The sequence below is a fragment of the Melanotaenia boesemani genome, chromosome 12 (genome assembly GCF_017639745.1).
Source record: "Melanotaenia boesemani isolate fMelBoe1 chromosome 12, fMelBoe1.pri, whole genome shotgun sequence".
NCBI classification, from domain to species: Eukaryota; Metazoa; Chordata; class Actinopteri; order Atheriniformes; family Melanotaeniidae; genus Melanotaenia; species Melanotaenia boesemani.
This window is the reverse complement of record NC_055693.1, coordinates 29,208,667-29,497,024: the sequence shown is the minus strand read 5'-3', so window position 1 is coordinate 29,497,024 and position 288,358 is coordinate 29,208,667. Positions and strand designations below refer to the sequence as shown.

The 288,358-nt window shown below is 39.3% G+C and overlaps 1 protein-coding gene, 1 long non-coding RNA gene and 11 other non-coding genes across 13 annotated transcripts; 2 read left to right on the top strand and 11 right to left on the bottom strand.

Annotated features, from left to right (window-relative positions):
- Nucleotides 1-12,781: 12,781 nt before the first annotated feature.
- trnas-gcu lies at nucleotides 12,782-12,863 on the bottom strand. The gene has a single exon. It is a non-coding gene; the product is annotated as a tRNA-Ser (tRNA).
- Nucleotides 12,864-14,039: 1,176 nt separating this feature from the next.
- On the bottom strand, nucleotides 14,040-14,121 carry trnas-gcu. Its single transcript has one exon. It is a non-coding gene; the product is annotated as a tRNA-Ser (tRNA).
- A 1,176-nt stretch (nucleotides 14,122-15,297) lies between these two features.
- On the bottom strand, nucleotides 15,298-15,379 carry trnas-gcu. The gene has a single exon. It is a non-coding gene; the product is annotated as a tRNA-Ser (tRNA).
- Nucleotides 15,380-16,555: 1,176 nt separating this feature from the next.
- On the bottom strand, nucleotides 16,556-16,637 carry trnas-gcu. Its single transcript has one exon. It is a non-coding gene; the product is annotated as a tRNA-Ser (tRNA).
- A 278-nt stretch (nucleotides 16,638-16,915) lies between these two features.
- trnaa-agc lies at nucleotides 16,916-16,988 on the top strand. The gene has a single exon. It is a non-coding gene; the product is annotated as a tRNA-Ala (tRNA).
- Nucleotides 16,989-17,813: 825 nt separating this feature from the next.
- Nucleotides 17,814-17,895, bottom strand: trnas-gcu. The gene has a single exon. It is a non-coding gene; the product is annotated as a tRNA-Ser (tRNA).
- Nucleotides 17,896-19,071: 1,176 nt separating this feature from the next.
- trnas-gcu lies at nucleotides 19,072-19,153 on the bottom strand. Its single transcript has one exon. It is a non-coding gene; the product is annotated as a tRNA-Ser (tRNA).
- Nucleotides 19,154-20,329: 1,176 nt separating this feature from the next.
- trnas-gcu lies at nucleotides 20,330-20,411 on the bottom strand. The gene has a single exon. It is a non-coding gene; the product is annotated as a tRNA-Ser (tRNA).
- Nucleotides 20,412-21,587: 1,176 nt separating this feature from the next.
- Nucleotides 21,588-21,669, bottom strand: trnas-gcu. The gene has a single exon. It is a non-coding gene; the product is annotated as a tRNA-Ser (tRNA).
- Nucleotides 21,670-22,845: 1,176 nt separating this feature from the next.
- On the bottom strand, nucleotides 22,846-22,927 carry trnas-gcu. Its single transcript has one exon. It is a non-coding gene; the product is annotated as a tRNA-Ser (tRNA).
- A 34,633-nt stretch (nucleotides 22,928-57,560) lies between these two features.
- On the bottom strand, nucleotides 57,561-57,642 carry trnas-aga. The gene has a single exon. It is a non-coding gene; the product is annotated as a tRNA-Ser (tRNA).
- Nucleotides 57,643-60,486: 2,844 nt separating this feature from the next.
- Nucleotides 60,487-219,902, bottom strand: tmeff2a (transmembrane protein with EGF-like and two follistatin-like domains 2a). Its single transcript, XM_042001360.1, has 10 exons — nucleotides 218,754-219,902; nucleotides 198,771-198,880; nucleotides 154,419-154,548; nucleotides 134,710-134,736; nucleotides 92,978-93,074; nucleotides 78,845-78,993; nucleotides 75,193-75,249; nucleotides 74,844-74,973; nucleotides 67,725-67,883; nucleotides 60,487-61,353 (listed from the first exon to the last, which is right to left on the bottom strand). The coding sequence occupies exons 1-10, from the start codon at nucleotides 218,941-218,943 to the stop codon at nucleotides 61,257-61,259; spliced, it is 1,146 nt and encodes a 381-aa protein (XP_041857294.1). The 5' UTR covers nucleotides 218,944-219,902; the 3' UTR covers nucleotides 60,487-61,256.
- Nucleotides 123,815-124,485, top strand: LOC121650080. The gene is made up of 3 exons (XR_006012211.1): nucleotides 123,815-124,021; nucleotides 124,244-124,305; nucleotides 124,450-124,485. It is a non-coding gene; the product is annotated as an uncharacterized LOC121650080 (long non-coding RNA).
- Nucleotides 219,903-288,358: the final 68,456 nt, after the last annotated feature.

The window sequence follows — 288,358 nt, the reverse complement described above, 5'->3', positions numbered from 1 at the left end:
AAGCTGCTTTTATTTTACTTTTGTGTTATTGCTACACGTGTGTTACATGCCGTCACTGCTCTCTTTCTTTTCTTCCTTCTTCTGTGTGTCTTATCTAATAATACATGTGAGTCTAACAGTTCTTTTGACTGAGTGTTTATTCATCCGGATCACATTTAACACCTACACGTCTCAGTTTGGGGTCCTGCTATACATCCCTGCATTACATACATGATGTCGACACTAGAGACCCTGTGTAGTTCTTAAGTATACAACACAAAACAAAGCCATAATACCATACTCTGCTAATGAAACTGTTTACATAACTATCAAAATCTGATAACTGGGAATAATCAAATAACTGCAGTAATCTGATCTGATGCGTCTATATCAGTAGCTATGTTCACATGGACAAATATTTCATCTATCCAATTGAAATCAATCTGATAGGATATTCCAGCTGACATGTTTATCTGCATGCTAGTTAGAGTGATCTGATCAGTTGTATGATAGACAGATTTACTACGATCGGAAAACTTTTGACATGCTCAGTGTAAACTAATACGAAAGAAGAAGTGTTTTTTTTTGTTGTTGTTTTTTTACCTTTTGTCTGTCGAAATGCTCAATAAACCTTTAATTCTTTGTTTCTAACAAAAATGTTGCATCCACCACAGTCCCATTCTGTTATGCTGCCGGCATTTTTCAAGTCTTCCCTGAAACTCGTACGTCACGTAACCCTGTGGTTCAAGCATGCGCAGAAACAACATACACCACAAAACGGTCTAAATGAGTGTATAGATGGTTATTTTCTCCAGCTGATTTGATCGTGAAAAGGTTTAAACCACCCGTCTGAATCAGAGTAAAAATTCTTTCTTTCTCTTTACATGATGCACCTTTATTCTGATTGGACGTCCAATCGGATTAAAAGTGTTCCTTGTAAACGTAGCTGGTGTTGTTCAAGTTCATGCTTCTCATGAACTAGTTCCAAGTTCAGTTCATTCAGTTTAAAATGAATAGTTCAAGTTCATAGTTCACCATATTAGTTTTGAACTAGTTCAAAGTTCAGTTCATTTCAGTTGTTTTAAGTTGGAACTGAGAATAAAAGACTGAACTTGAGAAACCTGTAACTAACCAGTTAACCTGTTGCCAGAAAGTTGTACCCATGAGAGCTGCAGGCAGTGAGATCTGGGTCATTTGGGGCTGTTGATAGGGGGTCTTGCCCTTTCCTAATAGCTTTATTTTTTAATTTTGCAGACTTGCAGATGTCCTTTCAAACTGGATGGACGCTTCTCCACGTCTCATCAAATTAGAAGTTGACAAGGCTGATTTTGTTAGTTGCTTTTTACTCTTTTAACTTGCAGAGAAATGTTAGATTTTACTGTCGGAGTCCTCTGCAGATAGTGCGTAATATTCCTGTAAATAATCATAAGCAAATAAAGCATATGATGCGCAGGCTCACCTCCATTTGCCATTTTAGAGCGGGACTGCATTGACTTTTCTGAGGAGCGTAGCTATTTCGTTATGCTAGCGTGCGCATTGCATGGTGGTTAATGTAGTGTGACGTTGGTATAGACCCGGTGACAATGTAGGCAGTTAGTGACTGTTACAGGACCTCACATAAACTTTATGTTCACGTTCTTTATTTACAAATGTACATGCACGTCTGCAATGCCATATTTGAAAAACCCTTGTCCACATTTTCTGGTCCATTCCTGGATTTCTGTCAGAGTACTTATGTACGTAGTGATGTAACTTCCTGTTATTTTCTACATTTTCAGGTCTACATGCAGAACGACATCAGTGTTGAAGTGAAAGCATAATAATCATATAACTGCTGTTATCTGATAAAGCATATCAGATTATGCTGCCAACATGACCACTTGAATTATCTGATAACCCCAGAAATAAGGTAATGGCCAGATGTGTGATGTGCATGTAAATGAGCTTAAAGTCATCTTGCATTTATTTGCTGAATCAGCCATACTGCACATTAAAAACAGCTAGTGTGTTGACATCATTGTACTGGAGTGTAACATGCAAATGCAGCTGGTAACATGATGCTCTGGGCAGTAAAAAAAAAAAGTAGTTAAATGTGTTTTCTCAGCCTCAGGATGCTGCAGGGCAATGAGAGCTCCAGGAATATATATAATGAATGTCTGTGTGCCGTCCCAACGAGTCAGAAGCACAGACATTTAAGGTGGGGAAGTTATGTTAAAGAGTTCATTTGTGCTTGAGAGGAAGTTTTGTTTACTGCAGTTTTCTACTTGAAGATCCTGCTCTGAGATACAAAATCTCCATGTGCCGCTAACCCCTACATATTAAATGCATGTTCTTAAAATGACTTTGTTTCTTTGAAAATCTAGCTAACTTGGTATGTCTTGCAAAAATGTGTTTGCTTATGATTTGAAACCACAATTTAAATGAAATTAAAAATAAATGGCAACGGTTTCAGAGCCAAATATCTTCCTGCTTCCTTGTGTTTGATTGTTAGTTTCGCCTGGTTATGTGATATCTGCAACAAACACGACCCCTAATCAGTGTTTAAATGGCACCCCTAATGTTTGTGATTACCAACAACAGTCATGCACAGGTGGCCATACCTCTGATGATACGATGGATGCCCGGCACTGTTTGATTTGTCAGCAGCTCAGACTGAATGTCTGGTCGCACAGTGGGAAGGAAGAAAGCAATGGTACCCTTTTGTCGGTAAATCAAAGACCCCCACAGAGGAGAAAATGGCATGCTGGGACCAAAACAGATGGTTATGGATCTTTAAATGACCCTTTTTTACAGACCAGCGTGTGTTAGACACACGTTTACTTAAAGGTTGCCATGCACATTACTACAGGATTGGATGTGTGTGATTTGTGTAGTGTGTCCTTTCATAAATGATGTCAGTTCTGGAGCTAATGGACCAATTTTCAAGGTGTTGAGCTTTACACACCTTCCCTGAGAATGTGAGGAAAAGTGTATGTGTATCTGTACTTGTTTGTTAGCATGAGTGTGTTTGTTTTTTCTAGGTGAACAACACCATTAATTTTCAAACCAATGGGCCAATTCCTCTCAGCTGAAGGAGTTGAGGTGCACTTTGTTGCTGTGAAATCAATGTGATGGGCCCGGCGTTTCAGTGAGATGGTTTCCTCTGAAAGACAGCCACATGCCTGCAAGCAAAATGGTTGATTTTTGCAGGTATTTTATTTATTTATTCAACCAGCACTCAGCATCATTGTTAATTTCCTACAGGTGATCTGTCATTCGGAGGAAATTAAGTAGCATGTAAATTATCTACATCTGAATGCCTTAAGGAGGGAAGCCTGCACGTTCACACATGCTGTCTAAAATAGTGAGGAACAAGATGGAGAGTTATGCATTTCAAGGATAAGTGTCAGATTCCAGTAGAGTGCCCATCTGTTAAGCCATAGAGGTCCTGTGTTGGCAGTGCGAGTTTGAAGCTTTATGTTTTTGTTCACTTGCTGTTGTGTGATGAAAACAGAATGAGATTTAGTCCTTTAAGCTGTTCAGATAGATAAGATTTAAAACTGCATCCTGGATATCAGAATACTGACTTCTTTCTCTACCATTTCCAACATCAACTCAGGGGACAGCAAAACATATAGTAGGAGGAAACTAAACTGAAAACAATGCCTTAATAAGTCAAAATGCAACTAATAAGTTGCAGTTGTATAAAGTTTGTTTATGTAGTGGTGAACACATGAGTTCGTGGATATAGCTGAAGAACTGGCTTAACTGGCTCCTCCCCTTAATTAGAGCAGCAGCATATAAGACACCTCCTGACCTCTTTCTTGCATTTGCAGATCACCTGCTGCTGTTTTGTTTTGTTTGGTTGCTGGTTTGGCTTTTTTGTTAGTTACAACTGTGTATGGCTTATCTTTAGTAGTAGTTTCCTTTTTCATTTCCTGTGTAAGTTGAACAATTTGGCTTTATTCATTCTTTTGTAGTTTTAACTTGTGCTTTTTCTTTAGACTTCAGTCTATACAACTAAAAACCACCAACCAGGCCAGAAATCTGGGTGTATTGATGGACTCAGACCTTAACTTTGAGAAACACATTAAGGTAATTACAAAGTCAGCCTAATATCACCTTAAGAATATATCAAGGGTAAAAGATCTGATGTGTCAGCAGGACCTGGAAAAACTAGTCCATGCTTTCATCTTGAGTTGACTTGGTTATTGTAACAGTGTTTTTACATGTTCTACCTAAAAAATCACTTAGACACCTGCAGCTGATTCAGAACTCTGCTGCTCGAGTCCTCACTAAGACCAAGAGAGTGGACCACATCAGTCTGGCTCTGAAGTTTTCACATTGGCTGCCTGTTCGTCAGAGAATAGATTTTAAAGTTCTACTGCTGGTCTATAAAACTCTGAATGGTTTAGGACCAAAACACATCAGTGACCTCTTGACCCAGTATGAACCTGCCAGAACCCTCAGGTCATCTGCATTCAGCTTCTATGCTCCACATGTCTGGAACAAACTCCCAGAAAGCCTCAGGTCAGCTGAAACCCTCAGTTTATTTAAATCCAGGTTAAAAATCCACCTGTTCTCTGCTGCATTTCAGTAGTTTTTATTTAGAAGTTAAAATCTACATCTGGTTCTTTTAAGCTGGAATCATGTTTTAATATTGTCTTTCCCCACACTGGAATTTTATTTCTTGCATTTTATCTATTTTCTTTTAGCATCTTCGTTCTGTTTTATTTAATTTCATTAATTGCATTTCTTTTAATCTTTGTTTTTTTTTTTTTAAATGCGCTTTTATTGCCTTCTGCGCCCTGCTGAAATATTTTACAGTGAGGAAAATAAGTATTCGAACACCCTGCTATTTTGCAAGTTCTCCCACTTAGAAATCATGGAGGGGTTTGAAATTTTCATCGTACTGGAATCTGTGCTTAGCTCAGAACTTTTTTTGTGTGTGTGTTTTGTTTTGATTAATTTTGGTTCTTTTGAGCCTCTTTTTGCTTTTCCACTCTTAGTTCTCTTGTTAAATATTAATAGAGACAGATTCCTGGCAAAGCTGCTCTAGTTCACATGTTTTTGTTTCTGTTGACACTTTTACTAAAAACCAGTCAAAACTGTGACAGAAAACAGGATCAAGTTAAGAACACTTGTCAATCTACAGCTGTTGTCAAAGCATTTTGAGGTTGCTGCTTTGCTCTAATAAAATTCTGATTTCATAAAGTGTCATCTGAGAAAACTGCCACATAAGTTCTAGAAAATGTCTGAAATTTCTCTGGCCATACTTGCATATTTATATGGTATTGATAAAGGCAGAAAGTTAGGGGTAGCAGAGTGTTTTGAAAGTTTTCTAACATGGGACAAAGCCTTATAGCGCTTCAGTGTTTACCTTCTTTGTCTTTTATTTTGTCCAGTCCAACAATTAGTCCTCTTACAAGTAGTTAATCATTTATTAGTATGCTGTGGACAAAAAAATTAAAAGACTAAGTAATAACCTGTGGTGGTTTTTAGGCAAATGTAAGTATTTCTAAAGTTTAGCAGACCATTGTTGAGCACATATTTGCCGTTTTTTAGAGACAGTTCAGTCCAAAAAGTTTCAGTCACAGGTGTAGGATTCGGTAGGGACAGTCCTGACTTGTCCTTACAAGCAATGCCTGCTTTAAGTCCCGCTTTATAACCATTCTCAACTCTTTCGTTTCTCGCTAATATGGTTAGCTGTCACTCTTTCTAAGAGCTAGCACATCTGGTTAGCTTGTATTAGCTAGTGGTAGAGTGGCGCTAACAGGAGTTGGTGTAGCGATTATCTGGTCGCTCTGGTCTGATCCTGGTCATAACGCGCTTCACTGAACCAATGTCTAGACTGCAAAGCAAGTTTGGGGTGTGTTCCCATTTATTGAAGGAATAAGAAACATGGATAAATGATGATCTGAAGTCCAGAATAGCGGTCTATGGCAACATAATGGATGGATGGCCTCGAGGTTACGACAGGTATGGAGATATAGTAAAAGGCTGTGGAAGAAGCTGTGAAAGAAACGGTGCAAAGTGTTACAGAGCGATGTAAGAAACATTCAGAAGCGGTAAAAACCGTGCGACCTCCCACTACTCAAGCACACCGTGCACTGTCACCTCCTTGCCTATATGCACTTCCCCTTAACACCGCCACCAATGGTCGAGGGGAATATAGGTCACCTGTGCCATTCCAAACATAAACAAACACCACCTGAACCAAACAATGAATAGAAATAACAGCTCCTACAGTTGGGTTTACAAGATTTACATCAGGAGTTATTTAGTGTGAGTGAACATAAACCCATTAAGGCATTTTTTCCTTACTGAGTAAGTTTCTTTATAATGAGAATAGTGACTGAGCAGAACTCTTGTTTCCTTAGCATGAATCAGTGTGTTACTTTGTCAGGAGACAATTAAAACTGCCAGGCAGTTCAGAGAGAGGAGATGCTGAGCAAGGTAAGATTTGGTGTGTTTCTTAATCCCAAAAGATTTTGCATTATATAGTTAAGCTTGTTCAGATATATATGGGGGAAAAAAATAAAACCACTTATATCCCAGATGCTTGAGTAGGATGTTTTAATGGCCCTGCCAATGTCAAAATAACCTATGCCCTTGAGTTCAGCTTTAATTTGCGGTGTTTGAGCAACTTGGGCAAAAATGTGATCACACATAAGTTTAAGCAAATAAAAAAGAAAAGAGAAAAAACGTAATATATCTTCATAAAGAAAAAATTTTCCCCAGCTAAAACAAAGCTTCCAATTGTTTAATCTGACTCAAGTGTTAAGAACTTGATCATTTCAGTGGTTGTACACATCTTTTCTAATGCATCTCATCTCTGCTGCTGTTTTAGTGAAAGTGAACCAGATAAATTCAATATCTAATATCTGGTTTTTCAGGTGGGTATGAGGAGCCTCATTTATCAAACTGTGCGTAACAAAACAAACTACAGGTGGCATCTGTGGCGCAAAAAGGAAATACGGTGCACTTCAACTTTCAGATTTATAAAAGCATGCGCACGCACGCCTTACACATGTTTCTGTTTATAAATCAGAGTCAACTCTAATTCAGGCGCACGAAAGGGAACACCTTCCCATGCCCACAAGGTGGCTATAAATGGTCAGGTGAATGTCTATGATATTCATTGCATCATTTCTATGATGGCTCGGAAGGGGAAAAAAAAGGGAAGAAGCATAATTTTCTGGCATGTGAGACAAGGATCCTGACGGACCTCATTGACAAACATAAAAATGTTTAATTGGTGGGCTTGGCATGGACATTACTTGTGTCAGAAAGACAGAATAGTGGCAGCGAAGTTTGAATCCCACAGGGGTGAACAGTAACACCTTCCAGTTGGGGCCTTAGGCAAGATGCTATAGCACACAGTAAATCGTTTTGGAGAAAAGTGTCTGCTAAATTACAGTAATGATGCCGGTAATGTATTCTTATGTTTTAATGTATATAAAAAATACATGTACAGATACATCTGAGATTGGTAGCAGTTTATTTAGCATTAAATAATATTTCTTTATAGTTCCTGGGTGTTCCAGCGGGGTCGGTGGTGCTGCATATGTGATCGATGTGGGTGAGGCTAGAGACTCCACGCAGCACCACAGCAGCCATTTCCTCAGAGAAAGTCCTGCAGGCATGGACGTAATTTTAGGGGGGGACACAGGGGATATGTCCCCTGCACTTTTTCAAGAGGCCGTTTTGGTCTCCTGCACTTTTTACTGTCCAAAAACGATGTTTCACTAGTAAACAGAGACACAACCATTACTAGGACTGAACGGAAAATGACCGCTCAAGTTGAAGCCTGGTTCCCTTAGTTTAGACCGCCCACAAGCTCCTCCATTGACTCTGCTGTTTCTTGTGTGATTGGCTGTCCCCGCTGTCACTCCACCTTGCTTGCGAACAGGTAAGCTAGTCTGCAGTCAGGAGTCCTTGTTAATATGCTGCTGTAAGTTGTGAGTTTGTTCTGCCTGGGTCACGTCAGCTGGAAGGATTGTAATATCAGAAGTTTAATTTACATTAACGTTTGAATCTGTGTCCATGTGCACATCTGCTTGTGTGTGTATGTGTGTTTAGTAATAAGGCGCAGCCAGGATATCTAAACAAAGAAAAGTGGACATAAGAGATTTCTTTAAAAGTTAAAATGTAATTTACTCAGAGAAATGCATTACATCCATCATGCAACACCTTCACTGGCTCCATAAAGCAACATATCCACTTTAAGATCCTACTCATCATTTAGGAAGCTCATAATAATCTTGTAAAATGTATTATTTTATTGGAAGTACTGATAAATAAAATGTATAATAATAACAATTATTATTATTATTATTATTATTACAATGGGAAAAAAACAATGCAAATACAAATGTGATTTTTTTATATCCAAACTAATGATAATTGTGAAACTAAGTTTTTCCTCCATAACTGTATCATCAAAATAGGTGATTGTTGCACCACAAATTGCCCCACTTTTCATGTTATGCACCAATATATTTTTGTCAGGTGATGGATAGTAGAGATGCAGAATTAGATGCAGGAGGAAATGCTGAAGGATGGAGAGTAGGAGAAGCTGAAGGAAATGGAGGAGAAGAGGCTGGAGGCTCAGATTTTAATGGTTCAGTGTTACACTTATTTAAAATAAAATTTAATACTTGACTACACTGAATAATGGACATTTTATTCAATTTCTTCCCACCTGTGACGCCAGTTTGACCTGCCCATCATTGGGTGGTGCTATGTAAATGATGATGTTGCATAAATAAGTTTTAATTGGTGGTTCTGAGTTTATGTGAAGTTGACTAACAAGGTGAAACACAGCATTAAGTGATAATATTTTGCTACATGCTTTATAACCAGTCAAATTTAAAAAAGGACCATTAGGCTTCAACGTAGCAATAGAAAACTAGAAGAACTACTAGAAAATACAGTGAGCTGAAAGATTAGTTTTATAAAAAAAATACTTCTGCTCCCCCTTGTTTTCCCAGATTTTGTGCGTATGTCATGGTCAGAGTTTGCATGGAGGTAGGAACATTATCCCGCCAAGTTTGGTTTTTATCAATCTCAAAAGTTGACTATATTTGGCGTATGCCGGTTTTTGTACCAACGCCAGCTTTATAAATGAGGCCCCAGATCTCTTACTTAAATCTTCAAGTAACATTTGTTTGTAATCACAGGTCATACAAATGGACAAATCACTTAACTGTAATTTTTGGGATGAGAAATTTTCTCAGTAAAAGAGCTGAAGTATCACTACTCAAACCCTGCTGTATCCTGTCACATTTAGGAAATGCTTCTATTCTCTTCAGGGCTCAGCTTACTTGGATTGTACTTTACCCTGTTTAGCCAGCATCATGGCAACCTCAGTGGTCTCAGAAAATAGTATGCCCCACAGATGCCCTGTTAGCTGCTCATGAAACAAACAGCTTGGAAAGAAAGTCTAATCACTGTGGGATGACCTTGTGCTTATCATTGATATCATTCACTGCATTCTTAGGTCTGAGTTGAGGGTAGATAGTCAGACACTCACAAACGTTTCCTTCCTGTTCCTCCCTGGCCTCCAGCCCTCTGGATTTGTGCCGAAACCAGCAGGAGAGGAGAGAAAAGGAAACTGATAGGATTATACTGACTAGGTCTGCCGGGTGCTTTGCACACACACACACACTCATGCATGTACAAACAGGAGTGTGTAGGTTGAACTGCAGGGGACTGTGATTTTATTTTTCATCATTTGGAGGAGGAATAGAGGAGGCTGGTGAAGGTGAAAGTATGCACTGTTGGATTTGACATTCTCTGCTGGTGATGTCGGTTCAAACAACCTTGCAATTCTTGCTAATGGCTACAAGGAGGTCAAGTACAAGTCTCTGGTGGCAGTTCAGAACATAAAAGAGGAAAAAGGCACTACTGTTGGGCAATTAACATTCATCACACAATTATACTGCATAAAAACACGTTCTATTTCTTCAAATAGCAATAACTGTCAGTAGGAACGCATTATTTCCTGAATTATCTGTGCTAAACATGCCAAGTCTGCTTATTAAGCATTTGAGGTTAATAACAGACAAAGCATTTGCCCATCAGACAAACAAACACATACCTGGATTGTATGCCGACAGAACCATTACAAAGCCTGGAAACATTTTTAAGTCTGGCAGAATGACCCAAGTGTGAACCTGTGGACAATTCTACAATTATGGAATATTTTTGTCTTTTTCTTTCTTTCTTTTAATTAGAGATTGGACATGTCTTGTGGTGCCCCCCATAATAATGTGTGGGATGATCTCAGTAATGTTAATCTTGGTAGATGCTGAATGGCGCAGCATGGGTGGTAGTAGCTACCACCTTAGTTGCTAATGGGGATCCAAATAAAGAATTTGCTTTGGTTGTCTGAAAGTCGGTCACACAAGCAAAACTTGGAGGAATTGTATGAATTGTAATGTGTGTCACCCAAAGCATCCTGGGGTCCTACATACAGAGCGGTAGGATAAAGTTACATCTAGAGTGCAAACCCAAGAGAACCATCATGTCAGTATCGTAACTGGAACCACTCAAACTTGTAGTCATATTGGGGCTGGTCATGCAGACATTTTATTCATGATTATCCTTCTTAAACTGTGCTGGAGTATAGCATGGAGGTACATTAGTTTGAAGCTGTATCATCACCGAGCTGTGCAAATTATGCTTTGTGGAGAACTGCAGATGATGATGCTCAAGACTTCCCTCTGGAAGTGGTCAGCACAGTCAAAAATAGCATATGTGGATGACTGCTTGAAATCCCTAGCTTCAGAGGAAGATGCAGTGCAGATGATAAAGGGACTAACTGTGCTTGCATCAGCAATAGTCACATAGTAGCCTACTCACATCAGGTCCACAGGAAATGAGGGCAAAGGAAATCAAATATCTAAATCTGGATACAGACCAACTTCCACTGGAGAGGGCAATAGGGCTCCAATGATGCATTGAAACTGATAAGTTTAAGTTCAGAGCTTTAACACAGGACCACTCACAAACCAAGAGAGGCATTATTTCTGTGGTTAGCTCATTGAATGGTCCCTTGGGATTTTTGGCTCTTTTCAGTATGCAAGTCAAGATTTTGTTGCAAGAACTTTGCACGAAGTTTGGGGTGGGATGAAACCATTCCCCATACTTTTTCCAAGCAATGATTACTGGCTTGGAGAGTTCAGAGCGGATCGCTGTATTAAAGCAAGTGACTTTCGGAGACCTGATTAAGCACGGCTTCATCATTTTTCTGACGGAACAGTGTCTTCCTTCAAGCACATGTTGCATTTCTCTTAGGAAAGGCCAAAGTTGCCCCACTCAAACAGGTTCTTTGGCTGGAACTTAAAGCTGCAGTACATGCTGTTAGAGGGATAAGATGCTGCAACAAGATGTTGCAACATCCACTGCAGAAATCTGTTTTTTGGACAGACTGTGCAATAGTGCTTAAATACACAGCATCAATCCAAATGCTTTTATACTTCTGTGGCAAAGAGAATTTCTATCATCAGATAAGCAAAAAAATCAGAACAATGGAAATATATTGGATCTAAAGAGAATCCTGCAGATGAGGCATCCAGTGGATTGAAAGGTAAAGATTTCCTGAAAGACAAAAGATGGATTAATGGACCAGATTTTCTCTGTAGGTCAGTGTTACGACCTGACTTAAGGAGTAGGGAAGGGCGTAACAAAACACACGACATGGAGAGATGTCACTTTAAAATGAAAGCGCATTTATTTACATTTCCCGTGCAAAGTGATGGACAACCTGTAAAACAATATAAAGATGAGCTGGGGTTAGCGGACCTGCAGAAAGAAACAAACTAAAATCTATACCAAATACTCACCCAGTGCACGCCAAAACACAACCACCACTCGGTGAGGAAACTACAACCAAACAAAAGCAGCAGGCCCATAACCTAACGTGACCGTCGTCACACAATAAAACGCTAACCTAGCCCAGCCCTACAACTATCACTACAAAGTAAACTTAACACAACTAAACACTTAAAGCACCCATTGTGGAAAGGGAGGTAGTCGCGACACACACACACACACACCCGGTGCACAACATGAGGGGGAGAGCGGCCGGAGCCATTCTGGCTTCTCCCCCCTCCAGACCTGCTTTGGCTGCAGCCTTTTCAGCCGGAGCATCCCCATTAGGCTGCAGCCTGACTGGTCCAGAGGAGTGCCAGTCACACAGGGGCGGGGACAAAGGCGCTGGCCTTAGCCACTCCGGGCAGCCCGTTTTTATTTCCTGGGTCAGTGGTCCCGCAGGAAGGCTGGGAGCTGTTTGATTGACAAAGAAGGCTAGTTTGATTCAGGTAGTAGCAGGATTAGTTCTTGATCAGGTGAGTACTTAAGGACCTCTTTTTCTTTTTCTTCTACATCTCAGCATTTCTGAGGGGAATTAGCTCAGATGGTAGAGCGCTCGCTTTGCATGTGAGAGGTAACGGGATTGACGCCCGTATTCTCCAGAAGTCTATCACTATATTTTCACGTAGCCTAGCAGTGAGGATTGGCTGTTTAAGAGAGGGGACAGTCCAGCTGCTTTGCATACCAAAAGCTGAAGCTAAGAGAATAAAAATCAATGAAATATGAGATGAGAAATCCTGATGTCCACCAGAGCATCTGAAGTCATTTCAACTGAGGATGAAGGTGTTGTGAAGGATGTTAACAGTTTGATGGCGACTCTTTATTAAAACCCACCACCCTTTCAAAGACCCACCTTTAAGGTTTTGTAATAGAAGGTGGCATGCACTGAGAAGTCAGAGATGCTGAGTGAAGCTTGACGCAACTCCAATGATATGTAAACAACAGACGACAAGGATGGGATTCGAACCCACGCGTGCAGAGCACAATGGATTAGCAGTCCATCACCTTAACCTCTCGGTCACCTCGTCTCTTCACGCCATTTCTGCTGTCCAAACGTACCGTGCACAACAGTGAATTCCCCAGTGACGTTTCCCTGACAATCGGCAGAGCGACGGTAAAAGAAAATTGTTGAATTGAAACTCATTTATCACAACTGCAATCATCATTATCTGATTTAGGCATTAGACTGTAAGTCTTGAGCTTATATCATTCCCAAGTACAACAAGATCTCGTCAGAAAGGCATAGAGTTGATGCATGACTAAGTGAGCGTAGCAGGATCTGTGGTTTCTTTTTACAGACGGGGAAGGGGAATTAGCTCAAACGGTAGAGTGCTAGCTTAGCATGCAAAAAGTAACGTGGTCGATGCCTGTATTCTCCACATGCCTCTCTCAGTTTTTGCACTTAATACTGAATTAAGGCTCTTAAATAGACAGGGGTGATTGGCTGCTATGAATAGCAAATTTAGTGAGAAGTATATGTTAACTTGGAAATGCAAATGAGCAATCCATGAAGGCGTTCACATGCCATTTGAATGGTAATGGAAATCAAATAAGGATAGCATTTAGAACATTCATGCACCTGGCGGGGAATTACTTTTAACGAGATAAACTTTGTTTGCCACAACTCTGATTTTTATTTCCTGGGTCAGTGGTCCCGCAGGAAGGCTGGGAGCTGTTTGATTGACAAAGAAGGCTAGTTTGATTCAGGTAGTAGCAGGATTAGTTCTTGATCAGGTGAGTACTTAAGGACCTCTTTTTCTTTTTCTTCTACATCTCAGCATTTCTGAGGGGAATTAGCTCAGATGGTAGAGCGCTCGCTTTGCATGTGAGAGGTAACGGGATCGACGCCCGTATTCTCCAGAAGTCTGTCACTATATTTTCACGTAGCCTAGCAGTGAGGATTGGCTGTTTAAGGGAGGGGAGGGTCCAGCTGCTTTGCATACCAAAAGCTGAAGCTAAGAGAATAAAAATCAATGAAATATGAGATGAGAAATCCTGATGTCCACCAGAGCATCTGAAGTCATTTCAACTGAGGATGAAGGTGTTGTGAAGGATGTTATCAGTTTGATGGCGACTCTTTATTAAAACCCACCACCCTTTCAAAGACCCACCTTTAAGGTTTTGTAATAGAAGGTGGCATGCACTGAGAAGTCAGAGATGCTGAGTGAAGCTTGACGCAACTCCAATGATATGTAAACAACAGACGACAAGGATGGGATTCGAACCCACGCGTGCAGAGCACAATGGATTAGCAGTCCATCACCTTAACCTCTCGGTCACCTCGTCTCTTCACGCCATTTCTGCTGTCCAAACGTACCGTGCACAACAGCGAATTCCCCAGTGACGTTTCCCTGACAATCGGCAGAGCGACGGTAAAAGAAAATTGTTGAATTGAAACTCATTTATCACAACTGCAATCATCATTATCTGATTTAGGCATTAGACTGTAAGTCTTGAGCTTACATCATTCCCAAGTACAACAAGATCTCGTCAGAAAGGCATAGAGTTGATGCATGACTAAGTGAGCGTAGCAGGATCTGTGGTTTCTTTTTACAGATGGGGAAGGGGAATTAGCTCAAACGGTAGAGTGCTAGCTTAGCATGCAAAAGGTAACGTGGTCGATGCCTGTATTCTCCACATGCCTCTCTCAGTTTTTGCACTTAATACTGAATTAAGGCTCTTAAATAGACAGGGGTGATTGGCTGCTATGAATAGCAAATTTAGTGAGAAGTATATGTTAACTTGGAAATGCAAATGAGCAATCCATGAAGGCGTTCACATGCCATTTGAATGGTAATGGAAATCAAATAAGGATAGCATTTAGAACATTCATGCACCTGGCGGGGAAATACTTTTAACGAGATAAACTTTGTTTGCCACAACTCTGATTTTTATTTCCTGGGTCAGTGGTCCCGCAGGAAGGCTGGGAGCTGTTTGATTGACAAAGAAGGCTAGTTTGATTCAGGTAGTAGCAGGATTAGTTCTTGATCAGGTGAGTACTTAAGGACCTCTTTTTCTTTTTCTTCTACATCTCAGCATTTCTGAGGGGAATTAGCTCAGATGGTAGAGCGCTCGCTTTGCATGTGAGAGGTAACGGGATCGACGCCCGTATTCTCCAGAAGTCTATCACTATATTTTCACGTAGCCTAGCAGTGAGGATTGGCTGTTTAAGAGAGGGGACAGTCCAGCTGCTTTGCATACCAAAAGCTGAAGCTAAGAGAATAAAAATCAATGAAATATGAGATGAGAAATCCTGATGTCCACCAGAGCATCTGAAGTCATTTCAACTGAGGATGAAGGTGTTGTGAAGGATGTTAACAGTTTTATGGCAACTCCTTATGAAAACCCACCACCCCTTCAAAGACCCACCTTTAAGGTTTTGTAATAGAAGGTGGCATGCACTGAGAAGTCAGAGATGCTGAGTGAAGCTTGACGCAACTCCAATGATATGTAAACAACAGACGACAAGGATGGGATTCGAACCCACGCGTGCAGAGCACAATGGATTAGCAGTCCATCACCTTAACCTCTCGGTCACCTCGTCTCTTCACGCCATTTCTGCTGTCCAAACGTACCGTGCACAACAGCGAATTCCCCAGTGACGTTTCCCTGACAATCGGCAGAGCGACGGTAAAAGAAAATTGTTGAATTGAAACTCATTTATCACAACTGCAATCATCATTATCTGATTTAGGCATTAGACTGTAAGTCTTGAGCTTACATCATTCCCAAGTACAACAAGATCTCGTCAGAAAGGCATAGAGTTGATGCATGACTAAGTGAGCGTAGCAGGATCTGTGGTTTCTTTTTACAGATGGGGAAGGGGAATTAGCTCAAACGGTAGAGTGCTAGCTTAGCATGCAAAAAGTAACGTGGTCGATGCCTGTATTCTCCACATGCCTCTCTCAGTTTTTGCACTTAATACTGAATTAAGGCTCTTAAATAGACAGGGGTGATTGGCTGCTATGAATAGCAAATTTAGTGAGAAGTATATGTTAACTTGGAAATGCAAATGAGCAATCCATGAAGGCGTTCACATGCCATTTGAATGGTAATGGAAATCAAATAAGGATAGCATTTAGAACATTCATGCACCTGGCGGGGAATTACTTTTAACGAGATAAACTTTGTTTGCCACAACTCTGATTTTTATTTCCTGGGTCAGTGGTCCCGCAGGAAGGCTAGGAGCTGTTTGATTGACAAAGAAGGCTAGTTTGATTCAGGTAGTAGCAGGATTAGTTCTTGATCAGGTGAGTACTTAAGGACCTCTTTTTCTTTTTCTTCTACATCTCAGCATTTCTGAGGGGAATTAGCTCAGATGGTAGAGCGCTCGCTTTGCATGTGAGAGGTAACGGGATCGACGCCCGTATTCTCCAGAAGTCTGTCACTATATTTTCACGTAGCCTAGCAGTGAGGATTGGCTGTTTAAGGGAGGGGAGGGTCCAGCTGCTTTGCATACCAAAAGCTGAAGCTAAGAGAATAAAAATCAATGAAATATGAGATGAGAAATCCTGATGTCCACCAGAGCATCTGAAGTCATTTCAACTGAGGATGAAGGTGTTGTGAAGGATGTTATCAGTTTGATGGCGACTCTTTATTAAAACCCACCACCCTTTCAAAGACCCACCTTTAAGGTTTTGTAATAGAAGGTGGCATGCACTGAGAAGTCAGAGATGCTGAGTGAAGCTTGACGCAACTCCAATGATATGTAAACAACAGACGACAAGGATGGGATTCGAACCCACGCGTGCAGAGCACAATGGATTAGCAGTCCATCACCTTAACCTCTCGGTCACCTCGTCTCTTCACGCCATTTCTGCTGTCCAAACGTACCGTGCACAACAGCGAATTCCCCAGTGACGTTTCCCTGACAATCGGCAGAGCGACGGTAAAAGAAAATTGTTGAATTGAAACTCATTTATCACAACTGCAATCATCATTATCTGATTTAGGCATTAGACTGTAAGTCTTGAGCTTACATCATTCCCAAGTACAACAAGATCTCGTCAGAAAGGCATAGAGTTGATGCATGACTAAGTGAGCGTAGCAGGATCTGTGGTTTCTTTTTACAGATGGGGAAGGGGAATTAGCTCAAATGGTAGAGCGCTCGCTTAGCATGCGAGAGGTAACGGGATCGATCCCTGTATTCTCCACATGCCTCTCACAATTTTTGCACTTAATACTGAATTAAGGCTCTTAAATAGACAGGGGTGATTGGCTGCTATGAATAGCAAATTTAGTGAGAAGTATATGTTAACTTGGAAATGCAAATGAGCAATCCATGAAGGCGTTCACATGCCATTTGAATGGTAATGGAAATCAAATAAGGATAGCATTTAGAACATTCATGCACCTGGCGGGGAAATACTTTTAACGAGATAAACTTTGTTTGCCACAACTCTGATTTTTATTTCCTGGGTCAGTGGTCCCGCAGGAAGGCTGGGAGCTGTTTGATTGACAAAGAAGGCTAGTTTGATTCAGGTAGTAGCAGGATTAGTTCTTGATCAGGTGAGTACTTAAGGACCTCTTTTTCTTTTTCTTCTACATCTCAGCATTTCTGAGGGGAATTAGCTCAGATGGTAGAGCGCTCGCTTTGCATGTGAGAGGTAACGGGATCGACGCCCGTATTCTCCAGAAGTCTGTCACTATATTTTCACGTAGCCTAGCAGTGAGGATTGGCTGTTTAAGGGAGGGGAGGGTCCAGCTGCTTTGCATACCAAAAGCTGAAGCTAAGAGAATAAAAATCAATGAAATATGAGATGAGAAATCCTGATGTCCACCAGAGCATCTGAAGTCACTTCAACTGAGGATGAAGTTGTTGTGAAGGATGTTTACAGTTTTATGGCAACTCTTTATGAAAACCCACCACCCCTTCAAAGACCCACATTTAAGGTTTTGTAATAGAAGGTGGCATGCACTGAGAAGTCAGAGATGCTAAATGAAACTTGACGCAACACCAATGATATGTAAACAGCAGACGACAAGGATGGGATTCGAACCCACGCGTGCAGAGCACAATGGATTAGCAGTCCATCACCTTAACCTCTCGGTCACCTCGTCTCTTCACGCCATTTCTGCTGTCCAAACGTACCGTGCACAACAGCGAATTCCCCAGTGACGTTTCCCTGACAATCGGCAGAGCGACGGTAAAAGAAAATTGTTGAATTGAAACTCATTTATCACAACTGCAATCATCATTATCTGATTTAGGCATTAGACTGTAAGTCTTGAGCTTACATCATTCCCAAGTACAACAAGATCTCGTCAGAAAGGCATAGAGTTGATGCATGACTAAGTGAGCGTAGCAGGATCTGTGGTTTCTTTTTACAGATGGGGAAGGGGAATTAGCTCAAACGGTAGAGTGCTAGCTTAGCATGCAAAAGGTAACGTGGTCGATGCCTGTATTCTCCACATGCCTCTCTCAGTTTTTGCACTTAATACTGAATTAAGGCTCTTAAATAGACAGGGGTGATTGGCTGCTATGAATAGCAAATTTAGTGAGAAGTATATGTTAACTTGGAAATGCAAATGAGCAATCCATGAAGGCGTTCACATGCCATTTGAATGGTAATGGAAATCAAATAAGGATAGCATTTAGAACATTCATGCACCTGGCGGGGAAATACTTTTAACGAGATAAACTTTGTTTGCCACAACTCTGATTTTTATTTCCTGGGTCAGTGGTCCCGCAGGAAGGCTGGGAGCTGTTTGATTGACAAAGAAGGCTAGTTTGATTCAGGTAGTAGCAGGATTAGTTCTTGATCAGGTGAGTACTTAAGGACCTCTTTTTCTTTTTCTTCTACATCTCAGCATTTCTGAGGGGAATTAGCTCAGATGGTAGAGCGCTCGCTTTGCATGTGAGAGGTAACGGGATCGACGCCCGTATTCTCCAGAAGTCTGTCACTATATTTTCACGTAGCCTAGCAGTGAGGATTGGCTGTTTAAGGGAGGGCAGGGTCCAGCTGCTTTGCATACCAAAAGCTGAAGCTAAGAGAATAAAAATCAATGAAATATGAGATGAGAAATCCTGATGTCCACCAGAGCATCTGAAGTCACTTCAACTGAGGATGAAGGTGTTGTGAAGGATGTTAACAGTTTTATGGCAACTCTTTATGAAAACCCACCACCCTTTCAAAGACCCACCTTTAAGGTTTTGTAATAGAAGGTGGCATGCACTGAGAAGTCAGAGATGCTAAGTGAAACTTGACGCAACACCAATGATATGTAAACAACAGACGACAAGGATGGGATTCGAACCCACGCGTGCAGAGCACAATGGATTAGCAGTCCATCACCTTAACCTCTCGGTCACCTCGTCTCTTCACGTCATTTCTGCTGTCCAAACGTACCGTGCACAACAGCGAATTCCCCAGTGACGTTTCCCTGACAATCGGCAGAGCGACGGTAAAAGAAAATTGTTGAATTGAAACTCATTTATCACAACTGCAATCATCATTATCTGATTTAGGCATTAGACTGTAAGTCTTGAGCTTACATCATTCCCAAGTACAACAAGATCTCGTCAGAAAGGCATAGAGTTGATGCATGACTAAGTGAGCGTAGCAGGATCTGTGGTTTCTTTTTACAGATGGGGAAGGGGAATTAGCTCAAACGGTAGAGTGCTAGCTTAGCATGCAAAAGGTAACGTGGTCGATGCCTGTATTCTCCACATGCCTCTCTCAGTTTTTGCACTTAATACTGAATTAAGGCTCTTAAATAGACAGGGGTGATTGGCTGCTATGAATAGCAAATTTAGTGAGAAGTATATGTTAACTTGGAAATGCAAATGAGCAATCCATGAAGGCGTTCACATGCCATTTGAATGGTAATGGAAATCAAATAAGGATAGCATTTAGAACATTCATGCACCTGGCGGGGAAATACTTTTAACGAGATAAACTTTGTTTGCCACAACTCTGATTTTTATTTCCTGGGTCAGTGGTCCCGCAGGAAGGCTGGGAGCTGTTTGATTGACAAAGAAGGCTAGTTTGATTCAGGTAGTAGCAGGATTAGTTCTTGATCAGGTGAGTACTTAAGGACCTCTTTTTCTTTTTCTTCTACATCTCAGCATTTCTGAGGGGAATTAGCTCAGATGGTAGAGCGCTCGCTTTGCATGTGAGAGGTAACGGGATCGACGCCCGTATTCTCCAGAAGTCTATCACTATATTTTCACGTAGCCTAGCAGTGAGGATTGGCTGTTTAAGAGAGGGGACAGTCCAGCTGCTTTGCATACCAAAAGCTGAAGCTAAGAGAATAAAAATCAATGAAATATGAGATGAGAAATCCTGATGTCCACCAGAGCATCTGAAGTCACTTCAACTGAGGATGAAGGTGTTGTGAAGGATGTTAACAGTTTTATGGCAACTCCTTATGAAAACCCACCACCCCTTCAAAGACCCACCTTTAAGGTTTTGTAATAGAAGGTGGCATGCACTGAGAAGTCAGAGATGCTAAGTGAAACTTGACGCAACACCAATGATATGTAAACAACAGACGACAAGGATGGGATTCGAACCCACGCGTGCAGAGCACAATGGATTAGCAGTCCATCACCTTAACCTCTCGGTCATCTCGTCTCTTCACGCCATTTCTGCTGTCCAAACGTACCGTGCACAACAGTGAATTCCCCAGTGACGTTTCCCTGACAATCGGCAGAGCGACGGTAAAAGAAAATTGTTGAATTGAAACTCATTTATCACAACTGCAATCATCATTATCTGATTTAGGCATTAGACTGTAAGTCTTGAGCTTATATCATTCCCAAGTACAACAAGATCTCGTCAGAAAGGCATAGAGTTGATGCATGACTAAGTGAGCGTAGCAGGATCTGTGGTTTCTTTTTACAGACGGGGAAGGGGAATTAGCTCAAACGGTAGAGTGCTAGCTTAGCATGCAAAAGGTAACGTGGTCGATGCCTGTATTCTCCACATGCCTCTCTCAGTTTTTGCACTTAATACAGAATTAAGGCTCTTAAATAGACAGGGGTGATTGGCTGCTATGAATAGCAAATTTAGTGAGAAGTATATGTTAACTTGGAAATGCAAATGAGCAATCCATGAAGGCGTTCACAAGCCATTTGAATGGTAATGGAAATCAAATAAGGATAGCATTTAGAACATTCATGCACCTGGCGGGGAATTACTTTTAACGAGATAAACTTTGTTTGCCACAACTCTGATTTTTATTTCCTGGGTCAGTGGTCCCGCAGGAAGGCTGGGAGCTGTTTGATTGACAAAGAAGGCTAGTTTGATTCAGGTAGTAGCAGGATTAGTTCTTGATCAGGTGAGTACTTAAGGACCTCTTTTTATTTTTCTTCTACATCTCAGCATTTCTGAGGGGAATTAGCTCAGATGGTAGAGCGCTCGCTTTGCATGTGAGAGGTAACGGGATCGACGCCCGTATTCTCCAGAAGTCTATCACTATATTTTCACGTAGCCTAGCAGTGAGGATTGGCTGTTTAAGAGATGGGAGGGTCCAGCTGCTTTGCATACCAAAAGCTGAAGCTAAGAGAATAAAAATCAATGAAATATGAGATGAGAAATCCTGATGTCCACCAGAGCATCTGAAGTCATTTCAACTGAGAATGAAGGTGTTGTGAAGGATGTTAACAGTTTGATGGCGACTCTTTATTAAAACCCACCACCCTTTCAAAGACCCACCTTTAAGGTTTTGTAATAGAAGGTGGCATGCACTGAGAAGTCAGAGATGCTGAGTGAAGCTTGACGCAACTCCAATGATATGTAAACAACAGACGACAAGGATGGGATTCGAACCCACGCGTGCAGAGCACAATGGATTAGCAGTCCATCACCTTAACCTCTCGGTCACCTCGTCTCTTCACGCCATTTCTGCTGTCCAAACGTACCGTGCACAACAGTGAATTCCCCGGTGACGTTTCCCTGACAATCGGCAGAGCGACGGTAAAAGAAAATTGTTGAATTGAAACTCATTTATCACAACTGCAATCATCATTATCTGATTTAGGCATTAGACTGTAAGGCTTGAGCTTATATCATTCCCAAGTACAACAAGATCTCGTCAGAAAGGCATAGAGTTGATGCATGACTAAGTGAGCGTAGCAGGATCTGTGGTTTCTTTTTACAGATGGGGAAGGGGAATTAGCTCAAACGGTAGAGTGCTAGCTTAGCATGCAAAAGGTAACGTGGTCGATGCCTGTATTCTCCACATGCCTCTCTCAGTTTTTGCACTTAATACTGAATTAAGGCTCTTAAATAGACAGGGGTGATTGGCTGCTATGAATAGCAAATTTAGTGAGAAGTATATGTTAACTTGGAAATGCAAATGAGCAATCCATGAAGGCGTTCACATGCCATTTGAATGGTAATGGAAATCAAATAAGGATAGCATTTAGAACATTCATGCACCTGGCGGGGAAATACTTTTAACGAGATAAACTTTGTTTGCCACAACTCTGATTTTTATTTCCTGGGTCAGTGGTCCCGCAGGAAGGCTGGGAGCTGTTTGATTGACAAAGAAGGCTAGTTTGATTCAGGTAGTAGCAGGATTAGTTCTTGATCAGGTGAGTACTTAAGGACCTCTTTTTCTTTTTCTTCTACATCTCAGCATTTCTGAGGGGAATTAGCTCAGATGGTAGAGCGCTCGCTTTGCATGTGAGAGGTAACGGGATCAACGCCCGTATTCTCCAGAAGTCTGTCACTATATTTTCACGTAGCCTAGCAGTGAGGATTGGCTGTTTAAGAGAGGGGAGGGTCCAGCTGCTTTGCATACCAAAAGCTGAAGCTAAGAGAATAAAAATCAATGAAATATGAGATGAGAAATCCTGATGTCCACCAGAGCATCTGAAGTCATTTCAACTGAGGATGAAGGTGTTGTGAAGGATGTTAACAGTTTGATGGCGACTCTTTATTAAAACCCACCACCCTTTCAAAGACCCACCTTTAAGGTTTTGTAATAGAAGGTGGCATGCACTGAGAAGTCAGAGATGCTGAGTGAAGCTTGGCGCAACTCCAATGATATGTAAACAACAGACGACAAGGATGGGATTCGAACCCACGCGTGCAGAGCACAATGGATTAGCAGTCCATCACCTTAACCTCTCGGTCATCTCGTCTCTTCACGCCATTTCTGCTGTCCAAACATACCGTGCACAACAGTGAATTCCCCAGTGACGTTTCCCTGACAATCGGCAGAGCGACGGTAAAAGAAAATTGTTGAATTGAAACTCATTTATCACAACTACAATCATCATTATCTGATTTAGGCATTAGACTGTAAGTCTTGAGCTTATATCATTCCCAAGTACAACAAGATCTCGTCAGAAAGGCATAGAGTTGATGCATGACTAAGTGAGCATTGCAGGATCTGTGGTTTCTTTTTACAGATGGGGAAGGGGAATTAGCTCAAATGGTAGAGTGCTAGCTTAGCATGCAAGCGGTAACGGGGTCGATGCCTGTATTCTCCACATGCCTCTCTCAGTTTTTGCACTTAACACCGAATTAAGGCTCTTAAATAGACAGGGGTGATTAGCTGCTATGAATAGCAAATTTATTTAGAAGTATATGTTAACTTGGAAATGCAAATGAGCAATCCATGAAGGCGTTCGCATGCCATTTGAATGGTAATGGAAATCAAATAAGGATAGCATTTAGAACATTCATGCACCTGGCGGGGAAATACTTTTAACGAGATAAACTTTGTTTGCCACAACTCTGATTTTTATTTCCTGGGTCAGTGGTCCCGCAGGAAGGCTGGGAGCTGTTTGATTCACAAAGAAGGCTAGTTTGATTCAGGTAGTAGCAGGATTAGTTCTTGATCAGGTGAGTACTTAAGGACCTCTTTTTCTTTTTCTTCTACATCTAAGCATTTCTGAGGGGAAATAGCTCAGATGGTGGAGCGCTCGCTTTGCATTTGAGATGTAACGGGATCGACTCCTGTGTTCTCCAGACGTCTATCACTATATTTTCACGTAGCCTAGCAGTGAGGATTGGCTGTTTAAGAGTTGGGAGGAACCAACTTCTTTGCACACCAAAAGTTGAAACTAAGAGAATAACAATCAATGAGATGTGAAATACTGATGTCCACCAGAGCACCTGAAGTCATTTCAACTGAGGATGAAGGTGTTGTGAAGGATGTTAAGAGTTGATAAACTTTGTATGTCACAACTCTTATTATTATTTCCTGAGTCTGTGGTCCCGCAGGAAGGCCAGGAGCTGTTATATTCACAAAGAAAATTAGAATGATGAAGGTATTATAACGATTACTCCTTGGTATGTTTCTCACTTGACTTACTTTTTTTCACTTTTTTTGTTTGCAGCCTTTGATGGGAATTAGGTCAGATGGACAGAAGTCTTCACAAAGAATGATTCAGGCACTACTAGGATTAGTTCTTGATCAGAGGAATAATGAATCTTTTTCTCCTTTTTTTTCTTTCTTCTTTTTTTTTTACCCTTTTGAGGGGAATTAGCTTAGATGGCAGAGCACTGGCTTTGCATGTAAGAGGTAATGGGATAGATGCCAATTTCTTGACATCTATGTAGCCTTTCATTCGAAATTCATGGCGACTTTAAGTTTTTTCTCAACCTTTATCAGTCCTTTTATTTCTACAAAATAGTGGCTTTATGTTGTTTTTGACATTTGTTGTCCCTTGTTGTCGGCTTGTTCTCTCAATTTTGGCGTATTTACATATTTTCTTTAAGTTTATAAATGCTTTCACCTATCTATCACGCCTTTGATCTGTCCATCATGGCAGCTTTATGTTGTAGACATTCAAAAAGCAATCTGTCTGTCTATCATAGTGTTTTTATGTTGTTTCTTGATGGTTAGAAAGCCTTTGATTTAGAAACATGGCGGTTTTATGTTGTCCCTTCACCATGGCCAATATATATTGTTTCTTGATGTTGATGAACCCTTTGATCTATTTATCATAGCAGCTTTATGTTGTTTTCAACATTTAAAAAGCCTTTGCTCTCTCCATCATGGCGAAATGATGTATTTTCTTCATGTTGATAAAGCCTTTGATCAATCCATCATGGCGGATTTACGTTATCTATTGATGATTATAAAACCTTTGATTTAGTATCATTTCGACTTTGTTGTTTCTTGACGTATATAAAATATTTGATATGTATAGATCATGGCGGCTTTTGATGTTTTCTTCATAACTTTGATATCTCCTTCATGGTGCCTTTCATCTGTATATCATGGCGGCTTCATTTTCTTTTTGACCTTTATGAAGTCTTTGATCTCTCAATCATGATAGCTTTATGTTTTTTATTTACTTAGATAAATTCTTTGTTCTATCTATCATGGCGGATTTACGTTGTCTAGTGATATTCTTAAAGCCTTTGATCGATATTTTTTGTCAGATAATGTTGTTTTTTGACATTTCTAAAGTTTTTGGTTTAGTATCATTACAACTTTATGTTCTTTCATGATGTCTATAAAGCCTTTGATCTTTCTATCATGGCCGATTTTTGTATTTTCTTGATGTTGATAAAGCTTTTGATCTATCTCTTATTACGTTGTCTACTAATGTTAATAAAGCCTTTGATCTGTATATCATGGCAGATTTATGTTGTTTTTTTTTACATTTATGAAGCCTTTGATCTCTGCATCGTGGTGGATTTATGTTATTTACTGATGTTGACAAACCCTTTGATCTTTCTGTCATTTTTGGTGGCTTTATGTTATTTGTTGACCTTTATAAAGACTTTCATTTGTCTATCTTAGCTGATTTATGTCTTTTCTTGACATTTATAAAGCCTTTGATCTATATATCATGGCGGCTTTATGTTGTTTCTTGACATTTACAAATTCTTTCATTTCTCCATCATGTCGGATTTTGGTGTTTTCTTGACCTACATAAAGCCCTTTATCTATCTATCATGGCAGATTTACGTTGTCTATTAATGTTTCTAATCCTGTAATCTATACTGTATATCATGGCGGAATTATGTTGCTTTTGACATTCAAAAACCCTTTTCATCATGGTGGCTTCATGTTGTTTCTTGATGTTTATAAAGCCTTTGATCAATCTATTGCTGGGGCCATTTTTTGTTTCTTGATGTTTTGGAGTCCTTGGGGGATTCCCTCGTTGTCGGTCAGGCCTGGCACACCCAAGTTTCAGCTCCCATCTCCGGCAGAGCTTCGACCATGTCCCTGGTGAGGCGGGGGACATTGAGTCTGAGTGGACTGTGTTCCATGCCTCTCTTGGTGGGGCGGCATGCCGCAGCTGTGGCCGCAAGGTCGTGGTGGTAACCCCCAAACTTGTTGGTGGACACCAACAGTGAGGGATGCCGTTAAGCTGAAGAAGGAGTCCTATCGGGCCTTTTTGGCCTGTAGGACTCCAGAGGCAGCTGATGGGTATCGGCAGGCTAAGCGGAATGCAGCTTTGGCGGTTGCTAAGACAAAAACTCGGGCATGGGAGGAGTTTGGAGAGGCAATCGGCTTCAAGGAGATTCTGGTCCACCATCCGGCGGCTCAGGAGGGGAAAGCAGTGCTCCATCAACACTGTGTACAGTGGGGATGGGGGGCTGCTGACCTCGACTCAGGATGTTGTGAGGCGGTGGAGGGAATACCTCAACGACCTTCTCAATCCCACTAACACATCTTCTGATGAGGAAGCAGAGTCTAGGGACCCTGTTGTTGGCTCTCCCATTTCTAGGAATGAGGTCGCTGAGGTGGTTAAAAAGCTCCTCGGTGGCAGGGCCCCAGGGGTCGATGAGGTCTGCCCAGAGTTCCTTAAGGCTCTGGATGCTGTAGGGCTGTCTTGGCTGGCACGCCTCTGCAGCATCGCGTGGACATCGGGGACAGTCGGGGACAGTTCCCCTGGACTAGCAGACTGGGGTGGTGGTCCCCCTCTTCAAGGGGGACCACCACCCCCAACTCCTCAGCCTCACCGGTACGGCCTTTTCAGGGGTGCTGGAGAGGAGGGTCTGTCGGATAGTCGAACCTCGGATTGAGGAGGAGCAGTGTGGTTTTCGTCCCGGTCGTGGAACAGTGGACCAGCTCTACACTCTCTTCTGGGTCTTGGAGGGGGCATGGGAGTTTGCTGAACTAGTCTACATGTGCTTTGAGGACTTGGAGAAGGTGTTCGACCGGGTCCCCCAGGGTCTCCTGTGGGGGGTACTCCGGGAGTATGGAGTGCCGGACCCCTTTGTATGAGCTGTCTGGTCCCTGTATGACCGGTGTCAGAGCTTGGTCCGCATTGCCAGCAGTAAATCAGAGTCATTTCCGATTCTGTTCATAACTTTTATGGACATAATCGCAGCCGAGGCTTTGAGAGGATCCAGTTTGGTGGCCTCAGGATTGGGTCTCTGCTCTTTGCAGATGATGAGGTTCTGTTGGCTTCATCGAGCGGTGATCTTCAGCTCTCACTGGAGCGATTCGCAGCCAAATATGAAGCAGCTAGGATGAGAATCAGCACTTCCAAATCTGAGACCATGGTCCTCAGTCGGAAAAAGTTGGAGTGCCTTCTCCGGGTCGAGAATGAGGTCCTGCCCCAAGTGGAGGAGCGGCATCTGCAGTGATGCGAACTTTGCATTGGTCTGTCATGGTGAAGAGGGACCTGAGCCTAAAGGCAAGTCTCTCGATTTACCGGTCAGTCTATGTTCCTACCCTTACCTACGGTCACGAGCTGTAGGTAGTGACCGAAAGAACAAGATTGCGAATACAAGCAAGTTTTCTCTGCAGGGTGGCCGGGCTCTCCCTTAAAGATAGGGTGAGAAGCTTGGTGATCCAGAAGGGGCTCAGGGTAGAGTCGCTGCTCCTCCACATCGAGAGGAGCCAGATAAGGTGGCTGGGGTATCTGGTCAGGATGCCTCCTGGACGCCTCCCTGGTGAGGTGTTTTGGGCACGTCCCACCGGAAAGAGGCCCCGGGGAAGACCCAGGACACTCTGGACGGACTACATCTCGCGGCTGGCCTGGGAATGCCTCGGGATCCCCCGGAAGAGCTGGTGAATGTGGCCGGGAAGAGGGCAGTCTAGGTTTCCCTACTTAGGCAGCTGCCCCCGTGACCTGACTCCGGATAAGCGGCAGATGATGGATAGATGGATGGATGGATGGATGGATGGATGGATGGATGTTCATTAAGCCTTGGATCTCCCCCATCATCATGGCTTTATGTTGTTTGTTGATGTTTACAAAGCCTGTCATCTGTCTGTAATAGTGGATTTATGTTGTTTCTTGACGCCTATGAAGCCTTTGATCTGTCCATCATGGTGGCTTCATGTTGTTTGTTGACTTTTTAAAAGCCTTTCATCTGTCTATCATGGCTTATGACATCCTTACCTTTGTGTAAAAACATGTTTCAGTGCAACCAATGGACTTCTGGGCACTTTCGCTGCTCACATGAGATAATGGCACAGGCTGCAATCAGCAACAGAGAAATTTGCATGACGTCACATGGTCACACGATACGAACTGCTTTGCCTTAAAGTCAATTTTTAATATAATACTAATTGTTTCTATTTACATTTTCCATGGGAATTCTTTTTTAAGCTTAGGTAAAGTTACATAAACAGTTGCAAACCAGAAATTCCATATCACCAGTGTAAAAATTTTATTTAACAAAATGACACGGACGTTTAACTTTTTTTAGTGCAGGCAGAGGCCCTCCAAATACCCGATCAGTCCTTTCTGTGTGTGAAAAGAAAGATGGTCACTCAAGTAGGTAAAATTGCCACTTAGCTGGTAAACTCGTCACTTAGCTGGGTAAACAGGCCACTCATCTGGGTAAACTAGTTCAGATAAACTGGTCACTCCGTTGTGGTAAACTGGTCACTCAGCTGGGTAAACTGGTCACTTTGCTGCATTAAACTGAAATCTGCCAGTGGAACAACTTAAAGTTATTAGTTTGCATTTTTCTAAAAACAAGTCTCTTGTCAAATGATTGCAAATGATGCTATAGTCTGTGTTAAGTCTGAGAAGGTGAATTGTCCCTGGACCGTTTACAGTGTTCCTGGGGAGATTTCATGTAACTTATGAACACATTAATGTAAAAGGACTGTTCATTTTATTCACATAATGACCATCTTGTGCAGTAAAAAACATATCTGATTCTATAATTCGTTAAAAAAGTTCTGTGCGTTGATGGTGTTTCTATGAAAGCTTGTCTTCTAGCAAACAAATGCGATCTATATAATTAGCTAAATGTTTATTGAAGTTGTTATTGAAAGAAAAAAACATTTTTTAAGAAAGTGACCCAGAGTAGAGAAAAATCACCTTGATCAAAGTTAAGGTTCAGTATTCCACAAACACAAAAACCTTTGTTTTAATAGTAAGTTAACTAACCTGCCAGAAGCAATTCTCCAGTTATTAACTAGCTAGGTAATTAGCTTGAATAGGCTATACTCCACCAGTTGAGTCAAAATGTTAGATATTTAGGGACTTTTTGACTAAAGGAAACTTATCTATATCCATAAATGAAGGAATTCTTTTTGTTAAATTATTTTGTTCTTCCACCTTCTCTTTAGCTGCGCACAGCACAATACATGCTTGGTTGCAAACATTAGCTGTAGAGTGTGGAGCATAGAGTGGAGAGACAGTAGAATCACTGTACCAGCAGTTATCTGTTAACATAATGCTGTTTTTGTTTAATAATATACATTTTATAAAAATTTTGTCAAATGCATGTTTGAATCATCACTCACACATGTAAAAATTCATATTATTAAAACAATAAATAAACAAATAAATAAATTAAAAAATGGTTTAAAAAACCTAACTGCTTTCAGGGGGCCCCCTAGTAATGACAGGGAGGGCCAAGCAGGCGTTTAGCTCACCTATGCCTCAGGCCGGCACTGGGGCCTTATTCATCAAGGAGGTGTGGGAACAAAAACCAGTGTATGCCAATATAGTCAACTTTTGGGATATATGAAAACGAAACTTGATGGGAAAATGTTTCTACCTACGCGCAACTCTGACCCAGGCTTATGCTCATGATCTGGAAAAGTGGGAAATGGCGACACCAACGATGCAGGATAAAATCAAGGAAATGGTGTGAAATGTGAGACATTTGTGCACAATCCACAATTACCTTTCACACCATATGTTATATATTAAAGCTGTTTGCAGAAATGAATAAAGAGGCATATTTGATATTAATTCTCCTAATGCATGCTCGGGAAATGTAACAGGATTTTCAAGAGATGATATTAATAAGAAACTCAACCACTAAACTATGTTCTGTCACTGTGAAACCAAACTTACATGTTATAAAATACATCCAGTTAAATAAGGTGGACAGTCTGCTGCCAGCATGTAGCAGTCAGCGCGAAAAGTAAGCTTTGGTCTTTCATTCAAGCAGAGCCGCAGACTGGAGGCTGGAGGTCTAGAAGTGATGCAGCACTAAGGAAACACAAAAGTGGTGGATTTCGTTTAATTTATTTATTCTTACACAACTCTTTTTTATTGTTGCCCTGATTTCTGTCCAGACGGTCTTTATTTCCTGCAACTCCTTATCCACCTCAGTACTGTCATTTAGCAGACACTTTTCTCCAAAGCAAAACACCCCTGTGGGATTTGAAGTTGTTCTCCCACATGGGAGAAGGATGACCTCCTGACTGAGATATCCATCTGAACAACCTGATTCCTATGGTGTGGCTTGCCTTCTGACACTGTGATGACAGCGTCTGCCACCTGCTGCCACGACTGCCTGTCTAACACAAGTAATGCCCACGCCATGCACAACAGTTAAATTCTTTTTGTTTTTCAATGTAGTCCATCAGAATCTTTTATGAATATTTACTACAAACGTTCACCTGACCATCTATAGCCACCATGTGGACATGGGAAGGCCTCACGTATGCCCGCTTTAGAGTTGATTTTGATTTAAACAGGCGTTGGACGTGTATGTATATGCTTTAATAAATCTGAAAGTTGAAGTGTGTCAAATTTCCTTTTTGTGCCTCAGACGCCACTTGTAGTTTGCTTTGCTATGCACAGTTTGATAAAGGAGGACCCCAGGCAGTGTCAGAAATTAACTTTTTGACTCACAAGCGTAGTTGGCCGGTAAATAAAAAAATCTACTGGCCAAGCATATTTTTTTTACCGGTCAAAATATTAAATTATTTTACACACACATACCTCTAGCCACATATTATTTCTATAATACACTGCTCAACAAAAACGGAACATTAAAATAACACATCCTAGATCTGATTGAATGAAATATTCTTATTAAACACTTTGTTCTTTACATAGTTGAATGTGCTGACAACAAAATCACACAAAAATTATCAATGGAAATTCAGTTTATTTACCTATGGAGGTCTGGATTTGGAGTCACACTCAAAATTAAAGTGGAAAAAACACACTACCGGCTGATTCAGTTTTGATGCAATGTCCTTAAATCAAGTCAAAATGAGGCTCCACGTGCCTGTATGACCTCCCTACAACGCCTGGGCATGCTCCTGATGAGGTGGCGAATGGTCTCCTAAGGGATCAAATCAAATCAAATCAAATCAAATTTTATTTATAAAGCGCTTTTCATGCAAAGGCAACACAAAGTGCTTTACATAGTATAAATGAATGCATATTAAAATGAAAAAAGAAAATCACAGAACAAAAACAATAAGCCATTTACACACCCAGTTATGTGACAGATTAAACACCTCCCACCCACCCCCCCTCACCCATCCACACACACACACACACACACAAACTCCTAATATCTGTCTCTGGCTTGGCGCTGCTGTGAGGAAACGGCATTTTTGGGGACCCATTCACACCAGGAGCCAGTCAAGTCATGTTTGCAGAGGGCAGACCAAGCAGGCTTGACTCCCAGAGTTTAGGATCCCCATAAAGAAACACTGGAGTTATAACAACGATAAAATAGGGAAACAGTTAAGAATCTATAATAAAATATAATAAAGTAATATATAATAAAATAAAATAGATAAATGAGACAGATAAGATAAGATAAGATAAGATAAGGTGAGATAAATAACAGAAAATGAATAAAATCAAATCAGAAGGCTAAACTAAAAAGGAAGGTCTTGAGCCTCTTCTTAAAAACATCAACAGTCTCTGCAGCCCTGAGGCTCTCTGGCAGGCAGGATCTCCTCCCAGACCTGGACTAAAGCATCCACAAACTCCTGGACAGTCTGTGGTGCAACGTGGCATTGGTGGATGGAGCGAGACATGATGTCCTAGATGTGCTCAATTGGATTCAGGTCTGGGGAACGGACGGGCCAGTCCATAGCATCAGTGCCTTCGTTTTTCAGAAACTGCTGACACAATCCAGCCACATGAGGTCTAGCATCGTCTTGCATTAGGAGGAACCCAGCGCCAACCACACCAGCATATGGTATCACAAGGGGTCAGAGATTCTTTACAAATGGATAACAGAGGTCTCCAGGACAGGCTTGAAGTGGTCCACAAATGTTTCTACTTCTGCGTCACCAAAATCTAAAATAATAGTACAAATATATCATATTACACTTAGCATGCAGTGTTGATTCACAGCCTGACTGGACTGCTCCAATAAACCAACCTGCTGCTTCATCTTCTGACTCTGGCCAGTTGGTGAAGCTGACCAGCTTGGTAGCATGCAGAATCGCTACACTGGCATGCTGGAACCTGCGAGTCCTACTCTCAACTAGCCTGTCAGTCACTTCTGTTTGTGAAGTGATGAGCACCATGTTATCACCTGCTCTGGTAAGTGATATTTCCTCATAACTGTCTGCAATTGTGGCTTTTATTGTGGGCCCCTGTCTGATGAATAACAGCAACACACTTTCTCTCTTTTCAATGTAACCTTTTTTAAAAGAAAACACTAAAAGTAAACAAACATATCTGGTTTTGTACTTTTCAAGTACTGCCTACGTTGATCACAGGGCACAGTGGGCCTCTGCTATAGTGATGAGAGACCTCTGCAGAGAGGCAGACGGGCTGCTCAGATGTGTGAGAGTGTCATGCAGGAAGCTACGGAGTAGTATTTCCTGGCCTTGGCCTGCTGGACACCACGGATATTTTGAGCATCAGGAGATTGAATCTAAAATACATGAAGAACAAACACATAAATAGACAACTGCTGTTGATTAATTATGGTACATGTTTTTAACGTAACATTTATTGGACATTACACATTATTGATTACTGAGTGCTACTTAGCATAACAATCTAGAACCACTACCTGTTCAAAGTGCAAGACAAACCCCTGGTAACCAAGCAGGAAGTGGTCCAGGGCATGCAGTAGGTGTCCTACCAATCGAGTCCCACCAATTCTGGTGGGCACCAATGGCGTGTGCCCGAGAGCCTAAAGCCGGAAGCTGTTAATCAGATTTGCCCTGTTAAGTGGACTGGTGTGATAAAATTTGTAGAGCCCACCAAGAAGGTCTTCTACTTTCTGGAACATCACATTTGACCACATGGCATCAGAAAAGCTCAGTTCAAGGTGGTGTGCCATGAAATGGATGCCAATTATACAGTAGTAGCGGTTTAAAAGTTCCCATCCAAGCTGAAAGCCAGCCGAATACCTGCCGGCTTCCAGCCCAGTTCCATTCCAGTTCCAGCCAGCTGCCTTCCAACTTCCAGCCGCCAGAGAGGCCCCCTCCTTCTCCTGGGAGTGTCGATGTTTTAATCAAACTCCACCCATTCCTTGTAATATAGGGTAGACACAGAAGATGGCGCTTCTCTCACAGACTTCTCATCGCCCGTAGTCTGTCAGATTTTATCTGAATTTACACTGACCGGCAGAGGCGCCACTCAAAGCACCTCTGATGGCCAGTCACAATTCATAAAAATGCATAAAACTTAATACATAATCATCGTTTGACGTGGAATGTGAAATTGTAACATGCTTGTGCGCTGCCAATTGTTTTATTCAGAAATGAATGCTAGTAGGTTAATAAAACCTTTCAAATACTGGATCACAGCCCCTAGCTCTATTCTCAATAGGATGTATTTATCATACTGATTAATCTTTTAATATTAGCATTATTAACATAGACAAATCAGATTTGGATCAAGCAACACAGAATCTGTTTGAGGTAGCTAGGAAGGGTTATTTTATTCTCATATTATTTATTTCACCTCCATAAGAAGACAGGGCAACAGATAAAAGCCCCACGCAGGATCGGAGATAATTTCTTCCACTTCAATGTGTCTAATCGCGGGGGGACATCCAACACTCGCTGTGCTGCGACTTCCTGCTCGCCGGGAATCCCGATTACGTCACCCCTCCAGGTGGGCTATTCCCCGACACGCTCTGATTACCATTCCAAAAGGTACTGTATGCAGCCCCCAACTTGAACATGCGCCTTCTTCAACATTCGCACTTGCTCCAGAAAATTACCATCTCTTAGGCTCCTCCACCACCACTTTGACTGTGGATTGATACGTAAATGAGCCGCAATGAGGCAGCTGAACAAGTGACCCAGTTTTGTGATTGTTGCACATTGGGTAAGAGTGGTCAAACGAGTCCAGTTTGTGTTGTCATGCTACCAGAAATGAGTCTTCACTCTGAAATGGTTCAGTCAGAGGAATATAAAGCTGTTTTAAAAATGTTGAGCAAGCTTAAAATAAACATTCATAGGCTATCTATGTGTTTTAGATTAACACAATGATAAAACAACAATAGGCTATAATAATGGAAAAGAAGCGGTGCAGCATGGCAATGATGCGTTAATGGCTCGGGTCGCGGGTTAAACATCAGTCTGGTTTGGATTTAAATGGAATAAATACATTGGTGACGAGTCGGGTTCGGGAGTCATTCTAACGGGTTAGAGCAGGTATGCGTAGCAAAACGGAACCGTGCAGGACTCTGCTCTAAGCAGTTCGGACTTGGTTGACCTGGAACCATTTGACAATAAAATCTGGAGCCATCCTGCAACGCGCTCGCTTAGGCGTCCAGTTAAACCGTGTTTATTCAACCAGTCCCTACTTCATTGCATTCATTCTTTCCTCATAGCCTACGTGCACATTTTTTTCAAGATTGTTTATGTCAGTTTTGTTTTGGAAAATGAAAAAGGAGTCTTTGCGCAGAACTTATAACATTATTCTAATCTTGCCACTTGCCTATTTTATTATTGTGTATTTTTGTAATAACATGTAAATTCACTGCATAGGAACCAACTAGTCTACTGAATTTTGTGTGACAACACTAACAGAACTGTTTTGACAATGCAACAATTACAAAACTGCGGCTCATTTACTTATCAATCCATAGTCAAAGTGGTGGTGGAGGAGCCTTGGAGATGGTAATTTTATGGAGCAAGTGCGAATGTTGAGGAATTTAGCCTTTGTTCAACAACTTGGTATACCTTTCAGAATGATAATAAACAGAACAAGACACACCAAACCAGGAGCTAAGACCACGAAGTTCAGCATCATGCTTATCTATCTTTGGCGTTTTTACACCAACATTTTTATACACTGGATAATGATAATAATTATCGATTAAAGTCACGGATAAAACTGCTGTTGTTAAAACACCCATCTCTTACAAAATCTAAAATGTAAAACAAAAAAAACAACAAACAAAAAATCTGGATCACTGTAGAAATATCTTTATTCATTGCTGATCATCTGGCCATTGAAGCGTTTTTATTTGGAATTGGGAACAAATATTTTCCACCCTGTTATATTCTGTTCCACTCTGTTATGTTCCATTCCACCCTGTTAGTAAGGTGTTTTTTATTTTATTTTTTTTTTTACTAAAAACATTGAGGACTGTGAACCTTGTTGCACCATATTAGGAAGTGAGGAACATTAAATTGATTTTGCTTTTCTGTTCCCAGGTCAAAAGGAATGTAATTATCTCTCATTTGAAATACTTGATTATGCTTTCCTTCTGGCCTTTGTGGAAATAGAAACGTGATAATCTCTCACTTGAAAGCAAGCTGGGCGTACAATAGTGTGATGACGATGAAAACTCACATGACCAATGCTCAATAAAGGGTACATGAAAATGTGAGAAATGGTCAAAAGCACAAATACCGTTTGTGGTGAGTGAAACTATACAGCACAGTCCACAAGGCTCTTTTCAAGCACACTCCTCCCCCCAAGGAGTATGCTTGAACAGCTAACGGCAGGTAATGGCTGTGTTTACAAATGTAAAGGTGCTAATTGTTGGCCATTGAATTGTTAATTTCAAACCGGGCAGCCTTTTGGTTGTACTCTGGGCATGGTAGAGGGATAAGAAATCTCTGGGTTTTCTAGTGTTAAACACTGGAAGCGCCGCCAGCGGTCTTTTGATGACCGCCAGTCATGCTATCATGCTTATAGTGTATTAAAAACTAAACGGCTGAACCTGGTATTTTAGGACTTTTATTATATAGTTGTTGTCTATAGTTTTACCTGCTTACTTGTTTGGAAAAGTAAACACATCAATATTTACGAGCAGTTTAGCACGTCTAAACTTCCACAGAGCCGCTCAGGGAGACTCTTTCTCAGCCAAACTGTCGTATATCACGGCTATGGAGTTGTAATAAATGGCCGCCCTACTCTGCTTCTGATTGGCTGTAAGATCACAAACCCTGTGTGCTGATAGGCTGCTGGTTCCTGTCATTCCTACCAGCCTTTGCGCATGTGCCTGCTTCAGACAGCGGGCAGGCAGCTGTCCCACCGCTGAGACACAGTTGTATGACGTTTTATCACGTTTTATCACTAGATCGCTATGAATAAAATCCAGGGACACTTCATTTCACAGTATAAACCATTTATTTACTTATCTACTTAGGATAATAGCACTTTGAGGCCTAATTCAGAATATAGGTTGGGCTGGGTCCGGACTTTTGTGATCCCTGCTTTACACATTATCAGTATTATGTTATTTTTACCTGCCGATATTACGTTATGATTTTGTCAATATTCAGTTATGCAGCAGCTGTATCAACCCCCACTGTGAATAACTTACGTTGCAGTCAAATGACCGCTGGCAGCGCTCCTCGGGATGTTTAGAAAGCTCGCTGCTAGTGACATTCACCACTTAGCCGACTTGAGGAGGTTGTGCTTTGCCTCATAACACCATTAGCTACACATGTCGGCTTTTTTGATACATTTATTTGACGCCATTTTCAAATCAAATCATTTTTTAAATGTTGGCAAAAATGCAACAAATGAGCGACACAGCTCATTATAAACTGTTTAGAGAGCAGCAAGATCAAATCACTGCTCCTCCCCGTGGACAAAAGAGGGATTGCAGCTGTTTTTTTACTTGGGCTGCTTAGGGGCAGAGCCTCGCTGACGACGTCATTGCGGGGGATTACATTACCCCCACAGACCTGTGAAGGATCGGCCAAGGATCAGTCAAGGACCAGTCAAGGACCAGTCAAGGACCAGTCAAGAACCAGTCAAGGACCCATCATGGAAACAGGGGAACTTTTAAACCGCTACTACTGTATAGGCCCTGTCGTCCTTCAGCTTGGTGACAACACCATTTTTGGCTCCAGTCATTACTGAAGCTCCATCAGTTGCCAGATCAACCAACTTGCTTCCCCAGTCATCACTCATTTCATCCATAATGGCACTGATAGATTTGCTTATGTGTGATGTTTCTGTCTTTTCCACCGACTTGATGCCAACAAACTTTGATTCCATTTTGCCCTGGTGACTGAATCTGACATAAACCAACTCCTCTTTCATAGAACTGTCTGTGGAGCCCTCTGTGGTAATAGAGAGAAATTTAGTGTTTTTCAGATTCTCTCTGATGTTGTTTCTTTCCACCTCTGCAATATAATGCATAAGCACTTTGGCCTGCTTTTCACTCGTGTACATTGATCCCACAGCAATTCCCTTTTCTTCATCCAAACTGCAAAAACAAACAACAAAAATCTAATTAATTAAAAATGTATATAAAATCATGTTATCTAATGTAACTGACAGCTTGGCATTTTTCTTAAAAATTATTGTAAAATTACTCAGCCACAGTACACCGCTGAATATTAATACATAGATATTTCAAAGAAGCAAAGGTTTTATTTACTCGCACATCCACTCAGAGTCAGAAAATGGCCTCTCCTTCTTGCCGGTGTACGGTGTGAAACAGTATTTTCATTTTCAAGCTTGTTTGCTCCGACATCGCTATAAGCGCCGCTACTGGGGGTGTCGCGAGAAGAGGCTCAGATTGAACCCAGAACACGGACACACATTCAACATGGCATTTATTGTGTTCATGTTCATGGATCCTTTCCAGCTTCATAGTTTTGTTTCCTACCACAAATGAGTTGTTTCTGTTCTTCTCTTTAGCAAACTGGCAACGCGCGGAACAGCTCATTAGTATGGCATCGGAATCATAGTGCAGCCAGTGTCTTGTGACGCCGGCATCTCCAAACTGCCACTTTTCACAGAACTTTCTAGTTGGGGCTGTAAGTCCTACTGGTTTATCCTCCAGTTCATCATGCTTTCTTTTGGAAGGCTGGCTGGCTTCTGCTAAAAGTCTCCACATATTCCTGCTACTTAATTAGCCTGAGCTAGACGGTAAACAGAACTGATGTAGTGCGTGGCGTTCTCATGTCACATGCGTCAGTGTATGTGTGTGTACGTGCGCGTCGCTCATATGCATAGACAGCAGAGGAACATAAATAAGAAAGACAAAAGACAAAACAAAGACTGAAAAACATGACTGATTACGTACAAACATTTACTCGCCATATGGCGGATAGCCCTCTGAGATTTACTCGCCAAATGGAAATTTTACCAGCATTTGGCGCCTGGCAAGGAATTTTGGACCCTGGCTCCAGGTCGTTCCAGATCTGTACAGTTTTTTTTAGATATTACTGTGTTACTTGCATAGAATCACTAGTATTAATCAGCTAGTATTAATATTAATATGTTAGTATATAGTATATTAGTATAGCATATGTAATTATTTCTAACTGGCTCAACTAACATGTCTATTTTATAGGAACCAGTGACAACAAGAAGAATGATCGTCTTACACATTAGGTCTAGGATACTGGTAATTGAGAAGGCTGAACAGGCTCAAAGAGCTGCACAAAGTCAATGTGCAGAGAGGATGTGTGCTGCACAAAAAGCCCACCAGCACAATATTATGTGCTGGTGGGCACATAATGAAATGGACAACCACAGTCCTAGAATGCCAAGGCCAGATTCCTCCATTTGTTCTGTAGACATCCACAATCCCAGAAAGCCGAACCCATACTCCTCCATTTGCTCTGTGGACTCCCACAGTACCAGAAAACCAAGCCCAGGCCCTTTAATTTGCTCTTTGGACATCGCTGAGCTGAAAAGCACAGACCAAGGTTCCTTTTATCACTAGTCCTCCTCCTGCTTCACTTCTAAGGAAAGGATCTCGTCTCCCTGTTCTAAAGTTTGGAACACGTAAGTTCACGGTATATAGTCCTTAAGATTTCCTTCACTTTAGAGAAAGCAACCAGAGGTGGAGGAGTAACGAGCTCTTCGGAGACCACCTTCTTTGGTTTCTGTTCCTAAGGGGAGTCCCAGCCCACGATCCAGCCCTGGTCCACCTCCTCTGACATGGATGGTGTGGACCAGAGCTGGGACCGAGGCTGGGACCCCTTTGGGGAAAAAAAAACAAAAAAGCAGGGAAGGCAGAGGGAGGGTCCCTATCCTTGTCAAGAGGAACCAGAGGAAGAGAAGGAGAGATTTCCATAAGACAAGAACAAGAGGCCAAGGAAGAGCGATCTCCTTTTAGATAGCATGTCAATACAATTTTTAACCTTAACAGAATTATTTGATTGGTGAGGTGAGACTGTGGAAACCATGGTAACCTGCCCCGCCCCCTATCCACTGTCTTTAAATTAATCAGCATTGAACTGGCTGAACTGTGGGAGTAGTAGTAGGCTGTGAGAATGAGCGAGAATAAGAGAAGTGGTTGTTTTTAAACTGAAGCAAAAATAAGAAAAGGAGAGGGAGGCATGTTCATTAAAAAGTGCACCTTCTATAAATATGTTCTTCATCAAATTGGGGAAGGAAAATGAGGATGAAGTAGTAGAGGAAGACGTGGAAACTAAGCCGGCAGGTCTGAACTGTTAGCCCTACAACAGAGCCTGAGTCTAGCTGCAGCAACGGCAACTCGCAGTCGGGAGGTTCAGGAGGATTCCCGGTGGGCCGCATTACTCTTGGGCCAGTGTCCCAGTCAAACAAATAAATAAATAAGTGGGAACAGGCCTATGATATCATCTAAGTATCTGAGAAGAATAAATAGTAGTGATGTGTGGATCATTAGTGAAATGTCTGTTCATCCTAGGGCTGGGCGATATGGCCTAAAAATAAAATAAATAAACTTATTAAAAACATTTATTTGTTTATATAGATGAATGCCAGCAAAAATAAAGCATATAATGTCATAGCTTTTCCACCATATAAACAACTTCATATCTTATGTAGAAATATGCGACACAATGCATCCGTGATCTCTTTCCATCTGGATCCTTATTTTACAGGATCCACTGCAGAAGAATCCCCTGATGAAGGCTGTCTCTTAACTAGGGTTTGTGGGTTTAGTTGACTTCTTCATCTCGTAGAGAGCAGCATTTCTCACTGCAGTTATATGCACAGCTAAGTCCTAGGCATGAGTGAAGGGTCACTTCACTGAAAATCTGTCAGACAAACACCATTCTGGTGTGGAGGGAGGGCTAAGTCTGCTGCTAACTAACTATGGAAAAAAATCCAGATTTTCATAAAAATAAAGAAAGAAATTGAAAATTTGATTTATCGATTTTATCGATTAATCGCCCAGCCCTAGTTCTTCCTATACTGGCATTTATATAACTAAACTTTCAGGATAGGTAGGAACTACGTCTTTGTTACAGCCTGTCCTTCCACTTTCAGTCAGTCAGTCACTCCATTCCATCTTCACTTCCCTGATCCTCCACACCTGTTCCTGATCCGCTCATCATAATCAAGCCAACCTGTCACACCTGTCTTCCATTGTTTCCCCAGTCCTCATATACTCCAGCACCACAGTCACTCCCTGTCGGACCTTAACCTACACATCAAGGACTCACTCCCTCTCGGTTCCTGGCCTCCTCAACCCTTGTTGCGTTCTCCTGTTCCGGTACTAGTATGATCCTTCCTCTGAGTACATGATCACCAAAAAGGTATCGTTAACCTGCATTTAGGGATGGTGAAAGCGAGGCCTCATGAATCATCGAGCCAACTTTGAACCAAATGCTTGAAAATGGCTTAGTGTTCTGAATCATTTGACCAAACCAAAGAGCTCCATCTGCTGGCTGTAGGAGTCTGATGTATCAGAAGGACGGCATTGACACCTCACATCTGTCATTCCTATCTCAACTTTGAATACGTGTTCAATAAACGATATGTAATCTACCATCCAAGTGAATATTTATTTTCTGTTGTTCACATAAATAACAAGGAGGGGTATTAGGTAACATTTGTTTAGGTAACAGAATTGTGGTGTAACTTAAGTAAACCAATCTGTAATGATAGTAGTTACTCAGTGGGAAGGCATGAGGGAAGAAGTGTTTGTGCAACGGGGATAGTGACTGTGTTAGTTATTTTATACAGTTGTAATAAAATTGTTTACTGTTTTATGTGTCTTATTATTTATAATAGATATTGCAAATGCGTGTTTTGTCTACCTCATGAGTTGTTTTCGTTTGCATAGCTGATCGTTGTTAAATGTGAAACAACAGTTTATAGCTCACTGCACATTTATGTACATAGATTATTTACTCAGTTTTTTTTATTGTCTATCTAGTTTTTTTTTTTTTTTTTCAAATTGTTTATTTTTATTTTATAATGTTTTATGGCATTCAGGTTGGACGGCAAAGTAAGATTTTCATTGTTCAGAGAAACTTGTTTCCTTACTGTGCAAATGACAAAGACACTTTGAATCTTGAAATGTATGATGAGAAAAAAAAAACTGGCAACATTGTGATGTGTCATAAATTTTTATTTAAAAACGTATTTTCTGTCAGGCTTCAGTCTGCTCCTATTCTGGCACACTAACTCTCCAGCTTTGGAGAGGTTGCACCTGAAAGAAACACAAGAACAAAATTGTAATTAACCAAGTTTAAAATTATTAAATTCTCTGCTGATGGTGATCAGAAACCAGCTTGGTGTCTAAGGTCCTGCAGGTGGTGGTTTTTCCTCTGCAGCTGTAGACTGAGACGTTTCCTCTGATGCTTCTGGTTGAAGTTTATGATTAACTTTAAAGTCTGCTCTTTGTAAGGCTATTTAAAAAACATCTATATAAAGAAAGGGGAATTAAGCTTACCTATGATGGTGAAGGCACCGCCTGCTCCGTCCTTCTCTCATACTCCGAGCTCCTTCAGCAGTTACTCTGGCAACTGCGTCTCGCGCAGACGTTTGTTTCCCCAAATCTCTAAAAGCTAAATGTGATCCAATATAAGCTCATGCTGATGTGATGCTTTTCCTAAATTTGTTTTCAAAATGCAATGTCGCACAATCGCTACAGAATTTCCTCTCAAAAACCCGCGATCTCCTCAGCGTTTGGAATCTAAGAGATTGACAAGCCCGGTCCCTTCAAAGATCCCGCTTGCTGCTCGATACGCGCTGATGACGTAACGAGGCCTCGTTTGGTCTATCACGTGACTTTTGGCATGCTGAATCAATGCTCAGAGACAATGCCATGGATGTATTATAAGAACTGGATAACGGACTGAACAATGGCGGCACGCCGATTTTTCCCAGTGGCCACTCGTGGTACTGCAACAAAAAATCCCATGGGGCCCAAAAAGCATTTTTCCCATAGGCCACAATGGTAAAAGTCACGGCTGTAAAACTGTTGACAGGACGTCTTCAGCTTTAAACACAGCTAATTACTAATCTTTCTATTTAATAATTTTTATTCATGGACATTTAATCTGTCAATTATTTTTCAAAAGGCCATAAAAGCCACAGAAAAGTCTCTATTTCTCCGGTGACGTCACGGCTGTGCACATGCACTGCCGAAGCGCGGTCATGCTGTGTCGGGAGCGAGGAGGACGGCTGTTGACTTCAATATGATGGGAAAGCTGTTCGTAAAAGTTAAGTTAAAGTTAAGTTTCTTTTTTCTGATATCGAGTAACTTAATACATTTGTATTCTTAATGTTTGATATTACATGCATGATAGTTCCTGTTTTTAAACGTATTGTGACCTAAATCCTAATTAGCTCTAGGTTGTAGTTACGACCACCTGTTTAAACCACCTGATAGTGCGTTTTACTGGTTTATTTTATGTAAAGAGAGATTCAGCCCATGAATAGATCGGGGAAAGTGAGGGTGGCTTTTTTTTTTATTTGTTAATTTCCTATATTTTGGTTCACATTAGTTCACTTTTTGTTAAGTAGTTTAATCACACTGTTCACCCAGAGGGCAATAGAATTTTTTTTAATTAAAATATTTTGTCTTATGAGCTGCTATTCTATTTTCGTTAGTTCAAATAAAATATGAATAACAGTCTTGACGCATCGCTGTCAGTGATATTTTGTTATACATATACAGTTAAATATTTTGGGAGTGTTGAGCCATTTCATGACAGCGACACAATGTCGCCAAGTTAGGTAAAATAGCCTACAAAACCATTTTCAATCCCTAACGGAAATCACGATACATAAAATACATAACTACATAATAAATATAGAATGGTGATAACCCAAGTGGCCTAGTTTTCCTTAACATAGTCCTCAGTTTAAACAAAGTTTTTTTTTCTTTGTCAATTAAAAAACTGCAGCATTTAACAAAGTGGAATCCGGCAAAACACAAGAAAGGAACATTTTAAGAGACGCAATTGATAATCTTGGTGTCATCCAGGGAATAGCAGAAAAATAAAGAGAATATGCATGGGTAGCACAATGAAATAATGCATTAACAAGGACTTCTAACATTTATTCGGATGTTCATTCGGATATGATAAAATGGCGGCAGCCACATTGAGCTGTGAAGCACTGCTGCAGATTAACATCAAATATCTGGTTTTACAGACGTCTGCAGGTCTGTTTTTCACCAGACTTACAGCAGTTATAGTACTATTGTTGTTTCACATGCTCCAGCGCCGTAAATTACGGGACAACCGCTTTGCTTGGACAACTCACAAACGGCAACAATCCTGCCACTCTTTAACAACTAAAGCACAACTTAAACCTGGCGAGAAGCCTTTACTACACCAGCTGAACTGGCTCCTTCGCTGTGTCGCTGTTGTGGCGTGTCTGTGTGGCATGACAAGCGCCCCTGATGTTGTTCATGTCCCGAGCCATCTTACTGGACCCGAGAAAGCAGCCGAACTTGAACGGGGTTACCTGGCCTGGAGGTGTGGCTGCGGCGGTGAGGTGGACGCGGCCTGGGAGGCTGCTGGCCCGGTGCCCGTGGTGCAGCGGCCGTGTTGTTGCGCGTACGGGGTCGCGGCAAGTGCGCACCGTCCTGCTGCTTCTGTGGCGCGGACAATGGATTGTGGAGGATGTGCGGCCGGTTCAGGCGGGTCGCGGTACGCGCCTACTGACCAGCGCGGAGAGGCCGTGGGCCTGCTTGGGGAGCGAGCTTGGCTTTGGCTGAGTCAGCCTTGCACCACTCCCACTCTGCAGGACTCTTCCTCCTGCACACGGACGGTGGATTATACGAGTTTTTCTTCTCGTTTTAACATCGCTCCCCAGTTCGAACGGACAGTCATTTCGGCTCACGCTGTCATCTTCCACCGGTGGGTAAATGACTTTAAGTTTAAACCTACGAGCACGAGAGACGCTGCTGTGATTAAGCACCGACACTCTTCATTAAGACTCTTACTCTCTGTTCTTTTATTCATTGGAAACATTGAACTTAACCCTGGTCCTGGCAAACATGCCTTTATGTCTACTTTCTTATATTTTCTAGGATTTTATACTCATGTTTTTAACAATACTCTGGGCCTGGGTCATGCAGGTGTCCCACACACGGACCTATCTCAAATGCAGTTCATTAACCAGCCAGCAGGCCTACCTGCTATACCTCAGGCGCTAATTAAATCTCCTCCCTTTATTCTAGGTTCTATTTCAAATTCTAAGCCTGTTAAAGCACAAAAAAGACCATCATGTTTAAGGAAAATTCCAGTTACTCTATGCCAGCTTGGTAGAATCAGAGGTTTTAAAATTTGTCACCTAAATATGAGAAGCCTTGTTCCCAAACTGGATGAATTTAAAATTATGCTTGCCCAAACTAAGGCTCATGTTATGGCAATATCTGAATCATGGCTCACCCCTGTTATACCAGATTCCTTTCTTGAAATTGAAAACTATTCACTATATCGTAGAGACCGGGCTGATAAAATTGGAGGGGGTGTTGCTCTCTATGTAAATCAAAAATATGCACATTCTATAGTTAAACTTTCGACTGATTCAGAGACACTTCAATTAGTTGTTCACATTACAAATCAATTTTCGGTTACTATTATGGTCACATACAAGCCTCCAAATGTCAGTCCAACTGCATATCTAATGCAGCTTTCTGACATAATTAAATCTGTTACATCTAAGGAGCTTGTTATTCTTGGTGACATTAACTTGAATTGGATTGATAATTCATCTAAAATTCTGAAAGCTACTGCCATAAAATTTGGTCTTCACCAATTAATCAAGGATCCCACCAGGTTTGGTAAAACACGAAATTCTATTTTGGACCTTATATTCACTAATCAACCCTCTAAGTATGGTATATCTGGAGTAATAAACACAGCAATCTCAGATCATTCACTTATATATGTCATCAGGAAATGTCTTAAACAGCCAAGATGTCATAAAAATAACTACACAAAAAAAATACCAAACTCAAAATTGTCTCAGTTTAATGCTGAATTTGCTGATGCTGATTGGAGTAATGACATGTCTTTGCAAAATCCTGATCATGTCCTGTCAAATTTTTACAGAAGAGTGGACACATTACGTCAAAAATTTACTACTACCTGTAAAATGCACATTAAGCAAAATAAACTACCTTGGGTAACTTCTGAAATTTTGCAGCTTTTAAAAAAGAAGGCCTCCTCTCTTAAAGCCTACAGATCACTGAAAACACCTGAGGCGAAGGTCATTTTCATACGGTACAGAAACAAGTGTCATTTTGAATTGCACAAAGCCAAACAGCTCTATTTTGAAAATCAAATTAATCTAACAGTCTCCAACCCAAGAACCTTATGGCAAACAATTAAGTCTATAACTGGTGAAAACAAAATTAAAAATACCAACAGTTTACAAATAACCATAAATGGTACTCTTCTCACTGATCATGATAAAATCGCCAGTACTTTTAATGAGTATTTTATTGCATCTGTACAAGAATTGTCCTCCAAATTTACTGCTCCTCTATTTCTCCCATCAGTATCAGCTGCATCTCAACAATTCTCTTTTTCTGAAATCTCACAAAGTGATTTAAATAATATTTTGTGTTCTTTAAATGTTTCTCATGCCTGTGATGTAAATAACTTAAACATGACTTTTCTGAAAACTCATGCCAGTACTCTCATACCACTTTTTCACCATGTAGTAAACTTGTGTATTAGGCAATCAGTGTTTCCTGCCATGTGGAAAACAGCCCAGATCACCCCCATTTTTAAGTCTGATGATCCCACAAATGTTTCCAACTATCGTCCAATTGCAATTCTCCCAACTGTCTCTAAGTTACTTGAAAAAACATTGTATAATCAATTACTCAATTACCTTGAACATAATAATCTGCTTAGTGACTGCCAACATGGCTTTCGACCCTCGCGGTCGACCGTGTCGGCTTTGCTTCTTTTTACAGAACAGATACGTGAGTCTCTAAACAAAGGTCATGTTACTGGAGTTATATACATAGATTTTCGAAAAGCTTTCGATACAGTTAATCATCAAATTTTGTTAAATAAACTTCTTTCTTTTCATTTGTCTTCCTCTGCAATAAACATGTTTACATCATATTTAAGTGACAGATCTCAGACTGTAAAAATTGGCTCAGTAACATCACAGCCACTAGGGTGTTCTATGGGTGTTCCACAGGGCAGCATTTTAGGTCCTTTACTGTTCCTTTTGTACATTAATGATCTTCCTCATGTGCTTAGTTCTTCCAATTCTCTGTTATATGCTGATGATACTGTTATTTTTCTGTCTGGCCCAAACACTGACACAATCAATCACAAACTTAACACAGATATGCAGCATGTGCATGACTGGCTGCAAGATAATCATTTAACATTTAATGTTAAGAAAACAGAATGCATGTACTTTTACTCATCTAGGAGACAGTTATCCATATCCAATCCAATCACCTTCTGCAACCACAAGCTCTCAGTTGTTTCCACATACAAGTATTTGGGAGTCTCTCTTGACTCACATCTCACTTACTGTGAGCATGTTCAAACCCTAACCAGAAAGTTAAATCAAAAGTTATATGTTTATAGTAAAATTAGACCACATTTGACTCACTCTGTCTCTAAAACATATCTTAATGCAATCATTATGTCTACTCTGTCGTATTGTCTGCCTGTTTGGTCACTTACAACAAATGAAATCCTTGAACCAGTAGCACGACTCTATAACAGAGCTCACAAGATCCATAACAGGCTTCCAGGCTGGACTCACCATTGCTCTGCACTATCGTTGTCTAATGCTTTGACATTTCAGAACTATACAATTAGCCATGGGATTAAATTGTATTATCAAATCTTGAATGGACACATCTCAACAGCACTTACTGCGTTGGTACCAAAACTCAGCTCAAGGTCCGAACGCTCGACTAGATCGGTTACAAATGGACTTTTGCCTTTACCGGCCTTTAGGAACTGCTATGGTCAGAGAGCTTTCTTTTATGTGCTCACTAAAGCCTGGAACGAGATCCCACTGCACATCAGGACGATAACATCACAAAGACTATTTAAAAGAATATTTGCTCGCCATCTAATAGACAGGTACCGCTGCGACCACTGAGGTGGCTCCATAGCCTCCCCTAAAGCTGCTTCTCTTGGTTTGTGTTTGTATGATTGTACTGTCTTGGCTTGGAATTTGTGATGTGTGTTTGGTTTGTATGTTCTGCAGAGCAGGAACCTGCTGAAAAACAGTTTTTAAACTGAGTCAGGCCCGATTGTTTTAATCTTTTCCTGTTTAATAAATAAAAATGAAAAAAAATGAAAAATGAATATTACAAAAGACGTGCCTGAAATTATTCATGAATAAAGGTAGGAATTGTAAGTCATCGTGAAAATTTGACACGGGATTATACAAATATACAATATAGACTGACTTATATTGGGCTATTACGAATCCCATATAGAAATTCATCAGATTAAAACAAACCATCATTTTAACAATTACTACACAACTTTTTCCACGTATATTATATCATTACTTTACATCGAGGTCCGATCGTGTGCCGTAGAAAATCATCATCTGAGTTTGTACAGCTCTCATACTGCAGATTAATGTCGTGACCGCGCGTCGCTGGATCAGGTCACTGGGCTGCGCATTGCTCGTTCACAGTGACGTGAAGCATGATGGGAGGTGACACTACTGCGCATGCTCTATGGGCCCAATATGCGGAAGTAACCCGGAAGCCTGAGAACTTTTTCGGCGTATGCGCTGGGTGAGCAACTTCCATAGAAATGAATGGGCCGCCATTTTCAGTCCGTTATCCAGTTCTTATAATACATCCATGGACAATGCTCGCAACACTTCCGTGTCACATGCTCGACACGTGATCGAGCAGACTGCTCGAGCATAACATCCCTACCTGCATTGTCTCCTTGGAGTCCGTTGTAACAGTCTTCTTCTGCCTGTTGGCAAATGTGAAAAGACAGTGTCACATCACAGCAGCGTGGACTGCTCAGTGATCAGTCCGACACTCAGTGATGAGTGGAGATATTTTAAGCTGCTCAAACAGCAACAGTTTGATGTGTGTGTGTGTGAAGACAACAAACTTCGTTAAACATCAGAGAATCTACTATAACACAGAAGCAGAGGTGATGAGGAGAACTAAAGAGAAGAGAGAGGAGGACAGGTGTAGCTAGGGCGGAGACAGATGTTAGTCCGAGTCCTTTGATGCTGCAGGCAGGTACTATCAGGTACTATTCAGGTATCAACAGAAGGAGAAAATGTAGAGCTCGTGGATCCTGTATGGGTAGCAACGTCACTGCTTTTTGGGGATGTGGTTTATGTCTGCTTGCTGCTAGATTTAAGTTTTTGTGTTGATGATTAAACAATAGGAGTCCCTATAATCTTAAAACTAAGGCTTCCTGTTTTGTTCAGATGTGCAGTAATAAATATCAGCCACATTGCTGACAGCTGAGTTTATTCTGGATCTATCTGTTTGAACCTGAAAAAAGACTTTCGTGATCAATAAGTTATGCCTTTAGAGACTGTGAGGGCAGGGGCATTGCTAGATTTAGGGTTCAACAGGGGCTCAGACCCCCAGTACTCAGATTTTTTTTTTTTTTTTTTCTTTTTAAAAAGAGGTGCTATGTTTATGAAATGATGTTGCTGCTGCTTCCAAACAACTGCTGCTGTATAAGGAACAATAAAAAAAAAAAAAAATAATAATAATAATAATAATAATAATAATAGACTTTCTAAAAAAAATCCTCTTGAGTTGTCAAATAAAAGTGAAATGTACAAATAGAGAATTTATAATCTAATCAAATGTATAAATTCTTATGGATTTAAGTTAGAAAAAACTTCCAAGTGAATATCAGATTATAGATTTCTTAGGATCTCTTACATGAATTTGGAGGTTTGTTTTAAAAATCCAGCATAATAAAAGTCATATAGTCAGACTTTACTCATACATACTTATATTTACAGTAGGACATTATTATAAGTAATCGTTGGAAATTTGCTCTAACAAATATGTTTAAAAAAAATTATGTTGGAATTTATTCTCCAATAAATGTCACTGAGTCATGTTTTGTATTGAAGCTGCTGTCTGACTGGGAACTGTCTGACTGGTAACTGTCTTACTAGGAGCTGTCTGACTGGTAACTGTCTTACTAGGGGCTGTCTGACTGGGAACTGCCTTACTTGGAACTGTCTGACTGGGATCTGCCTTACTGGGAACTTTCGGACTAGGAACTGCCTGACGGAACTGCCTTACTGGGAATTGTCTGACTGGAAACTGCCTTAGTGGGAACTGCTTTGATTCCATAACAATCACATATACTGAACCTTCCAGCACCACTTTAGCATGGCAGCATGAGTGGTGGCAAAGATTAACATCATGAACCTTATGGTCCTCAGTTTCAGACCCAGCAGCAGGTCCATCATCACGTCTAAATGAGGCTGAAGTTATACAGTTTACAATCAATCAACTGCAGCTGGTTCAAACAAAATGATCTCAGTATTACTGACATTAACTGTTCTATTGTGTGTTCTGCTATAAGCAGATTAAAATAATCTTATCTTGTTTTAATGTACTCGTATTGCTTTCTGCACCCTGCTGTAATGTTCTATGTAAAGCACTTTGAATTGTCTTGTACATGTAATGTGCTATACAAATAAATTTACCTTCCCTTTGCCTTGCCTTCCACATGCTGTATTCATTTTCATACGTTCTCACGACCATTAGCTGATAGTTAAGGCCCCAATAAACGCCAAAAGCCAGTCTGACAAGGCACACAGATCTTTAGAAATTATTATTCCCTCTGTCTGGTCTTGTTATCCTTCTTTTTTGTACTTGATTTGGTTTTATTTTGAAGTTTCTGTTGGTACTTTGAAGACCTATTTACATACCTTTTTTTTTTTTTTTTTAATATTTTGTTACTCCTGAGTGCTGTATTTTGTGATTAAACTGCACAAAATGAGTTTAAATGAGTCTTATGTCTTGATACCATGTATGAGACAAAATTTTGGTTGGTTCCACCATATCTCATCCTCACAGCCCTGTTGTTGTCCAGCTGATTTGAATTGATTCCATATTGTTTTATCACAAAAAGAGGGAAGAAAAGAGGCTGAAACACAACAAGGCAGGGATGGAGATCTGAGGAGTAAGGACCAAAGGAGTGCTGTGAGACAGAAAGAGACAGAAGCCATGACAGAGAGATGGGACAGAAGCACTGAGAGACAGTCAGGTGAGGAGGACAGACACAGGAATAAAACATTAGTAGGTGTGGCTGTGTGTTTGTAATTATATAATGGAAAAATCTTAAATGTAGGCCACCTTGATGGACATGAAACAAAATGTACATAAGCCAGTTACATCATAATGTATATTGTGTTGCTATTGGCACCACTGACTGAGAAATGTTAGTAATGTAGTTTTACATTGTGTCATGGACAATTTTCACAATATTGCCATGGATAGGGGGGCCCTTGGACGCTCTATGCCCAGGGGCCCCTGCACTTTTAATCCGGCCCTGCTGAAACCTCCTCGGGAACAGGAACCAGAGATGGAGGAGGAGCAATTTCCTTGGACAATGGAACCACAGGAAGAGGAGGAACAACATCTTCAGGAGGAACCAGATGCGGAGGAGGAATGACCACCTCAGAGATGGGCAGCATGGACCAGGGATGAGACGCGGGCTGGGGCCCCTCTAAAACAAGAACCAGAGAAGGAAAAAGAGCGTCCCTTTCCGGGATCCTTCAGGAGCAGGAACCGGAGGCAGACGAGGAATGACCTCCTTGGAGATGGACAGCATGGACCAAGGATGAGAAGCAGACTGGGACTCTCTGCAGAACAGGAACCAGAGGCGAAGAAAGAACAACCTTCTTTGAGATGGATTGCATGGACCAGGAATAAGACGTGGGCTTGGACTGCCTCAAAAAGAGGAACCAGAGAAGGCAGAAGAATATTTCTTCTAGTGACCCCTCAGGCGCAGGTACTTGAGGTGGAGGAGGATTGACCACCTAGGAGATAGACAGCATGGACCAGGGATGAAATGCGGGCCGGGACCCCCTCGAGAACAGGAACCAGAAAAGGCGGAAGAACGTTCCTTTCCGGAATCCTCCAGGAGCAGGAACCGGAGGTAGAGGAGGAATTACCTCCTCTGAAAAGGACAGCATGGACCAGGGATAAGAAACACTTCAACACCCATTCGGGAACAAGAACCAAAGAAGTCGGAGAAGCACCAATTTCCAGGAACCCAAAGGAGCAAAAAACAAAGGAGGATGAGGAGGAGGAGTGACCTCCTCGGAGACCGGAACCAGAGGTGGAGGATAAGCAACGTTTTTGGAAACCAGAAGCAGAGACGGAGGAGGGCTGACCTCGTCAGATATTGCTTTGTCTGGTTCCTGTTCCAGAAGGTGTCCCAATCCACTTCCCAGCCCTGGTCCATCTCGTTACACCTCATGTGCCTCCGGTCTCAGTCTTCTTGTAAACAGGATCCAGAGGAAGAGTGATCTCTTCTGAGATGGAGAGCATGGACAATGGCAGGGACGTGGGCCGAGACTGTGCGTGTGTGTACAGACAGACAGACAGGCGGCCAACCTCATTATGGACATAAGATTTTTTTTTTTTTTTTTTAAATAGAGCCAGATGAAATGGTCTGTCTATCAAAAATAAGTAAATTGTTGTAAGTTAGATGAATGTTTATATCTCTTATTAGATATAAAACACATTGTTTGGTTATTTGCCTTGTAGTACAAAGAGAGAGAGAGGAGCAGAGAGAGGACCTGTATTTATTAGTATTCTTAATAGTATTTTTTCATATGCATTTTTTCATCTGGTTAACAGCTATAAAGCAAGCCTGGAATATCATTTGAAAGTCCTGATGAAACAGAAGCAGGCGAAAATAAAGGGAATTTTCATGAATGCATAACACTTTTGGGGAAGTTTGATCCATTGTTGCAGAGGTTTCCACCCCCATCATAACACCAACACCACATACCTCTCTTGTAGCAGTCAGAATGAGATGATTGAATGTTGTTCATAAGAGGTAACTGCAACTATTGTTAGTGAGATGAGGGAATTGCAGATATATGCCATTATGGCTGATGAGGCCAGAGATGGAAATACCATCTGTGAGGTATGTGTCTGTGGAAGGTGCAGTTAAAGAGAGGTTCCTAGCAGAGGCAGTCCTGGCTAGTGGGGGGCCACACAGACCAACCACAACTAACCAACCTCATCAACACCACCCCGACCCACCCACCGACCGAAAATTATTATTATTTATTTATTATTAAATACAAAAGTTAACAAGAATAGATTAAACAATAAGATAGATAAATGAAATAGAGTATGTAAACACCAATTTAAATTGCACAAATCCTTCATCACACAAATACAAATGAATAAAATAAAATAAATAAAAAATAGTAATAATAATTAACATAATCTGAATTCAGTGCTCAAACTGTAGCAGATTTTTCAACCTGGGTCTTTCACCCTGTTTACACCTGGCACACATACACACCTGACAAGTCCTGCAAAGATGTGGCTGCAGAGGTAGATGGCTCCTCCTCATCAGACTCCAGGAGCATCTCAAAGGCCTGCAGAGGGAGATGGCTCTTCATTTTGGCCAGTGGGAGCTGCTCCAAAATATTTCAGAAGTGCCCCTGAATTTACAATTAAGATACAATATGTAAGTTAGATCACACTTAACACGCATCAGTTACCCAGTTAAAATAAACCACAATAATGCACAAATGATTATCATTTGTTAACATCTTATTAACTAAGCATAACACACTACAAATTATTCAAAAAAACTATATCACATAAAGCTTACAAAATGTCATGTCAATGTATATTAACATGAATGTTATATATAAGTTTAAGTTAGCATAGACCCACGTATAGCATTAAAAATTCCACAGTCAGGACATACTATTGTTTACCAACTTCCCAAACTAATAGGTCCATGTGAACTTGCACTTTTTGTGTTGCAAACACAAACTAGCCTACTGGTGAAATTAACTGCATGACTTCATGCCTCAAATTTTAATAGTTGCTAAAGTAAAGCTAAAAACCAAATACAGTCGTCTTCTGTGTCTAAGGATAAATAGTGTATAGGCTGCTGTTTCATTACATGCACAATGTCACTCATAGAGACCTGCATCCCTTTATCTTTTGAGCGTTTCTCTTCTTTTCCTTCTCTTTCTGGGCACCTGATGGTTTCTTTGGTCTTTTATCCGTGATATACCCTTGACTCGACTTAACATCATCACCTTTTCTGTTGTCAAACCCAGAGTCAAGATTGACGTCACGTGATGTGAACAAATTCACGTTGATGCAGGCAGATTCGTGTCTTTTATGTTTTTATTTTCTTATTATTATTTTTTTTAACATTTTCACGTAACCCAATAAATTTAATAATACATATGTGTTAATTTTATGAATGAAATACAATTTATTTGGAAGTAGCAGTTTGTGTTGTGTGGGGCCTGGGATCAGGCCCCTCCTTGCTTTGTGAGACTCAACCTGCTCAAAACCTCTGCAGTTGTGAGTTGATCTACCGCCTGTCTCCCCCTGGCTTTTCCCCTAACACACACAACCTGTATACATAACTCTCAGCAGCAAGTTGACACGATAGTAGGGACACCCCAGCACCCATTAACTTGACGTGGAAATGAGCTGTATTAGTCTAGAAAACAGGCGATTTTTTATTTTTTTTATTTTTATGCCCCTAAATAGATTGCGTCCTGAGCGGTCGCCCACCTTGCCCATAGCAAAAACCGTCCCTGGTCCCTAGCCCTGACAGAAATGCCACAGTTTGATAATACATCAATAACTGCTATTGTGAATCTGTTACAAAAAAAAAGTGAGCTGAGTAGTTGTGAACCGTCATAAGTTCACAGACACTTAGAAGAAATCAGGAATGGAGCAAAGTGAACTGGTGTAGTTGTTAAACACATGCCGGGCATGCCAAGTTCGTTCAGTGTCTGCAGTGCTTAACAATTTCCCTGCCATAATTAAATGCCTCTCCACTAATAACACACCTATGGCAGTGATATTGAAGGCTAAACTCAGTAAATTCTCCAGGTTTACACAGTTACCCACAGTAGGAGACCATAGATATTGCCCAAGCATAGACATACAAAGATGCAGTGATTTGTGAGGCAGAAATGCAGGGATGCCACTGCTACAGATCTTCATGCAAGAACAAAGACTATGTGAGGCAAACCAGATAGCAGTCTTGCAACTGTCTTCTGGACAGAAAAGAAAGGCAAAGAGAATGGATGGACTTGTTGTTGAATCAACTTGTGGGACAGGTCGTTTCCTTGTCCGAACAGAATGATCTCTGAACTTTTGAGTCATTTTTCTGGTGTGAAACAGGACTTGTTTAACGGCGTTCAGGCATGCAGTCCAACCTCAAACCATTTCTTGTCTGAGTCCCATTTGTCAGTACTGGAACACATTACCATATTGAACTTAAGTCAGAGGAAGTGATGGTTGCCAAAAACTTTGCAGCACAAGAGTGAGGCTGGTGCCATTCAAGATATGTTGACAGTGTACAATCTTCTGTTAAGCTGTTATTCAGGTTTCCTTAACAATACCAGTTAGCAGCCAGTGACGTGCGGTCAGGAGAGGCAGATGAGGCATGTCATGATAATAAATTACACTTTTTACATTGTACATTTTTACTCATCAAGCTTTAATTCACTTTTAATGTTTATTCTCTCCATATACATGCTCTGTTAAAAGTTCACTACGAGGGTAAGATGACCTTTATCTGGTCCTTCCTCAGACCCTTAGTCAGACTGGTTCTGGTGGAGACACAACTATCTGAGGTTGTTCTGACGCCAGCTCTTGGAGTTGTGTGTCCACCCAAGGTCTTCAAGAAGGAGGATTCTTTCTACGGAAATGTATAACTATTGTTTTTCCTCTTACCTCCCCAGAGTCTCACTCGACTTCACGCGAGTCGAGACGACCACTCTTCAATACTTCTCCTGTAATAAATCTTATATATTTTTACTCATTCCAGACTTTTGGTCATTTTTTCTACAACAATATGAACTTTACAGAAATAATACACCATGACTCTACAGTCTGTGAAATGTCTTTAATGTTTGTGTGAGAGAAATATTCCTGTTTATCGTACAATAAAGTGCAGAGAAAAGTCAGCAGGTGAGGCAGGCAGTACTCTGCCTCACCTCAAGGGGGCACACTCACACACCAACACAGTGTGTGCAGGGTTGCCAACTTAGCAACTTTGTCGCTATATTTAGCGAGTTTTCAGACCTCGCTAGTGGCTTTTTTTTTTTTTTTTTTTTTTTTCAAAAAAGCAACTAGCGACAAATCTAGCAACTTTTCTGGTTTTATTGGAGACTTTTGGAGACTGACGTAAATAAGTGTAGTTCATCCTTCTCAATGGGAAATGGGTGCTGCCCCCCCCCCCCCCCCCCTGTCTAAAAGAGATCAGAAGAGGCTTGGTCCTCATACAGCAGCAGCTCCGAGCTGAATTCAGTGCAGGAGATGATCACCTCTGTTTCATGACCAGGCTGAAAAACTAAAGCTGCTGTTGGCTGATCCCATGCTGGCTTACCATCAGATATTAATATCTATAAATGAAGAGTGTGGAAGAAAACATTTAGAAAGTTAAAAGTGTTGTGCAATGTTGCAGACTCCTAATTAGAAAACAACCTACATTAAACTAAAATTAAAGTACAAAAAAAAGGAAAATATTAACCAAATAATTTCTTTAAATTATTTTGAATTATATTTGCCTTTTAAAACATTTTTAGGTTGTCTTTTCATCAATTTTTGCCTCTCCCACGACATTCCTCCATTACAACTATATGTACCAGGCTATTATGCAAATTTGATGATGACGTAATTTAGCGACTTCTTTAAACTTTTAGGACAGCCAATAGCTACTTTTCTTACTGAAGAATTGGCAACAGTGGGTGTGTGAGTGTAACTGAAAGAGGAATGCTGATGGCATATGAAGCATTACCATTAGTTGCATGCTGTTGGATGAATATTGAAATAAGATGCTCTTTTCAGTTCTTACAATTGTAAATCTGACTCCAGAGGAGAGGAGCAGCCATGAACCTCACCGCAGCTGTAAATGTGAAAGGTCTTTTAGTGCCTTGTGTCGGCTCCATACATGGCTGAGGAGGATCATGGGTCGAAGCAGACTCCAGCACCTGGCTGTGATGTCAACTGAGAAAGAGATGCTTGAGAGAGCTGAACACCAAAAAGTAATCGACAGATTTGCTAATCTCGAGGTGAGGCGACATTGAAGTACAGGAAATAATCTGCAATATCCATACAAAGATCATTACATACATTGCATACATTGTACCATACGCAGGGTTGCCTCTTTTTATATTATTATTATTATTATCATCATCATCATCATGATTATGTAGATCTCAAGATTTCCAGATTTTTATTTATGTATTTGTATTATAAAACATAGATTGAAAAAGTCAATTTCAATTAATGTGTTTTACAGTCCAGAAAAGGATCATTTTTGGTATTTTTGGTACTCACTGTAGGGGGCTGGTTTACTCCAGAGACATACATTCTCTAAAATACATTCCCTTTATCAGTATGTTGAGGAGCTGCTGTATCAAAATGAGTAGTTTCCCCACAGAAATTAGGACCACAATAAGTTTCTTTTGTGATTCCAATATAGTCCTCTTTTACTGTGGCTCAGCATTTAAATAACCTTTATCAGTTTTGATGGTTTAGTCAAAGATTTTACCCAAATTTTGTTTTTCTTTTCTTTCACAAATGTGGAAATGAAAATGTGTTAAAATATATAAAACTGTGAAATTTCTCTCGCCTAGCCAGGCAACTGCCTGGGTGTTCAACACCCCTAAACCTCTGATCCTAGAATTGCCCCTGGCATGCTGTATCTCACCATTACAACAGATAATGCCCTTTGTCACCAAAATCCAGAGCGACAACCACAGCTAATTTAGTGTAGATATTCTGAAAAGTGTCCAAAGAAAATGTCGAAAGAGAAAGAAAAATGTGAAACGTTGTCGGCAGGATTCGAACCTGCGCGGGGAGACCCCAATGGATTTCTAGTCCATCGCCTTAACCACTCGGCCACGACAACGGTACCTCTAACGTCTCCACACCCAAAAATGTAGCGGTGATGATGTCGTGATGCGACTGTATTCACGTTCTTTATGGCTGTTTAAAAGTCTTCGTTATATTTGTACATGAGCCGGCACAGCGCACCGCCCAACAGTGACCAGTGCCAATGTAAGGTTACCGTGACAACAGCACCACCTTGTGGCGGCCGATACCTGTTGCTGTTGCCCCAATCTTAAGTTAAATGTTAGGGTTCAACTCTCCACAGATGTAAACGACGTTTTTTTATTGAGTTTAAAACATACATTCTGTCCATTCATTGATTCCATATATGCAGCGGACAATGGTATATTTTTCGTTTCTTTTTATATTTCAATATAGCTAGGGAAGCGTGGAGCTGTCAACCAAATAAAAATTTGATACCTTATCACGTTATAACGTGATAGTTTTTTTGTAAAAATGTGAAACATATCACGTTATAACGTGACGGTTTATTGTAAAAACGTTAATCCTCAGTCTATATCTTGTTTTTTGTTTGTTTGTTTGTTTGTTTGTTTGTTTTTTTATTATTAAAGCATTGTAATATTAAATGGAACTCAATACCTACATTATAAATTAAGTCTTAAAAAGTCTTAACGACAAAATAACATGTACATATACAAACAACGCAAATACAAAAACAGACTGGAAATAAAGAGAATATATATAATTTAAAAGAACAACTAAATGCAGAACCACATAAAACGCATTGACATAAATTAAAACCAGAGTCTGGATATTATGACACTTTGATAAAGTGATGGATATTTTCACCTTTCATTTAACAAATTCTGCTCTCAGCCTTTCAGTCTCTAATGTCATTGAAAAGCAGTCAGATGCTGTTAATTTCTCCACTTTTTCCTGACGTGTTTGCATATAAAAGAGGTGTTCTGTTGACATGTCCTACCTTGCTGAAACATCCTACTGCATGTTGAATTTATGGATACATCTGTCAATCTGTGCCCCATCAGAAAAGAATACTGCTCATACAATTCAGTTTTGTGCTACCAAAATTAGTTAGTTTAAAGTTTAAACAAACTGGAGATGTATAGGTATTGTCTTTAGAAATATTGCCACAGGAGTTCAACAATCAAACTGGAATAAATGTATGAAGGTAGGATGCCTCCACAGTAATATATATATATATATATATATACTACCGTTCAAAAGTTTGGGGTCACTGCATCATACCAGCATCTGTGTTGAAGTGTGCAATTTATTCTCATATTTTTAAGTTTTTCCATCCATTTTTGATAGAAAATGATCCATAATGCCATACAGTTATGTTGATACCCTCTGAGTCAAAGCTAGAAAAAGATACAGTATGAGGCGAAGATCTTGGCAGTAGTACTGAATGAATGACCTTCTGTCTATCCACTGTCACATTGTGAAGGAGCTGCTAACAAGAAACATTGAGAACGTCACAAAAACCACCAACAGACTTTTATTATTCTTACTGTAACTGAAACCAACCATTTCATGGTTCTGTTTTTGGCATCTATACAAGAACAACCATATATTTTAAACAGTAATATCATAAAATGATCTGAACAAATTGTCAAACATTTCTGCAAGCCAGTTATCACATCTTTCTGGACTTCTGTGTCTTTTCAGTAGTTCAAAGCCTGATCTCTTGTTTTCTGTGTAACAATGTTTACTGGAGCCAACCACAACACAATTTCGGCAGATAGGAAACTGTGAAAATGAAAGAAAAACCTTTTCTTTTTACCGACAGATGACCTGGATGTGACAAAGTTCACAGATGTTCCTGGATGTTTGTGACTGCCCTGCGCCTGTAAAGAATCCTTTAAAAGATTGCTGGGATCCAGGTGGTGATCTGGGTCACCCCCAAAATCTAACTAATTTTTCTGAAAGTTTTATCAAAATCTGTCCATTACTTTTTGAGTTATGTTGCTAGCAGACAGAAGACAGACAAACCAGCGGCAACACAACCTTTGCCTTGGCGGCCATTCTTAAACACGGAGGGATTTATGCGTGTGTCCTCAACCCCACATAAAAATGACTTTTTCATGTTGTGCTTATGCGCAGGAAGTATAAGTATGATGTCGATGGGTAGGATGAAATGTTGAACACGGGCTACAGTCTCTGTGTGATCTTGGTCTGTACCACTAAACTGTCTTCGCATCGTCGCCCTACCTCTCTCCTTTTACATATTGTTTAGAGCCTTGCTGATAATCTGAGATTGACTGATTAAGACATTCTTGTGATTACTTCTCAGATATGTTGTATTGTAGTAATGAGTTTGAGCACTAAGCCTATATTGTGTGGCATTCTGGGTAAGATAGAATGAGATTTTGCAACTATGGTTAAAAACATGTTTAGAAAGCTCTCGTGAAGTAGCCAAGCTAACACGATTGTCCAAAATGGTAGCACAGTGTTTGTGAACTTGGTCACAATTGCCTTTTGTACAGCTGTTTATATTTTACAGTAATATTTAATTGGTTTTATAAAGGTTTTGTCAGTGGTAGACAAATGTGATTTTGCTAATAGTTTGTTAGCAAATGACTATTTGGCTCTGTTGTACCAGTTAGCAAAGAGTTAGCTAATAGCAAGTGAAACCTGTCTAAAAAGAACACATTATGTTACTGGAAGGAAGGTACACATCCTACTGCAGATAACCTGTTGGGGAATTGTATTGTGCTTAATTTTGTGTATTTATTTGTTTGAGTAAATTTCCTCACTGAGGAAACATCACTTCATCAGGCTTGTGATTATTTCTCGCCATCTCTCAGCTACTCTCGTCAGGGTGCAACAACAGCACAGACAATGACTGACACAGCTTGTTACATTTCGTAATATAAATTATTTATTTACATTTACAGAAAAATGACCCCATCAAGACAACGTAGTAATAACTATTGGAAATAGAACCCAAGATACAGTAGCTGACGTCATCGTCACAACCAAACAGAGAGCTCTATAATAACATTGTGCCCTCTGTCAAAGGTCTCCTATAACACAAGGTGCAAGGCATCACGTGTAGCCCCGAACCCCCCCACATCCCACCCCCCTCCCTAACTGAACACACACTGCTGTTAAAGCCCGGTACCCTGCTTTGCACTACCCCGGTTTGCTTGAACCCCTCATCTACAAATAACAGACACCGGCTAACCCGCCTCTACCAAAGCGCACACATCTAATAGACACTCACACACAATCACATTCAGTGTTCTCAACGCCCATTCCTTCCGCTCCCCTCCCCCAATACCCAATGGTTCAGTTTTTCATAAAATAATAGTAATAGTAATAATAGTTAAAAAAAAAAAAAAAAAAAACTCAGAAAAAAGGTACAAGGAGACACGTCAGCAACTGGAAGGGCGGAAGAAGGGAGGTTGGCAGCAGTGGCCACTGGTGACGACATCATCCCGACGTGTGAGTGTCACCGTTGACCGGTGTGCCAGCTCTGTCTCTGCAATGCCACTGTCTTCAGTGAGCATTTAGAAATTTCAGAGTGGGAGAGAGGGCGGGGAGTGAGGGGAGGCAGATGCTAATTGTCAGGGTTGGCCTACGAGGGGAACATCTAACACCACTGCGCTCCGTAGCGTGGAGGGGGGACTCAGTCCGGTGTGCTAGGGCTCAGATAAGTCGAGTGGAGGCGCGCATGGTGTTCTCAGAACTGAAGTGGACATTGTTCTGCTTCTGCCGGTTGATCCTGTTGGTCCGTGGGCACTTCCTGTACAGAGATAAAGATACATTAATTGCAGTGTTAATATTTAATTATTAACAGAGCCTTAAAGGAGAAAGCACTTATGATGGATTGCACCTTAATGAACAACTTCTCCAATGTTTGCATTTTGTGTTAAAACCAACATGAACTTGTGGGTTTTGTACACTTTGTACACTTTGTCCGCATTTTATGTTATTTATACACATTTTTTACTTTCCATGCTATAAAAGTGACACAACTGCTGGATTGGGTTAGTGTCAGCAACACAATCTCAGTCCAGACCTCATAAGTACACATCCAAAGCAGAAAACATTATACATTAGACAGAATATGACAATTTCTACACTACCAAGTTGTTAAATACTAGTTTATAGTGTTATGTGTGTACCTTACTTGTATTCAGTGTAACATGCCTACAGTTTTCATCATGTGAAGCTGTCACAAATGCACAACTATCACATGTTAAAAATTTCAGCTCATTGTGACTCATTATTGTGCAAAAACTCTATTTTTCTACTTTCTCAGTTACTTTAGGTTTTGACATTCAAGAGACGTGGTTATGGTTACATATGAATAAAAGCAGAGATCTTTCCTTTTTTAAAAGCATGTGTAGTTCATAGCAGTCAGAGGACTTTCAATTTGGAGAATCAGGGGAAATCTTTAATATGATAACTACGCTTAATGCCTACTCAACACAAGTCCACACACGAGAAAATGTTAGTCATTTAAAATGTAAACTTATGAGCTAAAACTTTAACTGAAATCTTTTTGGTTTAGACTGTTTTAGATGAAAAACAAAAATCACTTTTCTGTGGCCTTGCTTGGGGAATCTGTTAGCTTCAGAATTCCTCTCTGATTCTCCAAACTGAAAGTGCTTTGTAAGTGCTCATTCATGCTCAGTGTTAAATATGCATAAACATAACGCATATGGAGAGACCCATCTGCCCATCCTCTGTTAATTTTGTGTCTGTTTTGTCCATTTTCAGAGAGCTTGCAAATGGGTACTCACTTGTAACTAATGGGGCAGTACCACTGAAAATCATGGGGGCAGTGTTGCACAGTATAGTACACATGTGGCCAGCAAAAAGAGCAAAGAAGAAGCAGAGAGTACAACGTATTTAATGGCTATGTAGACCACCGCTGTCTAGTTCCCTGCCTCTGTTTTTGTCTCTTTCTCAGAATGTGCTTTATGATTTTTTCCACCATCATGTTTGCTAGAATGGATGGGGATTATGGATGCACCTATTTAAGTACGCAATGGGAGCATAAAAGAGGCCCTTTTAAGAAGATTAGCATCATGGCTACATCTGCTACCGCTATGTAAAAAAAGGAGCTTTTCCTCCATGTTGTGTGCTGCAAGCCAAAAATATTGGTTATCCTGTGTGTACCAAAGACACAGCTGAATTATTCAAAAATCTTCCCTCTGGAAGGCGTCTTCCTAAAAGTTCACAGTCGGTGCTTAAAAACTGAATTTGCATGAATTTAACTCATTTAAAAATCTGCATCTGTCCATATACTCGTCAATATGTGGACATGATCTAAGAGTCTGGGCTGGGGACTCGGCCGTTGTTCCCGAGGGACTCTCCGTTTATCAGCTGGAACCGGACTATACATTCAGGAAAGAGCACGGGAGGTGGTGTCTGTTTCATGGTGAACAACAAATGGTGCTCAGATGTGGGAATTATTTCTACGGGATGTACTCTGTACCTGGAGCACCTCATGATCAGATGCCTTATTAGCTTCCTTGTGAGTTCTCATCGGGTTGTCATGACAGTATGAAACCGATGAAACCAGCGAGGCCATGGAAGACTTCATGGCCAGAGGCTGCGTTTATTGTAGCCGGGGATTTTAACAGTGTCAACCTGAGGAACGTCCTGCCAAGATACCACCAACACATCAGCTGTTCTACGCGTGGCAAGAACACACTCGATCATGTTTACACCCCTTATGCAAACACGTATAAGGCCCTCCCTCGCTCTCCTTTTGGAAAATCTGATCACGCCTCAGGTCTGCTGCTGCCTTCCTATAGGCAGAAATTGAAGTGTCTCGGACCAGTGACGCGGACCATTCAACAGTGGTCCGTCCAATCAATTTGCAGCATTTAAGTCCGTACCACCAGGCTCAGGGACAGCGTCATATCGCAGGCCATGAGACTTCTAATGATGTCAGCAGCAACGCCTCCTTTAAATAATAGCATCTTCTTATTGCTTATTATATATTTTACTGCATAAATTATTTGCAGTATTCTTGCTTTTTGTGTTTGACTATTTTTATTGTGGTTTATATTCTTTTAAGTATTATTAGGAGAGTCTGGGATCTAAGAATTTCACTGCCAATGATTGTTGATGTAATTGTTGTGCAATGACAATAAATTCATTCATTCATTGGTAGTAGTACAGACCAGTGTTTCGTCCCTCCACAACACCTACTGTGAAATGACACAAAAGAATTAAGACCCTGAAGAAAAAGCATGACTTGCTGTATTATTACAATGCTCTTTTATCAAGATCTGACTTTTCTTCATCTTTGTCCAATGACAATGTTGTGTTTCTGTGCAAGAGATGGAAGGATATCATTAGAATTCATACCAAAATTCAAATGAAATAACATCAGATCAAATTTAATCCTGCATTTTTATGATACTAGCCCTCTGGTTCTGACAGCATTAGAAAAACCTGATCACCTATTACATGATGGAGTCTGCATGTTTATCAGTGTCTTCTTTCTCCTCTAGATTTCTCATTCACATTTTCAGTGGGGACAAGTGGGCTCAAGGGTTAACTCAGAAAGTTATTTGTTTTGTTATTTGTTATAAAAGGAGGGGGAGGTATAGAATAATATGGTAACAACATGGTATTTTGTAGGGAAATATTGCAACCTTTTCCAAGATGTGACAGAATGTTATAAACAAGAGGCAAAGCACAGAGATGACCTTTTCTGCTCCCACCTGTTTGTCCTTTCAGTGAATAGGAAAAAAGCTGAAACCCTATAAAACCCTGGTAGCATTCATAAAACCCAATAAATAAGAATATAGCTTGGTCTGCCCTTCACATATGGAGTACAACAGTGAGTCCGGACTGTTTAGATTAATTAAAGTGAGAACCCTGTGTCGCACAGTGAACTTCTATAAAGCTGTGTTTTTTTAAATATTAAGTTAATGCATATCGCTGAGCTGCAGGAAACATTATGCTACTGTAACCGTGCATGGTGTTATATATTCTCTCTGCTTCTTTATCTTCTCTCCTTTCCCTCACACCATGCTCCTTTACAGCTGCTCCCTCTCTCATTTTGTTCCTCCTCCTCCTCCTCCTCCTCCACTTCTTTACTCCGAGGAGCAGTTTTGTCTCGGCCAAAACTCTTTTAAAATCTTTTATTAAATGTCATAAATTGCTAAGGTCAGCCGTAGGCAGACAAGCTGCAGCCTAAAGCATAAATGTGTGTGTGTGTGTATCTTTTGCTGGTACATAGGTGTAAATGCATGTGGGTTTTTAATGTGAATACAAAATTCCTGTTAAAACATAACCGTCCCAACTGACACAGATATCTCTGAGTCTGTGTTTTTGTGTAATGTGCCATGTTTTTAGATGTGTGTGTGGGTGTGTGTGTGTTTGCCCTTGGTAAAAGTGATAATGCTTTGTCTCTGTGGTGAAAAGCTGGGTGACCTTTCTGCTGGTTTCTCCAGGCTCAGATGTGTTGGATTCCCAAATATACACGACATAGACAATTTTTCACCCAGGTTTGTTACTAAACTGTTATTTATGCAGTGGGAACAAAAGTCTGCTTACATAATACTGACAAAATAAAGCCAACACTGAAGTCCTAAAACTGTATTTCTTCAAATGACCACTAGAGACTGACTCCAAAAGTGCCAACAAGTGTAGTGGCCACTACACAATAAATCTATACATTCACACCAGCTGCTTTATCAGGTACACCTGTTCAATTGCTTGTTAATACAAATAGTCAATAAGCCAATCACACGGCAGCAACTCATTGCATTTAGAGATGGTCAAAGACTAATTGCTTAAATTCAAACTGAGCCTCAAAATGAGAAAAAAAGGGACTGAAGTGGCATGGTGGTTGGTCTGAGTATTTCAGAAACTGCTGGAATCTACTGGGATTTTCACACACAACCATCTCTAGGGTTTACAGAGAATGGCCTGGAAAAGAGAAAATATCCAGTGAGCTTTTTTTTTATTTTTTTTTATTTTTTTTTTACCATTTTCTGTAAATTCTAGAGATGGTTTTGTTAGAAAAAAACAGAGAAAATATCTAGAGAGCAGCAGCTGTTCAGACCAAAATGCCTTGTGGATGTCACATCCAACTGTAAAGCAGATGGGCTACAGCAGCAGAAGACTATCCAGGTGCCTCCTGTCAGCTAAGAACAGGAAACTGAAGCTACAATTCACACAGACTCACCAAAACTGGACAATAGAACAAGGAAAAATGTTGCCTGGTCTAAAGAGTCTCCATTTCAGCTGCACATTCAGATGCTAGGCTCAGAATTAGGTGGAACCACTTTGAGTCCCTTAGTACCAACCTGGCCTGGTTTAACCACCAGAGCCTACCTGAGTATTGTTACTAACCATGTCCATCCCTTTATGACCACAGTGTAGCATCTTCTGATATTACTTCCAGCAGGATAGTGCACCAGGTCACAAAGCTCAGATCATCTTCAACTGCTTTCTTGAACATGACGATAAGTTCACTGGACTCCAGTGTCACCACAGTCACCAGATCTCAATCCAATAGAGCAGCTTTATGATGCTATCATCTCAAAATGGACTAAAATCTCTGAAGAACATTCCCAACATTTTGTTCAATCTATGCCACCAGGAATTAAGGCAGTTCTGCAGGTCCATCCAGTACTTGTAAGGTGTACCTAATAAATTGTCCAGTGAGTGCACATTCTGAATCAGCTCGCATTGTGTGACCTTTCTACATGGCTGCCCTCTTCCCAGAAACGACCCCATTGGCTGTTATTATATTCAAAGTTTACGTGACCTCTAGTGGCCAATAGAGCACCTGCATATGAAGTGTCAAGGAATTTCAGTCTCAGCTGTGGTGCAATTTAACTCTCAATAAGTAGTTTCGATTTTAAACCCTTACTAAGTGATAGCATAGCCTTAACCCAACCACAAAGGGAAAAATAGTCATCATAACATGTTGAAGTGATGTGTCTCTGTTTTGAAAAAAAGGTATTTTATCCCTAACCAATAATGTTACACTAGCCTCTAAACCAGCCAGGAAGTGACATCAAAGTGTTGTCATGTCATGTTGACTGAGTGTGACACAGGAGTGGGAAAAATAAAGAACAGTCGTTGGCAAAAGAACCACCTAAGAATGACATTTGTTCCTTTATGGAAAAATACATGTACAATGTTTTTTCGCCAGGAGGGGGCAGTAGTTTAGAGAAAACTCTAAATCCCTGTTTCCACCAACACGTCCGGGTCGGTACGGGACGGGTTGGTACACTTTTATTTTGCATTTCCACAGGCAAAAGAAATGGGACGGGTGCCAGGATATCCAGTCTGATCCAACCTGCCCTACTGTTTTGGGACCCTTCTGTTGAGGCCACTATCATACCAATCCATCCCAGAAGGGTGAAGCTTGACACACTGCAATCCACTGACTGGTCTTCACTTCCTCTGCCACTTGGCATGAAGCACAAACAGCTCTAGGTTTAAATATTTGGTGGATTTTATGTAGTTTAGAGCCACATGCTTAGAAGAAAGAAAACAAACTGCTGGATGTCCACCACTCTCCCCCTTTTGTTTCTGTGTCATGTTCTTCTTCGTTATATTCAAGGAAAGCATCATAGCGCTATGAAATCACGTTATTATGTAGCTGATGCATCCATCGCTATCTGGTTGATACGCTGCCAACCAAGTGAGGGTACAGGGATCATGGTTTACTGAACCAAACTGTTCTTGACCAACCTGGACCTGGAGGACTTATTGGTTGCTTTCTATAACAAACAAAAGCCGCATTACGTGATACAGTAGACTGGTTGGATACATACTGAAGAGTTATTCCAAATCAGTGCAGATTCTGTTGTTTGGATATCTACATTACAATTTGGCAAAATCAGTGTGTACAACTACTATAGTACATGGTTTAATAAACATATTAAGTTTACACAAACACATGATAGAAGTACATTCTCCTTATGAGACAAACTAAAAAGGCAAATGATCAATTTTTAAGGCGAAGACATTTTAATACACGCTATGATAAGGGTTAGACGAACATCGATATAGTTACAGCTGAAGTAAACCTCCAGGAAATGTAAGTCAAGTCTGTATAATGTTCTCTGAAGTCATGGATACATGACAGTGTGAATGTGTGTGTATGTGTCTTTTTAGGACACGACTCACCTGGTAATGCAGAGCACCACCACACAGATGATGACCACCTGGAGTGCTCCAATGATAGAGGCGATGAGGACATAGTGCAGTTTGCCAGAGCCTGGCACCACATAGAGCACGTTATACTCTTTGATGTCACATTTGGGGCCCCTGAAGCCTGAGTGACAGCTGAGATCAGACACACATGCACACACACAAACACACACATATGGCATGCACACATGAGAGAAAGAGAGGGAGAGAGAGCAGAAAACGAGTCATTTCTTTGCGCTAAGAGACAGGTTAATTATTTTCTGCGATTCTAATTGAAACGTCAGTACACTTTTGATAGCCACATTGTTGTGACTGATTTTTTCTTGCTGTGATTTTTTCTATGAAAGTGAGTGATGGGGCATCCAGTGGGAAATGAAGGGAGATAGTCTAAGTAAGAAATGTTTTTTACCTTTTTTACCTCTTTGTAATGTTAATAATTGTTCACAAAGTTTTTCATTTCTCTTTTTGTCTCGTTCCTCCTGTACACTTATCATCACCTGTACCTTCTGCTGCTGCAGTGATGTCTTATTATCCATGCAGAATGTAGTTTTGCATAGTTTAGATAAGAAATGCATGGACGTCCCTGCAAAATGTTTTGTTTTTCTATACTACTTCACTTTTGTTACTCTATGAAAAATAATCCAACCATAACAAGTAAAAACTAGGCACACCAAGAGCACTTATACGTCCTTGTGACATCAAAGAGGGTTAATTGCTGATAGTTTGAATAGCTGTTTTGGTCTTTGCTTTATTTCTTCAAGAAGCAATCTGGAACACTGATTGGTTTGACTACAATCCATGTGTGCACCGTGTGGTGATCCGTCCCAGATGCTACCAAGCCCAGAGTAGTCAAACAAACAATCCCTGGTCCATGTATTTCTATAAGCTCTTGATGACTGAGGGTTCTTGGTGCAGTCTGTTTGAGGGATTGGAGATCACTTGTGTCCAGTGTGCCCTTGTCACCCTTTACATGCATAAATTCCTGCATGTTGAAAACACAGTTTAATGACATTATGTGCTGCAGAGGGAACATGTGAAATGTTTCTTTTAAAATAAAACTGGCCTCATTCACCAGTCGTTTTTAAGATTAAATTTGTTCTCAAGTCCTACTTACAAACGTTTTAACAAGATTGTGGTATTCATGAGAATCTTTATATTTTGAATTTGTTTTTAGGTTAAAAAAATCCAAACACAAACATTTGTTTGTCAGCATGTTAAAAAAAAATATCAGTGTTTGAGTTCTGCTGCAAGATGCTGACCACGAGCAATTTCTCCCAGCTATCGTCCTACATGCATGCTTGTTTTGGTTGTTTTTACGTACAAAAGCCTTTGCGTTGTAGTCTACTTCCTGCATTTGGTCCACTAGAAGCAGACCGAGACCTACGTTTGTAGGTGGACCAAAGTTCGCCTCTTTGAGCTGCATCAGACTTTGTTTGCACACCTCACCAAATGAACCAGACTTTCTGAGCAAACAAACTAGGCTGGTGTGAATGTACCCTAAGTTGATGAAAATTAAAAAAAAAATCATGAAATATTCTATTTAAACTCTCTGCAATTAAATAAAAAAATGATTGCTTTACTGATTTGAGGCTGTATGTGAAGATGCTGCTTCAGATCCTCTTCAGAGTTGTGATCATGCTGTAGTTTAACACATGGAAAGGACAAATTTAGCCAATGTTTAGTCCATAAAAACCACTGTTACCAGCAAGAACAGACCTATATTACATTTAGGCAACATAAGGTCATAACCACAGCTTCTGCAGGGTCCATGATGATGCAGTCTGATCCTGCATTATGTACTAAATTAAACTATATGTATATGGTATTATAAATCCAGCCTAAAAACACAGCTCCCAGAGCTGGAGGAGGGTTCATTGTAGGTCATTTACATGTTCAAAGACCACAATGTTTTTCATATTGTACATCACTGCAGAATGTTGTTTGTTCTTTGTATTTAATATGTAGTTTGGGTTTTACAACTGCAGACCTTATGCAAGTACAAAAATATTTAAAACACACTGAAGGTAAGGAAACATCCAAACAGTAGGATATGTTCTCTTTAATCTTTGGTGGTTTGATTAGATTCCCTTCCCAACATGATATAATTTAGCTGGCATAGTCTGGACATAGTCTGAGAAAACACATACACACACGTGGAAGCACAAACACACCGACTAATGGAGATGATCTTTGTTCTCAGAGATGAGCTAAAACGGTCTCCCCTTTTAATCTATCTCTTTCTCTCTCGCTGCTCTTCTTCTGCCGTGTTTCCAGTCTCTTGGGAGGTTGTTACCCACCAACACCTGCGCATCCTTGTTTAGTACAAACACACACACACACAGTCTCCTTTACATTCGCAATCCCCTCGACCTGACAGTGTGAGATGAACATTGCAACCTTGTTCTGTTCGATGGGATGCGTTTTGTTTCCACATTGATGTACATGCACTCACACACACAAACACACACACAAACGCAAAAAGACGCACACAACTCCCACAGAGACCACTCTGCTTCCCATCTTAGGATACAGCCACTGATTCCCACAACCAGCAGGGGGCAGCAGAGACCCTCCACACTCCCAGTCTGATCAGCTCTGCTCTGTATGCAACAAGAATGACTGGCTGGGTGAGCTGGGACAATCGAGGTTAGAGAGAACTGTGAGAGAAAGAGGAAGAGAGAGGGACATCGGGACCCCCTGGCAGCGACACTATCAGGCTGTAAAAGATGGCCCACCTGTACGGCACACAGGTTTATTCACTGTGTGTGTGTCCTTATTGCGTATTTGCATACATGCATCTCAATGTTCAGGTGCTTTCTGTGGATGTGTGTGTGTCATCTGTGCCTGTTTACTTCCACACAAGCTGCAGCTGTGTGTAGATATGTTTATCTGTATATTTTTTAATTGCGTTTTGGGCTAATTTTTCACATCTAAGGCCCAAATATGACAAAGCCATCTAAAAGAAAGAGCACCATTTTACTTCTTGCTTATGTGTCAGTTTACTCAGAAAGAAGCTGGATGGGCTGTATGTCTGCGGCTACATATTTTCAGCTCCATGAGGACAGCAGGACAAGCAATTCTGAAAAATTTCAGCCTAGCTTTTCCAAGCTGAGTGCTCTGAGTGCTCCATGTATAGCGTGAACATGGCTTCAAATAGTTTGCACTGCCGGTGATGTTAATGTTGATTAAAGAAGATGGGTAAGTTGTTGAAAGAAGGCAGCATAAATTAAATTGTTAGCATTTAAGGCTGCAAATAGATGTAGTTCACCAGAACTGCCTCTGTGTTCTTTAGATTTAATCAACAAGATGGAACTGAGGACTTGATGCAAATGTGCAGCAACAAGACAAAATGCCTCCAAGATAAACAAATCGTTTCATTGACTCATTTAGCATCAATATATTAAGTTTAATAAGCATAAAAAACATATATTTAATGCATTTGAAGTGGGAAAAGCTGTTACATCAGTCTGCTTTTATCTATAATTGGATGTGAGTGAATCTTACAGTATCTGTGATCACCAACTGCTTTAAGTTCTGTGGTTCAGTTCTTTAAACCCCTGCGGCTATCTGAGGACAACAGAACAGATATGTTTGATAAATTTGCAGTTTCTGGTGTGAGAAAAGCATCACTACAGAAAAGAGCCATTGTTACCTTGTTTGACTTTGTTACATCACATGCAAATGACACTGGGGTGCCGTGAAGTAACCGAACGCACCGCTGGACGCATCAGATGGCTCGTTGATTTACAGCAGCTCTTAAATTGCTCATTTTCTGTTTCTTTCTTGGCAAATATGCCATGTTTTTAATTGACACAACCTGTTGTGTTAAAATTTACAACATAATATAAACATTTATGACAAGAGAAACAGAATTGTAATGTCATTCTTATTTTGTTGTACCTTATAAACAGCCTCACCATTTTCTTTCTTTTTATTATCCTTTTACAAATCTGTGGACATATGTATCGTCCATGCAACCTGAGACCGTGGAAGTAAATCCTTGTTTCATGAGTATCTGGTTGTGCCCAGAGGTTTACATAGAAACATGAAGCATCACATCCTTCAATTAATCAGCAGCAACATTCAAACCACTTGCCTAAAACTGCACATCTGTGCGGTGCCACCAAAAACAGCTCTGAACTGTTGGGCCGTGGATGCAAGACGTCCTATGGCGTCTGACACCAACACCTTAGAAGAAAATCCTTCAACCTGTTAAGCCCTGGCCATTTTTTTAGTACACAATGGCTAAAAAGACATACCCAAAGTAAATGAAAAATTGCTGCATATTAATAAAATTCATACACATGCTCTTGGAATTTAGAGACATCGAAGGACCTCAGAGAAAGTACTCCCAGTGTTAAAGGTTTGGTGTCTGTTACTATGCCTGAGTAAATAAGAGAAATGTGAAATTTCTATCCTCAACTGTTTGTTTTTCCCCTACTGACAGCGATTAACATCATGCTAACAATGAATGAATGAACGAACAAATTTATTTCATAACAGTTCCTGCACACAGATGCCGTTGATCACCTTCAGCAATAAAATCATTTCTAAACATTGATGTTTGCACAAAAAAACACTTTTGGTCTTGTTTTGTAAACATTAGGATGTAAACTTTAAGCAGCATTTCAAAATAAACACAACTGTCCTGTTTTATAAGGTCCAGTCTGCATGGTTCGAATTATAAGGGAGCTAAAGGGAGCTTGAAAAGCAGATGGGCTCCCATGAAAACACTCAAAGCAGAGCTCCTAAAAAATATGTCACTTTCAGGTTATATTTTGTGTTGTTTTCCATCAGGTTTCTGATGTTTCTTAAATGAAAAGAATAGCATTAATCAGTCAGTGATGGTTTTTATGAATTTATATTACATTTCCTGAACATGTTTCTTTACTACTTGAGACAATCTTGCATCCATGCCTGGTGGCATTGCACTCGCCACCCATACTGTTCAATGGCTCAGTATCATGTTTGTTACTGTGGCAGTTTGACAGCACAGATTGCTGTGGCTGCTACTGACATAGAAAAGGCCAATAAATGGGACTGACCTTAGCCCTATTTAACATTGGTGTATTTTATGATTTTGATGAAGATGCAAGTATGCTTCTGAACTAAGACACAGGTGATCCATTCTGTTTCACTTAGACTGATTTACTACAGGAGATTGTGTTTAGGCACCATGTCCAAGCAATGACCTCTTAAGTTGCTTGCTTTCTGTGATTGTTAAAAGAACTTTCCAACTCTTATTAAATGGTGAATTTGATTATGGTGATTTAATAATGTTATCGTCCTTACATGAGATATTTCTGATTATATCAGCTGCATACATTTGTAGTGGAATGTGTTTGGTAATAGTCCTTTTTTTTGACTGCACTGCCGTGCTGGTTTAAAGCAATATATAGATAAATAAACACAAATGTATAAATAGTGTGTGTTGTGTCGCCATGGTGGCTGGCAATTTTAATTTTGTAGAAGTACTTGCCCAAATGTGAAACAAAACTTGGGGATGGGGATAAAGAACAACAACTGCAGTAGACATCTATAAAATACTAGGGCCTACAGTTCTCCTGCATATTGCATTGTTTTGGATGTAGTTTTAATCTTTCGGCTGATCAGTGTGTTTCCTCCACTCCACCCAGATCCTTCTAACTTCATGCTGCTGAACATATGCAAACCACACTGGGAGCTGTGATTGCTGATGCCCACACAGTCCGCCTCACACACCAGAGAGTAGAACCCAAGATCACAATGCGTGGGGCAGCAAGCGCCAGCATCCTCATTAAGTAGTGAGAAATCCAACATGGGATTAATTTGAAGCCGAGTAGCCTCTTTGACTGGTCAACATCCCGTCCTGCTTTTATGTTACGGCAGGAGGGATCTCCAGCACACCCCCTCTCAGCACACCGGTTCATACTCATTCAAGATAAACAAGCTGATTAAAAAATAAATGGGCTCGAGCTCTTTGCCTTGCAATTGCTAAATTTTACAGCTGATTAGCCATCTTATATTACATGCTTTTAGTTTCTGCAGATCAGAGAGAAGATCAACAAATTAGTGATGAAAAGAGGGTTTGTTTATTACCAGAGCTACTCTGTAAATACATAGTTTGACTGTCACACACAAATAGATATTCTGTGTTAAATAGCAAAATAACAATGATACAACTGACTGTAAGCTATTAAAAACACATTCATTTCACCATGAATTAATAATCAATAGTCCTGATGCTATGTATTATGTAATAATTACTCCATCCCAGCTTTATTTTAAAGATGTTATTTGTGCATACAAGATGCCATGACTGCAGTTAAACGCTATTCCAGTGGTTCCCAACCTGGGGACCCTAACCCCCAAAGGGGGTCTCCAAAACCCGATTTTGACTATGCAGACTCTGTGTGATTGTTAAAACAGTAGTGGAGTAGTTCATGTCTATCCTTGTAACCTTGATTTTTCCTGCACCATTTAACTAACTAACTAACTAACTAACTAACTAACTAACTAACTAACTAACGAACTAACTAATGTGGACACTGTGTTTCTCTCTGAGCATCTTATTCGAATATTTTCAACTCCAATATAAACATCTCGATTGAATTGATGTGTAGTCCATAAATACACTCAGTGCAAACTAAATATGACAGGGCTTCCTCACGTTATCATACAACTGACCTAGTGCTAGCATAAAACTAGATTAGCACTAGTACTTAGCTTCATGCTAACACCAGGTTAAGACCCTAACAAAACATTAGTAGTTGTACTTGCAAAGAGACAAAATGTTCTCAAGAAATGTGCTCCCAAGTATCAATGTTTTTAAAGGATGACTAATTAGGAAATATTACTTTTAAATTTACTTCACACTGGTGTAGTGATACTGGTGATCCGTGCATGTCTGAAAAGACATTTCTGTCCTCCTCCTCCAATGACCTGTCAATCCCCGTGGGGTGGTAACTGGGGTGTCCAGTCAGATTTCAGGAGTGGTCAAGTGCCACCCTGGCCCACCTTCTAGCTCTGCCCTTGTATGGTAGGACAATAAGTTGGGAAACACTGCTCTATCCTACTGGTCCTTAGTTGTGTGTGTTTGTGTGTGTGCATGATTACCTGCATGAGGGCTGGGCCAGAATACTGGGGAACTGACACTCTCCGTGGACGCAGTAGTTTTTGTAGTGATCCGGACAGGGGATGTACAGGCCGCGAGCCTCCCCACCCCTCGGTGCCTCGTTTTCCCTCCCTGCACAGACATACACAAAAACATTAATTTAGCTTTATTGTTTACTCCTGGCCACCTGTGCACATACATGACCATGCTGCTCAAGACACATAAATGTAGGGACGACTAAGAAAAGGAAAGAAAATTGACGAAGACAGGAGGAAAAGTCTGCGACTCTGACTCAGCTCTGACTGACAGTACATGTTATTTGCTAATCCGCCACCATTATGGAGCACTCACCCGTGTGGTCTGTCCGTGGGAAGTGTCCATCACCTTTGTGCCCAGGGTTGATGTCACCTGGAAAGGTCAAAGACATATTAAAGCTGATTTCAGGTCATTGTAACCTCTCCTGAAGCTGCAGCCAAATCTATAATGGCTTCCACGTTTAGACTGACTGCCTTGCAGAGGAGAGGGGTGGAGGTAAATTATCATCTCTGCAAAGGCCTGATGCTGTGTGCACCTGTGTGCTTAATACGAATAAATGTAAGCCATTCTCTTCAAAAAGTCAGAAGCGGTCTCCTCTAATATATTATACTGAACAAAAAGTAGAATGGAGCAGAATCATCTGGATCAGGATCAGAGCAAATAATAAATTTTTTCCCTCACTTTATTGAAGGTGCAGTCATTTTCTCTCTTTCCTTAATGGCTGTGCAAAATCCTCAAATCATTATATTATAATAGACTTTTTTCAGAAGCCAGTGAATCAAAGGATTTCTAATGGCATGAAATGTGTCTAGTTCTGTGATTTTTCATTTATTATCTTAATTTTTCTTGTTTATTTTTTTTATTATTGTCTGCCAATATGTAGAACATTGGAGGCGTAATATAAGAAAAGAGACAATAAGGCATTTCAATGAGGTCACAAGATCAAGAGCTGCATATATGACTCCCATTTAAGAAAAGTAAATGCATTTCCAAAATGCAACCAGACACCACAGTAAACTAACTTCAGCTTTAATGAGGCACTTTTGCAGAGGTACATTGTTGTGCAAAAACCTTAAGCTACCCATCATTTCTTTATATTTTACCTCCAAGCATTCAGACAGCTGTAATCTTTTAAAATGTTGTTTTTCTTTGTCTGCTTTTTCACTTATATACAGTCTAGTCTCAGTACATGATCATTTATAGAGGAATGTCTTTTGGCTTGTAACTTAACACTTACCTTTTTATCATTCAAGGATAAAACAGCCTCCTAAGTCAAGGTATAAACTAGTGTTGTGTTGACAAAAACTGAGCAAAGAACCAGTTTAAAATGGGCTCTGAAGGCACTGTTACTAGTAGCCTGTCAAAAAGGCATGTCATTTGTATAAATTTCTTTTGTAATATCTATGAAAACTCTTAAGATAACGCAGTTTAACATACATAAAGTATTATTTAAGGGAATGTATGGGGATCTCAGAAAAAAGAGCTGTTGTCTGCGAATTGGAAGAATGTCAGATTGATCCTCTGCTTCCCACCATGTGCAAGACATGGAACCCCATGTTGCCTCCACAAACTGTACATAGACTAAAAATGTTATGTGGGTGCAATGGTAGAGAAAAAGTGATTTGAGTGTGCAAATAAGACTACAAAAGCAGTATATAAATACAGAGCATTTACCGTTCATTTATACACAAACAGGATGATTCCCAAAGAGCTTATAGCTAAAAAATCTGGCAGATCTCAGCACAGTTTGCAGTATGTCCTTAGGAAATCCTAAGATTATCCAAAGAAGAAGTATCACATCTAAATAACAATGTACATGAATGATGAAGTCAATAAGAAATAGGAACAAATCCAGCAAAGACCTGAAACAGGACCTGAGAGATTCATCTGGCTCCCAGTTGATCCATCTGTTGACTCATCAGAAATGGTCTCCATGGAGGAATGGCTGTCAAGAAGCCATTTATAAGGAAGGGAAACAGGAAGAGAGGCTGAGGTATGCCCAAGCAGCAACCTCCGGCAGTGAATGTGAAGCCTATGCAGAAGTCCAAAAAAATGCAGTTCGCCCCTCATCCCCTAGGGGCTGGTTCCAAAACAGAGTCAATCCCCATAGACTCCCATGTTAAAAAGACCAATTTCACAGCAGAAATAAACATGTTTAACGCCTGGTACAAAAAACATTTTAGGATTAATAGGTCAAGTTTACCTTCATGACAACTGAGAGAAGGTGAATTTTTTTCAAACTCATCCATTTGGATGTTATTTAATCTTTAAATTTGGCATAATTGGGGGTGTGTCTGTTTGATTGACATGTATGTCAATCAAACGGACATGGATATTGGATACACTGATATTGGATACATGTACATGTACATGTATCCAATATCAGTGGCAAGAAGGGAGAGTGTAGCAGGACCGCGGTTTTTAGCCGGCTAACAGTGCACCCTAACTTCAGCCTGCCTACCTTCATCAGCCGGTTAGCTTACGTTACATCTGAGTTGGCTCAGTTAGCTCTTAGCTACAGGCAGCTTGGAGTTTGATAGACGTCAATCATCCACCCTCACGCTCACAGTCTCCTGTCTCAGCTCCGCCACTTTGCTCATTTTTGTATTTTCTGGGAGTGACGGCAGGAGTGACGCTGCCAAGATGGCGATGGTAGGAACCGCCCAACGAACCTCACTTTTGCTCCTCAGAAAGCTACGGGTGACGTCACAGAGGCTCCGATCACCTTTTATGCACAGTCTGTGGGTATGCCACATGAGACAAGAACTGGACGGAAAATTAGTGGCAACAGGCCTGATGAAGGGATGAATCCTCCCCAAAGGCTGGACCTCAACACAACTGAAGCAGTGTGAGATCATCTGGACAGAAAACCAAAGAAAAGCTTTGGAAAGTTCTTAAAGAAACCTGGAGAATAATTCCTGAAGACTACTGAAAGAAATTACAAGAAGCTTTTTCGAAAGGATTCAGGCAGTGAAGAATCCCACATGATGACTTTCAAATGTTAAAATTGTACATTTAAAGAAATGAGTGATGGCTCATGGCTAAGACTTTTACACAGTACAGTAAATCCAGGAAGGTAAAAGTCTTTTATAAGTGACATAAAGTGACACATAAAGCAGTAAAGTACAAGAGTTAGAGTCCTGACTAATAAAGAGTTTCCTTTTTCGACTCATTGTCAGGACACAACAATAAGCGAGGAAGCCTGATCAAAAATCAATCAGCGGTGGAATTCAGATGCGTGTCCTACAGCTAGTTAGTCCTGATTGCTGTCCTCCACATTCCTTCTCAAAGGACCTCTCTGTGCCATGCAGAGGCATCATCAGTTGAATGCTTTCAGATCCACTCCCACACAATTAGGCCATTAACAATTGCTGTATGAACAACTCTCTGAACTACGACTGTGGACGGATCACTGCTGATGCGTTGACGGTTTTATCCACATCTTAAAACAACACAGAACAAATTGAGAAGGAGTTTAGTCGTAGATGGAAAAGACCCTCAATCAAATTAAGTCGAATAAGACTCATCTACAAAGGACAACTTTTCACCCTTATTTCAGTGTTCAGGTCAGGGATTCAGAGATGAAGAAAACAGCTTTTTCATTAAAATGTTGCGCAAAAATAAAAAAAATATAAGTAGATAGAAATGAAAATGGGAGTTTACCCTTCAGAAACATGATAAATATGTAGCAGCAAAGGTCATGTCGGTTTTGAGAATTATCTTCGCACCCAATTCCTGACTGAGTGAAACTTTCTGGAAGTAAGATGTGGCTGGATCTGCAGCTTTAGTGAGATATACGCTCATACTGTCTTCATTGAGCTCTCTCATTTAGTCTCCATGTCTGTGCTTCAACATTAAGCCAACACCTGCTCAGACAGACAGAACAGCAGCTCCCGCTGTGCTTTTGAAGGTGTTGTTGTGCTTTTCAGTTTCAGTGATTACATGCATTCCTGTCTGCAAGTCGGACCTTGGCAGTGTCCCAGGTGATGGACTTCGATGCGCTCCTGCTTCTGACAGGACGCCTCCTTCACCTGGCATGGGTTGTCATAGGAGCGACCGTCTGAGGCACACACCGGGTTGAAACTGATGTGGGAACAGTCGATGTTGCAAACACACCTAAAGAAGGAGAAGAAATTAGATTAGAGTGTTTAACTCCTTTGTATTCAATATATCATCACCTGCTAAATGAAACGTGAAATATCAATGCAAACAAGAGCGCCTGCATTCAGGTGAGTGTTTGAGAGGCTCACATACTAAAACTTGCTGAGGGATTTAAAGTGAGATATCTAAAAGAAAGAGAACTCAATCAGGATGTTGGACTGTGCATAGTAATCCTGTTCAAATTGTCTCTTGGCTCATTCAGTTTGACAAAAAAACTTAAATGGATTTAAGTTTGCAAAATGGTCTTTGCGGTCCTGAAAGCTTGACGGACAAACCATGTACTATTACCATGGCAGGAAGTAATAATAATCGAGGAACTTTGCAAAGAAAATGGCACATAAAGTTATAAAAATATACTTTAGATAAAATTAAAAACATCCTGAACAGAACATAGGTTATAATCCAACACTACTACTGTGCACAGAAAAATAGTTGGACTTAAATGCCCCTAAAGAACAGCTTGTTTCTGTTATTTTAATATGGTCCTTCAACAGAACTCAAATTAATTAAACTCCAAAAATAATGCAGAACATTAATAAAGAAAGCATCTCTTCTGGTGTGTTGTGTAGAGCCCCAGTCTTCAAGTTGATGTTAATCCTAGAAGCTGAATAGAGGCGACTGGATTTCTTTTTCGTGGTTCTTGGAGACGTTTCACCGCTTGTTCTACAGGCGTACTTGTTGGTAGATAGCAAGAAAGAGATTGTGGATACAAGCAGCTGAAAGGAGTTTCCTCCACAGGTGCCTTGGGTCTCCTTTAAGCCTGTTACATACTCTGCAAGAATCGAGAACTTAGATTTTTGTTGTTGAGGCCCTGGTTTAGGACTTTTTGCGGCTTGTTCTTGGGGCATTAACTGAGCAGAACTTTCTTCTCGTGCGGTTCAGAGAAGTTTTGTGTGATTAGCTGGAAATTTCAGGTGGGCGTGGTTAATGCAGTAAAGTGTGAAGTGGAAAGTTGATGAGTGGTTGAATTTACGGCTTTGATTAATCTATACAATCTTTATCTATACAACACATCTGGTGTTGGGAAACACGGACATCGCCGTGTGTACAGCCTCGCCGGCCACGGACAAAGTTTGTCATTAAGTATGAAACAACCGGGCCAGTTTTTCATTGCACACATTCATTGCAGTAATCCCTGCTCCTTTGCAGACAAAGCTTCCTGTGGAGTATGGATTGACCAGACTAATACAGACTTTTGTCTTCTTTGGGTGCGTCCCACTTAGAGGAGTTACCCAGGGAAGATCCAGGACACAATGGAAGGACTATGTGTCTTGGCTGGCTGGGACACTGGAAGTGATGGAAGAAGTGGTCGAGGAGAAAAAGGCTTGGACGTCTCTGCTTAAGTTGCTGCCCCAACGACCTGATCTCAGATCAGACGAGAAGTGAAACTGCTTCAAAAGCAAGAAACAGAAGTCCATTTAACCTTCATTAAAGCTTGTGGGGTTTTGGTCTGCTGTGTTAATGTCAAATTATATGGCTTGAGGTTTAGAATGAACACATTATGAACACATTTACTTCTTATAAAGTGCAAGTTGGTGAACATCCTAAATCACTGAAAAAAGAGAAAACTAAAAGCCTGTTTAGTCACTTACAGTACACCTGAAAAGATGTGTAGGTTTGCCAGGTTTTGTGTTCCTCTGCCTAATGAATCATTTACTCCTTTCCATTAAGCTGCTGTGTTTCTGTGGAACACTGATGCCTTTGTTTGTCTGGGAATCAAGACTTCGCTTGAGGATTTTAGGTTTCACAGATCAGCCATCACACCACAATTAAATTTCAAAGTGATTCTGTGTTTGTGTGTGTTCTTCTACATGTGTGACATCTGCCTAAATGCAGGGGAGACTGAATGCCCCTGTACACCTGCGTGCATGTGAATATTTGTGTCTGCATCTTGGCATATGTGTAGTGTGACCCTAGTGTCTGCAGCAGGCCTGATCAGCAGAAATTACACCCACATTGCCTTCCCCAGACAGTTGTTGCTGAGACGCATTGAACGCACGATTCTGTAATTATAAATCTGTCATTATTCTCCCAGTATTTTTCTTTTCCCTTGGTGCCCAGCTCTCAGTAAAGCACAGGCATTCAAGCTGTCTTACTGCTGCATTTGCATACACGTCCACAACGGCGCCCGCCAACACACAAATATGTGCCCACACATGCACGCAGACACCTTCACAATCAGCCGTGATGATTCATAACTGCTGACACTGACGTTGATTGAAATGCCGTGCAGCAAAGCATGGCAGCGCTCAGCTTTTGCTGTAATGATGGATCAGCAAAGCAAGAATGATGTGGAGAAAAGCTTTGTTATGCATCAGAGAGGAGACAGTTGTGGAAAGGCTGGCGAATACACCAAATCCCACATGACACCGAAGGTGAGCAGTAATGGCTATGAATGACCTGCCACTGCAGAGGGTTATGCAACCAGAGCGTAGGAATGTGATTTAAAGTGACATTTCATTCAAATTACAGAGAATGCTTCTTTTGCTTTCGACTGTAATTACATCAGAGACAGTGACAAGAATCTACATCGATGCACTGCAACAGACACCACACAAACTCTGAGATATTCAGAGACAATTGATACAGCTGTCAAAAAACCCTCTGTTCTTGCTTCTGATACGTGTCTGAAATAAATTTTACATTTCCATCTAGAAAAATGTCTGCCACCCAAACACTGAATTCTCATGATGGCTTTATGAAATCCATCTGTTGCTACTCAATTAATGCAATGAAGAAAATGTTCACACCCGTTTCCCATGCTTGTATCTTTAGATCAACACAGAATACTAGACATGGTACAAAAAATTGTAACTGTTAGATAAACAAGTAATAAGGCCTCTTCTGTAGCAATAGAAGGTTTCTTCTATATATTTAACCGTTAAGTACCCCCTGTAACATTGTAACATATCAGTATCACAAACCACATGGGCCTCACTTTCAGACACAGCAGCAGGTTCATCATCGTGTCCAGGTGATCGTACTGAAGGTGTGAGACAAGCTGGGCTCATGGAGGCAGTGAAGGTCATTAGTTTACAGTAAATCATCTGTATTTGACTGAAATGAAAGAATCTTATTTACACCTACATTGAGTAGGTTTTATTGTATTGTATATTATGGTATAAGTTGGTTAAGATAATCTGTCCTTGTTATAGCAGAGAGCAAGAGAGAGAGAGATAGAGAGAGAGAGAGAGAGAGATCCAATTATTTGCTCCTTCTCAGTTTCCTCTTGTGCTGTTTTCAGTTGCAAATCTAGCACCACTGGCGTTGCAGCGCTCTGCTACAGACTCCTCCCACAGCCCCGGCCGCTTTGCTTTTATTCAACGTGAGTTGCAAACACCTCTCAAATTATGTGCTGGACACACGGGAGGCGAGATGCTCCTTCTCCATTATTTTCTATGAAACTTGCACTATGAGGCGAAAATCGCTGCCCTCCTCCAGCCAAGCGACAGGCGACATTCGTGCATGTCGTAGACGTGCACACGGGGGCTTGTGAAGGGACTCAAGAAAATAGAAAAAATGTTAAATTTTCCACCAGCTCCCAGAGACACAGAGAGATAACAAATGTAAATAAACATGACATTTTTTTTTTCTCGCCAAAGACCAGTGCTCAGTTAACACAGTTAACAACCCGAGATTCAAGAAACTCATCAAAACTTTGGACAAACGGTGTCACTGCCATCTTGTCACCATGTTAGTGGAGTGTCTCTCCTGCCCTGTATGATGAGTGTGGTGAAGGTGTTGTGAAGGACGTGGCTACAGTCCAATGTTTCACCACCGCTACCAACCTGTGGTCAAGCCGCACCATAGAGCCGAATATGACGCAGATTTTAACGTGAAAACAAAATGTCTCCAGACTAATTCTTTCCAGATCACACCGGGCAGAACATAGCTGCTGGTCTGAGACAAACAATAGCTACTGGGACCTGGAGGAAAGAAACAAGTCTGTATTATCACAGACAAGACTTCAAATTTCAGACTGGCTGCCCATGTCATCTTCATCCTTAAGATTGCCAGGGCATCGTGCAATAACATTAGCTGAAGTTAAAATGAGCTAAATTCATGTGTTATTGGCAACTTGCTTAGCAACGGCAATCTTAGTGACTAAAATAAGAAAGTAGCTACAACTTTTATCACCCCATGAGCTTTAATTTAGTCACAACATAACAGAAGCTAATGGAGAAGGACTCTAACCTGCTTAAGTAAAGCAACAAAGTGATCACCGTAAACTTTGCTTTGACTCTCAAACTAGATTCCAACCAGAGTTTCACAAGATACATTTCTTAACATCTTCATTTAATCCTCAGCTCTTTCTCTATCTGACTGATACCAGCATCAGGTATCAGCCAGATACTATGTGCGTGTACTTGTACTCGGTATTTATAAAAGGGTTCTGATTCTACAGAACCTGATACCACTTAAAAAAAAAAGAGTTTGGCATTATCTCGGCGAGAGAAGCTGATTTTGGACATGTATGTGTTTTGTCACAGCGGTGAACCGAATTCACCAAAAAACACTTTGTCCTCTTTATATATGAAGATTCTGACAATTTTCAAGGATTACATTTAGATTTTGATAAATCACACAATTAACCACTCCTTACCAGTGAATTTTAGTGGGATTTATTAGTACTCATATCAGTACTCTGTAACGGCAAGTACTCAAATAAATGTGGTTTCAGTTTCTAGAAGTAACCCTAATCAGTTTTGCGATTATGAACCACTGGAACAGCCAAAAACAAGACAAATGTACAACATTTTTCAGCAAACAACAACATATTTCCTTCATGCTCTAGTCTACAGTGAGATAGGATGACTACCATGTTACATACAACTTACAAGTACCCAAAAGATCATAATCCTGTAGTTATAAATTAACCTTTTGTCTGGATAAGGGATCAAATCCTCACAAAATGATAGATACTGTATGCATCCCAACCCTGAACACATCAAGACAGACGAAGATATTTAACCAGCAGGATTCTAAAAACTCCCATCTGTTGACATCAAAATGATCTGTGTAGACACCGCTTGAGATGCGTGAGGAATTAAAAAAAACATCATTGTCATGTGGGTTAACTTTTAAAGATGATGCAACACTGACTTTAATTTAGCAAAAATCACCCTTAAGACAAGATTAGGCATACAATTAAAGTGTCCACGTTATCATAAAAAACATCTAAATGACAGCAGTTTAAACATAAAAGGAGACAGCAAAGGCTCAGATCAAAGAAAAAAATCTTCTTAACTAAAATGAGATTTCCTCACATGCACCAATTAAAAAAAGAAGAAGCTATAATGTAGGCTCAACATCACACACATGTATTCATGCACACAATCCCCCATCACAGAGAAGCTTTGCATCCCGAGAGGCCGCTGTTTGGATGGTGGCTGATGCTTGGGCTCCATACATTTTTAATGAGGCCTCTCACTTTCTCCACAATAGGCACTATACCACCCGACTGCAGTGCGTCAACACATCCTAGTGCTGCCCACAGACAGACACACACAAACACATGCATGTACACGACAGAAACAGCTTCTAAATAATCCTTGTTTTAGCCGCTGATTCCTTCACACAAGCCAAATCATTCCTTCACACGTTCTGCTGAGACGTACGGAGAGGTGGAGAAGTGTTAAATGAAAGTTACTGGTGTGTGTGTGTGAATGTGCCTAATAGCACCTGAGCGTTTGCTTCATGTGTGCGTGAGAATACTTTCTTAGCAGGATGTGTCGTATTGATTAGTTCCCTGTGATTTCCCTCCAATCAAAGCCTCCCCACCTCTAGACTGTCTGCAGGTTCCCAGCTGAAAAGGCCGCTTTACACACATTTCAACACTTACACACACATACACACACTCGCAGAGTAAAGCAGAGCTAAGGCCAACATATCCACTAACTGCCTCCTGTTGTGTACAAATCCCTAGCAGCAAAGCTCGTTGCAACTGAACATAGCATTGATTTTCATAATCCTCAGCCTCAAATTTCACTGTAATCCTTTGAAAAATGGAGTGAGAGGCAAACACACAAACAGGGAGAAAGAGGGAGAGAAACATTGCGACAGAGAGAACAAAACAGTAAACAGGAATAAAAATAATAATAATAAAAAAAAAGAAACGAATGAAAAGATCCAATAAAACCCCACAAACAAAAACAGCAAAATAACATTGCAGTACTTTGTAATACTAAATGTTAATAGGCCGGGGGATCACTGATGGATTACTGCATGCAAACAGTTCTGTGAAGGCCACTGAAATCTAAAATACTTCAACAGGTACTCAGTCCAAGAACAAACTCAACACAAAAGTTGGACAAAAGGTTGTAAAGTAGAACAAGTAGAACAACAAAAACATATTAACCATTTAGGTAGTTGTGAACTTCATGGATCACACACACACACAAAATAGCTTTTGGTTTACAACCCAATTTAAAAAACGTTAGGACACTGTTTGAAATATAAATAAAACAGAATGCAATGCTTTTCAAATCTCTTCAACTCATATTTTATTCCCAGTAGAACATAAACAACATATCAGATGTTGAAACTGAGACATTTTATCATTTCATGTAAAATATGAGCTCACTTTGTATCTAAAGGCAGCAACGATTCTGTAAAAAGTAGTTCCAGGGTGATGTTCAGCATCGTGTAGCATCCCCTCTTCTTTTAACAACTGTCTGTAAGCATCTGGGAAGTGAGGAGACAAGTTACTGGAGTTTTAGGAGAGGAATGTTGTCCCATTCTCGTCTGATCCTGGACCTTCGTTGCTGGATTTTTGCTTCCATGATGCTCCAGATGTTGTGTATTAGTGAAAGGTCTGGACTGCAGGCAGGCCAGTTCAGCAGTCGGACTCTTCTCCTGTGAAGCCATGCTGCTGTGATGGATGCAGGATGTGGTTTAGCAGAGATGCAGGCTTTTTACCTGTCCACTGATAACAAGCTGGACGCTCCCTCTCCTCTTTAGTCTGCAGGACATGCCATCCAGAACAGTTTTTCCACTTTGCCTCAGACCAATTACATGAGCTTTGGTCCAGAGAAGACGACAGTGTTTCTGGATCCTGTTACTGTTGTGCTTGTGTTTGAAGGATGTAGGAGGCTTGCTGTATTAACGCTCAACTTTAATAAACTGTGGCCAGTTGCCATCACAGTGTACACACTCTACCTACAAATCTTCTTCTGCTGCTGGATCAGTCTAACAGTAACTTGCAGCAGGGACCCCTTGCGGTAGCACCAATTATAACAGTTACCATACGGCTTCTTCTTCACATGATAAAGCTTTTAACCTGCATTTGTGGCTTTCAGGGTGATCTGTTTTCACAGATTTATGGTTTTAATGCAGTGGTTCATAAGGGCCTGTAGATCAGAAAGTTTTGACCATTCTGGTATGTCCCCAGCACACAGAGATTCCTTCCAGTTCTTTAAATCTTATGATATTATACAATGTAGATGGTGGAATCTTCAAAGTCTTTGCAATTTTATGTTGAACATTTTTCTGAAATTGTTCCACAATTTTTAAACACAGTTCACAACAGATTGGTGATATTGGACCATTTTTACATCTGAGAGCCTCTCTGAAATGCTCCATTTATACTCAGTCATGTTACTGACCTGTTACCAATTCACCTAATTAGTTATTAAATCCTCCTCCTTTTGTTATTTTTATTTGTGCAATTTACTTTTTCAGCCTTCTGTTGCCCCTGTTTCAACTGTTTACAGATGTGTTACTGCCGTCAAATTCAAAATGAGCTCGTAATTGCCATTAAATGGTAAAATGTCTCAGTTTCAACATGTAATATTTGTTCTATTGGGAATTTTACACAGCATCCCAACTTTTGGGATGCTGTGTATATTTGAGAATTATGGCTGCACAATGGTTGGGTATCCTTCATATTATAATTAATACTATTATAATCAGTGTGTTGCTCACTTTGTAATGACACAAATAGAAATATCTGTTGTAAAGAATGAGTCCAGTCAATATAAAATAAAAATATCATGGACATCCTAACTTGCAGGTGTGTCTCATTAATTTTCCTTTCACCAATTTATTAGCTGTTGTTGTCATGCATTAGCTGGTGGATCGAGGACATTTGGAGGATTATGAGATATGTAACTGTAGCCAAACTGACTGGTTAAATGCATGGTCCATGGCAACATACAAGATGGAATAACGCCTCGGGGTAATTTCTGAACTCACATTAAGCCTGGTGGAGATGGTGTCTGGATTTCAGCAAGTTTTGAATGACTGTTGCACTGTTGATTTTCATTTGAAATCTTTTTATCAACCCAGTCACCAGGAAACTATAGGAGCCATTTTACGCTTCTACATATCTAAGAGATTCGGTCTCTACTTTTCAACTTTGGTATTTAACTGTTTCTTGCAAACAATATTTACAGACCTTATGTATCTCAAAATAACCTTCATCAACCAGATACTTGGTAGGATGCAGGTTGGGGTGTTTGATAGTTCTAAAACTTTTTTTGTGGTTTAGTTTAGACCACAAAACCTTTTATGAAGACTTAAATTTTGACATATTGTGCAAACTTATCATGAACTAGGGCTAGAGACAAGGAGAAAGGACCCAAACCCAGGATGACCAGACAGGTAGGAATTAAGATTATTTAATAAAAAAATTTTAGTACTGTAAAGCAGAATAATTAAGAACAAGAACCAAAACTAAACAACAAAAACAGAAATCTAACAAGAACTAAACCTGAAACAGAACAACCGTACCACAACTACTTTTCTGCTGTTTGATATTGTTGAAATAAGAACAATAGGGAAAAAATGCCATGAGAGAAAAAAAATACTGTTTTGAAATGTTTTAAAGCATTCACATTTCTAAGATAATCAACAGCGTATCTTCAGTGTCGACTGTGATGCAAGATATAGAGAGAGACTTCAGTTGAGGGTGTTTGTGTGCAGCATGGGGAAACAACAAATCATGGTATGTCTGCATCTGTTGTGGGAGTGTATCAGCGAGGGAGTGTGAGAGCTAGGTGAGCACCCCCCAAATATAGAAATTCAATTTGTTGTGAGCACAGTTTTATTGTACTGAGCTGCCAGAAATAAATGAATGTATGGGAAACACTGCTGTGTTAGGCTCAAACAACTGTGGCTCCAGCTCGTTGTGTGTGTTGTTGTTATTTTGTCCGTTTCATGGTGTGTGTTCAGTGTGTTTTTGTCTCTTTTACCATGCTCTGTCTCTGCACAGCCTCTCCTCATAAACAATACAGTCACCTGCTAATCCTCGAGCCATAACTGCTCCGCCCTAAAAACCCAGCACCAGCAGCCAGTCGTGACCAGATTGTCATGCTATCTGAGGCTTGTTCACATGCCATGCTCTAATTCATAACCTTCGACTAGTCTTACAGTTAATTAGTTAGCCTGCCAGGTGGCCCAAACCAAAAATCTGCCCTTTTTGTCTGCAGGATACCAATCGGTTTGCCAGCTAGTCCATCCTTAAAACCAACCGGCCTGCTCTCCTCCCAGTAAGCCACCATTTCCAGGACTCTACTGCTGCTGTCTCTGTATTCTGCCAGCATTTAAAAAATAATTATGTTTAACCTTATTGACTGCCTGTTTATTTAAATCAAGTAGGGAGTCATGTAAACCTTACTGGGCAGCCCTTTTATTCACACCTTCACAGACACAGCATGTTAGTACAGTTAAAATGCTGAAGACTTTGGCTCAGTAAAAAAAAGGACATTTGCACAGCAAGGTCAGTGGAAATGTAAAAAAACAAACAAACAAACAAACAACAACAACAACAACAAAAACACTAGCGAACTGCTCAAAGGCTCTGTTTTCATTAATTGTAAGAAAGTAAACTCAGTTATGCAAAACATTAAAAGATTACCAAGGGCGGATAACAACAAAGGCACAAAAACCAAAGTCAAAACTTACAAAATGACTAAAATGGAGGCAAAGCAACAATTATTACACTCAAAGCTTCCACAAAGACACATGAAACAGTTACAAAAGCAAGAAAGAAAGGGAACAATAGACGCAAGAAAAGAGAAAGTTTGACAAAAAGTTTAAGTATATGAATACAAAACAACCACCCAAAAAATCTAAAACTTAAACGCAAAAAAAGAAACCACTTGAAAGAATCAAAAGCTATATATATATATATAAAACAACAAAAACAAAAGAAAAAAAGTCCATTACCCCAAAAGCTGGCCAAGTGGGTGTGGGAACAGCCTCCAGTGGATGTATGTGCACATGCTGTACATATGTGTACCTGCATGGACCCAGCTCAAACAACGTAAAGGAACTCTCCAACTCTTCTACCCTTTGCCCTGTTCTTTGTCTGGATTTCTATTGAAATTCCTTTATACTCTCCACAGGATGGGCCTCAATATGGACACAAATGCTGGCTTTGTAAAAACCCCTCTCTCTTTTCTCAGGAGGTCTAACCCCAGCGTTCACCCACCAAGCGTTCCTGCAGCCTCCCCTGCAAGACTGCCTCTGCTATCTGCTTTCCTTTGATTACATCAACACCGATGGATGCTATTGACGGCTTTGAAAGCATGGATTTTTGTGGGTAATTACAGTTTTACACCACAAATGGATCTAAATGGGTTTTGGTGACATTATATTGATCCCTCTGGGGTAAATTAGTATTTTTTTGCCTGCCTGCCTGCATATAGAGTTCAGAAAGCTATAGGAGGGTGGAGTAGAGACAAGTGCAGCATTCTGCCAGCAGAGGTTGATCCATTTACACTATTCTAAGAAACACAAAACTAAGTGCATTTTTTTCTTATCTGAAAACACAGTAAAGAGAAAAAAAATATTCATTTTGTTATTTGTGAATCACAAATGATGACAAATGGCATCAAAAGCACTTTGGTGAAAAAGTGGCCTGAAACTGCAATTTTCTGACGACCCAACGTAACCTTTCATTAAAACAGAAATGTTTACTTTTTACTATCAAATTATAGAATAGTATCAGAGTTAAAAAAAAACATGAATAAACAGATCTGTGCAAAAAGCATACAGAGTGATTATTTTTCATCAGCAAATTACTGTCAGCAACAACTGTCCTGAGATTGGAAAGTAAAGTATTTTTCCAGACGCTCTGGAAAGAGTCCTTTTGGTGCACTTTGATTCCAAATATTGGGATTATTTCCAATATTTTAGATAATTTTAATGCTTAGAATATTGTATGTTTGTGCTCACAGACTCACTAATGGCTCATCCAATTCCAACTCAATGATTCAGCTTCTTGTGTTAAAAGAGAAGGATATGATCTGAATTATCATAGGCTGATTTTACCACGATTTAGAGATCAAGGATCTGTTTTCTGACCTCTAAATGAACTCTTGAAGTGGCAAAGCAGCACTACTCAACATGGCAGACTTTTACTCTTTGGCACCTTCTAACAGCAGCTAATTCTGCATCTGTCTCTCTCCAGCCAGTAAAAGTCAGTCCAATGTTGGTTATTGCCTTATCTATTATGTCATCATTTCTCTCTCTCTTCCTCACTTCCTCTGATAATGTCCCCTTGTGTTTTTGCAGAAGGGGTTGTCAGTTATCGAGATTTAGCAGTGCCTTATAGCGAAACGCAGCGTTCACATGATGCTCCAGGCTGGAGCAAGAAGTTGTGAAATGCGGTTTTTCAGCCCCAGGATGCTGCAGGGCAACAATGTGTTTGGTGTTGCTTTAAACCCACTGGTTTCCTATGATTGAATATTTCACCACAAAAATTGCCACCAGTTTGGTGTGTTGCTTCCCGTTCTCAGAGTTGGAGGATAAAATTAACCACATCTCCTAAATTGTCAGCTGATTATTTAGACTAGTTGTGTATGTGTCTTCTCAAATTAGTTGGATTACAGAGGCATAGTATTTCATGTTTGCAAAGCAGGTTTTACACACCAGATGCCTTCAAGTCTTGTTTTCTGGTAAGTTAGTAAAATCCAATCCAAAGTTAAATGATAGAATATATTTCATGCAGGCTGCAGACTCTCTTCTGTTCTGAATCAATATGAAATCTTTAACTTCTGATTTGTGAGTTAACTTTAAATCAAGACATTTTTATGATCTATAAGCATTATATTTCTAATTCTATTATAATCTATTTATAACTATAGAGTGCCACAGCACCTCAATAAGACCTTGAGATAAACATTTCATCTCTTAAAGACCTGCGCCATTAAAAAAGCCCAGTTAACTGACCAGTCGGTTTAACAGGTGGCAAACGATCCCACAAAACATGATTCATGTATATGTATTGAATGTATTTTGTGTTGATTATCAATGAGACATTTTAGGAATAGTGTACATATTGTACATTAGATAACCATTATAGGAACATTAAATACGCAAAGTGTACAATAGTGAGCTTGCAATCACATAAGGAAATGTCAACCTCTGGTTTCTCCATGGTTACAGCCGCTGTTTTTCATGACTTATAAATTTCAATAAGAGTAAACTTAAAACGAGGTGCATGCAGAAGAACATGATTAATTAATGTGGACTGTTTGTGTTAAAATACAAACCATGCACTATAAACACATTTTACAGTCACCTCTCTCCAATCAAAGTGTGATAAGCTGACAGTTTGTTTGATTAAAACCAGCTGTAGCCTGATTGGAATGACCTGTCATTTTAATCAAAACCATCTTATACAATGCCAGTTGTTGGCTGCTGTTTGATGAAAATTACCCACTGTTGGGTTGCAATTACCTGCCTGATTATTCACCAGAAGCATTCTTATCAAAACACCTCAGGGGTTTTTAAAGATTTAAGAGTACTTGTAGTTTCCGTTTTACAAGAAGGGACACTGAAATATTCATACGTCTGTTTTAATATTTATATCAACCACTTTTTTTTAACAAGCTGCATTATTGGCTTAGGCTGCCTCTCTTGTCTGTCACCTCATTGCCATGTTATGAGATGCACAACTGTCCTATCAGTTGTGCTAAACAAGCTTGAGGCTCCGTTTTCTTTAACGTTTTGTGTGCACACACCATTGACTATATTTCATGCTGAGGCGATCTTATGAATTCTTCCTTAGGGGGATTAAGAAATTGCCAATAAATCAATTTCTGTGTTATAGTGGCATATTAAGGTGCATTTGCGAAAGTGGGTGGCACTGCAAGGAGTGGACTCCAGCTGTTTAGTATTTGCAACAGGGCTAAAAATGCATCATGAAGCCATTCCTTGGCATTATGGTTATTGCACACCAGGGTACATTATCTTTCCATTACATCAAGCAGTTTGATAGAGTCATACTCTCAGGGCACTTCTAATTTCTAGCGGTACATCTGGGATTTCTTACGAGTTCTGCCGTCCTTTTGCTGATACCAGCTGATTGTGTTCCACAGCAAATCAGCAGTGTTGGTTCATTTAAGTCTCATTCATGCTGTACAAAACACTGATTCTGCTGCTAGAATGTTTCAGCAATTGAGCCTCTATTTAATTGGGTTCTATGCATACATGTTTTTATGTGCCCCTGAGGGCTTTTTTCCCCTTTTCGTGTATTTTTTTTTGTACTGCTTTCCTCCTACCACATATGAGCAAGTCAAAAACTCATTACCCACATCCATATCATTTGCAAAAAAAATGGTTAAATCTCTGACAAATGTCATTTCATCACTGAACTAGTTTTTCTTGTGTGAGTCAAAGACATTTTTGGTCTGACATTGCCAAGTCCTGTAAGGATAGTAATTGGATTTCCAGAATAAGTGAAAATCTCCTTTCTCTCCTGGCCCTGCTCTAGTAATTGAGGTTAAATGAAATGGTCAGCCATGCACTAAACCCTCAGTGGGTGTGTGTAGTATAAAGAAGAGCTCTGTTTTACATCCTTTGTGCTCAAACTTACATTTAAACAAATACAAGGTACTTTGATTGAAAATGCTGAAAAAAGGTAAAATGGCAATAATGGTGTCACAAGATTTGGTAAAAAATGGTGGATCGGTGCTGGTTTGTGCAAACTAACCAAACATCCTCTGCATCCACATCACATTCTGCCCCAAACTGGCAAATGTCACAGGTCGACGTCTCCTTCTGCCCAGTCTCTGCTGAACCTTCTCCTCCTGAAAGTGACAAAAAAGAGACAAAGGGAAATATGTGATGCCTGTTTGAAACAGAGGAGGTACAAACCTGTAAGACAGCCCTGCGACAGTGCCCTTCTGACAGTCCTGTGTGACCATGACATACCAGTCTCAGATAACTGAAGTGCATTTACATTCTGTCATATCTCACCCTAATCCCATCTCAGCTATCTCCTTCATCCTTTCACTCTTACCTCGTTCCTTCACCGCTCCTCCACTCCCTCATCCGACTCTCATCTATCACTCTCAAATCCCTGCTGATCTCTTCTGAGTCCCTCTTTTATTTCATCGTGCTGATTTTCTCGTGCTATGAGTGCGACAACTCCTTGGCGGCGGTGTGGGTCCTGGCGTCAGGCTTATAGCGGCTTAGGGACCCCACCAGTGCATATCACGCCTCATGAGTGGCCGAGGGGGAGATGGAATAAGGCAAAAAAAAGCAATCTGGCCAATCTCAAATTGCATTCTGCTACCACAGAGGACTCCTTCAGACTCTGCACGCTCTTCTTCTCCTTCCCTCTCGGCCATCTTCTCTATTAGACAAGCTCTATTTTTAAACTCACTAGGGCCCATGAGAACAACTTTGGAAAAGAAGAAGAGGTGGAAGTTGGCATCATTTCCCAATCTCATATCTTTTATCCTACTAACACATGAACATGCTCAGACAACCACACAGTTGCCACCGAGCATTGCCCTCTTTAACTTTCCCTTCTAAAACTTTTTATCTCTTGGACTGAATTGGAAAGAACACTAGTAGTGGGTTTTAACCTGATTTTCCGCTCTCTGCTCAAGTTGGGTCTGACTTATTTTAAGGTCAAAGTCTGAAAAGTTTACTTTCTTTGACATTTGGACATGCGAGATGCTTCATGCATGACTCCGTACTTCAATTTTGTTGCTGTCCAGTCATATTATTCTAAGTTTCTTTCATCTGTTTTTCAATTCTGTCAAAAACCACAATGCAGCATGCAAGTGGGAAAACTTCCCGTGAATTTCTTTTGTATGCCTTGTTTTGTTTTCAGTGTTTTTCCCCCTTGTTTGAAGCTGGAGGTGTTAAAGAGCAGCCACAGCCATGAGGCAGCGTGTCCTCAGAGAGCTGAATGTTTGCAGCCATGTGGAAAGCTGTACATTTAGTATTCACAGCTTTACCTTCAGGTCACAGGACTGGCAAGATGACAAGGTGTAAAGCGACATTGCCAACCAAAGGAGCTTAAATGTCAAATTATCTTAGTAATCGTGGTAAGAACATACATTGCATGCATGTGCAGGTTTAGAGTCTAATCTATGTTAATTTCTGCAGCTTCTAAAATGTATTGAATTAATCTTTTCTAGTTTACTTAAAGAGATAATTTTATACTACATTACAGACCCTTGATTATATTGCAAGGTCTTGTACTTTATATTTGCATGGTTTTATTAATTAAAAACAAGTTTCTCAGATTGTACATTAATGCTACGTTTTGGTGTCTTCCATATGAAACAATCCAGTTTAGCTACTATCTTTTTAAGGCCTTGATTGTTTCAGTTGTCCAAACAATAAAACAGCCAAACATGCATTTATTTAACAGGTCATTTAACCAAACTACCGAAAGTCTTTGTTTTTTCAAGTTTCTTTAGATTTTTTTTGTAAAATTCACAATTTTAATTCGAACATGAGCTTTGAAGGTGGCAAGAAGATGTATATATGGCTTTATTTAGTAATAAAGCAAAGCAAATCTTCTTTTTCACAGTGATATGTAGGTAGGTACAAACGGTACCAATTTGGCCATACATATTCATTCAAGGTGTGGCCAAAATGGAAAATATTTTCTTTATTTTCGTCCTTCCTTAAAAATCCATAGAGATGCAGACATCACAATTATTAAATCAGACAAATGTAACTGATCAAAAAGTCAAAAGTTAAGTTGCTGAATTTTATGTTCTTTTGTGTTAGTATACCATGAATAATCCTATTTAAGTAATGCAGCATTCCATAGTATAACACAAACTCCTTAACTGAGTAAAGAAAACTGTGTCTCTGTGCATTCATGAATAATTGCTAATTACACCAAGAACGTTCTGTCTTTAGGCTGAATTTTCTGATGCTGATGACACTTGTGGAAAGTAAGAGGTAATTTAATAAAGCAGGTTGGATAAAACTTCTTTTTTAGACAGAAGCAGACAGTCCAGCTCAAATGAGCATAAATTTAACAAGTAAATAAATCCAGTTTTGGTCTGCTAATAGCAGTGATGTGTTAGTTGTTTACAAAAAAGTATTTCTTAGAATAACAGGGTTTGGCCCAAAGTCTACATCGTCACCCCTCAACTCAGGCTCCTCTGGTCTGGTCTGGGTCAACCAAACAGCCTTTTAACATAGTAGATGTGCACTCAGTCACATTTTGAGACCTGATGGGTCTTGTAGGTGAGTGTGGTGCTTCTATGACTAAAACTTCAGTCATCAATAGTTTTGAATTAATAAAGAAGCCCTTAAGTGCACAGTTGTGTTGAAAAGGTTTCAACAAAGGAGGGGCAGGTCTAAGACAATTTTGATGGGGACCCTGTAGTTGCACAGACTTGGAAAAATGTGGCACAAAAAAAGAAAGACCTAGAATTTAGGAAATAATAAATAGTGGTATTATGACTTTTACATCTTTTTTCTATGAAATATAGACAGTTTAGACAGACAAATATTATTACCCATGCAAGCAATTGACATGATAATGATTTATAGTCAAAAACGGATTCATGATCAAGAATGTGGTCGTGTTAATGCAGAAAAAAAAAAAAAAAAAAATCCAAATAAAATGTGTTGCCATGGTGACACCGACAGGGTGTGATCACCAGCGGCCAGAAGTGAAGCTGATTACAGCAGTATTATCTGAACTTGCTGGTTTGGTTCACAATTACCACATTTTTTCACTTTAACATCTTGATTTTAATGATTACAACAATGTCATACTTTAGACCTTTCCTACCCTCTGCTGTGCCTTACACCCCTGGCAACAGAAAGGGTTCATGTTCTCAGAGTACATTATGTGCTGCTTTCACTTGTACTTGGGAGTCTGAGGTTCACCCAAGTAAAGGTTAGTTAATACTTGGTATTTGTTAGAATTTACATAGACAGTTGATGGCAATTTAATTACAAAGCCTTAGTTTCAGATTTTTAGGATGTTTTCGCTGTGGGGACTACAGCTGATTGAATAAGCCAGTTATGACCCTGATCACTGATGTGAATGTGATTTCCCTTTTATATTTATGTCCACATGTGTGAAATTCTGACACACACCACATCAATTTTTAGGTCTTTCAGGCATCATTGCAGGCATGCCTCTCTAGCCTTTTTGCACTGTCAAATGATCAGCTTTGCATAAAGGCTTGTGGGCAGCCAAGCATGTAAGCTCTCCCACGACTCGACTATCCCACACTGCACACGAGAGAAGAAGATGAAGGCAGAGACGAGGAGCCGATGCACACTTCAGGATTGTCTGCTTGGATTTCTTCCATGTGCACGTACGCACACAATGCAAATGCCAGCATTGTCTCAGTTTCCTGATCTTTCTGTCCTTTGCCCCTTTTACAGCACAGCCAGCATTCACACACTCTCTCTCCCAGATCCCCATTCACAGCGCTGCAGGAGCAATTACCAAAAGCAACTGGGGACAGGCAGTGTTTTCTGTTCCTCAAAGCCCAGATAGCCTTGTATAGCACTAACACAACATCTCCCCTGTTTCTGTCTGCTAATCCCTGGGATCAGGAGACACGACGAGGTAATGACTGAAATGATTAGCCCTTCTACTGCCCCCACAATCGCCCCTCGCCAACTCCTACATCACCTAGTATCGATCCATGCCTGGACCAGAGCGCTCAACCCTTGCCTCAATTTTATCTCTAACAAATCTTCCCTTTGCTTCTTTTCTCCCAGCCAGTTCAGTTTAATAAATGTAAGAGTAGCTTTTGCATTTCAGGGAGGGCCAGAGAAAAGGACATAGAGCTTAAAATAAGAGAGAAGGCTGAAAAGGTTTAAGTTACTGGGCAGAAAACAAGAGACTGACGTGAAATGGTGAGTTAAAGAGGAGATAAGCTGGATTAGAGATAAAATGACAGAGGCATGAAGAAACGGTGGATCAGTCACCAAGGTGCTGTGGACCTTCATCTGGAGGTCTCGGAACGTCTTTAATCTCCTGGAGTTTGGCCCTGCATTCACTCATACTAATTCAAATGAAATTACAACAGAACACTATCCATTGAATTTTGAATTTAAATCTGTCTCCACTGGTTACGCTAGCATATGTTTACAAGCCTGTCACAGATAAAGGGGAAAGGTTTGCTTCAGGAGGGGAAACCAGCATTGAGCTTGGAGCTCATTTAACTGAAGCAGCTGGCTCAGTCGCTCTGCTGAGAGTGTGGCACTGGTCCATTGGTTCAGCTTCTTTAAACTGTGAAATACAACCTGGAATAGCCAGAGTGCACAGTAAACAAGAAAAATATTTGTGATGATATGGTAGGGACTTTGGGGAAGAAATACTTTGGTAAATCTGATGGCTTATGAGAAAAAAAGAATACAAATCAATCTGACTGTGACCTCCAATAAGCAAATTAGCACATTGATTATTTACATTAAATGGACTGGTGTTGGACCTAACAGCTAGATTGAAATGTATACACTAACTAATCTTTGCATGCTTTTCTACAGCTATACAGACTCATATAAAGCTGAGATAATACATTTCATTCAGTTCCCTTTCATTTTGGCTTTACCTGTGAATTTCCTGCTAAAACATTTACTACTCATTTCAATTCTGCTCACGTTATCCATTGCTAATCGGACTCCATTTAAATCTGCCAGGATCTTTCTGTTGGTTTCAGTTTATTTTTTAAATACATATCAGATAATTAGCAACCCCTATATTAAAGAACTAACAGGGAATGAGAACAAAATTGATCAGTTGGTTATAATGTTTTGCTGGGAAACCCCAACTCATGGTTTCATGTGAATGCCACTTGGCCTACAACAGTGTCTGTGTTGGTGTAACAAAGTGCCCACCACTGTTTCTAGCAGAAGTTTCTTGCAGCAAGAAACGTGACTAAGCAACCTGACAGAAGCTTAGTTATTTTTCAGAGAAGAATAGAGGACAAATTGCAAGAAAATCTTGCAGCAAGAAACAGTTGCTAGAAATGAAAAACATCTTCAGTGCATGCCTGTTAAATGGGGGTCTAAATGTTTGGATGTGGTTTTAATGCATTGTTTGATTGTTGTATGCATTTAAATTCAAGGCTGAAATACACCTAACAGACATACATTTTGCCATAAAAAATTATAAAGGCACTGCATATGGACAATATTTAGCAATACATAAATAAACAACTGATTATCTTCAGACAGAGGCTTCTTCAAGTTCTCTGGTCTTTCCTGACACAGAAACAACCTAACACATTAACTCTACTGCAACAACATAATCCCAATCTGCAGATTAATGAAATAAAATTCAAATTACAGAACATTTAAACCTTAGCCTACAAGATATTGAAAACAACTATTTTCCCAAAGATCTCCTCCCTCAAAAACTGACAGGGCAGGAGGGACACAAGTGAAGAGGCCATAATGAGTCCTCTGAATGAGCTACAGGATTTCATAGCTGAGATGGGAGATGCTGCTGCAGGGATGATTCACCTGTCATGATTTTATCGATGCTGAAAAAATCTCCCATGACATGTGTGCAAGTGTTTGCCTCACGGTGCATAGGGGGCTCAGCGAAAGAAGGGTCTACAGTCTTAAAAACTAAACTCAAAAGCCCAGATTAAAGAGGCAACAGTGGTATGAGTATAATGACTTCTAAATAACCAGCCCAGTCTCAATCTATCCCAGATTTCACAGGCCCCAGACAACCTGACAGAAGCTTAGTCATTTTGCAGAGAAAAATAGAGGACAAACTGCAATGTCCAGATGTGCCAAGCTGATATAGACTCTTTGATATTGGCCCAAGGCTGTAACAGCTGCCAAGAATGCCTCCAATAACTACTGAGTGAAGAGGGGAGAATCTTCCTGTCACACTTTTCTAGATTTTCTTCTTTTTTTTCTTCTTTTAACACTTTTGTTTTCCTGCTGTAATGCATCATATAGACACAGGTGCTGTATGGTGTTGGGATGTCTTTTTCTATATGGACACATCAGTGATCTCAAAAGGAGTTTAAGAGAGAGCAGAGACAAAGGATCATTCATTTGATCGAGTGTACGCAGGGATTATAAGAGTTCATTTCTTTCGGTGAGTACACGCAGACACACACTGACTTTCACAGACAAAGACACACACCCAAACACAGACAGGAGATTTAGGGCACTCTAGTGTGCGGCTATCATACAGATGATGAATGAAGCCCACACACCCCTGCAAAACAGAGCAGGACCACTACGACCTTGGTTGCAAACACACTGGGGAGAGATGTAGAGAAGCGGTGAGGGATGACAAAGATGCAAGCTGATATATCCTACATACAGCTGTGTGCACTTGCTAAAAAAGATACAGCATAAACCAAACATAGCTCACTTTGGTTACTTGAATCAAACTTCACAGTTTAATCAAAATCACTCATTTATTTGGCTCATATGGGAAGGTGTGATTGCCATGTGCTAATATCATCATATGATATTATATAATTGAAGATGCATGCGTGCCAAACACAAGCTGTCTAACTGATTGTAGTAGTCAAGACTTAATGACAGAATTCCTTTTGTACAGACTTGTACGTAGGCTTCATGCATAACAGCAGACGAGTGAAACAACCCAATAACCAAGTTCCTGTTTTCACTGATAATGAATGAGGCAGACAAAATATAGAGAGCACCTCTATAAGCAAACTTCCAAATTAATCATGCAGTGCAACTGAACATTATAACCTTCCATAAAGTGCAGGGTTGTTGTTTTAATGAACAGCACTACTTTTAGCTATTTGTGCCCAAATTAATGACTATTTATAAATGCATTAAATGTTCCAAAAGACTTATATGTAGACAACAAAAGTAATGTACAATGCCAGCAAAACCAAATTATTCCTCTTGGCAGGTGTGATAAATCTTGCCATAGGCTGCTCTCTTCCAGTAAAAGGACATGCGATCCATGAAAGGTGATACAGGAAGCAACGAACATGAGCCAAAGAGCTGATAATGGCCTAGCATGATACAGAATCTATCCCACAGTCACAACGTATCAGCACTGGGTACAACTGGTGCACATGGTTTGAACTCTGTCACATCTAAGATATAATCTCTTAGTTGTGTGGGGAGCTCCATTAAAATTGGACTGTGCTGACAATTAAACTATGAAACCCATCAATCAAAATGACATTATCAACGGGCTGCTGCCCCAAGTGGCCGATCTGACAGGCTGAGCTGGGCCAGAGAACAGAAGACAGGCAAATGATCCATAAACATAATGGACATCAATATTGAAAAGATGACAGATGAGACTGCCGACAGAGGCCAGGATTCAATTTCTATTCTTTTTTTTTCTTCTGCTGTAGGAGACCATATCGCTTTTCACAAAGTCATTTGTCAGCCATAAGGCCAATGAGGAGAAGCCAAGCTCCTCCAACATGTGAGCCAAGGGCGGTTGTTTCAGTGACGCAAATGACAAAATGAATCAGGCATGGTACAATAATGACTGATATAAGTAATGATACTATCAAACGCTTCGTGGGCACTGGCACAGAAACACAAAACTTGTGTGGCAGCACAGAGACATAACCTAAAATCCATCAAGTCCCATTTTCTAAGATTTAAATGAGGACATGGAGCACAATCTTAAGATTTTTACACGGCACTAAGAGGAAGAAAAAAGCACATTTCTAACTGTTGATGTTGATTAATGAGAGCAATGTCACCTAAATTTGGTTTGAAAAAACAAAAAAGACTAATTTACTTCCTGTCAAACTGATCAGACAAAGTTCAAGATAGTTATTTTCCAGCCTGTTTGAATAATTAAGATATGTTGACATCTGATTCAGAACAGATTGTATATCTTTGTTTACCACTGCATGGAAAAACAATATGCAGCATCAAAGCCTGATGCTGCACTGAGTGCTTTTCACTTCAGTGAATTTTGCTTGGCCAAGTTTGACTTGATGACACCATAACTCAGGTAATATTGTCATTGAGCTGGATTTACAATTTGCTGACTCTCAGCAAACTCCAATCAGAAATGACAGGCATCAGTGGAAGATTTGATTCGCATAATCACATCTCATCCCAGTAATAGTTGGAGAAGAATGCAATTTATATAGTTGGAAATCCTGATGAAGGCCAGAACCTTTTTAATGTGGCACACCTAAATACTGTATTTAATAAAATATCCTCACAAAATCTTAGCTAAGTTAGCTTTTAGTTGCATTACATTCCACAGTATAAATAAAAAGTTCCCTTCCTCTGGTTTCCTTTTTGGGGGTATCAACCTTTAACAAAATGAACAGAAGTTAGACAATAGTCTTAATTATGCTAGAACCCAGGCACCTGATCTAGCTGTTATTGCTGCTGCAGTCATTTTACCATCAAATGTTAACATTTACGCATATGCAGCTAAGCTAGCCAAACCAACATTAGCTAACTTGCTTAATTTAGCTTTTGAACACTGTGCATATTACCGTTACATAGTGTTCAAAACCTAAGCCAAGAGGATGTGAATCAAAAATGATGGAGAACCAAATTCAGTCTCTTCCTTGAATGTGTGATTTAAATTCTCTACACACTGAATAAATAAGGAAAATTTCAATTCAGGCAGATAACATAAACTCACTTTTCTGAGCCACCAATAAACTAAAAGAGGTATAACTGTAATTTTTAAAAAGATCATAGTTAAAAATGCATCTGTTAATGACAAAAGATGATCCATAGATAAAGCATCCAGCTCTGTCAGGGTCCTTATAAATGCATTACAAATGGGAATCGTGGCTCTAAAAAAATGTTTTTTCTTCTCTTATTACCTGACAGTTGTAGTGACTACTTAACTATAGGATCTGCAGAGCGCCAGAGCTCAATAGTGTTGCATTCAGATTGCTCAAAAAACCTCAAGAAGGGTAACCTGTGAGGACCACACATTATTTCTTACCTGGCAATGTACTTTGATGGCTACATATGCAAGTAATATTTCAGAGAAACTTAATGTTCCTTAAACAACTTGCCTGCATCCTTGTAAGAAAAAAAGAGAAAGAAAAGGGGTTTATTATCATATTCATAGTTACTGGAAGCTGGAACCTATCTCAGATGCCACTGAAACAGAGGTCACTGATATATTACAGGGCTAACAGAAACACACCAAGAATACTCACATCCACACATTGGCTTAGTTTAGAAATACCAGTGAATGCACCGTGTACCACCATAAGTGGATGTAATGCATGATGGGCCTTACAGGCAAAGAGAAAACATGCAAACTCCCCACAGGAAAGTCATAGCCTACCAGCATGTTAGAACCCATAACCATCATGCTGCGAGGCAAGAGTGCTAACTAGTGCTGCCCACAATATCTGTCTAAAAATAGTTGAATATTAATAAAAGCAGGCATTCGAGCCCGTTTTTGATACTCTGTGCTGTGTCACACTTCAGTCCATAGACACACACTCAAAAAAAGCTTTACTGGTGATTTTTTTTATTTTTTTTATTTTTCACAACAGGCACACACATCAAAGGGCAGTTTGGGGTGAGTTTCAATAAAGTCCATGAACAGTCACAGTATGCCTCTTCCTGTTTTTGAGTGCCTCGCTTTCATAAGAGTATTATCAGGAGCTTGCTTTTTTTCTTACATAGTCCCTGAATTAGTCATGAGCCTCTACAAGAGAAACATACCAAACATATTAGAATGCATACATTTGGAATTTGGAGCAGCTTAATATTTTCACACAAAAAGGCATTTCACGGTGTACTGCTTCACCAGCAGCAGGGTGTGGAATCAGCTTTTGTGCTTTTTTCTTTTGTATTCGCAACAGTTTACACAGACCTTTTGTGAGCAGCCTCTTGGTGAGCTGTGTACCAGGCAAGATTCGCCTTTTAATACCAAAATACACCAAAATGCCCAGAGCAAGTTGTACTGCACTTCAAATAACAAAGGGAAAAAGCAAAGCTTTCTAAAGACACCCATCTTTTTCAAGTTTTATTTTACCAGTGCATTATGACAAAGTCACAGTGCTGATCCATCACACCCACTTCCAGGTAAGTTGTGAAACACTAAGGGTCATTCCCAGGTCCTTCCACTGACCTTACCACTTGGCCTTAGCCCTCAATTTCAAAAGGGAAAAATGCCTCTTCTCTCTCATGAGTAAAGCTAAAGTCATCTAACCCTCCAACTGAGGTGTGGAGGACCATTTGGCTGGGTAGATCACCATCCTAAAACTTAAAAGAAAAGGAGCAATCCCGGTTCCTTCAAGTGATCTTACAACTTAGCCCTACCCCTCTATTTTGTAAGGGGAATGGGCCCTTTCTCTTTCATAAAGTAAGGATAAAGTGGTGGTGGTTACCTAGCCCCTCAACAGGTGTGCTGAGGACCATTTTGGTGGTTATATGACCACTGTAATATCCTCATCCTAAAAAGAAAATGAGCAATCCTGACCCCACCAAGGGACAAAATTTGATTGCATTTGATAGTGGATGTCTTTGTTTTTCCTTTATTTCAAGTCCATTGAATTTTACATAGAGTAAATGAGAAATAAAATGAATGATCCTTATTATTTGGTCAATGTTCTTTGTCTTGTCTATCTGTCCTTCCTTCAATTACTCCATTATTTGTTCTCATACACATGCCACACAAGGATTTTGAATTTCCTATCCATATCTCACATCAGCAGGCTCGTTGGAAATTCAATTAATTTCCCTCTCAGCTTGACTCACAGCTATAGGCATCTCTAATCTTGTAATATTAACTCTCAAAGCCCCAGCACAATCTGAAGAATACAAGAATGAGCTGGCAGGTAACATACAACCACTCTATTCAGTCCCTATCTCCTACTTTTCACTCTTGTGTAAAATTGTTTGTAGAGAGGGCCTTCAGGGAATGAATAAAACAAAAACCAAAACCAAAACAATCAAACAAAAAACTCCAAACAAAAAAACACCAGAAGCCTACAATACTACAACATCATGAGCCATGGTTGTGAGACATTACAAGGCTTCCACAGTACAAAGTCCTGTAATGACATGCAGTGACTGTTCTTTTTCAGTGTGTCAAATTACAGCTTCCACATGTCTCCTACATGTGACTCACCTTTACGTGTTCACACTGACCAAGCACAGGAGTCTTACTGCGGCCCAGAATGTGCTTTCAAATAGCATGTCAGTGTTAGGGAATCATAGGAGTCGCAGTAGCAGTGTTTAGATTGGTGTGCTCTGTTGTGCCGCTTCTATCTTAAACACACACACACACACAGACACACACACACACACACACAAACATCGATTTGGCTCTGTAATTACCTTCACTGTCGGCTCAGAAGCGCATCAAAAGTGCCAACTCCCTACCTTACAAACAGAGAAGTGCGAAGCAATGAAGGCACAATAGACTTTGCCTTCAACAAGTTGTGTTAAAAGGGGTGTTTAGATCGGGTCAAAAGAAAGCCTCCTTGCTTTTTTATTTTTTTAATAAGGATTAAATTGTTGTACCTTGTGAATTTGTGAGTTAGCAAATTGTGTTGGTATGAAACTTCTTGATCAGAAAGCAAGTATATAGATGTATATAGATGTCTGTGCATTCTCCAATTTGATTAGACTGCTTGTAGTTCTCATCATAACTAATAATTCTCTCTGTAGATGCTAATGCTGCTAAGGACTTGCAGTCACTTTGTCACAAACAAAACAATAGTAGACAATTAAACAATCAGTTAAGCTAATTTTTAAAACTTAGCTAGCTAAGCCACGCTAGCAAAATGACAGAGCCATGTTAGCCATTTCTTTTTTTCCCAGTCTTTATGCTAAGCTAACTGTATCTGAAAGTGGTAATACTATTCAAAAGCAAACAGTCCTTTAGCATACCTATTAATGTGAAGTCAGAGACTTAAAATGGAACATCTTCTACTGTCATTATGTGGAAACAACTCCTTATCATATTACCCTATAAGACCCGAGGGCTAGTGAACCAAGCTAACCTAGCTGCTGGGAGTATTTCCATGCTCTCCACTAGTGGTTTCGTTGTCATATTTAGCCACTTGCCAACTGGAAGACAGATAAAGTATAACATTTAGCGTCAGTACATCCATTCATATTTTACTACTTGTCCTTGTCCTACAAAGCAAGTGGTGAGTCCACATGGCAGCACAAGACAGACTGTTTCTGTAGACTAATGCTGTGTTTGACCAGTAGTGTAATTAGAGTAATTTGTTGTAGGTTTTACAAATGGCCAGCCTGGCTGCAGAGCAGCTTTTGTTGACTTGATAAATATCCAGTAATGTTATACAAAAAAAAGTCATTAATGTTCCTGTGTTCAGATCACTGAGCTGTTGGTTTCAAACAAATATCTTGTAGCCAAGGAATGCTGCGAGAAATGTTTCTGTGTTAAGTTTATAGTGAAAGGTTTTTTTCCCAAACCACATCTTACTAATGTTTTTAAAAAGTTGCATAACATATATATATTTTTTAAATCTGTGTGTACATCCCTCAGGCAGGAAGAACTGATGACATAGAGACAACAAGAGAAAAACAATGCAACAATGGAGAAATAGCATTTAAATGTGCACTTTATTTCTGTGTGAATCTCGTAGCAGAGATTGGGGTAATCATCACGTTTGAATGAATAATATAATGGAGATGGTGACTAAGCTTTGCTATTAAATTTCACATGAGGTCAGCATTAAGGTTACTGAAAGTTGAATAAGACTTTTCTTAGTGTGGTTTAGTGGGAATCTTTATAAGTGAAGCAATAAAAACTGAGCTAGTCAACTGAGGAAAATAAACATAAGCTACTACCTAGATGTACCAGGGGAAATGAATATACTGCACTTTACTGTGAATACTTAATATAAAAATATTAATATGAAAATACTCACCCTAGTTGACTGTAAAAATTACGACCTTCTTTAACAACCAGCCATTAAAAACACAAAACAATCTCTCCAACCACCAAAGGCTCATTTTTACATCTTTGCGCTACTTTACTTTCCTCTGTGTTAAACTGGTCTCTGCCTGGACAGTAAATGAATCTTGGGAGCTGTAAAATGAAACAGACAGGAGGATCTGTTTAATGATTGTTATTTGGGCCTAAAATATTAGGAATAGTTTCCTTTTCTTTCTGTAGGAAGCTTCTATTAGAACTAGGGATTGGCATTTCAGGTGAATTTTGAAGTCAACTGGTCAGGCTATTCAAAATCAATTAGATGATATGTCATGATGTCACCATGACATCATCAATAATGAAATGAAGAATAATTTATCTCTAAATGGAAATTGTAATATATGTGAGATGTTATTTGTAAAATGTGTATCTTCCATTACATAAATAAGTATTCTTTATTTTGTTGCACAGCAGGTAGATAAGAACGTGGAACAGGGAGAGACTGGGATTGAACCTATGCTGGATGTATTTAAGGGGCGACTGCTGTGCTAGATAAACTAAACGCTGCGCTCACAGTGTTCAGAAACAACAAAACCAGTTTTTTCCTCATTTTTCTGCCTGGTCTTTTTGCCCCTGAAACGCAATATTTCTTTGCTGTTTTAGTAACCGTGCTGCTCTGGTCTGTTTCCTCTGCTAACTCCAACGTCTGTCTCCAAACCAAGCTCTGGAGGCAGAGGTGTGGTGATTCCTCTTGGATGAAGCTGCAGCTAGCCCAGCAGTGGTGAAGCAGACACGGGACTCTGGTGGAACTGGAAAAGCCGTGTGGTGTTTATTGCTAAAGTTTGTAGCAAAACATTCACTGTTTTACAGGTATTTTCTCACAGTTAACTTTCGCTCTGACTCTGACCTACGCTTTGTCAGATCAGCTGGTGTGCTGTACGTTTCCCTCTCTTTTCCCCCCTCTCTAGCTCGACCTTAAAGGGACCATGTTGTTCTTTTAACACAGCACTGTAAACAGCACCATGTTTCTACACACTGACACATAACTCTGGTCCAAATAAAAAGTCGACTTTTTTTTAAAAAGCTGTAGACTTTGTGTACCGTTTTGACTAATCGATTAGTCGATTATTCATCCATCCATCAATCCAAACATCCATCCATTCATCCATCCATCCATACCACTAAGTCCAACTCAGGGTCGTGGGGGAGCTGGAGCCTATCCCAGTAATTAGCAGGCGAGAGGCAGGGTACAGCCCTGGACAGGTCGCCAATCCATCGCAGGGCCAAAACAGACAAACAACCATTCACACTCACAGTCATACCTAGGGAGAATTTAGAGCAATTAACCTAACTAACATGTGTATCTTTGGGTGGTGGAAGGAAAACTACACTACCCAGAGAGAACCCATTTATACACAGAAAGAGCACGCTCGCTCGCTCACTCACTCACTCACTCACTCACTCACTCACTCACTCACTCACTCACTCACTCACTCACTCACTCACTCACTCGCTCACTCACTCACTTTCTTTGCTTTTTAATGCTCTGAGCCATTTAGAAGCACTTCAGGCGCTCATACAACAAAAGAAATCTGCTGAGCAAATTCCTGTGAGAAACAAATGTGCTTTTACCAAGGCTACCAGGCCACAGGGGAAGACACCTGGCATGTCATTTTGGTGGATACTCTAAAGCTGCAGCATTTTGCTTGAGCACTTAGAATGAAGATAGTGGAGACAGTTCATAAGAGCACTCCTTTGGAAACTCTACTGACAATGTGATGACAGCCTACTTTTTTTTCCTGTACCACAGAGTAAAAGGACCTACACTTTCAAACACCAGATGTTTCTTACTCAGAGCATCCTGACTTTGCAACTATCATTAGCTTTACAAACTGTTTAAGTGTTTAATTTATTTTTCTTACTTTTTGTGATATTTTTGAAGGGGTAGGAGCAAGCTTTAATTCCTCTGTGTTTACCATCTGTTGAGCAGGAAACAACAGATAGGCTCGATTTGGTCAAGGGCCATATGGCATTGTTGTCTAAGAACTAAATGTTTCCCTCAGAATCACTTGACAAAAAGAGACTTACAATTGAAAAATGGACAAAACTACAATCAGTGTTACAAATCACAGCCTTCTGAATTTGTGAATAGGCAACATTTGCATGAGTTTGCAAGATACACATGCCTAAAATTATTTACATGTTGCAAATATGTAAGAACATGTATAGTTTTAACAAATAAGTGGTTTGGATTTATGTTAGCATATAGTTAGCATATGTGTAGTTTGCATATACATTATGTTACATAATTAGCATATTCATAATTTTAGCAAATAGGTAGTTTGTATCAATATTAACAAAGGTAGCATACCCTGTTATATGTAGCTATTAAACATCTATGTAGTTTATATGTTACCTCATCCATATTTAGCTTATGTAAAGTTTTCATCTAGTTAGCATAAACTTAGTATACATAGTTAGCATACCCTATATGTAGGCTGCTATGTATATCTACCTTCAGGTAAGTTCAGGTAAGTAGCTTTAAAACCTCTGAAGGTAGGTACACAAAAGGATAGTCAGGCCAATTTTTGTGCCCATCTCCCTCTTATGAACAAAGCCAGCAAAGACCCAATTGTTGGATGTTTGCAAGTGACATCGTGACTGATTTTCTTGTGGTGTGGGATGTGTTAAGAGTGATTTTGTCCAGTCCGATCCGCTCAGGGGGGCCATGGAGGGAGAGATCGTGGATAATAAACATGTTCAATATTCGAGAATATAAATCCTGTAGTGTGGGGGTCACGTGTACGGAACAAAAGCCAATCAAGACGTAAGCTGACTCAAGCCTGGTACACACATAATGATATTTGGGCTGTTTTTGTCCCAATTTTCTTCCTGACCTCGGATGGCAAACGCCCAATCATCGTGAGATTTCCCTGTCCAATCATCATTTGGTCTGTGGTGTGTTACGAGCCGATTTGTCCCAATAATCTGCTCCAAAACGGGTTGTAGCTGACAATTGGGAACATTGAACATTTAATGTTTGATGTTTAATACTTCAGTGCTGATTTCTGAAGAATGCAGACGACTTGCGCATTCTGACTGCGTGGGTGGTGATCAGAGAGCGAGCTGGCTGGGGAACAAGGAAGTAAATAAAGTCCGTGTTCACGCCGTCTCCAGTCTGTTCTTTTTTTCAGTTCTGGCTTTTTCTGTTAACAATAGTCCCAAGACCACCATCATTCCCTCATCCTATATATCCCCTTCCACGCTGTGTGTTTTTCGATTGTTACTATGGTTCTTCTTCTACGTTTTTTGCTGGTTGTTGCTATGGTTCTTTTTTTACATTTCAACGTTTGTCCGGCTCGGAGGACTAGATTGTAGTTGAGTTGCTAGACAGCATCTTCGTGTGTGTGTTGTTCCGTGATTACATTTTCGGAGCACACCACACACAGTACGATCAAAACTGATTTTTTTTATCTTCACGTGTGAGGTCTCGACCAAATAAAAACACTCATTAAATTAATTTGTGTGACTGTATGGAGATATAAGTTGAGTAAACTGGTGGCCTATTAGTTTACAACAACAAATGTAATGATGTTGCTCTCCGAGATGCGCTCTCTGTTTTTCTCTTTCGACTTCTGATTTGAAACACTAGGTGTCATTGTTACTTATTTTGCCTTTAATAAAGCATCGTTAACACAAGTGAGGGTGTTGTGATTAATGTGAAAATGCTATTATTCATATCACTGATTGTTGGCAGAAACTTTTTCCATAGTTGGTTTTTTTTTATTTTTTTATTTGTGTGTGTGTTTTTCGCAAAGTAAGTGGGCGAAAACATCTAACAATTGTGTGTGTGTGTGTGCGTGTGTGTGTGTATATATATGACTCAAATAAATAAAATATATATATAATTAATTACAGGCTTTAGAATGAATTAATCTCAAATAATTGCATTTTAATAGCATAAAAAATATTTGCCCTAAAAAGCAAATTTTTTAAAATTTGAATTAATTTTAGTGGATGACTGAATCAAATAATAGACAAAGACATTAACAGAGTAAACTCAAACTCTTGTGATGTCTGGAAAAATGCTTTTAATTGTATTTGAATTCCATACAGTAGAAAATGAAATCGGATATATCCCTGAAAAAAATGCACAGACCTAAAGTTAAAGTGTCATTTTAAGTGCTGTTCTCTGATTAAGAGTCTACAACATGATCCAGTACTTTTAACATTTTAAATGTTTTCGTCTACACTCTTCATTAATAAGCATTAATACGTGACAGTAAGCCAGAGTGAAATTAGCCAGCAGCAGCTTTGCAGATTTCATTTTCAGTCAGGTCATGGAGCAGAGGTTAACATCTGAGTCTGACTGCAGCTGTGAGCGCGTTTGGATAGAGGTTTGGTCAGAGGTCTGTGGAAGTGCTGCTCAATGAAAAAACAGTGTTGATTAATTTATTGAATAAATAAATAAATTATTCTACAGGCTAAATACACTAATAGAAACATTTTACTGTAATTTAGACTTGATTAACATTTTTTTGCATATTTATTCACACTTATAATGCTAAAATATATTTTTTACTTTTTCTTTTTTTCTTTTTTTTTTTTTTGTTTGAACAAGCACCTGTGTCTGGTCCCTCTCTCCTTGAGCAAAGACAAATATTGGTGATGACACAGAACTGCCCCTTCTGTCCCCATCACCTGTTCTTTCTGCTCTGTTATGCAGTGGTGACAGAACATCTCAGGAAATGTCAGCCTCTAGCCTGCAACCACCCAAACTCCACTGGTGTCAGCTAGTTGCCCAGTCAGCCCCAAAGTGCCACTACTAATCTCGCCCCCAGCTTGTTGGGCCAATCTCACATCGTTGTGTTCTGGAGTGGAGCCTTGGACAGCCGGAAGGCTGGTGAGGAGTGGCAGGATTTGGCCTCAGAGGTAGAGGAGGAAGAGCTAATGACTAATCTTGTGTGCACAAGACCACCACAGAGGATTGGCAGGGGATTGAGAGAGATATACAGGGAATAGTGAATTGGGAACAAGACCAGGTGAGCAGAAAAGAGCTGAAAAGATAAAAAAATAAAAATACATAAATAAATAAAAGATGCAGGAAGAGCTGTACAAGAGTATGAAGGACATGGAGGAATTTTTTCTGCTGCAAATAATTTATGATGAAGAAAAAGCAATTTGTCAGAAAAGTCTCCATTTCCAAAGGAAAAGAAATGAACCATGAGTTTGATTTAACCTGCATTAACCTGCTAGCAAACAGTGCCTCATTCATAGCACTCTGAGATCAACATTAGCATTCATTTGGAGTTGTTCTTACAGAGTGAAATATTCACACTTCATTTAGCTCTCAGAAGCAACATCTTAACTTTACTTCTGAAAAAAAGGACGTTTGAAGACCACTGGAGGCCACATTGATGCTGAAGTCATCTGATTTTATAATACAGTGACATGTGTAGGAGAAAAAAGTACCTTACTCCAAAACAGAAAAGCAGCTTTAACACAGCGGTAAACTGTTAGGTTGTTATGGTTATATAGCCGTTTCACCACAACACCGACAAATCACAGTAAAAAACGCTGATAAAAGCAGTTCATCCTTACAAATTGTGCTAATTGTCTTGGTGTCCTCATAATCAACACCTACAGAAGAAATGTCATTAACATCTATTCATTATTTCCTTGCTGGTCTCTGTTCCTAAATTGTAAAACTGCAGGGACATGAATGAAGAAGGAAAAGTTTATGTGACACCTGGCAGATTTAACTGTGAAGCATTTATGCAAAACTGAATTAAAAACAGAAAAGAGCTACAAGACAGCTGTATAGGAGAATTAAAAAAAAAGAAAAAGCAAAAAATGCTTGTTAATCTACCTGCCATTTGTAACCTGATTAATTTTATCCTGACAGTGTTTGAAAATTTGAGGCAGGTTTTCTTCATTACTGGTTAAATTCCATTCACACAAGAGCTCTGGCTGAAAATAAATATTAAAGAAAGCCAGATTACACTTTCCCAGCATTGTAAAGACACAAGTGGTTTAAAAACATTATCAGTGTAGATTACACCACAGCCAATTCTTGGCTCTAAAATGAACTAAATAAAATTAATTAGCCTGCTCGTTTGTTTTGCTCCTACTTTTCTGGCTCCTTATAAAAGCAAGACTTGTTCATATAAGTTCATTATGCTTTTTTTATACTGACTTTTGCACATATACAGTATATGTTTCAAAAATATATTTTGTTTTGAATTTTGAAAGAAAGATAAAGAAAGTTATGGAAGGTACTTCAACATAATTAAAGAAGGACCTTGATTCTTCACTGTCTGACCGGACAAAAGTTGGGGTGTAATGTTAACCAGAATAAACAAGAGGGATGTGTTACTTCATTTATTTCCGCTTGAATATACAGTACATATCCCTATTTGATTCCTGTGTACAACCTTTATAAAAGTGTGAAATAACTATATAAGAAGCATAAAGGAACTATAAAAGTGACCAAGAGATCCTCCTCAAGAGAGTCAACGAACAGAATGTTTTTCAATACAAAATGTGACTGATACACATTTCTCACTGTTAAAGATGTAAATTAAATATATTTAATTTATTTCCAAAATAAATTAAATAAAAATTCATTGTAATTATTGATATTATTTAAAGAAAACGATCATGTTGAGATTCAAATCCAACTTGCTGAGGGAATTGAAGTGGTAATATTAGTTCTTCATAGCACGGAAAATACACTTTAAAAAGTTTTATATGATCTTTTAATAGACTTAAAGGACTCTGTCACTCTTCTCATTCAAGACCTCACAGCATGTGACACAGTCGATGAAAAGAGCACCTCTGTAAACCTAATCCGTTGTCAAGTGGACTTCCCCAAGGCTGTGTTCTTGGAACAATTCTGTTTTACACTTACTCACACCCCTTAGGCTCCATTTTAAGTCATCTCCATTCATTCATATGCAGATGACATTCAGATCTACCATTTTCATTAAAACTACTAGTAAGGCTTGGATGGCTTCAAAGTTCCTCAGCTTTACCAGGGACAAAACTGAAGTGATCATCACTTTTTCAGATCTAGGTGTCCTGGAGCCCCATAAAATAACACATATTAAAGATTTGGGTGAAAGGTTTAATTCAAATTTTAACTTTGAGAAACAGATTTGTTTAGTAAAGAGATTTTTTCTTTTAACTGAGGCTTTTATTTAAGGTGAAATCCCTTTTAACTTTAGAGGATTTTGAGGGAATGGTTCTAATTTATTTAAATTAAAGTCATTTAAATTAATAATTTAAATTCAAATTCATTAAACCTCAACTGGAATATTTAATCTCTTTATATGTAGGTGCTTCTCAGGCCTGTATCTCACGGCTGTAACTGGTCTGCTGCAGCTCTTATTTTTACACAAACAAGAAAGCATTAACATATCTGTCCTGTACCTACTTGTTTCGCTTCATTGGCTCTCAGTTTGCTTCATAGATTTTAAACTTCTATTGTTGATATTGTTGATATTTATATCTGTTTTAGCTGTCCTAAGGTCGAGGCTGGTAAACAGAGGCAATCAGGCCTTGTCAGTGGTGAGACCAGCTGTCTCTATATGTTAGACTCTCTTACTGTTTTTAAATCTCATCTTAAAATATTCATATTTACTGGCTTTCAATTCAGTATCAGTTTCATTTAATTTTTCTTAATTTTGTATTACTTTATTGGTTTTATTAACGTTATTTTCAGGTATTTCTTGTTATGTGTTTACTTTTGATGTGCAACACTTTGGCCAAAGGCAGTTGTTTTTAAAAGTGCTTTATAATGAATATACTTAAATTTGAACAAGTGAACAACAGGATGCATGCTCAAGAACCACAAAAAAAAAGAAAAATGTTTTTTTTCTTTTCTACATACATCATTTTGTTGAGCACTTTACAATAAGAAATGCAACAAAGAATCAGAGATACAAGCTGCTCCACAGAGAGAAACTTCTGAGTTTGTGACTCACAGGCTCTCTAACTCTGAATTACTGTTAACATCACTCACCCCAAAGCTGTTCCATACACAGCGTACATAAACAGTTCTCCCTGCTAGCTGCTCTGGGAATTTCAGCGAGATTATCCCTCAGCAAATTTCCTCTATTCTGTGAACACCCCACAGCATCACATAATAACCTGAAATAGCAGTAAGTGCTGCTGCAGTCATTTGCACTAAAAACTAATGCTAATAGTTCCACAGCTAAACTTGCCAAACCAGTCATAGCTTAGCTTGTTAATAGCCTAGTTTTAATTGCAGGAATTGGATGCTATCCTGAAGATATTTGGAAAAAATATTGTTTTGAAAACTTAAGGACATACACACGCATTATCAAAGCAGACAGTAAAAGTAAGAAAAAGCCAATAAAAATGAAGGTAGAATACACTTTAAGAGATGTAGTCTTCACTGCTAAAGACATGTTTATTTTAGCTTGTGCATACATCATACAACACTGTCTGTAACACTGTCTTTGTATGCAAGATGTAATTCTACTGGACAGAAAATGAATGAATGAATGAATGAATGAATGAATGAATGAATGAATGAATGAATGGTCTGTGTGAGGGCTGCATGTTGGTGTGGTGCTTAGCATGGTTGCCTCACACCTGGTTCCTCAGCTTTCTTTGTAGAGTTTGTGTGTTTTCCCGGTTCATACGTGGGTTCACTTTGGGTAAAAAAGTATCAAATTAATTGTTTCTCAGTTGTACCTAGGAGTCGGCATGGCTGTTTGTGTCTTTGTGTTGGACTGGTGACATGTCCAGGAGGTACCCTGCCTCTCATCTGATAGCAGCTGGGAAAGGCTCCCAGCCCATGAAACTGGGATAAGGGCGTATACCATACAACCTATTACAAAGCTTATTAGCAGCTTTGATAAAACACTGAATACTAAGGGCCAGGAACACATAAAGCACATAAAAAAACACACTACACTACAGACACAGGTGGCAGAGTCGCCGCAGCCAGGCAGCGCCTCCCAAAGTCAAAGACCAAAATGATCCATTTAGACATTAAAAACACAAAGGAAACAAAATACCTCTCAAACTCTCCTGCATGTGTTGAAAAGAAGAGTCACAGTTACACTTGACTGATGAGAATACCAAATAGGATTTAATTCTCATTTGAGATCTGGGAACTCCTCTGTTATGTAATCAAAATTTTTGTGATTAAAATAATCAAATGAACACAAATAAAAAATCTGCAGGAATTATTCCTTTTAGTCTTTTAAAAAGCACAAATGATGTAAATTTTGCAAGTTCACCTCTTTTTAAGACTTGTGTGAGTTGCAGTGACAGATGGGTAATTGTAGTAGCGCCGCTACTTTTGGGTTTCACTCGGCACAGCAACAGCACAAACCTGGATCTGGATTTAACAGCTTTGTTTTGTCATATGGGACAAAGACCAGGACAGTCAGCCTGGCTGTCTAATCTTAGCGTCTTCCACCAGGGCCTCAGCACACTACTGCAGATAAAAACAGATCATAAGACATGCAGTAAAGCCGTGCCAATATTCCTCACCTGCCTCTGCTCCCTGAACCACAGCTTCACCCCTTCTTCTTACAGCTGAGCCCGATCCAAGCTGACCAACACAGTAATCTCTGCTTACCATCTTGATTTAAACTGATAAAAACCATTGCTTAGCTACTGCCTTTATAGTTAGTTTCCTTTGGTGAGCATTTCTGCTCTCTACAGGTTTTTATATGGCTTAACACGAAGTCAATGTGCTGTCCAAAGAGGACTTGGTGTAATACCAAGCGGCAACCTCCGGCGGTGAAATGTGAAGCCTTTGTGGAAGTGCAAAAAATTGCAGTTCACCCCTCATCCGCTAGAGACTGCCTCTGAAACAGAGCAAATCCCCACAGACTCCTATATTGAAAAGACTAACTTCACAGCAGAAATAAACATGTTTAAAGCCTGATACAAAAATCCATTTTAGTATTAATAGGTCAAGTCTACATTCATGACAACTGTGAGGGGGGTGAATCTTTTTCTAATTCATCCATTTGGATGTTATTTAATTTTGAAATTCGGCATAATTAGAGGCGTGTCCTTTTGATTGGCATGTATCCAATATCCACGCACCTTAGCTTTAGCCACCTGCAAAATTTGAAAAATGGTCGGGGTGGGAGGTGTGGGGTGATCAGTGAACGGAGAGTGGGCGGGTCGGGAAACACACAGGCAGAAATGATTGACAGACAGCAGCTCAGCTCACTGGCAAGATGCAAAGCGAGATTCACAAAGCAGCTATGCCACAGAGCGGTGGAAGACTTTTCCCCTCCTGAATCTCCTCAGCTACACTTGAACCAGGTGGTCCTGAATCGTATCAGCCGTTAGCGCTGTTACGCTGGCCTGTCAGCAGCTCCATATATATATATATATGTGTGTGTGTGTGTGTGTGTGTGTGTATACAAACATATACATGTGAGTTATGTTGCATACGTATCAGTGCAAGAGTATTTTTCACAGCTAATCCTGTCCTCAGAACAAGTTGTGATGTTCACAGGCTTCACTTCATCAAGCAACATCTCTGTACTACTTCTGGAGATGCAATTTCACTGAGTAAATAAACAAGTCAACTATCTCTCTGCCAATCTGCCATTACAACCTGCAAATTGATCTGCTTCTGTGATGTAAACAAACTGCCCGCCACGCTGCACTCTCCCAAAACGCAACATATAAGTTTTGCTCTCAAAACAAAAAGCCTTTAGCACGCTGAGTCCCCCCCCAATGCCATGAGGGATTCACCCGTTCCTCCTGAGACGAGAGCTGAAACCCACAAATAAACAGCCTTCAGACGTTTACATATGGAGCGTGGCACTGTAGAAGGCCTCCAGAGAATGAGCGGTAAGCTCATTTGCAGCATCAATGAAAGGATCCTGTGCAGGCTGCTTGGGTTTATGAAGACTGACTAAGAGGAAAATATTGCAGATGCAGAGGTACACTAAGCCATTTTCATATTTTGAATTTGTTTATTTCCTAGACCTACAATACTTGATGCCTAATTCTTTTGATCTTTTTTAAAATGGCATTTTTAAGCAAAATGTCCACATACTTGTGTTTGACATCCTAGTATGTGATGTGAATTGTCTTTCTGTCACATGCATTGTTAAGCAATTTGTATTGAATGTAGTATAACAGAATTTCATTATATCAAACAAACTATTGAAACAAATGCAGTACTTGTCAGTTATTTTTCATCCTAAAACAAGATGTTTGTTTCCAAGCTGTTGAAACTTTATTAATCCCTCGTTAAATTGCAGCATAACAGTTGCTGAAAATGATCTGCCTCCTACTATAAGTGACCTGTACAAACACCAAGATTAGAAAATACAAGTAAACAAAATCCTAATACATGTTCTAGTGATACTTAATTCTTAAGTTATTACTTGCTCTGGTTTACATGTTAACTGAATATCTGCACAGCAATAATATCTGGTGCAGTGTTAATCAAGCATTTCTTCACCTCTACTTTATTTTTTTTTCTTCTGTTTAACTATTCCTCCTTTTTTTCTTTTTACACCTGGATCTTCGGCCCACAAATATATTTGACACTTTGGCAAAAATGGCTTTAGCATCACTGAGGTACATCTTCTGTTTAATGAGCTATGCTAGTTTGTTGTTGACAAAGAAAATGACAGCTGGTGTGATTACAGAGATCTAGGACTTGGCCAAACTCTCATTTGTGGGGAATGATCAGGGGAAACAAAAAACTCTAAAAGGAACTGAGTTGTTTCACTAAAGGAGAGAAATGTAAATCTCACAGATACGTCACCATAGTGATTGAAAAACTGGGATGTTTATGGTGTGATAATAGTAACAGTGTTAACAATTACTGCTATTTTAAATCAACAAATGACACAGAGATAGGAGGTTGTTTTTGTTTTTCTATCTGGCTTACATAAGACCCTGACCTTGCATGATGCCAAATCCCCATGGTAGGGCCAAAAGGGTGGATGGATGTCTCTAGTGCTGCTGTATGCTGCTGTAAGTATTAGCTCTCATTTATCCAGGACATCATATCTGATTCCCTGAGGACTTGTCTTACAGTCCTGATGGTTATACTGCAAAACTGTTTACAACAGATGGGTATAGCACATCATAAGCTAAAGTTACTGAGCGGGAATCAAGAAAGAAAAAAATCAATTAAAAATAATTTGAATTATCCCACAAATTCCATCATGACTTCTAAAAGTCCCTTCACAGAAACATCTATGGTACCCAGAAGATGGGTAGACTGTGGTAATAAGATGTATATGGTCAGCAACAATTAAGGGAAATTCATTAAGTTTTCATTTATGCACAACTTTAGATGATATGCATACATGTGTACTTGTATTCACATGTATTAATTGACAGTTATCTTATCCCATAAAGCTGGTGTGGTTTTCTGCTACTGTAGTCCATCTGCTTCAAGGTTGAATGTATTGTACGTTCAGAGTTGCTATTCTGCATACCTTAGTTGGAACCTGTGCTTATTTGAGTTACATTTCTATCATCTCCAACAAGGCTGTCTATTCTCCTCTGACATCAAAAGGAGATTTTGGTCCAGACAACGGCTGGATATTTTCTCTTCTTCAGACCATTCTCTGTAAACCCTAGAGATGGTTGTGTGTGAAAATCCCAATAGATCAGCAGTTTCTGAAATACTCACCAACCACCATGCCATGTTTAAGTGACATAAATCCCATTTCTTCCACATTCTGATGCTCAGTTTCAACATCAGCAAGTCATGTTGACCATGTCTGTTGAGTTGCTGCCATAATTAGCCGATTAGCTAGTCATGTTAAGAGTGTATCTAAAACTTGCCAAATTGCCCATGATGGTACTTTCATAAGCCTTTGTTAAAGGACCTGCTGTAGCTGACAACACAGGTGTGATAATTGCCACGTTGACATTGTCTTCAAGTGGTGCCTCCACTGCATCTCTTGAGTAGTAAACTAGCTGGCATGTCCACAGATTTTATTTTGTTTATCAAATAGAGTTATCTATGTTACTGTAAAATTTTCAGTGTAAATTGGAAAATTCTTCTAAATACCATTTCAGATTGCTTTTTGTGTCTTTGTCCTCCATTTTCTTAGCTGCCTATAGCAAATATTTCATTAGCTTACTTTACTGGGTGGTTGTCCTATAGCACTTCCTCCTTGGTCACAGGAACATACATCTATACATACATTTATCTAAAAATGCACTGAGAGAGCATTGGAACTTTTTCCTTCTAATGTGTTACTGCAATTCAAACTTTTCCATATTTGAATAATTGGTCAGACTTCAAAGGATTGCAACAAACAAATTTTGTGTCCCTTAGTTTTGATGTCAAGAGGCAATAAAGCTGCACTTTCCAGTGTCCCAATGGTTCACACATGCTAACTTTGAGCTTATACTCAAATTGGAAACTGCAAACCACAGGAGTTGCCATTTCATATCTGTCTGTGAACACTCTCCTCCCAACTCACACACAACACTGACATTCTTTCCTGCTATTACAGAAAAAAGTCCAATCCTCCAATTGATCTCTCCCAATACCTGCCTTGATTTGCAGCAATCTTTTTCCCATCCCCTCCATTCTTTCTCTCTGACTTGTTCCATTATTTTCAGGATGGCAAAAAATATATGACAATAAAATCTCAAATACTGGTGAGAGCGAAGGCTGGCCCAAAGGTGACCCTGCAGCTCTCATCAGCTTCTATCCTGCTTTTCACCCGCCCGCCCTGAAAGCTCAGAGACTGCGAAGACACAGCAGCACACACACACTCACACAAGAAATTTTAATAATCATTTCAGAATGGTATGATTGGATACATTCTCATGGAGAGATGAGAGAAAGGCAAACAAGTGGAGGTGAGAGATGAAATTGGAAAGAGAGGAGGTGAGACTGCAAACCTGTGTAGATGAAGGGATCTAACGACTTGCTTCCATCTCATTTGCAGATCCTATCCCTCTCAATCTAGATTACATAGTTATCCCCATGCCAAAAGAAAAGGCTTATCGGCCAAGCCTTTCTTATGCGCTCTGCCTCAACGTATGCTCTGTGAGACCAGGAGATAGATCTGTTTTAACAAAGAGATGATCTCTGCACTCAAATCACTTCAGAAAGAGACTTGCATTTTTTATGCATGAGAAATATGACTAAAAACAGACATTAAAACTTGTGAATTAAAAAATTTGTTTCCTACATTATGTGTGCAATATTTCTAACAAGGATGATATAAAATATTGGTCAGACACAAATTTGACATTAAAATTGGACAACAGATCCATCCACTACAGATGCAAAAGAAAATAAAAGTAAATAAAAAAGAGGAATATGTATACAAATATTCAATTCAACTGAGTTCTATTGACCTGGCATTAAATCATAATAAAAGTCATCTCATGGCACCTTTATAGATACAATCCAATCCAATTATAATCCATATAATCTATATGTGCTTAATCCCAATTCCTGGTTGCAGGAACGTAGGAGGCTATCCCAACTGATACAAAAACCCTGCACACTCACTTTTAGTGTCAAGTTAGAATCACCAGTTATCCCAACATGCATGCTGTTGGACTGTAGGAAGAAGCTGGACTACCCTGAGTGCAGTCCCACAGACGCATGAGAAAACATGTGAAGTCCACACAGAAAAGCCACAGCCAAGGTTTAAACTGGGAATTTCCTGCTTAAAGGTGACAATGCTAACCACACCATTGTGCAGGCAGTTCAGTCCAATTCTCTGTAATACAATTAAGTCAATTGATTATGATCAACATCAATCAACTTCTAAATATTTTTATATAAAGCTGATTCATAAAAAAGTTGCCTTGCTAAGGAAACCAATGCCTCACATTGACTTATCTTTTCAGTGCAGTCCCCTGTGCTGAGCAACCACCGGATAGCAGGGAAACTGTAAAAATATGCATAAGGTGTTCTTCAAAGGTGTTCATTATACAACGACAAGAGTGACGGTTCCCCAACACTGCTTCAAAGAAAACAGAGAAAATGAGGTATGTATATGAGAGACAAAGGCACTAGTTTGTGAACTTCTACTGTCCATTGCCATCTTGGTCTTTTTTGATCAGAGGTGACCATATTTAGACAAGAATGTGGAGATAGAAAGAGATATTTGATAACATAAAACAGATGTTTCAGTTGCAAACAACATGTGAATGTGTCAGCAAATATTCAGGATCATTTGCTGTCACTGTGTGCTGGTTAGGGTTTGACCTACTGTTGATCTCAATGCTGATTTCTGCTCGAAAGACAATACAGGTATTTCACAGCATTATGTTCTGTTTCCTGCCCACTCTAGACATCCATTCCTCTGTAACCCCATCTCACCTTTCCTCCCTTCATTAGATGAGCAAACCTCCATTAGAGTGCTTTTTCTGAACGTTTTGGAGCCAGTACCTAGTGGTCATTATTGGAACTGAACTTTAAGATAACCTTGGCTTTATATCTGACACCAAATGGTCGTTAGCTCCATTCTTTTAACGTCGTAGAGTACATACCACTGATGCTTTGTTATCTAAATTACAATATAAGGGATGTAAAAATTGCCGTCAACCTTTGGTAATGCAATGAGGAACAGTGTTCTGAACTCCATGTTTCATTGTACTGTATATGCCAACAGGGGGCTTATTGGACAGAGTTACTTCAAGAAAAAAATACACAGACAGATCCAGGAACATTTTCAGAGGACTAGTGAGGACTACTGCATACCCAGTTAACCATTTATAAATGTTGAAATAAGTCTGGTTATTCTGTCTATATTCGAGGCTGTTTACCAGACCTCTGCAATAAACAGAGTGTTCTTTTTAATGTTGAGGATATTGCTGCAAAATGTCAACTTCAGTGCAGTTCAGACTTTTCAACGAGGCTGGAAGCTTATCTGCCCTTCGGCTTTCACCTGCCTATTAAGGTGGAACATATTGGCCAGATAGGTTTTCTCTGTGTGCGTGTGCATGTGAGAGAAAGTGTGTGTCTAAGATTTGCAGCATAGAATAACTGAATAGGACATACACACAAATGGGTGGGCTGGTGCTGGCGAGCCTTATCACTATGCCACAAAGTGGGAAGATTAGATTACTCACTTCCCTAAACCTCTAACTTGGTTACCATAGCAATAGCAGTGTGACTGGGGCAGCAGCTCGCCACTGTGAAGGCTGCTGGATGGAAAAAGCACCATGGGAGCAAGAGGTCAGCCTTCCACTTCAGCCCAGCAGCTTTCTATTCTATTCTATTCTATTCTATTCAAGGTCATGACATTCATAATGTTGATTAAAAATTCAGCCTGGAAATTTACTGGAATTTGCTGAATCCCAGCAAATGTTTTGATTGGATTTGTTGATCTACAACATTTGGAGAGTCAATAGCATAATAAAGCGCTTTCTGCTACTTCATACAGCTATCTTTGCCTTGCTGCATACCAATAAAGAAAGATCAATTGATATTGAATTCATAATGCGCCATATTGGAGCCTTGGCCTTAATTCAAACTAATGAAGTGCTTGCAAATCCATAGTGTTAGGGGTCTGATCATTAGATTAATTACCCCAATCAGACTATTGTATTTCAATTAGGCCCCAGTATAATGTTTATCTTTTCATTAGTCAACAAGCCCAAAAGTTAATGTTGCACAAAGATTGGGGATGGTGCATTTGAACACGAATGTAGAAATGCAACATCACTGTAATTTACATGTCTAATCAATGATAACAGATTAATAGATAAGGTCAATCTAAAATTTTTGATATCACTTGAAGATGAAAGCTTTAAAAATCCATCCTAACACAGCTCAGGGAATAATCACACAGACACACAAAGAAAGTCAGGCAGCTAAGAAGTCTGAGAGAGAATGTGACATAAATGCTGATAATTAGCCTGCAGGCGGCCTCGATGTTCAATTCCTCCCGCTAAGGACTCATAATGGAGTCGATTTTTACCATTCACTCTGAAAAATGGCTCGCAGATGTTAGGGATGTAGTTGTGACCTTGACAAAGCACTTCATTTAGATAAGCGTGGGCCTCAAACCTTTAGTCCAATTAGGTCACTACAGTTCCTGCAGCCCACTGAGTATGACGGTTTAAATCTCTGACTGTAAGACTTGAGGCAGCTAATTCTCGCTGACTCAGTTTTAGCCTGCTTTGCTTAGAATGAAATTAGGTCTATACTAGGGCAGTTTTTAAAAAATAAAGTATGCATTCACATACTACTTGATTAGGTACATCAGTTCAATAGCTGTTAAATGCAACTTAATGCATTTAGTCACGCAGGCATGGTCAAGACTTGCTGAAGTTCAAACTCAGCATCAGAATGAGGAAGAAAGAGGATTTAAGTGACTTTGAACATGACATGGTTGTTGTTACCATTTATAGAGAAAGATTTGAAAGAAACAAGAGGAAAGTTCCAATGAGCAGCAGTTGTCTGTACCAAATTGCCTTGTGAACGTCAGAGGTCAGAGGAGAATGGGCAGACTGGTTGGAGATGATAGAAAGGCGACAGGAACTCAAACAACCACTTACCTTGCAACAGATGAGCTACAGCAGCAGAAGACCACACCGGGTGCCTCCTGTCAGCTAAGAACAGGAAACTGAGCCTACAATTCACACAGACTCACCAACACTGGACAAGAGAAGATGAAAAAACATTGCTGGTCTGATGAGTCTCCATTTCAGCTCCACATTCAGATGGTAGGGTAGAATTCGGTGCAGATGTAACGGAGTTAAATTGTTAATGATTCCACTTGCCATTATTAGCTGTATTTCTGTCACTGTTACTACTGCCCATTAAGTTATTCAGTCTTCATTTGCTGCTGTTAACTATGAGTAGTTATAATTTCTTACATTTTTGGGAACACCTGAACGTCTCAAAGACGAACCCCCTGCAGATTTAGCTGTTACGCCCCGTAGCTTCGCCACAGTCTGTCACCAGCAAGACTCGTGGTAAGTTAGCTTCTTCTGGGCTCCGTTACTGTGACTCTTATTCAGTGTGTAAAAGCACTTAATTTGTCATACATGCAAATATTTCCTCCAGTTAACAACTACTGAGTTTTAATTTCAGTGTTATCCGTGTTGTGTGAGGATTAAATACTATTTACAAGTTGCTAGCTTAAAGTCCGTGCAGGCCAGTTTTAGCAGTGAGACGTACACTTTATTTTGTTTCAGTGTGTGTGGCAGAGCTGAGACTGTGGGAGCTGACGAACCTTTCTTTATGTTCAAAAATCCAGGTACCTGTTGTTTCTTTGTATAAAATGTTTAGCCTGTTCATATGTGTAGCTTCGCCACAGTCTGTCACCAGCAAGACTCGTGTGTGTGTGGCAGAGCTGAGACTGTGGGAGCTGACGAACCTTTCTTTATGTTCAAAAATCCAGAACATGCCAATAAAGAGGCGTCAGAGACTCGACATTGAATGGCTTGTGATTTCTGAGCACCACAACGCATGTGAGAGTACTAAAACCGCTACACAGACAACATGAAAACACGGATCCATCCTGCCTTGTATGGACGGTTCAGGCTGCTGGTGGGGTAATGGTGTGGGGGATATTTCCTTAGCACACTTTGAGGCCATTAGTACAGACTGACCATGTCCATCCCTTTATGACCACAGTATAGCATCTTCTGATGGCCTGTCCAGCAGGATAATGCACCATGTCACAAAGCTCAAATCATCTCCAACTGGTTTCTTGAACATGACAATGAGTTCACTGGACTCCAACGGCCTCCACAGTCACCAGATCTCAATCCAGTAGAGCAGCTTTGGGATGTAGTGGAACAGGAGATCCTCATCATGGATGCAGCCGACAAATCTGCAGCAACTGTCATGTCAATATGGAGCAAAACCTCTCAGGAATGTTTCCAACACCCTGTTGTATCTATGACACCAAGAATTAAGGCAGTTCTGGAGTAAACACAAGGCCAAACCTGGTACTAAAAAAGTTGACCTAAAAAGTCCTTGTTCAACATTAAAAAGAAGCAGATGTCTTTTAAAACAACAGTAAATAATTTTTCTGGCTGATATAAGCTAGCATTTTTGAATGTCTACTTCTCTCTACAAGTATGTTGTGAATAGTTTGAGTTTGGATTTGAGCTTTACAGTTGGTGATGGACAGGCAGCAACTCTGTAGTAAAGCTTACAGATGTTACTAAATGGAGGGACTGCCCCCCAAGAGGTGACTGAGTGCTTCTGACTAAAATATATATAAATAAAATATATATAAAATAAAATCGACTTGAAGGGAGGAATCTAAAATACTTTGGTTCAGCCACAGCAATTTTGCAAATTGCAATGCAGCAATGCAGCAAAATGATGCCGTGATAAAAAAAAAAAAAAAAAAAAAAAAAATCCTCTACCTGTAGTGTTAGATGCATGAACCTCTGCACTGTTGTGTCTTGTCTACAAATAATACTTAATAATGATTGACCCGTGTTCAGGGTTTGCTTTGTCCTGTGATGGAATGGTTTTTGTGTCTGATGTTGTTTTGTCCACCAATGAATGGATTTATGAGACTTCATGCTGTGTTGGTATTGGTTTGCAAACATGCATTGAAAATTAATTCTCTGGAAGCAAAAACAAATACAAAACAAAACAAACAAAAAAAATAAGCCTAAGTCCAGCACTTTCTATGTTACTATACTCTGGATGCTGTATATAACTTACATAATGGACATTTACAACAACAGCTGCTGATTCACTGCAACAAGGGGAATGACAGCATGTCATTAAAACGCTGAAACTAAAATGTAGCCATTACTGTTTGCAGACTATCAGCTGTATTAGTTGTAGCAATGATCTTCACCCACACCCACAGATGACTAATGCAGCAATAACTCATAATGTGAGCTGGGTGATGCTCATGTCATTATGCTACTGTCATTTCTGATCACTCTGTCATGATAAAATTGTGTTTGTGTGTGTCTTTCCATTGGAATACATTAATCAATCTGACTGACTCATTTTTGGTTTCAACTCTGGTGTAAGGAATCACACATTTCTGGAAGTTTAGCATCACAACTCGCTGATGACTTGGTGTGAGAATCAATCAGCCTCAAAGAGTCTAAAAACTCTGAAGCCTGTGAGGACAATTGCCAATTGAGTTTCTGGTGTAGCCAGTGGATGTCCAAATCATGGGTGATAGCTATTGAGGCCAAGGCTTGCTGTTCCATATCCAAAAATTAGAAGAAATTTTTAAAAGCCAACAAAAACCAGAAGACTAACGATGGTTTAATCTATTTAAGCAAATGCAGTCAACCTTCTTTGTTCTTTACCTGAATTTATAAATTCAGCTAAGACATGATTAGTCAATCCTACTTGACAACAGCTACAGAAATCTTCTGCAGGGGAAAATATCTGTTTCTCTGGTAAAACATACTCTCTGTGGTCAACTCAGTCAGAATTTTTGCATCATAGTGGCAAAAAGAGTGGCAGTAACCAAGAGATGGAAGGTCACCGATAGCCTCTGTCACTGGGATTGTTTATGTTCTTGCCTCCTTGCTATCTTGTTATGGTTTCAGTTCTGTCTGGAACTATGGAAACAATGCCATTAGTGTTAGCAGGAGATATAAATAAATGTGTTTTTTTTTTTTTTTTTCATCACCTTAGCTTTTCCTCACTGCCCGGCTTTGATTCTGTCAGCACATTGACTTACAAGGTTCTCCCCTAAATAAACACACAAAGTGAAGTTTTCTGTCTTTTCATTCATTTCCTCTAAAGAAAGTGATTTTATTTCTATGAGTTTCCAAGAGGTAAAATATTGCCCCTTGCATAGTTGTCTCTAAACAGCACTCCCACTATTTCTGCCAGAGGGAATAAGAAAACATCCTTTGGACTCATCCTCCACCACAAAAAAACCAAAACAAAATAAAACACCTAACAAGCTCTTCATAGTGGTGAGCTATATTTATTAGGGGGTAGTAAAGAAGCAGATTCAGTTCGTAACACTGTTGCTTAAGGAAGGTCAGTGGCACACACTTTGTCTTTTTAAAAAATACACTTGGTAAGGATTGTGGAGAGACATGCAAAAACATCTCAGATTTAAAGCTTTGGTTGTCCTTTGTTTCTCCAAGACCATGTGAGAGCAATTCAATTTCCCCACTGCACAATTTGATTTGGACAAATGTCTGATTTGGACTGAAGGGGCCATGTGACTAGACTCATGTCCAAAGGGCCCTCTCCCTGCACAGCTGACTTGTGTTCTCACTAATCAGATAAAAGAAAAAAAAGAAAAAAAGGCAACCACACAAGAAAACACTCTCACAAACATGAATGCACCCATGCCTGCATCGCAGCTAGACACACATATCGCCTACAGGCTATGAAACTGGCAACTTTCTGGCTTACCCAAGTTTTATGTGTGTCGATTTATCACTGGCTATTAAACTATATATGATTTTCACCAGGACTGCTCTCCACTGCTGCCTTCCTCTGTCCAAGTCCAACCCACCTTTTACAACCACTTGCTTTAACCTTCTTCCCTGCTCATAAAACACAAGAAGCTTGTTTCACCATTTTTCCAGACCCCCCTACTTTTTCTCGACTGTATTTCTCCATCTATTTTGACCTCTGCTATGATTCTATCTTTATATGGCATGTTTGTGTTTCTCCTCCTCTCATCCCTGCCCTTGCCTTCCCCTCTCTTCTTCACTACAGCACAACCACCCTCTCTCCCCCTGAGCTATTTTTTCCTAATTGTCTCTTTTCCTCCCGAATGATCGATTGGTCAGATTTATATAGCAGTTTGAGAATAAGGACAACTCTCCAGCTTCTACTTTTAACTACCCAGAGGTCTTAGAAGGTGAGCATCCATAATGAGCTTTCATGGGGATGTTCAAAGAAAAATCTCTCTCTTGTCGTTTTATTTTTCACTTTGAGAGGACAACAGTGTATTTTAACTTTTTATTTTTTGCTTCTCATCACTAGATAATACAGAGCCCCTTTCTATTGGTTCTGCTGCATGTGTTAGACCTGGTTTACTCATGATGACACTGTAACTTCATAAAAATACTAAGTTTGTTATGAGCTGAAATGCCTGTAAAATCCCCAGGTTTAGGTGGAGATGTGCAGTTTTTCAAGGGCAGTTTTATCAAATGAAATATGTAAGCTCTAACAGAAAATATCTTCACATAATATGGAAGAGGCCTGTGAAAAAATGAATTATATCTTTAGTAGTATTAAACTAAAACTGACGTTTTCTTTATGACATTGTCAGTTTCTTGGCTGTGGAGGACTTTGCTACAATTCAGAAGTTTGCAGTCATATGTTTCTGCAGCATTTCAATCATGTTAAGGTCTGGACTTTGACTGGATCATTGCAAAACCTTGATTATCTTCTTTTTCAATCATTCAGGTGAAGACGTACTGCTGTGTTTTGGATCACTGTCCTGTTGCATGACCCAGTTTCAGCCGAGCTTCAGCTGTCAGACAGATGGTCTCACTCTAGCATACACTGGTATAGATAGGAGTTTGTGGTCAGCTCAATGGTGGCAAAATTATCACCTCTCCACCACCATGCTGAACAGTTGGTATGAGGAGTTTGCGTTGCATGCTGTTTGGTTTTTCCAAACATGGCACTGAAACATTTCCACTTTTGTTTTGTCTGTCCAAATGACATTGTTTCAGAAGTATTGTGGTTTGTTCACATCTAACTTTACAAACTTTAACCATGCTTCTTGTTGGAGAGAAGACACTTTCTCCTTGAGACCCTTTAAAAGAAGTCATACTTGTTCAGTCTTGTGGATTTTAACATGATAACTGAACCCTGTAGAGTCTGAGATGTAACTCTTTTGCAGTTACTATGAGCATTAGTCTGACACAGGAGTAAACTTGCTGGGATGTCCGTTCCTGGTATGAATTTTTGGAAATCAACTTAAATCCCTTCCAAGATTGCTTCTCTAAGATGGCTGCTGATGTCTTTCCTCCTTGGCAATGCAATAACACATACCTGGATGCTCCAGACCAGCTCACTTCCAAAGCTTCTGTTGCTGATGATAAGTTAATGATGTACATTTGAGTACCTGTATTTGCCTGGTTTTTATACTTTTAATGCCTTGGGAAACAGTAAGGATAACAGTAAGGATATACACACTTTTTGTGCACTTTGGCTCAGCTTTTATTAAATAAATAATGAGACAATGTAAGTGTTGTTTATGATGTTCATTTCTAAACCTGGTATGGACCAGATGGTTTTTACTATCTTCTGATATGTTAAACCTTATAGCTGGAAGAAATCTTATGCCCTTTTATATCAGATATATCAGTTATGGTATTGTGTGAGGACTTGGTGGACCTAGGCCATCATAAATTAATGTTGTTTTTTTAGCTTTTGTGTTCTATAATTGAAATTGACAAATAAAAACACAAAAAGGCCCAAAACAATCTTGCTCTTTATCTTAAGTCTTCAGAAGTAGTTCAGCAGAAGATGATGGCAGACAAATATCTATAAAGTCGATCCCATGTTGCCGCCTACAGCTTATTTTATTTATTGGTATAAGTCAGGGAGGCAAAATGATGGAAACACAGCTTGTTATAAACACGAAAACAGTAGAGCTCATCTGATTGCTGTTGAGAAATACAATAACTACAGAAACGCGACAAGTCAGACTGTGGCACAATCATCCATCAACTTGTCAAGGTGTACGTCCAACAAGGTAAGATTATAGCAAGGAATAGAGAGCGTATAAAGGGATCCTTCACACTGTGCTCACACTTTACTGTTTGTTTGTATTTAATCCTGAAGATGGGGAGATTCTGTGATCAATGTACTATACTAAATTAGTACTCCTAAACAGTTGCTGCTGATGTTTGACTTACTACACTATGCTGTCAAGTTATGGCCAAACCTTTTAAGTGGGGCTAACTCTACAAAATGTTATCTAAATGCAGTAAAATTCATAAAAGTGTGTTGGCTCAGAAAGTAAAAATACAACATTGCTTCAGCAAAGCAGCAGCTGCTTCCTTCACAGAGCAGTCTTCTGGCTCATGTCCTGATGGTATTTGCTCAAATAAAAACACATCTTTCCTTATTTTGCACTATACTTTTCAGGCAGATACAGGACAATTTTAGCTTAATATTAAGCAGCTGAGTCAGTTAGCTAGAAGCCTCAGCTTTGTCAGGACAGTGGAAGTCAGACACCCAAGTCCAATCCATTATTCATCACTAGATAAGTGAAAAAGAGCAGAAGAATAAAGAAAATGTCACAATAATGGCCCGGGTCAAATTGAAAAGGTTAAGCAGCTAGTTTCTAAAAATTTTAAAAGGCTGCTAAATGCTAACATGTTAGCTTACCTTTAAACATAGTCATAGATCTGTCCTATAAAGATTGTCATATGTTATTATACTTTTCATTGATCTCTGCGGATCCTTGGTCTGTTAATCCGTGTGATTAGAAACTTTCTTTCATAATTTCTTCCATATCTGTAGCCTTAGTAAAATATTGTCTGAAGCTACAGCCAACTCAATTCCCACATGCAGAAGATGTATCAATGCCAAATTCTGTAAGTACAAGGCTCAACCAAAATGGCATCCTTGATAACTGATACAGAAGTAACATTTTCTCACTGCATACAGGAAAAAAAATATCAAATTATCATGTCATTGCTTACTCAAACTGTTTGACTACTTAGCTTTATTATTTAGACCAGAGTTGACTGGTCTAAATAATAATAATGGGCCATCCCTAAAAACTGACTGCTGCAGAAATTTGCTAGGTTAGCATCTAAAACAATGGTAACAAAGTGCAGAATGTTCTGATCCGAGGTCAAGACATTACCAACAACTGTCCTAAAGTAGTTATAATTAGTACAAAGGTAAAAATGAGCACTGCATGAGTCAAAAACTTTAACATTCTCCAAAGCTGAAAGTTGACTTTTTGTATCCTATTACAAATTGCAGATTAATGCAGAATATTCACCTTTGATTTAGCTGTTGTACTGTGCTCTACTCCATGCTGTTTTAATGAGGCAAAGACAGTGTTAATGGAAGACAGACCCTGTAAAAGCCGTGATTCTCTACAGTTTTATGCTTTTCAGCTGATCTCACAGCTGAATGCTAAAAAACAGCCTCAGGATGTGTGATCCTGTATACACCAGAACACTTAGTTACACGCAGCATACATGACTTTACAAACAAAGCATGATGGTAATGCTCATGTCGGTTTGTATAATCTATGTATGAGCACACCGTGAGTTTATTGTATGCCTACTCTCACATGCTCTGAACATTGTGTTCAGTGGATATGTATATGAAAAATGTATTATTCAGTCTGCTGTTCTTCGCTCCTGCCTCTCTCTCTCTCCATCTCTGCTTAAGAAGCCCTCTGTTTCCTCTCCTCTGTTATCTATTTTGTGACTTTCCTCGGGCTATTTTTTTGTCCACCCTCCAGACCCACCCCCTGCTTTTCATTCCCTTCTTTTCTCTGGTTGACCTAGCAGCAGTTTCATTTCCGCTCATTTATCCACCTCTCTGCTGCTTTTTTTTTTTTTTTTTTGTAAGTGGCTGCAGTAGGGGGGGGGGGGGGTCTTTTTCAATCTTTCTCTGTCATACATGCTTGGTAAAGCTCCATGCTTGGTTGTTAATGAATGAATTGAATGGGTAAACACTCAGGAGGATAGAGAAAGACTGGTGTAAATACATGAACGTGCACTAATGTCAGTAACAAGTCTTGTTAGTCAATTAAGCAACAAATCTGAGTCTTAGTTGGAAAACACGATACTCATCAGCTTGAGTTTTTATGTGATTAGCAACACGGAAAACTTACACAAGAATAACACAGCCATAAGCCTTCTCCATCTCCACACAATCAGCTCTTACACGCTCGTCACTCTCCCAACTCTTGTCTTTGGTTAGCTCAGCTTATCAGTTGCAAAGTTGTCCACACACACACACACACACACAAAGACACACATTTACTGTGAAAACAAACGCTGTTATCCCCTTTCAGTAGTGTAACAGGGGAAACTGCAACACTTGTCCAATTTTAAATTACAAAGCTAAAGGGAACAAAGTTCCTCTTCACACATGGACTGTGCATGTTCTTTGTAAGACATTTCATAGAAATGCACACGCATTTTACTCTAAAACACTCCAGAAAGAGAGAGATAACAAGAAAGAAACACTAAAGTAAAAGACATTCACTAGCAAAGCTAGATCAGCCTTTGGACAAGCCACAAATAGAAAAGTGATTCACATTTGCTTTGACTGGTTTGACACAATTGAACTGGGCTGCATAGTGTCACCAAAGGATGATTGTTAGGTGCTTATGTTGCTAATGGTATGTAATTCAACAGAAGAAGTAGCTTCTCTAAGTGGAAACAACATCTAGGAGGGACAAAAAAAACCCAACAAAATTAACAAACAAAAACAACAACTGTGGTAAATAATCTATAGGAGGAAAATGGAAAACACAATTTAATTTCTGTAAACACCCAATCTTTCTCCCCCTTGGCCCTACATCTTATCGCTTTCCTTTTGTTTTGTAGGTCACTATTCTTTCAGGAAGCAGAAAATACTGGTTACCTACACCCTGAAAATGGGCTTCGGTGACCATTTGTTTGGCTACATCACCTCTACTCATTGACCCCTAAAGGGAAAATTACTTTGAAATGAGGAGAAGGGCCAAGGAAGGGTTTGGATTGGTGTCAGATCTTCCTCAGATTTGACAAAAAAAAAAAAAGAAATCTCAAACTTTGTTGCACATTAGTTTCAGGTTTTGTCATTTACATTTACTTTTCGTCATTAAAATCTTCTTTATGCAAATAAAAACAGCATCAGAAATCTAGATTTTATTGATAAAGCTTCTCCATTTTGTGACCATCACTTAGAGCATGCTATGTTATTTTTGTCTTGGTAATTTTCTGTTTTCCAAGTGGTACATTGTGCAATAAAAAAATTTTTCTGAGACTTTTTTTCTGAGTTCTCTTACTATAATTTCCTCCCAAACTAACATCATAATTCAATTTCACCATCTATGATCAAAGGTGTTTAGTAAAAGTCCATGTTTTCCCTTTTTACACACTCCAGCTTCCTGCTGTATTACCATATAAACACAAGTTAGTTTGATAGAAGAAATAATCGAGGTCATGAAAAGAAATGTACTAAAGTCATGTCATCCATCTTTCTGTATAGTCTGCAGCTGGTACATGCATTTGTGGCAGGAAGAGGAAGCACTTTTATTTCTTGACAAGTTCAAAAGCTGAAAAGCTGTTTCCTCTCTTCATGTAGGTAGAGGAAAAGGCCACTCGGCAGCATGATCAGACAGCAAAAAGCACATTGACACTTATGCATTATGATCAAAATGTTGCCATGGTGAATGTGTGAACAAACAGTCACCTCTTCACACATCTGTCAGATACAGCATGAGGCAAAATTAACATTCATTTGTAGGTTTTTTGTATTTATACTGCAAACATCTCAAGCCACTGTTCATTTCTTTTTACATTGCTAGAAAAATGTGATTCTTTAATAAATAATCTGTAATTTGTAGACAAAACACATGTTCTCACCTTGGGTTATGTGTCTCTTTTATGCTTTAATGACTGATCAAAATAACACATTCCACTAAAAATGATGAGAAACAAAGACTGGACTAAAACAAAAAGGGAGAAATGTGTTTGTGGGAACCATAGATGAATACCACTTTAAAAGATTGCAAGAAAGTCTGGAAGACTGGGAGCAAAACGAAAAAGATAACACAGGTTGACAGCTTTAAAGTAGTATTTTTACACTAACATGGTGATTCCCGAAGGGCTATTAGCTGAAAACCTTTCAGCATGGTGAGCAGTTAGTCCATAAAAATAACAGCAAAAAATGCACAAGTGAAGGACAACTCTAAGAAGAAGTGTCAGGACTAAAAAAAAACTGTGTACAGCAGATGAACAGTATCTAAAATTGATGCCCTTAAGAAATAGGAAAAAAAAAAACTGACACAGCACCTGAGAGATGCATCAGTTAATCCATCTATTATTCACTGAAGTCTCATTATAAATGGGAAAGTGGTTGTCAAGAAGCGATTGTTAAGGATGGGAAACAGAGAAAAGGCTGAGGTATGCATGACACAAAGTCTGACCTGGAAATCAGTGGCAACAGGTCTGATGGAGGGAAGGATCCTCCCCAAACCCCACACCTCAACATTACTGAAGAAGTGTGGGATCATCTGGACAGAAAACGGAACAAAATGCAGGAAATGTCCAAAGAAGAGCTTTGAAAAGCCTGGAGAACAATTCCTGAAGACTACTCAAACAATGACAAGAAAGCTTGTCTGAAATGGTTCAGACTGTGAATGTTCCCAAATATTGACTTTCAAATGTTGCTAGAATTGTACAAACTCTGTTTTTGTCTTCTAAATTTTCATTCATTTCTGCAAATCACTGCAACTTTCATCCGATGTCAGGTGGCTCAATACTTTTACGCAGGAAGTTTTACCATTATATGACTGAACTTTTTAAATGATGAGATGATATTGTGTTGTAGTTGGTTTAACACATTCTCAGGTCTGTTTTTCAACCACTATGTCTGCTTAATATTGGGAAATGCAGTTTCAGTGGTGGAAGACGGCAGGCACAGAGACGATATTAAAAAACAGCTTATGTGAAGTTAGAGAAGAGGAAGTAGTGGAGGAGGATGAGGTGAGAAATCTTACCATCGTCTCCTGATCCTGAGCCGGCATCTGCAGAGGAGAACAAACAGTTATTAACCACAGGCGCAGGCTGCCACAGACATTAGCTGAATAAGCGTGTGCCTGCATATGTAAATGTGTGTCTGGGCCTGTCTGAATATATGCTTGTGGTTGTGTGTGAGCAGAAGAGACTGAGTCCCTTTGTGTTTGTGTGGGTGTGGCTGAGCGAGATGAGATTTCTCTAAAGATGTGGTGGAAAGTAATCCTGAGAGTTGGATTTAAACAGAAAAGAAACAAAAGAGCGAGTAGGAAGGTGGTGAGATGCAGGATTGAAGAATGCTTTGAGCATCCTCCCCATTCTGCAGCAACTGTAGGACTGTGGGAAGACTAAATGTTTCCAGTTGCAAATCTGTTTGTGTGTCGGTGAATCCTTTTCCATGGCTTTCCCACTGAATCAATGTAAAGCCCTCTCAAACACACAGATATTACCAAACTGTTCAATGATAAAGCTGTGAAACGGATACTCATGAGCACTTTGAAGTAACCTGATCTACCAAATAAAGTGATCGGCTATAATGCACAGTGCCCAAGACCAGTCGCATGCAGACCCTCAGAGGACAGTAGGGGGGGGATAACAGCTCAGCTCCATATAAAAAAAAACAAAAAAATAATAAATAAAAAAAAAAACCCAGGAGATGGGTTTATAAGAGGTGGTGTGCAATGTGAGGTCATTTCAGCCCTTGAACACAGACATCTGACACTGATACATTTGTGGCATAAGGTTGAGATCAATAAAATACATTATTGACAACAACATGTCTGCATTGTGGTGATTCTCTAGGGTCGGTGCTGCAGATGGTCAAATGAGTCTGGAGAAACAACTCTTAAAGAAACTAGTTAACGTTGAAATATGATCAACATTGTGAGGGCTTCTGCTACTCTGAGGTGATCCTTTGTATAGGGCCGGTATGAAGGGAGAAAGTAGCAGTATCAAACAATACACTAAGGCATTTTAATGCTCCCTTCTATTTGTTCTCCAACCAATGGATGGCCTGAAGTCATCACTGTAAAGAAATGGATTTTCCTAAAAAACAGCAGACACAGTGTAATCCACTTTAAAGTTATTCCCACTTTCCACTTATCTAAGACTATGTTACATAAATTTTATCCGTCTGTGTCCTCAATCTGTTGAAAATTGCAAATGTAGTTGTGGTGCATTGCAGCATTTGCTCTGGAACTGTCCATTTATCTATTTATTTTGGTCAAATTAGTTTTTCTTTTTGGAGGGGTTATTATAGGACAATCCATTGAGACATGTGAAAAGTGATAGTGGCTTTGTTTTGGTGTTATGAGGATTCCTAACTCTCTTAAAACTTTAAATACTGTAAATAATAAAATATACGATGAAAAGAATATATTCTTAAAAAGTAATCATAAGGATGGAGGAGAAGGGGTAGCTGGAGTGATTGTGTACACCACTTTCAACCACGGGATGCAAGTTTGATATCCAGATACAATCACTGTGTTTTTCCTTCTTACACAAAACTTTTCTAAATCAGTTTACTCATTTCCTGGTTGGGTTTCAAGGAAATAACACCAGTTGTTTGGGGTTAGAAAATGATCATAGCCCAGGCTGAAATACATCACCATTTTACCCTGTTTCCTTGTTGCCACATGTCACAACACTTATGATGCAATGATGCTGGCTTTTTTATATGTTTGATTTCCACTGGAAAAAATAGCAAACAACAAATAATGCAAAGTTGAAAGAAGTTTCCAGAACAAAGAGTTTGCTGAGCAGCACTAAACTCAAGATGAACAAAACCTAATTGTTTCAGAACTTCTGTGGAAACCTGAACAGTGAAAACATACTTTAAAAAGAAGGGTCAAGTACCCAAACTCAACTACAGCTGCATTCTGTATTGTAATCTAAGAGATAGCAAGGTCTTTAAAATACCGGAGCATTTTTTTCATGGACTTAAATAAATGTGAAGTTTAATGTCTCTCCAGATGAACAACACAACTCAGCAAACTATTTCAGCTCCAACAGTGTGAATCAGTTGAGATGGATTGAGTGATGTTGACGATATTGAGTAGACAGCACTGTTCTAAACTCCAATGGTGCACAAGTCTGACATACTGTATTTTGTCATGACACATAAAAAACAATGAAAATGTAAATGGTTTTGTTTATTCTAAGTGTTTTCTAAGTCAAATACGTTCTGCAGCTCTAAACTATGTTTACTTGGTGGGACAAGTAGTAAAAATGTCTTCTTATTCGTGGATGTTGCAGACCCCTGTGCCTGACATGGAAACTATTTGTTTACAGTTTAAAAGTGTCATGGTCAGAACTATGCCTCCTATGTCACCATCACTTTAATGGACAAAATTCTGACACCTCACCTGCAGTTAGTCTTATAACCACTAAATGTCACGTATTCTTTGAACTGAGTTGTTGTTATTGCTTGCAGGAACCCAACATGTGGGGTCATATCTGGGAGCAGGACAGTTTTGAAAATCTTACTATTTTTCAATATTTGCATTTTCAATATACAGAGGCTTGGGGTTGTTTTCTACAATCTACAAGCAAATTAAAATACCAGAATATGCAAAGGTCAGACTCCCTGGAGTTGTATTTCTCCCTTAAATCAAGGCTTCAAAGGACATAAACTGAGTCAGACATCCTTATGAATAAAACTTGAACACTTTATTTACATTCTATAAATACACAAATGTGAAAATGGAGAAAACGTTTCAAAAGGAAGCAAAAAATGACATAAGTACAACTATTTTAAGATAAATGGAGCTTTTCAGTCGTGTCTAGTCATGGCTGGACTGAAGAGTGGAAGTTGGCTGTGCATGGCATTTTAAGTAGGCATGTCAAGGTAACTATTTTAGTTTAGACCAGCCGTTGTCTTAGGAATTCCTGACATATTATTATCCTTTCAGGACCATTTCATGCCAGTTGGCAGAACACATACTGGCATTTCAGAGTGAAACACCTATTTACAGCTGAATCACTATTTGCCATTTGTGGCAGTAACATGAGGGCGTATGTATCAACTCGCTAATGAACTTTGGCAGATTTTTGGTCCACATGAAATGACAGCCAATATGGCATCCGTCTTACATCCTGTCTCTCCTCTGAGCTCTCTCCCAGTAAAAGTCAGTTCGATGTTCACTCTTGCCTTTGTTCTCACTTTTTTCTCACTAAGGATAGCTTTGCTCAGAATCAGTGTCTGGGCTGTTTTACTACACTCTTGGAAATAAGGGTTCCAAAAGGATTTTCTGTGAAGGACAGAGGTTCTACCCAGAACCATTTGCTTCCATGTTTTTTTAAAGGGTCCATCAAGGGTTCTTCAAAGGTTCTTTGTAAGAATATGAGTTCCTATAGGAACCCCTTTAATGCAGAGAACCCTTTTGGGAGAAAAAAATCTTCAAGGCCTGGTGAAATTATGGGTGTTAGCAGATCATCACCCTCAAATATTCATGTTTTAAAAAGTATTTTTAATTTCTGTGTTTGGAATGTTTCTTATCAATTTGTCCTTCTGGTTCTGCAAAAGTCTGCAATGTCATGTCATGTCATAGACTAATATCTATTGCACCATTTTGCAAAGCAGTGTTCGGAGAATGCTGACAGCTCACTAGTTATTCCAATAGTATCTAAGCTCCAACCCACTAAACCTTCAACATACAGGCACCCAGTTCAATCAAATCAGGGTGAGACAGGTGTACCACTGAGCACACTGATATCAAAAGGAATGTGTTGAATAAAATGATCAATTCAACCAGTAGGGGTCGTTAAAGAACCATTTAATTAGGTCAATAAGGTCACCTAGACAAATGTGGGGTCCCTTTGGTACAAATCAAAACTATATTCATATTTTAATCTGTCTATGTAAAATTAACTTTGCATGGGATTAGGTTGAGGGACATCTTTGTACTGGGAATCTATTTTGATGTGACTTTTGGAATGTGGGGCCTGGGAGCTGGCTTCCCAGTTGGTTGCCCTGTAGGAGCTGATTGTTGGTTTCTGTATGGATTACACTTTCTTGACAAAACAGGTGTGACATGTCAGTAGAAATTTCTACAGCTGTGCTTTTTCCCCCCACCCTGATTCTCTTCTTCTTTTCTGTTTTATTTCTGGTTGCATGTCAGCTATTCTGCTCAGCACTGCCCCCACGATTTCCGATCGGTTTGCCCTGTCTTCTGTGACAGTTAAGCTCTCTGAAAATGGACCAAATTATGTACGCATAGACGTCTTCTGTGTCAAGCATAAACGGGCCTTAAGGGTTATTAGTGGAACCCTTACATCTTTGTAGGGTTCAGTGTAGAACCTCTCATTGGGGTTGCTGGGTTTAACTTTCTACTGATTGGTCTGGGTGTAACCTTTTATGATGGGTTCCAGTCAGAAGCTTCTGAACAGCTTTTAGTTAAAACCCTTAAAAAGGGTTTAACAGGAACCAATAAGGGCTCTCCTATGAGGACAAGCTGAAGAAACATATATGGGTATAGGCAGCACTTTTTTTTACAGACTGTACAACTGTACTTGCTCAACTCCATCCTGATAAAGGACATGCTTTTTTCAGGTTTGCATCTTTGCAGAGACATATTGCACCAAAACACTGAGCCCAGACACATTTCACAGCTTTGCAAGAGCAACTGTAGACCATAGAAAGTTAAAGTGACTGACATGGTCATTGTCAGATCACACTAAAATTGTGTTGCAAAATTTAGCAAAAGTCTTGTGGGGTCCACTTAACGCTTTGGTAGACAAGATGTTTATTGAAATTTCTTGACATTTAACCAAAAACTAACCTAATTTGTATTAAATTAAAACACAATGCAAAACAGAAGCACTCCATCTTTACAGCAATAGAAACAGCATATTTAAAAGAAAAATTCAAAGTGCATCTTAAACAATTAAAAAGGATATCTCATTGAACACTTAAAAAACTCTCTCCTCTGCACTTCTGCACTCATCCTTTTAAAATCTGCAGAATTTTATTGACCTTGGAGCATGTGGGATGCTAAATGCGCAGTGTTTCATGAAAAGCTTAGCTTCAAGGATCAGGATGAAGTCAGAGGGGATTCATTGAAGATCAATAAAAACCTTTACCATCTGTAAAGGGCAGTGTTTTGAAGAAAGATAGGACTGGGATAAAAAAGAGGAGCAAAATAAAAAGAAAGATGGGCACTAATTTACATTTTTACCTGCTCATGTGTTGAATGGAGGGTCAGAAGCAGGAAATACCACACAATCGTCTCCAGAAAGTGAGTAAGAAAAGAAAAAAGGAGTACATTGGTAGATGACTGAAGCTTTTGGTTGCAATTGGTTAGAAAAGAAGAGAAGCAGAAAGGAAACTCAACCTTTTAGATGAGCTATTATTAACCTTACTGAGCTGCTGAGTCTATACTACATTGCACACAAACTGCAAAGGCTCAAACCTACTACCCACTTGTATGGGAGCAGGCCTTTTACTGTAACCATGTCTTGAAAAAAATAGGCTGTTAAGTCAGTATTTTGTATAAACTGTCCTTGACACAAACCAGTATAATTTCTAGTTGGCTTGTGGACACTAATTACTGGATTGTTTCATTCTTACAGGACATTAAATCACTGAAACTCCCCTGGAAGTGACCAGCGGGGCTTGTCTTCCTCAAACATTTGACATTAAAGGTCTGGCATTCTCTCAGCCCATTTTCCTGCCAAGATTAAGAGATCTCAAAGGATTTTAGAATAAAAAAGGGGGCATGCTAACAGATTCAAATAGATTCATGAGATATTTGAAGTAAATTATACAACTGTAAATCCTGTACAAGATTGGATGCCAGTGTAAATAAGCTGGCTGATTTAAAAGAAAGAGGAAAGAGGCTCCAAGATTGGCAAATAATAATAAAAAAAAATCAAGCTTAAATGTATTCTACTTAAATACGCAATTCTTAATATGTATTTGAATGTTGCTTAGTGGTTGAATCTGCAGGTTTGTTGTCTTTGTAAAGTAAAATAGCCTTATTACTACACTATTTGTGATGGAAATTCTTAAATACTGAGTCATGATTGTCCTGTTAGGATTGTTTTGCATACTAGTTTCCTACATCTATTTTAGCACCAGCACAGTGAACACAGATTAGCTTATATGACAGAATGCTATGACCTCTGTGGTACAGATAGTAATTCTTCAATTCAAACATGTTACTGAAGTTCAAAGTTTCCCTGTTTCCTTTAGGAAATCCATTAAATAAAATTAAGAAAGAACAAAAGAAAGGATTAAAACCCCAGACTTGAATCCCAGTGAAATGCTGTGGTAGGAAGTGTACAGCACAAAGCACACATACTTTTTTTTAGCATGGATCTGCTTTCCTAAAATTTTTTGCACCTTTGAAATAACGTTACATCAAAGCCTAACTTCACAGAAACATTTCCGGTTCTGCAGGATTTAGACATGTTTAATCTAGTGACCACAGGGGCTGGTGGATGGAGGGATTCAGAAAGAGCTTTTACAACTTTCTGGGTGGACTGAAGTGTAGTTCAGGTAGTGAGGCAGAAAATACGGTTTTAATATCACATACTCGTCATTTTTATACTGTCTGGCTAAAAAATATTTTCACCTCCAAAAAAAAAAAATAAAAAATAAAAATAAGAAAAATGTCATACACTCGTTGGACCACCTTTAGCTTTGATTACAGCAGCATTTGCTGTGGAATTTTTTGATAAGCTTCTGCAATGTAACAAGATTTATTTCCATTGAGTGCTGCGTTAATTGTTCTCCAAGCTCTTATATTGATGATGGGAGTCCAGCCACTACGCAATGCCTTCTTTGCCAGCACATCCCTAAGATTCTCAATGGGGTTCAGGTGTGGAGTCTGCGGTGGCCAATCTATGTGTAAAAATAATGTCCCATGCTCCCAGAACCATTCTTTCACAATTTGAGCCACATGAGTCCTGACATAAGCTATGTTTACATGGACAAATATTTTATCTATCCAACTGAAATCAGTATGATTGGATATGCAAGCTTGTCTGATTACATGGGCGCTAGATAAAGTGATCCGATCAGTTGTATTTACACAATGGATAGAATTAATATGATGAAAACACTTTTGACTTGCGCAGTGTGTACTACTTGGGAAGAAGAAGTGTTTGTCTTTTAACAACGTTGTATCTGCCATAGTCCTGTTTTGTTTTGCTGCTGCCTTTCATCAAGTCTTCCCTGAAGCTCATTAATTCATATGACCCCCCACCCACCCATCCACCACCGTGGCTCAAGCATGCGCAGAGACAACATCCACTATCGCACAATCGCTATCAGTGTATACATGGTTATTTTTTCCTGCTGATCTTATTATGAAAAGGTTTAAACCACTCCCCCCGATCGGATCAGCTGACATGTTTACATGAAATTTTTTTTTATTCTGACTGGACGTTCAATTGTATTAAAAGTGCTCAATGTAAAAAAAAGTTACACCACCACAAACCTATGCTGTTCTGATCAGTTCTGACCCTACCATCTGAATGTTGCAGCTGAAGTGGAAACTCATCAGATCAGGCAACATTCTTTTCAGGTTTTGGATGTTTCTTGCTGCAGAACACCTGAATCAGATTAAATGGTCAACATACTGTTGTATGTTCAGAGATGCTAAGCTGCATACCTTCAAAACCATCAGCTCTCTGAGTTCCAGTTTCCTTTTTGTCATCTCCAACCAGACCACCATTTCTCCTCTGACATTAACAAGACATTCTGGTCCAGACAACTGCTGCTCACTGGATATTTTCTCTTTTTCAGACCATTCTCTGCAAACCCTTGAGAGGATTGTGTGTAAAAATCCCAGTAGATCAGGCGTTTAAACAACTATGCCATGTTCAAAGTAATTTAAATCCCCTTTCTTCCTCAATATGATGCTCAGTGTGAACTTCAGCAAAGTGTCTCTATGTCAGATTGCATTGGGTTATTTTCATGTGATTAGCTGATTAACCATGTGTATTGACAAGCAATTGAACAAGTGTAACTTATAAAGTGGCCACTCTGTGTATTTCATAATGCATAAAACCACAAATATTATGCATTTTCAGTGGTATTTATTAAAATCTGGTGGATATTACAAAAAGTTTAACACTATTTTTCATTGTGCTTCATTTACTTTCTTCTAACTGAATCTGCACCACTCAAAGGTGGCAGCAGCTTGAAGAACATGCACACAGAAATTCTTTACATCTTTGTTGTAAAATCCTTAAGTTATTTGTCACTCACTGCAAACAGAAGAGGGAAACAACGAGTTTAAAGAGCTTCAAATGTAATATATTTGCTTTAGATCTGTAGAAGATATCAAAAAAGAATATTTCTGTTGCTGAATACAAAGACACCATTTAAACTGCAGCCTGGTGATGTTTTTGCTTGCCTAATTTTCTCTTTGCAGCTGACTGCTGACCTCAGAGGAGAACAGTTAACTCAAAGATCTCTATTGATCATTAGATTATCATTACTTAATGTAATCATATTCAGAGGAATATTTTAAATAATTACAGATGATATGAGCTTTCCTGCTGTTTTTTTTTTTTTGTTGTTGTTTTTTTTTGTTTTTTTTTGTATACAGAAATTGAGTAAATTGATAAATTCTCTCAAACTCCTATGACATCAAGCCGACAGCATTGTACCGATTGCAGTGGTCTCCTGGACATCCAGTAAAAGCATCACAAATTATCAGCCAAACATATGGCTCCTGCCCTCTGTCAGCACTGAAGAACTGCAGCTCCACAAAACAGTGATTAAACACACCATCAACATTTTAACAATGTCTCAGTTAAAGCCTGTCTCACCTTTCTGTTTAATGACTTCTTGAAAGTTATGCTCTTCTCCAAGTGAATTAGAAAATGCTATTCTAGCGCTTGCTTTAGCTTTACTCTCCCCTGTGGGGGAAGAAAAAAAAGAAAAAAAAAAAAGACTGCTAGGTTTGCTTCGCTTCGCTAAGCTAATGCTTAACTGTTACTCAGTGCACTGGGGTAGCACTTGGTGTGATAGGAAAGTGGTGCCACCCTGTGCTAATCTGCTTTCCCAGGCTTTGTGCTGCTGTGAGCTCTTCCTTCCATTGACTTTTTAATCAGAATGACATGAAGTTAATAAAAACGGGATTGAACTGTGGTATAAGAAGTGTTAAGTTTGCTTTTTCTTGTGTTACAGTAAGCCTAGCCACTTTGAAAAACATCAAAGGCTTTGTGATATGTGCATTCGTGTTTGTATGGGCATCGGCATTATCACTTAGTATGAAAGTAGCACCTCAGCAGGCTCCTGTTTACTGTTTAGAATAACAGCAGACTCTAACGTCTGGTCTCTTGGCCTTGGCAGTATGCAAGAGGCTTCATGGGAGAATGTGCACTGGTTGAGGAACGATGCTGGATACCAGTCATGTTCAGTAAACACAAGAACAAGCTTTAGTAAAATATGATCAGTGACTCAGAAACATGTTGAGATTTATCTCAAAATATTCCTGTACAGTGACTCATGACTATTGCTGTTGGGAGCTTGACTGAAAAAGAAATTTAAGTTAATATGAAGTATCATGCAGAATTAAAATATCTACCAATATAAACATACCTGGTGTTTTTCAAAGCGAACTCAGTCTGATGGGTCATGTCGCATTATTTGATTTCTAACACTGCAGTGTAACAGTTCTGATGGAAGCAGGATACAACAAGATCAAATGTTACTGCCATTAATGGGCTCGACACACGGGAGGCGACGTCGCTCCTTCTTCATTCATTTCCTATGGAACCTGCGTATTGAGGCGAAAATCGCTGTCCTCCTCCAGCCAAGTGACAGGCGACATTCGTGCATGTGAAATGTTGCGCTCATTCATGTAGACGTGCACACGATGCTTGCGACGCAACACAAGACAATAGAAAAATGTTAAATTTTTGTCGCTGTCGCCTGACACTACAGCCATCAAATGATGATATTCACGATGCTGTTTCCTATTTTGTAAACTTGGATGAACCCAGGGTTGTCTTTCTTTTATACAGTAAACAGCAAGATTTCTGTTAATTTGTGCAAAATATTCTGACTCTCCTTCTGTCATACTTTGTCATGTCACGGACTGGTTTGAAAATGTCAAAATCCCCACCAATATCATAACCAATCAAATTTCTTAGAGAAAAACAATCTTAGAGCACGATGCACGGAACTGCTGCCGTCGCTGGTCGCCTCCCGTGTGTCGAGCCCATTACACAGCATGCTGCGTCACGTCTTCATCTCCATATACGAATCACTTCAGGGCCATAGTATTGACTCTAGAGTCTAGTCACTGGTGGTTTTAAATTATAACATGCACCAGAAAAAAAAGAATTGAGCATCAATAAGACCTGCTGCATGAATGTAGCTTTAGAGTCATACAAAGGGCCAGGTACCCAACAGCTGACCATCCATACTTATACCTGAAAATTTATATTTATGTAGTTTCTGCCTGTAAAACCACTTTGTTGGTCACCCTTTAGGCACCTATGGGTACCCAGCACATTGATGTAATCTAGTGACAGTGGCTCCATTGTCATTTTTCAACCCTAACTAAGAAAAAAATAATGCCAAACACCAACAGGAAGAGACTGTTTCAGCAAATTGTTGACATGTATTATTATTGAATGTAAAATCAGAAGTAAAGCATCTGTTGATGTATCTGGATATCAAACTCATGTACTATAAATGAAAGTGCTTTGTGTAATCCCACCATCCAACCGCTCCTTCATCCTTTGGAAGACTTTGTGGTTTGTAAAGCAACACTTTCCAATCATAAAATTCTGTGCTTCTGACTCGTTTTGACACCACACTCACATTCATCATGCCCATTCCTGGAGCATTGCCCTGTGGTGTCCCAGGAATGAAAAACCAGGGCATCACGTTGGAGATGTGTTTTGCTTTACGTCACCACAACATGTCAGTAAGCGCACCATAGCTGATGCAGCAAAGACATATTAAGATGTGATTAGAGGAAGTTAGGAAAAGAAAGAAAGAACGTGATAATGTAACAAAAAAGGCAAGAGTCAATATCAGACTGACTTTTACTGGCTGGAGAGAGCTCAGAGAAGAGACAAGATGCAAGACAGATGCCAAAGTAATTGTTGTTAGGGGATGCCGCTGTGAAAATCTGTTGAAGTTCAGTATTGTTGCTTTGGAGTGCACCCCCACCCCCCGCTACGTAAATTTCCGTCCCTAAAGCCTCACATTCCAAAGTCGTTTGATGGCTCAATGTCCAGGCTTGTCGCTGCCCAGCAGCGTCCTGAGGCTGAGAAACTGTATTATACAACTTTTTCCTCTGGACGCTGCATAACGTTGAAGCTGAGTTTCACTTCACATACAGTGTCGCACGCTAGCAATCAGATATAAACACACCGGCCATTTCAAACGCGCACCGTGGCTGATTCAGCAGAGAACCACAAGAAGACATAATGGGATGAAGAGGGGAAACCTAAGATAGAAAGAGAATGAACAAGAGATAAGACAAAAGTCAAGATAAGACTGCTTTTCACTGGCTGGATAAGACCAGAGTACAGGTAGGATGCAAGACGGATGCTGAATTAGTCGTTGATAGGGTTGTGTCACTGAGAAAATTGAAAAAAGTTCTGTAGTTCATCTTAAGAGACTGAGGCCCTTTCTGTGGTTCTCATGCCAAGGCTTCCTCCATACTTGTTCAGCACTTTAGGCAACTGCTGTTGCAGAAAATGTGCAATGCACATAAACTTGAACTTGAACTTGATGAGAAGTCCTCAGCCCTTTTCCTTCCGATCCATTATGGTTTGGGCTTTGTTGGTGAACTGACTATAATACGAACAATGTCCCCTTCAGGTTTTTGGTGTGATTTTTACCTCTTTCAGCTCATTGTTTTGTGTATGATGGGGTTCAGCTATACTTTTCCATAAAACTAGTGTCATTTCCAGCAGAAGCAGAGGCGTCTCTCAACTTTAAATCTCTGATAAACCCACTACTGTGACAGCACAAAAGAGTGAAAATAGTGGAGCATTTAGTAGATAAAAAGACAGATATTTGGCTTTGGATTTGCTGGAAAGCAAAAATGTTCAGCCTCCATTCATCAGGCCATTACAAGCATTAATATCAATGTCTCTCTATGGATGCTGGATATGGACGGAAGTGCTATTTAAACATGGAAAGTATGACGACGATCTTGCCAAACAAGAGTTTGTTTTATTTCAGTTTCTTTCCATGATTTTGTCTCTTGACATCTCACACCTCAGGGAAACATTTATTGCACACAGGTGAGCTGACATATAACTATTATACTGGTTTTTGCAAATGGAAAGGATGACAGCCAGGCAGCGAAAAAAAGAAATAGAATAAGAGAGAAAGCAGTAAAACTGCCGTGCTGTTTACATCCTTTACATGCCCGTGCAGCTGATATGAAGAGGATTTTTTGTACATATTGTATTTCACACTTTTTAAGTGGCTTAGTTGTGAGTATCAACTAAATGACTAAGTGTTAAAGAGAGCAGAGAGTAAAGTACCTGCCTACTATACTTTCTGCATGAAAGGCTAGTGTGTAACAGTTATGTAAGACACCCCCCCACACAGCTGGAATTGTCTCACTGAGAGGAGCTAAGTTACCATGGACACTGGCATACCCTCGCAAGACCTGTTACTAAAACATTTTTTTTATTTTTATTGTCATGAAAACAAATAACATTTAGCAACAGTTTACACTTAACATGTCCCCAAACTCTGGACATGGACAATGGATTTATACTCTGGGGAGAATCCCATGAAAGTTGCTGAAGAAAGACAGACTCACCTGAAAATATCAGACAAACTAGTACCATCTCTTAATTGAGTGGTTACTAACCTGGGTTTGGGATCCCCCAACGGGGTTCCCCGAAGAGCACAGAGGGTCCCTGAGGCTTTCAACATTAAGAGCCATTGTGATTAATGTCCACACATTGTCCCTTTTTTATGAAAAAAAAGGGAAAAAGAAAAGTAAGGTTTTATGTTAATTTTTAATTTTGGCTTAATGTAAGGACAGGACTCAGCCAGAATACAGTATTTATAGTAAGAATCTCATTTTTGAAAGCATGAAACCAAGCATGGTTTTAGCACAGGGTGGGGCAGGGGGTCCATGGCTTTTTAGTATATGCATGAAGGAGGTCCCAGAGGAAAATAGGATGGGAACCACTGTCTTAATTAAGCCTCAAGTCATTCCACGAACCCAGCTCAGCTTTGTTTAATCCAGTCTGACTTAAGGAAGACTTGCAAACGTAGTGCACACACCTGGGATATCTAACAAGCTCAGATGACTGGATGGATGAAAATTTGATAAAACGAGTGACACTGAAGGCAAAATGAGAGCACAGTTCACAAGCATTTTATCACAAAAATTACAGCCATTAACAGAAGCAAGAAGATGGTATAGCAGACAATGGCTATGATCAAATGTATCCCATATTACAGTACTGACCAGAGAGTGGTAGCACAGTGGCTAGAGAGGGGATTTTGGGCCTGGTAGGGTTAACCTGCATTTATGACATGATTCTGTTAATTTAAATGGAGTGCAGTAAAATAAATTCCTGCAGTTAAATGAAATTTCTTGTTATTATATATAATTCTATAGCAGCAACTGAAGGAAAAAAATGGGTTGATTGTAAACCATTAGTAGGCGAAAGACCTGATGAATGCAGATGTTGGAACACAAAGTTCAAGTACTCATAAAAAAACACCAACTATGGAGGATAATGGAGAAATACCTAACAGAGCTGTTCTTACACATTTCTTATCATTCAGTTTGTCAGGAATTATAAAGAGTGCACTTTCCTCCAGCATGCTGGTCCACTAGTTTTTTTCCAGAATTTCTGGGATCTTCTGTTTTATTCCTTTTTTGTTTCAAATGTGACCTGTTGGAAATTTACTGGGTTTTTGTCAGTTGTTTTTATTTCTTTTTTTCTAAATGTTCATGTTTTACTTTGGTTGTTTGTCCTAATGTCTTACTTTAGACTTTCTGACTTTAAACATGTGTTTCTGACTTGTTTTGATGGCACACTCACATTTATTATGTACACTTCTGGAGAAGCCATTGCCCAGTGGTGTCCTGTGGCTCAGAAACCTCACTTCATAACTTTTTTTCTGGGATGCTGCATCACTTTACAGCAGTATTTTGCTTTATGGCACTTTGTCACATACCAGCAACCAGAAGAAGTCACCTCTCTCCATGCGTTGCTTCCATTTAATTGGCCATAAAAGCTTATATAGGGCTTATGACTGGGGGACCAGTAGACTTTGTTGGTTTGAGATCTGTCCTACTCGATGTTTCCAAGTGTCTATGAAGCTTTTCTGTTTTTTCAAAGAAAAATTATGTACTTTTGTCTACTTTGCTCCCACTTGAGATTATTCCCTTTTCCACTGCACATGGGCAGGTTTAAGTGCGTTCGATTTGTATTCGGAAGTCAGATTTAGGAATTAGCGGCCATCTTTAATGGGTGGAATTGAAGCTTGTAAGTCTTCCCCAACTCTCCGAGACCTTGTGCAACTTTAAGGTCAGTAAGGAATTATCCGACTTATTCGACTTTAAGGGACGTTCTTGTTGCATTTCCGACTTGAAACTTGTAAAATTTGACTTACAAGTACAAATCAAACACAACATAAGGCCCACTAATGTACAAAAGACAGAAAAGGAGCATTTTGTCCATCTTCTGTGTGCTTTACATGTGTAATTTGGTCTGTTTTCAGGGCATTACAGATGTGTCTTCTGACAGGGTAAACAGTACAACCAGAAACCATGGGGGCAGTGTTGAGTAGTAGTAGTTCCTGCAAAAGCAACAAAGAACAAGAAGCTGTGAGGTATTTAATGGCCACACTGACCACTGCTGCCTACTGTGCTGCCAATTTTTATGTCTCTTTCTGAGAATGCCCATTATTATGATCTCCTCTACCTCACCATGGTTGCTGTTGTCTGTAACTGGATCAGAAATCTGAGGTGAACTCTGCTCTGCCCTCTGGTGGATGTACTGACTAACAACCATGCAAACACAAGGGACGCATGAAAGCATGAAGACGTTTGATTTACGTACGTAACGGGAGCATAAATGGGCCAGAACTAAAGCAGATGGTTAAGTGTACAAGTCACAAAAGACACGATTACAAAAATCTGCATGCTTACGGTTTCCACACTTTGATAAGAATTCTTTGCCATGCTCCTCTTGTTACACAAATGCTGCCTTACAGAAAATAACAACCAGGGGATTCTGTACTTTTACAGCATTTATAACCATGGATTGTTAAAGTGCTGCATTTTGGACAAGAAGACAAATAAACATATTAGACAATTCTGGTGAGAATGAGCTGTGTCTTATTTCTGATTATGTCATCACCTAATATGAAGATATCTGCACATCTCTGTAATCTGTTCTCAAAAGCTGCTCATAGCAATGATCATCAAAAACCATGTGTGGAATAATTAGAGGCACATGTGTGCTTAATATTTGTCTTCAAATAATTTTTATCTGTGCTACGTAACTGATTCAGTTTCTGTAAAGAGTTATTTTGTATGCTTGTCTCTGGGATCAAAGCATCTTTTCAATACTTATTCAGATTTTTAATCACATTTGTGTGTTTTGTGTGCAATATTCAAAAATAACTACACGCTGCACTTGAATTACTTCAAATCACAACTGACACAAATCGGAGTTTGGATGTTCTGATGCAGAAAATAAGAATAATCTTATTATATAATTGCATTATACTAAGGAAATTGTAATTTTATTACAAATTACACTCTAAAAATGATGTAAAAAGCATTTCACTGGTACATCCAAAGACTGCTCATTTGTTTGCTGTGACTGTGTCTCTAACGCTGCCAGAATAAAGTGTACATCTGGATGTAGAGAAGGTCGTGTTCTGGTTGTCAGGCAGTGGCACAACAACATCCTTGTTCCAATTCTGAATTAAGCTCTTTTTAAAGTTGGTGCTTGTCGGTGTGGAAAAACCCCTTTTCTCTTTCAAAAGACACAAAAATTTATATCATGCACACTGGCTTACACTCATCACATGTCTTCAATAGGACCTCACACAGAAACAACAAACAAGCAATTTAGAGAGAGGCTCATGTGACAGAGCACAGCCTTGTTTTCTGGTGTATAGACACACACCACATCTGTAACTCCAGTAACATTTTCAACCACAGTTTCCACATGTTCTCTCTGCTGAGCTGTGCCCATTCAAGGGGCCTTTTAATGGACTTCTGCCGGCAGCTTGTCAGCAAGGGTAACTGAGTCAGCTACTACTTACGTTCAGCCAGCATTCCCTGTCTTGGCTTAAGCAGTGATTCATAAAGCTTACAAAAAAGGAGAGAAAAAAAACAGGCAGCATCACCTTGCCAGTGGATTTACTCAGTCACAACTAAGCACATTATTCAGAACGTGACTTAGTAATTGGAATATTCCTCTGTGGGCGTCAAAGCTTTTTCTCAACTATAAGCTTATCCCTTTAAATTTGTCATCTAAGGATTAAACACATTATGGCAGCCAAAACTAATTACACGTGCCACGATGAAATAAAAAGAAAAGAAGGGAGAAAAAAATGTGTGTCTGCTTTTGAATGTGCAGAAATTTTGCAGTGTGCTACTACAATGAAAAGTTACAGAAATATGAAGATGTGATACAATGAAGTGTGGTTTTTGTTTAGTGATACTTGAAAAAGAACAAGACCATTCGCACCACAGTATACGTGTGGTGTGGAGTGTTAAAGGATGGCACATTGGTGCATTGGTGATGGCTCATATTTTATAAAATTCTGAAATTAGCCTGCAGGTCAGCTCTTAAAAAATTATTTCTCAGCTATATAAAGCACAGTTTTATGCAAACAATGGCAGGAATCAGACTTTCTGAAGAAACTTGGAGGAACATTAGTAGCTTTCAAGGGTTGTCCAACAACTATTTGGAATGGAGAGAACATTTTTGGAAGAATGTAATACAATAGTTTAAGACTCTAAATCAAATTCTGTGTTGACTCAGGAGACAAATTATATTCATATCTTCTGGGGATGCCCTAAATTGTATCAGCACTGGTTCAACATTCATAATATGATAAATAAAGTGTTCAAAACTCAAATACCATTGGATTTTGAAAACCTGTATTTGGGTCATGTTTAGTATCTGAAGCTAAGGAGGGTTAAAAAGCTGCGAAAGGACTGTAAAGATAGAAATATTCTTGTAATGAAATTCTTCTACCTTTTTTTTCTGTGAAGATGCCTTTTCCAAGCAAAATAACAAAAAAAAAGAAAGAAATAAGGATTTATGTGGCGATTTTTCTATTACTGCCCACTTATAGCACATTAATAATGTTATGTCACGATGGAAGATGACCCACATGCAGAGTGAAGAGGCAGGAGGCAGATGGATGTTGGATACTAAAGGTTTGATTAAAATAATGGAAGGCGCTGCACAGGTAGGATAACTGAAAAAATAACAGGGCTCGAAAACCAAAGCTAAGAAGCAGCCTCATACAAACATACAGATGACACTGGGGAAATGACAGCAATGCAGCAATGAACAAAAGAAACCAAGGGGTAAAAAAATGCACTCGGGAGAACAAACTAAACGAGGAGCATGTAAAGCAAATTGACAAATAAAAGCAGGTAATGAGAACAAGAAGTACTACAAAAGGAAGTACTACAAATGGAGATGAACTACAAAATAAAACGGGAAACCAGGACAGCATCTCGGTCAACAGTAAATCCAACAAAAACTCAAACCAAGACCCATATATGATGACAATTAAAGCATTTCCAAATGCTGTATAGCAAGAATCATCTATTCATAATTCTGCTATAGACAATTTTCTTTTAGCCCTGATCCTGGCCTGAATGTTTTAGATACTCTTTCCTAATTGAAGGAATAAATTATATCTGGCCTTTCCGGAGACAACCCATTAGTTCCAATAAAGTGTTTTGGATCTGGATAACATCAAAACTATGAAGGGCAAGTTGTCCTGAAGACTAGAATTGGTAAACTGTGATATAAAGCATAAAAAGTAATCAAAAATAGCACCACATACTTTGTGCAGCACTATTCCACTCTACAACATGGCTAATGGAGCACCTGACCTTTTCCAACTGAAAACATCCACTCAGCCACTTAAACACAAAATGACATCAGCTAACAGTAATAGCAGTTAAATGTGCAATTTTTAATACTAAAAGCTTTTTCTTTTGAGCCAATGGAAAGATGAAAACAACAAGGAATCCCATCAAAAGATGGGAAAAAACACAATTAATGCGCAACATGTTTGTAAGGCAACATTAACTTAAAATGATTATATAAAACAAGTCCCGCAATGGAAAATATTGTCTTATACAGATGGACAATACTATCTCTCATTGACCAGAGAAAGCCAAATCAATAGTCATTACAGTTAGAAACAAATGTTGAGGGGCTCTAGGATACTCACTACATACTCTGCATCTATACAGAATTTTCTGTTTCTTTCTAACATTTCTGTATTTTCATTTGGCCTATGGAGCTGAAATAAATATAGCTATACTTCTATTGTTTTCTGCAGTCAAACAGACCGTTTTGATGTTAGCGTCAGAAATGGCATTGAATACCAAACACATGGTTTTGTTTTTAATGACACGGAGCTGACAGGTGTTTGTTGTCACTCATACTAAAAATTAAAAGATAAAAAAAAATGCCAGTATCCTACACTTCCCATCAAATTGTCCATTTCTGGTGATGAAACTTGAATAACTTACTTTTAAACTTATTTGACTGGTGTCCATAAAACAGGAAATATATACACAGACCAAATTAATACAGATTTAGCTGATATTAAAAATTGGTAAGCATTTTTGCATTTTATAGTCATTTTGCAGTCAGTTAATAAAAGACATACATCTCAAAGGGAATGTGCTATGTGTTATCTCTAAGCTAACATTTACCTTAAAACAATAAAAGATATGCTTTACCAAAAAGAAAAAAGAGAAAGAAAAAGCAAAAGAAAAAAGCCACCAAAATGATGTGTGATTCAGTCATTCTATTTTCTGCTTTGTTAAGCATACCTCCTGGTAACAACGTCTTACAGTAACCAACAATGACATTATGGTAGGTGTTTACATTCGGTGTCTTCTGATATAAATTGAATATCCACTCAAAACTGTGCTACTAAGATTCCTTTTTACCTTTTCTTCAACACACTGCAATTACGTAAACGATCTAATGAAGTGTTGACCTTGTAGCTGTGGTCTCTTTATTTTCTGTTGACAGTGTAGCTTGTAGTCTCTTTATTTTCTTTGTAGGACACAGCATGGCTGTCTTGAAAAAGCCTGCTCTCATTAGTCAATAAGCCCCACAGTCATTTTGTTTGGCATGCTACATTAAAGTTTGGAAAACTGTGTTTGCTTTCTATCTATAGATTTTATTTCTGCCATGTAGTGTTTGTAATTTCAATGAAGTTAAAGCATTGCCACACAGCTACTGAATCTCATCTCTTGGGAGCATTATGAAATATTAAAAAGTGCAATATGCAAGCCTGAAAATTGTATAAAGGTAAAATTGGATTGGGTTTTCATTTTTAGCAGCTTTGCTGTACACAAGTGCTTACATTCAGAAGCAGCAGGAGTATTTATTTCCGCTTTTACAGAATATTCTGTTCACACAGGTTTCTTTGTGCATCCGTTGGTGGTGTACCTCGAAGGTGTGTTTGCCTGTGAACGTGTCTTTGAATGGGCTGTGATGCAAACGTACATACCAGCAGGACAGTCGCCTTCTGACATAATAAGGATTTCAGACTGCTGCTTGCAGGCATCCTTGCGCAGTAAACACTCGTTCTGGTAGTTCTTATTGTTGGAGCCGCACACTGGGGCGTAGTCATTGTTGCACTGCATGAAAAAGGGAGAAGAAAGGGAGAAAACAGGTGAGGAGAAGAGCACAGAAAGGCAGATACAGTCAGTCCTTCCAGGAATTTGCTGTGATGCGAGCGCAGCTATCAGTGCAAATTCAGCTAATCTTCGATTGCCAAAGATTGGACAAAAATTGCCAGTGAATGTCAAAAAACATAATCAAGACAAATCTGTAATGTCCAGAGCTGCTGCGAATGCTGAACCAGATTTTTTTTACTTTCAGCGTTGATTGTGTTTGCTGTTTGAACAAAAACAGAACACCCTGCTCTCCCAGTGTATCCCAGAATCAGAATGTGATTTTTAATTAATTATTTTAAATTAATTTCAGGTGCTTTCGCAAGAAAACAAACAGACAAAAACACTAAAATAATAAACACTAAAAACCACCACAACTTTTAAAAAAAGGTCACAATCACACTCACACACACAAAAAAAAATGATGCTGTGAAATCCTGGAGGGATTACCTACTGAACAGGTTGAATCCTCCCAACAGTCAATACCAGTAGAAAGACAAGAATTAAAAGAAGTAGTTCAGATTTATTTAGACAAAAGCTCTGAAAAGCCCTCTGAGTAGATCTTATTAACACACCACTGCCTTTGTCTTATGAGGACTGATCTTGAGAAAGCTTCAGGCCTGAGGGAATATCTTTGGTGTGTTATAATTTTCTACTTTATCAAACCAAACACACTAAGAAAAAAAAAAAACAACAAAGCCTTTACAACAATCATTCTTATTACTCTGATACAGAAATTGTTAAAGAGGTGCAGTGGTTAGTCATCTCTCCACAGATGCAGCAACACCACTTTTCCAGTAAAGAGTAGAATTAGTGGTGAGCTGTGGAGAGAATAGAAACTGACTGATAATCCCAGAATTGCTCAATGCTCCATCGTAGTTTTTTAAAAAGAAGGTCACTCAGTTCAGAAACTGTCAATAACTTTGGGAGTTTCTTCTAACATGGTCTCAGCAGTACTTCAGATCAGAGTGAACATCAATGCATTCAAGAGTTCAAACAGCAGACACATCTCAGCATCAGCTGCTCCTCATCTCTCTACAGTGACATCTGCTTTGCTCTCAGTGCAACCATCGTGTTTTTCTAAATGGGAAAATGAGCCAAAACACACTTCCAGGCTCTGTTAGGGGTAATTGACCAAGAAGAAGAGTGGTAGAGCAAGGCTTCAGATGATCTGACCTCCATGAACAGCTGACCTAACCCCAGCGGAGAAGGTCTGGGATGCGTTGAAGTCCAGAGGGAAAGAAAATACAACGATAAGGTAGAAAATAGTTTGAAAAAATAAGAAAAACATCTGAAAAACGATGTGTTCAAATGATTCCTGCTGATTTATGTCATGAAGATCAAAATCTGTGATGAAGGACAGCAATGTTTGCAGGATCTTTAAGTAGCTTACCCTGAAGCCTGGAGGAAAAAGCGAAACGTCTGATTCCGTGTTGTCATTTAGATTGTTTTATTTTGGCAGCAAAGATTTTAATGGTTATGCTCGCATTGAAAAATGGCTGGCATCTCCTGCTGCTCTCCTCTTGTTGCTCCACTGGAGCAGTGGGAGGTTAAGTGACTTGCTCAAGGGCACTCAGCAAAATAGCTGTTAGGGCACAGAAGAATACTTCTCATTCATATCCCCACATGGTTTTCCAGCTACGGAGCAAGTCAAGATATTTCAGATGACGGATGACACTCCAGGGTTGAATTTAAGTTTCCATATTTTTGTGTGTGTGGGTGTGCGTGTGTGTGTGTGGGGGTGGGGGTGGGGGTGGGGGTGGGGGGGGATGGGGGGGGGGGGGGGGGGGGGGGGGGGGGGTTCATTTGATTCCATATTGATTTGCTTCTATTACACTCCAGGAATGAGAAATGTGATTATTCAGTTGTAAAAATATTACCCACCACTCCCTGGGAAGAAGGAGTGACTGTCAGAAGTTGCTCTGTAGGACACAGAACATGATCTGATCACATTTTAAAGGGCTTAGCATTAGGAATGTGTGCAAGTGTTTTTCTGCTGTGTTTTACATCACAAGGACAAGGCGCTAACTGGATAGTCTTTTCTCCCTGAGGATATCATCACCAAACCATGGAGAAACTGCCAACTTTTTATAAGGTAATCTAGAGAAAAGATTTTTTTTTCTTCAGATTAAACCAACTCCTTGGTTACTAAAGCAACACCTCGTAGAACTTCATGGTCTTCCTGCTATTTGCCATTATAATTTTTACTGGCTAAGCCTAATAGATCATCACACAGCAAAAATGAGAGGTTAATAGCAATGTCTTTTGTATTTAAAGGCAACAGATAATGAGCATGTAGGACTTTTAAATTTTTTACTAATTTGGGTTTAAATTTATGATAAACATGATATTTCCTTAGCTAGGTTAGCTAGGTTGTTTTGATAACTAAATCTAAAACTGACCAGATTCTGAATCATAAAAGTCAAAATGAAAGAAAGCAAGAAAAAAACCCAAATTGAAAGATGCACTTGATTCAGAGATCCACAAACTTAGGGGCTGTCCCCACGACACTGGATTGCAGCAAAACCGCAAAAGTATTTTAGCAAACCACCCTTTCATCCCCCCTGTAGCCAGGGATTAGCCTCCATGAAACCGACCATGTCTGAAGCCAGGTACCAAAATGGATAGGTTTGAGTCCCATACAAGTACTGTGTGGACAGCGAAGCCACACAACTAGAGAATATGACGTTAATGTGACGAACACGCATCAATTCCCAATTCACCCTTCCTCAAGTTTTTTATGCTTTGTAGTCAAGCATTTTTTGAAGAAGCTCAACTTCATTAGTCCAAAGAAAAGTTTCTCTTTTGCTTCACAGTGAATCCTCAGCTATCTTCTCTTCTCTGCTTCCAAAGTGTACTTCCTGCAACACGCAGTGAGCCTTTATCTGCGCATGCATTGTTTTGCTCTAGTTTTGGCGTGTTACTCTTTAGTGTCCCCCACAGCCTTGTCGCATGTACTAGATTGGTGTCGTGAGGATGTTAAAGCCTTTCTCCTAGTTTTCACCACCGTTTTCACACCTGAACCGGCTTCGGTGCCATGTGGACATAGCCTTAATCTTCCACCACCCCTCCAACCTCCAAATGCCAGTTTGCATGGCAGTTGAAGAAGCATTAGCTATGCATGCTACAAGAGTGTATGCTGACAAACAGATCCACTATATGTTATATTAAGAGAAAAAAATTAAACAAAAAAATTTAAATTGACTTAATGAGAAGTGCTTTGATCAGAAATGCTTTCAAGAAATATAAAATGCTGTTTAATGCTGTTTAATTCTTTAAGAGCTGTTAAGAGTCAGACTTTTCAACAATTTTAACATTAGTCTTATAATGACTGGAGAGCAGAAAATCAAAAGATCATTCTTAAATGAAAGACAGGAACAAACACAAATTCAGCACTAAAGTTTAATTTAAACGTTAAAAGTGAAATAAGGCTTTTAAATCATTTGAAGTCTGTTTTGTTGCCTCTAACATCTCTATTGGTGATCTGGCACATAAGTAATGATAGAAAGAGAGTGCATTTACTTTTTCTTCAACCACTTGTTGAGTAAGCAGGAAAGTCTGTTTTTCTGGCTATATTCAAAGCTTAGCTTAGCATTAAGCTTGACAATGGCAGGTTTTAAGAGGAAGCCCTCAGTGCCTGAACGGAGTTCCAGCAATTCTCCTATCAGTCTAGTTGGGTATTTTGAATGTGAATGACCTGAAAAAAGACTTGAAAAAGCACTCGTATGAATGCATAAACAACATTTTAAATTTAACTAGCTTAGTGTGTTTGAGCTTATACCCACAAGGAGAAGGGGAAAATAACCACGGCATCAATTCAGTAACCCAGGAGCATAATAATGATCAAGTGTGAACACCGATTTTAACAAGCTGAGAGGAATAAAGATAGCAGAATACAAAGACAGTAAAAGGAGGAGGAGTATGGGAGGGGAAAAGCAACCGAACACTGGCTCTTGATCAAAGGGATGCAGGAAGGAAAAAGGCTGTAGCAGAGACGAAGGGCAAAACGATGAGTGAAATTTGGCTTACGGGAGAGAAGAAGTTGGTGGAGACCGAGGGGGTAATAAAAGTGAAAGAAAATACAAAGTGGGTTGCAGAGAGGTAAAAACAGAGCCCTGACTCGACAAACTTGGCACAAAAAAAAAAAACTGAGGAAAGTCAGGCATACAGGGAAAGAAAAAAAAACAGATCATCACAAAATAAAAAGATAGAGAAGAAGAAATGGAGATGCACACAGAGAAAAAGGGAGGGATGGAAAATCCCTTTAAAGGAGAGAAAGAAAAAATGGCAACTCCACAAAGGAGTTTGGAATAGCTTACTGCAGGGCCCATGCTTTTTTTTTAATGCCACCTCCCCCCGCCATTGCTCCCTTCCTCCCCCTCCTCACTCTTACACTCGCTCCCATCTGGCTCGGGCTGTCCTTAACCTGGGGACTCACACTTTATGCCAGGCGTGATGCAACAGAAGGGAAAGCTGCCCAGCAGAACCCCGCGGGTGCTCTAAGACTGTCTTCTTTCCCCGTGAAAACTCCCCCAACTCATCTCTTGATCTTCCTCCGTATCTGGCTCTCAACCCTGCAGATAGGATAGCTGTGATGAGAGGATGGGGGGGTTCAAACCTCCATCTCTGTCATCCAGGAGGTGTTAGATGGAAGATTCAGCTGTGTGCAAATTAGACTCACCCAGGAAACCTCATATGTGGGTTATGGAGGAGCATCTCATATCGTACAGCAGCCTTTTGTATTGTAGGGGAGACAGACCATATTTAAGACAGGCAGAGAGAAGAAAAAGATTCTCAAACATAGAACAGACTGAAAAACAACAGAAACACCAAAGTGAATCTTTCAACTGAAGCTTCAACTTCTCTTGGTAAAAAAGTTAGCACTTTTCTGCAGACTTTTTTGTTTTTTTAAGTCATCTGGGTTTTCTCTTGACATGACAGGAGGCAAGTGAGCCGAGGGTAGGAAGTTCAAACTTTCTTTCTTTCTTTCTTCCTTCCTTCCTTCCTTCCTTCCTTCCTTCCTTCCTTCCTTCCTTTCTTAAACAACAAATGACCATAACAGAGACAAAGTTATCCCTGTTATAGCCCCTGTCAGGTTGCAGCAGCTTTGATCCCTGGACTACTTGGTAACTAGCACTATGTGATGTTGACAGTCTGGGAGGGAAAAAAAAGCCTCGTCAGCGGTTGTACTTTAGTAAACTGAGATGACTGTTGGCTAAGTGTATTTGTGGGAATATTCTGATGAAAGGCTAAAATGAAAAGATGCTAATGAGACTCGGTGAAGGAGACAGAAGGTGGGGAATTTTGATCCTACATAATTGTCTGCAGACAGCAAACTTGGTAGTGGCCAAGGCCATATGGCACTGCCTTGTGTACCCGCTGGCTCAGGCTTCACAAAAGTCAAAGACAATGCCCTGAAGCTCCACTCCAGCCAAGCCTAGACAGTTTTGTTGTGTCTCAACCAAGAATACAGACACAGAAGAAGTGTATGTGTGCTCTATTTTTATGAAACTTTACCCTCATCCTTTCTGTTGGACCCGCTTTGGTATAACACTAGGTGGTAAACCTTGTTTACTGTATCGTTAAGATTCAGAGGAAAATGATTCAGTGTTTGCTGATATAAATTCTACCTCAATGCAATTTTTAACTGGTTCAAGTCAGGATGCAGCCATCAATATGAGACAATATTACACGCTATTTAACAGTCATATCAAATCACAATAGAAAAAAAACAACTAACGTGTAAAATATATATATTTTCTTCCTGAGCTCAATCAGACATTAAAATGAAAAACAAGCTGTTCTTTAAACAGAAATAGATTCTCTTGAGCTCTAAAAAAATAGATCCTCACATACTGTAAGAATAAATATATTTCCATAGACATTAAAGCAGCATAACATGCAAACTGTACTCCTATTTAGAGTTTTAAAACTGAATATTTTTAGAATTTAGTTATAACAACTAGCGCAGCCTGGCTTCATCATCGAGATGTCAACATTTTCCTCATCAGATTAACAAAAGACAATTTGGTTGTTAAACAAATGGAAAAAAGTACCACACAGTCTTTCTTTCTTTCTTAGTGGTTTACAGTTCATTACTGTTTCAATGTTTGATCAATGTTTTCCATTTAGATCAACTCTATGACAAAGACAGTGATGAGATATCTAAAGGGGAACCACTTAAATACTGATGAGACTAAACATCCTGATGTCTTTGTTAGGCGTTAAGGTTAAAATGTGAAACTCTTACTGATTCAGAGTTAGGGTTTGACAACAAATACTCATGTCTATTGTCATGAAAGATTTCTTATTTGTCACTAGATTGACTTGGTGACAGGAAATATGGAGGAAAATGGATAATAATGCACAAATACAATAAAAACAACAATAAACAGCCACTCAAGAGGTTCAACACACTTACCCATTAAATCAAATGGGTGAGTGTGCACAAACTTTTGACTGGTGCTGTAAGTGCACTTGTTCATCTATTTAAATTTTAGATTTTTTCTGAGTTACATTTGCACTCTATTTTGCTATATTTATGTGTGCATTAATGTTGTTTTTTTTTCTTCTTCTTCTTCCTCCCATTTTTTTTTCTTTCTTTTTTGACAACACAATCTATTTTCCACGAGCCTCCTGCAGGGGCTGCTGTGGCTCTGTCTACCCTCAACTTTCCTCATCCAGGTTTCAAATGCTAAGCTTTGGGAAAGAAGCCAGAACCTGTTGTCTCCATACCTGCCTAGGATCCTGCACACACACAGACACACACACAGACATGGGCAGAGCTACCGATGCATCCACCATCAGAGCACTTTGTGGAGGCGGAGGGTTGGGGAGGGGGGTGAATGCATCTGCTCCTTACCAGGTCATAACACACAACAACCCAGCAAAGCGAGCAGAACCATCATCATTCATTTTGTGCAGCAGCCAGCGTTGCCTTCACCAAGCGTCCAACAACGCTGCTGGCTGACAGGGATGCAACAAAGACAGGAAGTGAAAGGAGATGGGGGAGGCAGTGAAAATGCAGGTATGAGGATGTGAAGGATATGATGTGAGAAAAGGGAAACAAATGCAGGGAGGAATGAAGGGGGAGGAGTGGTGGAAGAGAAATTACATTGAATAGTGAAAAAGTGAAATTGATGGGTTGAGAAGAAAGGCAGCAAGAGGGTACAAGGAGGGTAATATGATGGAGAGGGGTGGGTGTTCACAGCAAAAAAAAAAAAAAAAACGCATGTGAGTTGGTGACAAAGAAAAGAAAAGATGTAAAGTGAAGGTGGGTGCACGCATCGGTGCATGACTGTATGCTGGAGGGATGGAGCGTGCCAATTTGAGAGGCTGTAAAATGCAACAGGAACAAACATGACAGGATATCAGCATCAATGAGCAGGAAAACAGATGACACGTCCCTCCATCCAGTGGAGCTCCCCTCTATCCAACCCACGCAGTCTCCACACATGTGAAAATTATCATCATTCCAAACAACAATTAGTCGCATATTGTGAATCCTGCTTACAGAAGTCGCACAGTCACATGTGGACTGAAGCAAGCAGCTGGGTGTCATTCAGGCGTGAAGCATGCAGGATAAAATCTGATGATGAGCAGAATGCAGTAAAGACGTTTTACATTCACCAGCCACTTTACTAGGTTGAATCACTTGTTAAAAAAAGGTAATCAGCCAATCACATGGAAGCAAGTCAATGCTCCAACACTCATTTTTCTACAGTCATTTAGCAGACACTTTTCTCCAAAGCGACTTATATGTGAAGATGGTTAGGGAGTAGCACTAAGGGTCTTGCATAAGGACCATGTCCTGCGTGTATATATGTATATATATATATATATATATATATATATATAGCATAAATCAAATTGCATATTATATATCACATATCGTGTAATCTACATACAGCTTGAAAATGATGGCATTTAGAAACATAATCATTTGTAATATTGTGGAACTGATGGAATAAAAAGAAAGTCTTGTCTTGCCAAGAGTGTTTTTCTTATTCCTTATTTCATTCTGACATGTAAAACCTTAGAAATGTCAAAGAGTGTGTGTTTCTTTCATCATTACTGTAGTTCATCTGGGTTACAGCTTCACTTGGTTTTTAGCGATTATGAAGCTTGGCTGTTGGACAAATTATTCTTGTTCAAACTTTAGCAGATAAGCAGATCACTTCAGTTCACCCCAAGCAAATGATTTAAAAAAAACTCTTTTCTCCTCCACCAGCCGTTCTTTCCCATGATGGCTTTTCCAGCTCACTTCTAGAAAACTTGCTGAACTGCCCATTAAAATTACTAGCTTTAGCTAATGCCAACTCTTTTGTTGGCAGAACATGAGTCCAACAAGACATAGTTGTGACATTTATGACAAGAAAGTCAACTTAAGCCCCACACATGAGGCGCCATCAGCCGCCGCGCAACCATGAACTTTCCACACACTGCCAATCCAAACCTGACAGACGATTGCTAGGACAGAGACGCCTGTCTGCAGGCTGTAATATGTGGGTGTACAATGGAGTGGGTGTCAGGTGAAATGAGTGCATTGCCAAGCTGAAAACACAAAGAACCACATGAGACGTCAAAGAAAATGTTGGCAAGATGACAGAGCTTGTACGATGTTAGAGGAAAATGAGCAACAACTTGTATTTTAACATCAACTTTGGTGGATTTTCCCTTTTTTTCCCAACCAGCTAAAACATATTTGCACCATTATTGTGTCATAAATTCACTTGAAATTTATGTCTGAAAAGTTAGAAAGGCAGATAATGCTGGTCAATATGAAGGTGTTTCTGCAAAGCCACATAAAGATAGGTCATCACAGTTAATCTTTCATATAAAATATCCCAAAGGTTTTATTAAATACATGGGTGTAAAAGTAGAAAAAACAAATGAGCCAAAATTTAAGTGAAACCAAACTTGAGCAGCCTAAAAATATTTATATCAAGGTAGAAACAGAGCTGAAAGGACTTAGATCAAATTCCTCTCTTGGTGAGAGCCAAAAATCGCTCACTCTGACAAAGCATCGCATGGATGTTTGTGTGGCTGCAGATGGATGTGGTGAAGAAAACAAACAGCCGTAAGATGGATATACAAGGCACGCAGAAGCAGAGGGGGTGCATGCCTCATTTTATTTGGGTTCTTTCACCAAACCGATGTCAAGAAGCAGCAGGGACGAAAGGGGCCCCGCTGGGTAAACTCGTGTTGCCAGAGTCTGGAAAAAAAGCAGAGCCCTCCGAACACATGTTCCCAACAGCTGATTGCTGGCTTCCTGTACAAGAGGAAGCTACAAACATCAACACAGTTAATTTACTTAACAAATAACTGCTACTGTAGAAATTTTAAAACACGACATACTGGAGCTTTACATATTGGCCAATTTAACCTAAAAGCTTTGAATAGCCTGCTCTATGGCTTGGTGGATTTTCATTTTTCAGTGACCAGGGTAACATTTATTGTACATTTGTGGAAATAAACTTGCTTGAGCCATCTTTTTTCACTTGGTTTGAATATATAATGCTAAAAGCCATTCCACTGTTATTAACTCTCATCCCAGTCATTCACCGTGAAGTCAGTGTAGTTGCTGCTTTGACATTACGATTATAGGATCACCCTTCACTCTAAGTACAAGGGCTCCTATAAATGGGCATAATTTTAAATCTTGTAGGCTGCAGATAGAACCTCTTGATAACTTTAATAAATGCAGGGGATGGTGACAGCCATAGTTTCCCATGACACTATCTATGTTCTGTTTAGAAAGTTAGGCTTGTGTTTTGATTATTATCATTTCTATGTTGATTCTTCTTTACCAAAATAAGTAAAATGGCATCAAATTTCCTCAAACCAGCTCTTTCATTTACTATATGAACCATGACAGCAGCATGACTCATACAAGAAAAAGGTCTCTACTTGAATGGTAAGGTCATTGAATAATACAATCTGTTGATTATTTTAATAAAAAAGCAGTGAAAGCTATTCATGCTATGATTATAGAAGCAATATTAAATACTATGAAGGGTTAAATTTAAACCTGTAGCCTACAATGTGTGCAGAATTATTAGACAAATGAGTATTTTGATCACATCCTCCTCTTTATGCATGTTGTTCTACTCCAACCGGTACAGGCTTGAAAGCCTACTACCAATTAAGCATATCAGGTGATGTGCATCTCTGTAATGAGAAGGGTGTGGTCTAATGACATCAACACCCTATATCAGGTGTGCATAATTATTAGGCAACTTCCATTCCTTTGGCAAAATGGGTCAGAAGAGAGATTTGACGGACTCTGAAAAGTCAAAAATAGTGAGATGTCTTGCAGAGGGATGTGGCACTCTTAAAATTGCCAAGCTTTTGAGGCGTGATCATTGAACAATCAAGCGTTTCATTCAAAATAGTCAACAGGGTCGCAAGAAGCGTGTTGAAAAAACAAGGCGCAAAAAAACTGCCCATGAACTGAGGAAAATCAAGCATGAAGCTGCCAAGATGCCACCAGTTTTGCCATATTTCAGAACTGCAACATCACTGGAATGCCAAGAAGCACAAGGTGTGCAATACTCAGGGACATGGCCAAAGTAAGGAAGGCTGAAAAACGACCACCACTGAACAAGACACACAAGATAAAACGTCAAGACTGGGCCAAGAATTATCACAAGACTGATTTTTCTAAGGTTTTATGGACTGATGAAATGAGAGTGAGTCTTGATGGGCCAGATGGATGGGCCCGTGGCTGGATCAGTACAGGGCAGAGAGCTCCACTCCGACTCAGACGCCAGCAAGTGGAGGTGGGATACTGGTATGGGCTGGTATCATCAAAGATGAGGTTGTGGGACCTTTTCGGGTTGAGGATAGAGTCAAGCTCAACTCCCAGTCCTACTGCCAGTTTCTGGAAGACACCTTCTTCAAGCAGTGGTACAGGAAGAAGTCAGCATCGTTCAAGAAAAACATGATTTTCATGCAGGACAATGCTCCATCACACGCATCCAAGTACTCCATTGCGTGGCTGGCCAGAAAAGGTCTAAAAGAAGAAAAAATAATGACATGGCCTCCTTGTTCACCTGATCTTAACCCCATAGAGAACCTGTGGTCCCTCATCAAATGTGAGATCTACAGGGAGGGAAAACAGTACACCTCTCTGAACAGTGTCTGGGAGGCTGTGGTTGCTGCTGCACGCAATGCTGATCATGAACAGATCAAGACACTGACAGAATCTATGGATGGCAGGCTTTTGAGTGTCCTCGCAAAGAAAGGTGGTTATACTGGTCACTGATTTGTTTTTGTTTTGTTTTTGAATGCCAGAAATGTATATTTGTAAATTTTGAGTTGTTATATTGGTTTCCCTGGTGAAAATAAATAAGTGAAATGGGTATATATTTGGTTTTTGTTAAGTTGCCTAATAATTATGCACAGTAATAGTCACCTGCACACACAGATATCCTAAGACACTAAAACTAAAAAGAGCCCCACTCTAACTTCCAAAAATATTCAGCTTTGATATTTATGAGTCTTTTGTGTTCATTGCGAACATAGTTGTTGTTCTATAATAAAATTAATCCTCAAAAATACAACTTGCCTAATAATTCTTCACACACTGTTTGTGAGCCAACATTTGAAAAAAATATTCAACCCATATTCACACGTAAAAAAAACAAAACATTTATTTATGTTACGCTGATCCAGCGTGTGAAAACTACTTAGACTGCATATTTCAAGGTGGCATTCTTATTGGTCACATTTAGGTAAGATGGTCTTATAAGTAGATCATTGGCAGTTTAATACCCAAAGTCTTCATCATTGTGATTCCCAAAATCAGTTAAATGTAGTTCTTTGTGGTCTTTCTTTGGTGTCTTTTGGTCCCTTTAGGTAGAAATTGGGCAGAAGAAGGGTGAGTGAATTATTTCCTGATTATGTGTCAAAAAGTTATAGTAAGGTATGTGACAAAATGAATTAAAACTTTCAGCTCAAGACATATTGATCAACTGAACGTGCCTTAGGTGGCACCTTTCATTACGCACAAGGTGCACGCTGTGTGCGCTAATGGAGGTTCATTGCAGCACACACTCTGCAGCTGGCCAGTGCTGTATCTGGACTGACGATGGTCACTAATGTCCTTAAGAGAGGGATGGAAGATGGGTTACAGGCGGTGAGGGAGAGTGCAGCAGCAACAGTCCATTCTGCGTAACAACATTCAACACAGCCATATCTTTCAATCATCTTTGCCTCTGGCATTACAAAAATATTTCCACCATCAGAGAAGATATGGTCCCGTCGTCACCTTTAAATTGTGTCTATGCCTCCTCCTTGCAACAATAACTGTAGCTATTTCTGCGTAAAGTTGTGCACGTCTGCCTTTCAGATGTAATTATTCAGTGCAATCAGTTTCATGTTTGGTAAATCCCACTGCATGTGCTGATCTATAAACATCTGCTCCTCTCAATATTTGTTGCGGTAGAACACGCAAACATGCAAACGAGCTAAATGGATTGTGCAAATTCTGTTTTGTCTAACAGACCGGGTTAGTAAATCAACTGCAACATGTTTTTTCATGTGCTATGAAGTTTGCTCTTTTTTAAACATGCAAACCGTCAGTAGATCAGGCCCTTTGTATTAATCCATAGAGGTCCTGTGTGAGAGTGACATGTAGTGTTTAAGTGTTTTGGGTGGTAAAATAAGATCAGAAAAGCTCCATCAAAGTACAGTCCATTCTCTTAGTAATCATGTTGCTTTTGTTAGAAATATTTTTATTGATGTCCTCATCCAAAGACAATGTACATGCTTTCTTTGGCACACTGGGAATTCATACAGTTACTAATTGAGATTCTGCTTCTATAAATATGCTCATGAAGATGCAAGCGTTCACCGTAATGTTAAATAACAGGTGCTATGCTATGGGCTAATCATTGAGCCCCATTATGTAGCTTTGCGTGTTCACATTTTAGGGAATTTGCAGTAATTTGGAGGTAAATGAGTATAAAGAATATCTGTAAGAGAAAAAAGAAGCACACTCAGAATAAGAGATCACTAAATGCCTAGAGTTCTGGCAGATTCATGGTCCAGAGAGACTTTCGTTCTTACAATATTTATGGTTTCAGGTTAAATACCTTTAAATTAACTAGAAAAAGAAAATGAGAGAGAAATGGAGCAGATTCCAAAGTGCAGTCACTGTCCCTTTGTTCCTCACTGCTGATGAAACCATATCTAATGTTATCTGGCTTGTTATTTCAGCTAGTTACATCAGTAAACAAAAATATGTGTACTGTACCCAAAGATATGACTACTACCTCTTTGTATCTTACTTATTTCCCCATGTTTAACTGGGACTGCTTTAAAGGAAGCTAAATGAGCTGCAGATAAAGTTTCCCCTGGGTATTGCACCAACTATGACTCTGGTCTGCTTATTTAATAGGGACTGTGCAGTTCAAGATTTCTTCATAGACAGAAGTAATGCATGAGAGCAACAAAGGTAAAAAGGCCATCTGACTGCAGCTCATGAAGCAATGGATTAAATAATAAATCAAACAGATATGCTTCTCTTTGTAGTGCTTCTTCATTGCTGACTAGACTTTATGTTCATGCTATGTTTTGGTTCTCAAGAAATTAGTAGTTGTGACTCCTATCTGAACCCGCTTTTATCTTGGCTCTGCATGATATGTATTTATTTTTAAAGACAGCAGGTGCAGCCCTAACATGAAGTATGATGGTATCAAAATTGATGAAACATGAGTAATATGGAGCTTGTGTGTTGCCTTGGGTAAAACTAAGACAAAAGCAGCTCAGCAGGTAAACAAACATCATAATTCATGAATAATCTTTTAATGCACACATGAAGATCAGGGACTAAAACTCCTGTGATGTAAGAGATTCATCCACTCATTGATGATTACATAAAGAGTATAAGGAGATAAAGAGAGATAATTATGGCTGGAGTTTCAGGGCAAAGCTAAAAATAGCTGCAGTTATTGAATTGTACAGGAAATTTCTTTATGACCCAGTTAATCCCAAAGAACTAAATTTTCATCTAAATTTAAGAGCTTTTAAAATTTCTGCTGAGGTAGAAATTTTAAAACAGCAGAAACAGATGTCAGTAAATACCAAAAAACTGACTCTTCCTTTGACCTTTTCTAGTGGGTACTGACCAGTGCAGAGCAGGTACACCTTACAATAACTGCAGTCAAGCCAACACAAGTCATCCTCGTCAAAGTCCAAACCCAAATCTCAAACTGGTACTTGTGTTTTTTCCATCATAACACAACTGCAAACTACACATCACAAGCATATTAATTATATTTAAATCAATGACATGTATATATTATTGACACTTCAATAACTCGGCAGTACAGGGGTAAGCAACCAGTGCTCATGCTGGTATTTAAATTAAAAAAACAAAAACACAACAAAAATACATAATTCTTTTTGCACCCAATGAACCATCTTCTTTTTTAAAATAAACAATGTGAGGATTTCCTTACATACTAACACTTCTACAAAGTTCCCCATGAATTTACACCTTTTTTCTAAATAATAAACAACAAAATTTAGAGTGCAACACCGCAGAAGTAAAACTGCAACATCTTAAAGAAAAATATAAAAATAAGCATAAAAAAGCAAACATTTATTGTTCCCTCATAACACTGTGTTTTTCTAATTACACAACATGCTGCTACAGGAACATTTTATTGTGTTCATCTCATATCACCGTGTGGGAATGTTACCCCCTGGATCTGCTCCATTTACCGGCCGGACAACCAAGCAAACCGGGTGGGCGGAGTCTTCACTACATTTATAACAATCAGCTAGGCATCAGCAGACAAAGTATTCCAGGTAAATTACCTGATAAAGCTGGCTGGGAGAGTTACATCCACAACTGTCATTAAAGCCTATGGTACTATACAAAATATGTGAAAACATAAAGTGAAAATGTATATATCCGTCAAGTTTTGCCTTAACACATTTGACTGTATTCTTGTGGAAACTTCTTCTTAACTGTTTAATTCATTACATATTGTATATTATGCATGAGCACTGTAGTTACTGTGCAGATATCTATGAAAGTCTGTTCTTAATCAAGATAGGAAAAAATATGCTGGAAATCTTTAAAAATTCAGAGCATTAGATGAAATAGGCTAAAATGACTAGAAATCTTTAGATTAAATACCCGCATGTATTGGTAAGGTAAATTAATGGTATTTCAAACTAAGAAGCCTTTTTGAATGTTTAAACCTCCTCAGGAACTTTGGCAAAAATGTTAAATCTGCTGCTGTCTCTGAATTAATTGTTAGTAGCAGGAGCACAAATATCAACACAGATCAAGCTAATGACATGAGTGGCTCAGTTGGACTAATATAGAAAGTTTTTGTGCTATCACAGTAAGAGATTGAAGTGCATGCAGGAAATCTGGAAGAAGCTGCCTGAGAAAGCCTAAACTCAACCAGAATTTTAGTGTCAACCTTCCTGAGTCTGTCCCAGGACAGCCCGCTTGTTTACCACTAGACAGTATCATGAATGATACCTAACCAAGATCATTTACTGAAACTGCTGCTTGTAAACTGGTACAAGAGACCTTCAAGACTTAAAATGCCAGTCCAGACAAAAAAGCCTTTTATCTTAAAGTACTTTTGCAATGCGATAAGGTGAGCAGAGTCTGCTAATAGAAGAGCTAAAAAACCATCACCTGGTTAACACCTCACCCTGTCCTGTGGTACTTCATACAAGGTCACGCTCCACACCCACAGCAGGGAGACACTCCACTGTAAGTCCATTTTAACAGCTTTCATCCCAAACCACAATGAAAAGGTCTATCAAAGAAATATTTACCTCTGGTCAACAACCAGGAAAACAAGCAGCAACATTATAGAGACTGTGTAGGATAACAACAAGCAGAGACTAAAGTATCACAACAGTATCAGTTTCAAAAATGGTACATTGATTATGTTTCCCTTTAATTGTATTTGCCTCAATATGTTTCAACACTGATACTATGAGAGTGCAGCTAATATGTGCCAACACAGGCAGCGTGGGCTTCTCCAGTTTAGGTACATGACAGCAGTGCAAGCCACTATTTTTATCCCTACATCTAAACATTTGCGCCAGGAATACTGCCAACGCTATCATGTAAACTGTAACGCATTACATGAGCAAATAGATTACCATGGTGCAGGGGGATCCCACATCTTGTCTGACAGTTTCAGCATAGAGACAGTAAAGGCTGCAAATAGGAAACTGACAGGCAACATTATACACTAAGTACCAAAACAAGATGAACTCCACAACTTCTACTCATGCTACACATCTCCGGAGAATCCGTGTGTGTGGGCTTGCTCACTATCTTCCTAAATACCGAGTCAGTGGTTCAGAACTGCTGAAAAGGGATTTCTTTCAGCAGAAGGACACTCTTGGGAACCTTTTTTGTGCAGGCCTCTCAGGCACCACCCCAACATAAAACAGGGGGTATGAAATGCTTCACTACACTGCTCTCCCTTCATCAGCATGTGTGGCATATAGAATGAATTTCAATGACATCTTGACATTTTCAGGGGGGAGCTGAAAAGTGTTTCATGAGGATGAAGTCCACTGATCCAGTGTTAAGGTGCCGTGCAACAATTTATTACAAGGCCGTCAGAAACTCCCTTTGAAATGTTTTCATGTATCTAAAGCTATCTCAGGTAACTCAGAGTAGATCTGCACATCAGCTGAGCACACCCAAAGAAACAAACAGGTCCCTGCATCTTCTACATGCTCTTCCTGAGTCCTGAAAGCATAGCACGAGAGGTTTGAAAGAGTTGCAGCTGAATGCTGTCATTCTCGGGGCCTATCTTGGCCATGCTTTCCATTTTACAGGGATAAGGTGCACTTCTTTTCAGGGATGAAGACATTGTAGTCATCCAACCCTTTCACAAGGATGTCGAGGGCTTTTTGAACAGCTACTCTTTGATCCCAAAAGAATAAGGGTATGTTATCCCTGCAATACAGAGCGGCTAGGCCGAGGAGAGGAAGTGGGCCTTTCAGTTTCCTCTGCAACCCTTTCTCAGCCAACATGAAAATACCAAATAGCTGATTCTATTTTACTCCCTTGATGAAGACCTGCAGATCTGAGAATAAAGACAATTCGAGGCTGTAAAACCTTTGATTAATCACCTTTCTCCCCACAGAAAAGCACTTCACATGCAGAAAGACAGTCATATAATATTACATTTAGAATATATCCAGTTCTTATTAATGGGGGAGAAGTAGCAAGATAGGCCAACAAAGTGTTCAGCAAACATTCACATCTATTTCTGTTATCCATCACTGAGAGTTGTGAAATGATTTTAACAGTAACATCTTCCTTTTAACCTGTACTACAGATCTATTTGTCTACAGGCTGAAAAGAGAAACATGAATCAGTAGCTTTGTTTTAGTCCAGATTTGAAAACATTTTAGGTTTAGTTGTTTGCCTCTTACAAAAAGTTAATCAGACATGTTTTTGTTAACCAGTGAAAAACAGGTATTAAGAATAAACAATGAACAAATCATCAAGTCATCACTAAGAAATAATCATGATCACAACTGTTTGCTATTTTTGTAGTCATTCATCTACATGGAAACAGCTGGTTAAACCTGACAAAAATGTCATAAACACACTGTTTTCCACCATTTTACAGAACTGATGGAGTTGATTGTCACAGTTTATTAAAATATAGTTTGGGTTTTGTCTCACATCCTCTTAAAAAAACAAAACAGCAGAGACTCGATAATAAAATTTTGTTGGTTGGGTATGAGGTACTAACCGGCTTTGGGAAAAAACATGTATATATATCTGTTCCACTGATCCCATACCAGCCATCTTGTGAGGCCATGAAGGGACGAGTTCAGATGTATCTGCTAAGTCTTTCTAGCATTTGGATGTTCCATCCACATGAAGCCAGGACTTTGGGAGTCTGAAAACACATTTCTTTTAAAACAGGGTCCAAAACTTGATAAATCTGGCAACGCCATCATTTCTCTTTCATCTTCACAAACTGTCGTTCCAGAACCGATGACACCATAGTCCCATCAGTCCATTAACCCACATGTGCAAACCCTTCCAACAGTCAATGAGCAGCATAGCTGACATGCAACCAGTGAAAGGAACAAACCATAGGAGAAGAAGAAGATGACGAGGACAACAACAGTTGAGATGGTGGTAACTTTTAAAGGAAGTCTGTGAGTGTGTCGGGTAAGGCATGGTGGGCGGTTGCAAACAGCTTTAGAGCGGTGCATTACCCCCACTAACTGGTGTGTGAAGCTGATGTCATTGACTCTGAACTCAGCACTGCCCACTAGTGGATGAACTGACTTAACAACCATGGCGACGTACAAGACAAATGGAACTATGAGGGTGGCAACGTTTGAAACAAAAGTGCGTACGTAAGGGAGCATAAATGGATGTTTACAGTGTTGTGTTCGTGCTGCAGGAGCGACTGAGCATGACGTGGCTTTCATAGCAGAATCTGTAAAAAAAAATCCAAAATCACAAACATGAAATTTTCAGCTTGATTCTTCGCCATCTTTATCTTCAAACGTTAGTTTACATCCCACATCCTACAAGAAGCCCATGCTTTATGTCTTCTTCTCTGTGTTTGGTGCATTTCTTAGGCAGCGTTACAGCGCCACCTACAGGTCTGGCATATAAACTACAGTGTTTTGTTTTTTTTTCCTTCTTTTCTTGGCTGTATTTTGTCTCAACTGATTTTTGTAATTAAATCAGTTTTGTCTCTTTATTAATGTCGTCTCATATTATCAGGGTAAAATTTGCTCCCCATCCTGAGAGTTGAAACTAAACAAGGGGAATCTGTATTTAGTTTTTATGCTCATAAAATCTGGGAAAAAGGAAACAAAAAACTGACAATAAAAAAAAAAAAAAAAAGAAATCTGCCTTAAACCTTATTTATTTTTAATCAGGTCTTTACAAGTTTATTATACAGTATATCCCCACCTTCAGTTAAGCTGGAGAGTTTTCTTTTGTAATATATGTTCTTAAATATTTACACTGAAAATAATAATTATGTATTTCCTGTTGACGTTTGTAACTTCCTGTATGTATTCATGTGCATTGGGTTGTGTTCTGTATAAAATGAGCTGTATAGATAAATTTGCCTAATCTTTGTGTTTCTGGGCTTATCATCTTTCCTTTGCTGCTTTTATAAATTTAGTTTGGATTTAATCAAGTTCTTGCTTTATTATGTGCAGCCTTTTTTCTTGTATATTATATATTGTTTAGTTTGTAGTCCTTGATTCTAGTCTGTTTTAATTGTCTTTTTTTGTTACCTGCCATTATTCTTTGATGTCCTGAGCTGCCTTTGTCTTGTTAGCACATGTTCCCTGTACACTTACTCACCTACATTAGCACATCTAATCACCTCCCAGAACAAAGACTCTTCTATTTCTTTTGTTTTAAATTTGTCTTTACTGCCTTGGTAACGCCTTTGGTTAATTAAAAAAAAAGTTACTTTCCCCTTAGTCTGCCTGCTTTCTGCTAATGAGCCTGCATTTTAAGTCAGCCATGCACCACTTCATGACACTGATCAGCTTGTGGACATATAATACCTGCTATTTGTAATCCTTGTTTAGAAAGGTTTAAAAGGAAAAAGTGCTAATTTTTCTTATCTTTTTACAAACCTCTGTACTGTAGTCATATAAAAATGAACTCCTATATAATGGTTATATCAGGTGGTTATAATAGTGACAATAAAAGAGACCAAAATAATTACACTTGTCATCATTATTTCTGATTAAATTATTATTCCATGCTATCCATGTTTCTTCATTAGAGGCAAAACCTTTGATAAACAGTCTCTCATGTCATCAGTCATGCAGGCAACATGTTTGTCAAAATTCTTCACAAAATAAGTTTCCATTACTTCTGACCATTAACAATATTCTGGAAGAAAGCCACTTTGCTTTGCATTTAAACACATAAAAGTGTCTCTGAATTATTAGGACAGACGTGGCCAAGAAAACATGAAGCCTAAATTAAGTTAAGGTACAGCTCACATCGGAAAATTTCTTTACCTAACATGGGCAGATTTGAACAATGTATTTTGTTTAGTCATTGATTTTTTTCTGGTTTGTTTTTTCTTGCTGTGGGTCTATATGTCATGCAGATTGTCAAGTGTATTGATTTCATGTGGTGCTTATGATTAATAAGGACAAGTTGTGTGCTTGATGGTTATTTTTAGAATAGTGCATGTAGCGATTGATTAGTTCCCACAGCCCATCATGCATAAGCATTCATCGTTTTGACTCTTTCTGGCTCTTGCAGAAAACTTATTTACATCCACAGATTTTTTTTTTTCTTCTTTTACCTCACTTAGACATTTTCTCATATATCTATATCAAATATAATGTCTATGGTGAGTCATACAAATGTTTTTGTGCTTCATAGTTTCAGCAGGGAAAATAAAGCATTGGAAACCTTTCATTTGCAAGAGGCTAATGAAAAAACACTGTGATTTAACACAATGTTAAAAAAAGGAAACCTCTGTAGAGTCATTGTATGTGGACAAAATGGGGCTTTTCTTTTGGACTCATAATTCATATAAAGTCACATTAACACAGACATGCATACATGTTATGAAGATGGATTAAGAGGTTTGAAAAATGCTTAAGGGGGACTGAAATGACATTTACAGTCATGCCCTCACCGGCCAACACATTATTACAAATGATGTGGAGATATTAAAGGAGAGACTGATTGTGCTAAATTAAATCTCAGAGATGTTACATTTTCTTTAAAACCTGAGTGTGGATGCTGTGAGTGGGTTGAAGTGTCCATCAAAACACAGCCGAATACGCTGTTTACAATTTGTTTTCACAAAATACTGAAACAGAAGTGGAAACTACAACAATTCATAGAGAATTATGGACAAAGTGAGAAACGTCACACACACAGATGCAGTCTGAGGTCTACACTAACAGTAAAACATTGCATTTGTGTTTTTTTTTTTGTTTTTTTTTGCTTTCGTCAAATGACCTTCTATTGTCTTTTCCTAGGCTCTTTTCCTCAACCTCATTGGAAACATCATGGGATTAAGAAAAAGTGGTGGGAGAAAGTTGGAAGGACTTTGAAAAAGACATTCTCTCAGATCTGGGTCTGCAGCACTAAAACATATTTCATAAATATTCTATATATCTAACGCAGTCTTATTACAATATTACCTAGAGATTATATATCATGTCAACATGTTAAAACATAAAATCATACTTTTTCGAGATAAAAGGCCTTTTTACTTAGTTAGGAAAGTTCCGAAGCATAAAGGGTGATTCAACTGCACACCAAGAGCTGTTTTATCATTACAAGTAGCAAAACAGGATTTTCTCACTAGCCACTATAATTAATTTAGTTCAATTAAGCTATTATATCAGAGCCAATTCACAACAAAGGTCACTTTAAAGATACAATCTAATTCAGGTTAATTATTAACTGTAATCCAATAATAAATCTGATTTTTGGCAATTACCAGTTTCTGACATTACGTAAAACTACATTCTGCACATAAAAAAACCTTTACTGACAGCGGTTGGGCAGTGCCTACTGTATGAGGATGACAGAAGTGCTGAAAATTTTTTTTACAACAATTATACCACTTCCTGTGTTCAGGGCAGCCATGTTGGATTTTTAGGTTGGGCTTCATGAGGTTATTCAGACTTCAAAAGTCAGAAATCTGACTTTCCCTTCTGGGAACTGAGAAATTCTCACTTCTGGTAGAATGCACCACTTATCCTGAACCTTTTAGTATGCAAACAGACCTCCATTACACCCTTGCCAAACAGTTGGAGTGCTACACTTGCAATGCTTTGATAAAAATTACAGTACAAATTGCAAGACAGACTTGACATCCTTCTGTTTTCTACATGTATCATATTTTAAGTCACACAAAAGGTTTCTATTATTTTTCTGCACTGCTGATTAATCTAAAAGAAGTTGTTTTTTGTTTTTGTGTGTTTTTTTACTTGTTTTTCCATTTTTGGACTTTGTTAAAGGAAAAATGACAAAACATACACATATTTTTTTCCCTGCCTTTTAAAAAAACTGCAGTTTTTCAAGATCTGCAGTTTAATTAAAGGTTGTTTTTACATTTTTAGTTTTAAAGAAATGAAAAGGATTTGATTAAATTAGTATCAGTCTCAATAATTACAGTCTCAGTCTATAATTTAATACATCACATATATACTATGTGTATACACTCACTGGCCACTTTATCAGGTTGAACACCTGTTCAATTGAATAATCAGCCGATCACACGGCAGCATTCAGTCATGAAGACATGGTCGAGACGACTTGTTCAAACTGAGCATCAGAATAAGGGAGAAAGGAGATGTAAGTGACTTTGGTTGTTGGTTTATACCACATTCTGAGTATTTCAGAAACTGCTGATCTACTGGGATTTTTACACACAACCATCTCTTGATGTCAGAATTCAGAGGAGAGTGGGTAGATTTGTTGGGAATGATAAAAAATGCTGATAAATCAACTAAAATAAGCACTAGTTCCAACTCAGGTATGCAGAACAGCATCTCTGAACACACAACACATCCAACATTGAAGCAGATGGGCTACAGCAGCAGAAGACCACACCGGGTGCCTCCTGTCGGCTAAGAACAGGAAACTGAGGCTACAATTCACACAGACTCACCAACACTGGACAATAGAAGATGGAGGAACATTGCTGGTCTGATGAGTCTGTTTCAGCTCCACATTCAGATGGCAGGCTCAAAAGTAGGTATAAACATGATAGCATGGATCCATCCTGCTTTGTGTTAAGGTTCCAGGATGGTGATGGTGGAATGGTGTGGGGAATATTTTCTTGGCACACCTTGGACTACATTTAGCAGGATAATGCTGTCACAAAGCTCAGATCATCTCCAACTGCTTTCTTCAACGTGACAATAAGTTCACTGGACTCCAACGGTCTCCATAGTCGCCAGATTTCAGTCCAGTAGAGCAGCTTTGGGATGTGGTGGAACGAGAAATTTTCTCATCATGGATGCAGCCGACAAACCTGCAGCAACTATGTGATGCTGTCATGTCAATATGGAGTAAAACCTCTGAGGAATGTTTCCAACACCTTGTTCAATCTATGACACCAAGAATTAAGGCAGGTCTGAAGGAAAAGGGGTGTTAAGGAAAAGCCTCCAGGTGCTTTGGACCAGCAAACAGCTGGTTTCTGGGTGAAGTCATTGCTTTCCAGTAATCCTAAAACCATTAATTGTGTTTACTGGACATTGTGGTGTATTTTCCATTATATTTCTATTTTATCCAAATAACTAAAGTATTTGCAGATAATAAAGGTGTTTTAATATAGTTTTATAGTCTGTGTAATTCAGTTCACCACTGTTTAATATATAATAAGGTTAATTTCTACTTATGCAATGCGATCAATGTCTCTTATTATTTTTATAACTTTTACATTAAGACGAATGCAAGTGATGCAGCTTTGTGTCACACTGGTGTCTAAGCCAAATTTACCTTCAGGGACAATGAAGTTGACCTAATCTTTTCTAATCTCATACACATACTTGGAAATGTTGCACAAATGATCAGTCATTGATCATCGCACCGATCGATCAAACCTTTGCAAAGGCACTTAAACAGACATAAGGTGAAATAATGAAATGATCAAGCAGGTTTGAGAAAAAGAAAGTTCTGAAAAGAGCAGCAGAGCATTTAAAAGAAAATAGAAGCATAGACATACAGACACAATCAATAGTTACCTACAACTAGGCTGCACATTCAGCATGCGGAGCTGCTTTCTGCAGAGCCGCTGCATTGACTGGCTCCAGGTTTACATTATTTTACCCACGATCCTCCATGGCCACATTTAGCCACTCGTTACAGCAGTGTCTTTGCTGTGGCGGAAATTCAAGTACAGTTCATATAAATCATAAATACATCAAACCTTCTGGACAGCAGCAATGAAATGCTTCATTCTACAAAAGACTGAGACATACTGACATATATTCAGTCCTGGATTTTTTCTTCAATCGAGCGATGAGGTTTTAATTAAATCAACAACTTCCTTGCTGAGGAAGGATCTGTCACAGCTTCATACGTTCTGTCAGCTTGCAGAATTAATTACAGCACACAGACTGCCCTGACCAAAATAATTAGTGATCTGACATTTAACACAGACTCGGAAAAGTCAGTGTTGATTTATTTTGGAACTTATTGAGCCATTTGACATTAATACGTGGACATTTGACTTGATTCTCTGATTGTTTTATAACAGCTAGAGAAGTCGGTAACATTGTTTCATTGCAAAGACTCATTATACTTAATGTTTAAGGTTTTTCATTCTGCAATATGAATCTTCGATTTTCTTTAACCCTTTAAAAAGATGGCATTATTTTTCAGTATAAAGAAATACCCAGAGGATTTCTTAGTCCATATTTATCAGGTATTACCTTCTTTGATGATCTGTTGTCCACCCACACAGCTGTCTGCAGCCAGGAAACCTGAAGCAATTTGAAGAACATATAGGTGACTCAACTGGCATCCTCCTGGTTCTCCTGTTAGTGTTCCCACCTGTTATAGTGGCAAACTGCCTTTTTCTGTTCCATATTGGCTTTTCTTTCTTTTATTTTATCCTAAATTCTAACTAATCAGGTGTTGAATCATTCAGAGTAGAATAAACCACGGGCATTGATGTACAGTATCTATAATGTGTTGGTTACATTTCAAAATGCATGATAATAATCAGCTTGTCATCTAAACAGAATATATGCCTGCTTATCTCACAGTCTTGCTTTCGGGCATTTCTCAGTACTGACTCACTCAACAGTCTTTTTTGGAATAAACTATGGATAACTTTTGATGGCTTTGGCCCAAAATCCATTCAGTGAACACGATCTGTCAGAACTCATGAGTCAACCTCAGTGCTACTGAAATCTCAGTGAGCTGCACAGCCAGTTCTGCAAATGTTGACATCCTATTTTAAACCTGTTTAATTTAAGTTGCAGATGTCTCCACAGTTCTTAGCAAAAGCCATTTGTATTTACACTGAGGGTTTTCCTTGTTGTGATGTGGATGAAGTTGGGCTGCTTTCAGAGCAGAGACTGCACTGCAGAAGCAGTGTATGAAAAACTAACTCCAAAGCTAACAGCCACCCTGAGTAGCAATACCTTAAAGTAATTGTCTCATGTCAATGGAGGAATTGATGCTTCGGTTCATTGAGATTTGGAGACTTTAATTTATGCACAACTCTCCTATGGTCACAACGTTTCAACCAGGCTGAGGTCTGGATCGGACTAGGCCATTCTGTTGTAGATTTGCAGCTGCGTTTGGAATAATTGTCTTGTTGCATGACCCAACTTCAACCAAATTAGCTGTCAGACAGATGGCCTCACATTTACCTCTAGAAATCTTTAGTTTACAGAAGAGTGCTTGATCAGCTTAATGACTGCAAAGTGTCCAGGTGCTGTGCTTTCTGCCACTGAATTTATCTATCACACAAATTCAATAACGACTCTGAGGCAGAGATGTGGAATCCTAAACAGGAGGATCTTCTCTCCATCTACCTTATTCTCTCATTTACAATTAATACCTGCAGTGGTTGACGAATATTTTGGGGCCAATCAGAGGTTGTGATTGAGCCTGTCTTTTTCCTTGCATATGCATTCATCTGTCCTCCATCCTCCATGTAATTCCTATCAGGATTAATCAGGATTGATCAGGTATAAAGACTATGATTGAGTTAAGTACCAGCTTCTGGTCCGTTAAACATGGCAATAAAGCGTAGATTCACCATCCTCCATTGCTTGTTTACTCTGTGAAATATAACTAGCTGGCTTTACTAAATAAAATAAAATAAAATAAAATAAAATAAAATAAAATAAAAAACAGAAACTCACCTCAAAAAACTGAACTTTTAGAAACTTCAGCTAACTGGAATGATTTAAGTTGATTGAACTTGAATTAACTCCATAAAGCTGAGTATGTTGTAATTACATGAGGTTGAGCAAGTGTAATTAAATTAGAGGTGAGATTTCACCTCCCGCCTCCCTGAGCCGTCACCTCCTCCCTGAGCCGCCACCTTATCGTGGTGGAGGAGTTTGTGCGTCCTGACGATCCTAGTGGCTATGTTGTCGGGGGCTCATGCCCCTGGTAGGGTCACCCATGGCAAACAGGTGTATAGGGTAGGGACCAGACGAAGTGCAGCTCAAATCACCCCTATGATGATGAGAAAGCAAGGACCAAGGTTTCCCTTGCCCTGACGTTGGTCACTGTGGCCCCCCTCTGGAGCCAGGCCTGGAGGTGGGACACGGAGGCGAGCACCTGCTGGCTCAGCCCGAAAGGGTGACATGGGCCTCTCCTCCTGTGGGCTCACCACCTGCAGGAGGGGCCATAGGGGTCGGGTGCAGTGTGAGCTGGGGGGCTGCCAGATCCTCAGCTGTGAAAGCTAGCTCTAGGGACATGGAATGTCACCTCTCTGGGAGGGAAGGAGCCTGAGCTGGTGTGCGAGGTTGAGCGGTTCCGGCGGATGCTGCTACAGCTGGATGCTGTAGGGCTCTCTTGGCTGACACGCCTCTGCAGAATCGCATGGACATCAGGGACAGTTCCCCTGGACTGGCAGACTGGGGTGGTGGTCCACCTCTTCAAAAAGGGGGACCAGAGGGTGAGCTCCAACTACAGGGGGATCACACTCCCCGGTAAGGTCTATTCAAGGGTGCTTGAGAGGAGGGTCCGTCGGATAATCGAACCTCGGATTGAGGAGCAGTGTGGTTTTCTTCCCGGTAGTGGAACAGTGGACCAGCTCTACACCCTCTTCAGGGTCTTTGAGGGGGCATGGGAGTTTGCCCAACCAATCTGCATGTGCTTTGTGGACTTGGAGAAGGCATTCGAATGTGTCCCCCAGGGACTCCTGTGGGGGGTACTCTGGGAGTATGGAGTGCCGGACTCGCTTGTACGAGCTGTCCGGTCCCTGTACGACCGGTGTCAGAGCTTGGTCTGCATTGCTGGCAGTAAATCAGAATCGTCTCCAGTGCAGGTTGGACTCCGCCAAGGCTGCCCTTTGTCGCCGATTCTGTTCATAACCTTTATGGACAGAATTTCTAGGCCCAGCCGAGGTGTTGAGGGGATCCGGTTCAGTGGCCTCAGGATTGGGTCTCTGCTCTTTGCGGATGATGTGGTTCTGTTGGCTTCATCGGGCCGTGATCTTCAGCTGGAAAAATTCGCAGCCAAGTGTGAAACGACTGGGACTCCTCCCTGGTGAAGTGTTCCGGGCACGTCCCACTGGAAAGAGGTCCCGGGGAAGACCTAGGACGCGCTGGACAGACTATATCTCTCGGCTGGCCTGGGAACACCTCGAGATCCCTCCGAATGAGCTGGTGAATGTGGCTGGGGAGAGGTAAGTCTGGGTTTCCCTGCTTAGGCAGCTGCCCCCGCAAAAATGGTTGCATGGATGGATGAAGGTAAAATGCAGAAGGGAACTGATGTGAGCGTGGTTTTTGCTAAGCCAATGTCATACCATCAACCTCCCTGTTACAGAGCAGCAGCTACCAGTACAATAATACCTCAGATCAATAGTGCATTTTTTATGTATTTTATTTTTGCTCAATAACTAAAGTGTTATCCATTACTTTGTTTTTTATGATTGGAAAACGGGCATGACATTATAGTTATTTCAAATACTGAAAATCTTGTGAACTTTTTTGTCATGTTAATTAATGATCAATTTAACAGGTTTTGTCAAGATCAACTGAGTAATTTAAACTAGTATTGAGCTACTGAATTAAAAGTACAATGAATAACTTTTAAGTGTCATCTTTGAAACGAAGTCTACAGTTTGTATACCTCCATGCCCAATTACCATTTTACATACTCATCATGTTTAATTTGATTCAACTTCACATTCATTTAAATTTTTGTTTGTCAAAGTACATCTGACTGATTCAAAATGAGTGTTAAATAAAACTTGGTTAAATTAAGTTATATCTGCTAAACCACTGTGCTAGACCACTTTATCAGGCCAAAACAGATATTTTATACAAGAATGCACAAGTCCCAGAGACTTTTAAGCAGCTGCAAACCAATAACTCTAAACTACCAAACAAGCCCAAATCATCACTCTTCCACCACCATGCTTGAAAGTTTATTTAAGGTGACTGTGCATCCTTAATGTTTCTGGTTTCAGCGACATTTGGTTCTCTGTGTCATCTGTCCAAAGGACATTGTTCCAGAAGTCTTGTGGTCTGTTTAGATACAGCTTAGCAAACCAAGGCTGTGCTCCCCTGATTTTTGTTTTTTGTTTGTTTTATCTTTTTTTGTTTTTTATTAGAAATTAGAGGTTTTCTCCTGCAACCCTGACAAGATAAACTGACATGCACATGAACATTTAACATGCTACATGAGACATCTAGAGTCTGAAATGCTACTCTTGAGGGTTTTTGCAGTTTCTGTGGGCATTGTACAGCCTGACCTTGAAGTGAACTTGCTGGGGCGTCCACTCCTGGGAAGACTGGCAACGGTCTTGAATGTTTTCCATTTGTGAAAAGTCTTTTCTGTAGAATGACTTCAAACTGTCTGGAAACGGCCTTATGACCCTTTCCAGGTGGATTGGCAGCAACAATGTCTCTTTAAAATGTGTGATGATGTCTTTCTATTCCGTATGTGCACTGCAATTAATCTGATTTGATTTTCTGAAAGCCTTTATTATGGGGTTATATAAAATAAATGCATTTCAGTCATCGCATCTAAACAGTTCAAACTATAACATTTTATAGACAATACTGTACCACATTACTGCCCAGGCTCACTGTGCACAAATACACTCACATGCATGCTCACAGAAAGAAAGACATGTACAAACAGACACATCCTTCATCCACGGAGACCTGACTGATAGCCTGATCCATTTCCTGTATCCATTAAAGGCGGCCCTAGATTATGCAATTCATCCCAAGGCTATCATCCACCTCTATCAATAATAAACATCTCTATGAAACTAGGGCTAGCCTCTGAGGATGGAGAAGGCACCGCCTAGCACGTTCCACTTCTGCTGGAACCCTCCGCCTGCTCGGCCCAGACTGAGCACAGCCCCTAACCCCCCCTCCCCCTCCCACCACCACCACCACCACAGCCCCCTCGGACATTCTTTGCTTCTCACACTTATCAAAGCTGCAGCTTTATCAGCTCTGACAGAGACGTCTCAGTGCCTATGGTGGTGGCAGAGAGCACCTGTGGCTCCTGACAAGAGACAGACGCTTCCGTCCGAGATTCCTCTGTGAGTCTGCGTGATTGATTTCTAACGCAGCATTTTTGAAGAAGATAGTCTTTTCATACACAACAAATGCAGTGTAAATGAATGAGTAGCCATTCCTTTGTGGTATCAGTGGTCTTCCTGAGATTCAGTTCAACAACTTCTACCCCATCAGTTTATATGTCAGCATTTTCCTGCTGTTTTATTCACTTCACTGAAAAAAGAGACATTTTATTTTACAAATGTTTTGTTGGATAAGGACAATTCAAAATACGAAAGGGGTTAAACGCACCCTACCACTCCAGGATCCAGACCTTTGTGCAAAAAAAAAAACAGCAGGGTGGCCTTTGCTTTAAGCTCCCTGCATATTTATGTCTTCCTGTGAAGCTTTCAAGCTGTGCAGAATAATTGCCTTTTTTCAGATTTGCTTGGTCATTTGTTGAATAATTTATAAGGACAGCAGGAGCAATTCTGACTGATAGTATTAATTATTTGAATCTATCATACTGATAAAGACTGAATAATGGCTTATTTAAATGCTGTTATTTCAAATATCTAATTAGAGGTTTGTGGTGTGCAGCAACATAATGTTCTTGTATTTATTTATTTATTTCTTGTTTAGAAAAAGGAAGAATATTCTGCCTTTTGTATAAATTTAAGTGATTAAAGGCTTCAGACTTATCATTGTTTTTGCTTAAAATGAGATTTCTCTAAGCCATTTAATCCCAATTATCATAAATTCATCATGTCAGCTTACAATATTCCTACTGCAGTTTCCCTTGATTTATATATTGGAATAACAGTGCAATCATCCTGATAAATCTACACTTAGTGAGGCACATCACTACTGTTCTAAATTAAGATTTAATGTAAAGTGTATGCAAATATTTCGTCACCCTGGAGCTCCCATAACATTTACCTTAATTTCAGACCTAAAAATAGTGTCTTAGGACTAACTTATTAACATAACTGGAGATGGCCAGATCACACATATGCAAATGTCAGACTGATTTCCCCTTTTATACTGCAAAGTGTTATAAAAATTCTAAATAACAGATCCTCATGGGATGGAAAGGATTTTTTTGAAAAGAACAATGACCAAGTTCTGCTTGTATGTAAGATTAAGAAAAAGCCTCAGTTTGACTTTAAAAGACATTTAAAACCATTCAGCAGACAAACAAACACTACCTTCATGGTGGAGTCAATAAAAGCTTTTCTTTACCTTTCTGTGAAAATCAGATACAAATTTTTGCAAAAACCATCTGAACGAGAATTTTCTGCTTTCTTTGCTTTGCTCACAGTTAAGCATGAGGGTGGATCAATCATGCTTTGGGCTTGTGCTGCAGCCAGAGATGGAAAACTGGTCGAGGGAACAAAGGATTCAAATGCATATCAGCAAATTCCTGAGAAAAATAGTAGAATGATTCTAAAATAAAAATCACTTCCGAATCCACAGTGGCTTACCAGAGATTAAAGAAGAAGGTTTTTCTATGGCCCCAGATCTACAAATCTTTGCAACTCTCTGGCCAAACCTCCAGAAAACACAAGTAGACACATTTTTCAGAAATGATATGCAGCATTTTGTTATCTTGGATCTTTAAAATGTGGGAATATAAAACTGAATAAATGTATATACTTTTAACTTTTGTAAATCAATTAATCTTTCACTTACTTGACTATTTGCAGTAGCACATTCACACAGCGGAAAATGCACCCACATGTTTTTGTGCTCCATTTGAACTCATAAGAGGGTATTTTCCAATTTCCCAGTTGGACCAGTCAGCTGGAATGTCCACCATAGTTGGATTGAGGAACCTTATCAGTACTAAAACTCAAAATCTAAAACTGTGGCAGCTAAAATAACAGAAAAAAAATTGATAAAAGTCTGTGTCTCCTACTGGTTTTCCTACTTCCTGCTGGAACACTGGTAACGTGAGTGTGGCGTCATTCCCAGCTCCGAGTGCTGACGACCATTAGTCTCATTCCAGGGAACTGACACATTCATGTGGGAAAAAACAAACCTCCTGATGATGGCTCACAAAGTTAGACAAGGGCTGATGTGATTGGTGTGGATGAGATAACGGTCACTGTCAGAGTTTGGGTCAATTTCCTTTCAGTTCAAATTTTTATCAGCATCTTGCTGGCAACATGGGCTCCACTAAAGTCAAAGTCAAATAATCAATAAGACCAACTAAAGCTGCAGAAAAATTCAGAGATCTAAAGGCACAGTAAGGTTTGTTTTATTACAGAAAGACTTTAGCAAAGAAAAGTCGTACCACACGACAGCTGAAGACTAATGGAAGCAGTCAAGGTCAGATAAGGAGACTAGGAGGGGAAAAATCAACAATGAAGCCCTGAGGAGCAGCCTCGGAGTGACAAATCTGTTCTGTGCCTGACACTGTTGTATTCCACAGACCTCCTGGACGGAGGAGTGTCAACCACTGTCTGTGTAAGTGACAAACTCTTTTCCCATGATGCCTTGCCTTGTTTACGTACACCGGTCAAGTACTTACAATGGAGGAAAAGATCCATACAAGACAAAGATGGAGCAGCAGAGGACAGAAACGAGGGAGGGCGAGAGAGAAAGAGACAGCAACAGTTTTGTGAAGGAGATGGAAGTTGCTGTGACAACAGGAAGATGGAGAGAGATAGAGAGAGACTGGGATGTGGCTGGCTTGTGCTTCTGCTCTTTAACCGCTTGGCAGTCCTCTCTTGATTAGGACCTCACTCTCCAGTCCCTGCGGAGTCTCCCCAGCCGAATCGCCAGAGACAGTTTCCTCTGTAATAGTGTCTGACAGGCCAGCCAGAGCCACAGAGGAGCTGACACAGATGCTCCGTTTTTCAGGAGAGATGGCTGACACAATCCCTTCCCAAGACCAGCATCTTCCTCCACTGGTGTCAAACTGTAGCAGGCAGCTCCAACTGTTTGGATAAATGAAGCTTTATAAAGGAATTGCAGAGCTGCCGTACCGCCAAAGCTCAATACACTGCAGCTTATCCATCATAAAACCCAGATTTTTTTCATTGTTAGACTTTGAATCAGTCTTTTAATCTTTTGTTTATTTTCAGAAACGTGTTTCCTGTGAACTTTTTCTCGCTAATTTTAATTAGTACATTTATCCTGAAATGACAAGAGGCTGGAGAATAACTACTAAACAAAATATTTTCTTAGAAATGGCCCTTGGCCCTGCTGAGCTGCCTTCACTATTTTGAGGACATATGCTTCTCCCATTATAATCATTCTGCAGGAATTCTTCAAATATTTAAATTATAAAACTTAATAGCATTTAAATAAACTTATCAGGAAAATCCAAAGATGTTCAAAAACTGTTTCAACATGAAGCATTTTAAAACATTTAGAAGTGGAACAAAATGCCTACATCTACAAAATCCCATTCACCACCCAGTTAGAGCAGATGACTATCTCAAAACCTCAGCGGGATAAAAAAAAAAATCTATTGGCATGGAATAAAGCAACCACAGCAAATGGGTAGAATAATTTCAGGATTTTTAGGTCTAACTGGGCATAATTTGAAGCACTCATACTTTCCTACACATTGAAATAAGCAGGAAGATTATGTGTATTTGTGGCTTCGAAAAAGATGCATGACAGGATAACGTCAGCACCGGCAAATTAAAGCATTTGAAGAAATTGGCGCTTTAGTTTTGGCAAAACAACGGAAAGACAAATCAATTAATCTGCTTAGTTGAAATGTCTATTTGTAATACAGTTTTCTAGTTTTACTTCTTATGAAGCACAAAGTGAGAAAACTCCACATTACTGGTGCCAATTTGAAACAGCTTCAACTATGTCGTCAGCCTTGAGAATAAGAGATTAATAAATAATTAGAAATTAAATCAATTCAAGCAGAAACTGAAATAAAATGGGAATTTTCCCTAAAAATTGCATCTCCTTGAGTTTTAATTACTTCTACTGAGTTGTTACTACAGCAAAGTGATCTACACCATCGCCCACTGTGACAGAGCTTAACTTAGTCCTTTCAGAGTTTGGTATTTGGTGTTTTGTTGCAGCTCCTGAAAATATCAACTTAGCTTTTGTTTCATTGGTGAACAGAAATATTGATTTTGTTAAAAAGTGCAGAGCACCGGCCTGTGCTACTTTATATTTTCATAAATTATAGGGATGTAAATCACAAGTGTGATTATGATATATCAATTTAGATTCAATGTTTGCTGGTATTACAAGTTCTGCTATAATTAGATTAAATTCAAGATGATCCAGGAGCCAGAGATCAATATGAAATCATATCCTGATTTAACACAATCACCTCCTTTCAGATCAAATCACTGCAAGCGATGCATCAATACGAATGTTCCACCCTGAATAAATCAGACCAGAGTAGATGTGCTCTGTGTCTGATGTGTAGGTTAGAAATCTGTGTAAAACTGCAGGTGTTGCTGGTATGACCAAGTGGAGCACTGAGTTTAGTCTGATGTTGGTCTTAGTTTGTTGATCTTCTGCAGGTTGGTGTTAGATTGAGGTCAAAATTACACTCCTGCTTGTCATCCATCATACAGGTGACTCCTGTGTACTCTCACAGATCATGTTACAGTTCAGGATCTTTTGCTGGATCTTTGACACCATGGATCACGTCACATGATTAGATAACATGCATGTTAAATTATTAATGTGAATCAGTTGTTTTACCAATGAATTATTAAGAGTAAGGATGGATTACATGTTTCAGAAGGTTTGTATTTGATTTATAATGTATGGATTTAATGCAGAAATGCTATTTAAACATGCATATAAATATAGACTTTACTAAGAATAAAATATTCCACTTTAATGTAAAAGTATTTTGGGGTTAATCAAACCTTAAATTTGCCTTTAGAGGCTATTTAAAAAATACACAAAAGCAAAATAAGCAAAATAATAGTTTCTTTAGCCTGCATTGTGTGTTAGCTGCCAGGCAGCTCATACAGAGGAGGGGATGGAGCCGGGTCATGACAGGAGAGCTTTAGTACTCAGAGTTGTAACTTGCTCTACATGATTTATAAAATTCAATCAAATTTATAATACGTCAAACTGAAATGTTTACCTGGCTTTCACATAAAATTATACAGAGCCTGAAAAAGATGGTCCATAGTCATTTACCATGTTTTTCAATTAAAATTAGAATAATAGTGTAAAAAAATGGCCTCATCTCTAGTAACACAAATTTTTATGAAACTGTAATTTGGATTTTTTAAAATAAGATTGTTACAACTATAAGGATGATGATGGCTTTATCACTGTTTTTGCATTCATGTCTCTAAACAGGCACATACTCCTTCAAGATTCAAGCGATGATTTGAGTGCAGTAAATATAACAAGATGTCTCCCACTCATAACCAAACTCATTAAGAACAATGTTCCTTTATTCTGTTTAGATAGAACAAAATTGTGCATCATAAACTTTTGTGTCCCTACCGATGCTAAAACCAGACCTATGCCTTCATTAACTCATCCATTTGGAGTCTGATAAATAATCTAATATATATAATATTTAACTTTTTATCACCTTAGTTTTTTTATGTAATGTATGTGTGAAAATTTTTACTCTCCAAGTCTTAGTGTAGTTATATATATAGACCCGCATTTCGAAATAAATTCAACTTTATTCAAAAACTCCAGTCTGTTCACATGGCCCTTGATAACAAGATGATAAATGAATGCAAATATATGGAATGGGGTCTGCATCAGAAGCTATCCATTCCACCTGGTTCTGTGAGTATTTCTGTGAAATTGTAGATATTTCCTAATTTTACATTCCTTATTATTTAGTGTTTGAGCAGAGATGAAGATGTGTGTGAATGGAGGGGTGAGGCGAAGAAGCTGGGGGAGTGAGAGTGGGAAACAAATGGAATTGGTTACTGTGTGTGCATATGTGGGATTTTGAGAAGTGTGCATCAAAATGTTGTCAAATGTTCTTGTTTAGTGCAATATGAAGGACATGCTGCCCTTCCACCCACCCATCAACATCATATGAACCCACATTATCTCTCATCCCTCTTTGATGTGTTGCGAGCTTCAACATTCAGGCCATCACAAGGCAAACATTCGACAGCTTCCGGCAGTGAAAAGTGGGAGAGCAATTTGAGGTCAGGCATTACAGTCAATGGTATCCACATCAAACAACCAGCAGGGAGCATACTGGAGGCCAAATAAGAACCAACATTATCCTAAACTCTAAAAATATATAGAATTCAGTAAAAGACTTTTCAAGATGAACGTGTGAAATGATGCTGAATGTGTGGAAGACGGTACATGAAAAGGAACAAGATTTCTTTATTAAAAATTTTAAACTTCAGCCTTTGACAGCAATTTTATTTTATTGTTTATCTGGGTAATTCCTATTTATTATGTTTTAATTATTTATATATACATATAAAAAGAATATACAAATTTTATATAGTTGTACACTGAAGCTTGAAAATCTGTTTAGAATTTAATTCATTTTGTGAACCAAATCCATAACTTTTATAGTTTTTAATAAACCTTTATTTAACCAGATTAGAGATCAAGAATCTTTGCTAGGGAAAATATAAGAAAAATATAATTGTAAAGTACATGATGATAATAAATAAAGATAACCAATAATTGAGCAATTTCATACAATTTAACAGGTAAACTTTACTTAAAGCGTTCCATGTAGATGCATCAGAAACACCAGCAAGTCTAAAAATACTGCCAGCCTGAAAATAATACTTGAGACATAATGACCCTGATTCCCGCTCATCTTACTGACATGAGGGTGGTGCATGAGCTTGACTGTTGTAACAGCCTGCACACTCTCCGGGTGATTCCGGGACGGCCAGCTGAATCACTTTAGGACTCACCCAAGCAGGTAAATGATGCTAGTTGGATTATTGAAGAATAATGTCAGGCATTACTCCTGAAAACAAATATCAGACTGTATGTTATATATCCACAATTACAAAGTAGGTTTCTAGTCTCAGCTATTATTAGCATGTAGCTGGCGCTAGCGTAATAATACTGCTGTTAGTGTCCACACCTGTCACAACTGTCCTAACACCTTTATCACTCTCAGTAGAAAAACTAGGATGGGAAGATATAAAAGACATCTATCTGGACTGAGTGGTACAGATCAATGAGTAAATGTCAAAAGGAAAGTTATGCTACTCAGTCCTACTCATCTATTTAAGTTTCTGTGAGACACATTGATACGATGAGTCATCTTATTGCTCTCTTTCAGATGAAATTCAAATCCCCTTTTTTCCTCAGAGACATTCACAACTTGTCAAACCCAACACAACGGCCTGAAAGCAGAAGTGGCAGATTTAGCTACTGTTTCCCAGTAGTGCACCACCACTGTCAGATGAATGTAGCTTATTAGCTGCACCTGTGAAGGTCTGGATTTAAGCCATTGCATGGTGACTCATTCAAGGGGTTTGCCACTCTTTTCCTATTGGATTGCATCATGTTGGTTTTTGAATTGCATCCCCTTGCTTAACTTGTTAAGCTTTTAATTAAAACTAAAACCTTTTTATTCTCTCGTACTTTTTCCAGTTTAAGCTATGGTCCAAGAGCCATGCTATAATAAGCTAGTTCACAGTGAATGAAAACAGAATCTAAAAACCTTGACATGAACCTTTGTCTCCTGGGTTAAAGTCCAATGACTCATTCTGCTGACAATGCTTTCGTCACTAATGTATGTGGGAATGAAAAGACACTTCAGAATACCATGATGTGAATTTAGGTCACCATAAAAAAAAACATGACATCTAGGAAGCTTCTCATACATCCAGGCTATGGCATCCAACACGTGTTAAGCCAAGTCAGCCAACCTGAGCAAAAGAAGCATAACAAACACTGTAGTAACAGCCGGTTGCAGTAAATATTTTTTGAGTATATTTTTTACTGATGCCAAATGCCTGTTGTGTTTTGACCTGCCACAGCCATTCTCATGATCAAAATGGCAGACCACTGCAACATGGTGCTGGGTTTTTTTGTTTCCAAACCTGGAAATAAAAACTGTGTTTTCCGATAAAACACATTTCCAATGCTGCCAGGCAGCACTGATTCAAGAAGATTTCAAGGAGTATATTTATTTGTTCAAAGTATTTTCACAGTAGGAAGTTATCATTAATTGCATATCAAGGTGAAGTAATTGATGACTTTGGTTTGCATTCTTTTATTTTTCTGCAACTTCACTGTTAGCAACGTTTTCCTGTCGTTCCAAGATCCGTGATGTCTTCAGAGGTTTGTACCGACTTTTTTTCCATGATAAAAAAAGGCCATGTAAAAGTGTAAATAAGCATTTACATAGCACATAGTAAAACATGTATTATTTAAATTGTTGTTGGTGTGGGCAGACGCGTGTTTGACATTAGAGACATTGCTGGACTGGTGTGCTAGTCTGCTTTCTCTGGAGGATGATATGAACTTGATGTCATGGATGTGGAGGAGACCAGATGGCTAACACACCCCAGGATAAGAGGCTGGTTGGAGTTGTACGCACCGAATACACAGTTCTACGCAGCACAGTACCACTAAGCATGGTTGTTCCTTGTGAAGGACAGAAAATTGTGTTACTGAATAAAAAGGTTTGTGTTTGTTGTGCACCGACTAATATGTGTCCCAGTGTTATTGTTGAACAACAGTTATTAAAATTTACCAAACCAGTTACCACTGAATTCATTTATTGTGAAAGAAATGTACTTTGATGTGATAAATTCAAAATGCTACATATCAATGTATTTTGCAACATGAAACTGATCGTTGGGGAAAAGTAAACAAGTGAATAATTAAAGTATTTTTGGAAATGCATATACATATATATATATATATATATATATACAGTGCTATTACAAACATTTCTGAGGTAAACAAGAAAAAAAGTCACTACAGAAATATATTCTAAATAACATAATCCTGAAATACGGGGATTATTTCCTTAAAATATTAGAGTTGCAGTTTTTTCAGACTGATTAACAATATAAAGCTTTTAAAGAGGACTGGAATTGCAGGACAGTGGAATATAAAACAAAGTGCACACAGTTCAGCTACAAATGTGACCAGAGGCATTAAATCTGCCTGCCTACATACGGAAACAAGGCCTGCCGGCTGCAGGAACCTGCCTGTGCTGCACACATCCTAGACTTTTAGGACCGTTCCCCAGGCTCGTATGGGCCAGTTGAGCCTAATGTCTGGATTTTGTCTAGATAACGTTCCCATGTCTGATTATTTTTTTCTCCATAATGAACAGCGCTCTTACATTTTTCTCCACCAATTTCTTTATTTGTTCCTCAATTTAAGTGGTCGCCGTTTTACTCTGTGGTGTCTGCAAGTATGGCGGCTGCGTCCTACATTGCAACGCGTAATTGCTTTATAAGTCTCTTTCCATTTTCATGAAATCAAGACGCTAGTTCTGTCTTCGTTGTGAGTGACGAAGAAGGTTTGTTGCATTACTAATGACTGCAAGTGGTCACTTGGACACACACAATGCACACAACCTATTTACAAACTTTTAATGGGCAAATATTGCCTCAAATGTGCACTTTCCCCCCTCTGAAGTTGAACTATAATAGGATTTGTCAGGATCTTTGCGTATGAACATTTGTGCTGCCAGTGTCACTCTCCAACAATAATGGCAAGTTAAAATAACAAGCACTATTCAGGCCTGAAATGTCCCATTATTTCCGCACAGACACACACACTACACTATGACTTGTTAGCAGCAGTATTATCTGAAATCTTTAGAGCAGTTTCTTTTTCTTCAAAACAGCCAGAAGGAAAAGTATTTCTGACCATAAAACTTATCATAAAAGTAACGGGGTTTACCAGAACTATGGACCAGCACTATGTATAAATAATTATTTCAGGGATCACATAATAGAGAGAAAGATAAAAAAAAAGGTACTGGTTTAATTTACAATTCTGGCGAAGTTCCTTGCAGAAAAATCAATAGATACAAAGATGAGAAACTACAAAAGGAAACTACACAAGTTTTATGATCTGACCTATTGCTATGCTGCAGCTTCCCAATAGCAAACATGGCTGTAACAATATCTACACATATGCATGGATTCAGTAATAAACTATTCAAAATCATTGATGGAAATATCAATCAGACATTTATGAAGTAATCATTTTAAATAATTTACACTGAAAACAATCTTTATTGCGTATTATAATTCGTGATGAGCTAATTATGTTGATTAAATGCTGTAACGGTTACAATATTTATGTTTTTGTGGATAAAAGGTTATTACTAGATAAGTATTTCATTTCATACAAAAAACTTTTATTTTGTGTTGTAAATGTTCATTTTCTTCTTTGAAATTTTCATTTAATACAAATAATAAAATACTAAAAATACAATATGATTTTTTTATTAACCAAAATGTATTAACTAATTTTGATGAGGAAAATGATCAAATCAGACTATATAGGCTATTATAACAAAATTCTATCTTCAAGTTTTACACTATTTCCTGCTTAAATGTCCACAAAAACAAATATTTCTTGACATGACATGAACATTTTACAGGTCAATATACAGAAAGCTGTGTAGCCTATTTTTGTTCTAAGAACAGATTGTTTTTTATTTAAATGTCTGACTGAACTGAGGAATAAAAAATATTTTAGTTGCTTTTTGAAATGTTATCTGAGTGGAATTGATGACATATCGCTGGCTGGCCAACGTAATTATATAGAAATCAAACTGTGTTTGCATCTTGGTGAAATTAGCTACATCTGGACATTTTAAATATGTAAGTCTGCAGTGAGGTTGTTGTACACATGTGTCAAATCCAGCTAAGAACACCTCTTGGTATCATTTTAAAATAAGGGCTTCCACATGGGCATAGAATTGGGTTCGGACAATAGGGACCAGAAAGTCCAGCAAGTCCCGAGTTTTCAGAGAGATCAGTTTTCTCTGTACTCTATCTGCAAACAGTGGTCATAATTAATTATGAGTTAATGATTTGTTACTTATTAAGTAGTCATTTTAGCAGTGATCCAAAAAGGTTTACTAGAACTAAGTTAAAGATGAGGTAATGATTAGTTATTTATTAAGTACTCATTCTGAGTTTTCAGAACTATGCTTGATCAAGATTGGTCTTTATGCAAATAGTAGAAAGAGGTTGTTATGGATTTGGTGCTGTTGTCCAACTGGTTAATCTGAACCACTCACCAAACAACAGGTAAGATACTTCTCATTTAGGAAAAATTAATAATTAGCTATTACATCGTTAATGAATAATTAGTCCCCGTTTGTCATTTTAGGACAAACTGTCCATTAAATAATCATTCAATAATCATTAGCCAATCTATCCGGGATAACTGAAATGCAAAGCTTAGGTAATCATTAATTTATCATTATTCCCTGATTTGTTCCTCATTAGTTGTTGAGTAACTAAGCCAAGTTTGTGGCCCTTATTGTAAAGTGTTACTAACATTTCTCCCCAACAGAATTAAGTTATAAGCGATCCTGACATAAATGGCCCAACACATCACTTAAAGTGGCTGTGTTAGCATCTACCTCCCATTCATCTGGAAAATCTTCTGTAAGAATTGTGTAAAGCCAGCATGCTTTTAGAAACAACTCAAAATCAGCTCCAATGTAGCCTATGACTTACTGGGCAATGGTTGCTCCTTCAGTGGCTGTGCACTACCTGTGCAACTCAATTTAAGAAAGTATTCTACTAGTATAGATACTTGTTTGATGCCAAAGTGACACTGTTAAAAAATCCCAATACAGTGTTCACTTGAACCACTATGTTTAATAGGCTTAAGTTATTTAGAGGACAAAAATTCCCTTTTCTCTTGTCCCAGTTTTGAGACGCTACTTGCTAAGCTACCCTCAAAGTCCCACTCCCAGCTTCTCCAAACTGAGCGAGTTCTAGCCTCTGTCTACTGCAAGAAACTAAGTGTCCTTAAGCACTTCACACAATCTAGTTTAAAAAATAATAATAAAATAGGAAATTAATGAGATACTAAATCCTATATACAATATAAATAAGTGCTATATGTTTGAGGATATTTTCTACTCTTACAGATTCTCTGTTTAAAGTGAATTCATCTACATTAATCATGTCCTCTGTGCATGCTTAAGTGGAACACAGGTGTGTGTTTTATGTGTCCTTAGAAGAAATCTTTCTAATGACTCCCATTTTTAACAACTTTTTTACAAAGCATCAATACTGAGAGCAATTAAATGTTCTGTTTACCAGTCGGTGGACAGTTTTATCTCAAGTGTTTCATGGTGCCGTGAACGCACATATTTTTAGAGTGGACGACCCCTTTGGGAATCAGCAATGTGACCTGACATTAACATAGCCAAACTGGTGAGAAGAGCTTCCCCCAGCAGCTATTGTGAGATGAATTATAAGGAAATGTTACCTGATTAGTCAGGGTCTTGTAGTACAAACCTGTTATTTTAGGTGCATGTTGTTTTGCAGCAGTTTGAATCTGTGTAGCAAAAGAAAGTCTTGTTTTTTTTCAAGAGTGAGTGTGTGGGGACTCTAATGCATCTTGGCAATGAATAGTGTCCATTGATTCAACCACATCAAACTCACTTCCTCTTCACAAAGCCCCTTGCATGCCTCTTCCTCTGGATTAATTTATTTATTTTGGTTTGTGTGTGCGTTTGAAAAAGGATGTGTGCACGCATCCATAGATTCAGTTAGAACCAAGGAAGTGAATGGAAATTTATACTACTTTCATGTCTCCTCTGACTGTCCTGAATAAACTGTCAACTGGAGAAAAGTCTTGAACCCATTTATCTGACACTGAATGAGAGTGATTGATTACTTTAGGGCATTGCAACACTTGCTAGGCTGGGAAGGTCATGTTTATGCTGCCTGATGAAATAAAGACGGTGACATCAGGATTCCCTCCACACGCAAACTGAGGATGCATAGCTGAGTTAACCTCAGACTCACGGTATCAAGCCAGAAATTGTGGTGTGACCTGCTCTTTCCTGAGAGCACAGAGAGCGTCTCAGTGCACATGACAGTAGTATCAGTGTGAGATCTCCTGAAGAGGAATGGAGCTGTAATGTCATTTATCTACAGGCTTCTGTTAACGTTTGCTCCCAGGGAAGTACAAAATTGAGATAAAAGCTGGCCAATCGAGTGTCAGCCTGCCTAGTGCCTGCTTGCGCTGATGACGTGCTGATAAAAGCAACGGATGGGAGTATGCGCTACGTCTTTAAATCTCAGTGGCTTCATTTATCTAGGGCTCTTCATCAGCAAAGCTTGCAAACGTTATACCAAAATCAATACTTAGCTAACTGGCTTGCCTCTTTGTTATTATAGGTTTGGTTGTAAAGTTAACTATGAGTCATTATCAAGAACTGCTAAATTTCCTGGATTTATGCCATTAACGAATCTTTGGTCCCATAGGTGACAGCCTTGTTTATGAACATGGAGGCTGTGCAGTAGTTCAGGATTATGACAGAGGTCCACAGGGAACTTTAAACTATGTAAAATTTCACTTTGTGGTAATATCTTTTTTTAATCCAGAAAACAGACATCAGTCCTTCTAATTATGTGTCCACTATTATACTATAACTGATAAGCAACAACACTGAACCCACTGACTGGGGAAGAACACAACACTAATCAGCTTCCTCACCTAAACATTATAGCACACCAAGCATAACCCTGCCATGCTGGTGGCATCCCAAAGTAACTGCATAACCTTGCCCTTTTAGAACTGCTCAGGAAAAAATACAAGAAACCCAAAGCATTGATTTGGCCTCTGAACCTCTGGGATCCCAATTTTGTTGAACATCTGCAGCACAAGGATCACCAATAAAGGTCCCAAATCGCAACCCAAAGTATCCAAAGGATCTCATGCTAAAGTTCTGGTCCCAAACATGAAACGATGCCATGAGAGGTTCCTCATCCATGCCTCAGTAGGTCAGTGCTACATGTTAGTGACAAAAGGGAGCTCTACATATTATAAGCAGGGTTATATGTTGCAACATAAGGGTATGCAGAAAACAGGTCACATATTCTGGTTCCAGACCTACTAATAGAGGATGCTTTAAAATTTCGATTTTCATACTAAGACCCACTCTGATACCATGGAGGGACTCCCACCATGAAGCACTTTATTTTCAGAGGATCCAGCTTATAACACCATAGTGATAACACTGTGAAAAATCTGTATTTCATAGAAGGAATCTATGTTGCCATTACTGGTCACTCACTTAAAACAGTTTTGCAAGAACTACTTAGCCATGTTGCATACTTAGAAACCACTATCACATAGCATATGGACATTTTCCTCAGCCAAGAGCAGTGTGTCAGTCACTATATATAGTGACTTTTTCTGTTTTTCAAGGAACGGGGGCTTTTCTTTTAAAAGTAGCTTGACAGGAAAGAAGGCAGAAAGAACGAGATGGGGATGACCTCCAGGAAAGGGCCACAGGCCAGAACTACAGAAGAAAATACATGAATCTGAGTTGGTCCAATGTTCCAACCATGTTTGAATGCAGCACCCATTTGCGGATTGACAAAGAGCGAAAAAGAGTGTGAAAAGTCTCAAAAATGACATACACATAGAAGCTGATCAGTGTGCAGCAGGACGTGCGTGCATATACAGTACATAGTTTGTATGCACGGGAAGATTTTCAAATGTTAGTATTTCTTTAACTAATTATGTCCACATTCATAAAGTTCTTTTAAATTTGTTCAGATTATATTTGTGTATGGATTAAAACATACATTTACAGTTAGCTAAAGTGGAACAAGAATTGTCACACACAAATAATTGCATACAAACTTGCACAGCCTACATATTCTGGCAGTGATTGCTTCTTGTGGTGTTTCTACACCAGCTTCTACTCTACCAGTGGGTAGCTATGTCCAGTTTTTCAAGTCTATGGATATATGCTAAACTGAGCTATGACCAGACAGTTGGTTTTCAGGGTAAGCAAAAAAGCAAACTGCTTTAATGGAAAATTCAGAGAAGCAGTAAAAAAACATCACAGCTCTTACCTTAAAATCACAAATGCATGTCACCATGTTCCCAATTCTGAGACACTCCCCGTCAAACTTGCATGTGTTGGTGTCGCACAGGAATAGATCTGTGTCCCGGTCATCAAAGCCTGCAGGACCAAAGCCAAAGGAATCATGAGTGACTAAGTGTTTCTCTGCTCAGCCCTCAAGCAGCTCTAACCTAAGCCCCGTCCTGGGTTGGTCATAATGAGTGTGCGCTATTAGTCATGGCTCCCAAAGGACAATGCACTCTTTGATCAAACACTGTGTAATTTAAAAAGACAATGCTATTACAGTGCTTGCCCTTTTCTGCCAAATGATAAAACACATTTAAAGACATATATATATATATATATATATATATATATATATATATATATATATATATATATAGTGAAAAAAACTGCTTATTATGGCCTTTCATCTCTGCAGAAGTAATAACATCTGATACATCAAAGCATCTGTATTCATTACATCTCTCCAGTTATTTATTTCCTCTTTCCTTTTAATATTTGCTTGTGTACAACAAGGCTGACTCTCAGGTAGAGTGTCGTCATGGAGAAGCAAACCAGGGAAATGATCAGATTCAGGCTGTGTTATGGATCTCAAATGACATCCTGAATCAAATCATAGTCACATGGGCATGAGACACTAAGCTCAGGGCTATTTGTCTACCTGAACTGATTGCTCACAAAAAGCCACCCCATGTACATGAAGGCTTTTTGTAAAGTAAATTGGTTTGCATTCAGCCAAATTCTAGCTGACATGGAGATGGAAATTTCATTGCTGAGGCAAAAGCAGAGCTTATTTTGCTGTAAGAACAATCCCATCATTTCTCAGTTTGCTGTTTATAAAACATTTGGATTACCGCAAAAGAAAAAAAAAAAAAAAGCATCCATCTTATATAACCACCTCTGGGCTTGAGCGAGCCTAAAGTGGACCTTGGGCAAGAGGCGAGGTACATTAAGGACAGATCATCAGTCCATGACAGGGCTAGCATAGAAGCACGTTCCCACTTAAATCTCAAATTATTATCACTAGCTAATGTAAAATGAATATTGGGGAAAAAACAGGACCACAGCACCTTCACGCAGAAAGAATACATGAAGCTTCCTGATTGGTTAACAGCATAACAATATGCAGCAAAAATAAGTCAACAACTTAAAAAAAAAAAAAAAAAAAAAAAAAACTTACTCCAAGAGAAGTAAACCATTAAAACAGCATTTCCGTTTTAGGCCTAATCCAATCCAGCTTTATTTATAAAGCTCTTTAAAGCAGCAAACCGAAGTGAAGAGGTTTAAAATCAGGCAAGGAGGTTTGTCTGATATGCAGAGGCAGGTCGTTCCACAATCTGGGACCAGCAGCAGCAAAGGCCCGATTTCCTCGGAGCTCACGCTTTTTTCTCGGCACCATCATGAGCAGCTGATCAACTGAACTTAAAGAGCAAGAAGGTGCATTTTAGGTATTTTATTAAACTTATTATGAATTAAATCAGCTGCTACACATAATCCTGAATGTTCCATATATTAGCGAATCAGACAAGACACTGAATGAAATGCTGTCGTCAGTGACAAGATGTACTTCATCTTTTCACATCTTACAATTAATCAAAAAGCAGTTTAGACTCAGCTGTACTGTAAATTTGAACCAAAGGTCTTGTATTGCAGAACCAAACAAGACGGCGCCGGTGATACGTGGCTGCTCATCTGTTGCTCTCCCTTCTTCCTTTTGTGTACGGTGACCTTGGGTGTAGAAAGGCTCCAAGAAATAAAATTTATTATTATTATTATTATTACAATAAGGGTTCAAATCCACTCTTCATAATGATCTTGACAACTTCTGGACAAGCAAATAACTGTTTACAGACAAGTTGGCTGCTGCCTTGGCCAAGACAATTTTAATCTAAATGAGGTTAAATAAAGATAATAATAATAATAATAATAATAATAATAATAATAATAATAATAATAATAATAATAATAATAATAATAATAATAATAATAATAATAATAATAAACAAAATTCACCAATTAAATTACATTAGAGTGAGAAACTTGTACATCAGAGGTGCCCAGCTCTGGTCCTTAAGGGCCACAATCCTGCAGGTTTTTGATGTGTTTCTGCTCCAAAACCACCTGACTCAAATTGATGAGTCATTGTGCCAAACTTAATAGGCTGTTGGATCTATTTAATTTAATTCAAGGACAGCGGCCCTCGAGGACCGACATTGGGCCCCCCTACTCTACACTTATTTCCAGATTCTCACTTAGAGACACAACCTCAGAAGACAAAGGGCAGGCAAAAGAGCAGAATAAAGAAACTGTTCCAATAATCCCAAACTCCAGGAGAAAAACAGGTTTGCAAGTGAACATGCATGAAGCAAAAACTAGTAAATAGTTTGGATCATTCACAAACCGGAATAATACAAGACCAAATGAGGTTATTGTGTACCTTCAGAGACAAACAGAATCTGGCATATGTGAACTGAAACCAAAGGAATTATGAACAAACAGCCCCAACATTAAAACCACTGAAAGATGAAGCGGTGATCTTCTTTGAGTGCAATGTGACTGGGGAAATCTGAGACCATATGGATGTCAGCCTGACACTTGTCACCTACCTCAAGATGACTGGAGATGAATTGCTTACCCAACCCACATATAGGGCAACAGCATTCTCAACTATTTAGGAGGAAGACCGACTCTGTATTAGTCATAATGTTATCACTGATCAGTGTGTACAAGGTGAGTTATGTCTGAAAATAACTGTGTGGTGTCAGCAACACAAGAGAAAAGGAAAGTGAACTGAGGTGACCACTGAAAACATATTTCAATAAATGACAAGTCAACAGAAGTTCAGATTCAACATTACATAACATTTATAAAGTTATGTAAGTTTTTATAAATGAGATGCCCATACAGGGAGAAGAACCAGTCATATTCTGTAAATTAATAGCTCTATTACTTTCATACTAATGTCATTTAGACCATTATTGTTATCTAAATGTAAGGACTGTAAACTATCACTGTATAAAGTATTTACACTCCTGACCACCTTGCTGGTACCAGGTTCCTTCTTGGTGTCATTTTGCTCCTTATTGACATGACAGCATCACACAGTTGCTGCAGATTTGTCAGCTGCACATCCATGATGAGACTCTCCCGTTCCACCACGTGCCAAAGCTGCTCTATTGTAGTGGTTTCCAACCTGTAATAGAGGTTTGGTTTTGGCCCCAGAGGCTTTGATTTTTCAGAGCCATTGTGATTAATGTCCACACATAGTCCCTATATTAAGAAAAAAAAGTAAACCTATATGTTCTTAATTTAACTTTAACTTAATCTTAACTTAATCGAAAGACAGGACTCAGCCAGAATACATTATTTATGGTGAGAATCTCAGTTTTGAAAGGATAAAACCAAGCATGGTTTTCAGCCCCGGGTGAAATTGTTAGTATTTGCATGACGGGGGTCACCAAGGACGATAAGTTGGGAACCACTGCTCTAGCGAAATGAAATCTGCCTTCTGTGGGTGTAGCTTCCAGTTGCTGATCTGATGGCTCACCTGGGACTGATTGCTGCCTCCTTTAAAGCTTGGATTGGGTCTTTTGTCAGGGCCGGTTCATCTGCTTTCCAGTGATATTGTACAGCCAAATCTAATACATTTCAGGATCTGAAAGAAGTGTTTGTTGTTGGCCTTGTCCATTTTTGCCTGTTCCAGATCTTCAGTCAGGGTTTTATTGTTTGGAATTTTTGTACCTCTGCAAGCTGTGGAAAATCTCAGGAAGGTTGTGGAGTTTAAACAATGCTTAGTTGGTACCAAGGAACCCAAAGTGTGCCAAGAAAATACCCCACACCAGCAGCCTGGACTGTTGATAGGTAGGATGGATCCATGCTTTCATGTTGTTTCCATTAAATTCTGAGCCTACCATCTGAATGTGAAGCTGAAATGGAGACTCATCAGACCAGGCAACATTTTTCCATCTTCTATTGTCCAATGTTGGTGAGTCTGTGTTAATTGTAGCCTCAGTTTCCTGTTCTTAGCTGACAGGAGTCACCCGGTGTGGTCTTCTGCTGCTGTAGCCCATCTGATTTAATGCTGGACATGTTGTGTTCAGAGATGGTATTCTGCATACCTTGGTCCAGTCCCTGTTGCCTACAAAAAACATGTCTGCCCATTTTCCTCTGACCTCTGAAGTCAATAAGGCATTTTCATCAATTGCCAATCACTGCATATTTTCTCTTTTTCAGACCATTCTCTGTGAACCCTAGAGATGGTTGTGTGTGAAAATCCTAATAGAGCAGCACTTTCTGAAATACTCAGACCAGCCTGTCTGGCACCAACAATCAAGTTACTTAAATCTTTCTTCCTCATACTGATGCTCAGTTTGAACAGCAAGTCGTCTTGACCATGTCTAACATGACTAAATGTGTTGAGTTGCTGCCATGTGATTGGCTGATTAGCTAATTGTGTTATAAGCGGTAACCAGGTGTACTTGTTAAAGATGCCAGTGAGTGTATCCGACACCACAGTTCACAATATAGAAAAAAGATCAATGGCACAGAGATGTGTAATAACCATGTTTAGAGACAACAACCTATATAATTATCATCAGATGTGGATTCTTGGTAGCTTTCAGGCTTGGCAGTTTTAATCGTCTACAAAACGCTTAATGAAGCATTAGATAAGATAATACAGTAAGTCAAAGGGGCTTGATGTCCAGAGGCCAAATTGGAATATGAAGCTGGATATAAACATCAAAGACACTCATCTTTCATGTTCAACGATTAACAGTGTGGGTTTTGTTTTTATATTTGTCCCAGTTAATGCCATGCAGCCTGAAGGAAGATCATTTTAACTAGACAGCATGGCATGCTAGCTTTCATTAGTCTATGTGGCTCAAATCATATGCAATGTGCATACTGATGGTTGTTACTGACTTATTTTCTTTCAGATGGAATATTTATCAAAAGTGTCAGAAATCTGTTAAGCATTAGTTTAATTAACCTTTTTGAACCTTAAAATTCCAAAATTTTCCAAAGCACTTAACTAATCTCAGACTATTACTTCTGATTTGATATGGAGGACACAATTTAACACTCAAATGTAGATGTTTCCCTCACCAGGGAGACAGAGGCTCAAGTCTAGGACTCAGACTTGAGTCACACTTGAGTTGAATTATACTGCGACTTCAGACCCAAGTTGGACTCGCATGCAAAAAACTTAAGACTGGACTCAGACTTGCAAATTGAGACTCATAAACAATGTTTATTACGTAAGAGCAACGTATCATCACGCTCATTCATTCATTATCTTGACCGCTTAGTCCATTACGGGTTGCGGGTAAGCTGGAAACCATCCCAGCATTCTAACAGGTGAGAGGCAGGGTACACCCTGAACAGGTCACCAGCCTGTCGCAGGGCCAACATATATGGACAAACAACCATTCACACACTAGGTAGAGTAGGTAGAGTAACCAATTAACCTAAAATGCATGGCTTTGGACAGTGGGAGGAAGCTGGAGAACCCAGAGAGAATCCACACATACACAGGGAGAACATGCAAACTCCACACAGAAAGGCCACCACCCCCCAGGTTCAAACCTCCCCCCAGCCGAGGCTCAAACCGGCGACCTTCTTGCTGTGAGGCTGCGGTGCTAACCACCACACCACCATGCAGCCCGTATCGTCACACAAACGTACATATATTAAAAAAACATGGTGGCCCTGGCAAGATCACCTGATGCCAATCCACTTTTTTGGTATAAAAACTTGACAAAGAAAGCAGCAAACTGCAACGAGCTTAGCAACAAAGCGGTCTTAACGTTAGCTTGTTGTTGCCTTGTGCAAATAGTATTAATTGAATACGTTCAAATGACACTGTAACTGAACATGGTGTTTAGACAAACGGCTGGCTTTTTTCCCATAGGAAACAACAGTTTTACTGGGTGTGTTTATTGGAAAATAGGTAACAGTTCTTTGTTTTCGTAATGTTAGAAATATTAATTGGACCTGTAAGTATCAGAAAAACAAATTAAGATATTGTGATTTTTTTATGTAGTTCTAAAACTTATATATCATATTTAAAATAAGATTAAAATTAATTATAATAACATTACTACTCTTGGCCATCCTCTCTACATTCTGGAAGAAAAAAATGCTACAAACTGCTGTATTAGTTTAGAAAACTTCTCTTACAACTCAGTCTAGATGGATTTTGGAACATACTCTATTATGTACCAGAAGTTATTTTTCATATTGGGGGCATCTTTACTACTTTTAATACATGTTCATGTCCATGAACAGGTTTTCTGAATTCAATAAAGCAAAGATATTGACCAGTGGAAAGGGACAGAGTATTTGTCCATTTAAAGATCAGTGCTTTTACAAATTGCTGGTAGATAAGGGAGAGGGATGGATCTTAAATTCCTTGATATCATAATGTAGACAATGCTATGCAAAGTGCTAAGCCGACTAGATGGCAGGCTTTGCATGGCAGATTACTCATTTCAACTAAGAGAGCCTTGACTTGTGAAAAATGATGTGAACATTTCTGTCCCTCGCACATGGCCAAGGTTCTATCATTAAATAGCTATGTTCAAATATCAATACTATTCTCTCTTCTCCCTTTTCTCTTCCACTCATACATGTCTCATCATGATGAACGCATACTCGTATCACCCTCTGTATCCTAAGTGTAATAATTGATACCCCTTTCCCCTTGTAAAAACCCTTCTTGGCATGGAACAGTCTCATCAGGCAATAATACCCCCATGGAAGAGAAGCTCATGTTGAAACGAACCTGCTATTTGGCAGAGTCCTGAATGACCATAAAGTGTCAGTTCTCTGAGCAAATATACAATCATCGAGCCAAGAACAGTGACATGAGAGGTGTCTGCATTCGGAGAACATGGATGGAACAAAGTCCTTAGCCTGAAGAGGGCCATATGAGGCAGTCTGGAGAGCCACAAAAAAATTGGCGCCCAGGCAACTGGCATGTTGATGACACTCACTGGAGCGAGGCATTGTTATGATGACAATCATATTGCCGGCTACCTGTACAGAAATCACTGGAAAATCTCAGATCTTTTTCAGGCTCGCTGGTAGACTGTCAAACGGGAAATGGTTTTGTGTTTGTGTGTGTTGAATAGATGTGTGATTCCATAGTTTGGTTTTTTTAGCATTTTTTTTAGCATCTTTCATGCTTTCTTTGGGCAGCAGACAGTGGAAAGTATGAGAAAATAAAGTTTTTAAATGAAGGAAAAAGAAAATGTGACTCCTGCCACATGCCATTAAACTGTCTTCTTTACAAAGAAACAGATGTGGAGCTTGGATGTTTTTGGGGCCTGGAAGCCAGAGGGATACATACATCACTTGTAAACAATAACTTTGAGGGGATACATCACTGCATGAGATATTCTTATTATCTTATGAATAATAATACAAAGAAGACCCTTTGTCTACTTAAAAGACAAAGAACAACTCTATGAAATGTTTACAGTGACAAAAAATCTGAATTTCAGAATAAAATGACTATAAATGACTTTAAAACAGTCAATGATCAATGTTTGGGAACATAATGGCTTACAGGGTTCAAGATTTACAGAAAACCTCACAAATCTAAATAAGCCATCATTCTGACATGTATCATTTTTCCATATAACAATTGTGATACTCTGCAGTTCAACTTCAGATCCTGCAAGAAGCAGATGTTTACAACTCTACAAACTTTGTTCAGATGTTTTGAGGACATCACCATCAATTCTGGAAAACTGGGGTAAACGCTTAAACTTTACAAAAAAGGATAAACAGAGATATTTAGATTTTCCTTTGCAAAAAATAACACAAGTCATAATTAACTGATAAAAAAAAGAAAAAAAAGGAATAAAAAAATGCACAGGGGCTTTAAGCTCCCAAAGTTCAAACAGATACTCAGTACTTTGCTTGTCTCAGAAACTGTTCACCTGGTGCTGTTGCTTGGAACCACACCACTGTTGCCTGAGTGGTGTGTTGAGTTTGAGGGTGTCAGATTAGGTCTGCTCTCATGTGGTGGTCTTCACCTCTTCTGTGAGTGAGCATCAAGGTTATGAGTTTGAAATGCTCAGAATAATTTACTCACGGTTTGACAGCAGGTCCTTGAGGGTGCAAAAAATCTTTTAGGGCTGATGTGTCCAACATGATGTACACTGAAGTTTGATCTCAAAGCTTGTGTTTTAGGTCTTGTTTGTTATGGTAGCTATTTTTTATAAAATGTTTTTTTTCTCCCTTTTTAATTATTTATGTATATAGTTTAGAATTAGCTAAACTAAACACTACTTCAAGTAAATGTATCTAATGTAGTAGTGAATCATACCTAAGGCTGTAAAGTTCAGGAACTATTAAAGTATTAACATCGGATCAAATTAAGCTCATGTATTGACAACCTAAAGAAAGTCAAGGATATTTGGCTTTTTGTATGTCAGAATGAACCTAAATGCATTCTGAATGCACATGTACAACTTTTAAATGTTACTAGTTGTACAGCATGCTGTACTACAGCAAGGTGATTAACCACAAAACAGGCTAATGAAGTGTCTGAACCATGAATGCACCACAAATTGTCCTGGTTTACTGATTACTTGTATCTAAACAGTCCTCTTCCTCAAACTGTTCACATTTTGACATCATCAAACCAAGACAACACCTAACACATGACAAGTTATTGACACATTGTTATTTTATCTTGTGGTATTCCCACCACTGTTGTTTCCTTCCTTCCTTCCTTCCTTCCTTCCTTCCTTCCTTCCTTCCTTCCTTCCTTCCTTCCTTCCTTCCATCCATCCATCCATCCATCCATTTCCCTTCACTTCGTTTCACTGGGGCTGCTCCTCCAGGATAACCAACCTTCTCTAAGGGAGAGCCCGGCTAGCTTGTGAAGGTATCTAATTACAGCTGCTTGTATTTGTAATCTCATTTTTCAGTCACTACCCACAGCTCGGGACCATAGGTGAGGGTAAGAACATAGATTGACCGGTAAACTGAGAGCTTCACCTTTTGACTTAGCTTCTTCTTCACCACGACGGACCCCCGCAGCGTCTGCCGGCACCGATCCACCTGCCAATCCCCCGCTTTTTAAAATCGTTCTTTATGAACAACGCTCTTGGGGCGGGACCTCATTCCCAAACTGAAGACAGTCCACACTTTTCTGGGTGAGGACCATGGTCTCAGATTTGGAGGTGCTGATTCTCAACCCAGCTGTTTCACATTCAGCTAAAGCAAAAAGCAGAGACCCAATCGTGAGACCACTGATCTGCATCCCCTTAACACCTCCGCTGCACCTAGAAACTCTGTCTGTGAAAGTTATGAACAGAATCAGTGACCAAGGGCTGCCTTGATGGAGTCCAACCCTCACTGGAAACTAATCTGACTTACAGCCAGAAATGCAAACCAAGCTCTGGTACCAGTCGTACAGGGAATGGATAGCTGGTACGAGGGGGTCTCCATACTCCCAGAGCACCCCCAACAGGACAGCCTGGGGGAAAGGTCGGATGCCTTTTCCCAGTCCACAAAACACATGTAGACTGGTTGGGAAAGCTTCCATGCCCTCTCCATTACCCTGAAGAGGGTTTAGAACTGGTCCACTGTCTCATGAATGTGCCAAAAAAACCACACTGCTCCGCTTCAATCCAAGTTTCAATTACCCAACAGACCCTCCTATCCAGGACCCCAGAATAGACCCTACCAGAGAAGGCTGAGAAGTGTGATTCCTCTGGAATTGGAACACAACCTCCAGTTGAAGAGGGGGACCACCACCCCCAGTCTGCAGACCAGTAGCACTGTCCACGCAATGCTGCAGAGGTGTGTCAACCAAGACAGCCCCACAGCATCCAGAGTTTTGAGGATCTCGTCCACCCCCCAGTAGGTCAAATAAAATCAAATTCAAGTATTATATGACTGAATATTTATACTCTATAGATGTTTACATGAAGTCATCCAATAATAAAAAATAAAAAAATACATAAAATAAACCCTAAACCTGAACTGTGGCTGGAATTCCCAGGTTACCCCCAACCCTATCTAATCGCCTCACTAAATGCCCTGTGGATTTTCATATCACACTCAGCCAAGGCTTTTGACCTCACAGAAATGGTCACTGTTGACTTTACATTCAGTTCAAATCTGTAGTGATGAATATATATTTGTGATGAATCTATATTTTGTCATATTTTGTTCAAAAAACAACAATGGTCAAGATGGTCATTTGGCAAAATATGAATTAAAACTATTCAATAACTTTCATTTTCATTAAAACTAGTTTTAATGTCTAATATGTAAAAAACAGAAAATATAATCATTTCTACCTATTTCGGCTAAAGAAGGTTCTTTTGACCGCATGAATTTTGCGCTTTTATTTTTAGTTTCCCGTCATGCCTTGCAGAGGAACAAATGAAGGGAAAAAGCCATAAATATTTTTGCCTTCTCTTTGCACCACTGTCGTGTCAAACACATGCATGCTGCCATTGTGTGCAAAGCAGCACATGCACTTGGAAAGAAGGCAAGAATGTTTACACTGTGATGCCAATATAGACTCTTTACTATGAGGTTAAAACAACTATTTAAAAGTCCCAGCCCGCACAGTTCAGACCTGCTGAACCGGTTTCACATGTTGCAGTGTCAAGAGTTTTGTTCCCCAGCTTTGTACTGCAGCTCACTTCTAGACTTCATAGAATAAAACAATCCTGTTTAGAAATCATTGAAGTTTTGAATGTAGCTCTTTTATTTGACTTTACAGATCAGTGTAAGGTAATTCATCTGTCTATCAGCTGATCACTCTGATCAATCAGCTGTTGTGTGAAATCTGAAAGATGAAAGAACCAGAAAGATGGGAGAGCAGCTGCCTGCTATAAATCCCTCATTCAAAACCAGTCATGACCGCACTCTGGGTCAGAAAATAGATCCGCTATCAATATGCAGTCTTGAAAACTACTTTGTTTAAAAATTCCTTTAATTCATACTAAACTGTCAGTGCTGTGTAGTTCATGCTCGACGGAGCCTTGGTCAGGCATCGTCCTTTCTTCATCAAGGCTTTTGCCCTCCCCAAGGCTTATCTCCCCCTCCCCTCAGAGAGAGCCCGGTGGTCCGATCTCCGGCCAGCCTTCGAAACATGTACTACACACTGAAAGTCTTTATGTTCGTTGCAAAACGCCCCAATTAAAATCAGTGGGAGAGTAAGCAGTTGTGTTTCGCATTTCTCCTCTGCTCTCTGCTCACGCATGGCCCGATGCGCACACAGAACACACATCGCAAAATACGACTCCCTCGCCCACCATAAAGTTGGATTTATACTTGCGTATAGTAGGACCGACTATAGTCTTCATGAAGCACATATACACACCTGTGGCTACTGGTGTGCTAACTGCTAATTTAACGAACAGCTAACAGCTTCCAGAAAAGCAGCAGGAATATTTTCACCAGAAGGAAGAAAACTCACAGTTGGTCAGTGATGAACTCTCTGACATCCACAGGAAGCAGGAAGTTGTTCTATTAATGTGAGGACTGGACTGAATTGAAATAATTTGCACATTAGGCAGACTTCCAGCAAGTTCTCTACTCCATTCATGTAAGAAACACGGTGCAGAGTCGTGATTAGGCTACGTACTCCTCTGCACAAGATAAAGGTCTGTCCTATGATGTATTGCTGGTACTGGTCTTTTCAATACAGATATTAGAGCTTTTGCCATTGTCATGTTTCTAAGTAAAATATAGTCATGATCTGGATCATGTAGCCATAATCTGGATCGCCTCTTCCGGCACCAAAGAGTCGCACATGTATGACATTGTTTGTAGTCAGTGAGCTGGCCAGCACCTGTCAGCACCAATAAAGATGTTGACAAGACCGGTGGCTTTGGAAAAATTCGAATCTGTTCCTGAGTGAAGAACTGGGTTTTGATTCTCATCCCTACTTTCAATTCCCATCCCTACTCCCTAGTCCATCCCCAAGTCCCTAGACTCTGCTTCCTCTTCGAAAGATGTGTCTGTAGGATTGAGGAGGTCTTCGAAGTACTGAAGACAGTTATTTGAAGTGCAGCCCTAATAGTAATACTACATCAGGTGACAGCACCTCATGCATTCCCAGCCCAGGTTGGAGGAGGAGAAAAAGCCACCGGCTGTTGTTCCTAACTTTTGCTAACATGTTTTACCTGTAGATTCAATGGAAAAAATTTAACATAATATGTTTGATATGTGTTGGATTTATTCATGGACAGACATAAATAAAAGATAATAGAGATAAATTTGTATGGTTACTTGGTGTAATGGATACTGAATGGAGTGTATAGTAGTATAAAGGTAGCCATGGAATGAGAAAAAATAACCCTGAATCGGGGGAAAGATGCATTCAAAAATCATGATAATCATTTAATAATCTAATCTTATTATTTTGACTCATAATCGAATCAAGTCGTGAGGTACCAATGATGGCTCACCCCTATATGGAAAGTTAGAACATTACATCATCTAAATTAGCTATATCTGAAAACCCCTTTTACACAACTTGATCCATGCAATTCAGCATCCTTTTTAGTACTAAAAGTCCCCGGTAGAAGCGATTAAAATAAAGAAAAAATTTTTTTAATCTAAAACATAAAAAATGAGAGGCATGATGATTTCGGTTTGTTTTCTGTGAACTGTCAACGTTTTATCAAAAAGCTCTCACACTGTCTTCCCTCCTAAATCTTAAGAGAAACTGGTTGGTTCGGGTGCTGAGCACAGCCTCATGTCAGAGGCCAGGAAAACTTATACTTCCTGCTCCTGTTCTGCCGCTCCAGGAGGAGATTACAGTGAACTGAATAATTAACGAAAACAAGCTGCCAAACATCAAATATTGAATAGGTAATGTTTATATGCTAACAATTAAGATGGCAAGCGAAGCACTTTCTTGTCTAAAAGAGAGATCTTGTCAGCCAAATGCATCTCCTCCTGCCTACCTGGAATTTCACTAAGCTAAGAAGATCAAGGAGTCCAACCTCCATGCTTTAGGCAGTGTGCTGATCAATAATTAAGCAGGTTAAATTAATAATGAAGGCTGAACAACCACTGGTGAGACATCCTCTCTTGACCCTTTTCATGCTGGGGGGGCTTTTTTTTTTATTTTATATACATAGAAAAAATAAAAAAAATAAAAGTAAATATATATATATATATATATATATATATATATATATATATATATATATATATATATGGGCAAAATAACATATATATAACTTTGCAACAGGTTCTCAGATGTTTGTCTTTGAGGGAGAGTTAGTTCAGCCTGCATCATGTCAGGTTATAAAAGGCCACAGAGAAAAACCCTACAAACAATCAAATTATTATAAGAGTGTGTTATTTCAATTAAACCAATCCTTCAGAGAGATTTCCTACATGTTGCAATATATTATTTTCAGTTAAGGAACTTTTAAATCTCTCATAATACAGCCAATCCCCAATTAGTAACTTTAGATCCCCTTTGTATGAGACTGTACCCAGTCCGCTTGTCTCATAATTTACTTTCTGTTCTTGTTTATTGTCGGGGGTGTTGACCTGCATGCAAGACAACTGTTTTTGACCGCTCAGTGTCAAATCTTGGAAGCAGATGGCCAATTCTCTGCTGACTTCTGGTAAATTATTCCACTTGATGGGATTTATGGGAGACTGCCCATTCTGCATTTATCCCTGTCACTTGAACTATCAAAGCCTCACATGGACTTTCAGAGTTAACAACAGCAGGGATATGCACAGAGGAAGGAGTGGAGGCTTGTTAGGAATTTTCCCACTGGGGACATGAGGTATAAAGGGATAATTAAACTGTGAACAGACATTCATGCAGTGCCACCACTGCAATGTGCTTATCTGTGGCAAAGAAAAAAAAACTGAATTGGTTTGACTGGTCATCTGCAAGGGATGGGACCCTGATTCTCCTGCTTGTAATGTTTTTAATACAAGTAATTATAGACAAGAAAAGTAATTATGGGTAAAAAGTCAGCAGCTGCATCTGTTGGGTTTAAACTAAGAAAGGCTGAGAAACTGCAGGCAAAATGCACAAATACCCAATTTACCATTCAGTAAGTTGGATGAAAATCTATCTGTAGTTATGTTATGGAATAATTTTGTTAAACCACCACGAGAATGAACATGAGGATCAAGCTGTCAACCAACGACATGGATCCTGTCAACTAGGGAGCCTTTTAGCATCTTTCAGCTCACAGTTTTGGTTGCTATCTACTACTGATGTCTTGATTAGTTGAAATCACAAATAATTAACCGTGGTATTTAACTTTGCACTTCATTAATTGTAAAGATCCCTCAAATCCCATTGCTTTCCATACAGGATTATGTCTCAACCACATCAGCTGATCAGTGCAAGTCCGAACTAGTGATGCGAAGTTCGACTCTTTTCACTAACCCAGGTCTTTTACTCTCGAACAGTAAAGTGAACGAATCTTGAACAAGTCATGTCGTTCATTTTTACAGCAGGTGGCGTTGTAAAAAAGTCAGCGATTCTCAAGCAGTAAATACTGAAGGTAACAAAACTACTGGTAATGCCACAAGCTATTCAAACCATGTGAAAACGTAGGGAAGCAAATACACACCACAATAAAGTGATTTGTGTCCTACATCCTCCCTGCCATTGTTTAACAGCGCAACAGTGACTCGGTAGCTATCACGTGACAAATGAACAAGAGACCGAGCCGAGAGCGAACGTACTGCTGAGCTTGATACAGCTTGAGCTGTGAACGAACGAAGGAAGACCCGTTCAGAGACCGAGTTGCCTGTCACGTGACAGAGAGAAGCACTAGAGAGACCAATCCGAGAGCGAACGTACTGCTCGCCAAACAGCCTGAATGATGAACGAGAACGAGACCGAGAACTAGAACGAGACCGTGCAGCCCGAGCTGTCTGTCACAAATGCCTGAGCAGCCTGGCTGTCACGTGACAAAAGAACGAGGACCTGAGGACGGACCTGAGCGAGTCCTGAACGAATCATTTCTGTTTCCTGTCCTGACCTACTGACTGAGTTTATGCAGCTGCCTGCCATGTGGCGAGAGGAGGTACGGCATGAAAATGAACGAATCGCTCACTGAGAGGACCCGTTGCTCCCGAGTCATATAAAGGATTAGTTCATACTGAACAAATCGTTCGTGACCGACACATCACTAGTCCGAACAAAAACTAAGTTAAACAACATTCTCGTGTTACCAGGAGTGCTGCTATGATTTTGTTCCATCAGTTGCAGAGGTGGGTGGTGTATTTTTTGGGAAAGTATGACAAAGGCAGAGTTATTCCTCCAAACAAATGGATAAAGTCATCCATGTGGGATTTCTTTGGTAATTGGAAAAAAAATGACCAAGGTGTCATTGTAGAGGACGGCTCGCCAGGTTGTAAAACACGGCATAAAAATGCTGCAGTGAAAGAAGGAAATACATCCAGTATGTTTCACCACAGCCCCAAGATGGACTGGCAACCTGTCTAGGGTGTACCCTGCTTCTAACCTACTACCTGCTGGGATAGGCTCCAGCTGCCATGACTCTGCATTAGAATAAGTGGGTTTAAAAATGGTTTGCCATCTGCAGGATAAGCACCAGCTTTGTAGCCCAAAGTAAAGGTGAATGCGCAATGACTGGGTTAAATTACATTAATTTTTCCTAACGTCCATACATCTACTTTCTATACTGCTTAGTCCAATTCAGGGTCATGGGGAAGCTGGAGCCTATGCCAGGAATTAGCAGGTAAGAGGCAGGGTACACCTTGGACAGGTCGCCAGTCCATCGCAGGGCCAACACAGAGAGGCAAACAACCACTCACGCTCACATTCACTCCTAGAGAGGATTTAGAGTGCAGTTAACCTAACATACATGTTTTTGGATGGTGGGAAGAAGCCAGAATACCCAGAGAGAACCCATGCCTACACAGGGAGAATTTGTAAACTCCACATGGAAAGGCCACTGGCCAGCTGAGCCTCAAACCAGCAACCTGCTTGTTGTGTAACCACCACACCACCATGTAGCCCGTTTCCCTAAGTAGTATTCCTCATGCTGCTTTATTACCTTTTAGAATTTTAAATTTAAAATTCAAATTTTAAATTTGCAAGCATTTTAGCGAGTGCCCGATGAAAGGTTTATATCGTTTGATGTCTGACAAACTGGTTTGCTACATCTGATGCCACAGATAAGGATAGTTGGGTGTCATCAGCATATGGATGGAATTCTAATAGAGAATTTTCAATATTAATTCTTCAAGATAACAATTATAGGGGGACAAATTTTAATTCTTGGCCAGGTTCCTGTAAAGGGTCAAGAACAGCAAATTTGATGAAAATTATTCAAATTGAGCAGACACATTACCTCAGACCCTCCCTGCTTAACGCACACAATAGACCAAGACACGCGAGGATCGCCTGCTTGTGTCCACAACAATGTTCAGCAACTTCTAGACCTCTTTTCAGAACTTTACCTTTTTTGCAAAAAAAGTAAAGTAAAAGGGCGTGAAAAATGTAGGAACCTTTTGAACTAAACCTTTATTACTTTCTGTGCTCCTCTGCTATAAAGCACAGACTGAAAGACCTCATATTGCTGCGCTTAAAGTGGTGGCTGATTACATCACAGACTGTTCAGTGAGAGTCAGAATAAACAGCCAGTAGAGATTCTGTTGTTGCAATAAATATCTAAATATTAATAAGCAAAAAGAAAGTTGTAAGGTAGAGTTGTAATGTACAGCTTTATAGTTGTGGTGGAGACTCCGCAATCCTCTTGATCTGGAGCAATATTTACAACGTATTTTATAGTTATGGTCATATTTAATGTTCTTTGTGTGGAAAGCCCTGAACTTTTAAAAGATGGAAATACCAGTGTTTAAACTAAAATATTTTTCCCCAGTTTAGGTACATTTACTGTAAAAGAAATAATAATAAAGATTGTACCCCTTTTTGAAAATGAAAACATTAACCTGCATAATTTATAAAGCTGCAGGAGAAACAGATTCAAATCAATTAAAATAAATTTTTCTTACTCATCAGACCCTCTTATGCCATGCTATGAACATAACCTGAAGCAGATGAACAGAACTAAGCAATAGTTCATTTTATCAATTACTTCTGAGTCTTAAGTACATGTCAAGACATCTTCCTTGCCAAGTCTTAGAACATACATAGTACATGTGCGCCAAAATATTACCACTGATAATATAATCAAATTATTCACTTTCTGAATTCCTGAATCCTGAATCCTTTCATGTGGACACTAGTTGGACAGTTACCACCAACCTGAAGACGTTTACAGGTCAAGCACAATCTTATTGAGTAATCCTCCTCTTCATCTTCCTCCTCCAGCTGGGCAGTATACAACCCAACATGCCACAAAAATGCTTAGAATGGCTAAAGAAGCACGAGAGAGTTCAGTGGTTTACTTGCTGTCCAAACTCTCCAGGTGCCAGTCTGCTTGAGCATCCTGACCCCTACCCCACAACTTCCACAACCCGAAGCGTTCACTGCCAACAACCAACGCCAAACACCACAGGACAATCGAAAAGGTCCCTAGTCCATGTTCTGAGAGCTCAGAGCTGCTTTGTAAGCACAGAAAAGAGCTGCAAAATATCAGACAGGTATTTTTAATCTTCTGCTGGTTGTGTAGATTACAGCGTTGTTACTAATCCTGGCAGTTCTACACAAGCCATCGCATCCCCAATTCCATGTCTGCCCTCACAACTGAAGGAAAAGTCACTTGTAATGTCAGAATCATTTTTGGGATCCTTTGTTCTACCTCAGCAAAAGTCTTCATCACTTCCAAGTCATCCAAGAATGTAACACAACTGAACGAATATCTAAAAGTTTTATTTAGTTGGAGGAAAATCTCATTCAGTACTGGCTCAAAGGCAGCAGCGACTGAGACTGATAGCTCATTTTCCCAACACTGCTCATAATTAGCTTTCTCTTAGCAACAAAGTGACACTGAACTCAACACACTTCCCAGTCAGTGCAATTCTCCCCGGATGTAAAAGTGTCACCCATCAGTGTTGTCGTTAAAGTGCATGATATGTGGATGTGAGTGGATAATTACTCACACTGCTATTAGGATGTGTTTATTGTTATAATTATTTAAAGCTTCTTATCTTTTTTCTGTAGTACTGCATGCCACTTGTTATGCTCTATTCATTTTAATTGATTCTGTCCTCTGTGTGTGTGTGTGTGTGTGTGTGTGTGTGTGTGCGCGTGTGTGTGTGTGCGTGTGTGTGCGAGTGTCTGGGTGGGTGTGCGTGTGTGTGTGTGTATGTACGTCCTCTGCATATGCACTTAAGCCTCCTCAAGGCGTGTTGGATAAAAGCCTTCGCTGAAATGCATATGAGAGTGTGTCAGGAAGTAGGTGTGTGTGTGTGTGTGTGTGTGTGTGAGTGTGTGCGTGTGTGTGTGTGTGTGTGGACAGGATGTTTACCATTAACGGTCATTACGTGTGAATCATCAGCACCATTGGCAACAGAACAAAAAAGTAACAAAAAAAAAAAACAAAAAAAAATTCTTCAAGCACAATGTGGTACATAATGTGGGATGGAGATTATCAGAGGGAAGAGTCTGAGTAAACATATGATCAATTACTGGGCCAAATCACGGGAAAATGTAGCTGATGCGTGGAAACAAATGAGCTCATTCATCACGGCTATCTACTGAACATTTCTTGCAGGAAGAAAATAATTTATTTAAATAAAAAAATTCAAAAGTACAAAAAATGCTTAGAATGATTTAATCTTCTACAGATTTCATTCCGATTTTAATTAAGCCTAACTTAATTAGCTTATCATAATCAAATCCTTCTAAAAGCTTTAACATCCAAATTAGGCTTCTCATTGGTAATTTTCTTTATGGACAGTTTAAGATAAATTCTATATTTTATTTTTTATTTTTACTCTAACTACAAAAGCTTACTTAAACTGTCGGTCACATATAATTGGGGTGCCTCTCCTGTCTTTCTGTAAAAATGCCAACTACAATGAAAGCCTGAAGCCTCCTCCTCAGGCTGCAAATGGCATCATGACTCCATATTGATGTCTGGCTGTTATGAGCTATAATATCAATACTGCTTCTACCCGTGAGTGAATGTGTGAACGTGTGTGCGTGTGTGTGTGTGTGTGTGTGTGTGTGTGTGTGTGTGTGTGTGTGTGTGTGTGTGTGTGTGTGTGTGATCTACTTGGAGCTATTTTAAGGGTTCAGACTTGGACAGGCGACAGTCGAAGGGAAATATATGGCAGCTGATTTAGAAACAGGGACGCGGTTCGGTCCGCTTTTCTCTTTTTTATGTTTTGGACATCGGGAAAAAAAATAATTAAATAAGTTTCCAGCTCAGTAACCTTGAACAAGTGCTTTTACTTAAAGTAGGATAAATTTCAGCTGTCAAAGTTGAACTCTGAGCTGCGTTGAGATGAAATATCCAAAAAATAGACACCACATAAACATTATTATTATTATTATTATTATTATTATCGTTCCTTTAAATTGAACGTGTTTCTGTGGTGATTATCCATCCTAAAACATTTCCTTCTCTCATTTCTCAATAAAAATTATTCTGAATGTTTCTGGTTCCACTTATCTGGCGGATCGAAATCATCGACCACCTTATCTACCTCCCACCTCTCCTACCTCCTTTCCAGGTAACACGCTCTGCGCTGGATGCTTTGCTGTCACGGGTGAAACAACAAAAAAGCCTAAATTTACATCGAACAAGCCTAGGGGGAAAAAAGAAAAGAAAGAAAAAGTGCAGCCTCATCGCGGGGTTTTGCAGCCTGAACGCTCCACGGCACCAGAACCAGAACCCCAACCCGGCTACAGGATGCATTAACACACATGAGCTGTGTCATCTGTGCTCTTCTAAACTTTGATTCTTGGAGGACTTGGGTAATGAGTTTGCATCTTGGTAAAAATCTATATTTCAGAAAAATAGAGCGAGGTTGCAACTCTGCCCCTGAATGAAAAGACTCTCACCGGAGCAGTTCCAGCCGGTTGGCGTCTGGCAGTCGCTGAGGGAGGAAGGGAAGGCGCGCAGCTGCTCCACAGGTAAAGTAGCAAGAAACGAGACGAGGATGATCCTGAGCCAGCCTCCGGCCGTCCCGCTCCACCGGCGTGGCCGTCGGCGCTCCTCTAGTGGTGCCTGCGCTGCCACGGACGGACCCATCGTCTATCTCTCAGTGGCCCCGACCGCACAGGCAAGGAGGTGGGCAAGGGATGCAGGCGCGCACCGACAACTCCAATCCCGACAGGTTCAGCGGGGCGCCTAAAGCCCGACAGCGGACCATTTTCCGATCGAGACCGTGCGCCCCATGTAGCTGTGCCCCCGTGCAGACTGACCAAACGGCGTTCCACCCGATCCAAAGAGGGGAGGCAGCTAAAAAAAAAAAAAAAAAAAAAAAAAAGGACTCGGGGATGGAATGTGGGAGGGAAAGACTGTCGACGGGTTTATTTTGTTGTTGTTTTGGCGAGCGATGGAGATTGTGTGGGATGGAGTGGGGTGGAAAAAAGTTAGCGAGGCAAGCGGGAGGACTTGCGAGCAGGAGAGGATGCTCAGGGGTGAGGAGAAGGGAAGAAAGGATGGAGAAGAAAAGAAAAGGGGATTGTAAAAAAAAGGGAAAGAAAGAAAAAAAGGCAATATAACTGTCAAACTGACAGGATGAAGCCAGAGTATCCCACGGGCAGGATTTTGAAGGCGACGATTGTTGTGTAATAGAATCCACGGGTGAGACGAGCAGCGGTCCTCCCGTTTACTTTGTATGTCTGATGCGTTCAGAGTCGCAGCGACTTTCTCTCTCCCTCTCTCACCAGCAGCTGGTTGTGATCACGTGGGGTGTGATGCGTAGAGGGAGGGGAGCGCCCCTCAGTAACCATTAGAAAGTCTGACTGGTGGAGTAGACAAACGAGAAGAATACAGGGCTAAGAGAAATAGCAAGAAAAGAAAAAGCAAAGAGGGAAGCTATATAAGACACACTGTGCTCCAGGCCTAGCCCCACCAGTTGGTGATGGCTACCCCACAGACAGGCAGTATCAGTGAGGACACACAGCCTTTATAATTGGCCAGGAGCATTTAAAAAGTCTCCAGGAAGCTATTCGTTCAGTCTGCCCCGAGATAATTGCTTGTCTTTGAAACAACTGGGATGCTGCTCCTAGGTCTCTACCTCCTAGCAGTCCAAAGGACCTCAATATTATTAATTTATTTTGGGACTGAAGCTACTGCTGACACGCGGGGCAGAATGTGGCCAGTAATCGAGATGCTTTCAGCCATAGAAGCTCTAGATAGTGCCCAGCATCTGCAGGAGTTTAAGAGGTCAAGCCATCAGGTTGAGAACACTCACCCTTTGAATAAAGGAAATTGGAAGCCATGCGCATGGATAAGCCCTTTAGAGGAAACAAAGGGGTTGTTGTTAAGGCTTGCTATGGCTATAAAGAGACTTGACCTCATGATATCATAGAACAAAAGCTGAAGTTGGCTGTCAACAAATAAACCTTTTATTACTTGTCACTTTCAGGTCATTACATGGGTTTTTCTCAGTTAAAGGGGTTTATGACATGCATTTGCTGCAGCAACCAGCAATTTGTCATTTATAGCAACACACAGAAAGAGGTCATCTGAGTAATAAGAATGAATAAAAATTCATTAAGTGCAGCAAAGCTTTGTGGAAATTGGATGTCACAGAAGTCACCTGATCAGCATCAGCATGTGCAACTGATGGCAGGAAAGCTGATGATCATTTCCAGCCATATAATTTGAAATAGTAAAGTGGCATGATTTCATGCTAGCACATGCCGGAAGCATTAACAGTATTTGTAAAAGACAAATATTTCTCTCATGAGTTGGAAAAGAGTTTGGAACAAATATACTCTTTTTTTCTAGACCCATCCCCATTCCTTTATCTGTATTTGTATTTGCCACTTGTGTCTTTGAAGTCATGTTTCATTCTGTAAGGATTCTTATGTTGCACTTCTGCTTGAATAGGGCTGTAACTGGACTGAGCTGAGACTAGCATTTTCCTGCTACTGTTTACTGCTGTCACGACTGGTGCTTTGCTGTATTAGAAGGATATTTAGCAATATCCAGCTGTAGAGCAGGTCCCTGTCTGTAGGGAAACGATGTAAAAGTGGTACACTGCATTGATATTTGAGGCAAATGATTCTTGACTACACAGCAGAGTGTAAGGAGTTGGGAATGTTTTGATAACTGGAAGTTAACTTGGAGGCTGACAGACAGACAAAAGGCACTTTTCTCCTGCTTGCTACAATTCTTGACAGACTATTAATAGCTCATTTAAAAATTTTTTTCCTTTGGCCTGGACAAAATTATTTTGCCCAAGACAATTTCGACAAAAGCATCCACAGGAATCTTCCAGCAATGTGGCTGCACCTTATTTCTCCTTATCGGCAGATAGCTACTGAGCTGTAATGTGAAAACAAGGTTGTTAATCAGGAGGAAAAGTAAAAAAAAAAAAAAAAAAAGAGTTGTCAATATATGCCTAAGTCCTGTAGGACCATTACATTTCTTTAAAAAAAAGTAAAATAAGTGAAAGAAATAAGTTTAGCAGAGGCCAAAAACTGTGACATGAGGGACAGCGAGAGAAAGTGAGACAGAGAGAAGCTAACAAGAGTGGTGGTGAGGCAGCCCAAGGCTGCCTTTGTACACTCCTAATTTGGATTTCAAAGCAAGTCTTCTCTCTTTGCTTCCAGCAGTCTGCTTTTGTCATCTGAAGCATTTGGACATACTGTACAGCTACTGCTTTCCAGGCAACCTTGTATGATCTACTGGCTGCAATGAGAGGAATAGGAGTGAAGCACTAAAGTTTCAGTGTAATGGAGTTTGTAAAATGGCTTTTATCAAAATTTCTGGGAGGAATAGTGAGTCCTTCATTTGAAGAATGTTCATTTTTTAACAACAAAGTGGTAGAGGAAGTGTTAGACCTTGGTTAAGTCGGTGACATTTGTAACTCTGTTGTTAAACTTACCTAAACTCTGAGTCAGTCCATTTCTTAATAGGCAAAACAAAATAAAAAAAAAAACAAATGAGAGGGAGGATGATTGTTCTCTCCAACTTTTCTTTTGTGCAGTTTCAGTTGTATTTGACTAACGTTTGGTTGAAGAAGAAAGAAAGCTCAGTGGAGGGCTATGACTCAGAGGGCTTGCCTGGTGAAGTGGGGGTTTGGAAATCTGTCAGGTGGTCATGAATCATTATCATAGACTGTTTGGCATGCGGTTATACATTCATTTGCTTCTTCATCATAAGAAAAGAACCCGTAGGCCGGTTGTGCCAGCAGTTTTTACAACAAAGTGCTCCAATCAAAATGACCAAACAAGTTTTTTAGTTCATACACCTAAATGTGACCCACAGGAACAGCTTCCAAACTAGTGCCACTAAACTCTGCAAGAGGGGAAATGCAACTCATGAACATTTCTCAGTTGTTTAGTTAACAGGTCAGAAATTCTTCTTAAGCAAGAGGGAGGAGAGATGGCAGAAGATGGTGCAATTTCATGGGACACAAGTTTAGCACCCAGATGTAACTGTCTGCTGCAAACTTTACTAAAAACCATCTGTCACTACCACGTTGGTTTTAGGTGGTAACAGTACTTGATTTGAGTTATAAATCAACAATGATTAGGTGCTTCCAAATGAGGTAATTAGGTGATCCCAAAGCTGCTCTATTGGATTGACAACTGGTGACTGTGGAGGCCATTAGAGTACAGTAAACTCATGTTCAAGAAAGCAGTTGGAGATGATTTGAGCTTTGTGACATGGTGCATTATCCAGCTCAAAGTAGTCATCAGAAGATGGTACACTGTGGTCATAAAGGGATGTACATGGTCACTTGCAATACTGAAATAGGATGTGGCATTTCAGCTATGTTCAGTTGGTACTATGAGGCCCAAATTGTTCCAAGACATTATCTCTGACACCATTATACCACCAAGCTGATACAAGGTAGGATGGATCCATGCTTTTATGTTGTTTCCACAAAATTCTGAGCCTACCATCTGAATGTGGAGCTAAAATGGAAACTCATCAGACCAGACAATGTTTTTTTCATTCTCTATTGTCTAGTTTTGGTGAGTCTGTTTGTTTATTTAAAAGGATCCCCATTAGCTGACACAACACATCATCTTCCTGGGTCCAGACTATAAACAAGCATTGTGGTCTCAAGTATAAAACAGAACAGACAACAAAAACACAAGAGTCGAAAAAATATTAGAAATACATAGAAAAATACTTAGAAAAATAATAAATAATAAAATATACATAAGATAATACATAAAAATACAAAGAATAATGCATATAATATAGTATAACGCAAAGATGATTATATATATATATATATATATATATATATATATATATATATATGTATGTATAGATAGATAGATAGATAGATAGATAGATAGATAGATAGATAGATAGATAGATAGATAGATAGATAGATAGATAGATAGATAGATAAAGAGGAAGGATTCTAGGGGCCCATGATTGACAGGCCCCTCAATGCACTTGTAATACTAACAAAATTATCTAATACTCAATGATAAACTTACAATCATGCAAACATTTTAGTTACAATGCAGTGATTTCACTAAGTTTCTTTTCTCTGGAAAACATTTGTGAATGCCCCCCCCCCTCTATATTTCCCTTAAATGGTTCAGTCCATCTGCTCCATCAGCGGCAACGACAGACAGACAGTGAATTAATTGTAATTAAGTCTTATAAGATTTTCCTATAAAATTATCATGTGGTCTGAGGTGTATTAGGGGCAGATTTGTCCTGACAAGTGACTCCGAAACGGGTTGTGGTGGACAATCAGAAGTATTGAACATGTTCAATATTTACGACCAAATATCTTCATGTGTGTGGAAAGCCGATGACTCCTGAGTTGTGACTGTGTGGATTGTGACGTGGAATAGAATGTAGCCAATCAGAGAGCGAGCTCGCTGGGGTACAAGGAAGGATATTAAGTCCATGTTCACGCTGTCTCCAGTCTGTTATTTTTTTCAATTCTGGATTTTTTCTGGTAAAATAGTCGCAAGACCACCATCATTCCCTTATCATGTATATCCTCTTCCATGCTGGGTGCTGTGTTTTCTGGTTATAGCCATGGTTCTCTATAGTTTTTGTTAGATCCCGTTTGATCACACGAGATTTCTGGCTCAGAGGTCTAGATTGTAGATCGATTGCGGGACAGCATCGTAATGTGTGTGTTGTTCTGTGATGAGATTATCAGGGAACACCAAACACAGTATGATCAAAACTGCTTTAAAGTTGGATGTGTTGTGTGTTCAGAGATGCTATTCTGCATATCTTGGTTGGAACCAGTGCTTATTAGAGTTCCTGTTGATTTTCTATCATGTCCATCCAGTCTGCCCATTCTCCTCTGACCTCTGACATCAACAAGACATTCTGGTCCAGACAACTGATGCTCACTGGATATTTTCTCTTCTTCAGACCATTCTCTGTAAGGCTGAGATTGTTGTGTGTGAAAATCCTGGTAGATCTGCAGTTTCAAAAATACTCAGACTAATAACCATGCCACGTTTAAAATCACTTATATCCCCCTTCTTCCTCATTCTGATTCTCAGTTTGAACTTCAGTAAACTGTCTTAACCATGTACTGATTAGCTGCCGTGTCAATGGCTGATTAGATTGTTGTGTAAACAAAACTGATCAAGTGTCCCCAATAAAGTGGCTAATGAGTTGCATATACAATATTATGGAAGCTCAGACTGGAAAACAACTTTGTTACACCACACCAAAATTAAGAAAGAGAAGAGAATATAATGAATGGGTGAATGTGAATAATTTCATCATCACACAAATGTCTCAAATATGTATTATTTACATAACCTTTAGTTCTTAACACAATTATCACCACTTTCCTTACTGAGCCAAGACCTGAATCAAAATTTATTTCAGCAATATTAGTCCCTCCTTCCAGCTGTATCAGAGAGTTTGAACAGTTCGCCTTGAATAAACTACCATTTGGATTATACAACTTACACTGCCCTTAATTTAAAGTTTAAATCTTCATTATTTACATCCTATATCCATACATACACTGGAAGTTGTTTTACCTCTGTACGTACAGAGCCTTCCCAGCACCACATTGTGATTTATAAATGGGAATGGCTGACTTTAGGAGTGGGCTCAATTATCAAGGTTTTATTTTATGGCAGGGGATGTAAACAAAACAGCTAGGCAGTTTAGTGCTTAGATATTCAGCTAGGCTTTAAGGATGAGTCAAAAAGCCAAAACAAAGCTTTGAAGAGTCTCCAGCCTGACTCAAAGGATTTGGACCACTGTGACAGCGTCTGGCCCTGCTGGCTTGTACCACAGACATTGCTGGGATGATGCCACACACAAAAGCATACATTATGGCTGAGAAAGAGGTTTACTATTCAACCCAGCGAAGAGCAAAATAGACATGCTTTGAAAGATCATTCTAGGTGTCCTGTCCAACGGCGGATTAAAGGGGTGAGCTGGGTAAGGGGCATGCATAGGGCACCTCTGCAATCTGATTACACACCCTGAAGCTCCCACCTCAAGTTTAGACAATAAGATTTAAAGAGCTGATTGGATTCATGTCCATTTGCTTTGGTCTCAGTGCCCCGTAGTCTTAAAGGTACAGTGTACAAGAATTACTGACATCTAGTGGTAAAGATGGGCATAAAAATTACTTTAAACGCTAAGCACAGTTGTGAGTGGACAGTAGCCTTAAGTGCCCAAAATTCTTCCAGACATAAACGTGTTTTCGTCCGTGTAGTTTCATCTAGTAGTCTCAGGTGCAGCAATGACTGTACTACAGGTAACTACTTCAGTCGTGTGTACTCTCTTCTTCTATGGTGCTTTTAAGGTGCTTTTACTTATCACAAACGATGCTCTACATCCTATCAAATGAAGCCGTTTGTCCATTCAGAAACACCGTAGAAATGACGCCGCAAATATGGCAGATGTCATGTACGTGAAGCCATGGCAAGTAGATGTAAACAATAAGATTTTATTTCCCTTTTATCATCAAAGTACACTCAAGATTTAAGATCTTTATTGTCATTATGCAAGCATAAGAAATTTTGATCAGTCTCTCGGCTTAAGCACGCATAAATGAGAAAATCCAAATGTAACAGTCACACATAAATAAGTGAAAAAAAAATATATAAATTATATAAAAGATATAAGAACACCTCTATATTTACAGAAAATGAGAAAGAATTTACAGCAGACAGTAATATTTACAGGGTGGGTAAATGCATCCTAGTGCAAGGACGGAGGTCTGTCTGTATGTGTGTCTGAGAAGTTGTGAATCTTCAGTGTGTGGCTGTAGAGGGTTGGGTGCAATTGTGCAAGTACTGTGGGGTGTATAATTGTTGGACTACAGGGGGGCTGTTTTAATGTCCTGTACCGCTTTCCTGATGGAAGCGGTACAAACAGTGCATTGCCCGGATGGGTGTGGTCAGCTGCTTCTCAATGGTAGCTCTGTAAAAGTTCACGAGCAGCTGAAAAGAGTCCGCTTCAACTTCCTGAGAAAGTAGAGCCACTGTTGGGCTTCTTTACCAGGTTTGAAGCATTCACAGTCCAGGAGAGGTCAGAGGAAATGTTGATGCCAAGGAACTTGATGCTGTCCACATGCTCCGTGTATGTATGCAGAGAGGAGCGTTCTCAGCCTTCCTGGACCTCCTGTAATCTACTAGGACCTCACTTGTCTTGCTGATGTTAAGAACCAGATTGTTCTTGGAACACCATTTTGTGAGACTCTGGACCTCTTATCTGTATCTGTCATCATTGTTGGAGACCAACCACAATGGTATTATCTGCAAACTTCACAGCCATGTTGACGAAGCCTTCTCGCCACTGACAGCAATCCCTACTGACACCGAGTCCGTACACACACATACACATATGCACCTAACTAGTCTTGTGGGGACATGCTCACTCATGTAAAAGTCTGACAGGAAATCCTATCTTACCTATTGATGTAGTAAGGGTGCACACTTCAGTATTTGGCTAGGCTTACTGTGTATGTGGCGTTTGTTTGTTACTTACCATCCTCCTCCCGTACGCACCTTTGCTTGGGTCAAAACCGAGGCAATGTGGAATCAGCTGTTAAGATGCCAACATTAAAATACAGCAAGTCTTTCTTGTGTTAACTTATATTTCTGCATATTCCAGCATAAAACCTTTATTATTCACAATCCAGATGTCAGCAGTGATGGAAACAAAGTATACTTCTCAGAGTGTAGCCATCAAATTAGCCTCCATTATGCAGTATTTTCTCTCAAGGTATCCTGCAAATGTTTTTCTCTGCAGCAGCTTGACACAGCTTTTGGTCGGCATTTTTTCTACAATGTGTTGGAATGATTCTGAGTCTACAGTGGAAATGGCAACATGTCCTTGACAACATAGCCAGCAACGAGCTTCTTCAGTTCAGCAGCACTATGTCCTGGCGCTCTTGAGTCCATTTTCACCTGTTGAGCAGGAGATGGGGTGTTGGAGGTCTGCCTGTTGGAATTGGACGTGATAGCCAAAGCGTTCTTGGGTGGATTTCTTAATGAGTTTCACATTCCTGTACTGGCTTGCTAGGTGATTGCTAAATTTGAGGTGGAATTTTTCGTCATAGATAAAAGCTTTCTTTCCACACAGTGTACAGTAGACGCTAATGTTTTTGTCACTTTTTACTGAGTCAAACTCAAAGTAATGTGGGTACTTTCAAGTATTAACACTAGAAGTCCCAGGAATTTTGATATCTCCCTAAAGTCCCAGAGAAGGGTCGAAAGACCTTTAGTCCAAACTGACGACTCTGCTGGCAAAAATTAGCATCTCTTCATTTGTAAATGCAGCCATTACCTGAGGAATGCACCCATTGCATCCAGCCCCTCCTTGTTACCTTGAAACGTCTGGTAAATTCTGTGGCAGTGGGGGATGGTGGGCTGAGGGGGATAAATAGTAGCTAGCTTCACCTCCAACAAATAGAAGGAAGCAAAATGCAGAGGCGGCTTACAACTCAGCAGGCATTGGACCTGATCCTCAACGATACAAACCCTTGTGACTCAGATGGAGAAGAGATACAAATTCAGCTGGATTCGGACTCTGACTCTGAGCAGTCTTCAGGTAAGATTTGAAACTATTATTGAACTTTTTGGTATGACAAATTTCTTTCTTTCTGCTTTGTCCTGTACTGTGAGTTGCAACACTGGAATTTCTCCATTTTTGTACAAATAAAGGATTTTTTTAATCTTATTTCCAAAACATCCTATTTTCGTCCTCTGAAATTGTGAAATTGTTTACCTTGCAGATGATGAGACTGCTCCACTGCCAGAAAAGAGGGCTCGGTTGGGAAGTGAGAGGACAGAGATGGCTAAAGATGGCACAGTGTGGCATGAAGAACAGCTGGGGACATGTCTCAATTTCACCCCAATAGAACCATACGGCACAGATGGAGAGCCAACTGCTAAGGCCAGAAGAAGTATCCGGACTCGTCTTCAAAGCTTCTTCTGTTTTATAACACTTGAAATGCTTCGTAGCATTCAAGAATGGACCATTCAGCATGCACGGCAAAAGGAGCAGGCAGAATGGTTCATGAACCTCCCAGAACTAATGGCATTTATTGCAATTATTATCTTGCGGGGGGTGAAGAAAGTTCCATCACTACGTGACAATTGGTCAGCAGAGCTGGGAAACCCACGAATCATTGCTACTATGGCCCGAAACCGCTTCCAAAACATCATGCAACACCTACGCTTTGATAACATGTTCACACGCAGTGAGCGAGTGGAGACAAATAAGTTTGCTGCAATTTCTAATCTGTGGGAATCTTTTGTCAATAACTGCATCAGATCTTATAACCCTGGTCGACACATCACTATTGATGAACAGCTTTTCCCGACAAAGACTCGCTGCAGTTTTCTGCAGTACATTGCAACAAAACCGGACAAATTTGGCATAAAACCGGACAAATTTGGCATTAAGTTTTGGCTGGCTTGTGACTTGAAATCAAAGTACATTTGCAATATCCTGCCATATCTTGGCAAGGACCCCAGTCGTCCCAGTGGAGAGAGACTCTCTGAGAGTGTAGTGATGAGGCTGATGGAGCCGTTCATGGATAAGGGCAGAACTGTAACAACAGACAATTTTTTTACATCGCTGTCCCTTGCGCAACGACTGCTTAGCCGGAAAACCACCATCCTTGGCACAGTCAACAAGATTCGCCGGGAAATTCCTCAGTCAACTAGACAGAAGGACCACACTAAATTCACCACTCGAGTGTTTTCCACCACTGGTGCAACACTCACAGTATATGCGCCGAAACGGAAAAAGACTGTCTATCTTCTCAGCAGCATGCACAATGTGGTTGAGACTGAGAATACCACCAAAAGGAAGCCAAACACTGTCACACAATACAACACCACAAAGTGTGGTGTGGATGTGATGGACCAGATGGTGCGGGAGTACAGCGTGCGTGCAGGAACACGGAGATGGCCAGTCGCCGTGTTCTACAACATGATCGACATGGCGGCACTGAACGCTCATGTTCTTCATAAGGAATGCACCGGAGTGCAGGAGAGAAGAGTGGACTTCCTGGTTGAGCTCGCGAAAGAGTTGGCCAACTCTCATGTGAGTCAGAAGAAGGCACATAAGGAGCAACTGCTTCAGCAGCAACCTCCCACACCTAGCCCTGGGAAAAGGGCAAAATGTCAGGTCAACCATCGATGCAAGAACAATTGCGCAACTGTAAGATGTGTTGACTGCTACAAATACACATGTGGCAAATGCAGGATGGAGATACCATGGAAGTGCCAAGCATGTTTGGACTTAGCACAGACGGACTGCTGAAAGAGCAGAAAAGCCATTCACACAAGGGCATGCCACTGTAGCCTTGTGTAAATATTTGTGAAATTGTTTCATTACTTGCATTATTTTAACTGTTTTGTTGTTTTTTTTATGACAAAAATAAAAAGCATTGGAAAAAATTCACAGTTGTTCTTTTATATCTTTGTCATGTTGACATTTATGCCCTCTTGACTTAGACACTAATGCTTCTGGACATTTTACTCACAGACCCTGCCTGTACCACCACAATCAAAAAATGTTCATTTTAAATATTCAAAATTGTTCATTGCTTGGGCTTTTTGGACATAAGGTACATGAACATTGGGTTAGAAAGTTTGAAAAATTGGTCAAAAATTCTGAAAAATTTGTATTTTTTCATTTGTATGAAAAGAGGAGAGCTGGACCTTTTAAAGTGATTTTTAAAAAAAATATGAATTCATCATTTTGTCATATCATTCTAAATTGTTTGCTTTTTTATTGAAGGCCCACAATGATTATCTTTTTTTTTTCTTCTAAAAGCACACAAATGTGTCGAGGAGGTATATATCATATATCATATCAAATATATTTTTAATTATTTGAAATATACTAGAATGCAGGAAAACCTTTCTGAATCTGTTTGAGGTCTACTCCAATCTCATACTCAGGGGACCAAGCAGTGTCTCAAGCCAAGCTTTGGGCAAAAGTTGACAGTCCGGTTTCAAGAGTCTACAGTGTCTCCCCTAAGTATGCGCCCTCCTGGTGTGTGCCAGTAATTGACTCGTCTACAAACAAAAGAAGCTGTTCGCAGCTTAAGACAGGATTTTAGCTAAAATCCTACTGGTCAATCGACCCATCTCTGGGTTGTAAAGGTAGAAAGGTCCATTGACCCCTCTCTGGGACTTCTAGTGTTAAATGCTGCATGGTGCTGCTCTCTCCCACACTCCACGTGATCTCTTGTTGATCTACACAAGTATCTATTACCACTGACGTTGCACCGCTCATACGTCATTGTCATGAGACACTCTCAAATAAAATCACGTCCAGGAGAACAGTGTTAAAGGCTGAGCCGAAGTCAACAAAAAGCATCCTAACATGGGAGTTGAGATGCTGCAGGTGAGTCAAGGCCATGTTAATTGCTTTAAAGACAGTATCCTCTGTATAACGGTTCTCCCTGTAGGCGAAGTGCAGGCTGTCCAGGCCGGCAGGGAAAACATCCTTGATGTGCTTTAGGAGAGTCCATTCAAAACGCTTCATGATGACTGGGGTGAGAGCGATGGGGTGGTAATCATTGAAGCAAGAAATGGTTGTTTTTGGGGCACAGGCACAATCATGGAGAACTTCAGGCAGCCAGGAACCTTGGAAAGCTGCAGGAACAGTTTGAAGATGTCCAGAAAAACCTCTGCCAGTTGGTCTGCACACAATTTTAGTGTCTGACTTGACACTATCTGGACCCACAGCCTTGTTGATTTTTCCTCAGGGTGGAGGTCACTGGGTGCAGCTGCCGGGTAAGAGGTTGATGCTGCGCCTCTGGCTGTGGAGGGTGAACAGTACTTCTTCTGCTTGGAGTGTTGATGCTTAGTATGTCAAAATGTGCAAAGAAGCCGTTCAAGTAGTCAGGCAGAGTGGGGTCATGGCTGGCCTGCTGGTCTCTTTGCTTGTACTTTGTGATGGTCTTGATGCCTTTGAGGCTGTCTGTAAGTATTTATTGGTGGTAAAGGTCATGGTGTCCTGGATAATCAAGAATGAATGAGAGCTCATGTAAAAGCTACCACTGACAATTATCTCAAATTTTCTTTACTTATTACATGAGATGACGACCGTTGTTCTGATATATAATTCATTACTTCCCATAAATCTCACATTTTTTTAAAGGTTTTATGACCCACTCTATGCCAAGTCTAAGTACCACCCCCTGCAGTTACTCTGAATTTTGATGAAAGACTGAATTAGTCATTAATGTTTTAAAATTTAAATACAAGAAGTTGATCTGATGGTATTTATAGACAAAACAGAAAAAAAATCTTTTCAGAAGAAATGTGGTTAGAATGCCAAATACAAAATGAGGGATATTAATAAGCAAAAGAAATCAGCCAAAGAAGACCCATTCATACCAAACGTGCCACAGCAACATTTACTTTAGTTGGAGAAAATGCACTCATGATTGCACTGTGATTCTGTTCTAAGTAGCTGTTGATTCTCAGTTTATGTCCATCAACACAAATACAAAGAGTTTCCTTCCATGACTTTTCTAGGTTCAATACAAAGTGCACAGAACAAATAGTAGCGAAATCGCATGACTTGGTGAGTGCTTTTAGATCAGACTTTCAAAGAAAAGTGTGTGTACCAAACAATGGTGGCTTAAAAAGAAACAACCAGACTGAAATCATCCCTTTCATTTTCTTTTACTTTACAGTCCAGCCATGAAGTTGAATCCTGGATATTTTTATTTGACCCACTTCTCTTCATCCAGCAGCCTTCATTTCTTTCTGCCTGCAGTTCCTGATGCTTTCTCCACTCCACTACTCACACTTATTCTGGGAGGTGCAACACAGTACCTGCTCAAGCTCAAGCATCCATGAGGACCGAATATAAACAGCTGCCATTTTTTTTGGTTCTCGCTGTGTTTTAGCTCCTGTCCTGTTGGGTTCTAGCTAGACTTTCATGAGACTAAAGATGGCTCCTCATTAGGTGTTGTGCTCACTCAGGCTACTTCCATGCAGAGCCCTTTACCTCCAGGTGGCAATCTCCTTTTGCCACCAGCACCTGGCTCACCAGGCTAAATCTTGACTGTGTAATTGTTCTGTCTGCCATTCCTGCCTTCCATAGTGTGTATTCCAGCAGGGGTTTCTAACAGACTTTCGCTGGGTTAAATGCAAGCTACAAGACATAAAACATACATTAAGTTTTAAAGAAACATGTTCACAACTCCATCTGAACAGTTATAGACTGGGTTGGTAATGACACTGATGGTTGCTGTAGTGCTGGCTCTTGGCCTGACAGCAGAATGTGTTTTCGACCAATTCATGGCTGACCAACAACAGATTGGTCACACGCTCTGAATCATCCTTGCTGAGGCGATATCAAACTATTCATCCTCCTGAAATAGCTTTGCACACTTTGTTTCATTCCTGCAAAGTAGCAATAAGGGGGTCAGGATATAAAAACAAAAATCAAATTATCGCGGAAACGCATTTCATATGAAAAAATGGGGAAATTACAAGTTTGTATCTGAGTTACTGTATGCAGAGTGTTTGATCTATCCTTTAGGAGTAAATTTGTGGTGTGGCCAACATTGTCCTGGCCCTGGTTCTTATCCTTGCAGTAACCAACTGAACATTTGGTGGTACAACTTACTGGGAGAGCGCAGATTTGCTTTGGTTGTTGGCCAACAAAAAACGTTGCTCTCCATTATGTTTCTTTTTCTACACACAGTGCCAATAGATCTGGTACTTTGATTTGTCGGTATTTTATTTTTCCTTTTGTTTATTTTTAGTGAGCCAAATTAATTGCATGTGCACATGTCCAATAAATACAAGGCTAAACTCACTTCTGTTAGTTAATTTATTCTGATGATTGTTACCTCACAGCTTGAAACATAAAGAGGATTACAATTTCTTTCTTGCCAAGAACAAAAAGATGTTTGTTTTATATGTGATTTTCAATTCTCTAAGATTTTTTTGATTGCTGTCACCTCCAAAACATTCAAAAGAACTAATTTTGATCTGCAGACGTGGAACTAACCAGCAACACGTAAATTAAATCTGGTTGGTTTTCTAAAATGTAGGGGGCTGGCACAGTTAATTTTCTTTAGGTTTATTTTGAAATTTAGGAATGGCTGAAGTAACTGAATTTGCACAGAAACTAAACAGTCATTTCTACAATATCTAATCTTCTGTCTTGGCCTTATTTATCTGTGCATTAGTGTGATACCTGGACCGGTATGAGTGCACCCATGCAGGCTTGTTGAGAATGAGGTTGTCCTAATAGCAGGCTAGCCCCAGGCTAAAGGCTAATTACATTTGTGACTTACTGAAATGTACACCGTTTCCTGAGAGAGCATTCTGGAATAACACTCAGCCTTGTATCGGATAACTGATGATTGATTTTTACCTCATAATTACTTTGAAGCATTAATAAATCATCCATTTATTTAGTAAATCCAGGAGCTGCCAGTGTTATGAGAATCATCTGCTGATGTGTTAGCCATGAAAAAAGTTGAAAGGTTAGAGTGCACAGAAGTGTGTAGTATATAATTGTGTCAGTGTGTAAAGTGATTATCAAGATACAACATCACAACATGATACAAGGACTTTGGAAGCATACTCATGTAGTGTGTGTGTGTGTGTGTGTGTGTGTGTGTGTGTGTGTGTGTGTGTGTGTGTGTGTGTGTGTGTGTGTGTTTGCATATGCTGTATGAACTTGTATGAATCCTACTGCACACAAACTTATAGGGACTTAATGTATATGTGGGTGCAAAGTAGTTTTTAGGGTTAAAACTTGATTTTCGGAACAGGTATCAACAGGAAATCTATATGGGCAGTATTCACTGACCGGCCTCTTTATTAGGTACACCTGTTCAATTGTTAGTTAAAGCAAACAGCTAATCAGCTAACAACATGGCAGCAACTCAGTGCATTTAGTCATGTAGAGATGGTCCAGATGACTTACTGAAGTTCAAAGAGAGCATCAGAATGAGGAATAAAGGGGATTTAAGTAACTTTGAACGTGGCATGGTTGTTGGTCTTAGTATTTCAGAAACTATTGATCTACTGGAATTTTCACACACTACCATCTCTAGGGTTTACAGAGAATGGTGTGAAAAAGAGAAAATATGCAGTGAGTGGCAGGTGTCTGGATGAAAAATGCCTTGTTAATGTCAGAGGTAGAGAAGAATGTGCAGACATGTCTTAGAGGCAACAGGAAATGGTCCAAGGTTTGCAGAACAACATCTCTGAACACACAACACATCCAATCTTGAAGTAGATGGACTACAGCAAAAGACCACACCAAGTGCCTCCTGTCAGCTAAGACCAGGAAACTGAGGCTACAATTCACACAGATTCACCAACACTTGACAATAGAAAATGAAGAAACGTTGCTGGTCTGATGAGTCTCCATTTCAGCTCCACATTTAGATGGCAGGCTCAGAATTTAGTAGAAAAAACATGAAAACCTGGATTTATCTTGACTTTGAGTTTCTTAGTACTAACTGCTAACTTAGCATTGTTTAAACACTATTGTATTGTTGCAGACCATGTCCATCCCTTTATGACCACAGTGTAGCATCATCTGATGGCTACTTCCAGGAGAATAATGCACCATGTCACAAAGCTCAAATCATCTCCAACTGCTTTCTAGAACATGACAATGAGTTCACTGGACTCCAACGGCCTCCACAGTCACCAGATCTCAATCCAGCAGCAGAGCAGCTTTGGGATGTGGTGGAACGGGAGATTCTCATCAAGGATGCAGCAGACAAACCTGCAGCAACTGTGTGATGCTGTCATGTCACTATGGTGCAAAACATCTGAGGAATGTTTCCAACACCTTGTTGAAATTATATAAAGGGACCCAACCTAGTACTAGTAATGTAATGAACACATACATGTATGCCATATTTGTATGTGTTTGTGTGTGAACTTGTGTGTGTGTTCATTTTTAAATTCTTGACTCTGAGATTGAAAAAAGAAATTGGTCTAAAGGTCTGTAAATTTTCCAAACTTCAAGATCAAAAGTAACCATTTGAAACCAGCTTCATATTAGTTTTAAATTACTGAGTGTCCAAATATAGCCTTCAATGCCATGCTGTTTAGGGTTGCAGTGGGCTGGTGGTGGTGGAGTCTTTTCTAGCCATCATTTGGCAGACCTGGAAATCTTCTCACTATGGGATGGTCATGTTACCCACACCACCATACTGTAAATGTCAAAATCTATTATACCTGATAATATAGTTTTGAATACTTGAACCTAACCAAATTTGTTACTGAGCCACTTTCCTCAAAAGTGTCTGGTTTGATTGGTCTTTACCTGAGTTTTAACTGACCAAGGGAAATCTTATGTCTTGGACACAAACAGCCCAAAAAGAGTAATAATGAGTGCCACACAAGTAACTGGCTGCAGGCAAACGTGAGCAAAGACTGTTTGCAAAGAATGTGTGACCTGGTCACAAGAGCAACTGCATGTGATGATTAAAAATGGTTTCCATGAGGGTGATGGTCACATTGTTGTTTTAGGTTCTAACCCAAACCAATGATGTAACCTAACGCCAGAAAATTTCATCATATTGTGTTACATTTACATGTAACCAAGGCAACCAGCAAAATGGCATCAATGAAGGGGAATTTTACTCTGAATAATGCCTGTATCCTGCAGGTTTTAGTTATTTCCTTGCTCCAACACACCTGAATAAAATCAAATGGATCCAACAGCTTCTTGTTAACTTCTTCACAATAACCCAATAATTTCAGTCAGGTGTGTTAGATCAGGGAAACAATGAAAATCTGCAGGATACCGGCCCTCAAGGACCGGAGTTTGACACCCCTGTGTTAGACTATCTACATTACTCCAATTTATAACAACTTTAAATACACAAAAGAATTACTTAGCTAACAAAACTAATCAGGAAGAGTAAAAAGTATTTTCTTACTAGCAACTGATCTTAAGATTTCATACATCGATATTTACCTCAGGTCACACAAAAGTCAATTGCTACAAGCCATCAATGTGGTCATTATAAGTAGACGATTTATTTGCCGTGTGACACAATTCATGACTAGTCTTCAGGGTTTAGAGAGAGAGTTTCTTTCAAATCTAAGCCTTAGAAAGTAGAAATACTCTGCCTGTTATTGATGCCGATTTGGACAAGCTCACTCATACATATGCTGTCAGAACCTGAATCTTTACATTATGTCCAGTTTGTAGTGTTGGGCCCTGTAGGCGTTTTGTAGTAAGTTTCTATAACTTACTGATATTCACTGGTGTTTCTAACCCAAACCAATGATGCACAAAATTCATGCACAATATTACTCTCAAGAGTTTCTTCTCTTGCTTGTGTGAATTTCTGCCATGATATAGAAATTAAATCATCAAGCAGTAATGTAATTACATTCATTCACCTGGGACATTCTTCTTCTGTGTTTGTGTGGGAACTCATGTGCTCTGCGGTAATTATATAGGAACAGAAATGTGCACATGTATGCATTGTGAGTGGCTCAGTGGATCAGCAACTTGCACACAAAGTGTGCCAACCGTACTCGCCCTAATCCAAATGGCCCGTGTCTCTCCCTGAATATTGATTTGAATGAGCAGGTGCTGGGGAGTGGGACAAAAGGCATTAAACAGCTTGTCTCTTCTGATTGCAGGCAGCCACTCTCCTCTGGGTTGGACACATACAAAAGGGGAAAGTTACACTGCATCTGTCCCTTCATGTGTTTGTATTTCACCTTTCTTTCGATAACACACATTCCTTTGGACTAACAATTAGGTTAGGAGACAAACTGAAAATATTGAATTTCTGATTATATGGCAATATAACTTTGAAATTTACAGGGGAAAAATACAATATTATTTACAAAGGACATTTCCCAACAATTTTCCAGCTTTGGAAACTGTTGATGTGTCTAATAACAGAAATTTGTATAATTTAGAAACACTATCTGCACACATGGTGTTACGTACACAATATATGCAAGGTTTTTTTTAAATGTGCTAAAATATTGGAACTTTAAAACATGTGACAGGTAGATTTGGCTTAGATTTTCACCTGTATAGTATATAGTAATCATACGAGTCTGGTTAAAGGCAATTGGACTTCCTTTCTTGGCTCTTGGAATCATTTCACCTCCAATCTCAACGGCTTCTTCAGTTCTTGTGACCAGATTTAAGTTCAGAACTGAAGACACCTTTCAGATGACAGGAAAAAGTTCTTAAAGGACCAAGAAAGAAGTCTGGTTGCCTTTATCCAAGTGCTTTGGACATGACAGAGATGTGACTCCACTTGATAATAACGGATTAGATTTGTATAGCACTTTTCACGGCACTCAAAGTGCTTCACCTTGTATCCACTATTTATTCACTTCTTATTCATACCTGGGGATGGTAAGCTTCATGTGTAGCCACAGTGGAAATGTGGCACCACCTCTCTGAACAACAAACATTCTTACATATTCATACACCTTGATGCCACATGGAGGGTGAAGTGTATTGCCCAAGGACAAAACAACAGATTGACTGGGGGAGCAGTATTCAAACCACCAACCTTCTGGCCTTTGGACAACCTGCTCTACCACCTGCCACTGCTGCCCTGTAGCAGTGTCTCAGTTTATGGTGGTGAACTGGGAAATGATAAGTATTCATCGGCTTTTTAATTCTGTTGGGTAGCTTTCATGTGATATAATGGAAACTATGAGGCACAAACACTAGAATTTGTAAGCTCGTAATTAAAGGCGCACTTCAGAATCAGAATCAGAATCAGAAAGCCTTTATTGTCATTGTAAACCAGAGCATACAACGAGATTAGGGGGTGCTATCCTTATGGTGTTTGCATCAGAATAAAAAGAATATCAAAAATATTAAGAATAACGGCAAAAGGAGGAAATAAATAGAAATTAAATTCTTAAAGTAAAATAAAAATATGGTAAGTACTAAAAACAGATATATACATATAATTTGAATGTATTGCACTCAGAAGTATTGTATTGCACAACAAGGTTCAAGTTTCATAGTGGTATAATACTTGTTGCAGTATATTTCACATGTGTGTGATGATTCATCTTCTTATTGTTGAGTGTGTTCTCCTTATTGTTTGGTTTGTTTATGGGAGTTCAGGGCACTGATGGCTCTGGGGAAAAAGCTGTCCCTGAGTCTGTTTGTACAGGCTTTGTGGGCTCTGTAGCGCCTACCAGAGGGCAGCAGGTTAAACCAGTGGTTGTTATGGTGGAATGGGTCCTTGACGATGTTTGAGGCTCTGCTGTGGTACCGAGAGCTGGCAGTTTGGTCCGGGGGGGTGTACTCGGTGATCTTCTGGGCCGTCTTAATCACTCTCTGCAGTGCTCTCCTGTCTGCTGCTGTGCACCCAGTGTACCACGCTGTGATGCAGTACGCCAGGATGCTCTCTACGGTGGCTCGGTAGAATGACACTAGCAGCTTCTCATCCAGGTTGTTTCTCCTGAGTACTCTCAGGAAGTGGAGTCGCTGCTGGGCCTTCTTCACCACTGCTGTAGTGTTTACAGTCCAGGAGAGATTATCTGAGATGTGGACGCCCAGAAGCTTGAATGAGTGGACTCTTTCCACATACTCTCCATTAATGAGGAGGGGGGTCAGGTCTGCTCTGTTCTTGTGGAAGTCCATAATGAGTTCTTTTGTTTTTGTGATGTTCAGTGTAAGGTTGTTTACTAAACACCACGCTTCCAGTTTCACCACCTCATCTCTGTTGGCTGACTCATCTCCTCCTGAGATGAGCCCTACCACTGTGGTATCATCAGCAAATTTGATGATGGAGTTGGAGAGATGAGCTGGTGTGCAGTTGTATGTGTACAGTGAGTACAAGAGAGGGCTCAGTACACAACCTTGTGGGGATCCAGTGCTGAGGGTTATGGTGGGGGAGAGATGGGGGCCAAGTTTGACAGTCTGTGAGGAAGTCTCTGATCCATCTACAGATGTGTGAGGAGAGCCCGAGATGGGAGAGTTTTCCAGCCACGGTGTCCAGGATGATTGTGTTAAAGGCTGAGCTATAGTCAATGAAGAGCATCCTCACATAGTTCCCCCTGTGCTCTAGGTGGCTCAGAGCTGTGTGGAGAACTGTGGTGATGGCGTCCTCTGTTGATCTGTTTGCATGGTATGCAAACTGGTGGGGGTCAAGTGTGGGAGGTAGTTGGTCCTTGATATGTCTTGCAACCAGTCTCTCAAAGCATTTCATGATTACAGGCGTGAGGGCTATAGGCCTGTAATCATTGAGGCTGTTGATTGTCTGCTTTTTTGGGACTGGAATGATGGTGGCTGATTTCAGGCAGGAGGGAATGATGGCTTGTGACAGGGAGTGGTTGAAGATTTTGGTGAAGATGCCCGACAGCTGGTCGGCGCATGCTCTAAGTACCTTCCCAGGTATCCCAGAACTTTTGCAGATTTTCTCAGTAATGTGACTCCATACCAACAACTAATTTCTACCTGTACTGTGAGCTCTCCTCAGCCAATAAAAGACAGTCTTATCTCTTGCTCTGACCATCTCTCTCTGTGTTTTCTTCTCTTCCTGTCTTCTTGTGTTTCTTTGTTGAATTAGCCACAGTGCCAGTTCAAAGTGGCTGGTGTGTATATTTCTGCTTGCTGGCGTGTGGCGCCCTGCGTACTGCGAGACTCAGCTGCAACTTAATTTGCAACTTAATTTGAGTCAAGTGTATTGAAGTTTGGAACATTTAAAGCCTGCAGGATGGTGGCCCTGGAGGGCCAGGGTTTGACATCCCTGCTTTAGCGTGCATAATGTCTTTTGCACACTGTTGCCTAAACAAAGTGCAACTAAAGGAGGAGCAAAATTTAAACAAAGTATGTGACGTGTGGTGGTTTGACAGTGTAAAGAATGAGGCTGGTTACAAGAAAAGGAAGGACAATACTGAAATATGCATGACATAAATGCAGAGGATGGACAGAAGTTTCTGTCCATATACAGTACATATGTCCATTAGAATCCATGTTGATGTTTCACTTAAGCATAAAATGCATCTCTATATATATTTATCAGAAGAATTCCATAGTGAGATGCTGCCTGAATAAATGAGCAAATTTAGTTTCTTTTATACGTTGTCTTTAGGTTGAATCATTATTGTGCTGCATCACACAACAACAAAGGGGAAGGCAAAGGAAAATGTCACACATTATTACTCAGTGTGGGTTTTTATGATAAGAAAATATCACTGGTAATGTCAGTGAGGGCACCAGAGCCGAAACAACAGGGCGAGTTCATGATCTGTTAGATTATTTGTTTGCTTGAGATTTTTCATCTTTAACTTATTTGCACAAATAATACAAAAGACAGCAGGGAGAAAATGTCAATATGACACAGGAACACTGCCAAAAAATGCATTATAGGAAAGCATATTAAATAAAAAGCAATGATGCACACCGATGGAAGTAAAAAGTGTTTGAGAGACGTACTGAAGAGACATGATGTGTTTACACCCATTTACACACCTTATTTTTCACTGGCCAAGTTGATTTAAATTGAAGTTAATCTGATCCATTATTAAAGACTAATATACTAATTATTGTTTCAAAGATAGAAATATGCCGATAATTTATCACTACATTATACCAGATGGAGAGGCTTATTGACGGGTATGTGGCCACAAAGAATTATTCATTTGACTATAATTAGATTGTTATTATACCCAGACCACAGACCAAATACATCAAAGCCTGCAAATGGTTCCTACATTTGCAGGCTACATCAGTCCTGTGTTCTGGTCAGTCAGTAGCAATAATGCAAAAAAAAAAAAAAAAAAAAAAAGAAGATTAAGTAGAAAAAAATAATCTGCATTCAAGACTCCAAGTTTGCATCCTTGAGAAGTGGTACACTGGAAGGAAAATCATTCACAAGATTAATCCCTTAATTGCCTGCTGTCTCTCTGGGTACGCAAGACACACAAAGCTTGGAAAAGCGCTGTAAAGATATCAGTGAAAATCAAATTTGGTCAACCCATTAAAACTTGAGTAACCCTGCATGCTCTTTGCACAAGGGTACCTCCTTTTCTTATGGTTTGTGTCAGGTAATGTAACGGGATAGTTCTGTTTTATTTTTCCTTTATGCTAGCTTCATTGAGTGGTTGGTGTTATATATGTAATTGTGAGAATAACTTACACTAAACTTGTCAGATTGTCACTTTCTGTCTGAATCGGTCTATTTAGGCTACATAAGCATGGCCCATGTTTGAGAAAGATTAAATCTAAACATGCAAACCCTTCATTACAGGAAACACTGATGATTAGTGTCTTTATAGGGTAACATTTTCACCCTGAAGTCACCCTTGGCTGTGCCTCTGCAACTGTCATTTGACACAATTTCTATATGCTGACAGAATGAAGCTGCCCATGTCTCGGCTGAAGAGATAAGGTCATACAAATTGGGGATGGGGAGATCAATTATTTTACAAGTGGCAAATTAAGTTAAGGAGAATTTCTTCAAGTTAACAAAAAGTCAAGAAGGAGGGACCGAGGGTCCGAAAATATTGGCTCTTCACATGAAGACCTTTGAGTTTTTGTACTTTTGATTTGCTTATCTTTTGAGATAACCTTGTCAGTGCTTGACACAGCCTTGAAACTAAATCCTGAAAGGTCAGTAAGGACAGCAGTGAACAAAAATCAATATCAGTGGCAGTGATCACAGAGGACATTTTTAGTTACACAGGTTTTGTCACTTGAAAAATAACTTTATCTAGCTTTGTGATACACATGTAGTGTGTATAGATAAGATAATAAAGAAATGCTGTTGCGTAAGTTTGTGTCTTCATTTTAAACCATAAAATATAAATAACTTATTTTAATTAAAAACAGCTGTGAGATAAAGATGTCTGCCATTGCATGATGCTGTAACAAGGTTTGTAGGGCACACATATTTTGAGTGACAGCAGACAGTTATGAGAAATTAGCGTAATAGCCAATGGCAAAAGAAAGAACTATATTGAGACGATGTTATCTAGGCTACATGGAGGCAGAAGGAATGTGCTGTTGTCAAACTTATATCTTAATTTTCATGACTGACCTGCAGGTTGATTTGCTTCACATGTAAAGACATGGAAACGCAAACAGACACCTCTCTCCTTAGGCTTCAGATAAATGATGGATAGCTATGTGTTGTTTTATTTGAGCTTCCGCTGGACATCTCAACAAGACTAACATCAAGTCACAATCATTTTGCAAGTGGTATACAGCTGTCTTCTTCTAATAATATGCAGTATATTGAAGCTATTTTTGCAAACAATGCAAACACAAAGCAAATCCTTTAAACTCTATTTAGTGGAAAGTTGTTAGAACATTTCATGTGTTCCAGAGTTTTATAAATCAAAACTAAAACAAATTAAATATGTTAATTAGGCTTCAGACCTGCTCTTTTGACACAGTTTACCTCTGGCATGTCTAAATTCTCTCAGTGATTCTAAAGTCCACCTATACTGGTAACTGAATTCATGATACATAATTGTTATATGTGTCTATATGAATTAAACCACAAGGTAAACAGACAAGAATGTGTCAAAGCACAGATCTTTGGAAAGATGAGGCTAAAACACAATAAAACCATTTATAACCAACGTGTCCTTGAGCAAATTATTTAGTGACACTACCATGTTATGGAGGTTCGGTCAAAGGTCAGGGTCATTCTGAAGATCATTCTCTGTTAGACTCAAACCTTGCTCAGAGGTATTTTTCAGCAAACTCTAAGACCTCTGAGCTGCACATAACTCAAAGGGGGACAATCCCTTGGAGACTTACTTCACAGCCTGTCAACTCTGAGTCTTTAATACGATCTACACTCACACACTCTTTATTAGCAACAAGAACTTACAGGGACTTTCTGGGAATGTGGGTACAAAGTGATTCTTGAGGGTTAAGACTTGATTTTAGGATCAGGAGTCAATGGAAATTCCTTACAGGTAAACACTGACCTGCCACTTTGTTAGGTAACCTGTTCAGTTGCTTGCTAACCCCTTAATGCCTGAAAATGTACTTACTAAATAAATAAATATATCAGGAAGATATTAACAAAAACAAAAAGACTGGAACAAAAAATTACAATTTAATATTTAATTAAATCAATAACAATAAATAGATAAAGATTATTAATACATAAATAATATAGAAAATAAAAAACATAAGTAAGACTGAAATAAGCAAATAAATTAATTAAACAGAGTAACTAGACATAAAGATATAAAATAAACAAGTGGTTTGATGCACGTTTGCGACACCAGCATGAAGGGGTTAATAACGACCAAACAGTCTATGAAATGATGGTTTTTTGTTAAAACACAGGGCATATCAGCATGAATCTGATTTCCCTGCACATGTAAAATGCTTCAGATGTGGACCTAAGTCCGGTTTATCAGGTTCACTTTGATGAACAATCTTCTGCCTGAGCATCATTTAACTTTACGTCTGCTGATAAACCATCACCTGCTTTGTATTAAAGGTTGCTGTGTACACCAGTACTGCGAATAAGTAGTAAAGTATACCTGTAGAAAAATGTTAGGATTCTTTGGCTTTGATCAGTTCAGAGCACGTTTTATAATAAACACAATCAATACTGAAAACAATAAAAGCTTCCTGATAATTCGCTTATCAATACCTCCCCAAAAAGGTTTTTTTTTCTTGGATTTTGGTTGAAACAATCCACGTCAGTAAAACTTCAAGACCAAAAACATGTTTTTTCAATATTTCCCACAGAATAAATTTGCATGAACTTAACTGAGCAGGAATTTGTGTCTATCCTGCAGCTCCTTCTTTCCTCGTACAGAGATTTTAAAATAGAGCCAGCCTTCTTAGCTTTTGATTGACGCATAAAGCTTAACAGGTAACTTCAAGGAGGAAGATCCGTTCCTATACATCTGCTCTCATTCACTGGCTTTGGGCTTTTCATTCTGCTGTGCTTTGTAGCTTATTTTTTCCCACGGTGTCATACTCTCCTCATTCTTAAGTTTCTGTCATCACAACTCTGGTCTAATCATTTTCCTGCCTGGTACTTTTGGACCCACTCATTTTAAACCCCACCATTTTAAAAAAGTCTTTTGTTCTGTCACTCTCCCTCAGGGGTGACTTTTGTGACACACCGCCACTTCATCCTGATACCAAAGGAGCCTCATCAGAAGCATTTATCACCACCTATCTCTGTTCATCCACGATGTCTAGACAGCAGGGGTCCCATCCCATTCCTTCATTCATGATGCTCCACTGTGATGATGCAGTGGAGTCTATTCACCAAACAAAACTGTCGCAAAGTTCAGTTTTGCACATAAATACATTTCATTATATCTTTTAATTGACCTTTCCTTATTGAATTCAACTGAGAGTATAGAAGTTTTTATGTTGCCTCCAAGGACCACAATAGCTAAAAACTGCTGACCCTCCTCTGAAATTCAGAAACTGAGACTGTTTGAATGTGTAACTTTAAATGGCCAGCGAGAAAAGATACCTGGAGGTGTTTGTAAAAATGTCTGTAAAATATTTCACATTTTATACTGGGACTTTCTGCTTATTACTCAAATTTGTTTAGGACTTGGAAAACCATCAGCCTGGGATGTTATTGTGTTTTACAGTCAAAAAACTCCATGAGGTCATTGAGAGTTCATGAGTTTTAGTTGTTTACTTACCACAGCCCCTGAGTGGGAAATACTTTACTAAAAAAGCCACAGGAGACAAATTGGGTCTGGATGGCTGGACAAGTTGTTCCAAACCTCTAGAAAATGTCTTCATTAATTGTACCTTTGCAGATGTGCAAGTTACCAGCCTGGACTGACAGTACAGTATAAGTCACAGAACAGAAAACGCTATAGGCCTGTACGTGCTGATGAGCACCAAAACTTTTCTCTTTTCATGCCATCTTGCACAAGTTCTAATGCAACTCATTTTGGTAGGACATGTAGTTAGTGTGTACAGCATCAGTTGTGTGTTTACAGGAGGAGCTCAACAGTTGCAATTCAAGGAAAAAGCATATTTTAATGTGTAGCATTATCACATTATATGCTTTAAAGGGGTACTGCACGTAGAAATGTGTTATTTGAGCTGTAAACAACACAGAATTACGTAATTGGGTAAAAAATGGCCGATAACGCCCCTGGTAAAACCAGGTTTGTTTTTCATGACACAGAGAAGTTATCTACTTCACGAGAAATTTTAAAAACCCAAAAGCCCATCCATCCAGATGGAGGTAGGCGGGGCCTAAACTTGCAGGCATAGAAAACCCCGCCCACCAATGCATATGAAGGAATGTGAACTTATCTGGAGTAGATTTGCTAGTTTCAGACTTGTATTCTTTCACAGAGTTTCTGATTAAATATTCCTGCAATGGGAGGGATTTGTACTTTTGAGGGGTGTAAAAGTAACATCAGACTTTATTCTTTACCTGCTGATCCTCATCTGGCGACAGACAGAAGCTCAAATCGTAGCAGCGGCAACTAACAGCAGCACTTCCTGCAGCTGCCACATCCTGCCGTGAGTCTCCACAACTTTCCAGATTTGCTGGAGCTGCTGACAGGCCAGCTGGCAGTGCTAACTGCTGATACAGTTCAGGTCCACCTTGCTCATGTGTAGCTGAGGAGATTCAGGAGGGTAAAGGTCTTCCACCTCAAAGACCGCTCTGTGGCATAAGTGCTTTGTGAATCTCGCTTTGCAACTTGCCAGTACAATGAGCTGCTGTCTGTCAATCATTTCTGCCTATGGATCCCACTCTCTGCCCCCTGATCACCCGACACCTCCCACCCCAACCCTTGCATTTTTCGGTATTTGTCAACTTCGACAGTGGGTGGAGTTACGCAAAAAGTAGGGTGTGTAGTTACATTTTAATATAAGCCCTATTTTCCCTTTTTATTTATTTAATTGTCAATTTTAATAGTATATACAGTGCAGTGTGTAGGTGACAAAGTGCAAAACAACACGGCAAAAAAAAAAAAAAAATGCAAACAAAACTAAGTAACAAAAGTTGAAGATATTTGAATAAAGAAAAAAAAAAGCTGTATTTTCCTGACTTTAACTCTCGATTATCTGGTCATTTTGAACATCTAACTTTAACAAACTGTTTACATCAACTGTACCAAATAGTTTGTAAAGTTTGACATAACTGCAAGTGAAAACAAAAGGAAACAGTGAACTAATGCAAAAGTAACATTTCCAAGGAACAATAACGTACTTGCAATAATTTATGATTAAAATGGGACTCAAATTTGTCTCAAACTTGGCAGTCATGTGTAGTGAAGTCCTCCATACCTTCTGACCACCGCATGTGAATTGTTTACACATTTTGCACACATATTTTAAGCACTTTTGTAACTCTGTTCCTTCATGGACATTTTTTTCACTTCCAGAAGAATAACAACAAAAAAAAACAAAAACAAAACAAACTCCAAAAACCAGGTTTGTGAACTCTAATAAATTAATTCAGTTTTGTGGTTATTTCAGATACTATTATAAGAATTTTTTCTTCTACCACAGACTTTGCTTTCACTGGGCACAACAGTGCACTAAAACAAAGCTACATGGCCCTTCTGCTCCAACCCTGACTATACATTTTCCACAAGGGTTAAAATTTTTCATTAATCCTTTAATGTCCTGCTCCACCATTTGGTAGAGCACATTTTGAGTTACTATATCTTAATGGAAAATGCGTTGAACTCGACTCAACCTGTTTGGGTCATCTCTACAACTTGGTTGAGGTATGTAATGCTTAAAACATCCACTAGAGGGCACTCTATTTTTTGGCGTTAGGACTTCTCACTCATCCTGCTACTAGCAAGTTGGAAACTGAAAAATCACTCCTCACATGTGGACTGTTTTGGGCTACAATTTAAAAGGTAATCTTAGTTTTCTAACATATTATATCATCTAACATTTTACTTAAAGAAAATGTGTAACTTGCTGCAACAAGAAAACAACCTATAAGGGTCAAATAATTTTTTAAAAATGTGCTCGACCAGATGGTTGAGTTGTCACTTTATGGTAAACTTTGGCGTGGAGTGACAACTCAATCGTTTGGTAACAGTTTAGTGAAATTATGCTAATTTTAATAAAATGAACTACTTTCTATGGAATAAAAACACTTCTGTTTATACACTGTTATGTTGCAATTATAGATTTATTACACGTAAATTTTTTAATATGGTAAATGGACTTGTACTTATATAGCGCTTTTCCAGTCAGTTTAACCACTCAAAGAGCTTCACACTACTTATCATATTCACCCATTCACACCCCGATAGGCACATCGGGAGGCAACATGGGGTTAAGTATCTTGTCCAAGGACACTTCGACATGTAGTTAGTGGAAGCCTGGAATCGATCCGCCTACCTTCCGGTTGAAAGACGACTGCACGTCCTCCTGAGCTACAGCCCAATAACATAAAAAGTACACAAAATAAAAAAAAATTTTCTTGGAGAGGCCATTAAAGGGGTTAAGCCACTGGATAGTTTTTTTTTTTTTTTTCCTTTTTTTTTTCCTTTTCCTCAAATAATGACAAAAAAAAATAAAAAAAACTGAAATAAGCAGTGTAATTTCTTTTTCTTTTTTTATTTAGCTTTCATTTTTTAATATCATGTTGTAGAGTTTTATCTTTTGTCTGAAGAATGACAAAAAACATATTTTTTGGAAAATCCAAATTATTTCACTATATGATTCTCTCTACGCATGACACCAAAAAGTATTGTTATAAAAACAACCAAATATTTCCAATTTTAATATTTGATATGTTGCCTTTGTAGTATTTTCAACTTGATGTAAAGTTTACAGAATCACTGCATTCAGGGTGATGCATACAAAGTGGACACCAAGCATCATTCCTGTTTCCCATGCCGAGATCCCCCAACTTCACCAGCATGAGCACTAAAAAAATACACTAAATATTATTATCTTTGAACGTATAAAAGAAATATACATTAAATTGGAATATGTGAATTTTTTTTTTTTTTTTTTTTTTTTTTTATTTTACCTCTCAACCTCTACTCAGATATTTCAACCATTAAGTTGGGAAAAAACATAGTACTCCTCCATTTGTTCTGGCATGCAAGTACAACTTGTTATGGCCCAATTATACCTCACAGGTAAAAGAAAGGGTGATCCAAAAATGAACTTCTCAGAATAAAACCACTGCTGTTTTCATCATTCTTGATTAATTTACTGTGAACTTCCCTGCAGGATCCTTTCAGTGACCTCTTTTACCTGCACTCAGGACTTCAAAAATAAAAGTGTTAACATTAAAAGGAAAGAAGCTTTAAATGGTGCTTCAACCAAGGTCTGAACTGCAGTACTTATAAACCTGAATTGCATCATTATACAATAAGAAGTAAAAGCTTTACAATCTTTATTCACGGTTATTCAAAACACTTCAGACATAGGCTACTGCTCTTTTTATAGTCAGCTTGCTTTAAATGTTCTGCTACAGGTCAATTGAAGAAAATCCAAATGTGCCCCTGTAGGGCGGAGAGGCCACATCATACTCCCAGACCCCTTAAAGTAATTAATGTTGCAGTTGGCTCACACTCGGAAATCCTTCTTAAATCTTCTCATCTGTGAGGGAGGGATCCTGAAGACCTCTGGGCCTCCAGCAGCAGTGAAGCAGTCACAGACTGTCATGTCATTTGCTTGAGCAGCCCACTCGGCTAATTGGTTAGGCAGAGTTCATTTGGCCCCCTCTTTAATTTGGCTAGCCACTGGGAATAGGAAGCGAGAGTAATTATGGAGTTGAATTAAATGTAGTTTTCACAAATGACTCAGAGGAGACTGATGGCACACACAGGTTGGCTTAATAGATGGTGAAACTGTCCAAAAGCCAAATGACCACTAGTCATCATTTGCTGGAATGTTAAAGTTTGAATGAGTACTACATGGTAATGATTTGGGGAAAGTTAGATTTTTCCCCACAACTTTAACCTTAAATGGTGTGTGTTTAAAAGTTTTAAACAACGTCATTTTTGCTCCAACTGAGGGACACAGTAGGTTCCATAATAATCTTATGCTGATGAGAACATTGCTACCCTGCTCACATCTGTGGTTTGCCCGCAATTATAGTAAGGCAAGCAAATGTCAATCATTTTCACTTGTGCTTGTGAAAACATGTGTTTAACTTATTTCATGTGCCCAAAATACCCAAGACAAGCAACGTTAAGTGGAAGAATTTAGAAATATTTTTTTTTCTACCACATGGCCCCACTGAGATCAAATATGGCCTGAGTCCTTGTTTCTAGTTAATAGCAGCAGCACCAGACTACAGTAACAAACAAGTCAGCAGTAAGTGGTGGCAATACACAATCTACTAATTGACAGAAAAGTATGAAACCAGCTAGCTCAGCAGCTAGTCCAGCTATCCTTGGCAAGCTAGTAGCCAAAGCAGTTGATGATTCAGTAGGTTTCAAGTTTAGGCACAACAGGTACCAACATATAAGTTGTAATGTTGAGTGAAGTAGCTTTTCCAGTCGGCTCATTAGTTGACTTTGGATTAGCCGAGGCTTAGCATAGCAGAAGTGATATGATCTAAAGAGTACTTATGTTTAATGTAAGGCTATGCTTTAATACCTCTTGTCTTGTCTTTTCTTCAGCTTTGGTCCTTGACCTCATTGTTATCTCCTAAAGTGAGCTGTTATGATCAGAAAGGAGTATGTAGCCTTCACTGTACTTTTTCTAGGCTAGTATGGACGTTTCAAAGCTGCTTTTGAAAGAAGACATGCATGCTTTTATTAAAGTACTAAAAAGTTTCCTGTGTAAAGCGCTTAAGCCTCCAATAAACACTTTATACGGCAGGCTAGCAAACTAGAAGCTTTCGCCACCATGGGCTACTTTGTCAATAGCATCTTACAAACAGAAGTTAATAATCTGAATGAGAGTCTAAACACTTATATTAAGCTATAAGCTATAAATGGTTAATATACTGCACATGAAAATTCCTTTAAATTCTTTATCTAATGCAATCTAATAAGACCATTGCATGACGGCAATATTATACAGAACATATTTGTATACAAAGATATTATACAAAATATTTCTTTATTATAAGGGTTGATCATTTAAAAAGGAAAGAATATGAGCAGAAAAACTGTAAATGTTGCTGAAACAAACTGCTTACTCACACCCTTGTCCACAGTTGGTATGGTTGGACGTATAATTGCACATTGCTTTTAATGTTGTGATCACGAGGAATCATGAGATGCAGTTATCTTATTTCTTCCATAAAAGATGTACCATCATCCCCTTTTCCAAAGATAATCATATACGAGTTGGAGCTGCTTTTTTTTTTAGTATTTAGATCAATCAAACAGCACTGTGAGTACAGCAGGTGTTTTGGGAAATAGGATGCAGATGAATAAAATGTCCAGACAGAAGTGCTAAAATTGAGTGTCCAGATGGAAACAGCTATTATCTATGGCTAGAGGGCATGGTTTCTGGAAATACAACATCACATAACACAAACTGGATACTGAAACACGGTAATGTTATTAAAAGAAGAAATATCGATACTGTGCAGACATACAGATGATAGTATCGGGGTTTAATCTTTACTCATAAAACTGCAGATTGGTTTTTATTCAACTTTATCTTATCTTCTAATATGAGAATACTTAATTCCCAAATGAGGAGAACAAAACATGTTTTAATTCATACTGGAACAATGTGTATTTGTGAATGCTTACAGCCCAAATACTGCAGTTTAAATCCAATACCATGGCGGCCTTATTTGAGGAAACAGATGTTTCCACGTTGCCAATGTGTTTTACATCTTGTACTCTCAAGCTTTTATGAGTACACGCATTCATCCATCTGCCTTCAGCCAGAACAGAAGAATTTCCAAGACAGATTTTTTTTTTTTTTTACATTGCAGGGAGCTATCAGCTGGAAATATTACATTTTTAAGGAGTGAATGACTAGAGGGGCCCACAAACCTGCCTAACACAAAAAAATCCCCACTTCAGTTTGAATATAAATTAAACATGATATTGTTTAGTTATCTTTACAGATACAGGCAGCAGGATATGATTTTATACTACAATCTGCTTTAGCATCATATTCAGTAATGAGAATATTATTCTTCTCGTTTATCACAAAAGGAGCTAAAGACGAATTTCCGAAATGTCAAACTAGTCTTTGAACCAAATGAACGTTTGAAGAGGAACATTCTCCTAAGCCTTTTACTTTGACAGACTATATCGTGTAATAATTCATCTTGAGTAACTTGAATGAGGTACCTCTTCGGGAGTGATTAAACGTGTGGCTGTCAAATTAAATTTGAGCAAAGATGCATATCTCCATCAGAGTTTTGTGCATTTAAAGCAGTGCAGCTCACACTGGTGAAGGAGCAATAATAACATCAGAAGCTGAAGTAATAAAAAGTTGCATATTTGGGATGTTATTGAATCCTAAGCATCAGCATTCCGTTATACAATTTGCTTAAGATGAAATAGGTGCAGAAAAGATTATTTGAACATATATAACCCACCCAATTAACTTCTCTATATTTGGATTTGTGAAGAAAAAAATGTTCCTGCCTCTTGTATTTATGTCCAGCTGTCAAGCTGAAAGCACACATATCATACTTCATTCTGATGAATGTCTGATGATTGCATTTCTCCATTCACTTACACAATGACCTGCAGATGCTCTTTCAGGATGTAAGCCACCACATATCTTTTAACCAAACAACATGCTGGTACTTGCTCCCAAAAAATAAAGATGCAAATCAGCGGACAGAGATTTGATACTAAATCATCTCTTGGAGGAGGCTGAGCACATCAAGGCTGGCTCGGTGGGAGATTGGAGCCGGGTACGCCCCTGCAGCTCTTCCTCAGTAATCTGACATATGCAGTGATTTGCACTATTACAAGCTTTGAGGCCATGATCAAAGGAATGAAACAGGGCTAGGAAACAAAAACAGAAAAACAAAAGAACAAATGATTTTGTTCTGGCCCAAGTTTGATGTTTACCCCTTGCTCATCACGAGCCCTCCGCCTACAGACTTCACACATCCATCTCCATGTTTCATTTCCCTCTCTTCTTTTACCCCATCCACCCCCTCCATCGGCCTTTCCCTCATGTATTTAGAAAATAAATAATTGTCTTCTGAAAAATGTATTTGAAGCCAGCGAGACTGCAGACCACATACAGTAAAGCCAACACAATAACACGGTTAATGTTACTGTCTTGGCAGTGGCAACTAATAGCCAATGAGAATTTGTAGCACAGATATGTTTGCAGCTGGGTCCAAACTGCAATATCATCCAAAACAAACTTCACATCCTGCTGAGTTTGTTCTGGTGCAGGTTCTGAAAAAGCAGTTTTTTAAGGAAAAAAAAGAAAAAAAAGTAGACTGCCCTACAATAGACCTGCCTCTCCGCTGCTTATAGCTGGGACAGGCTCCAGCTTCCCCGCAACCCCGAATTGGATTATGTGGTAAAGACAATCGATGAATGACTGAATGAATGAAAGAAATACACTCTTGATTGCGCTATGAAGCATAAAACACAAGTACTATTTCACAATACACCGATTCAAAATAGGTTAATTCAAATAAAGTTTAGCTCCTATCTGAATTGAGGAAATGTAGTAAAAGATAAATAAATTGTATGTAAGAATTGGCTTGGAATATATGAAAGCCAATAAAGTAACAAATACCTCAGATTTGTATGCATTTGAATAAATGTAGTTATTTCATGTGCTTTTATGATGGATCTTCAAAGGACCATTGATAAAGTGCACATTTTTAAGGTTTTTGAGGTTCTTTGTTAAAGATGCACTACTTTTTCTCAGTGATGTGCCTCCTATTGACGGCTAATTCAGCATCCATCTTGCATCCTACCTGATCTGTGTACTACCACTCGACCTTTTACCCTCTCCAGACAGTAAAACCAGTCTTAAGTTCACTCTTGTCTGATCTCTTCTCTGTCTCTGGCTTTCTTTTGTTTTCTCTCTTCCTCCGATATTGTCTTCTAAAATTTCCATGCTGAATCAGCCACAATGTGCCTCCAAAACAGACAGTTTGTTTACATCTAGCATGTGACGCGCGCAAAGGGAAACTCAGCCGCAACGTCAAGCAGCGCTCTAGATGAAAAAGTTGCATAGTGCAGTTTTTCAGCAGCGGGACGCTACTGGGCAGCGACAGCTTCAGAAATCCACATAATTGATGCCACTGTGTCATCAAATGAGTCTGAAAAGTTGTCAGGTCTAAAAGTTACGGAGTGGGTATTTAATGGATGTCGTATTTAGAATGTGGGTATTTCTTTTGCATTTTTGAACAATTTGAATATCTTCTCAAACAGTAAAGTTTGTCTCTCAGTTTGTCTGCCAGAATATTTGTGTGGTTTTCATACAGCAGGCACTACCCTTACTTTGCACTTAGGACACATGTAATGAGCTGTCAAGCTTCATTGTCAAGAATCTCTCCATGCACCACCGGTGTTGAGAATAAAAGCTGATGCAATGGATAATTCTTTAACTGCTTGTCATGTCTTTGCTGTGGGTACTACAGAGTAACTGAAGTGCACACTTGAAAGAACATGCTGTACTCATTCGAGGGCTCTGAAGATAATAAATTCTGTGCTCAATATGGTTGAAAATGGTTGCATATCTGTTGTAGGATTCCTAAATTGCTCACTCCTGCCTCAGATAAGACTTAATGTGCATGCTGTAACATTTTGGGTTGGACCCAGAGTCTAGTCTAGAAATAATATGCAAATGAATGAGTGAACGAATGTATTGACTGGTCAACCAGTTGATGTTGGAGTGCTTCCATTGGCTATTCTGCTTTCAAAATCTATATATGCTGCTGGGATTCTAAGAGAACTAAATATTTGCTTCTGACCGGCCAGCTGATGCTGACAAAGCTCATTGCCTACACATACTGCAGCCTTTTGCTTTCTTGAATGACTTTTTCTCTGTTGATAGTGTCATTTGAGTTGTTGTTCTTTGAATTCATGTCCACCATTTTAGCTCAGTGAGAGTATTGTGTTTCCTGTATTGTGTAATGCCCTTTACAATAACCAGAAGGTACCCAAAGTGCTTTAAATCAGAGTCATAAAAAAGTGTATAAAAAAAACATAAAATATTTCAGACAACACATAGAAATCTTTCAGAAGTGCCTTGGTCCAGGTGCAAGCAATGCGGGGGGGGGGGGGGGGGGGGGGGATCGGTCCTTTTCAGTGGCAAACCAACATTTTGGAAGATTCTTCCCTACGATCTACACACCCACACTGATCTGCCTCTGTTCAAGGCCAAACTTACGACCTGTTTATTTTAAAAGGCCTTTGGCTTGCAATATTTTGTTTTGATGTGTTTTATACTTTTACTACTGTCCGTGCTATCTATTAGTTTTAATTAGGTTTGTGCTTTTACCACTTTCTATTATATTTCCTTTATTTTCAAGCACCTTGTTCAGCTTGAGTGCTGTTGTAAAGCGCTATAGAAAAAAACCTTTGATTGGTTGATTGATTGATTGATTGAATGATTGATTGATTGATTGAAATGAATTAATCATGATTAATCACCATTTGCGACTATGCCTGAAATTTTCCTGTTTTTACTGGCTTTATCAACAGAAAGAGCTGATGCTTACAAATAATAAATGTTAACTGACCTTCCTCTGGGTAAACATCAGTTGTTCAAGGGTCAGTAAATGCAGCATGTAATGTAGTTTTATATATTGTTCTGCATCAAATTTACCATTTTCTAGATCATAATACAGAATTCATCCAGCATCATTATACCAACCGTCTCCATGGTGATGTCTGTCATAAAACTACCAGATGTGAAGTTAAACAGTCAATATAAACAGTCAGAAGAAACTCTGAAAAAACTGGTGATCTGGATACAAACCTATTTTCTTTTTTTATCACTGAAGTGTAAGTGTTTGTGCAGCAGTAATAAAAGTCCTACAGCAACATCTCCCAAAATAAACAACTATTGATAAAAATATGTCATTGGCTGTTTTATGTTTTTCTTCACTTTACATTAGATGATCACTTTAGTTGTAATAATCAATTCAATATTTCAAAAAGATCTAAACCTTAAAAAAAGGTCTAATCTGTGCCCCCCTTTTCCTGGTTAGTGGCCCTGCCTGGCCCCCCAGCAACACTTTTCTAGATCCGTCCTTGCATATTTGAAGTATAAATCCTTTCTACCACCTGTACTTGTCCCATGGGCAAGTAGATCTGCAAATTGTCAGCATAAAAAAACGAAAAAAACAGATTGTGTTTTGTCATAATTATTCCCATAAGTAGCAAATACAATAAAATGAGAATATGGCCGAGAATAGACCCCTGTAGCACCCCACATCACAGAGATCACCAAGCATTACAGAAAAGCTCCTATTTCCCAGGTATGACTTCAGCCATTGGAAAGTGTTGCCACAGATAACAACATACTGCCCCATGGTGGGATACAAGGACTACATGGTTTTCCAGCAGCACCAGCACAGCAGGGTTCCCAGCATCCACAGACAAGGTAATTTTTGCATTTTGCACCTTCAACAGTGATGATTCAGTGCTATGTCGGATCTGAAGGCAAAATTTATGAAGAACTGAGTTTACCTCTAAAAATGTCTGCAACTGAATAAAAACAACTTTTTCTAAAACTCTGGAAAGAACAGATTGGAGACAGGTCTAACATTGGACAGCACGGAAGGGTCAAGATGCGTTTTTTTTTTAAGGGCGCCTCTAAACAAGCCGATTTGATCCAAAAATGTGCCTGGAATGATGTCTAAGAGACAGTGGCCATTAACCAGCTTGGTTGGAAAAGAAGGAGAAATAGCCTCAAATGCTGGAAAACAGCATACTGTGCAGGAGGAGCAGACACATCCTCATCAGGGGAGGTATCTATGTTACTGATTATCTGCCTGACGGATGCCACTTTGACAGTAATTAAACAAAAAACAAAAACCTTCACACAGGGCAGCAGTGTGTGGGTTAATAACAGAATCAATAGTATTAAAAAATATTCTTAGATGATAAGAGCTGTTGGCTATGATGGACAGGTATTTAGACTTGACTGCTTAGCTCTCTGGTGAGCAGCCAAACTGACCCTTGACAAGTCCTGGGATACATGCAATTTGTCCTTTTTTCACTTTTGTTCAGCCTGTCAGGCGGGTGTGGTCATTCAAGCAGGGATCTGTCTTGGTTTTGGTGCTTCTTTGCTGAAAAGGGGCAACAGATTCCAGAATACTTTAACATATAAAATGAAAAGTGGATAGCAGGATATCTGGGCAAAAAAGAAAGGAACCAGTCCACTGTCAGCTGTTGATGAGTTGAAGAGTTTTTGTCTGGGGGCACAGGCTTATTGGCAGTTCGGGGGGTCAGCAAACAAGGGGAGGTGATCTGAAATGGCAGTGTCAGTTATTTCTCTGAGGGAAACCAACAGCCCAAACGGGAAGGGGGTGAGCTCCAAATAGACACTGTATTCACCTGGTTTCAGCCAAGTCTCTGCCAGCAAGAGGAAATCCAGATCATGTGTTGTGAAGAAGTCATTCGAAATAAATGCCTCATTTGTGAGGGATCTGGTATTAATCAGTGCCGTATGAACATTTATGTTTAGTACTTGGTTTCACCGTGTGAGTTTTTCCAGAGCACAACGGAGATGAAGGTGAAATCACATTTTTCAAGTTAAAAACTCATAATGTGAGTCTAATGGAAGATTACTCGTATGTTTTAATCTGTCAACAATGGCTGGGAAGGATAACTGGAGAGGGAGTAGCTGAAAACAAAAGAAGAGAAAGGACTGAAAATGAACAATTCTGGGATGTTGTGCTTGCTGCACAAGTATGCAGCAGACACATTAAAAAGAAAAGGTGATCATAGTCATTGTGAGAGTGACCTACAGTGTCTTGCAGTTGGCTTCTCAGAGAGGTTTGTTTGTATTACATGGTATTCTTTGTGTTGCACATTACAATAGCACTACTATTGATCATCAGTGGTGCCTTACTGAGTAGAAACATGTACTATATAACTGCTTCACCAACTGAAGGGGTCACATAGAGAGGTTAATGTTTTGTAATTACTTCTGATTTCAGCTTCATTTGTACAGCATAATTTCTGCTGACATGTAATTAATGTTCCTCACACTACAGAATTTAACAGCAACAATGACCACATACATGCACATCACAACCATCTACAGGATATATACACTCACAACTCCCTTATTGTGCTCCCTTTTTCTTCAGAACTGCCTTAATTCTTGGTGGCATATATGCAACAAGGTGTTGGAAACATTCCTCAGAGATTTCGCTCCATAATGATATGATAACATCAGACAGTTGCTGTAGATTTGCAGCTGTACATCCATGAAGAGAATCTCTCGTTTCACCACATCTCAAAGGTGCTTTGTGGTGTACCTGAAAATACAGTCAATCGAGTGAGTGAATTAAAAATAGTCTCAATAAGGTAAGATTAAAATGTAAAGAACATGTTGGAGTGACAGACAAGTTAAATTTAGTTCTAGAAAATCCATCAAAGTGAGGACTCTGTCCAGGTGTCTGCAGCTCAGGTTGTACGCAGCGAGCACAGTGTTGCTGAATGTTTTTCATCAGTTTGGCCTTGGATACCATGTGTCTGTATTTTTATATTTTTGTGTCTTACAGATGATTGTGTTTACAAGTAAATTTATAAGAAGTCATTGTTGCTTCACGTTATGTTTAACACAAGTTTTATTTCTGTACTTTTGGTTTTATGATATAGGAAGACTTTCAATTAAAACCAAGAAAGAATAAGAATAAGAAAACCTTCATTAGTCCCTCAGTGGGGAAATTGCTTTGCTGCAACAGTACAGGTGCAGTATGAAGAAGCATGTAGGTGATATAAAAAAAGAATGCACACACACACAAATGATAAATAATAATATGTACAGTATATGGTTTGACAGAGTACTTACAGTATATAAATATGTACATAAACATGTATATAAATATGTGAACACAATTTCCATGTGTTCATTGTGAAGTCTGACAGGAGCAGGAGGAAAGACCTGCGGTATCTGTCCTTCACACAGCGGATCAGTCTGTCACTGAAGCTGCTCTCCAGGGCAGACAGGAGGTCCTGCAGGGGGTGGGACTCATGGTCCAGCATGAATGTCAGTTTTGCCAGGACCCTTTGACACCTACCTTCTACAATGAGTCCAGAGAACAGCGTGTGGCCTGTGCTGCGGCGGCCGCTGGGCCGGCTCACTGTCGCCCTGTGCTGCCCGGTGCCCCTACGCTGCCACGTCGGGGGGCCCCACTGCTCTGGTCTGAGTGGGCTGATGCTCTGTTTGCTTTGGCTGTCCTGGGCTTGGTGCTCTGTGGACCTGCTTGGCATTTGGGGCATCGGGCTTCCCCTGTCCCCACTGATGCTTCGGGGTGCGGCGTGATCACGGCCCCCTTGCAAGCACACATTTCTTCCTTGTTGCATGGCCACACGCACATTCACACGTGCATGCTCACAAACGTGCTCGTCTCTTCATCTGCTTCTGACTAGATGTTGCTGATGTATGTGTGTTGGTATGTTTCTCGGCAGGTTTGTTTGATGACTACTGTACTTTTTTACATCATCATTATCCTATTTTTCTTTATGTATCATGTAGTACTGTGGTAGTTTATATATTGTTTTTTTTTTTTTTTTTTTTTTTTTTTTGTGGTGTGTTTTAGGCAGCATAGACAACTGTTATTTAAACATTTTAATCCTGTCTCCCTCTGAGGATCACCTGGTACATCAATGGACCCAAAAATGAAATCAGAAGTGTTCATGACCATGTTCTGACCAATTGTGTGTATTAAATACAAACAAAAGCATGGTTTTAAGATCTGCAGATATCAACATGGCCACTGGGTGGTGCTATAGTGTTTGTTCATGTACAAACATTTTTATGTACGGACTTTAGTGACAACTGCCAAATATCATGTCCTTTGACCAGTCCAGAGTTATAGCCACTTCCTGTTTGATGACGAGGGACTGAAACCTCACAAGCAGCCATTTTAATCATGATGGTGTAAGAAGTTTGTTATATTGTGAATCATGCATTCGTCAAGGATGATACTGATGAGTTTGAGTAGGTTTTCAAGGTGTTCAATGGTAACAAAAAATGTGGTACTTCCTGTTTTCAGGGGCGGGGCTATGGCGTTGACAACATCTGAACATATATATGTGGTCAGCATGGAAATGGCATCATACGTGGCCATTTTGGTTGGATATGTTGTTTTATATGTAAGTTAAATCAATTTCGTCTATCATGGTGAGATTTAAAAGTTTGAGGCCACACCCTTGCCATGCCCTTTCTCCTTTGAGAAAGTTTTTGATAACTTTTGATCATACATGCCTCTGGAAGCTTCAGAGTGATTTTGAGGTACATATGACAAAATCTGTAGGGGGAGTTCGTTCAAATACGAGGCCAAGAATATGGCAAAAATTGACCCTAAAAAAGACACTTTTTTAAAAAAAATGACCGACTTCCTGTTGGAATTAGCCTATAGATCCAATAGGCCATTTTGTACAATCAATGTTAATCAATGTGGTGAATTTCATGCATGTCGGTTCACGTAGGGGGCAGGGCTGGTCGATTAAAATATTGTAGGGGGCACTGTAGAGCCACTATGCAACTATTCCAGCATATGACAATTGCTGGCTCAGTTCCACGTCTGACTACGATCCTCCCTGCTGAGTTTGGTGGAGATCGATGGTACAATGGGTGAGTTACAAGTACTTCCTGTTTGATGGCGTCGGACCAATACATGGTTACGTTTGGCGAAGGAACTTGAGATTTTTATTATGGTATCATGAAAGGGTTTGGCCTGTTGTGAAGCACTTTCAAGAATTTGGGGTACATGCCTGAGGAGAAGGACCACAGCATCTGAAAAAAAGCACTTCCTGTTGAAAGTGGGCGGGGCTTAGGGCTAGACCGAAAGTTGTCATATGGGTCTGTTTGGGACCGGACCATGACTAAACCCTGTGAGTTTGATGGTGATTGGGTGAAAATTGAGGAACTTATATTGACTTATGATGTCATTGCGTATTATTGAAGTTCACCATGGTGCCACAGTCTCGCCTTGCAGTGTAGAGCAACAGTTTTCACCGGATATCATCAGCAACTTGTTTTCAGGTGTCTGACCCAGTTTGACCCCGGTTGTGTTCAAAACATCAGAGAAGTGGGTCTTCGAGTAAAAAACATGACTTCCTGTTTTTTTAGGACAATGCTCCAAGAGGATTTTTTGTTCGCCCCACCATTTAGAGCATGTGTAGCGAATTTCATAAAGATTGATGACATGCAGTGGCGGGGCACTATAAATAGGTGGCGCTCTTGTTCAATTTTGCCCGAACAGACCCGAGCACCCCAAAATACGAGATTTTTCAGATTCCAATGGTGAGTTTTTGAGCATGTTCAGGCCCCCAAAAATGCAATTCATTTGATGGGAGAATAATAATAATAAACGCTTGCTTTTCAATAGGCCTTCGCACCACCTCGGTGCTCGGGCCTAATAATAAAAATATCAAGGGCAGCCATATATATAACATGTCTCTCTTGGTTGAGCAAATCTGTCAAACAAAATATGGCACACAGACCACCGTTCTGTATGTTAGGATGCTAGACAGGACAGGGTTAAAAAAAAAAAAAAAAAAAAAACAGACTAAAACTTCTCATGGAGGTCATGTAGTTCTATAAGATCTTGTAGCTGAAAATAAACCACCTTCTCTAAAATCTTATAAAAGAAAGACAGCTTAGAAATCAGCCTAAAGCTTAAGAGCATGTTAGGATCCAAGTTAGTCTTTTTAAGTAGAGGCTGCACAGCAGGCATGTTTAAAAGCAGCTGGAACACAACCCAGGAGAAGAGAAGAATTACCAAACTGACCCAGCCAGGGACCTACAGAACAAAATACCTTCTTCAAGAGTCTGGTCACCTGGACAGTATGAAGGCCTCAGATGTTGAACTGTTTTTCCGAAATTACATTCACAAGTTCAAAATGCTCTAAGACAGCAGAAGACACATGTGGCCTGACATTAGGGGAGAAAATTAAGGGTAAAACCTGACAGCACTCCCCTTGCAAAAATAAAAATTTTGAAAACCTTTCACAGAGTAAAACAGAAGGAGTCAGAGGAAAGGAATCATGAGGATTCAAAAGAGAGTTCAAGGAATAAAAAAGAATTCGAGGCTTGCTAATATTTTCAAACACAAAGAGAGATAAACTTGGCATTTTTTACAGCAGCCTGATATTCAGTTCCAGCATTTTTTAACATTTCAATCAAAGAAACATGAAGCCTGTCCTTCTATTTTCTCTCAGCGCACAGACTAATGCTTTTAAGTGCATGAATGTGTTTGTTGAGCCATGGCTCTGTAGCTTCTTTACAGCATTTAGTCCTGACAGGGGCAAGAGCGTCTAAGATATCCACACACACAAAGTTAAAGTCCTCCAGGAAAAATCCAACTCTCGTGAAGTGAAAAAATCATTCAGAATGAAACTGTTGTTTGCTAGCGATCTATCATTAATGACAGCCAAGGGGACAGTCAACTCATCCATAGTTTTAGACAAGGCCTGACCCAGCGAACAAACATTACTCAGCTCTATGCCTCGCTTGAGCCTCTAAGATCGACGAACAAGAGGAGCTTCCACCAATAGGTGAGCCTGGTCTGCCGGTGCTCCAGGACCACCAGGCTGGACCATATTTCTGTCTGCAGCTGACATCCAGTCCATCCACAATCAATGTTTACAAAGTTAACAAGCCTTGATTATGATTCCAAAAATTTCAAGTTTGTCTTTCTTTTCCCTTTCTCTCTCTTTAATGTAAATAATCCCTTTTGCTCTTAAAATGACTTGGATGTTAATGTGCACATTGGTCTACCTTTGCCCCATTTTGCATGTAACATACCAGGACATTTTAAGTGATTTATAGGAACTAGTTTCTTTCCTTCCTGCAACATGTTTTAGAGTATTTATCAACTCGTATATATATTACTGCAAACTGGTGTTTTTCTGAACATAACCAGGTGATTTTCAATTTATACACCAAAGCACTGAGTATTTACTTACAAAATGTGGTTTCAAATTTAATTCAACAGCAGTTTAACTACCAACTGAAAAGTGAAGCTTAAAAATGATGTATTTGTCGAGAGTACAGCATCAATTAGGAGAAAAATATTATTTAGTGGAAAGATCCTCCAGCCTCCATATATGGAGAATTTCATTTGTCAAACATATTAGTCATGTCTTCTGTGTTTATAAAATGCTGTGATGCTTTGCTGGATTCTCACAGAGCATGAATACTTCTGCTGTTCTGACAGAAAAGTTCATTTGCTAATTAAGGATCGTGCATAACCAAGTTAACCTAATGACATTCCTTGCAAATGATATAATCTGATCCTGACACTGATAAATTAGGATGTGAATAATAATTTTTCTAAAAATAAAAACTTCTCCTGAAGCTGGTTCATGTGTGAGGCAGTAAATTCATAGTTTTAAAAAGCCTATGAGGAGGCAAGACCTACGCCCTGAAATGAAAATTACGTCACTGATGCTGCTGCAAAGTAGTAAATCTAAAGATTTGCACAGTTTGATCAGACATAAAATCCAGATATTTATTGTAAAGTAACTACTAAAGACATTGTGCATTTTGAGATGCACACACACCTGCCTGTTGGGGCTGTTAATTACACTTGTCAGTAATTAATGCTGGTTTGATAAAAAGTCAACAGGAACTGAAATTGTGTTCGACTGTGTCTTGTTCATCAGACTGAGCAGCGCTTCAGTGATTTGTCATTAATACCAACAGAGAGACGGGATCAGCATGGACCTAAAAAGTAAATAACAATCTGTACTTTTCTACACATGAGGAAGCTGAGCTGTCACACAATTCACCAAATTACAGTTGGATAATTTGTTCCACAGTGGGAGTTTGAGCTCTATCACTGATTTTATTGCTTGTCTGCTTTTAGTTTAACCCAGTATCTCCAGCTGTAATTATTGTAAATAAATCTGTGTCTGTTTTCTAAACTGTTTAAAGGATGAGACATGACCTCAGTAATCATTAAGATACATGAACAAACAAAACAGCAGCAATAGCAATGTTAAAAAATACACTTACATAAATTCTTATTTGCTGCCATGCAGATACCAACATAAATAAACAATAGATATTCAGCTTTACATCATAAATAATCTACAGACTGCAGATTTAGGCTGAAAGCCCACTTACTTCTTGAAGTATAATGTTGTGGAACTTTAAGCTGTGTAAATTATTACTAGGAATATTATGGTCTTATTTAGGAAAAGGTTGGGAGTTGATGTCTATCAAAAGTACAGTGATGTAAAAAAAAGTATACACTCTCTTTCTATCATAAATAATTTGAGGACATAATAAATCATCTGGTCCTTATCAGGCCAAGAAATTATAAAAATACAACTTCACATGAACAACAACAATGGCATATTACATCATGTCGTTATTCATTAAATGAACTACATCATAATCCAGAAGTCACTGGTCAGTATTCTCAGGAGTGGACATCAAAACACGTCCTCCACAACCTTGAATTTGAATAAGCAGTATAAAAAATGAATGACTGAATAAATGAATGAATGTTATGACCTTAAGAAAGCAAAAAACCTTAAGAAACTAAAGCAACATTGAGAAGAGTGGGCTAAAAATTGTTCCACAACGATATCTGTGATTATTTCAAGGTGTGGCTGCTCAATCTGAATGTATGTGCTTCTAGAAAATGAATACCCCCCCAATTGTTTGGACACATCAACACCAATCACCTGGCCAGTCATTTTAATTCTTTGTGCTTGTACACCCTTGATGCTGTACAAAAGCTGAGAACTAAATCCCACAAAACAAGCAGCCATGATTTTATGTAAAATATTCACAACTATAAAGGGGCATAGAAGAAGACAGGGTGCTAATGGAAAGAAAAGGTCTTTAGATACATTTTAACGTTGTTCACTGATTAGCCTAAACTGTCTAGTAAAGGAATCAAGAGGACAAACAAACCAAAATACAAATGTAAATGACGATTGAAGGGCTCCGTAGAGCACTGTTTTCTACTACATGTCCATAGCTCATTTTTTATACGGCCTCCTGAGACTCAGGGGAAAAATGTTTTTAATTAAAATTTTCTCTTTGATAAATTAAGTGACACTGTAAAAAGGTAAAAAAAAAAAATATTGCAAAGAATTGTTTATTATTATTTTGTTCAAATTTTACAATTTTCTTGTTCTCAAATACAAAGAAAATATTGAATGAACAAATGATCCAAAAATCTGATAAAATATCTAGTAAAATACAAAAACAATTCAACAATTCACGAAAAATATGAATAATTTTACATTCTACATGAGCTTTATACTTGTAACTGTATGTGGTTTTTCTTGAAGCAATCAGGCTTTTTGGAGAGGAACACATTGCATTTTATGCATATATTTTATTAAGTTAAAAAAAAAAATATTGTGGGGATCTGTTTACTGGTAAACATCTCTTAATGATATGCTTCCATTTTTTTTATTTATTTTATTTTTTTTTCTGGTTTGCACTACCTAAAACCTAGTGTTTGTTTTGGCCCACAGAGGAGAGGGAGCAGGTCTCTGCATCTTGGTCCTCACCTTATTCTTCCTCATCTGAACTTTCACCCTTTCCTGTCTCATCCTTTCTCTCACTGCACTATTATACTCTGAAAGCTCAATATTCAAGTCTCCCTTAATAATTTTAAGGATCTTTTCTGCCTCTGTCATGGAGGTGTCCACTAACAAAAATATGACAAAAAACAGAAGAACAATGCCCTGACGTCCAGTACAGAGGATATTAATAAAAGAGGCTTTTTTTTCTAAAGAAAAAAATAAAATAAATAAACTCAGCTTTGAAAACTTACTCAGATATTCAAAAGCAGTCTACAGACTGAAAACAACTGAATCTAACATTTAAAATTATGTTAATTGTTAATAACATGATTATCTTTCTTTTTTTTTTTTCCATAAAATGCACTGGCCAAAATGAATGAATGAAAAGACAGACATGGACAAGTTAGCAATGCTGCACCCCTCACATATAACTTGATGTAAGACTTGATGTTAGGTTTCATTTTTATGCTGATGATATACAGCTGTACTTACCAGTTAAAGCCACAGACTCAGGGAATGTTGTTATTCAACTCTGCCGAAAAAAATTTAAAGAAACATTTCAAAGGTTTAATAACAAACAAACTGCAATCTCTTCTACAACTAAATGAAGGCTGACATTGTCAAGTATTTGAAAGAAATTGACTTTACTCAGCCTCCACTGACATGTACAGAGCACAAAAGAAGTACAAATGTAATCGTTATTACTGTTTGACTTCTCCTTACATATAAGAGGCTCAGCTTGGTTGGATGGAAGCCATAATATAAATTAAATCAAATCAAATCAAACTTTATTTATAAAGCACCTTTCATGCCGAAGGCAACATAAAATGCTTCACATGGAAAAAAATAATAATAAAAGAAGCAGTTTGTGCATATTAAAAACCAGCCTTTAAACACCAAAATAGATAACATAGCAATTAAAGGGAAAAAACTCATTATAATCTCTTTCACACACAGTTGCACGCACACACATGCATACACACAAACAAAGCAGTACCCCCACCCCACCCCCGGATTCTGAATAATTTGTAATTGCAGGTAAAAAATACTAAAAGTAATAAACATCTGGCCTGATGCTGCTGTGAGGAAACAATATCATGGGGATCCAACAACGCCAGCAGCCAGTCCACCCATGTCCACAGTGGCCACCGCCATAGCAACCACCCAGATCAGGGCTGGGGTCCACACCACAACCGTAAGGCTGCAGTGCTGGACACAGGCCAACCAGACAAGGGCAATCACCGTGGTAACATCCCACAGACCAAACAGGCAAAACCCCCAGCATGGAGGATCTCCATGAGGAAAACAACAGACTTAAAACAAAGATTAAATAACCTTAAGAAACAAAAAGAACAACTAAGAGCAGAAATATAATATATATATATATATATATATATATATATATATATATATATATATCTTTTCAAACAGCACCAGTCTGAACTGCTGCAGTCACATTTACAGACAGACACAGGGCTTCTGTTCTGGGGTTCAGAGGAATCCATCAGTTCCTGTTTGTTATGATGACATTTTTGTTCATTTGGAAGCCTCATGCTGTTGCAGAATGACAGGTGGACAAAGCTTAAGGCAGCAAGAAAAACAAAAACATGTATGGGAAGCTCTTACTGCAGAAAAGTTAGCACCAAAAATCAAGTCATATTTACACGGGGACCATATGTTTTGACATAAATTGTTGGATATGAACTGATGACAAACATGAATCTATTCTGTCTCAACCTGAGCTGCTTACTCCAATTAAAGTATATTGGTTATAGTCTCATGGGGTCTTTTAGCTTTCTTGAGGTTAGAATCATACAGGAGAATTTTTCTTATTTACAGTGTCATAAAATACATTAATGTTTCTGTTGCTGAATGGCAAACCTGGACAAAAACAGCTGACAAGACATGTCGCAGCAACATCATGTGATCCTTCAGAGGAAGGCTAAAGATGTAGCTGAAACATGTCCAGATGACGAAAACCTATTTTCTTATCTGTCTGTCAACAAAGACATTTTATAACCTGAGTAGACTGTATGAACTTGATCAGATTAATTAAAGTTTCTTTTCAAACTCTCCTCCACGTTGGAGCTGAATGAGGGACAGTCCTGTTGTCTGATTATATATCAATAACTTTTTAATACAAAATGGAACATTCTTGTTAGCTTGTTATGACTTGTTAAGGCAAAATAACATGTTTTTTAAAAAAATTGCAATTCTGATTTGATTATATTTTTCACTGCTAACATGACACTGGCATGAATTGTTGTTGCAAAACAATTTGTTGTGAGGAATCTGTGGTTCTATGAGGATTTAAATTGTCCAGTTTCAGGTAAATGGAAAATATTCTGATCAACATGGCTCTTTCTCACACTTTTACAGGCAGGTCTTCAGAAAGATGAACATCTAAAAGCTGTTGCTTTAACAGAATGATAAAACCATGAATGTTTTGCACCTAGAAAATAAGGAAATTATATTAGTTGTAATTCATACTGTACATACATATTCATTTGTTAAATCCCATCTAGGGAGTAGGAACACAATTTTTCTTGTGCTGACCTTGAAATCAAAGTGTTAATCTATTAAAAGTTGAGCGATTTGTTATGTAGGCCTTGGTTGAGGGTAAACCTGTTACAACCTCATCTGGCCAGGGCTGGTAGTCCTCTGGCAGCCCTCCTCAGATTCTCCACACCTGGTCCTGATCTGCTCATCCTTATCAAGTCTAATCAGTCACACCTGTCCTCCGGTCCTTGTAATCCCCAGTTCTGCCCTCAGTCCTTGTCGGACCTTAAACCTACGTTCTTCATGGACTCACCCCTTCTCCGTTCCTGGTTCCTGTCCCTCCAACCGTCTCCTTCTGTTCTGTCCGAGTAAGACCTATACCTTGTGTTCAGTCTTGATAATAAAGAGTCATTAACCTGCCTATGTCTATGTGGTCCCTACATAACAGAACCAAGGTAAAATAATGAAAAAAAAAATTATCTTCACCTACCACTTGAGGACAAATAAAATATGTTCACCAAATTGGCCCAGCCTAACCAAAGCAGGAGCAAAGAAAAAAAATAGCAGTTCACCACTGCAGATTCAGTTATTAATTAAAGTGGTTAAGCTTTTTACATCTATATATACAATCCTCACACAGTTACAAAGGTTTAAAGGCACCATATTATACATTTTTTCAACAATTTCATGTGGGTTTCAGTGGGCCAACAACCTTGTTTACCCTAAATTCAGCCTTTCAGCCATTCCAAATGTGGCTTTAGTGAGCTCTAATGAGAACGGGCTGTTTTTGTGTCTGAACCTTTAAATGTTCATGAGTGGTGCATGTCCTCGCCCCTCTCTGGGAGAGGATCCGTTTGCTGGTGCCCTCTCTGTGATTTTAGGGGGAAAACTCAGCTAGCCAGGGGACGAGTCAGTGGCAGCATCCACTACCAGGGGCAGTGGTTATTTCTCTTGGTGAGGTCACAAAGTAAAAGATCTCAGATTCACCCATTTACATTAGCTAAACAGTGAAGCTAGCAAGTAAGAGAGGAGACAGAATTTTCTAATTTTTGGGCCTCATACACAGGCTATGAGGACACATATGATTGTTGGAAAAACTTTAGAAAGTCAATTTTGCATAATATGGGACCTTTAAATGAACAATTAGCTCAGTGGCTAAAGGAAGTTTTGAATACTTAGATCAGACTAAATAGAGTCAAACAGCAACTGACACCAACCAGGTCAAACCAGTGAGGCTGGCTAATCACAATGACCCCTGTAGACAAAAACATAAAGAGCCTTTAAATAAAATATCTTTAACTCAAACATTGAAAGATGGCAGGTACATATAAAGATACTGCCAGGGCTGTGACATTATTTAATGAGGCAAAATACTACTTATTAATGGAGATTAGCAGTTTAAGCCAAACCCTTGATGTTTTCAATCCCAGCTGGCTAATTTTGTAAATAAAAAGTATATTTTCTCCCACCTTCACTAGTAAAACACTAATGCTAATGTGGAACCATCAGTAACTGTTGCAGGATATCAAAAGAATTGATTGTTAAAAGCACTAGCCCTGAATATAATCCAGGTTTTGCCCAAATTGATCCAACCATCATCCACTACTAGTGATAATCTTCTTGCAGAGGGTTTTTGTTACCAACACAGTCCAAAGGTCTTTTTCCTGCTGGAACATTTACCCATTTCTTTCTGGCTGATTTCCCTGATTAGTATAACAGCCTTTCTGATACTCATACACACATAATCAGGCTTGTAAAATTGTCTCTGAAGATTGTTATTTAATTTAACTTTTTATTATAGAACATTGTAATAAAACACAGACCACGAACCGCACACCCAAAACATGTGTGCCTGAGCTTAGATTACACAAGGTCTCATCAATCTAAAATTGGGTTTCATTACATAAAAAAGATTATTTAAACTGATTTTCCACACTTAGTATTTTTACAATCTTTCCATGAGAGACCCGCATTCACACACAAGCTCACACCTCATTTTCTCTTTTAGGCTTTTCTCTTTCTGAATATTTAGTGTTCATTTTTATATAATTTTTTTCTGAATGATCTGATAGTAGATGAATGATTTCTGTGTCTTTCCATGCATTTTCATTAAAAAAAAAGATCACAAGATTCATGCTCTGGACATGAACACTTAGCATTGACGTCATATGAGCTGAATCAGAGGCGCATGCTCCTTTTTAAAAACTTGACTATCATTCTAACACATTCACCAAATCAAACTCGTGTCTCTGTCCGCTAAATCCTGATGTGTAACATATCTCTGATGAACAGACTTGCTTGTAATTAAACACCTCAATGAGCAGATTATGAGTTTCCCAATTTGGAAATTTCATTACCACTCCCATAATTGGATTCAAAATTTAATTAGAGTTCCTGGGCTAAACAACATGTGATTCTGGGCTGAATGCAGTCAGAGGTCCTTAAAACTGGTTTGACCCTCCTTTCTATTCTGACACCTTGGCAGAAAACACTGACCACAACAAAGAAAAAAAAAAAAATAGGACAACAGGAAAAAGACAAAAAGAAAGAAAAAAAAGGTTTAATCCTAAGTTATGTGTCTGAATAGAAAACAAGCTGTCTTTGAGGTAAATACACAGGTAAATTAATAAATAGCGACAATGGCTGTAATAATATTGTCTCTTTATCTCATATCAGTTTCTTATATTTTTTACCATAACACTCTCTAATATACTGTATAACTAAAATTTAGCCCAGTATGTTAAAGATAAATTATAGTTAAGAAAAAGAAAATGACTTTGAACTCTGAACTTAACAAGTCAAATAAGTGTTACACAAAAAACTTTTTTCTTGACTATGATATAGTTTATCATCCACATTTGTGGAAATTTGTTGGACTGAAAGTATTTTAAGAAGCCAGTCCTATAAGGAACACAGTTAAGATCAGGGATATTAATTTTGGTCCTTGAAGGCCACTGTCCTGCAGATTCTTGGTGTTTCCCTGCTTCAGCATGCTTTTCACATTAATGGATCATCAACAAAAACAAGCAGCTTGACTAGATGTTGGAAAAATCCATTTAATTTCCATCTAAAATCTGTAGGATGGTGGTTCCTTGACAATTTAACAATTGCTTCATCAGTTCTTACTCTTGTATATGGAGACCAATTATCTTTTTTCCTTTTGTTTAGTTGCCAGTCATATACTGACAATCAGATATTGTCAGTCAAGGTTGCACAAGTTGAGGTTATTCTGCTCGGCTTAGTAATCAGTGGGTATTTTCATTTACCCTATCCATTAATTATCCCAAAATATCTTTAAATATTTCCACATTAGGTTTCCTGTACACACAAGTAAGAACAAATTTTCTCCTCCTTTCTATTTCACTTTTCACAGTCACTCCATCAGATCATCAATGTTATATTTCCAACCTCTCTACATTTCAAATCACCATCAATACACAGGGCCACGCCCCCTCCCCTCTTATTGATTCTGTTTTTGTAATAAAACTCATAATTCTTAATATGAAAATCGATACCTTCCTTTTGATTTAACCATGTCTTAGGTAAGGCTATCAAATTACATTTATATTTAAATGTATTGAAATAAGCTTCGATCTCAGCTAAATTTGCGTACATACTTGTGCAGTTGAAATGTATTAATGAAAACGAATTATCCAGCTCCACATTGTCATTCAACCTATCATAAGTGTGATATTTACAAGTGTCATTGATAAAACTGAACGCAAGACTTTCCATATTGATGTCATATGCAAAGTCATATGATTTATGTTCCGTGTAATCCAATCTTGAGAAAATTTGACTTCTTAATGGCTCCATTATTTTATTATGTCAAAATAAATTCACTAACACTAGAAACACTATTTGGATTGGTATCTTTATACTGTATATTTATCCCTACCGTCCCAGTCCTTTGCACTTTAGAGCCGATCTAGAGAATCCAGTAATGTCTTTAGGCCATTGGCTGGTGATCTCTTGCTCCTGGACAGCCTGCTGCCTCCAGCATAGAGCCCAAGTCCAGCTTGCCGGCTGGGATCTCCATGTTTATACGATATTCACGCAGTCCATCTGCTTGCTCCTACACGTGATTTGATCCTTCTTTCCTTGAGTTGTTTTCTTGCTTTTCTGTATTTTGCGTGATCCTTAAACACCCAGGTAGAAAAATCTTTGCCAGAATATATTCATTGGTCGTTTATCCTAAAGTCTTTTTTGTCCAGGCAGCTTGAAGCACCCTTTACCTCTGACTATAGTTTTGAAACCTATTATTATTGATCTGAGAATGCTTGTTGTAGTCATTGTTTGGCCCAGCTGCCCGTTGCACTCTTTCAGTATGGATTTCACCGTTGACTTTCAGCTTCTCCCATACCAACTTCTTACAAACTCAACCATGTTGTTTTCTTTTCCTCTTCATTTTCAAGCTGATTTCACGATCCTCATTTTGCACAGTTCTTAACTTTGCAGCATCCAACACTCCGACACATTCTCTTGATTAATTTATTTACTTCTTCAATGCTCCAAATTTCCCACCAGTTTCCATATGGAATTCTCTGATATCACTCATTATTTTAGAGTCCCAGAGTGACCTCCACACCCTCACCTGGTTGATTGTCCTCAGGTAAAAATTTTTGCACCGAGTTTTGATTGCTTCTGTTTTTCCTTCTGCTGCTTTGACATTATCTTCTTTTGTATGTTATGTTTTATATCACAAAAAAACCATATTACATTTTAGATAAGCGATTCCAATGAAACCGCTTGAGTTTTGATTGACCAGCACATTAGGGTTCTTCATCAGCTTTTCAGTATCCTTTGTCTCCATGTGTTCATACATGATGATATCCACGTTCCACGTTTAACAGTAGAAAATATGAACTGGTAATCCATATGCTTTCAAAAAAACGTTCACTGGTGTAATTCCTACATTTTCCATGCCACTCTAACCTGGGAATGTGTAACATAAGGGGTTAAAATTATATGCTTAGGGTTGGCATTAATGTACACAGTTAGGTCAATGTGTGGCGAAACTTTGCAAAGCTATGGTTTACACACTTCCTATGTGTTTCCTATTAATTCCCATTACAGATGTGATTCTTATCATTGCATGTCAAAACTAGCCAATGAAAAAAACAATATACATGGACAACCACAAACTGTGCCACTATTAGATTTGGGACATAAAGGCAACTGTGCCTATTACAACTTTTCTGGTGAGACTGGGTTGAAGAAGTTCATTCAGTAGGTTCAGAGAGTGTCATAGGTTTAAACACAATTATCCTAACTGTGTATGCACATGATTCATGACATGAAAGAGCGCCATTCAGGACATCAAGAATGCCAAACAGGACACAAAGGAAACAAAAGATTGATGCATTAAACCCAATATTACATTTACAAAGTATAACGTCCCTTCCCTAAGTCCCTTCAAAGTACATCTGATCTAGTATTTAGGTCCATATTTAATTTTAGAAATAACAGCTGCATATAATACTGCTTCTGACTAACCTCTTTTACGTCATTAAACTCTTTGGAACCTTTGTACTTAAGACATGATTAGGTTCAGAGCCAATGTTGTTGGTGTTATTAGTTTGTCAAATGGGACATACACTTACACCATGCAGTGTTACAATAGCGACTAAATGTTTCATGTTTGACACCAACCTGGTCAAAAGACTTGAAAATGTGTTCAAGTGTTTAATACTAAAAAAATTTCCATCCATCCATCCATTTTCTTCCACTTATACGGAGTCGGGTCGCGGGGGCAGCTGCCTAAGCAGGGAAACCCAGACTTCCCTCTCCCCGGCCACATTCACCAGCTCATCTGGAGGGATCCCGAGGCATTCCCAGGCCAGCCGAGAGATGTAGTCTGTCCAGTGTGTCCTAGGTCTTCCCCGGGGCCTCTTTCCGGTGGGACGTGCCCGGAACACCTCACCAGGGAGGCATCCAGGAGGCATCCTAACCAGATGCCCGAGCCACCTCATCTGGTTCCTCTCGATGTGGAGGAGCAGCGGCTCTACTCTGAGCCCCTCCCGGATCACCGAGCTTCTCACCCTATCTCTAAGGGAGAGCCCGGCCACCCTGGAGAGAAAACTCATTTCGGCCGCTTGTATTCGCGATCTCGTTCTTTCGGTCACTACCCACAGCTCATGACCATAGGTGAGGGTAGGAACGTAGATCGACCGGTAAATCGAGAGCTTTGCCTTTTGGCTCAGCTCCCTCTTCACCACGACTGACCGATGCAGAGTCCGCATCACTGCAGACGCCGCACCAATCCGCCTGTCGATCTCCCGCTCCATCCTTCCCTCACTCGTGAACAAGACCCCGAGATACGTAAAGTCCTCCACTTGGGGCAGGACCCTATCGCAGACCCGGAGAGAGCACTCCACCCTTTTCCGGCTGAGGACCATGGTCTCGGACTTGGAGGTGCTGATTCTCATCCCAGCCGCTTCACACTCGGCTGCGAATCGCTCCAGTGAGAGCTGAAGATCACGACCCGCTGAAGCCAACAGAACCACGTCATCCGCAAAGAGCAGAGACCCAATCCTGAGGCCACTGGGCTCGGATAGATACACAATTTTATGTGTTGACCACAGCCCAATAGCCTTACTGTGTCAGTGTCTGCAACAAAAATCACCTGGATGAGAGACAGTTTTCTAAAATTATAATAAGAGAAAACCAAAATTATTCTGTTTCGTAGCAAAGAGAATAGAGTCAGCACTGGCATAGACCTGGAGACTCTTAAAATCACTGACCAAGTCTGTAACCTTGGAGTGTTGATAGGTTGCTTTTAACCAACCCAGAAACAAGAGAATTAAAAGTTTAGTCTCCCAGAAAGACCAGGAAAAACTCATCCATGCATTCATCTCCAGTAGGCTGGATTACTGTAATGGTCTGTTAGCAGGACTTGCTAAAAAGAGCATTAAACATCCGCAGCTCAACCAGAACGCTGCTGCTAGAGTTTTAACCAGGACTAAAAGATCTGAACACATCACACCAGTTTTTAAATTTTTACAAAGGTTTCCAGTCAGTCACAGTAGAAATTTTAAAACCCTTCTGATCATTTACAAATCTCAGAACAGTTTAGGCCCAGAATACACCTGTGATATGTTCAGAGAATATAAATCTAGCAGAGCTCTTATACCCAAGGACTCAAGTCCATTGATCTAGACTAGAGTCCAGACTATACATGGAGAAGTATCTTTTAGCTGTTATGCTGCAAACAAGTGGAACAAACTACCAGTGGAGATAAAAATTTTACCAAGTGCAGACACTTTTAAATCAAGGTTAAAAATGTTTCTTTTCTGATGCAGCTATACATGAAATCTGCGTGGTAACTTTTAACTTATCTTTCTATTAATCATTTTAATTTAATTTATGATTTAATTGCAATGTTTTTATATTTGTTGCTGCTTTTTACTACGTTTTAATGCTTTTTTTGCACCATCTGTAATGCTTTTTGTCATGATTACTGTGCTGCAGTGATCACTGTCTGCAGGAACCTCCACTCCCTCATTAAGTTCATCTGTTCCACCTGCCCTGATTACTCACTCTCTCCACCTGTTCCCCGCCCTACTTAAACACTCTCCAGTCTCTGCTTCCTTGCCAGATGGTCAGCATTGCGAACCCTGTTGATATCCAGTGTTCATCCCTTGTTTCTAGACTCCTGTTGCCGACCTTGCCACATCTCCTGGATTTCCCCGTGCCTGATTCCCTGTTGGATTTTCTGGATTTTGACCCATGCTTTGGACTGACCACTGAGTCTTGCCTGTCACTGATAAGTAACCTGTTTTCTGCCTTCTCATGTATGACCCTGCCGGCCTTATTACTACTCTTCTGGATTATTGGATTTTCCTTGTTCATGTCTGGAGTCCCTTTTTCAGGATCCTGTACCCCACAGCATATAAGGACCTTATTGTCACTCCCTGCTGGACTGTCTCTGGATATTGCCTTTGAGCCCCTGTTTCAATAAACACATTTCTTGTTTCGTACTCCATCACTGTGTGTGGCTGAATTTCCAGGTCCCCCCCTTGACAACTCATTACAGCTTTTATTGTTTAATATAAAGCACTTTGAGTTGTCTTGTACCTAAAATGAGCTGTACAAATAAACTAGCCTTGTCTTGCCTTTGTCGCTGTCTTGATAAATGGCAAGTGAAACACACACCCTGTCTGGAAAACTCTACCTCATGTGGTGATCATTTTTGAAGCCCAAAACTACTAAATCCAGCTTTGAACCTATGATAAATTTATCTGATTTTCATTTGCATACTTTTTAAATTATGCATTTTCAGCATACAGATGGTTCATCATTACAAACTTACATCGTTACAAACCTACAAAACTACAGAATAACTTGGTAGATTACTAGATTTTGATTTTAGTTCTTCTGTTACAGATTATAAGGGCTCAGTTGTTCTCTATGATTAAATCCTTCTGTCTGTTCTCAGCAGTCATTTCATGCACATTTAAGAATGTGTTTCAGAGAGTTTGCAGATGCTTACATTAAACCAGTAAACAGAGCAGAACCTACAGTAGTTTGGGGAACAGTTTTGCACGGGATAGCTCAGTGGAAAGATCAAAGAAGAAGATAACAGAAATGATAACATTTTTTGGAAGAAAGGCTGTGAGTCCAGAGCTACAAACACATCTATGATGTTACCTCACCAAAGCTAAGTGGCAGAGGACTGTTGCCATGATTGCTGTTGAACTCTGCATTGTCTTAGTAGATGTATTACCAGCCCATGTAACCAACAACCATGTGTAAAGGATGTATTAAATGTTTGTGGGCAGTGACATTTTACACATTAAAGATGCAACTTATGTATATAAAGTGAGCATAAATGAGAAGCAGAAATGTGGAAAAACGGAAAACTGCGACACCAAAGATACAGAATAAAATCAAGTAAATGATCTCAAATGTGAGACATTTATGCACAATCAAATATTACCTTTCACACCACATGTTATATAATATATCCATTTGAAAAAGAGAATAAAGAGGCAACATGTGTAGACACATTAATAATAATTACTATTAAAATAATGTGGTCGCTGTGGAAACATGCTCATATGGCACAAGACTCTGGAGTGAGCAGATTTTCTGAGACCAGCAAGACTTACTGAATGGCTCATGAACTGGTTCCAACCACCATGTGCTGTGCTTTTGGACCTCTGTGATGCTTTGGGCCCAGCGTTACAGAGATGCACCAGGATGAAACACACCGTGCCAGTCCCTCTGCAAGTGCTGCCAACACTCCGGCAACTGGCAACTTCCAGAGGAACCTGGCTGACAGGTCAGGAATATCACAGCCAGCCTTCAGCCGTATTATGCCAGACATGTTAGACGGCATCACTGGTTTGTCACAATGTTTGATTAACTTTCCAACACTGAGGTAGAACAGGCAAACAAAACAATGTAGTTTGCAGCAATGCCCAGTTTCCATAATCTGCGTTATTGACTGAACTAAAGTTGCAATAAGAGCACCAAGTGACAAGGAAATGAAAAATTACAATAATAATAAACCCAGAGGTTAATTGCATATTGGACATTAAATCTGCTGTCACTAACCAAAGCACTTTCGTTCTCTAAACGTCCACATCATATGTGATTCGATGCACTGCTCACCAATGTTGTGGGTCATTGGCCTGCGTCTACACTAACTGAGGTGATGGCTTCAATTGCAAGGATACGCACCCATATTTTGTTGTTGAAAACGAGGGCTTTAGGCAGATAATGAAAGTAACAGAACCGCACTATGTTATGGTGTCTCGCAAACATCTTTCTGAAGAAGTCATCCCAACATGTACCAGGCAGTAAAAGGAAATTTGAAAAGTAGCTTCTGTGTTTCATTCTAAGACACAGCAGAGTGGGACGCAGACTGTCTAGATGCATATGGAAAACGTAAGAGGTGGATTTGTTTTTATTTTATTTCTTCTCACAATGTTTTTTTACTGTTGTCCCAATTTCTGTCCAGACAGTCTTTATTTCCCACAACTTCTTGGCCACCTTGTTAATAGCATTGATCGTGTCCCTCTGCACCTGCAGGACTTCCTCTGAGAAAATGGCTGCTGCGGTGCTGCGTGGAGTCTCTGGCCTCACCCTCTTCAATCATGGCTGAAACCACCCACCCAGCTGGAACACCCAGGAACTAGAAAGAAATATTATTTAACACTAAATAAACTGGTACAAATCTCAGATATATCTGTACATATTTATTTTATAATTAAAACAAAGGGGTAAATTACTGGCATGCAGTGCCTTTGGTGTGTCTTGCCCTCTGACACGGCGTTGACAGCACCTGTCACTTGCTGCCACTGTTCTGCCTTTCTGACACTGGTAATGACCATTCCATCTCCACCAAATAAAATCTTTTTACGTTTTTCAACGTGGTCCATCAGGATCTCTGTCTCACATTCTGAAAAAATTCTCTTCTTCCCTCTTTTCCCCTCCTGAGCCATCATGGAAATGATATGATGAATATTTATTACAGGTGTTCACCTGACCTTTCATAGCCACGAGGGCGTAGCAAGGCGCTTCCTCACGTGCACCAACTTTAAAGTTGATTTTGTTTATAAATGGAAACAGGCGTGGGACGTGTGTCCACACTTTTTTTATAAATCTGAAAATTTTGTGCACCACATACCTTTTTTGACTACATAAGCCACCTATAGTCTTCTTTGCTACACATAGTTTTATAAATGAGGCCCCTGGTCCTCAAGAGCTGCAGTCCTGCAGGTTTTAGATGTCTCACTGCTCCAACACACCTGATTCAAATTAAATGGATTTTCTCAACAGCATATTAACCGATCAATGATTTAGGTGTGCTGCATCATGAACCATCCAAGAGCTGCGGGACAGCAGCCTTTGAGGACCAACTTTGAACACTCCTTTCTACACACACACACACACACATGTGTATATGTGTAACTCGGGCCGTTTTTGGGGCCCTTGCAGATCTGTACCCTACTGGAGCAAACAGAGAGGTACTACCATAGGAGCAGCACAAAGAAGAAGTGGACAATGTATTTAATGGCTGTATAGTGATCATAGCTCCCTTAACATTTATAAAACATGTGTCCTAAAATACTATCTGAACAAATGTAACACCCTCCAAATCCCCAAACTCTACAGCACTGAGGTAGCTTAGTTGTAATGTGGCTTCCATGGCTTTTTTTAGTGTTTAGAGGTGTATTTAAAACAGGAAGTACAACAAATGTAACGAAATGTGTGAATTTTGTTATAAAATATTTTTTGTTTCAGTAGCTTTATAGATCATTAATATTATGTAAATGCCGGTATGGCCCCCTTAGTTTTCCCAAGTCTGTCTACATGTCTGCTTACACATGTGTGATTCAAAATGTCCTTTACGCTTAACTAAATGCCTACAAAATATGCTGCCAGGGGTTTATCTATAGTCTATCTATTCTGTTGCCCACTGAGTGCAGATTAGTGAGCTCAATCAGTGGGAGGAGCCTGTGACTGTAGCAGGAGCAGTAACAATAATCCAGGTAGGTGGATAATTACAGTCACTATTGAGGTAACAGAAATACCATTATTATAAATTTAAATAGAATAGATGTGGCGATAGGAGAGTTAGAATTAGTCATATTTATGGTGGTTCTGCTTGTAATTGGACATTTCCCTTGTTATCAGTATTTGTGATTCTTGAAAACAACTTTTTCAAACAATGACCTAAAAACAGGACATTTCTCATACTTTTCATGCTTCCAGTGTATCAAAAGACACCTTGACACATTAGTGTTTTTAAAAGTTGTGCACATACATGAAGGGTTAAGGGACAGCTTGTTCTAGGCTTGCAGGAAGCTATTTATGCATGTGGAGGCCTGCTCCATTGTGAGCATGCTTTTCTGGACATTGGAAGTGTTATGTGCACTTAGATGGCAGAAATGCTTGCATATGGTGATACTTTTGTCTTCATGGATACGGTTCTGGGGGCTCATGTCTCATGCGTACATTAGTTGTTACATGCAAACCTTTATGGACTAATGATTTATTAAAACAGGGAAATCACCAGGAGAAACACCCACAAAATCAGATGACATTAAACAGAAATTAAAATAAAGCAGCATAACAACAGTAAAGGCAAGGCAAGGCAGTTTATTTGTATAGCACATTTCATGTACAGGACAATTCAAAGTGCTTTACATAAAACAAAGATATTACAGATATTTACAATAGTAAAAGGCATCAACACATAATCAACACATAATCACAATAAAATAATAAATTACATTAAAATGATTAAAAGCAAGATAAGTTAAAAAAAAGTTACCGTGCAGATTTCATGCATAGGCACATGAGAAAAGAAATGTTTTTAACCTAGATTTAAAAATGTCTACATTTGGGGAAAGTTTAGTCTCCACTGGCAGTTTGTTCCATTTGTTTGCAGCATAACAGCTAAATGCTGCTTCTCCATGTTTAGTCTGGACTCTGGTCTGGACTAGTTGACCAGAGTCTTTGGATCTAAGAGCTCTGCTAGGTTTATATTCTCTGAACATATCACAGATGTATTCTGGGCCTAAACCATTCTGGGATTTGTAAACAAGCAGAAGGGTTTTAAAATCTATTCTGTGACTGACTGGAAGCCAGTGTAAAGATTAATTCACTCAGATAACCTACCTCCATGGAACCACAGAGCTGAAAGGAGGAGTAACATGATTATTACTTGAACTGATTTGTTCTCGGATGCCCTGATTTACAAATTAAACACTGCATTTATAAAGCACTTCTCAAGAAATAAAATCACAAAGTGCTTCCCAAGAGCCAATAATGTAAAAATCAAAACAAAACAAAACAAAACAAAAAAAACTAATTAAAAGCAGTTTTAAAAAGATGTGTTATCAAAACTTTTAAGTTTACCACTGAGGGGCTAAATTGCATATTTTAGAGTATCTCAAACTAGAAAATGGGGCAAATGGGTACTATAGTGTTACAAGAATTGCTACAGTTTTAGCACTTTAAATAGTCATGGATGGATGCATGACTTGTCATGGTTGCATCATGCGTTTCCTGACACAAAGGAATGAAAATAACTGAAGGAGCATGAAACCCTCCGCAATAAGATTATGGCAGGCAAGCGGAGAAAGATGCAGTGGGGTAAATTTAGGAGATCTCACTTTGAAATTTTGTTTTTCTTTTATGTTGTTACTTTTTGGAGCTGTTAGGTTTAGGCACATGATTTTTATTTTCCCTTCCAATTTATTTATTTATTTTAGATTACTTAATGTTAAAGGGTTGCTCCTGTATCAATGGTAAATGGTGATGAAGGTCTGTGAGGGGCCCGCTGTATCAAAGAACTGATGAAGATAAGAAAGGTGGTTTTCGCCCAAAAGGATGGAATACAACAACTGGATTTCACTTAGCACTAGCAAAGCAAAAGGTGGAAGAAAAACAAATAATTTATACTATATTGACTAAAACATTCTGTGAAAGGGGAAACATCTGCATGCCTTTTAAAGCATCTCTAATAATTAAATAGGAAACGTTTTTCCACAGTCCTAAGACTTTAATTTCAGTTAAATGCACTTCCTTGGAAAACAAAGTGCATTATGTAAGCATTCTTCTTTTATTTCCGCAGAGGCCAAGGTTAATTGTTGAGCCAACCTCCTGCTGAAAAGTCAACATCACATGTCGATGCCTTGGAATGATTATGATAATAAATCAAATTAAAGCAAAATTGGAACAAGGAAGCCACCCCATCATAGTAAGCCAAGAACTCAGCAGAGTGTGCTTGTTTAAATTAAACTAAATCACGATGCGTCCCTCAAGTGATTAGAATGACTCTGCAATCACCTGAGACATGCAATAGAAGACCCTTGAAACTAAAGGAAAGGAGGGGAAAAACAAAAAGGAAAAATCCTAATTAGCAAAATAAAGACAGCTTACTCAGCTCTGGGACACAACTAAGTCTTTCAGAAAGCTCTGGAGCCAGAGATCTGCAGGCCTAGACCTGACCTCCACAGAAGCCAAGCCTCAGGCAACAAGGATGTTTATTTGAAAGATGAATCAGGTTGGGTTAGACATAAAAAGCACATTCCAGCATGTGTAAGTAACCTCCCACGAAACAACGAAGCAGCCCAATAAGCAGTAGATTTGACATTTTGATTGCCAGGGCTGTCCTGAAAATTGTAATTTCAGTCAGTCAACCTGTCTACTCAAACAGATAAATAGAAGGAACAATTATAGTATCTGCAGCAGTCTCTAACCACCATGATCTTAGTAGTTGGTTTCTGTTCTATTAGGTAGCAAATTACAATTGACATAAGTCTTGTCTTGTTAAATTGGCTGTAATTAAAACTCTTAAGTCTATGGGTCCATTAGGCCCACATGAACAACTGCCCCTCAGTCCCAAAGTGTCAAGCATGCATTTAGAGAAGGATAGAGGACATCTCAGCATACTGCTAATGAAAGTCTACACACGGCCACAATCTGACACTGTAAAACTAACAAAGTCAGGACAGAGTGATGAAAATATCCCCTCACCTTTACAGTCTTCTTTACCGAAGCAGAGTTGTCTGAGTTTGGTTGCTTCAGGCCAAGTTTAAATTATTTTCAGGTGACTTAGTTTCAGGAAAATTAAAGGGAGAGTTTTAGTTAGAGGGAAACAAAGATTGACTAGTGGCTTTACATAAAAGGCTCTGGAATGAATGATAAATACTCAGGGACACAATAGCACATCATTGTAAACTGACAAAAGCTCTCTTCAGACCATTTCAATCTCATTTAATGAATTCAAACAACAGCATTAATAAAATAATGGCTAAAGGCACTTTGATAACAGCTAAGTAGTTTTATAGCCATTTAGCCTGAAGAACTTTGTTGGTATAGCCACAGATACAAACATTCAAACACAGCAGTAGGTGAAAAATGAAAGGATACATCAACACTAAATGTATGTGAAGTTTGTAAGACTGTCACATTCTGCCAGAACAGCATCAGTGTGATTTGGTAGTTATTCTACAAATCTCTGGAAGTTAACTGCAAGGATGAACACAATTCTTTGGAAAAGCATTTTTTCAAGCACAAACAAGAAAAAAGTGTTTCTTCGCTGGACAAATATAATCAATCAAAACAAGTCTGTATTGACTTCCAGCAACCCGTTCATCTAAGGCAGGGGTCTGCAACCTTTACAATCCAAACAGCCATTTTCCTCTCAGCCCAGTTAAATAAAACTTTAGAGCCACAAATGTTATGAGACCTTTTGAAAAAAGATAACTTATAGGTTTTGATTCATATCTACTATAGTAAAAAATTTGTTGTTATTTTTGAAGAACCACTTTTTTTCTGTTTTTAGGTTTTAAAATAAAGATAAACATAAAACTGCAAAAAGAGGATAGACAGACTCTACAACAGGATGTAGATATTTGTGAAAAATACAAAAAAGTCTAGAAAAAATAGAAGAAAATAGATAAAAAGAAAAAATACTGCTACTTTTAGTGTCATTATGTTGGGGAAATTCAATGCAATAATTCCATGAAAAAATGGAAAAAAAATTACTAACAACCTGCATTTGTTATTATATCTACATTAAAAACCATTAGTTAGCTCTTTAGCATTTTTAGCCATGTATTAAGAGCCATTGAAGGTCCAGAGAGCCACTTGCAGCTCTGGAGCCGCAGGTTGCACACCCCTGGTCTAAGGAGACACGTGGCTACAAACTGGACCACAAACAACTCATATTGCCAAATGAAACAAACGTTTACTGCCTCTAATAAATCAGTAATAAAAAGATAACTTCAGAGGACTGCAAATGCCCCCATAACTTATACCAACTCTAACCTATCTGCAAAGAGTAGAAGTACGTTGGATGAGCTCTTATTTGTTATCTTCTAGATAAACCTTTGACCTCATGGTGGCATTTTAAATCAGAAGCCCCTGGGCTGCTTATCTCAAAGTCTTCTGTTACTGGTCCTTTTTCACAAAAAGACATGCTAGTGGTACATGCATTCCTGCTTCCAGGCAAAACACAGAGTTCTCAGAAAGCTTCAAATATTAGCACTGATGCCTTTTTACAGCAAGTTAATAAACAGGAAATGGAGCTCACATGAGTCATATGAATGGCTGTATTTGTTAAGTCATAAATCAAAGCTTTTTCAAAGTGCTTTCTGTAAAAGTAGTAATGAATTTCTGTTGTGTTACATGGAACTTGAATTCCAATAAGACTAAAAGCAGACTTTTGATAAGCATTGTGGAAATTTTCAAGAAGTTGTCTTGACCTGACTCACAGGACAGACAGATGAATGGACAGACCATTGCCGAAGTCTGTAATGTACAAAGTGGTGGGGAGAGAAAAAGGAAGCCTGAGCAAAGTAACAAATGTTGACCAGAAATCAGAAGTTTCAGCTGAAGAAAGCAAGCCACTAAATATTCCATTTTTGTGGGAATGATGTAAAATTCGGGAGTTGGAGTGGACTAAGCTCACCTGATTTACAGGACTTTTTTAACTCTAGAGTGACTTTTTGTGGTATTCTGTTACTGTACATAAGTATTAAGTCACACCTCGTTTCTTTGCATGCAGCCAGGAAAACAGGACATAAAGGCAGTGATTTATTGAAACACGCAAACATAGGTGGTAATAATCTGTGACAAAAAATAAAAATAAAAACAACACATCCTGAACTCTTTTAGACAAGCTTTTTAGTCATTTCCTTAAGCAGACTTCAGGCATATATCTCCAGCCTTCTTGAAGGACTTTCCAAAGCTCTTTGGATGATTTTCTGCCTTTAATTTTATTCTCTGTTAAGATGATCCCACACACTGCTTCAGTAATGTTGAGATCTGGGCTCCGGGGACGATTCATTGCTCCATCAGATCTGTTCTCAGTGATTTTCAGGCCAGTTCTCATTTTGTTTCCTTAAAATTGGCTTCTTGACAGCCACCCTTCCATGGAGACCATTTCTGATAAGGCTTCAGTGAGTAAAGAAGCACCACATGCATCACTCAGGTCCAGAGTCAGATCTTTGCTACATTTTTTGTTCCTCTTTCTTAAGGACATCACTTTCATGATCCATAGACAGTACTCTAGAAATTGCAGGACATCCATCAGAAGAGATGACTAAAGTAAGACTGAAGACTAGTTCATGACAGACATTATATGGGGTGTAATAAGAATGAAAGACAAGAGACATGATTAAGGCAATAGTTGATACTCTGGTTTCAAACAGTAAATAAGAACGCTTAGCTTGGAGATGCTTATACAATGACTATCAGAGGGAGATGTCATCAGTCCACAGATTCTGGTGCTTTACCCTCCTGTGTTACTTCACTTTTGCCTGCATGTGTGTTTACATGTTGTATAAGTGTATGGGTGTGGCTGCCTCTTGCTCCAGCAGCTTCTCCTGGCACAGCTGTTTTTCATCATGCACATTAACTCTGCAGCATCTACACTCCTCTCACCACTACTCAGCTCCACATTGTTGTTTAACCCACAGTGGTAGCTGGCCATATTCTGTGTTGTTGACTTAGGCCTCCACTTTCCCCTGTTTACCTCAATATTCTTCTTGTATCTCACCTGCCTGCTCCTTGAGTCCCACAACTGAACTTTGTGACAAATGTCCATGTAAATAAAAACTCATTTGGACCTAACACACATTCAGTTTTTCCAGGCCAAATGGGTTGTATTTATGTCTTGTTTTATAAACTACAACCCACATTCATGCACACCAATACAGCACTTCTTAGTGTATGCAGTGTTACATGCTATGCACAGTTGAGGCATCAGAGGCAATGGCTTCCGTGTTCAACACTTTGACATATGGGATTGAACTGCCTACCTCCTGACCGGCAGGTGACACTTGCTTCTTAAGCTATATACATCAAAATAAAATGAAACCTGCATGTTAGGTAAGGTAGAGCAGCTGAAGCACATATTCAGCAAACCAATTTAATTTGCATGTCTGTTCTTTTGCTGCACACATACTGTCACAGTGTTATTCGTTGTACCAGACATGCCATGGGTGGGACGTGACAGATAAATATGTTTTTTACAATACAGCATTGGAAAGCTAAGAGTCCTGAGATTTGAATGATACCATTCCAGGCTATAATCATAATGCAATTTATCTCCGAAGCCATGCTACACTAGAGTAGCAGATGATACTGCAACAAAAACGGTCCTTTACATCAGCAAGAGTCCGGTAAAAGTGGTCCAGTAAAATAGTTGGTCCACAACAAACCTTTGATCCATTTTAAGGTGTTAACCCAGAAGCCATGCTGCTACTTGTTGTCAGTGCTGATGTTGTATTATAAAATGCTCTTCCTGACACCAATTCATGACATAGTCTCAGTCTAGGAGGAATAAAGCCTGCCCAGCAGGAAGCAGTCCAGTTACAGCTGAGAAATACAACAGCAATTTTCTGTTTTTACTTTAACATTTGTGTGTGTGTGTGTGTGTGTGTGTGTGTGTGTGTGTGTGTGTGTGTGTGTGTGTGTGTGTGTGTGAGTGAGTTGACTGGCTGAACTTAAAGGTTTCTAAATTATCCAAATAACACATTTTTATGTGTAATGTTACATCATGTCTTATTTCACACCCAACAGTTGGTTACCATGGTAAAATGCATTGTATGTATTTAAATTTGACCACAGCTCCTTTGTGGAGTCCATTAAAAACTCCACTGGCCTCTGCAGTAATTTATCTCTATTAGGTTTCACCACTTCATTCACAATTTTCTTAAACAAATATGTGTAAAACCAACACTTAACAAGCATGCAAACACCCTCACTTAACACACTTAATACGATCGCCTGGTTGCCCTGTAATCTATTTAAATCCATCGTCACACCATCCATTGCTGCTTCCACTTCATGCCATAATTAATATGCAACAACAAAGGGAAGGATAATTGAATTTTCTTTCCATTTTTATAAAGCAGCAAGTACCATCCAGCGTGACACTTGATCAAAGGAGAGCTCCAGTTGACTGCATATGCTGACAGATGTGTTTCAGAGGAGTAATCAGTTCAGATGTAGGGTAAAGGGAGGAGCAGAAAGGAGTGGATTTTCAGCTTTACAAAGTTTATCTGCTGTGAGGAAAAAAAACAGATAAAATACAGAAATATTCTAAATCAGGGTTTTTAAAGTTTGCTAGGTATTTTAAAGCAGAACACATCAAGCTGCAAGCTAGTTCAGAATAACACTGTAAGGAATTTAAAGTCCAAGATCCAGAATATGTCATATTGAAAATAAATTCTAATTGAAAAATAAAATAAATTGTACACATAATGCACATAAAATCCAACATAATACATTCCTAATGTGTCAATGTTTGATTCCATTAAATAAAATTCTGGATGATCTTACAAAGCAAAGCAAGACTTGTAGCTATGAGAGCAATAGGCTACACATCTAGCATTAGCCTGCTGGAGAAGCAAAAACAAAACATGTCTGACAGTCAACACTGATGCAGTTTGAGAAGCAGGAAACACTGGACAACAGTCTGTCGAACTTATAGGTTTGCAAGATGGCGGCATAAACAGACGCAGTCGCCCTGAGCCCCTTTGTGGTGTTACTTCTCAATTTTGTTGTACAATGACAATAAAGCTATTCTGATTTTGATTCTAACTGAGCACAGGGATAATAACGCTTGCCTGGTGAGACATCTTGATGAATCCCTGTGTGCTTAGCTAGTATTAAAAGAAACAATATAAAAGGGAAACCCTCAGCTATTCAGGACGTTTTCTTACCACAAAACACCATCACTGCATCTATTGCCTGTTTCGCTGCTAAAGATAAACAAAATAACACCTGGATCTTTTATTTAGAAAAAATCCTACCTCCAAGTATATTTCTGTTAAATTGTTTTGCAATGTTTTGTATCTTTTCCACATTAATTAGCAATAAGTCATGAACGAGAGAGGCATTGAGGGCCAAATATATCTTATAGCATTGTACAGGTCATTAGTTAATGCTCTGTGGGCATTCCTGTAAAATTAAAATTAAAGCTGCATGTGGTAGATAAAACAAGATCACAGCAAGTCTTTTTACGTTTTAAAGTTTGTAGACAAAAACTAAATATATTAAGGCCTAAAATACATTAGTATTGTGACTAATGAAACCACAGTATATCAAGGGTATGATAAAGGATGCTATTTTTAGTGCAAGGAGTATTCACATAAATCCATTTTTTTTTACTTTACTACATGCTGCTATTAATTTGATATTCCAGTAGCGCAGCTCATTATGCTGTAAAGCAGGCAACTGTTAAATAGCAAACTGTGGAGTCTGAACACCACATGAATGTAACATAAGTCAATGGGTGACTGCTCAAAAGACTCACCACTTCCATCTTAATTCCCATTCTGCAGGAGGATAAGTTTGAGAAATCGAACAAATAGATAAGTTGATGCAGCAGATGGTTTGTTTCAGAAAGACATCTGGTTTCGTTTCATAAAAAATTTTGAAATTTGTGAAAAAAAACTCATTTTTTTCCACAAATTTTCAAACATTTTTAAATTACCATCAATACCTGCTCACTGGATCCTTTATTCCATCCTTCAAAGGAAACTTACAAGTAATAAAATGAACAAACAACAATGCTAGCAAAGCTTGTTAAATCTGTCCTTACAGAAGCAAGAGGCATTAGAAGAGAAAAAAAAATCATCTTGTTTTGATGCATCTTAATAAAAAAGTTGCAGATTGGTTTAAACACACGAGCCTGTTAATTAAAATTGACTCAAAATCAACATCTCATTCCCGTTTACTTCTTTACAACATTCTGTCACTGTCAATGTCACTTGATTATAAGGTTGCATTTGCTTTTAGTGTCTAAAATTGTTGTACTGGTTCATCATGATAACATCTGGGGACACTTTTGCATACACTTCTTATTCCCTTTTACTCTTTTATTCTGAACGGGTGGTTGTATCTAAATTTGTCCAAACTTGAAGGGGTGCTGTATCAGAGATGACTAATGCACTTAGCAGTTCAACATAAATTTGGATATTTTAAGATATGCATACAGC

Excerpts from the sequence above, each read along its gene's own strand:
- tmeff2a (XM_042001360.1), bottom strand. The coding sequence starts at position 218,943 with ATGGGTCCGTCCGTGGCAGCGCAGGCACCACTAGAGGAGCGCCGACGG. Across the intron at positions 134,737-154,418 it reads AGAAGGCGACTGTCCTGCTG|ATGCCGGCTCAGGATCAGGA; the intron begins GTATGTACGTTT and ends TCTCCTCTGCAG. Across the intron at positions 74,974-75,192 it reads CCCACGGACAGACCACACGG|GGAGGGAAAACGAGGCACCG; the intron begins GTGAGTGCTCCA and ends ATGTCTGTGCAG.